The 288358-nt window shown below is 46.6% G+C and overlaps 1 protein-coding gene and 1 non-coding gene across 2 annotated transcripts; both read right to left on the bottom strand.

The window, feature by feature from the left end:
- Positions 1-92591: 92591 nt before the first annotated feature.
- On the bottom strand, positions 92592-208390 carry LMNTD1 (lamin tail domain containing 1). The gene is made up of 11 exons (XM_029051538.2): positions 208300-208390; positions 194707-194808; positions 146333-146448; positions 136575-136798; positions 129556-129742; positions 127238-127424; positions 126101-126253; positions 122306-122517; positions 115309-115481; positions 101955-102046; positions 92592-92876 (listed from the first exon to the last, which is right to left on the bottom strand). Exons 2-11 carry the CDS (start codon positions 194749-194751, stop codon positions 92790-92792), a joined length of 1476 nt encoding a protein of 491 aa, XP_028907371.1. The 5' UTR covers positions 194752-194808; positions 208300-208390; the 3' UTR covers positions 92592-92789.
- Positions 208391-235604: 27214 nt separating this feature from the next.
- Positions 235605-235742, bottom strand: LOC114809678. The gene has a single exon (XR_003757455.1). It is a non-coding gene; the product is annotated as a small nucleolar RNA SNORA7 (small nucleolar RNA).
- Positions 235743-288358: the final 52616 nt, after the last annotated feature.

The following is a 288358-nucleotide window of genomic DNA, read 5'->3' as shown; positions in this document are numbered from 1 at the left end:
TCAATCTCCATATACAAATGAGGGGACCGAGGCACAGAAAATGAAGTTGGTATTTGTTAAGCACGTACTATGTGCAGAGCACTGTTCTAAGCGCTGGGGTAGATACAGGGTAATCAGGTTGTCCCACGGGGGGGCTCACAGTCTTTATCCCCATTTACAGATGAGGTAACTGAGGCACAGAGAAGTGAAGTGACTTGCCCACAGTCACACAGCTGACAAGTGGCCGAGCCGGGATTTGAACCCATGACCTCTGACTCCCAAGCCCGGGCTCTTTCCACTGAGCCAAGCTGCTTCTCTAGTGACTTGACCGGGGTCACCCAGCTGACAAGTGGTGGAGCTGGGATCAGAACCCATGACTTTCTGACCCTCAGGCCCAGGCTCTTTCCATTATGCCATTATCCATTATCCATTCTAGACTGTGAGCCTGTTGTTGGGTAGGGTTTGTCTCTATCTGCTGCTGAATTGTACTTTCCAAGTGCTTAGTACAATGCTCAGCACACAGTAAGTGCTCAATAACTGCAATTGAATGAATGCCTTGCCGCTTCCCCAATGGGGAATCAATCCCACTAGACTGTGCGCGCCTTGTGGGCAGGGAATGTGTCTATTAACTCTGCTCCCTTGTCCTCTCCCATGTGCTTAGTACAGTGCTCGACGCACGGTAAGTACTCAATAAATGGGATTGATCGACTGAATGAAAAGCGACAGCTTCGGGTGAAGATCAGCTGTTGGGAGAATATGGCTCCAAATCCCGGAGAGATTAAAAAAGAAATTAGTATTCATTTTCCCTGTCTTGGAAGAGTAAGGGAAACAGATTACAAAGAGGAAGAAGTAAAAGAATAGAAGATATTCTATTAGACTTTTAGAATATCTACTAGATATTCTATTAGATTAGACTGTAAGCCCGTCAATGGGCAGGGACCGTCTCTGTTGCCGATTTGTACATTCCAAGCACTTAGTACAGTGCTCTGCCCATAGTAAGCGCTCAATAAATGCTATTGAATGAATGAATGAAAGATATGGACATAAGTGCTTGGGTGGGAGGGTGAAGGGTGATTACCACCTGCACAAGTGGGCCTCAGCTTGCAATCAATTAATCCATCAATGGTATTTATTGAGTGCTTCCTATGTGCAGTGCACTGTACTAAGCACTTGGGAGAGGACAGTGCAACAGAGTTAGCAGACGCATTCTTTGGCTGGGAGTGTGTCCGTTTTACTGCTATGGTATACTCTCCCACGCATTTAGTACAGTGCTCTGCACGCAGTAAGTGCTCAATAATAATAATAATAATATTGGTATTTGTTAAACGCTTACTACGATCAGACCACTGTTCTAAGCGCTGGGGGAGATACAGGGTGATCGGGTTGTCCCACCTGAGGCTCACAATCTTAATCCCCATTTTACAGATGAGGTCACTGAGGCACAGAGAAGTTAAGTGACTTGCCCACAGTCACACAGTTGTATATGAATGAATGACTGAATGAAGTTCCCTGGCCACAGTGAGCTCAGAGTCCAGAAGGGCCGACAAACATTAATGGAAATAAGTCATTTATAATATAGAATTTAAAGATCGGTTCATAAGTGCTGTGGGGTTGAGGGCGGGGCGAATACCAAATGTCCGAAAGTCACGGACGTGGAGTGCGCGGACGAGGCAGGAGGGAGAGGGAGCCGGGGAAGAGAGGGATTCATCGGGGAAGGCCTCTTGGAGGAGGTGTCACCTTAATCAGGGTTAGAAAGCGGAGAGAGGGTCGGTCTGGCGGATCGGGATGGGGAGGGAATGCCGGGGCTGGGGGAGGATGTGGGAATAGGGGTCAGCGGGGAGATAGAGGAGATCGGAGCTAAAGGAGCAGAGCGTGCGGGCCGGGCTGGAGGAATTATAATAATAATAATTGCGGTATTCGTTCAGCGATTATTACGTGCCAGGCACTGTACTAAGCACTGGGGTGGATGCAAGCTGATCGGGTTGGACACAGTCCCCGGCCCACGTGGGGTTCACAGTCTCGATCCCCGTCTTACAGATGAGGGAACTGAGGCCCAGAGAAGTGAAGTGACTTGCTCGTGGTCACCCGGCAGACAAGCGGAGGAACCGGGATTAGAACCCATGACCTTCTGACTCCCAGGCCCGGGCTCTAGCCACTCTGCCCTGCCGCTTCTAGGAGAAGAGCGAGGTGAGGTAGGATAGGGCAAGCTGATCCAGTGGCCGTGGCTGATAAAGGCCATGGTAAGGAGTCGGTTCGATGCGGAAGCGGATGGGCAACCACCAGATGTTCTGGAGGATTGAGGAGACGTGGACTGAGTCTTATAAATAAACCACTCTGAATTCTGGCTAGGAAAATGTTGACTGGCTGGTAGTAATAGCGGAGATAGTAGCCGTAATATTAAACTATCAATCAAATAATTGTTTTTTTTTGAAAGCTCACTGTGTGCAGAGCACTGTACTAAGTCCTTGGGAGAGGACAATAGAATAGAGTTGGAAGCCACGTTCCCTCCCCACAGTAGTGGCAAGAGCCCGGGGCTTGGGAGTCAGAGGTCGTGGGTTCTAATCCCGGCTCCGCCACTTGTCAGCTGTGTGACTTTGGGCGAGTCACTTCACTTCTCTGGGCCTCGGTTACCTCATCTGTAAAATGGGGACTACGTCTGAGAGCCCCACATGGCACAACCTGATGACCTTGTATCTATCCTAGCGCTTAGAATAGTGCTTGGCACATAGTAAGTGCTTAACAAATGTCATCATAATTATTATTGTCATTAATAGTAATAGTGATGATTATGACAATTGTGATAGTGATTATAATAACAATGGTAATTGTTAAGGGCTTACTGTGTGACTGTATTAAGAACTGAGGTAGATACAAGACAATCAGATCGGCGACAGTCCCTGTATCAGTGGAAAGAGCACGGGTTAGGAGTCAGAGGTCATGGGTTCTAATCCTGGGTCCACCACCTGTCAGCTGTGTGACTTTGGGCAAGTCACTTTACTTCTCGGTGCCTCAGTTACCGCGTCTGTAAAATGGGGATTAAGACTGTGAGCCTCACGTGGGACAACCTGATTACCCTGTATCTACCCTAGAGCTTAGAACAGTGCTCGGCACATAATAAACACTTAACAAATACCAATATTATTATTATTATTAAGGGGGAGAACAGGTATGTAATCGATTACACTGTAAGCCCATCATTGAGCAGGGGTCGTCTCTATCTGTTGCCGAATTATATATTCCAAGTGCTTAGTACAGTGCTCTGCACATAGTAAGCGCTCAATAAATACTATTGAATAATTGCCATTTTACAGCTGAAAAAAACTGAGGCACAGAGAGTCAGATGACTTACCCAAGGTCCCACAACCAGCAAAGCGAGGAGTAGAACCCAGGTCCCAGACTCCAGGCCTGTGCTCTTTCTACTAAGCTGCCTTAGAAGTACTTATTGAGCACTAACCGTGTGCAGGAGACACTGTACTAGGCTCTGGAAACGAAGACTCAGAGAGGAGTTAAGCCTGATTCCTGGTCTCCAGAGCCTCACAATCGAATTATAGTTTCCAAGCACTTAGTACAGTGTTCTGCACACAGGAAGCGCTCAATAAATATGATTGAACGAATGAATAAAAAGAAAGTGGGGAAGGGTTTGGCGACAGACACACTAGGAAAGACAAAATAGCATCAATGCAAACCCACATAAAAGGCTGAGCCGGGCTTGGGGAACTCTGGGGAAATCGCTCTGGAAATTAAAAATAAACAAACTGACTCATAAATAAATGCTACTGTATCTCCTCATAGAGGATCGGTTCAAAGTTGATCGGGGCCAGAGATGAATAAGGGCTATCATTTTAGTCCTCATTTGTTTTCCGTGTGAAATCGCTGCTCGGTGTGATTCCAACAATTAATTAATTAACTACTCCTTGCTCGGCACGCAGTAAGTGCTCAATAAATGCCATTGAATCAGTGAATGCATGAATTAAGGGTGGCAGGAGGCCTCAGCCTTTTCGAAGTCCTCACAGTTCTCCATTCCCTCCTAAAATCCCACCTCCTACATCAAGCCTGCCCCAACTTCTAGTAATAATATTTGTGAGTTTTGTTCAGCAATTACTTTGGACCAGGCCCTGCCCTTAGTGCTGGAATAGATACAAACTAATCAGATTGAATGCAGTCCCTGTCCCATATAAGACTCTTAACCCCCATTTTAGAGATGAGGTAACCGAGGCACAGTTGAATGACATCTCCAAGGTCACTCAGCCGGCAAGTGGTGGAGCCAGGATTAGAACCCGGGTCCTTCTGACTCCCAGATCCATGGTCCATCCACTAGGCCCCACTGTATCTCATTTAACTATCCACACCCCGAGTCGGGTAGGGGTGCGATCCACTAGACCACACTGTTTCTCATCTAACTGTCCTCACCCCGAGTCGGGTACACGATGGGAATGTGATTTGTATAAAAGACGTTGAGTTGCTTAACGGTTGTGTCTGGGCGTCCTATCAGACCCTATCAGTAAAAGGGGTTTAACTACAACCCAACAGGGCACCACATCCCCTAGGATTGACATCTGCAAGTCGTACAGTGTAATCTGACACTGACCTGTCTCCTGCACCGGGCCTCCCTCTCTCCCTGTCCCGCTTCAGCTGATTTTTTTTTTTTTTTGGTGGTGTTTGTTAAGCGCTTACTATGTGCCAGGCATTCTACTGAGTGCTGGGGTAGATACAAGCAAATCAGGTGGGATGTGGTCCCTGTCCCACATGGGCCTCACAGTCTTAATCCCTATTTTAGAGATGAGGAAACAGAAACATGGAGAAGTAAAGTGGTGATGATGACATTTTTTAAGCGCTTACTATGTGCCAAGCCCTGGTCTAAGTGCTGGGGCAGATTCAAGTTAATTAGGTTAGACACAGTCCATGTCCCCCACGTGGCTCACAGTCTTACTCCAGCGCTTAGAACAGCACATAGTAAGCGCTTCACAAATACCAACATCATCTTCATCTTCATTCAATTTATTACTGAATTGTACTTTCCGAGTGCTAAAAGTCCAGTGCTCTGCACACAGTAAGCGCTCAATAAATGCGATTGAATGAATGAATGCCCTGGCTTTGTTTATCATCCTTTTCCCTGTCTCTGCCAGAGGCAGCTGTGGCTTTGGTTTATCATCCTGTTCCCACTCTCTGTGGGGGGCGGCTGTGGAGACCCAGACCGGGGGGCATCTCTCGGGGGGAACCACCCATCAGAGACCGTGTCCCCCCAAAGCCTGCCGTGTCCCCCCAAAGCCTGCCACGAGGCTCAGCTCGGGGGGCAGAGGTCCCGTAGCCAGAAACACCCTTCTTCCCCACCCCTGGTTCACTCCCCACCCCGTAATCCAGACACGTCCCTCCCTCCCACCCCCCTCTAGATCGTAAACTCACTGTGGGCAGGGAATGTGTCTGTTTAATGTTCGATTGTACTGTCCCAAGCGCTCAGTACAGTGCTCTGCACACAGTAAGCGCTCAGTAAATACCACTGACTTTCTCCGGAAGAGTAATATTGTGATTGGCAATTCCAAAGTCATTTAACTTCTCTGTGCCTCAGTTACTTCATCTGTAAAAGTGGGATTAAGACTGTGCACCCCAGGTAGGACAACCTGTTCACCTCGTATCCCCCCAGGGCTTAGAACAGTGCTTTGCACTTAGTAAGCAGTTAAAAATGCCAACATTATTATTATTTCTTTATTTTGATGTCACTGTTTGTACCTATTTCTGTGTCTCTCTCCCCTCAAAGAAAATAAGCCCTTCGTGGGCATGGAACATAATAATAATAGTGTTAATAATAATTTAAAAATAATAGGTATTTGTTAAGCGCTTACCATGTGCCAGGCACTAGTCTAAGCGCAGAGTAGGTACAAGATAATGGGGTTGGACACAATCCCTGTCCCACATAGGGCTCACGATCTTAATCCTCAGTTTGCAGATGAGGGAACGAGGTGCAGAGAAGTGAAGTGACAAGCCCGAATTTTCACATCAGACAAGTGGCGGAGGCAGAATAAGAACTCATGACCTTCTGACTCCCAGGCCTGTGCTCTATCCACTGGACCACGGTGCTTCTCCTAACACGCCTCATACGTCTGTTATACTTTACCAACCCCTAGACTGTAAGCTTCTTGAGGGCAGGGAATTTGTCTACCACCACTCTTCAAATTCCCCAAGCGCCTAATACAGTGCTCTGCACATAGTAGATTGTGAGCTCCAGGAGTGCAGGGATTGGGTCTATCAACTCGGTTGTATTGCACTCTCCCAAGCATTCAGCTAGGAGAAGCAGCGTGGCTCAGTGGAAAGAGCACGGACTTTGGAGTCAGGGCTCATGAGTTAGAATCCCAGCTCTGCCACTTGTCGGCTGTGTGACTGTGGGCAAGTCATTTAACTTCTCTGTGCCTCAGTTCCCTCATCTGTAAAATGGGGATTAAGACTGTGAGCCCCACGTGGGACGACCTGATTCCCCTGTGTCTACCCCAGCGCTTAGAACAGTGCTCGGCACATAGTAAGCGCTTAACAAATACCAACATTATTATTATTATTATTAGGAGGTCTGCACACAGCAGGTGTTCGTTAAACACCATTGATTGTTTAATTGATTGAAGTCTTCTGGAGCATCTGGACTCTCAGAGTTGCTTTCATTCATTCATTCATTCAGTCAGTCAATCGTATTTATTGAGCACTCACTGTGTGCAGAGCACTGTACTGGCCACCTGGGAGAGGACACACACTACTCAGACACATTCCCTGCCCACAATGAGCTTTCAGTCTAAAGGGAGTGGGTGAGTAGGGGGTATCCACAATCAACGACTCATCCCACCTTCCTGCCAATCAACTTCCTGTTCCCGGCTCTGTACGCTCTGATTCATTCATTCAATCGTATTTATTGAGCACTTACTGTGTGCAGAGCACTGTACTAAGCACTTGGAATGTACAATTTGGCAACAGATAGAGACAATCCCTGCCCACTGATGGGATTCCTTGGCCTCCGGAGGAATTCCTTTGACCTGTAAGCCTTCCCTTTTCCAGAGCTCTCCCAGCAGAGTGGTGTAACCTAGTGGCTAGAGCCCGGGCCTGGGAGTCAGAGGACCTGGCTTCTAATCCCAGATCTGCCATTTGTCTCCTGTGTGTGACATCACTTCTCTGGGCCTCAGTTTCCTCATCTGTAAAATGGGGATGTGCTACCTGTTCTCCTTTCTCCTTGGGCTCTGAGTCCCATGTGAGACAGAGACTGCATTCACTATGATTACCTTGTAGCTCCCCTAGTACTTTGTGACTTTGGGCAATCACTTAACTTCTCTGTGCCCCAGTTCCCTCATCTGTTTGATGCTACTGATGCCTGCATCTATTTGTTTTGTTTTGTTGTCTTTCTCCCCCTTCTAGACTGTGAGCCCGTTGTTGGGTAGGGATTGTCTCTATCTGTTGCCAAATTGAACTTTCCAAGTGTTTAGTATATTGCTCTGCACCCAGGAAGCGCTCAATAAAGAAGATTGAATAAATGAATGAATGAATGAATCTGTAAAATGGGGCTGAAGACTGTTGAGCCCCACGTGGTCAACCCGATGACCTTGTATCTCCCCTAGTGCTTAGAGCACTTGTGTATATTTGTACTTATTTATTATTCTATTTATTTTACTAATGGTGTGTAGATATCTATAATTCTATTTATCCATTTTGATACTATTGATGTCTGTCTACTTGTTTAGTTTTACTGGCTGTCTCCCCCTTCTAGACTGTGAGCCCATTGTTGGGTAGGTATTGTCTCTATCTGTTGCCCAATTGTACTTTCCAAGTGCTTAGTACAGTGCCCTGCACACAGCAAGTGCTCAATAAATACCACTGAATGAATGAATGAACAGTGCTAGGCACATAGTAAGCGCTTAACAAATACCATCATTTTTCAGTGCCTACAGCAGTGCTTAGCACGTAGTAAGTGCTTACCAAATACCATCATCATTATCATTATTATTGACAAGTACTATTGTTGTTGTTATTACTATCATTATTATTATTACAGTGGACCCGTGAGCCTGGAAGTCTCACTGGCTCTTCCCGCTCTCCTCCCTTTCTCTCTGCCCAATGGGACTTCAAAGAAAACCTTCCAAAAATGACTTTCTTTCGCGTTCCGGGGCTGACGGAGCATTTTCCCACAGCCTAAATTTAACGGCTTGATTTTCGCTTCCAGTCCCATCCTATTGAAGCTTTTGAAATGAAGCATTTGTCTTTAAATGGATGCCCGAGGATCACTGAAAAGACAGAACACAGTATCCTTGGCTATGTTCTCCTCCAAAGTGTCTTCCTGCTAGACTGAAGTTCCTGGAGGGCAGGCACAAACGTGTCTGCTACTCTATTGTCCTCTTCCAAGTGTTTAGTACAGTGCTCTGCACATTGAACATGGCAATCTCTCTTCTTCAGAACAGGCATCATGTCTAACTCTATTGTATTCTCTCAAGGGCTTAGTACGGGGCTCAACGCACAGTAGACCTAGTCTCCCTCTTATGCAGTCTGTAACGGTAATAATAATAACGATGATAATAATACCGATTAGACTGTAAGCCCGTCAAAGGGCAGGGACTGTCTCTATCTGTTACCGATTTGTCCATTCCAAGCGCTTAGTACAGTGCTCTGCACATAGTAAGCGCTCAATAAATACTTTTGAATATTTGTTAAGTGCTTACTATGTGCCAAGTGCTGTTCTAAATTGTGGGGTAGATACAAAGTCATCAGGTTGTCCCACGTGGGGCTCACAGTCTTCAGCCCCATTTTACAGATGAAGTAATTGAAGGTCAGAGAAGTTAGTGACTTGCCCAAGATCACCCAGCAGACAGGTGGCAGAGCTGGGATTCGAACCCATGTCCTCTGACTCCCAAGCCTGGGATCTTGGCTCAGTGGAAAGAGCCCGGGTTTGGGAGTCAGATGTCATGGGTTCGAATCACGGCTCTGCCACTAGTCAGCTGTGTGACTGTGGGCAAGTCACTTCACTTCTCTGGGCCTCAGTTACCTCATCTGTAAAATGGGGATGAAGACTATGAGCCTCACGAGGGACAACCTGATTACCCTGTATCTCCCCCAGTGCTTAGAACAGTGCTCGGCACATAGTAAGCGCTTAACAAATACCAACATTATTATTATTATCATCTTTCCACTAAGCCACGCTGCAAAGCTGACAGTCACTAAGATTGATTTTGTTGAAAACTAACCGTTACAGGACATAATATGGTATAAGGGAAAAAGCCCAAGCCTGGGACACGTTCCACAACTTGTCTGCTGTGTGACCTTGGGCAAGTCACTTCCCTTCCTCTGAGCCTCAGTTTCTTGATCTGTACAATGGGGATTAAATTCTATTCCCTCCTACTTAGATTGGGAGCAGGGACCGTGTTCAAACTGATTTTCTTTATTCATTCATTCATTCATTTATATTTTTGGAGCACTAACCGTGTGCAGAGCAACATTCTGAGTGCTTGGGAAAGTACAATAGAACAGAAAACTGACAAGTTTCCTGACCACATTGATCTTACAGTCTAGAGCGGGAGACAGACATAAATAGAAATAAATAGATTACAGATATAGACATAAGTGGTGTGGGGCTGGAAGGGGAGATGAATAAAGGGAGCAAGGCAGGGTGACGCTGAAGGGAGAGGGAGAAGAGGAAAGGGGGGCTTAGTCGGGGAAGGCCTCTTGGAGGAGATGGGCCTTCATTCATTCATTCAATAGTATTGATTGAGCACTTACTATGTGCAGAGCACTGTACTAAGTGCTTGGAATGTACAATTCAGCAACAGATAGAGCCAATCCCTGCCCGATAACGGGCTCACAGTCTAAACAGGGGAGACACATAGCAAAGCAAAACAGAACAAAACAAGACAACATCATCAAGGTAAATAGAATCAAGGAGATATACACCTCATTAACAAAATAAATAGGGTAATAAATAATATATACAAATGAACACAGTGTTGAGGGGAAGGGGGAAGAGCAGAGGGCGGGGGGGAGGGGAGGAGGAGCAGAGAGAAAGGGAGGGCTCAGTCTGGGAAGGCCTCCTGGAGGAGGTGAGCTCTCAGTAGGGTTTTGAAGAGGGGAAGAGAGTTAGTTGGCTTCAATAAAGCTCTGAAGGGGGGAGAGAGGAATTGTCTGTCAGATTTGAGGAGGGAGGGCATTCCAGGCCAGAGGCAGGATGTGGGCGAGAGGTCGGCGGGGAGATAGATGAGTTCGAGGTACAGTGAGAAGGTTGGCATTGGAGGAGCGAAGTGTGCTGGCCGGTTTGGAGTAGGAGGGTAGATGCAGTAGATACAGTAGTTGGACTGGATTTACCCCATTGCTTAGAACAGTGCTTGACAACCATCTAAACACAAATACAACAAATACAAATAGCGATTGCTTCGCAAATATAGGTGAGGGACGGAGGGCCTTAAAGCCGACGGTGAGGAGTTTCTGTTCGGGACGGAGGTGGATGGACAACCACCGGAGGTTCTTGAGGAGTGGGGAAACACGGACCGAATGTTTTTGTAGAAGAGTGAAGTGTGGACTGGAATGGGAAGAGACAGGAGGCCGGGAGGTCAGCAAGGAGGCTGATACAGTCATCAAGGCGGGATAGGATAAGTGCTTGGATTAACATGGTAGCTGTTGGGATGGAGAGAAAAGGGTGGATTTTAGCTATATGGTAGAAGTGGAACCGACAGGATTTAGTCATAGATTAAATATGTGGGTTGAATGTGAGAGATGAGTCAAGGATAACACTGAGGTTACGGGTTTGTGAGACAGGAAGAAGGGTGGTGCTGTCTACAGTGATGGGAAAATCGGGGGAGGACCGGATTTGGGTGGGAAGATAAGCAGGTCTGTTTTAATAACGTTGGTATTTGTTAAGCGCTTACTATGTGCAGAGCACTGTTCTAAGCGCTGGGGTAGATACAGGGTAATCATCTTGTCCCTCGTGAGGCTCACAGTCTTAATCCCCACTGTACAGATGAGGTAACTGAGGCACAGAGAAGTGAAGGGACTTGCCCACAGCCACACAGCTGACAAGTGGCAGAGCCGGGATTCAAACCCATGACCTCTGACTCCCAAGCCCGTCCTCTTTCCACTGAGCCATGCTACTGTTTTAGATGTGTTAGGATTGAGGTGTTGGCGGGACATCCAAGTTGAGATGTCTTGAAGGCAGGAGGAGACTGCAGAGGGAAAGAGATGAGGGCTGGAGGTGTAGACTTGGGAATCATCCAAATAGAGAAGCAACGTGACTTAGTCGACAGAGCCCGGACCTGGGGGTCAATGGACCTGGGTTCTAATCCCGGCTTGGCCACACATCTGCTGTGTGACCTTGAACAAGTCACTTCACTTCTCTGGGCCTCGGTTACCTCATCTGTAAAATGGAGATTAAGAATGTGAGCCCCATGTGGGACACGGACTATGTCCAACCTGATTACCTTGTATCTACAACATAGTCGGGGTTTAACAAGTTCCATAATTATTGTTATTGTTATTATTAGAGATTACAGTTGAAGCCATGGAAGCAAATGAGTTCTCCAAGGGAGTGGGTGTAGACGGGGAATAGAAGGAGACCCAGAAATGAACCCAGAAATGAGGGGTGGGATGCAGAAGAGGAGCCTGTAAAACTGTCCTATAGTACTCTACCATACACTTAGTTCAAAAAAAATTTAGCTCAAAAAAATACCACTGATTGATTGATTGATTCATGCATCCCAGTGGAGAAGTGATATAGTCTATAGGACATGAGCCATTGATTCGGTTTCAGAATTCCAAGGATGTTACTGTAATTGGCCTAATCATACTTATTTTAGCTCTAAGGAAACAGAGACACGGAAAGATCAGGAAAGATTTGCCAGAGGCCAACCAGGGATTAGAGTTCATTTTGACGTTCATAGTTTCTGGCAGTCGCTTGTGATCAGACTCTTGTCTCGTCTTATGCCGTCGAGTCGCCTCCGCCCATAGCGATACCCTGGAAGCATCTCTCCCAGAACGCCCCGCTCTCCATCTGCAATTGTTCCGGTAGTGGATCCAAAGAGTTTTCTTGATAAAAATCCAAAAGTGGTTTACCACCGCCGCCTTTCGTGCAGTGAACTCGAGTCTCCGCCCTGGACTCTGTCCCGTGCCACTGCTGCCTGGCCCGGGGGAGTTTTGACTTGTAGCAGATTGCCTGCTACTCGTTAGCCACTGACCAAGCGAGGAATGGAATGGACAGGCCTCGGCTTGACTCTCCCATCCTCCTGGTAGAGGATGGGAAATTCTACCAGCTGAGACTGGTAGAGGACTGGAAACTCTCCAGGTGTGACCAAGAGATGGGGATCAGACTCTGAAGAAAGACTATCTGACGATTCCCCTTAGAGGAAAAAAGGGGAAGCCATTTCCCATCTCCATTAATTGGGGAAAGGGCCCAAGGACTGTCAAGACAGAAAAGGAGGAAAAGCAGTGTAGCCTAGTGGATAGAGCTCGGGCCTGGGAGTCAGACGACCTGGGTTCTAATCCCAGCTCCGCCACTTATCTGCTGTGTGACCTTGGGAAGTCACTTCACTTTTTGGGCCTCAGTTACCTCATCTGTAAAATGGGGGTCAAGACTGTGAGCCTCACGTGGGACGGGGGCTTTGTCCAACCCGATTAGCTTGCCTCTACCCCAGCTCTTACCACATAGTAAAAGCTTAACAAATCCCGTTAATAATAATAAAAAAAAGACCATATTGGGATGGGATGACCTCCACCTAGACTGTAAGCTCCTTGAAGGTAGGGTGTATTCTCCGAAGCACTCTTCGGAGTGCAGCACCCTTTGGAGCACTGGAGTACAGTGCTCTGCACACAGTAAGCGCTCAAGAAATCCCATTCATTCGCTGATTGACTGAAAGCTGGACAAACCACCATCGTCAGCTCTATGGAACCATCTGGAAGGAATTTTCCTTCTTCCTTCTTGCAAATATCTCAGTGTCTATCACTGTGAAGCTTCAGGGGGAAATTGTCCATGGAAGATTTTTTCCCGTAGAAAACCCAGGATGTCCTGACCAGCTCTTTGTGGCCAGGGAATTTCTCTGGTTATTGTTCTATTGTTCTCTCTCAAGCGCTTAATACAGTGGTCTGACCATACAGTAAGCACTCAATAAATACGATTGGATGAATGAATGAACTCCATCGGACAGCTCACGTTTCAGCTATATCTTCTAAGTTGGCCATCAAAAGGTAGCTGACAATTTGGTTTTAGTCAGTAGATCTAATGATTCTTTGGGTGGATGATAGCTAACAGACCATCTGGGATTTGGATTTATGTGTGTGTGGTATTTTTTCAGCACTTACTATGTACCAGACACCGTTCTAAGTGCTGAGGTAGAAACAAGTTGTATTTCATAATACTGATTGTGGTATTTGTTAAGCGCTTACTGAGTCCCAGGCACTGAACTGAGCGCTGGGATAGATCCAAGCAAATGAGGTTGGACAAAGTTCCTGTCCCACACAGGGCTCACAGTCTTTAATCCCCATTTTACAGATGAAGGAACTGTGACACAGAGAAGTGAAATGACTTGCCCCACGTCACACAGCAAATAAGTGGCAGAGCTGGGGTGAGAAAACACGACCTCTGATTCCTAGGCCTGGGCTCTATCCACTATGTCACGCTACTTGTATAAGTTAATTAGGTTGGACACAGTCCCTGTCACACATGGAGATCACAGTCCCAATCCCCATTTTACAGATGAGGTAATGGAGGCACAGCGAAGTGAAATGACTTGTCCAAGGTCACACGGCAGACAAGTGGTGGAGCCAGGATGAGAACCAGACTACCAGGCCCAGGCTCTATCCACTAGGATTTAACTGCTTTCGAAGATCTTACACGATTTGGCCTGGAGATTTTGTTTATTTTTAGCTATTTATCTCCCCTAGGAGAAAAACAACTAAAAATAAAGAAAAAGCCCAGGGAGACACCCCTTTTCCCAAGAAGAAAGGCAGTGTTTTTGAGCATCTTGGATCCCTCTGCTTCTCTTTCCCAGACTGAAATAGAGTCTGTGTGGATTCGGGGCTTTTCTCCATTCATTTTTCTTCTTCCCAGGTCATGTGTCCCACTACCACCTCCCACTTTAAGAAGCAGCGTGGCCTAGAGAGCCCGGCCTGGGAGCCCAAGGACCTGGGTTCTAATCCTAGCCCTGCCCCTTCCCTGTAGTGTGACCTTGGGCAAGTCACTGCTTTTCCGAGTCTCAGTTTCCTCAGCTGCAAAATAGAGATTCAATATCTGTTCTCCCTGGTGGACCGTAAGCTCCTTGTGTGCACTGAACGTGTCTACCCAAGTGCCTAGTACAGTGCTCTGCACTTAATAAGCACTCGATAAATACCATTGATTGACTGATTGACACATGACTGAGCCCCATGGGGGACAAGGACGTTAGTCGGTCTAATTAACTTGTATTTTAGAACAGTGCTTGACACATAGTAGGTGCTTAACAAGTTCCATTTAAAAAAAGAGCTGTCTAGAGGAGGAGATTAATAATAATAATAATAATGTTGGTATTTGTTAAGCACTTACTATGTACAGAGTACTGTTTTAAGCTCTGGGGTAGATACAGGGTCATCAGGTTGTCCCACATGAGGCTCACAGTCTTAATCCCCATTTTACAGATGAGGTAACTGAGGCACAGAGAAATTAAGTGACTTGCCCACAGTCAGCTGACAAGTGGCAGAGTAGGGATTCAAACCCATGACTTCTGACTCCCAAGTCCATGCTCTTTCCACTGAGCTATGCTAAGTGGTCATGAGGAACTTGCAGAATACTTTGGGCTACCGGCTGGAAGTAGAGGCATCAGAGTGATTCATTGGCGAAGTCTGCTTGGGATCAGGGGTGTGTTTAAAAAAAAAATTTTCTAGTGGAAAATTCCCTACTATTATTATCAAATGCCATCAAGTCATTTTCGATCCATAGAGACTCTATGGATATATCCCTACTGTAGCCCAAATAAGTGCAGGGTAGATCGTAATAATAATCATATTTGTTAAGTGCTTACTATATACCAAGCATGTGCTAAGCACTGAGATAGGTACAAGATAATCAGGTCCCTCATGGGGCTCCCAGTTAAGTAGGAGGGAAGGCAGGGACTTAATCCCCATTTTGCAGATGAGGCAACTGAGGCATAGAGAAGCGAAGTGACTTGTCCAAGTTCACACAGCAGGTAAGTGACAGAAACGGGATTAGAACCCAGGCTCGCTCTCGTACTCTTTCCACCAGGCCACGTTGCTTCTCTAAACGTGACCCTCAGTGCCAGACCGATAATTAGGGCTTGGCACTTAGCAAGTGCTTAGTGAATACCATTATTATTATAATTGCAGAAAGAGGAAGTTGTGTCTCTGGACAGGTAGCAGTTGAATCAATAATAATAATAACTGTGGTATTTCTTAAGCATTTACTATGTACCAAGCACTGTGCTAAGAGCTGGGGGAGATACCAGATAGAGTGAACATAGTAGTACTCTCTCCCACGAGGGGCTCACGGTCTAAGAAGAAGATTCAACAGGTCTTAAATCCTTGCTTTACAGATGGGGAAACTAAAGCCCTGAGAAGCAGTGAGACCTAATGAAAAGAGCATAGTGCGGGGAGTCATAGGACCTGAGCTCTAATCCTACCTCTGCCATTTGTCTACTGTGTGACCCTGCGCAAATCGCTTCGCTTCTCTGGGCCTCAGTTCCCTCATCTGGAAAATGGGGATGAAGACGATGAGCCTCATGTGGGACATGCAACACCATCAGACGAGAAGCAATGTGGCTCAAGGGAAAAAGCATGGGCTTGGGAGTCAGAGATGATGGGTTCGAATGCCGTCTCTGCCACTTGTCAGCTGTGTGACTGTGGGCAAGTCACTTCACTTCTCTGGGCCTCAGTTACCTCATCTGTAAAATGGGGATTAAGACTGTGAGCCTCACGTGGGACAACCTGATGACCCTGTATCTCCCCCAGCGCTTAGAACAGTGCTCTGCACATAGTAAGCACTTAACAAATACCAATATTATTATTATTATCAGGCGTGAGCTCCCTAAAATGGTCCCTGGCCTTCTTCAGTCCCTTTCCTTCCGGCCCCCTCTTCAACTCTCCCATCCTTCCCAACAGGATCTCTAGAGGAAATCTCCTCCCTCCTCTCAAATGCCACCCATTCCATATGTGCATCATGATGATAATGATGATGATTATGATAGTATATGTTAAGCACTTACTACATGCCGAGCACTGTTCTAAGCGCTGGGGTAGATACAAGGTAATCAAGTTGTCCCACCTGGGGCTCCCAGTCTCAATCCCCATTTTACAGATGAGGTCACTGAGGGCCAGAGAAGTGAAGTGACTTGCCCAGGGTGTCCTGGTTCTCCTCTTATCTCTCCGGCCGTTCATTCTCAGTCTCTTTCACGGGTTCCTTTTCTGTCTCTCACCCCCTAACTGTGGGGGTCCCTCAAAGTTCAGTTCTGGGTCCCCTTCTATTCTCCCTCTACACCCACTCCCTTGGAGAACTCATTCGCTCCCAAGGCTTCAACTACCATCGCTATGTAGATGATGCCCAAATCTCCATCTCCAGCCCTCCCCTCCCTCTCTGCAGTCTCGCATTTCTTCCTGCCTTCAAGACATCTCTACTTGAATGTCCTCTCGTCACCTCAAGCTTAACATGTCTGAAACAGAGCTCCTTATCTTCCCACCCAAACCGCTTCCTCTCCCTGACTTTCTCATCACTGTAGAAGGCACGAGCCCATAACCTTGGTGTTATCCTTGACTCCTCTTTCTCATTCAACCCACATATTCAATTGGGCACCAAATCCCGTCAGTCTCACCTTCACGACATAACTAAAATCTGCCTTTTCCCCTCTAATCAAACTGCTTCTCCGTTAATACAATCACTCATCCTGGTCCAGCCTAGATTACTCCATCAGTCTCCTTGCTGACCTCCCAACCTCCTGTCTCTCCCCACTTCAGTCCATATTTCACTCCTCTGCCTGGATCATCTCTCTACAGAAAGTTCAGGACATGTCACCTCCTTCCTCAAAAAATCTCCAGTGGTTGCCTATCCACCTCCACATCAAACAAAAACTCCTCACTCTTGGCTTTAGAGAAGCAGTGTGGCTCAGTGGAAAGCCACTGAGAGTAATGAAGATATATACCATTGGGATTAGAACCCACGACCTCTGACTCCCAAGCCCGGGCTCTTTCCACTGAGCCATGCTAGAAAGAGCAAGGTCCTGAAGTCAGAGGATCTGGGTTCTAGTCCCAGTTTAATAATTTGCCCCAAGTTCCACAGCAGACAAGCGAGAAGCAATGTGGCTTCAGAACATAGGTCTGGGAGAGAGAAGAACCTGGGTTCCAATCCCAGCTCTGCCCCTTGTCCATTATGTGACCTTGGGCAAGTCACTTCACGTCTCTGGGCCTCAGTTACCTCATCTGTAAAATGGGGATTAAAAGTGGGAGCCCCAAGTTGGACGAGGACTGCATAAAACCTGATTAAATTATATACACCCCAGTGCTTAATACAGTTCCTGACCCATAGTAAGTGTCTAACAAACACTATAAAAAAAAAGATGACAGAGTCTGGATTAGAACCCAGGTCCTCTGAATCCCAGGCCCCTGCTCGTTCCACTAGGGCATGCTGCACAAGAACCCCCAGGTTGACAAAATTAGGACACGGATGGTGTAAACTCACTAAGGGCAGGGATCATGTCTACCTACTGAATTTTCTCAAGCGTTTAATAATAGTAATAATAATAATGATGTTGGTATTTGTTAAGCACTTACTATGTGCAGAGCACTGTTCTAAGAGCTGGGGTAGAAACAGGGTAATCGGATTGTCCCACATGAGGCTCACAGTCTTCATCCCCATTTTCCAGATGAGGTAACTGAGGCACAGAGAAGTGAAGTGACTTGCCCACAGTCACACAGCTGACAGGCAGCGGAGCTAGGATTCGAACCCATGACCTCTGACTCCCAAGACCCTGCTCTTTCCACTGAGCCACGCTGCTTCTCTAACTATGCTTAATAGGGCACTCTGCACAAAGGAAGCGTTCAGTAAATATCACCGATTGATTGTTCTCTTGATAGGAACGAGCAAGAGTGAGAATTGAAAAATGCAACTGAGAACTCTGGGTTAGGCTTTCTGTGTCAGTAGCCAGCCTACGGGATTAATCCTACACCTGAGGCAGAGCAATGAAAATTTTATCGGGGGGAATCCTCGAAGCCCTCCGCAAGGTTGACTGAAGAGAAGAGGGGCTTCGGGAAGAGGCTTCTTCTAGCAACAGATCCGTCTGATGAATCTTTTTTGCATTCTTGTGTGATTCAGTCTGAAGATGCCCAATTACCTCACAAGTGAAATGAGTCTGCTAGTTCCTGCTTCCTGTTTCCTCAACAATTCTAAGAAATCCGCATCATAAAGTCACTTCATCTCTGCCTCCCCGTTTCCAGCCAATGAGCTCTTTGTCTACAGAAATCTCGATGTGGTAAAGATTCCCATCCAACAGTCAGACTATTGGCAGCTCATAGCACTTTTATATAATAATAATAATAATGTTGGTATTTGTTAAGCGCTTACTGTGTGCCGAGCACTGTTCTAAGCGCTGGGGTAGACATAGGGGAATCAGGTTGTCCCACGTGGGGCTCACAGTCTTAATCCCCATTTTACAGATGAGGGAACTGAGGCACAGAGAAGTTAAGTGACTTGCCCACAGTCACACAGCAGACAAGTGGCAGAGCTGGGATTCGAACTCATGAGCCCTGACTCCAAAGCCCATGCTCTTTCCACCGAGCCACGCTGCTTCTCATGTAATGCTGGTGTTTGTTAAGCGCTTACTATGTGCAGAACACTGTTCTAAGCGCTGGGGTAGATACAGGGTAATCAGGTCATCCCACGTGAGGCTCACAGTTAATCCCCATTTTACAGATCAGGTAACTGAGGCACAGAGAAGTGTATTCTTTGAACCGGCTGCTTCCTCTAGGGGAGCAGCGAGGCCCAGTGGCTAGAGCCCGGGCCGGGGAGTCAGAGGGACCTGGGTTCTAGTTCCGACTCGGCCACGTGTCTGCTCTGTGACCTTGAACAGGTCACTTCACTTCTCTGGTCCTCAGTTACCTCATCTGTAAAATGGGGATTAAGACTGTGAACCCCATGGGGGACAGGGGCTGTGTCCAACCTGATTAATTGTATCCACCCCAGTACTAAGAACAGTGCTTGGTACATAGTAAGTGCTTAACAAGTACAACTATTATTATTATTATACCTGTAATTTAGTTTAATGTCTGCCACCTACCCTGAGATTATAAACTCCTTGAGGGCCAGGGGGTGTCTACCACACTCTCCCAAGGGTTTAGTACAGTGCTCTGCCCACCATAAGTGCTCAGTACATAACACTGGTTCAGTAATTCTTTTTTTTTATGGTATTAGTTAAGTGCTTACTATTTACCAGACTAATTGATGCATAATTGTCAAGCAGTGTTGTCTAGTGGCTAGAGTCCGGGCCTGGGAGTCAGAAGGACCTGTGTTCTAATCCCAGCTCTGCCACTTGTCCTCTGTTCGACCTTGGGCAAATCACTTCCTTTCTCTGCGCCTCAATTCCCTCCTCTGTAAAATGGGGATTAAGAGTGTGAGCCCCATGTGGGACAGGGATCCTGTCCAACCTTACAACCTTGTATCTACCCCAGCGCTTAGTACAGTGCCTGGCACATGGTCAGCGCTTCAAATACCATTAAAAAAATATTACAATTGCTTTAGGCAAGCATTAAGTGTTTTAATTGGCCTTTTAAGAGATTGGCAATATAACCATTAAATCCCTGAAAGAAACCCCCCCCTTTCCTTATAAAGATCTGTTCACGGAATCAGCATTCTTTCTCATTTGCCTGCTAAGTAACCATTTATTCCCAATCCTCCCAAGCCCATTCACAGTCTGGCAACTGCTGCTTAAAACCTACTCGACAGGTTTGCTTTCAAACACCAAATGACGCTTCACTTAAAATAAAAGAAACAAACGTTCTGCTGTTCGTTTTTATTTTAGAACTTTTGTTGTTTACCCAAAGTAGGAGGGAGGGAGAGAGAGAAATGCAGGAGGCTGAGGTATTTTTAGCTATGTCAACTCCTTGTTCTTTGCTGAAGAAAGGGCTTTTGGAGCTCCGTAGGTTAATATTTACTTCTCACAAGTACTGTCCAAGGCTCTGAAAGAATGAAGAGGCCTTTCCTGACTAAGCCTTCTTTTCCCCAAATTCCTCTCCCCTCTGTGTCATTTTTTGCACTCGGATCTGTAGCCTTTGGACATTTGGTATTCGCCCCACCCTCAGTCATGGCACTTGTGTACATATCTGTAAATTATTCATATATATTATTGACTGTTTCCTCCCCTGCTAGATTCTAAGATCGCTGTGGGCAGGGAACATATCTATCAGTCTGTTGTTTTGTACTCTCCCAAGAGGTTAGTACAGCGCGCTGCACTGGGGAACCGTTCAATAAATGCCCCTGATTGATTGAATCAGTGAAGGGGAAGACAGCACGAGCCGCGATGAAGAGAGAGAAGGAAATGAAGGAAAAAAGATTTGATTGATTGAACTATGATTGAACCATGATCTCAAATGTTTCATTCGTTGTAGCAAGTAAAGCAAATGAAGTAGAAGTAGTAATAATAATAGTTATAATAACTATTATTACTATCATTGCAGTAGCAATGATAATGTGGTTAAAATATTACTGGTAGCTGTAGCAGCAGAAGTAATAACGTTGGTATTTGTTAAGCGCTTACTATGTCCCGAGCACTGTTTTATGCGCTGGGGTAGATACAGGGTAATCAGGTTGTCCCACCTGGGGCTCACAGTCTCTATCCTCATTTTATAGATGAGGTATCTGAGGCACCAAGAAGTGAAATGACTTGCCCAAAGACACACAGCTGACAGGTGGCGGAGCCGGGATTAGAACCCATGACCCCTGACTCCTAAACCCGGGCTCTAGGGGAGTGGGCATGTGGGCATGTAACTTCACTTCTCTGGGGCTCAGTCACCTCATCTGTAAAATGAGCATGGCAACTGTGAGCCCCACGTGGTATAGGGACTGTGTCTAACCCGATTTGCTTGTATAATAATGATGGCATTTGTTAAGTGCTTACTATGATGAAGAATAAAATTTCTTACTCTGGGCTTCAAGGCTGTCCATCACCTTGCCCCCTCCTACCTCTCCTCCCTTCTCCCTTTCCACTGCCCACCCCGCACGCTCCGCTCCTCTGCCGCCCACCTTCTCACCGTCCCCCGTTCTCGCCTATCCCAACGTCGATTCCTATCCCACGTCCTACCACTGTCCGGAATGCCCTCCCTCCTCACCTCCGCCAAACTCACTCTCTTCCCCTCTTCAAAGCCCTACTGAGAGCTCACCTCCTCCAAGAGGCCTTCCCAGACTGAGCTACCCCCTTTCCCTCTGCTCCCCCTCCGCCGTCTCCTCCTCTCCCTTCCCTTTTCCCCTCCCCTCAGCACGGTGATCATTTGTACATATTTTTTTATTACCCTATTTATTTTGTTAATGAGGTGTACATTCCCTTGATTCTATTTATCTTGGTAATGTTGCCTTGTTTTTGTTTCATTCTGTTTTGCTCTGCTGTCTCTCTCCCCCGTTTAGACTGTGAGCCCGTCATTGGGCAGGAATTGTCTCTATCTGTTGCCGAATTGTACATTCCAAGCGCTTAGTACAGTGCTCTGCACATAATAAGCGCTCAATAAATACTATTGAATGAATGAATGACAGGAACTGCATCCATCCTGATTAACTTGTATCTACCCCAGTGCTTAGAACAGTAGTATGTGCTTAGCGATCATTAATGATCATTATTGTTATTAAATTATTAATGGTAGTAACAGCATTTATTGGAATGCTCTATGCTGAGAGCTGGAGAAAAGAAACAAGCAAGAAGCAAGAAACACATTCCCTGCCCAAAAAGCGCTTCCTCTGAAAGGGGAGACAACCGCAAAAAAAATTTACAAGGAGCGGAATCAGAATAAGTAATAACTGACTGTCCTTACACACTCGCGTTGCCAAAGAATGAACATTTTCAGCAACACGTTTGAAGATCATCGTCGACGTGTAGCGAAGAGGGAAACATAAATGATAAGTGTCTGAGAGGGTGCTAAAGGGATGGCATGTAAGATAATAAAAATTAAAATGATGGCATGGGATTCAGTACAAAGAAATTGAAAATAAAGGCTTGAATTTGTCAGAATTTTTTCTGGCATAGAGTAAGCCACAATTACCACAGTTATTATTATTCTTAGTATTATTATTATTATTATAATAATGTTGGTATTTGTTAAGCGCTTACTATGTGCCGAGCACTGTTCTAAGCGTTATTAGTAATAACGGCAATATAGTAGTAGGAAAAGCAGCATCTTCTCTTTCCTCCTACTTATTTTGAGCCAGAAATTGGGCCAGAAAAGAAAATAAGCTCACTCAAAGATGTCTTAAAGCTCATGTCAGGTTATTAGTTTAGACTGTGAGCCCATCATTGGGCAGGGATTGTCTCTGTTGCCGAATTGTACATTCCAAGCGCTTAGTACAGTGCTCTGCACATAGTAAGTGCTCAATAAATACTACTGAATGAATGAATTGAATTAGTCCAGTGGCCAGCGCTCAGTACAGTGCCCGGCGCATAGTAAGCTCTTAACAAATACCACAATTATTAGATTAGCTGATCTGGGCATTCCTACTTAAAAAGCCTCTTGTCTGTTTTTTGTTCATCTTCTTTAAACCTAATCCTCCACGCCTTATAGACACCTCATTCATTTTCACACCGGAAACAAACACAACCTGTATTGCAGCAACGTGATCGTAAGGCGTGTGAAGATGCTCGAGATGGATGATTTAACAGGAGCCTCAAATGCACGACTCGTTTTCATTTAAGAAATGGTGAACGCTGCATAGATTTTTCAATCATCTACAGCAGTCAAAACGAAAGACTGGGGAAACCACCCGGCTCTTGTCTGGTAGCCTAACAATCGTGATGAATTGGCGGGCAGAGTTTCTTTAGCATTGACACGAGCTTCAGGAAGCAGCACGGGGCAGTGGATGGCACACGGACCCGGGAGTCGAAAGGTCATGGGTTCTAACCCTGGCTCCGCCACTTGTCTGCTGCGTGACCTTGGGCAAGTCACTTCACTTCTCTGGGCCTCACTTACCTCATCTGTAAAATGGGGATTGAGACCGTGAGGCCCACGTGGGACAGGGACCTGTGTCCAACCCGATTTGCTTGTATTCCCCCTTGGCGCTTAGTACAGCACCTGGCACATAACAAGCCCTTGACAAATATAATTTTTATTAGCGGCAAAATTAAACTGCTATTCCAGGTGAGTGATGTGGTAGTTGGATTCAAAACAAAAACAAGAGAGTTTTCAGTGACTGTGCAAGGCATGTTTCTCAAACAGAAAGGTCTATTCAGATTTAAAGGAATTTTAAAACTAGCCTGATAAGATGGCGGGGAAGCTCAGAAACCATGGCAATAGGCGCTCTAGAAGAAAATTTGAAGGATAAAAGGAACAAGGAAGGGCTTAACCTAGAATGAATCTGTACTTAGAGTACAGGTCATGTTCTTATTTTAGAAAGCTGGAAATTTAAGGTTTAAGAAAGGCAACGCCATCAAACTATTTTACCTCGACTTCAGAGTCTGATAAGGAGGAAGAAATGTGCCTGAGAGGAAAGAATACGAGCCTGGGAGTCAGCCGGCCTGGGTTCTGATCCCGGCTCTGCCACTTATTTCCCGTGTGATCTTGGGCAAGTCATTTGACTTCTCTGGGCCTCAATTTCCTCATCTGTCAAATGGGGATTCGATAGGAAGCAGCATGGCATAGTGGATGGAGTATGGGTCTGGGAGTCAGGAGGTCATGGGTTCTAATCCCAGCTCCGCCTCTTGTCTGCTGTGTGACCTTGGGCAAGTGACTTCACTTCTTTGGGTCTCAGTTTCCTCATTTTTAAAATGAGGATTGAGACTGCGAGCACCACATGGGACGGAGACTGTATCCAACCTGATTTGCTTATATCCACTCCAGCGTTTAATACAGTGCCTGGCCCATAGTAAGAGCTTAACGAATACCACAATTATTAATACTATTAATAATAATACCTGTTCTCCCTCCTAAACCGTGAGCCTCTTGTGGGACAGATCTGATCTGATTTCACTGCCTCGACCCCAGCGCTTAGCATGATCCTTAGCCTAGAGTGAGAGCTTAAAAAACACCACCTCACTTTCTAGTCGGTTATTTCAGCTTGTTGATATTTTAGCAGGAAACGTCACATGCACTCTTAAAACACCATATCATCACGTTGATTATACGCATCGTAGGAAACCTAGCTGAAACATATAATTGGCTGAAAATAGGGCAGTTGATCTAAAAAGACCTTAGTAGGTAGGGGCGATTTTTGTGCCGTTTGAGGGTCTTGGACTATTAATAGCCTTTTTGCAGACCACAGGCTGAGTTGAGTCAGCAGTCCATCCGCAGCTGACGTGAAAAGGCTGACAGGATTCTAAGATGGGTTGGCAGGAATGTGATACCCACAAACCATCAAGCGATCCTCCCCATAAGGTTAGGATTGCCCAGACCTTCACTCCAGTTTGGAGTTATATTAAGGAAAAAGTGGGTAGTTATTTATTTTTATTATCATATTTCCTAAGTCCTTATTAAGTGTCAAGCACTGGTGGAGAGCAGGGGCCTGGGAGTCAGAAGCACCTGGGTTTTCATCCCGGCTCCACCACTTGCCTGCTGTGTGACCTTAGGTGAGATATTTAATTTCGCTGGGCTTCAGTTCCTTCATATGCAAAATGTTCTCACTCCTACTTGGACCGTAAGCCCCATATGGGACCTAATAATAATAACAGCATTTGGTAAGCGCTTACTATGTGCCAGGCACTATACTAAGCGCTGGGGTGGATACAAGTAAATCGGATGATTTTGTATCTACCCCCATGCAGCATGGCTCATTGGAAAGAACCCGGGCTTGGGAGTCAGCGGTCACGGGTTCGAATCCTGACTCTGCCATTTGTCAGCTGTGTGACTATGGGCAAGTCACTTTACTTCTCTGGGCCTCAGTTCCCTCATCTGGAAAATGGGGATGAAGACTGTGAGCCTCACATGGGACAACCTGATGACCCTGTATCTACCCCAGCGCTTAGAACAGTGCTCTGCACATAGTAAGCGCTTAACAAATACCAACATTATTATTATTAGTAGTAGAGTGCTTGACACAGAGGCTTAACAACTGAGGCTTATTACTGAGTGATAAATACTCAGTGCTACAGTTGTTATTATTATTTTTATGGGGTTTACAATCTCAGGAAGGGAGAAAAGTTTCAAATCCCCATTTGACAGTTGAGAAAGCTGGGGCCCAGAGAAGCAAAGTGACTTGCCCAAAGTAACACAGCAGGGAACTGACAGAGCCGGGATTAGAACCCAAGTCCTCTGACCCCCAGGCCCGGGCTCTTTCCTCCCGATTCCGCATTCACAGTTTCTTCCTCCTGCGGCACACTCCAGCCCAACGGGCTTCCATTTTTGGAGTGGCTCGTCTTACCTTCCCACTGTCACATCAGAGCTCGTACTCACCCAAACGCTTAGTACAGTGCTCGTCCAGAGTAATCACCCAATAAAAGCCAGTGATTCATTATGTCCTCACGTCCGATCTCTAAGCTCTTATTCACCTAGCCATCTTTCCATCCTCTTTTTCCTCCAAATGTAATTGTGTTTGTCTCTCCTTGTTATCAGCACCATCCATGGTATTTACTGAACACTTACTGTGAATCGACGCCCTATCGTGAGGAGAATTTGCATCGGCTGATGAAGCTGAGAACTACACCATATAGGGCTACCCAGAATGGAGAGGTCAAAGCTGAAGCATCAGGAAAAGTCATTTTACTGTGCTGGTCGGCAGCGTTGAGGGAACGAGTCAAAGGTGGATGATGAGGTGATCAAAACATCTATAACAATAATAATAATAATAACGGTATTTCTTAAGCACTTACTATGTGCCAAGCACTGTTCTAAGTGCTGGGGGAGATACAAGATCATCAGGTTGCCCCACGTGGGGCTCACAGTCTTCATCCCCAATTTACAGATAGGTCACTGAGGCCCAGAGAACTAGTGACTTGCAGGAAGACACAGAGCTGATAAGTGGAGGAGCCGGGATTAGAACCCACGACCTTTCACTCCCAAGCCCTTGTTCTTCACAGACAACGGCGGAGACTCAAGTTTTTACTGCACAGGAAAAGGCTATGGTAAATGACTTCCTATCTTACCAAGAAAACTCTACGGATACATGTACCAGAATGACTCTCTGACAGAAGATGGGACATGCCGAAGAGGGGGTGTCCATTGAGTCGCTGTGGATCGGAAATGACTCGGCAGCATTTAAAGAAGAAGAACCGTGGGCAGGGCTCTGTACTAAGCGCACCTCTATTGTACACCCTCTTAATACATATCTCCACGCCCAAGAGGTGTTCAATAACTAGGCTTGATTGATTTTTTTTTTATTTTGGCCAATTTCAGTATCTTATCTATTTCTAATTCTCCATCTATCTATTGTTTTCCAGGACAGAATAAGTGCTTAACAAATACTGTTAACTACTATGCTACCTAGTACAGGCTACCAACTCTGTTATATTGTACTCTCCCAAGTGCTTAGTACAGTGCCCTGCACATAGCAAACTCTCCAGAAATACTATTAATTGATTGATGATTAATTAACTAATTCATTCAATCGTTTTTATTGAGCACTTACTGTGGGCAGAGCACTTTACTAAGCACTTGGCAATGTATTAAGCACTTGCTAATACTAACTGTGGTATTTTTCAAGTGCTCTCTATGTGCCAGTCACTGTACTAAGCGCTGGGGGGGTCCAAGCAAATGAGGTTGGACAGAGTCCCTGTCACACATGGGGCAATCACAATCCCCATTTTCAGATCAGGGAACTGAGGTGCAGAGAAGTGAAGTGACTTGCCCAAGGTCACATGGCAGACAAATGGCGGACCTGGGATTAGAACTCATGACCTTCACCACCTAGGCAAGGGTTCTATCCGCTATGCCATGCTGCTCCTCACCTCCACCAAACTAATTCTCTTCCCCTCTTCAAAACCCTGCTTAAAGCTCACCTCTTCCAAGAAGCCTTCCCAGACTGAGCTCCCCCTTTTCCCTATGCTCCCTCTGCTCCTCCTCCCCCCCCACACCTCTCCTCAGCTAAGCCCCCCTTTCCGCCCTTTCCCTCTGCTTCTCCCCCTCTCCCGTCCCATCCCCTCAGCACTGTACTCGTCCGCTCAACTGTATATATTTTCATTACCCTATTTATGTTGTTAATGAGATGTACATCGCCTTGATTCTATTTATTTGCTACTGTTTTAGTGAGATGTTCATCCCCTCGATTCTATTTATTACCGTTGTTTTTGTCTGTCTGTCTCCCCCGATTAGACTGTAAGCCCGTCAAAGGGCAGGGACTGTTTCTATCTGTTAACGATTTGTCCATTCCAAGCGCTTAGTACAGTGCTTTGCACATAGTAAGCGCTCAATAAATACTATTGAATGAATGAATGAACTATACGTGGTTTACACGGTATTAAATTGCAATAATAATAATTGTGGTATTTTAAATGCTTAATATGTGCCAGGCACTGTAATAAGCGCTGGGGTGGATCGGCGCTTAGATTAGTGCTCAGTGCTTAGAACAGATCTTGGCACATAGAAAACACTTAACAAATATCATCGTTATTATACAAGCATATCGGTTTGGGCGCAGTCCCTGTCCCACATAGGGCTCACAAACTTAATCTCCATTTGACAGATGAAGGAACGGAGGCCCCCGAGAAGTGAAGCGACTTGTCCAAGGTCACAGAGCAGACACTCATTCATTCATTCAGTCATTCAACAGTATTTAGTGAGCGCTTACTATGTGCAGAGCACTGTACTAACGTACAATACGGCAACAGATAGAGACAATCCCTGCCCAATGACGGGCTCACAGTCTAATCGGGGGAGACAGATGGCAAAGCAAAACAGAACAAAACAAGACATCATCAAGATAAATAGAATCAAGAGGATGTACACCTCATTAACAAAATAAATAGGGTAATAAATAATATAGACAAATGAGCACAGTGCTGAGGGGAGGGGAAGGGGGAGGAGCAGAAGGTGGGGAGGAGAGGAGGGGGAGTTAGGGGACACGTAGTGGAGCTAGAATTAGAACCCAGATCCTTCTGATTGCCAGGCCTGGGCTCTAGCCATTAGGCCACACTGCTTCTCATATAACAATAATATTAAGGGTTAAAATTCAGGCAAGACTAAGAATTCTGCTCTACCTGATAATCCAGTCCGCCAACTAATAGTTTTAATTGAGCACCTACTCTGTGTAGCTCCCTGATCTAAGCACTTGAGAGGATACAATAGAATAATAATAATGATAATAATGGTATTTGTTAAGTGCTTACTATGTGCCAAGCACAGTTCTAAGCGCTGGGGTAGATAGAGGGTAATCAGGTTGTCCCACGTGGGGCTCACAGTCTTAATCCCCATTTTCCAGATGAGGTAACTGAGGCACAGAGAAGTTAAGCGACTTGCCCACAGTCACACAGGTGACAAGTGGCAGAGGCAGGATTAGAACCCATGACCTCTGACTCCCACACTTGGGCTCTTTCCACTAAGCCACGCTGCTTCTCTAAGCAGACACCATCCCTGCTCCCAAGGATTAAACTAAAGGTAGTGGAAGCAACCAAGCATAAAGCAGCGTGGTTTAGTGGAAAGAGCACTGGCTTGGGAGTCAGAGGTCATGGGTTCTAATCCTGGCTCCACCACTTAATAATAATAACGTTGGTATTTGTTAAGTGCTTATTATGTCCTGAGCACTAAGTGCTGGGGTATATACAGGGCAATCAGATTGTCCCACGTGAGGCTCACAGTCTTAATCCCCATTTTCCAGATGAGGTCACTGAGGCCCAGAGAAGTGAAGTGACTTGCCCAAAGTCACACAGCTGACAGGTGGAGGAGCGGGGATTAGAACCCATGACCTCTGACTCCTAAGCCCGGGCTCTTTCCACTGAGCCATGCCGTTTCACTTGTCAGCTGTGTGACTTTGGGCAAGTCACTTCACTTCTCTGGGCCTCAGTGACCTCCTCTGTGAAATGGGGATTAAGACTGGGAGCCCCATGTGGGACAACCAGATGACCTTGTATCTATCCCAGCGCTTAGGACAGTGCTCGGCATATAGTAAGCACTTAACAAATACCATCGTTATTATTATAAGGCCGTGAGCAGCGTGCCCTGGTGCAAAGAGCACGGGCCTGGGTGTCAGAGGAACTGGGGTCTAACCCTGGCTCCACCACTTGCCTGCTGTGTGACCTTGGGCAAGTCACTGAAGTGCTCAGTCCCTCAGTTACCTCATCTGGAAAATGGGGATTAAATCCTACTTCCTCCTACTTAAACTGTAAATCTTAATGTGGGACAGGGACTGTGTCCAACCTGACTAACTTGTACCTACTCCAGCACTTAGAATGGCATTTGAAATCTAGTAAGCTCTAAACAAATGTCATTAAAAAAATCAAAGAGTTTATGTACATAAGTATTGTGGGGAAGGGAACAGGGTGAGTATCAAAGCGCCTCAGGTTTTTTCTCTGTCTTTATGGTATTCGTTAAGTGCACACTATGTGCCAGGCACTGTATTAAGCGCTGGGGTAGATATGATCTAATCAGGTTGGACACAGTCACCATCCCACACGGGGCTCACGCTCTGAATCCCCATTTTACAGACGAGGTATCTGAGGCCCAGAGAAGTAAAGTGACTCACCCAAGGTCACAAGGCAGACAAGTAGCAGAGCAGGGATTAGAACCCAGGTCTTTCTGACTCCCAGGCCCCTGCTTTTTCCACTAGGCCTCGCTGTATTCCTGGGATTAAGTGACTAAGTGACTCAGTAGGTGCGGGGGATAGAGTTAGCAGGAAGGCTTCCTGGAGGAGATGCAATTTTAATAGGGCTTTGAAAATGGGGAGATCCGGGGTCTTCAAAGCATTACTGAAGCAGCGTGGCTCAGTGGAAAGAGCCCAGGCTTGGGAGTCAGAGTTCATGGGTTCAAATCCCGGCTCTGCCACTTGACAGCTGTGTGACTGTAGGCAAGTCACTTCACTTCTCTGGGCCTCAGTTCCCTCATCTGTAAAATGGGGATTAACTGTGAGCCTCTCTGGGACAACCCGATGACCCCGTATCTACCCCAGTGCTTAGAACAGTGCTCTGCACATAGTAAGCGCTTAACAAATACCCACATTATTATTATTATTATCGTCTCCTCCAAGAGGCCTTCCCCGCTTAAGCCCTCTTTCACCCCGCTCCCTCTCCCTTCGGCGTTGTCTATGGACTTGGGTCTGTGACCTTTGGACCACTGATATTGACCCCACCCACAACCCCACAGCACGTATGTACATATCGTTAAATTCTACATCATAAATTACCTATTTATTCACATTAACATCTGCCTCCCCCTCTGGACCGTAAACTCGTTCTGGGCAGGGAGCGTGTCGGCTCATTCATTCATTCATTCAGTAGTATTTATTGAGTGCTTACTATGTGCAGAGCACTGTACTAAGTGCTTGGGTAATTCTGTCCGAAGCGCTCAGTACAGTGCTTTGCACATAGTACATGCTCAGTATTGGGCAGGGATTGTCTCTGTTGCCGAATTGTCCATTCCAAGTGCTTAGTACAGTGCTCTGCACATTGTAAGAGCTCAATAAATACTATTGAATGAATAATAAATACCATTGATTGATTGATTGATTGACATGTAGGGGGAGGGAGGTCTAGGAAGGGGGAAGGACAGGAGAGAGAGAGAGGGAGAGGAGATTGAGGTAAAAAGAGTAGGTGGGTATCAGAGGAGTAAAGTTTCTGGGCCGGATTGTAGTGAGAGAGGAGCAAAGATAGTTGAAGAGGTTTGGGGAGGGTTCAGAATCAGAACCTTAAAACCAATGGCGAGGAAGGTGACTTTTCAGTCCTATTTATCCATATTAATTACCATTTAAATTTTTTAATTTTAAGACATTCCAGAAAACCCCCACTAAGTGCTATTGCTTATTCAGACAGGCAGTCTGCTAGCTGAATTAGCAAGTTGGAGCATGATGTATGAATAACAATGAAGACACATACTTAGCATGTCCAGACAGCTCCAAACCTTTGGAAGAAACTATGTGGCCACGCCGAATGTTCTTCTGGTTTCTGAGAAGCAGAAACCGACTCCCGATCTTCAATTTGAAACTCACCATCCTCTAGCCCGGAAGCTCCTTGTGGGCAGGGGACGTTTCTGCTAACTCTGTTGTAGCGAGTTCTCCGGAGAGCTTAGCACAGCATCGACCCCTGGCTCAGGTCCTGCCTCTGGCCTATAACGCCCTCCTTCCTCAAATCTGACAGACAATGACTCTCCCCGGCTTCAAAGTCTTACTGAAGGCCCATCTCCTCCAAGAGGCCTTCCCTAAAGCAGCGTGACCTAGTGGATAGAGCCCAGGCCTGGGAGTCAGAAGGTCATGTGTTCTAATCCCGGCCCCGCCACTTGCCTGCTGTTTTACCTTGGGCTAATCACTTAACTTCTCTGGGCCTCAGTTCCCTCATCTGTAAAATGGGGATTAAGACTGTGAGCCCATGTGGGCCAGGGACTGTATCCAATCCGATTAACTTGTATCTACCTCAGCGCTTAGAACAGTTCCTGGCACACAGTAATTGCTAAACAAATGCCATCATTATTTTTTTTAAGGCCTCCTTTCCTCTTCTCCCACGCTCTTCTGCATCTCCCTGACCTGCTCCCTTTAGTCTTCTCCCATCCAGCCCCACACACTCATGTCCATATTTGTCATTTATTTATTTGTATTGATGTCTGTCTCCCCACCTCTAGACCATAACCTCGTTTTGGGCATGGAATGTGCCTGTTTACTGTTGCACTGTACTCTCCCAAACACTCAGTACAGTGCTCTGCACTCAGTAAGTGCTCAATAAACACGACTGAATGACTGAATGAATGAATCCTCTCTGTGCTTTAAACACTCAATAAATACCATTGATTGATGGATTGATTGACTGATTCAGTTAAGCCCAGGCCCTGCTGGAAAACAGCAGAAAACGGTCAAATCATAACCCAAACTTTTAAACTCTCGACGGGTGGTGGTAGTATTTATTGAGTGCCTAGTGAAAGCAGTATACTGTACTAAGTGCTTGAGAAGCACAATGGAACTATAATAAGTTTCCTGCCCACATGGAACTTCTACTCTCAAGGTAGAAGATTGAAACTGAAATAGTCCCAAACAATGGAATCATCCTAAATATAATGCAGCGCTCTGTTGATTATACAAATATACACACAAGTGCTGAGGATGATCAAAGATAAATAAATTCTTCAGTGTAGCAACTGTTAAATAATAATTGTGGCATTTGTTATGCGCTTACTATGTGTATTCATTCATTCAGTAGTATTTATTGAGCGCTTACTATGTGCAGAGCACTGGACTAAGCGCTTGGAATGAACAAGTCGGCAACAGATAGAGACAGTCCCTGCCGTTTGACGGGCTTACGGTCTAATCGGGGGAGATGGACGGACGAGAACGATGGCGATAAATAGAGTCGAGGGGAAGAACATCTCGTAAAAACAATGGCAACTAAATAGAATCGAGGCGATGTACAATTCATTAACAAAATAAATAGGGTAATGAAAATATATACAGTTGAGCGGACGAGTACGGTGCCGAGGGGATGGGAAGGGAGAGGGGGAGGAGCAGAGGGAGATGGGGGAAAAGAGGGTTAAGCTGCGGAGAGGTGAAGGGGGGGTAGTAGAGGGAGAAGGGGAGCTCAGTCTGGGAAGGCCTCTTGGAGGAGGTGAGTTTTAAGTAGGGTTTTGAAGAGGGGAAGAGAATGAGTTTGGCGGAGGTGAGGAGGGAGGGCGTTCCGGGACCGTGGGAGGACGTGACCTGGGGGTCGACAGCGGGATGGGCGAGACCGAGGGACGGTGAGGAGGTGGGCGGCGGAGGAGCGGAGCGTGCAGGGTGGGCGGTAGAAAGAGAGAAGGGAGGAGAGGGAGGAAGGGGCAAGGTGACGGAGAGCCTCGAAGCCTAGAGTGAGGAGTTTCTGTTTGGAGCGGAGGTCAATAGGCAACCCCTGGAGTTGTTTAAGAAGGGGAGTGACAGGCCCAGAGCGTTTCTGCAGGAAGATGAGCCGGGCAGCGGAGTGAAGGATAGACCGGAGCGGGGCGAGAGAGGAGGAAGGGAGGTCAGAGAGAAGGCCGACACAGTAGTCTAGCCGGGATATAACGAGAGCCCGTAGCAGTAAGGTAGCCGTTTGGGTGGAGAGGAAAGGGCGGATCTTGGCGATATCATAAAGGTGAAACCGGCAGGTCTCGGTAACGGTTAGGATGTGTGGGGTGAACGAGAGAGATGAGTCAAGGATGACACCGAGATCGCGGGCCCGAGAGACGGGAAGGATGGTCGTGCCATCCACGGCGATAGGGAAGTCTGGGAGAGGACCGGGTTTGGGAGGGAAGATGAGGAGCTCAGTCTCGCTCACGTTGAGTTTTAGGTGGCGGGCCGACATCCAGGTGGAGACGTCCCGGAGGCGGGAGGAGATGCGAGCCCGAAGGGAGGGGGAGAGGACAGGGGCGGAGATGTAGATCTGCGTGTCATCTGCGTAGAGATGGTAGTCGAAGCCGTGAGAGCGAATGAGTTCACCGAGGGAGTGAGTGTAAATGGAGAACAGAAGAGGGCCGAGAACTGACCCTTGAGGAACTCCAACAGTTAAAGGATGGAAGGGGGGTGAGGAGGCGCCAGCGAAGGAGACCGAGAATGTGTAAAGGGCTGAGGTACAGATGAGATATTACAACCAGACATATAATAATAATAGTACTCGTTAAGTACTTACTATGTGCCAAGCACTGTTCTAAGCACTGGGGTAGATACTAGTTAATTAGGTTGGACACAGTCCCTGTCCCATATGAGGCTGACACTCCGCTCTTAATCCCCATTTTACAGTTGAGGTAACTGAGGCACAGAGAAACGAAGTGTCTCGCTCAAGATCACAAAACAGACAAGCTACAGAGCTAAGAATAGAACCCAAGTCCTTCTGACCGCTGTGTGTCCTTGGGCAAGTCACTTCACTTCTCTGTGCCTCAGTTACCCATGTGTAAAAAAGAGTTTCAATCTCTGTTCTCCCTCCTACTTAGACTGTGAGCCCCACGGGGGACAGGGACTGTGTCCAATCTAATTAACTTGTATCTACCCCAGTGTTTAGAAAAGTGTTTGGCACATAGTAAGCGCTTAACAAATATGAAAAAAAAAGAATCTTTGGGAAAATAGACTGTAAACTCCCTCTAGGATGGAAGCTCAACTGTGATTAGGGATCGGAGCTACCAACTCTGCTCTACTGTAGTTTCCCAAGTGCTTAAAACCACTGTTCTGCACATAGTATTCATTTATTCATTCAATCGTTTTTATTGAGCGCTTACTATGTGCAGAGCACTGTACTAAGTGCTTGGAATGTATAAATTGGTAACAGAGACAGTCCCTGCCCTTTGACAGGCTTACAGTCTAATGGGGGGAGACGGACAGACAAGAACAATAGCAACAAATAGAATCAAGGGGATGAACATCTCATGAAAACAATAGCAAATAAATAGAATCAAGTAATAGTAAGCACTCAGTCAATGCTACTGATTGAAAATCCAACAGAAGCGGACACACAGGTTGCCCTGCCCACAAGGAAGTTACGGTCTAATGCCTGAAAGCCTATCCTTCCCAGGAGACCAAATCACAACCCCCGCCCAAACCGACTCAGGCTGTAGTAGCGTCCGTATCGCAGCATCATGGCCACAGTCAAGCTTTGGAACCTCTTGGTAACGTCAACCTCAAGCCTACTCACCCCCGAGCCCGATCGACAAGAAGCAAAATAAACTCCGCTAGGCAGTAAGCTCGTTGTGGGCAGGAAATGTGTCTGTTTATTGTTGCATCGTACTCTCCCGAGCGCTTAGTACGGTGCTCTGCCCACCGTAAGTGCTCAATAAATACTATTAAATGAATAAATGAAGTTTTTTTTTAAATGGGATTTATTAAGTGCTTACTTAGTGCCAGGCAGTGTACTAAGCGCTGGGAGAGATATAAGCTAATCAGGTTGGACACAGTTCCTGTCCCACGTGGGGCTCACAGTCGTAATCCCCATTTTACAGATGAGGGTACTGGGGCAGGGTGACATTCAGTGACTCGCCCAAGGTCACACAGCCAACAACTGGAGGGACAGGGGTGAGAACCGTGGTCCTTCTGACTCCCAGGGCCCTGCTCTACCCATTAGGCCATGCTCCTTTGCATTTCTTCTATTTATTTCTTCTATTTATTTTGTTCTTTTTATTTTACTAATGAGGTGTATATCTCCTTGATTCTATTTATCTTGATGATGTTGTCTTGTTTTGTTCTGTTTTGCTCTGCTGTCTGTCTCCCCCTTTTAAACTGTGAGCCCGTCATTTGGCAGGGATTGTCTCTCTCTGTTGCCAAGTTGTACATGCCAAGCGCTTAGTACAGTGCTCTGCACAAAGTAAGCACTCCATAAATACTATTGAGTGAAGTAATGAATTTTTCTCTCCGCTTCTCAGTTCCCCAGCTTTTCCCTTCCTCGCCCTCCCCTCTAATTAATAATAATAATGTTAGTATTTGTTAAGCTTACTTTGTGCAGAGCACTGTTCTAAGCACTGGGGTAGATACAGGGTAATCAGGTTGTCCCCCGTGAGGCTCACAATCTTAATCCCCATTTTACAGATGAGGTCACTGAGGCCCAGAGAATTGAAGTGACTTGCCCACAGTCACACAGCTGACAAGTGGCAGAATGGGGATTCGAACTCATGACCTTTGACTCCTAAGCCCGTACTCTTTTCACTGAGCCAACTATTAAGCAGTGAAATGACAATTAGGCCAGCAGTGATAACCCCATCACCTCCATAATCGGCCTGTGGATAACTCAGTCAACTCCCCGACTTTAAAATGGGGGAGTGACAGGACTGAACTCCTGAAGTAGAAGTAGATATCCATGTAAAATGTTTAATTATTAAATGCCAATCGGAATCGCGGGAGAGAGAACAATCACTTGAGAAGCAGTGTTGAGTGTTGGAAAGAGCACAGTCCGAGAAGTCAGAGGACCTGGATTCTAATCCCTGCTCTGCCACTTGCCTGCTGGGTGATCTTGGCCAAGTCGCTTCACTTCTCTGGGCCTCAGTCTCCTCATCTGTAAAATGGAGAGTCAATACCCATTCTTCCCATTTAGACCGTGAGCCCTGCGTGAGATAGGGACTGCGTCTATTCTGCTTATAGTGAATCTATCCCAGTGGTTCATAGAGTGCCTGGCACATAGTAATTGCTTAAAAAATACCATAATTTTTATTATTATTAGGGAATCAACACCGACAGTCCTTGGTTTGTGTTTCACGAGGATCCCGCCTCTGCCACTTGTCAGCTGGGTGACCGTGGGCAAGTCACCTCACTTCGCTGGGCCTCAGTTCCCTCATCTGTAAAATGCGGATTAACGGTGAGCCTCACATGGGACAACCTGATGACCCTGTATCTCCCCCAGTGCTTAGAACAGTGCTCTGCACATAGTCAGCGCTTAACAAATACCAACATTATTATTCTCTGTGCCTCGGTTCCCTCATCTGTAAAATGGGGATTAACGTGTGAGCCTCACATGGGACAACCTGATGACCCTGTATCTCCCCCAGCGCTTAGAACAGTGCTCTGCACAGAGTAAGCGCTTAACAGATACCAACATTATTAACAAAGCCAAACATGATGATAATACTTCTAATAATAATTGTGGCATTTGTTAATCACTTACTATGTGCCAGGCACTATACTAAGCACTCAGGTAGATAGCATAAAATTGGGTTGGACACATTCATTCATTCATTTATTCATTCATTCATTCGTATTTATTGAGCACTTACTATGTGCAGAGCACTGTACTAAGTGCTTGGAATGTACAATTCAGCAACAGATAGAGACAATCCCTGCCCAATAAAGGGCTCACAGTCTAAACAGTCCCTGTCCCACAAGGAGGCTCACACTCGTAACTCCCATTTTACAGAGGAGGGAACTGAGGCCTGGAGAAGTGAAGTGACTTGCCCAAAGTCACACACCAGATGAACGACAGAGCCGGGATGAGAACCCAGGTCCTCTTCCAAGAGCCTAACACAGTGCTCTGCACAGGCTAGCTGCTCAATAAATACCACTGATTGATTGCGGCCAACAGTGGTTACAGAGGCTGGGGAAAAGGAGATTAGGTGAGAGATTAGAAATTAGAAAAGATTAGATTAGAGAAGCAGCATGGCCTAGTGGCATGGCGGGCCTGGGAGTCAGAAGGTCCTGAGTTCTAATTTCAGCTCCGGCACTTGTCTGCTGTGTGACCTTGGGCAAGTCACTTCACTTCTCTGTGAATCAGTTCCCTCATCTGAAAAATGGGGATTAAGACTGTGAGCCCCATGTGGGACAGGGACTGTGACAAACTTGATTTGCTTGTATCCTCCCCAGCATTTAGTATGGGACCTGACACATAGTAAGCGCTTAATACCAACATCATCATCATTAACCCCCACAGATAACTGTGAATGACACAACCACTATTTTAACCATGCCCTCACCCCCCTGGATTTCAGCCAGTTAGTCATCATATTGATTGATTCCTTCAATCGTATTTATTGAGCACTGTACTAAGCGCTTGGGAGAGTACGATACCACAGCAGGACACATTCCCTGCCCACAACGAGCTTACAGTCGAGAAGGGGAGAGAGACATGAATAGAAATCAAAAAATGCCAGATATGGACACAGGTGGTGTGGGGCTGGAAGGGGGAGGATGAATAAAGGGAGCAAGACAGGGTGATGCAGAAGGGAGGGGGAGATGAGGAAAAGTGGGGCTTAATCAGGGAAGGCCTCTTGGAGGAGATGGGCCTTCAATAAGGTTTTGAAACGGAGGTGAGTAATTGTCTGTTGGAAATAAGGAGGGAGGGCAGAAGTAGGTCGTGGGGAGAGGTCAGAGATGAGATAGAGAAGATCAAGGTTCAGTGAGAAGGTTAGTGTTGGAGGAGCCAAGTGTGTTCATTCATTCATTCATTCAATCGTATTTACTGAGCGCTTCCCGTGTGCAGAGCACTATTCTGAGCGCCTGGGAGAGGACAATAGAACAATAAACAGATCCATTTCCTGCCCACAGCGAGTTTATGGTCTAGAGGGAGAGAGAGACACTTGTCTGCTGTGTGGCCTTGGCAAGTCATTTCACTTCTCTGGGCCTCAGTGACCTCATCTGGAAAATGGGGATTGAGACTGTGAGCCCCATGTGGGACAGGGACTGGGTTTAATGAGATTAACTTGTAATAATAATATGTTGGTATTTGTTAAACGCTTACTATGTGCACAGCACTGCTCTAAGCGCTGGGGTAGATACAGGGTTATCAGGTTGTCCCACGTGAGGTTCACAGTTGATCCCCATTTTACAGATGAGGTAACTGAGGCACAGAGAAGTGAAGTGACTTGCCCACAGTCACACAGCTGACAGGTGGCAGATATGGGATTCGAACCCATGACCTCTGACTCCCAAGCCCGGGCTCTTTCCACTGAGCCACGCTGCTTTGGCGCTTAGAACAGTGCTTAGTACTTACGTGGCTTAGTGGAAAGAGCCCTAGCTTGGGAGTCAGAAGACGTGGGTTCTAATCCCAGTTCTGCCACAGTCTGCTGTGTGACCTTGGGCAAGTCGCAACTTCTCTGTGCCTCAGTTTCCTCATCTGGAAAATGGGGATTAAGACTGTAAGCCCCACGTGGGACAACCTGTATCTACTCCAGCTCTTAGAACAGTGTGTGGCACATAGTGCTTAACAAATGCCATGATAACAATAAGTGCTTAACAAATACCATAAAAATGAATTATTAAAAATGAATAAATAATTGTGGACACAAGTGCTCTGGGGCTGGGATGGAGGGGGATGAAAAAAGCAAAGCATGAGGATGCCCTCATCCCCTGAGAGAGGATAGGCCACGGGTTGATATGGTGAGAAGGCCGGATTCAGAGGGACTGGAATAGTCCCACCCTCTGGATAATCCGTCCTCGGAGAATTGAGCTTTGGCTACTTGCAACTATCTCCCCAGGCCAGCATCAGCCGCTCCTTTGCGGTCAGGTCTATTTCTAGATCCCGTTGGGCTTTCTCCTCCCACAAGCTATTTTCTCGTGGTTTGCATTATCACATGCCGACTCTGTTACAACACACTGTTTACCTCTCTCTACCTCTGCCCCTTCCCTGTGGAATATCGGAATTAAAGCTTGTCCTAGAGAGGCTGCAGCGGCACTATAGTAATAATAATAATTGTCAGCTCGTTGTGGGCGCGGATTGTCACTCTTTATTGTCATATTGCACTTTCCCAAGCGCTTAGTACAATGCCTAGTATTAAATCGAATGAATGATATGAAGTGCTTACTATGTGCCAGGCTCTGTACTAAGGACTGGAGTGGAGACAAGCAAATCATGTCCCTGGCGCGCATGGGGCTCACAGTCTTATCTGGAATTTATTTATTTCTATTAATGTTTGTCTGCCCCTCTAGAAAGTAACCTTGTTGTGGGTGGGGGATGGGTCTGTATATTGTTCTGTTGGACTCTACCAAGCGTTTACTACAGTGGTCTACACACAGAAAGTGCTCAATAAATATAATTGATTGATTGATTGACAGTGAGGGCCAGGAGGGTTTTGGGTTGTGGGGAGGGGGAGTGCTGAATTTCAGGGGGATGTAAATCCTGGCGCTCAATATATACGATTGATTGATCGATTGTTTAAATTATTTAAATTTAAATCGATTGTTTAAATTCTGGTGTTTAAATTGGGATTTACAGGTGCTCTCTCATTGAATGGACTTTTACGGTTTTCTTCCCAACCCGCCCTTTTCTGGACCTCATAACTCCACACCATCCAGATGGGTGTATTTGTGTTTTGTTACCCCCAAAACTGCTGAGTTTAATAGATTTTTTCCCCCCACTAATCAATCTGTCATATTAATAATAATTATCATTATTATGGTATTTGTTAAGCACTTACTGTGTGCCAGGCACTGAACTAAGCGCTGGTACGGATACAAGCAAATCGGGTTGGACACAGTCTCTGTCCCTTGTGGAGCTCACGGCCTCAATCCCCATTTTACAGAGGAGGGAACTGAGGCCCAGTAAAGTGAAGTGACTTGCCCAGAGTCAAACAGCAGACAAGCGGCAGAGGCAGGATTAGAACCCATGACCTTCTGACTCTAAGGTCCATGCTCTATCCGTTACATAAAAGCCCTTGGTAGAGCACAGTAAGTAGACTCTACCTCTAGACTGTGAGTTCACTGTGAGCAGGGAATGTCACTTCTTTATTGATGTATTGTATTTTCCTGAGTGCCTAGTGCAGCACCCTGCACAGTGTAAGCACTTAATAAATACGACTGAATGAATACGAAGAACAATAAGTGGGCATATTCCCTGCCCACAGGTGGCTCCGTGGAAAGAGCCCGGGCTTGAGAGTCAGAGGTCATGGGTTCTAATTCTGGATCCGCTGCTTGTCAGCTGTGTGACTTTGGGCAAGTCACTTCACTTCTCTGTGCCTCAGTTCCCTCATCTGTCAAATGGGGATGAAGACTGTGAGCCCCACATGGAATAACCTAATTACCCTGTATCTACCCCAGTGCTTAGAACAGTGCTCGGTACATAGTAAGCGCTTAACAAATACCATCATTGTTATTAACCTTATTACAGTGCCCAGCACATAATAATGTTGGTATTTATTAAGCGCTTACTATGTGCCGAGCACTGTTCTAAGCGCTGGGGTAGACCCAAGGGAATCAGGTTGTCCCACGTGGGGCTCACAGTCTTAATCCCCATTTTACAGATGAGTTAACTGAGGCCCAGAGAAGTTAAGTGACTTGCCCACAGTCACACAGCTGACAAGTGGCGGATCCGGGATTCGAATTCATGACCTCTGACTCCAAAGCACGTGCTCTTTCCACTGAGCCATGGCATTGGAACCCATGACCTTCTGACTCCCAGGCCTGTGCTCTATCCATTATGCCATGCTTCTCTTTGCCTCAGTTTCCTGACCTGTAAAATGGGGCGGTTACATTTAGACTGTGATGCTGTTGTTGGGCAGGGATTGTCTCTATCTGTTGCCGAATTGTACATTCCAAGCACTCAGTACAGTGTTCTGCACACAGTAGGTGCTCAATAAATACGATTGAATGAATGAATGAAATACCAGTTCTCCCTCTTAATCCCATACTGAGCCCCCTTTCCCTCTGTTCTACCCCCTCCCCACCCTACAGCACTTGTGCAAAGATGTTCCTATCTATAATTCTATTTATTTTATTAATGTGTTATATCTATAATTCTATTTATTTACATTGAGGCTTGTTTACTTGTTTTGCTGTTCGTTTCCCCCCTTCTTGACTGCGAGCCCGCTGTTGGCCCGGGATTGTCTCTATCTGTTGCCGAATTGTACATTCCAAGCACTTAGTACAGTGCTTTGCACACAGTAAGCACTCTATAAATATGATTGAATGAATGAATGAATAATCGCTTCATAAATACCATCATCATTAGTATTCCTATTACAGTGCCTGGCACATAGTAATCGCTTACCAAATACCATCGTCATCATCATCATTATCACTACAGGGCCCGGCACATAGTAAGCGCTTCACAAATAACATCATTATTATTATTACTATCACAGCGACGGGCACATAGTAATTGCTTAACAAATACCATCGTCATCATCATCATTATCACTACAGGGCCTGGCACATAGTAAGCACTTCACAGAAAACATCATTATTATTATTACTATCACAGTGCCGGGCACATAGTAATAGCTTAACAAATACCATCGTCATCATCATCATCACTACAGTGCCTGGCACATAGTAAGCGCTTCACAAATACCATTATTACTGTTATTACTACACAGTGCCTGCAACATAGTAATCACTTAACAAATACCATCATCATCATCATCATCATTATCACTACAGGGCCCAGAACATATAGTAAGGGCTTCACAAATAACATTATTATTATTACTATCACAGTGCCCAGCACATACTAAGCGTTTAACAAATACCGTCGTCATCATCATTATTATTACTACAGTGCCCGGCACATAGTAAGCGCTTCACAAATACCATCATTATTATTTTTACTATTCCCATGCCCGGCACATAGTAATAATAATAATGTTGGCATTTGTTAAGCGCTTACTATGTGCCGAGCACTGTTCTAAGTGTTGGGGTAGATACAGGGTCATCAGGTTGTCCCACATGAGGCTCACAGTTAATCCCCATTTTACAGATGAGGTAACTGAGGCACAGAGAAGCTAAGTGACTCACCCACAGTCACACAGCTGACAAGTGGCAGAGTCGGGATGCGAACTCATGACCTCTGACTCCCAAGCCCGAGCTCTTTCATGAGGCTTTCCCAGACTGAGCCCTCCCTTTCCCTCTGCCCCTATTCCCTCCCTCTGCTCTTCCCCCTTCCCCTCCCCACAGCACTTGTGTATATATGTACATATTTACTTTTCTATTTATTTTATTAATATAGTGTATATATTTATAATTCTGTTTATATGTTATGATGCTATTGATGCCTGCCTACTTGTTTGGTTTTATTGTCTGGCTCCCCCCTTTTCGACTGTGAGCCCGTTGTTGGGCAGGAATTGTCTAAATCTGTTGCCCAATTGTACTTTCCAAGTGCTGAGTACAGTGCTCTGCACCCAGTACATGCTCAATAAATACGATTGAATGAATAAATGAATGAATATTGCAGTGCCCGGCACATAATAAGCGCTTCACAAAGCAGCGTGGCTCAGTGGAAGGAGCCCGGGCTTAGGAGTCAGAGGTCATGGGTTCGAATTCCAGCTCTGTCCCTTGTCAGCTGGGTGACTGTGGGCAAGTCACTTCACTTCTCTGTGCCTCAGTTACCTCATCTGTAAAATGGGGATTAAGACTGTGAGCCCCATGTGGGATGACCTGATTCCCCTGTGTCTACCCCAGCGCTTAGAACAGTCCTCTGCACATAGTAAGTGCTTAACAAATACCAACATTATTATTATTAATCCCGGCTCTGCCACTTGTCAGCTGGGTGACTGTGGGCAAGTCACTTAACTTCTCTGTGCCTGTTACCTCATCTGTAAAATGGGGATTAAGACTGTGAGCCCTACGTGGGACAACCTGATGACCCTGTATCTCCCCCAGCGCTTAGAACAGTGCTCTGCACATAGTAAGCGCTTAACAAATACCAATATTATTATCATTACTATTCCCGTGCTCTGTAAAATGGGGATTAAGACTGCGAGCCTCACGTGGGACAACCTGATGACCCTGTATCCACCCCAGCGCTTAGAACAGTGCTCTGCACATAGTAAGCGCTTAACAAATACCAACATTATTCTAGACTGTGAGCCCATTTTGGGGCAGGGATTGTCTCTATGAGTAACCCAATTGTACTTTCCAAGCGCTTACTATAGTTCTCTGCCCATAGTAGCGGCATGGCTCAGTGGAAAGAGCCCGGGCTTGGGAGTCAGAGGTCATGGGTTCAAATCCCAGCTCTGCCACTTGTCAGCTGTGTGACTGTGGGCAAGTCATTTCACTGGGCCTCGGTTCCCTCATCTGTAAAATGGGGATGAAGACTGTGAGCCTCACGGTGGGACCACCTGATGACCCTGTCTCTCCCCCGGCGCTTAGAACAGCGCTCTGCACAGAGTAAGCGCTTAACAAATACCAGCATTATTATTATTATAGTAAGCGCTCAATAAATATGACCGACAGTGTTGCAGGACCCAACACATCGTAATTGCTTCACAAATACCATCTTTATTATTATTATTACTATCACAGTGCTCGGGGCAGAGTCAATGCTTCACAAGGTGCACGATGTATTGCGGGTTTTCCCCGTGTGCGGGGCATTGGCCTAAGCGCTGGGGCGCGGCCCAGGCTGCAGAGGGGAGCAGGCCCAGCCTGCTCGCCCCTCCCCCCGCCCTCCTGGAGGCAAGCCAGCGCGCGCTGGGCGGGAGCGCGCGCGCCCGCCCGCCGGCACGCAGGCTCCCCTCCCCCCACCCGCCTCCCCCTGCCGCGCGCCGGCCGCACCCACGGCGCGCGCGCCGCTTCCCCAGGGCTCTTTAAATACGATCTATAAATACGCCGGGCTCCCGGGCTTACGTCACACCCACATCCGCCCTCCCATTGGCCGCCGCTCCCCCCTCGATTTGCATACCGGGTCTGCTCCCCCCTCCGGGCGGTTGGCCACGCCCCCCCCGGCCGCCGCAGCCCACTCCGCGGCCTGGGATTGGCCGGCTGGGCGGGCGCCTCGGCCTGGGATTGGCTGCCGCGGCCGCCGCGGGCGGGAGGAGGCGCCCGGGAGATTCCCCTCCCCCCCTCCCCCACACCCAGCTTAGAAAGCTGCAGGGCGGGGGCCTGGGAATGTTCATTCATTCATTCGATAGTATTTATTGAGCGCCTACTAGGTGCAGAGCACTGTCCTAAACGCTTGGAATGGACAATTGGGCAACAGATAGAGACAGTCCCTGCCCATTGACGGGCTCACAGTCTAAACAGGGGAAACAGATAGCAGAGCAAAACAGAACAAAACCAAAGCGTCTGTTTACTAATGTTGGTATTTGTTAAGCGCTGACTATGTGCAGAGCACTGTTCTAAGCGCTGGGGGAGATGCAGGGTCATCAGGTTGTCCCACGTGGGGCTCACAGTTTTCATCCCCATTTTACAGATGAGGTCACCGAGGCCCAGAGAAGCAAAGTGACTTGCCCACAGTCCCACAGCTGACCAGTGGGAGAGTCGGGATTCGAACCCATGACCTCTGACTCTCAAGCCCGGGCTCTTTCCACTGAGCCACGTCTGGTGCCTCTCCCAAGCGCTTAAGACAGTGCTCTGCACACACTAAGCGCTCAGGAAACACAACTGAATGAATGAAACAGTCATTTTCCTTTTCTTTAGCCCTTGGGAGATTGCCCCCGCAGTTATCAATCCATCACATTTATTAATAATAATAAAAATAGTAACAGTCATTATTATTGTGGTAATCAAATGCTTACTATGTGGCAGGCACTGTACTAAGACTGGCCCCGCAGTTATCAATCCATCACATTTATTAATGATAATAATAGTTACTATTATTATTGTGGCATTCATTAAATGCTTACTATGTGACAGGCACTGTACTAAGCACTGGGGTGGGTAGAAGCAAACCCGATTGGACACAGTCCCTGTCCCACGGGGGGTTCACAGTCTCAATCCCCATTTTCCAGATGAGGGAACTGAGGCCCAGAGAATAATAGTAATAGTGGTATTTGTTAAGCGCTATGTGCCGAGCACTGTTCTAACGTAACTGGGGCACAGAGAAGGGAAGTGGCTTGCCCAATATCACACAGCAATATCACAAGTGGCAGAGCTGAGATTAGAACCCATGATCTTCTGACTCTCAGGCCCGTGCTCTATCCACTCTGCCATGCATTAATGGTATTAACTGAGCACTTACTGTGTCCATTAATGGTATTTATTGAGCACCTACTGTGTACATTACTGGTATTTATTGAGCACCTGCTGCATGCACCATAATAATAATGTTGGTATTTGTTAAGCGCTTACTATGTGCAGAGCACTGTTCTAAGCGCTGGGGTAGATCCAGGGTAATCAGGTTGTCCCACATGAGGCTCACGGTTAATCCCCATTTTCCAGATGAGGTAACTGAGGCACAGAGAAGTGAAGTGACTTGCCCACAGTCACACAGCTGACGAGTGGCAGAGCCGGGAGTCGAACCCATGACCTCTGACTCCGAAGCCCAGGCTCTTTCCACCGAGCCACGCTGCTTCCCCGTACTGAGCGCTTGGGAGAGTACAACACTACAGGATTGATAGACACTTTCCCTGTCCACAAGGGGCAAGTCAACGAACCCAGGGGATTTGTGACTTTCCGATTTTTCAAAAAATGCCAGACCGATGTGACTCAACTAACGACTCAACTCTCCAGGTTAAATCAAAATAAGGTCCAAGGAGCACAGACCAGCGGCCGTGACGTGGGGAAGAGGGTGCCTTTCCCAACTCCGTACTTTGGAAAAAAGACAATCCTTATGCAACAGTGCAGAACTGTTCATTTCTTTGACTCATCTTCGTGAGGATTAAATAAGCCAGGAGACACACGTGGCTTGATAGAGTGACAATCAGACTGCAGCCACGGCAGTTTGACGGTCTCTGCCACGGTGTTGAGGGGCTTTTGCTCTCTCTGATGGGCGACGGAGAAATCCGAGGCCTTTGTTAAGTGCTTACTAGCCGCCTAGCACTGTACTAAGCGGCAGAGTAGGTCTTCTAGACTGTGAGCCCGTCATTGGGTAGCGATTGACTCTATCTGTTGCCCAACTGTACTTTCCAAGCGCTTAGGACAGCGCTCTGCACACCGTAAGCGCTCAATAAATACAATCGAATGAATAATAATGATAATGAGGTTAGTATTTGTTAAGCGCTTACTATGTTCCATGTTAATAATAATAATAATAATAATGTTGGTGTTTGTTAAGCGCTTACTATGTGCCGAGCACTGTTCTAAGCACTGGGGTAGACATAGGGGAATCAGGTTGTCCCACGTGGGGCTCACAGTCTTAATCCCCATTTTACAGATGAGGGAACTGAGGCACAGAGAAGTTAAGTGACTTGCCCACAGTCACACAGCCGACAAGTGGCAGAGCTGGGATTCGAACTCATGAGCCCTGACTCCAAAGCACTGGGGTAAATACAAGGTCATCAGGTTGTCCCACACGGGACTCAGAGTCTTCATCCCCATTTTACAGATGAGGGAACTGAGGCCCAGAGCAGTGAAGTGACTTGCCCAAGGTCACGCAGCGGAGAAGCGGCGGAGCCGGGATTAGAATCCACGACCTCTGAGTCCCAAGCCTGGTCTCTTTTCCACCAAGCCACGCTGTTTCTGAATGAATGAATGGAGTAGGTACAAGATCATCATGTCCCCGTGGGGGCGTAGAGTCTACGTATTCATTCGTTAAATCACATTTATTGAGCATTTATGGTGTGCAGAGCACTATACTAAACGCTTGGGGGAGTACAATTCAGCAACAAAAAGAGACAATCCCTGCCCACAACGAGTTCACAGTCTGGGGTCGGGGGGGAGACCGACATCAGTACAAATAAAGTAGGTTGGGAGAAGAGCTACTGAACCCCCATTTTGCAGATAAGCAAACTGAGGCACAGAGAAGTGACGGGATTTGCCCAGGATCAAACAGCAGAGAAGTGGCAAAGCTGGGATTGGAATCCAGCTCTTCTAAATATATACTTGTCCCTCTAGACTGTAAGCTTTCTTTCTAATGGTACTTGTTAAGGGTTTACTATGTGTCAGGCAGTGTATTAAGCGCTGGAGTAGATACAAGATAGGTTGGACACGGTCCATGTCCCACACGGGGCTCACGGTTTTCGTCCCCATTTTCCAGATGAGGTAACTGAGGTGTAGAGAAGTGAAGTGACTTTCCCAAGGTCACACAGCAGACCAGTGGTGGAGCCGGGTCCTTCTGACTAACCCGAGTCCATCTGACTCCCAGGCCGGGGCTCTATCCACTAGTCCACCCCGCTTCTCATTGTGGACAGGGCACGTGTCCGCCAACTCTGTTCCATGGCCTAGGGGATAGGGAATGGGCCTGGGGGTCAGAGGTCGTGAGTTCTAATCCCAGCTCCACTTCTTTCATTCATTCATTCAATAGTATTTATTGAGCGCTTACTATGTGCAGGGCACTGTACTAAGCACTTGGAATATACAATTCGGCAACAGATAGAGACAATCCCTGCCCAATGACGGGCTTACAGTCTAACTGGGGGAGACAGACGGACAAAAACAAGACAACTTAATCACGATAAATAGAATCAAGGGGATGTAGACCTCATTAACAAAATAAATAGGGTAATAAAAATACATACAAATGAGCACAGTGCTGAGGGGAGGGCTGTATCTACCCCAGGCCTTGGAACAGTGCTTGACACAGAGCAAATACCATAAAAAAAAACCACTGAATAAATATATATCCTAGTGAGTGATTGAATGCATAGAAACTGTAAATTCCCACGTGTCCCACGTGGGACGACCTGATGACTTTGTATCTACCCCAGTGCTTAGAACAGTGCTTGGTGCATAGTAAGCACTTAACAAATACAATTATTATTATTATCATTATTAGAATAATCTGGGTTGTAATCCCCTCTCCACCATTTTGGCTTGCTGTGTGAGCTTGGGCAAATGACTTCACTTCGGTGGGCCTCAGTTCCCTCATCTGTAGAATGGGGATTGACTGTGAGCCCCGTGTGGGACAAGGACTGTGTCCAACCCGATTAACTTGTATCTACCCCAGAGCTTAGAACAATAGGTTAGTAACGCTTTACAAATACCACAATTATTGTTACATTGTTCTGCAGTCATTCATTCATTATTCATTCATTCATTCATTCGATAGCGAGCCCGTTGTTGGGTAGGAATTGTCTCTATCTGTGGCCAAATTGTGGTTTTCAAGCGCTCAGTACTGTGCTCTGCACACAGTAAGCGCTCAATAAATACAACTGAATGAATTCATTGAGCACTTGCTCTGTGCAGAACACTGTACTAAGCGCTTGGGAGTGTACAATAGAACAATAAACGGACACTTTCCTGCCTTTAATGAGTAGTGAGTGCTCAATAAATACGATTGATTTATTGATGGAGTAAAGGTTCTCTGACTTCCAGTCCCTGGCTTTCCACTAGGCCATGCTGCTCTAAGGAGAATGAGCAGCATGTGATGAGATGAGAAATTGCAAGATCCTCAGTGTTGAAGAAAGGCATTTGTCCTTATCTGAAATGTGAGGACAGAGATCACCTCTTTCGTATGTTCTGAGTAGCAGTGTGTTCTGATGAGAGGAACAATAACCATTTTCATAACACATCGTTATTTTTCTGTTTCAATCTCAACCCTAGTGACGTTTCATTTTCCTTTCTCTGGTCATACGAATTCTTGCATAAGTTTCCACAACTGTCTGATGATATTGTCTTGTTTTGTTCTGTTTTGCTCTGCTGTCTGTCTCCCCCGTTTAGACCGTGAGCCCGTCACTGGGCAGGGATGGTCTCTATCTGTTGCCGAATTGTCCATTCCGAGTGCTTAGTACAGTGCTCTGCACATAGTAAATGCTCAATAAATACAAGAGAAACAGCGTGGCTCAGTGGAAAGAGTCCGGGCTTGGAGTCAGAGGGCATGGGTTCAAATCCCGGCTCAGCCGCTAGTCAGCTGTGTGACTTTAGGCAAGTCACTTAACTTTCCTGGGCCTCAGTTCCCTCATCTGTAAAATGGGAATTAAGATTGTGAGCCCCAGGTGGGACAACCTGATCATCTTGTATCCTCTCCAGCGCTTAGAACAGTGCTTTGCACATAGTAAGCGCTTAACAAATGCCATCATTATTATTACTGAATGAATGAATGAATTAAACTCAGAGAGGTTGCAATTTAACCCCAATCGGTGCGTTAAAAATTCTAGGCAAAAAAATTAAAAGAAGGAAAACCTTAAGCTTCCAATTTGTCATCTTCCAGGATCAGGTTATTATTCTTGGCAGTATGCGTTTGGAGAAATAGCCATCTGCTCCGAAGCGGCTACTCATATCGCACGTTGCCAAGAACCATGATCTCATTACAGTGGATTTCATCAATGCTTAACACTATTTTGGGCATCATTTAACTTTTTTCTTTCTAAAAATAGCACAGGCTGGAACCCAAATCGTGTTATTTGAAAGGATTAAAATATTTTTTCTAGTAGATAGCTGGACTTTTGCAAGAGGTGACAAGGGATGGCAAATTTTAATAAAAGAGCGCCCTCTTCCGCTTGCAATGGTTACACGTGCCTAGAACTTAATATTTGTCTAATAATAATAATAATAATAATAGATACTTGCTAAGCGCTTACTATGTGCCAAGCACTGTTCTAAACTCTGGGGTAGATACAAGGTAATCAGGTTGTCCCACGTGGGACTCACAGTTTTCATCCCCATTTTACAGAGGAGGTAACTGAGGCACCGAGAAGTGAGGTGACTTGCCCAAAGTCACACAGCAGACAAGTGGCGGAGTCATTCATTCAATAGTATTTATTGAGTGCTTACTACGTGCAGAGCACTGTACTAAGCGCTTGGAATGTACAATTCGGCAACAGAGACAATCCCCGCCCATTGCCGGGCTCACAGTCTAATCGGAGTCGGGATTAGAACCCACGTCCTCTGACTCCCAAGCCCGTGCTCTTGCCACTAACTCATGCTGTCCTGTTGCATGAAAAGCGGATTAAAACAATCGATCAAATCAATGCTATTTATTGAGCGCTTAATATGGGTGGAGCACTGTATTAATCACTGAGACCTGAAGTCTTTCCTATATTATTCTGGAGTGTTACTAAATGTGTTCGCTGTTGAGAAGCAGCATGGGTGTATTCATTCGTTCATTCAGTTGTATTTATTGAGAGCTCATTAATAATGTTGGTATTTGTTAAGTGCTTACTATGTGCAGAGCACTGTTCTAAGCGCTGGGGGAGATACAGCTCATTGTGGGCAGAGCACTGTACTAAGCGTTTGGAAAGTACAGTTCAGCCCACACTGGGTTTACAGCCTAGAAGGGGGGAGACAGACATCAAAACAAGTAAACAGGTATCAATATAAGAATTACGGATATATACAGGTCACAACAAGCAAACAGGCATTAATATAAATAAATAGAATTGTAGATAGGTGCATATATACACAAGTGCTGTGGGGGGAAGGGGATAGAGCAAAGGGAGCGAGTCGGGGTGACGTGGAGGGGAAAGGGAGCTGAGGAAAAAGGGGGTTTAATCTGGGAAGGCCTCTTGGAGGAAGGGAGCCTTCAGAAGGGCTTTGAAAGGGGGAGTGTGATTGGCAGATTTAAGGAGGGAAAGGCATTCCAGGCCAGAGGTAGGACATGGTCCAGGGGTCAATGGCAGGACAGGTGAGAATTAGGCCCAGTGAGAAGGTTAGCGGCACCAGAGGAGCGGAGTGTGCGGGCTGGGATGGAGAAGGAGTGAAGAGAGATGAGGTAAGAGGGGACAAGGCGATGGAGAGCTTTAAAACTAATGGTGAGGCGTTTTTGTTTGATACAGAGGTGGATGTCAACCACTGGAGATTTTTGAGGAGGGGGATGACATGCCCAGAATGATTCTGTAGAAAGGTAATCCAGGCAGCAGAGTGAAGTATGGACTGAAGTGGGAAGAGACCTGGGGTTGGGAAGTCAGAAAGGAGGCTGATGGCAGTCATCCAGCCGGGATAGGATGAGTGATTATACTAACGTGGTAGCCATTTGGATGGAGAGAAAAGAGCGGATCTTGGTGATGTTGTGAAGGTGAGACTGATAGGTGTTGGTGACGGATTGGATATGTGGGGTGAATGATAGAGTGGAATCAAGGATGACACCAAAGTTGCCGGCTTGTGAGATGGGAAGGATGGTGGTCTCATCCAAAGTGATGGGAAAGTCAGGGAGAGGACAGAGTTTGGGAGAAAAGATAAGGAGCTCACTCTTGGACATGTTGGATTTTAGGTGGAGGGAAGACATCCAAATGGAGATGTCCTGAAGGCAGGAGGAGATGCCAGCCTGGAGGGAGGGAGAGAGAACAGGGGAGGAGATATAGATTTGGGTGTCAGCCACGTAGAGATGATAGTTGAAGCCGTGGGAGAGAATGAGTTCACCAAGGAAGGGAGTGTAGATGGAGAATAGAAGGGAACCAAGAAGGAAGGTCCTTGAGGAGCCCCTAAAGTTAGGGGATGGGAGGGGAAGGAGGAGCCGGTGAAGGAGACCGAGAATGAATGACAAGAGAGACAAGAGGAGAACCAGGAGAGGAGGGAGTCAGTGAAGTCAAGGTTGGAAATGTGTTGAGGAGAAGGGGATGGTCTGCAGTGTCAAAGGCAGCAGAGAGGTCGAGGAATATTAGGATGGAGTAGGAGCCGTTGGATTTGGCAAGAAGGAGGTCATTGGTGACCTCGGAGAGGGCAGTTTCGGTGCAGTGTAGGTGGAGGATGCCAGATTGGAGGGGGTCCAGGGGAGAGTTGGAGTAGAGGAATTTGAAGCAGTGAGTGTAGAAGACTCACTCCAGGAGTTTGGAAAGGAAGGGTAGGAGGGAGATGGGGCGATAACTGGAGGGGGCTGTGGGGCCAAGGCAGAGTTTTTTTAGGATGGGAGAGATGTGGGCATGTTTGAAGGCAGAGGGGAAGAAGCCGTTGGCGAGTAAGGGGTTGAAGATGGAAGCTAAGGAGGAGAGGAGGGAAGGGCCGAGAGTTTTTTATAGGGAATGGGTCCTGATGTGCATGTGGAAAGGGGTGGCACTTGAGAGGAGTGAGGAGATCTCCTCTGAAGATACTGTTGGGAAGGACGGGAAAGTAGAAGAGGGGGCCGAGAGGAGGGGGGATGGAGGAGGGAGAGGGGGGATTTTGGGGTGCTCAGACCTGATGGTGTTAATTTTCCTAATGAAGTAGGTGGCCAGATCGTTGGGGGTGAGGGATGGGAGAGGGAGAGGGACAAGGGGGCTTCAGGAGGGAGTTAAATATCTGGAACAACTGACGAGGGTGATGGACATGGGTGTCAATAAGGGAGGAGAGATAGTTTTGCCGGGCAGAGGAGAGGTCAGAGTTAAGGCAAGAAAGGAGAAACTTAAAGTGGACGAGGTCAGCCACATCTGGTCTGAAGCAGGAAAGGAGGGAGGAAGAGGAAGATGGCCGCTTCTCGTGTCCCACAGTCCTGGTTGGCAGCATTAGTCGCTTTGAGGGGCGATTCTAGTGATCTTGGGAGAGGCCCCGCTCTTGAGGTGCTGGATGGTCAGCAAAGGAATCGGTTCTCGAGGGTCCATCCAAGAGGTAGACGATCTTCTGGCCAGCCAAGGGAGTAGTGGATAGAGCATGGATCTGGGAGTCAGAAGGCCATGGGTTCTAATCCTAGCTCTGCCATTTGTCTGCTGTGTGACCTTGGGTACGTCACTTCAGCTCTCTAGGCCTCAATGACTTCAACTGTAAAATGGGGATTGAGGCTGTGACCCAGTCCAACTCCATTTACTTGTATCCACCCCAGTGCTTAGTACAATGCGTGGTGCATAGTAAGTGCTTAACGAATACCATCATCGTTATTATTATGAAGAATAATAATAATAATGTTGGTATTTGTTAAGCACTTACTATGTGCAGAGCACTGTTCTAAGCACTGGAGTAGATACAGGGTAATCAGGTTGTCCCACATGAGGCTCACAGTCTTCATTCCCATTTTACAGATAAGGTCACTGAGGCACAGAGAAGTTAAATGACTTGCCCACAGTCACACAGCTGACAAGTGGCAGAGCCAGGATTTGAACCCATGATCTCTGACTCCCAAGCCTGTGCTCTTTCCTGAGCCACATTGTTATTATCATTCATAGGAGAGAAAGTGCTTAGTACAGTTCTCTAAACACAGTAAGCACTCAATAAGTAGATCCGTAATTTATTTACTGCATCTGTAATTTATTTTTATATTGATGTCTGTCTCCCCGTAGACTGTGAGCCCATTGTGGTCAGGGAATGTGTCTGTTTATTGTTCTCCTGCACTCTCCCAAGTGCTTAGTATACTGCTCTGCACACAGTAAGTACTCAATCAATACGATTGATTGATGGATCGATGGATAGTAAGTACCATTACTTACTATCAAGCAGCGTGGCTGGAGAAGCAGCGTGGCTCAGTGGAAAGAGCACATAGTAAGCGCTGCACATAGTAAGCACTTAACAAATACCAACATTATTATTACCATTGACTGATTGATTGCAGTAATAATAATAATGGCATTTATTAAGTGCTTACTATGTGCAAAGCACTGTTCTAAGCTCTGGGGAGGATACAAAATGATCAGGTCGTCCCACATGGGGCTCACAGACTTAATCCCCATTTTACAGTTGAGGGAACTGAGGCCCAGAGAAGTGAAGCTCCCCAATGGGCTCCCAATGGGCTCCCCCATTTAGACTTTAAGCCCGTTATTGGGCAGGGATTGTCTCTATCTGTTGCTGAATTGTACATTTCAAGCACTTAGCACAGTGCTCTGCACATAGTAAGCACTCAATAAATACTATTGAATGAATGAATGAATGAATGAATGAATGAATGAGGTGATTTGCCCAAAGTCACATAACTGACAAGCGCCGGAGCCGGGATTTGAGTACATCCCCTTGATTCTATTTATTGTTATTGTTTTTGTCTGTCTGTCTGTCTCCCCCAGTTAGACTGTAAGCCCCTCAATGGGCAGAGACTGTAGCTGTTGCCAATTTGTACATTCCAAGCGCTTAGGACAGTGCTCTGCACATAGTAAACGCTCAATAAATACTGTGACTGAATGAATGACTTCTGACTCAGCCCATGCTCTTTCCACTGAGCCACTCTGCTTCTCTAGGCACTCAATCAATCATTTCCCTGGATGGGTCCTACTCACCTCCTTATCCCATATCCTCAACTCCATTGACTTCCTGCTCCACCCCACCTCGCCCACTCACCAACTTGGACACACACTCCCTCTCATCATCTCTAGCCACTGCACGATCTCCACCCTCACCTACCACGAAATCCCTCTTTTCGACCGCAACCTCCTCACTTGTCCCCTCTCCCACACACCTCCTCCTCCCCGTAAATCTGTACTCTTCCCCCACAGAGACCTCAGATCTCTTAATCCCACTCAATTTTCTCAACTCTTCATGCCCCATTTAGCCTCCATTCCCCAACTACCTTCCCTTGATGACCAAATGGATGCTCTCTCAAAACCACCCTCTGCTGAATTCAACTCACTCGCCCCTCTAGCCCTTCGGCGATCTCCTACCACTAACCCACAGCTCTGAATCACTTGCACCGTCCACCTCCTTCGCTCTGGTGCACGAGTCGCAGGGTGCCGCTGGCAGAAATCTAGACATCAGGCCGACCTCGTCCACTTCAAGTTTATCCTTTCGTACTTTAATTATGCCTTCTCCTCGGCCCCGCAAAATTATTTCTCCATAATAATAATAATGGGATTTGTTAAGTGCTTATTATGTGACCAGCACTATTCTAAGTGCTGGAGTAGGTAGAGCCTGGATCCCCATTTTACAGAGGAGGTAACTGAGGCACAGAGAAGTGAAGTGACTCTCCCAGAGTCATGCAGCTGATAAGTAGCAGAGCAGGAATTAGAACTCATGACCTCTGACTCCCGAGCCTGTGCTCTTTCCACCAGGCCGTGCTGCTTCTCATCCTTATCGACACCTAGGCCCATCATCCTCACCAGGTATTCGAGGCATTTAACTCCCTCCCCAAACCCCCGTCCCGCCCGCCTCCCCCATCTCTTGCTCCTAATGACCTGGCCACCTACTTTATTGAGAAAATCAAAACTATCAGGTGTGATCTCCTCAAAATCTCCCTCCCCGCCACTCCAGTCACCCCCACCCCTGCCTCTCCTTCAATTCTGCCATCTTTCCCAGCAGTGTCTCAAGAGGAGATCTCCTGCCTTCTCTCAAAATTCACCCCTTCCACTTAGACATCCGTGCCATCTTTTCACACTTTGTCAAAACGGTTGCCCCCTCTCTTTTTCCCTCTCTAAACTGCCATCTTCAACAACCTCAACTGTTTGCTCTGAAATGGCCTCTTCCCCACGGATTTCCAACATACCCATGTCTCCTCTATCCTAAAAAAAAAACCTCTCCCTTGACCCCACGGCTCCTTCCAGTTATCGCCCCATCCTCCTCCTCCCATTCCTCTCCAAGTTCCTCAAGCGAGTGGTCTACACCCTCTGTCTCAAGTTCCTCTCCTCCAATTCTCTCCTGGACCCCCTCCAAACTGGCTTCCGTCCCTTTCACGCCACAGAAACCTCCCTCTCAAAGGTCATCGATGATCTGCTTCTTACAAAATCCAATGGCCTCTACTCCATCCTAATGCTCCTCAACCTCTCAGCTGCCTTCTACACTGTTGACCACCCCCCTTCTCCCGGAAACATCACCCAACCTCAGCTTCACCGACTCCGTCTGCTCCTGGTTCTCCTCCTATCTCTCTGGCCGCTCATTTTCAGTCTCTTTCTTGGGCTCCTCCTCTCCTGCCACCCTCTAACTGGGAGAGGTGGTCCCTCAAGATTCACTTCTGGGTCCCCTTCCATTCTCCAACTACACTCACTCCCTTCAACTCACACATCTTCAACTGCCACCTCCATGTGGATGCTATCCAACTTTACATCTCCAGCTCTGATTTCTCTCCCTCCCCGCAGTTTCGCATTTCTTCCTGCCTTCAAGACATCTCTACGTGGATGGCCTGTCATCCCCTCAAGGATACCATATCTGAAACAGAACTCCCTATCTTTCCAACCAAACCCTGTCCTCCCTCGACTTTCATTCATCCATTCAATTGTATTTATTGAGCGCTTACTATGTGCAGAGCACTGTACTAAGCACTTGGAATGTACAATTCGGCAACAGATAGAGACAATCCCTGCCCAATAACGGGTTCACAGTCTAAACGGGGGAGACAACAAAGCAAAACAGAACAAAACAAAATGACTTTCCCACCACTGTAGACCACACTTCCATCCATCCTGTCTCAGAAGCCTGCAATCTTGGTGTCATCCTTGACTCCTCTCTCTTATTCAAAGCCCATATTCAATCCATCACTAAATCCTGTCGGTTTAACCTTCACAACGTCGCAAAAATCCTCCCTTTCCTCTCCATCCAAACTACCACAGTAATTCAGATAAGGGCTGGGCCCTTATCCTAATCATGCCTTGATTACTCTACCAGCCTCCTTGTTGACCTCACTGCCTCCTGTCTCTCCCGACTCCAGTCCAGACTTCACTCTGCTGCCTGGATCATTTTTCTTCAAAAACATTCATGCCATGTTTTCCCACGCCTCAAAAACCTCCAGTGGTTGCCCATCCACCTCCACATCAAACAGAAACTCCTCCTCATCCACTTTAAAGCAGTCAATCACCTTCCCCTCACTTACTTCACCTCGCTACTTTTCAACTACAACTCATCTCGCACACTTGGCTCCTCTAATGCCAACTTTCTCACTGTGCCTCCATCTCGCCTATCTTGTCACTGACCTCTCACCCAAATCCTGCCTCCGGCCTGGAACGTCCTCCTTCCTCATGTCTTCCCAGATAATTACTCTCCCCGGCTTCCAAGCCTTCTTGAAGGCCCATCTCCTCCAAGAGGCCTTCCCTGACTAAACGCTATTTTCCTTTTCTTCCACTCCCTACTCCGTTGCCCTGACTTGCTCCCTTTATTCATTCCCCCTCCCAGCCCCTCAGCAATTATGTATATATGTGTAATCTATTTATTTATTAATATTCATATCATTTTATAAATGTCTGTCTCCCCCGCCGAGAAGAGGGGAGATGTGTGAAGAACGTCATTTTAGAAAAGTGGTCCAGGCAGTGGAGTGATGTATGGACCGGAGAGAGGAGAGACTCAGAGGCAGAAGGGCCAGCGAGGTGAATGATGCGGTCGTCAAACTGGTTGGGACAAATTCTTAGACTGACGTGGCCACGGTTGGGAGGGAGAGGAAGGGTGGATCCTGGAAGGAAATGTTGCGAAGGAAGAAGTCAGGATTTGATGACAGCCTGAATTTGGGGGTTGAAAGAGGAGGAGACTATAAGTCCGTTGTGGGCAGGGAATATGTCCGCTTATTGTTACACTGCATTCTTCCAGGATCTTAGAACAGTACTTTGCACATGGTAAGTGCTCAAGAAAATGACTGAATGAAGGAATGAATTAAGGAAAAGGAGGAGTCAAGAATAACAGCCCTAAGCCACACAACGCTTGCATCCATAGCCGTAATTCACTTATTTATATTAATGTCTGTCTCCTCCTCTAGACAGTGAGCTCGCTGTGGGCAGGGACTAAGTCTACCAACTCTATTGGACTGTACTCTCGCAAGCGCTTAGTACAATGCTCTGCACACAGTAAGCTTGAGAGTCAGGAAGGATAATAATGTTAATAATAATAATGTTGGTATTTGTTAAGCGCTTACTATGTGCAGAGCACTGTTCTAAGCGCTGGGGTAGATACAGGGTAATCAGGTTGTCCCTCGTGAGGCTCACAGTTAATCCCCATTTTACAGATGCGGTAACTGAGGCACAGAGAAGTTAAGTGACTTGCCCACAGTCACACAGCCAAGTGGCAGATTTGGGATTCGAACCCATGACATCTGACTCCCAAGCCTGTGCTCTTTCCCCTGAGCCACACTGCTTCTCTATGGACGGTGGTGGTGTTTTGTTTTTTTAAAATGATATTTTTAAACACTTACTGGATGCCAGGCACTGTACCATACACTGGGGGATATCTAGAATGGGACTCACAATCTTAATCCCCATTTTACAGCTGAGGTAACTGAGGTACAAAAAAGCGAAGTGCCTCACCCAAGGTCACACAGCAGACAAGTGGAAGAGCCAGGATTAGAACCCAGGTCCTCTGATTCCCAGATGCGTGCTCTACCCGCTAGGACATGCCTCATCTAGTTGTCAACTATGAATGGGAAAGCGAGGCAGAGGAGGAGGTTTGAAAGCGAAGATGAGGACTTCAGTTTTTAGACATCTCGAGCCCAAGTTTCTGGTGGCACATCTGTTTAATAATGATTGCAGTATTCGTTAAGCACTTTCTACATGCCAGGCACAGTACTAAGCTCTGGGGTGGATATGAGCAAATCGGGTAGGAAACAGTATAGAGATTTTGTCCCGGCTGCAGGAGGAAACGTGAAGAAGGGCAACCCGAGCTAATGAGGTAGACTTGGGAATCAGTCATTCAATCAACGCTATTTATTGAGCACCAACTGTGTGCAGAGCACTGGATTAAACACTTGGGAGAGTATAATACAACAGAGTTGGCAGACACGTTCCCTGCCCATATTGGGCTTGCAGTCTAGAGGGGGAGAAGCAGCGTGGCTTAGTGCACGGGCTTGGGAGCCAGAGGTCGTGCATTCTAATCCCGACTCTGCCACTTGTCAGCTACGTGACGTTGGGCAAGTCACTTCACTTCTCTGTTCCTCAGTTACCTCATCCGTAAAACTGGGAGTTAAGACGGTGAGCCCCACGTGGGACAACCTGATGACCTTGTATCTACCCCAGCGCTTAGAAGAGTGCTTGGCACACAGTAAGGGCTTAACAAATACCATCATTATTATTATTATTGAAACTGCGGGAGAGAATGAGTTCTGTAGAGGACAGAATACAGACTGAGAATAAGCAAATTTGGATGTGAGAGGCAGAGGAAGAGACCAAGGAGGATCCATCAGAGAGATGACCGGAGAATGAAGAGAGAACTGGGTCAGAAAATACCCAGCATCAGATATGGTTTCCAGAGAAGGGAGTGGCCCAAAGAGTTGAGAGGTCAAGGAGGGTTAGGACAAAGCAGAGTTTCCCCAATTGAAGTTCCCTAATTCGGCCTTCGCAATCTCCTTGAAATACGTTCTGGCAGAACTGAGTAATAATTGCAACCTTTTGGTTTGGTTCTTCTGCTGTACTTGATTCCTCTATTTGGAAATGTTTTCAGGCCTGTTCTCCTATTAGAGTGTAAGCACTTTCGGGGTAAGGAATGTCTCACTTTGTTCTGAACTTCCAAAGCTTTTCATACACTGGATGGACTCTCATGGATGTTGAATAAATGCTACAATTACAACTAGAAATAAGAATGGTATTTACTAAGTGCTTACTTCTATTGTACTTTCCCAAGTACTTAGCGTGGCTCAGTGGAAAGAGCCCAGGCTTGGGAGTCAGAAGTCATGGGTTCTAATCCTGGCTCCGCCGCTTGCCAGCTGCGTGACTTTGGACAAGTCACTTCACTTCTCTATGCCTCAGTTGCCTCATCTGTAAAATGGGGATGAAGTCTGTGAGCTCCACATGGGACAACCTGATTTGTATCCCCCAGCACTTAGAACAGTACTTTGCACATAGTAAGTACTTAATAAACACCACCATTATTATTACAGTGCTCTGCACACAGCGCTCAAAGCTCGTCATGGGCCGGGAACGAGTCTGCTAATTCTGTTGAATTGTACTCTCCCAAGTGCTTAGTACAGGTCTCTGCACAAAGGAAGCGTTCCATAAATACCATGGATTGATAAGTACCATTGACTATGTGCCAGGCACTGTACTAAGCTCTGGGATCGATATAAAATAATCTAGTTGGATACCGTCCTCGTCCCATGTGGGACTTGCAGTCTACGAGGGAGGGCAGGTAACTTATCTCTGTTTTACAGATGTGGCCCAGAGAGGTTAAGTGACTTGCCCAAGATCACACAGCAGGCCCCTGGGAAAGTAGGATTAGAACCCAGCTCCCTGACTCTGTCCCAGGCACAGTCTCTAGACTTTGCTATAACCAAAAAGCCCTGAACTAATGATGACCATTATGGTAATTGTTAAGGGCTTCCTATGCGCCAAGCACTGTTCTAAACACTGGGGTAGATGTAAATTAATCCAAGTCACACAGCAGATACGCCCTTCTGATCCTTCTGACTCCTAGGTCCGGGCTCTATCCACTAAGTCACATCGTTTCTCAGCTGCTTCTCAACTACTACCGTTTCTCTTAAAACTTCGTTCATTATTCTTGTAAAAAGGGAAACAGATTCAACTGCTGAATGCACGAAAATACGGGTCCGTAAGGGACTGTCGGTGTTCCCACGGGAAATGAGCAAACTAGCAACTCTGTGCCTCGAAAGCTCTCTGAGATGGGTAGGAGGAAAGTGCTAGGAATGTACAGCGAATTCTTTCCGAGTTAGGAGAGCTACGGTCTAGAAGGAAGTGCTGGAGAGGAAGCAATGGGAGGGAAACTCGGTGGAATCACTCTTCGTTTGGAGTCTTTATTAATAATAAAAGCAGTAATAATCATAGTGGTATTCAGGATTTATTACGTGTCGGACACTGTACTAAGCACTGAGAATGTCACGAGATAATCGGGTTGGTCACAGTCCCTGTCCCACATGGGGCTCACAGTTTAATCCCTATTTTACAGTTGAGGAAACTGAGGCCCAGAGCAGTGAAGTGACTTCCCCAACGTCACACCTCAGACAAGTGACAGAACCGGGTTTAGAGCCCAGGTCCTTCTGACTCCCAGGTCCGGATTCTATCCACTAGAGAAGTAGTGTGGCCTAGTGAATAGAGCATGGGTCCTGGGAATCAGAAGGTCGTGGGTTCTAAAACCCGTTCTGCCATTTGTCTGAGGTGTGACCTTGGGCCAAGTCACTTCACTTCTCTGGGCCTCAGTTCCTTCATCTGCAAAATGGGGATTGAGACCGTGAGTCGCACGTGGGACGGGCACTGTGTTCAACCCGATTTGCTTGCATACACTACAATGCGTGGAACACAGAAAGTGCTTAAAAAATACTATTATCATCATTATTAATATTAATAACAAATACTGTAAAAAAAAAGACAGAAAAGAGGTGGAGGGAGGCCAGACCTGAAAAATAAAAACAGTGGCCAATAAAGCATCCAAGGTTCCCTCTGCACAAGACGCAAGGCAGACCAGCTGAGAACCAGACGGTCCGGGATTAAACCCTTCGAATGGCCACCCTTTCTTTGACCCCCTCAAGGGTCCACGTCTTTCTCCCGACACGCTGCATCACGTCACGTTGGATCCAGACAGGCGTTCCCTAATTCCTGAGTAGTGTGTCAGCCAAGATACAAAGTGAAAACACACCCCTTCTATATACAGCCAAAAGCATCTTGGAGGAGAGACCCAAGCCTCAAAATTACTCAAAAGACCGAGGAACTAAGTGCTCAGTATTTGTGTATGTCTCCCCACTCTAGACTGTAAGCTTGTGGTAGGCAGGGAAAGTGTCTGCTAATTAATAATGACAATGGTGTTTGTTAAGTGCTTACTATACGCCAGGCACTGTATTAAGCGCTGGGGTGGATACAGGCAAATCGGGTTGGACACAGTCTCTGTCCCCTGTGGGGCTCACAGTCTCAACCCCATTTGACAGGTGAGGGAACTGAGGCCCCGAGAAGTGAAGTGACTTGCCCAAGGTGACACAGCAGACAAGTTGGGGAGCTGGGATTAGAACCCATGGCCTTCTGACTCCCAGGCCTGTGCTCTAGCCACGACGCCATGCTGCTTCTCTCATTCAGCTGTAAGGCCCTCTCCCCAGGCACTTAGAAGCAGCGTGGTTTAGTGGATAGAGCATGGGCCTGGGAGTCAGAAGGACCGGGCTTTGAATTCCAGCCCTGCCACTTGTCTTCTGTGTGACCTTGGACAAGTCATTTTACTTCTCTGTACCACAGTTACCTCATCTGTAAAATGGGGTTAAAAACTGTGAGCCCCATGTCGGACATGGACTGTGTCCAACCTGGTGATCTTGAATCTACCCCAGTGCTTAGTACGGTGCCTGGCACATAGTAAGTGCTTAAGAAATATCATAAAAAATACTTAATCTGATCTGTAGAGACAACTGATTTTAATCAACACGATGCAGCCTTAATCCACCGTTCCCTTTCAATATAATAATGATAATTATCATCATTATTGTTATTATGGAATTTGTTAAACACTTACTATGTGCCAAGCACTGTACTAAGCACTAGGATAGATGCAAGGTAATCAGGCTGGACACAGTCCCTGCCCCACATGGGGTTTACAGTTAAATAGGAGTAATAACTTTTTCAAAAGAAATAGAGAAATTTTCATTTTGGGGATATTATCAAATTAGTCATACTTTTTTGAAAAGTATTTCAAAAAATATTGCATAAACTCTCTCCTGTCCTTCCACTGACCTCATACCCATAACCCACAACTCTGGATCTCCTCCACGGTCTGCTTCCTCCGTTCCCGTGTTTGAGCGTGTGTTTAGTACAGTATTCTGCACACAGTAAGCACTTAATAAATGTGATTGAATGAATGAACTGCGGAGTGCTGCTAACAGAAATCCAGATATTAAGGCTGATCATCTCCACCTTGACTTCATCCTCACCTTCTCTCATTCTGCCCTCTGTGCCACCCAGCAACTTACTTTTCTATCCTTTCTGACTCCCATGCCCACTGCCCATTCCACCTGTTTCAGATATTTAACTTCCTCCTCAAATCCTCTGCCACCCTCATCTCTCTTCCCTTGATCTGGCCACATATTTCTGGCCATATCTGCCCACAAGGTCATGAGTTCTAATCTCACTCCACCACTAGTCTGCTGTGTGACCTTGGGCAAGTCACAGTCACTTCACTTCTCTGGGCTGGGCTTCAGTTACCGCATCTGTAAAATGGAGATTGAGACTACAAGCTCCATGTGGGGCAGAGACTATGTCAACCCCATTTGCTTGTATCCACCCCAGCGCTTAGTATAGTGCCTGGCACACAGTAAGCGCTTAACAAATACCTTTATTATTATTATTATCATTATATCTCAATGATAAAAGTGAAATCATCGGGTGTGATCTCCCTAAAATCTCCCCCATCCTCTCCCTCCCTCCTCTTGTCCTTTCTTCGACTCTCCCATTCTTTCCATCAGTATCTCAAGAAGAGATCTCTCGCTTTCTCTTAAAATCTACTCTCTTCACCTGTGCCTCCGGCCCCATCCCCTTTGCCCACTCCTTTCTCCTGGAAACATTAACCAACCTCAGTGTCACTGGCCACTGTCCTCTCCTGGCTCTCCTCCTATCTCTCGGGCCGCTCATTCTAGTCTCTTCGCTGGATTCCTCCTCTGCCTCCCACCCGCTAAATGTGGGGGTCCCTCAAGGCTCAGTTCTGGGTCCCCTTCTATTCTCCATCTTCACCCACTCCCTTGGAGAACTCATTCGCTCCCATGGCTTCAACGACCACCTCTATGTGGAAGATCCCCAAATCTCCATCTCCAGCCCTGATCTCTCTCCTTCTCTGCAGTCTCACATTTCTTTCTGCCTTCAGGGCATCTCCACTCAGATGTCCCACCGACACCTCAAATATAATATATCCAAAATAGAACTCTTCATCTTCCCACCTAAACCATGTCCTCCCCATGTCTTTCTCATCACAGTAATACTGATGAAAATAAATGTGGCATTTATTAAGTGCTTATTATGTGCCAAGCACTGTACTAAGTCCTGGGATACATACAAGATAATCAGGTCCCACATCGGACTCACAGTACTCTAAATGGTACTTAATCCTCATTTTGCAGCAGAGGGAACCGAGGCACAGAGAAGTTAGGTTACTTGCCCAAGGTCATGCAGCATGGAAATGGTAGAGCTGGGATTAGAACCCAGTTCCTCTGACTCCCAGGCCCGCAGTCTTTTCACTAGGCCACACTGCTTCCCACTGTAGGCAACACCACCAGTCTCCCTCCCTCAGAGGTCCATAAACTAAGCATTATTGTAGACTCATGTCTCTCATTTAACCCACATGTTCAACCTGTCATCAAATCCTGTGGGTACAAGCTTCATAACATCACTAAAATCCATCCTTTCCTCTCCAACCAAATTGGCACCAGGCTGATCCAAGCATTTTTCCTGTCCTGCCTTGATTGATTGAGAAGCAGCGTGGCTCAGTGGAAAGAGCCCAGGCTTGGGAGTCACAGGTCATGAGTTCGAATCCCAGCTCTGCCACTTGTCAGCTGTGTGACTGTGGGCAAGTCACTTCACTTCTCTGTGCCTCAGTTCCCTCATCTGTAAAATGGGGATTAACTGTGAGCCTCACATGGGACAACCTCATTACCCTGTATCTCCCCCAGCGCTTAGAACAGTGCTCGGCACATAGTAAGCGCTTAGCAAATACCAACATTATTTTCATTATTACTGTATCAGCCTCTTTGTTGACTTCCCTGCCTCCACTCTCTCCCCACTCGAGTCCATACTTCACTCTGCTGCCTGCATCATTTTTCTACAAAAAAAGTTCAGTCCATGTCTCTCCATTCCTCAAGAACTTCCAGTGGTTGCCCATCCATCTCCGCATTAGAGAGAAACTCCTCACCATTGGCTTCAAAGCACTCAATCAGCTCGCCCCCTCCTACCTCACCTTGCTACCCTCTTATTACAATCCCGACTTCGGACGTTGCTCATCTAATGCCAAGTTGGTAATGGAATGGAAATGAAGGTTGTTGGAAAATATGGCCTTGGAAATCGTAATCAATCTGGGGACCCCACATTGATTTCTGTGAATCAAATGACTTTTTAAATTGCCAACACCTTCTTTATCTAACCTAAACGACCACTGTACAAATGGACTTTATCAGATGGACTATATAGAAATTAAATAGACTATATTATCTGTAGAAAGAGATGAGGAATTCTATTTTGGCAGCAAAAAGGTGGCCTGAAGCTGACTGTGGAAGAGATAATGAGCTGTTGATGTAAAAACTCAAGCTAAAACTTAGAAAGATCAATCATGCCTTCGAACTGCCCAAATATGACCTGACGAATACTCTCCTGTATTTAAAGATCATGTAAAAAAAATCTGAGGCACTTAATCATACAGACAAGGAAGGGGAGAAAGGGTGGATGGAGATTAAAAATGAAATCAAGGAAGAAAGCGACATAGTACTGTAAAAGGTCAGGAAGCAGAATAAGCCAAAATGGATGCCGAACATAATTCTGGAAGTAGCCAGAAAAAGGAAGGAAGCGAAAATCAGAAGACAGAAGAACTGAGAACTGAAGAACTGAGCGGAGAATTCCCGTGCTCTGCCAGGAAAGTCAAACAGGAATATTATAACAGCATGTGTAAAGAAATAGAAGTCAAAACAAATGTGGGTGGACAAGATCACTATTTCAGAAGACTAAGGAATTTAAGGGAACAGTTCATCCTCGGATTGGGTCTGTCAGAAGCAAAGATGGACTGAAGATAAATGATGTCAGTGGAATCAAACAGAAACGGAAGGAATTCACACAGGAACTATAGCATAAAGATAGCAATATACATGAAGTATTTGAAGGATTTCCTTTTGAATTAGAGCCACTCATCTTGGAAAGTGAAGTTAGGTCAGCTTTGCACTGTCTCGCCAAAAACAAGGCACCTGGTTTTGATAGGCTTCCCAATGAGGTGTTTCAGGCAGCTGGAGAGGAATCGGTTAAAGTCCTTACCAAATTATGTCACCAGGTATGGCTAAACAATCAGATGGCTAGATTAATTTATGTTCCAATACTGAAGTAAGGAGATATTACTAAATGTGACAATTATCGTACAGTTTCCTTGATCTCACATGCCAGCAAGGTATTGTTAAAAGTCATATGACATCGAACGGAGACCTACATGGAATGTGAATTGTCCGACATTCAAGAAGGATTCCGGAAAGGATGAGGGAGGCGAGATGTTATTGCTGATGTCCGTTGGATAATTGAAAGGACAAGAGACTGTCAAAAGGAAGTCAGCATGTACTTTATTGATTATATTAATGTCTTTGCATGGATCAGGAGAAGCTCTGGAGCACATTAGGGAAAATGAGCATGCCAGACCATTTAATTGCATTAATATGAAACCTGTATGATGACAGGAGGCTACAATAAGATCAGAATATGGAGAAACATTGATTTCCCATTAATAAGGGTGTAAGATCAGGATGTATATGATCACCTTAGCTGTTCATCCTTTACACCGAATACCTTATGAGAGAAGCAGGATTGGATGAAGACTAATGGAGAGGAAAGATTGGTGGAATGAATGTAAACAACTTTCTCTATGCTGATGATAAAACCCTACTAGCAGAAAGTGAAGATCTGAAGGGCTTATTATTAAAAGTTAAGGAATGGAGCAAAAACGTTGGACCTACATTTGAGTGTCAAGAAAGCAGAGATCATGACAACTGGAAGTTTTAACACATTTGTGGTGGATGGAGAGAAGATTGAAATACTTGACAATTTTTCTCTCCTGGGATCGATAATCAGTAATAAAGGAACTAGTAGCCAAGAAATACGGCAAAGGTTAATATTAGGAAGACTTGCTATGAAGAGCCTCGAAAAAGTCATGAAACGTGCCGATGTAATAACTGCCAGAAAAATACAAATTGTCAACTCTATGGTGTTTCCAGTGACAGTGTATGGATCCAAAAGCTGGACGGTGAAAAAACGGGCTAGACAGAACATCGATTCTTTTGAAGTGTGGTGTTGGAGAAGGGTTTTACGAATAGCATGGACTGCCCGAAAAACAAACAAATGGATTTTAGAGCAAATTAAACCAAAGTGGTCTTTGGAAGGCCAAGTGACTCCTCTTAGATGAGCATACTTTGGACACATGATCAGGAGGACTGATTCTCTGGAGAAGACACTAATGCTAGGAAAAGTCCAAGGAAAAAATGGAAGAGGCAGAGCAGCAGCTAGATGGATAGAGACCATAACAACAATAACGAAAGAACCATTAGAAAAGTTACAGATTATGGCAGAAGACAGGAGGTTCTGGAGAAAATAGATCCATAGAGCCGCTATGAATCAGAAACCACACGATGGCACTTGATAATAAAATTATATTTTATACATTATTTATACTGAACTCTTTTGCAGTACTTGGGAGATCTAAAATATAGGAATACTCAACTGTCACATTTAATCTGCTGCCAAATGTTGATGGTTCTTTCTAACCTCCTATATCACATCTCCTGCATCTACCCCTTCCTCACCTTACAAATGGCTACCCCCTGGTTCTAACTCTGGTCTTGTCACAGCTAAAAATAATAATAATAATAATATTTGTTAAGCTCTTACTCTTTGCCAAGGAGTGTATTAAGTACCGGGGTAGATGACAAGATGAGACCGATCCCAATCCTGTCCCACAAGCGGCTCACAATCTAAGAGGGCGGAAGAACACATATTGAGCTCCCATTTTACAGATGAAGAAACTGAAGCACGGAGAAGTGACTTGCCTGAGGTCACACCGCAAACAAGTGGCGGAATTAGGATTATTACCCAGGTCATTTTGACTCCCAGGTCCAGGCTTTCCCCAAGCGAGCTTGCTGGTCTCCCGGCCTCCACCGTTTCCTCTCTCTCTCGGATCCTTGCTCGACAGTGCTGCAAAATGCTGCACTCACGTCTCTAGAATCACATCTCTCCTCTCCTCAAAAATCCTCTACCGGCTTCTCGGTCCCTCCCCGTGAAGCAAAAATACCTTACAGTTGCCTTCAACACCTTCCACCAACTCACCCCACCTTACCTTTCAGCTCCCTTCTCCCTCTATTCTCCAACTTGCTGTCTTTGCTTCTCCCAAGCCAACCATCCGGCACTCATTCATTTATTCAATCATATGTATTGAGCGCTTACTCTGTACAGAGCACTGTACTGAGCACTTGGGAGAGTACAATACAACACCAAGACTCTCCCAACTCCGCCCCCTCACTCACACTGTTCCCCAGGTCGGGAACCCCATCTCTCCCCTCACTGGAAGACCCCGGATCTCCCCACATTCAAGCCTTTCCAAAATCCCACCTCCTCCTAGAAGCTTTCCTCATTAATCTCCCAACACCTGGAATCACACCATCCCTTCGGTCATCTCTACCATTTATGACCTTACCCAAATTCAACACTGAGAAACAGTGTAGCCTAGTGGATAGAACAAAGACTTGGGTTCTAATCTCAACTCCTCCACTTGTCTGCTGTGCGACCTTGGGCAAATCACTCATCTTCTCTGAATCTCTGAGCCTCAGTTCCCTCATCCGTAAAATGGGGATGAAGACTGTGGGTCCCATGTGAGACAGGAGCCCCATGTATGCCCAACTTGACTAACTGGTATCTACCCCAGCGCTTAGAGCAATGCTTGACATATAGTAAGTGCTTAATAAATATTATTATTATTATTTCTTTATCCTGAATACCATGTAGAAGCAGCATGGCATAGTGGATAGAGTATGGGCCTGGTAGTCTGACGGTCATGGGTTCTAATCCTGGCTCTTCCTCTGCTGTGTGGCTTTGGGCAAGTCACTTCACTTCTCTGTGCCTCAGTTACCTCATCTGGTAGCTCATCTGTAAAATGGGGATTAAGACTGTGAGCCCTGTGCAGGACGGGGACTTTGTCCAACCCGTTTTCCTTGTATCCACCCCAGCGCTTAGAACAGTGCTGGTCACACAGTAAGCACTTAACCAATTCCACAATTATTATTATTGTAAAGGATGGAATTTTTATTTTCTCACATCTTTTCCTTCTTTCCTCTCTGGCCAGCAAAGATTTTTCATCTTTTCTTGTTCAGGGATTTCTTCCCAGAGCTGTTGACCAAGTAGAGAATTAATTCAGGGAGAGTTGGCAGAACCTAGCTCGACAGCAAAGGAAGTCACAGTTGTTCCTTTCAAGGTAGTTGCTGAGCAGAGATGGGGAGACTACCAAGATTTTCCTCTCTTCTTTTTCTCAGATGTCTGCATTTTTGGATTTGCCTAACAAAGTGATACATTTTCTTTAAAAGTCCAAGGGAAGAGTTTAGGTTTTTGCAAAACCCCATCAAGTTTTTTGGTAAATGGTGATTGGACAAGGTTTAACATTCCCTGAAGCTGATGAGGAAGAAATGATGATAATAATAATAATGATGGTATTTGTTTAGCACTTACTATGTGCCAGGCACTGTACTAAGCTCTGGGTTGGATACAAGCAAATCGGGTTGGACACAGTCCTTGTCCCACGTGGGGGCTCACAGTCTCTATCTCCATTTTACAAATGGGGTAACTGAGGCCCAGAGAAGTGAGGTGACTTGCCTAAGGTCACACGGCAGACAATAGGATCCATGACCTTCTCACTCCCAAGCTCTTGCTCTATCTACTACATCATACTGCTTCTCAAGAAGTTATTAGGATAGAGAATACACCAGAGGAATCAATCGATCAATCAGTGGTATTTATTGAGTGCTTACTGTGGGCAGGGTGCTGTATTAAGCGCTTGGTGGTGTACAATATAATGGAGTTGGTAGACACGTTCTCTGTCCTCAGGTTTATAGCCTAGAGAGGGAATTTACAGTTTAGAGGAGAAAGAGACACTTGGGGAGGCTTTGTAATTTGATGGGGAAGCAGTGTGGCCTAGTGGTTTGATCATAGACTTGGGAGTCAGAAGGATCTGGGTTCTAATTCTTACTCCACCACATATCTGTTTTGTTACTTAACTTCTATTACTTAACTTCTCTGTACCTCAGTTACCACATCTAAAAAATGGGGATTAAGATTCATTCAGTCTGTAAGCCCGTCAAAGGGCAGGGATTGTCTCTATCTGTTGCCTACTTGTACATTCCAAGTGCTTAGTACAGTGCTCTGCACATAGTAAGCGCTCAATAAATACTATAGAATGAATGAATGAATCATTCATTCAAACGTGTTTATTGAGCGCTTACTGTGTTCAGAGCACTGTACTAAGCACTTGGAAAGTACAATTTGGCACATATAGACAAAATCCCTCTATGGGACAGGGACTATGTCCAACCAGATTTGCTTAGAACAGTGCCTGGCATGTAGTAAGTGCTTAATAACACCAAAATTAATATTATTATTATTATTAAGAAGATAGATAAATCCTTGGATTAATGTGGGAGCTGTTTGGATGGAGAGGAAAGGGTAGATTTTAGCTATGCTGTGAATGGGGATTTGAGCATGGATCTCAGAGTCAGAAAGTCATGGGTTCTAATCCCGGCTCTGCCACTTGTCAGCTGTATGACCTTAGGCAAGTCATTTCACTTCTCTGGGCCTCAGTGACCTCATCTGTAAAATGGGGATAAAGACTGTGAGCCACACATAGGACAGGGACTGCGTCCAACCCGACTTTCTTGTATCCACCCCAGTGCTTAGTACAGTGCCCGGCACATAGTAAGGGTTTAACAAATACCACAATTATTATTATTATTATTATTAGACCTGTTCTCCCTCCATACTTAGACTGTGAGCTCCATATGGGACCTGATTTTCAGTTGAAGAAACTGAGGCTCAGAGAAGTGAAGTGAAAGGGGACTTGCCCAAGGTCACCCAACAGGTAAATGGTAGAGCAGGGATTAGAACCCAGGCCCGTGATCTATCCACTAGGCCACACTGCTTCTCTAAGCACTTAATAAGCGACATCGTTGTTATTAGAAACCTGCGGGTGGAATTTTTTTAATGATTTGGGTCTGCGGCTGCTTTATTAGCAAATGTGGAGAAATTCCACAATAAATAATTGCAAATATCCATTTGAGGTGTTTGCCTCTGTTTGGATTAGGACTGGGCGTGCATTTTAAAGGAAAACACTTTACTTTCTGCTGGGCCCTCTGTAACATCGACCAGGGACGGTCGAAACAAATGGAGCTCCTGTGTTCGGCGGAGGATGAGAGACGAGGAAGATAAAAAAAGAGAGAGTACACTGAGTTCTTCTCTGAAAATACTTCACGGACGGTACCCTGTTTTTCTTCAGACTGTTTACCAGAGAAAGGATGAAAAGAGGGTACACTCTACTTTGAATCCCTCCACCTCAGCCCAGATGCCAAGGCTAGAGTTGGAACAAAATAAAGGGACGGTGTCTATTGTACTCCCCCAAGATAAACAAGGAAGCAGAAAACGGAATGGAGAAAGGCAGCATATGCTTCGGGAGATGGTTGGACAGAGTGTGGGGATAGTCTAGTAAAGGGTGAGAAGCAGTGTGGCTCAGTGGCTAGAGCGCAGGCCTGGGAGTCAGGAGGTCATTCATTCGTTCACTCAGTCGTATTCATTAAGCGCTTATTGTGTGCAGAGCATTGTATTAAGCGCTGGGGAAAGTACAATACAGCAATAAAGAGTGACAATCCCTGCCCAAATCGAGCTCACAGTCTAGAGACGGGGAGACAGACATCAATATAAATAAATAAAATGACAGATATGGACATAAGTGCTGTGGGGTTGGGAAGAGGGGATGAATAAAGGGAGAGAGTCAGGGTGACACAGAAGGGAAGGGGAGATGAGGAAAAGGGGGGATTAGTGTGGTCATTATTTGATCGATTGCAGAACGCTGTACTAAGGGTGTGGGAGAGCATAATATATTAAAGTTGGTAGACAAACTCTCTGCCCCAATCCAGCTCACCGTCTAGAATGAGTTTACGGCTTAGAAACTCTGAGCTTGTTGAGCTATTCTCCCCACCTTCCCTGACAACCCCCTTTCATCTTATGTCCATTTCTGCATTTATTTACAAATATTAATGTCCCTCTCCCCCTTCAGACTGCAAGCTCAATGTAGGCAGAAAATGTATACGTTTAGTGTTCTACTGGACTCTCCCAAGTAGTTAGTACAGTGCTCTGCACCACAGTAAGCGCTCCTCAAGTAAGACTGAATTGAGCTGGAAGAATTTACTTGTAATGCTGTCTCCCCTCTTCTAGACTGTGAGCCCATTGTGGGCAGGGATTGTCTCTCTTCATGGCTGTATAAGCACTTAGTACAGTTCTCTGTACACAGTAAGCGCTCAATAAATACAATCGAATGAATGAGTGAGTGACTGAAATTCTACCACGAGAAAAGAGGGGCAGCCGGGTCGATATGGACTGAAGTGTGGAAAGGCTGGAGGTGGAAAGAACAATGAGGAGGTGAATACAATCTGTCAATCAATAACTGCTCAGAGCACTGTACTAAGCACTTGAGAGAGCAGGACGGCTTAGTGGAAAGAGCCCGGGCTTGGGAGTCAAAGGACATGGGTTCTAATCCTGGCTCTGCCACTTATGTGCTGTATGACTTTGGGCAATTCTCTTCACCTTTCTAGGCCTCAGTTACCTCATCTGTAAAATGGGTAATGAGACTGTGATCCCCATGCGGGACAGGGACTGTGTACAATCTGATTCGCTCATAACTACCCAAGTGCTTAGTACAGTGCCTGGTACACAGTAAGTGCTTAACAAATACCAGAATTATTATTATTAGTAGTAGTAATAGTAGTTTTTTTAAGAGGCAGAACTAGAATTAGAACCCAGGTTCTTCTGACTTCCAGAAGGAAGTCGGGAGGCTGCATAGCTTAGTAGCAAGAGCCCAGGCTTAGGAGTCAGAGGACATGGGTCCTAATCCCAGTTCGGCCATTTCTCCGCTGTGTGACCTTGGGCAAACCACTTCACTTCTTTGGGCCTCAGTTACATCCTCTGGAAATGGTGATGAAGACTGTCAGCCCCACGTGGGACCACCAGATTACCTTGTATCTCCCCCAGTGCTTAGGACAGTGCTTGGCACATAGTAAGAGCTTAACAAATAGCATTCATTCATTCATTCATTCAATAGCATTTATTGAGCGCTTACTATGTGCAGAGCACTGTACTAAGCGCTTGGAATGAACAAGTCGGCAACAGATAGAGACGGTCCCTGCCATTTGACGGGCTTACGGTCTAATCGGGGGAGACGGACAGACGAGAACAATGGCAATAAATAGAGTCGAGGGGAAGAACATCTCGTAAAACATAGCATTATCATCATTAGACACATTCCATGCCCATAAGGAGCTTCCACTCTAGAGGATACTGTAGCCATCCTGTATTTGACAAGAGCTTGAACCCCATTGCCATGATTTTGGAGAGGATGATGGTTATACTCGGGGGAACTGATGATTTTGTACCTAACCCACTGCTTTGCACAGTGCTTGACACATTCATTCATTCATTCAGTAGTATTTATTGAGCACTTCCTATGTGCAGGGAGATACAGAAGGGAGTGGGAGAAGAGGAAAAAGTGGGGATTAGTCTGGGAAGGCCTCTTGGAGGAGATGGGCCTTCGATAAGGCTTTGAAGTGGGGGAGAGTCACTGTGTGTTGGATTGGAGGAGGGAGAACGTTCCGGGCCAGAGGCAGGACGTGGGCCAGAGGTCGGTAGCGAGATAGACGAGATTCATTCATTCATTCATTCAATAGTATTTATTGAGCGCTTACTATGTGCAGAGCACTGTACTATGCACTTGGAATGTACAAATCGGTAACAGATAGTGACAGTCCTTGCCCTTTGACGGGCTCACAGTCTAATCGGGGGAGACGGACAGACAAGAACAATAGCAATAAATAGAATCGAGGGGATCAACATCTCATTAAAACAATAGCAGATAAATAGAATCAAGGTGATGTACATCTCATTAACAAAGTAAATAGGGTAATGAAAATATATACAGTTGAGGGGACGAGTACAGTGCTGAGGGGAGGGGAAAGGAGAGGGGGGAGAAGAGGGAAAGGGGGGAAGAGAGGGCTTAGCTGAGGAGAGGTAGGGACGGTAGAGGGGGAGCAGAGGGAAAAGGGGGAGCTCAGTCTGGGAAGGCCTCTTGGAGAAGGTGAGCTTTAAGTAGGGTTTTGAAGAGGGGAAGAGAATTAGATTGGCGGAGGTGAGGAGGGAGGGCGTTCCAGGACAGTGGGAGGACGTGGCCCGGGGGTCGACGGCGGGCTAGGCGAGAAAGGGGGACGGTGAGGAGGTGGATGGCAGAGGAGCGGAGCGTGAGGGGTGGGTGGTAGAAAGAGAGAAGGGAGGAGAGGTAGAAGGGGGCAAGGTGATGGAGAGCCTAGAAACCTAGAGTGAGAAGTTTTGTTTAGTGCGGAGTTTGATAGGCAACCACTGGAGGTTTTTAAGAAGGGGAGTGACATGCCCAGAGCGTTTCTGCAGGAAGATGAGCCGGGCAGTGGAGTGAAGAATAGACTGGAGCGGGGAAAAAGAAGAGGAAGGGAGATCAGAGAGCAGGTTGATGTAGTAATCTAGCCAGGATATTACGAGAGCCCATAGCAGTAAGGTAGCCGTCTGGGTGGAGAGGAAAGGGCGGATCTTGGCAATATTATAAAGGTGAGACCGGCTGGTTTTGGTGACGGATCGGATGTGTGGGGTGAACGAGAGAGACGAGTCAAAGATGACACCGAGGTTGCGGGCCTGAGAGACGGGAAAGATGGTCGTACTGTCCACGGTGATAGGGAAGTCAGGGAGAGGACCGGGCTTGGGAGGGAAGATGAGGAGCTCAGTCTCGGTCATGTGGAGTTTTAGGTGGCGGGCCGACATCCAGGTAGAGACGTCTTGGAGGCGGGAGGAGATGCGAGCCTGAAGGGAGGGGGAGAGGACAGGGGCAGAGATGTAGATCTGTGTGTCATCTGCATAGAGATGATAGTTGAAGCCGTGAGAGCGGTTGAGTGCACCGAGGGAGTGAGTGTATATGGAGAACAGAAGAGGGCCGAAAACCGACCCTTGAGGGACCCCAACAGTTAGAGGATGGGAAGGGGAGGAGGAGGCCGCGAAGGAGACCGAGAATGAACGGCCAGAAAGATAAGAGGAGAACCGGGAGAGGACGGAGTCTGTGGAGCCAAGGTGAGATAAAGTGTGGAAGAGAAGGGGATGGTCTACAGTGTCAAAGGCAGCTGAGCGCTTACTGTGTGCAGAGCACAGTACTAAGCCCTTAGAGAGTACAATTCAGCAATAAAGAGAGACAATCCCTGCCCACATCAGGTACACTCTTAATCTGCATTTTACAGATGAGGTAACTGAGGCCCAGAGAAGTGAAGTGACTTGCCCAAGGTCACACAGCAGACAAGTGGAGGAGCTGGAATTAGAACCCATGACCTTCTGACTCTCAGACTTCTGCTTTATCCACTAGGCCACACTGCTTCCCAGTATGGGAAACATTACTGGTGCCCATTTTCATTCTATTTTCCTTTCCTGGAGAAGTAGGCATTTGCCACTGTTATAAGAGAGTGTAAAATCTTTTTTTTTTTTTTGAGATTCTATAAGGATTTTTGTTCCTTTTTTTAGTCTGCTTTCCCATCTTCGCTTTCTTTGATATATGATAGCCAGAATTCATTTTGCTGGAAGGTCCTTAGGTCAAGAAGAAGTGAATGCATTTGGTGACAATAAATATGTGTGACTCAGAAGAGGAAAGCCACAAAGAATAAGAGAGAACAGTAAAATGAAATAGAAACGCTGCTGATTATATCTTTGTGGTCCCTGGAATAAGCCGGAATTTTAGGAGGGAAAAAAGTCCCATTCTTCTCCTGAAATACAACTTGAAAATCTCATTGGAGACACATTGGAAATGATTAGAGAAGCAGTGTGGCTAAGTGGATAGAGCCCAGGGCTGGAAGTCAGAAGGACCTGGGTCAATAATAATGATAATAATAATGATGATGATAATAAAATAACTGTGGCATTTGTTAAGCGCTTAACTATATGCCAGGCACTGTACTAAGCGCGGGAGTAGATACAAGCAAATTGGTTTGGACACAGTCCTTGTTCCACATGGGGCTCACAGCCTCAATGCCAATTTTACAGAAGTGGTAACTGAGGCGCAGAGAAGGGAAGCGACCTGTCCAAGGTCACACAGAAGACAAGTGATGGAATCGGGATTAGAACCCATGACCTTCTGACTCCCAGGCCCATGCTCTAGCCACTATGCCATGCTGTTTCCAGCTAATTCTGGCTCCAACACCTGTCTGTCGTGTGACCTTGGACAAGTCACTTCACTTCTCTGAGACTTATTTACCTCATCTACAAAATGAGGTTTAAGAATGTGAGCCCCACTAGGGACAGGAACTGTGTCTAACTTGATAAGCTTGTGTCTATGCCAGCACTTAGTACACTGCCTACCAGTCAATCGTATTTATTGAGCGCTTACTGCGTGCAGAGCACTGAACTAAGCACTTGGGAGAGTAAAAAAAAAAAACAGACGCATTCCCTGTCTATAATGAGTTTACAGTCTGGAATGGGGAGACAGATATGAATAGAAATGAATAAATGACAGATGTGGACATAAGTGGTGCAGGGCTAGGATGGGGGATGAATATAGGGAGGAAGTCAGGGAGATACAGAAGGGAGTGAGAAGAGGAAAAAGTGGGGATTAATCTGGGAAGGCCTCTTGGAGGAGATGGGCCTTCGATAAGGCTTTGAAGTGGGGGAGAGTCACTGTGTGTTGGATTGGAGGAGGGAGAACGTTCCGGGCCAGAGGCAGGACGTGGGCCAGAGGTCGGTAGCGAGATAGATGAGATTTATTCATTCATTCATTCATTCATTCATTCATTCATTCATTCAATAGTATTACAATGAATGAATGAAATAGCGCTTACTATGTGCAGAGCAGTGTACTAAGCACTTGGAATGTACAAATCGGTAACAGATAGTGACAGTCCCTGCCCTTTGACGGGCTTACAGTCTAATCGGGGGGAGACAGAAGGACAAAAACAATAAATAGAATCAAGGGGATGAACATCTCATTAAAACAATAGCAAATAAATAGAATCAAGGTGATGTACATCTCATTAACAAAATAAATAGGGTAATGAAAATATATACAGTTGAGAGATGGAGGGATAGTGAGAAGGTTGGCACTAGAGAAGCGATGTGTGCGGTCTAGGTCTGGCACGTAGTGTAGGCTTGACAAATACCATGAATGGTAAAATATACAACTGGAAAGAGGTGCTTTATGTTCTTGGGAAGATCAGTCCCTCGTGGAGAGATCTGGAGAATGGGATTGAATGTTTTGTCTTCCGTCCCAGCCTCCCCTTCTGTTTGGTGGCCTGAGATCAGTCCTTTAAACTTGAGACCTCGAGCCCCATGTGGGACAGGGAATGTGTCCAACCTGAATTGTTTGTATCCACGCCAGTGCTTAGTACAGTGACTGGCACAAAGTAAGCATTTAATAAATTCCATTATTATTATTATTATTAAAGAACCCAAGTGATTTAGCCTTTGATTGCCCCCTCAGACAATGACTCTCCCCCTCTGCAAAGCCTTATCAAAGGCCCATCTCCTCCAGGAGGCCTTCCCGGACTAAGCCCCTCTCTTCCTCATCTCCCACTCCCTTCTGCATCACCCGGACTCGCTCCCTTTCTTCATCCCACCCACTCCTCTAGCCCCACGCCACTTATGTCCCTATCCGTCATTTATTTACTTCTATTCACGTCTCCCCCTCTCGACTATAAGTGCGTCGTAGGCAGGGAATGTGTCCTTTCATTGTTGTAGTGTACTCTCCTAAGTTCTTAGTACAGTGTTCTGAACACAGCGCTCAATATATACGCATGCATCGAACGAATGAATGCATGGTCCAGGGGAAAGAAGAGGAGTCTGGGAACTGGGAGAGCTGTGGTTGTCGGTGCCGGCTCCGTTCGTCAGGGGGGCGGTGAGTAATCCAGGCCATCGGGGAGTGAAGGAGTCCACACCGAGGATGATTTAGGACGCTTGGCGTGGACAACGCTCCGGCAAACAAGGGCAGTGTCAACTATCTAGACTCCCGACCTCTAGACCTCTAGACCGTCAGCCCGTGTGGATGGGGAAGGTGTCCATCCTATTGTTGTATTGTCCTATTGTTGTATTGGACTCCCCCAAGCACTTAGTATAGTGCTCTGCACACAGGAAGCGCTCAATAAATACGATTAACTGACTGCGCTGCACTGAGGCCTCCAGCTACGAGACCACGGCTCTCCGGCTCGGCCCCATCCTGGGCTTCGGCGAAGCCTTTCAGACCACGGTGGTCCGGTCTGACCCCCTCAGGTGCTCCCCCAAAGCCACCGGCCATGAGACCTCAGCGCTCCGGCCCGGCCCCATCTTGTGCTCCACCAGACCCAGGGTGGAAGTGATTCAGAAGGGAGGGAGAATAGACTGAGCCGATGAGAGGTGAGTCACGGAAGCCTGCCTGGAGGAGATGGGATTTTTAGGAGGGCTTTGAAGATGGAGAGAGTGGTCATCTGTGATATTTGCTAAGAAGCAGAGTGGCATAGTGGATAGACCCCAGGCCTGGGAATCAGAAGGTCGTGGGTTCTAATCCTGGCTCCACCACTTGTCTGCTGTCCGATTAGACTGTAAACCCGTCAATGGGCAGGGACTGTCTCTATCTGTTGCCGATTTGTACATTCCAAGTGCTTAGTACGGTGCTCTGCACATAGTAAGCGCTCAATAAATACTATTGAATAAATACTATTGAATGAATGCTGTGTGACTTTGGGAAAGTCACTTCACTTCTCTGGGCTTCAGTTCCCTCATCTGTAAAATGGGGATCAAGTCTGTGAATCCCACATGGGACAGGGACTGTGTCCAATCCAATTTACTTGTAGCCACCCCTGCGCTTAGTACAGTGCCTGGCACATAGTAAGCACTTAACAAATATCATTACTATTATTATTATTATGAGAAGCAATGTGGCTTAGTGGAAAGAGCCTGGGCTTGGGAGTCAGAGGTCACGAGTTCTAATCCCAGCTCCGCCACTTGTCAGCTGGGTGATTTTGGGAAAGTCACTAAATTTCTCTGTGCCTCAGTTAACTCATCTGAAAAAGGGGGATTAAGACTGTGAGCCCCACGTGGTATGACCTGATAACCTTGTATTGTATTTAGAACAGTGTTTGGCACAGCGTAAGTTCTTAACAAATACCATTATTATTCCTATTATTATCTGTCGGATGTGAAGGAGGGAAATCCTGGCAGGAGGGAGGGCAGGAGCAAAGGGGTGAGATCGAGGCCTAGGGAGGTGGTCGGTGTTAGAGGAGAAGAGTGTGTGAGCTGGGTTTAGAGGGAGAGAAGTGATGAAAGGAAGGAGGGGGAGAGGTCATTGAGGAGTTTCTGCTCGATGCAGAGGTGGCCGGGCAATCCCTGGAGAGTCTGAAGGGGTCGAGAAACATGGACTGAGTGGTTTTTGTAGAAAAGTGAGTGGTTTTGTAGCAGAGTGAAGTGTGGGCTGGAATGTGGAGAGGCAGGAGACTGGAGGGTCAGCGAGGAGGCTGATGCAGAAATCAAGGTGGGATAGGATAAGTGCTTGGATTAACGTGATAGCAGCTTGGGTGGAGAGGAAGGATAATGATAAAAATTATGGAACTCGTTAAGTGCCTACTCTGTGCCAAGCACTCTTCTAAAAGCTGGGGTAGGTACAAGTTAATCAGGGTGGACGCAGACCCTGTCCCACGTGGGGTTCACACTCTTCACCCCCATTTTACAGATGAGGTAACGGAGGCCCAGAGAAGTGAAGTGACTTTCCCAAGGTCACGCAACAGACAAGTGGCGGAGCCGGGATTAGTATCCATGTCTTTCTCACTCCCAGGCCCGGGCTCTATCCACTTAGCCAAGCTGCTTCTAGACTGTGAGCCCACTGGGGGCAGGGATTGTCTCTATGTGTTGCTGAATTGTACTTTCCAAGCGCTTAGTACAGTGCTCTGCACACAGTAAGTGCTCAATAAATATTATTGAATCAATGAATGAAATGTTTCCGGAGTTGTTGTGAATGTAAAACTGACAGGAATTAGTGACCGACAACGTGTGGGTTGAATACGTCAAATATGTTTATACCCCTGACCTTTCTACTTCACCGTCTCCTCGCCAACTTCCTCTTGCATTTTCATATTTACCTATTTAATTATACCCATCTCCAACATCTTCATTATTTCTGTTCCTTGTAGGCAGAAAGAAAAGGTCTTTGTCCCTGTCGTATGTCCCAAATGCTTAGTTTTGCTTCTTGTCCTTATTATCAGTCCGTGATAATTATTGAGCACTTACTGTGTGCCAAGCACTGTACTGTTTGGGAGAATACAATACAATAGAGTTGGTAGACAGTCTCACTGCCCACTTTGAGCGGACAGTCTAGAGTGGGAGACAGGAATATAAATAACTAATTGATAATATAACATTTATAGATATATACATGAGTGCTGTACCTCTCAGGTCGCACCGGGAGAATTTCCAGTCTTCTAATAGTCTCGGCTTTGGGAAAGAGAGTGGAACCGAGGCCGACCCATTCCATTCTTAGCTTGGCCAGTGGCTAGTGAGTGGCAGGCCATCTGCTACAAGTCAAAACTCCCCCATGCTGAGTTGAGGGCAGAGACAATACGGCGCAGAAGGAGGCGATGGTAAACCACTTCTGGATTTTTCCCAAGAAAACTCTATAGATCCACCACCAGAACGATTGCAGATGGAAGTGGGCCGTTCTGGGAGAGATGTGTCCGTGGCGTCGCTATGGGTCACACAAAACTCGACAGCATAAGACAACATGAGTGCTGTGGAGTTGAGGGTGGGGTGTATACCAAATGTCTAAAGGGATGGCACAGAAGGGAGAGGGAGGAGGGGAAAAGAGGGCTTCATCAGGGAAGGCCTCTTGGAGGAGATGTGACCTTAATAAGGTTTTGAAGTTGGGGAGATGGGCCGTCTGGTGGATGTGGAGGAGGAGGGAGTTCCAGGCTAAGGCGAGGGCATGGGAAAGAGGTTGGCAGCGAGATAGAGGAGCTCAGGGCACGGTGAGGAAGCTGGTGCTAGAGAAGCAGAGTGTGTGGGCTGGGCTGCAGTATAATAATAATAATGTTTGTATTTGTTAAGTGCTTACTATGTGCCAAGCACTGTTCTAAGCACTGGAGTGGATACAGGGTAATCAGGTTGTCCCACGTGAGGCTCACAGTCTTAATCCCCATTTTCCAGATGAGGTCACTGAGGCACCGAGAAGTGAAGCGACTTGCCCAAAGTCACACAGCTGACAGGTGGCGGAGCCGGGACTGGAACCCATGACCTCCTACTCCTAAGCCCGGGCTCTTTCCACTGAGCCATGTTGAGGGAGGTGAGGTAGGAAAGGGAAAGGTGATAGAGGGCTTTAAAACCGATGGTGAGAAGTTCGGATGGAGTTCAGTAAAAACCATCACTACTATTACTTGTCTCGTTTTGTGCCGTCGAATCATCTCCAACCCTTAGCGACACCACAGACACATCTCTCTCACAATGCCCCGCTCTCCATCTGCTATCGCTCTGGTGGTAGATTCAGAGATCTTTCTTGGGAAAAATACCAAAGTGATTTGGTACAGAAATGCTCCCAGAAACTATGGGCTGGGTGCTTCTGATCTGGCTATAGGTTTTGCAGTGTGGTCTAGTGGATAGACCCCGGGCCTGGGAGTCAGAAGGACCTGGGTTCTAATCCCAGCTCCTCCACGTCTGCTGGGTGAACTTGGGCAAGTCACTTCACTGCTCTAGAGAAGCAGCGTGGCTTCAGGGAAAGAGCATGCGCTTGGGAGTCAGAGGTTGTTGGTTCTAATCCTGGCTCCAACATTTCGGGGTAGATAATCAGTTTGTCTTCTGTGGGACTCGCAGTCTTAATCCCCATTTTACAGATGAGGTCACTGAGGCACAGAGATGTTAAGTGACTTGCTCAAAGTCACACAGCAGAGAAGTGGCAGAGCCGGGATTAGAACCCCCGACCTCTGACTCCCAAGTCCGGACTCTTTTCACTGAGCCATGCTGCTTCTCTATGCCAGGCTTAGTACAGAGCCTGGCACATAGTGAGAATTTAACAGATACCACAAATTTTTTTTTTTAATTCTTCACTCCTTTGTGTAGTTACTGAAAACAGCAGAGGGTGGCAGAGAGGCACTAGGAAATGTAAGTAAACTCATAGACTCGAAAGCATGTTTTTTTAAAAATAAAAAATTGTGGGTTTTTTAAATTGTTTTGCACTCTGGGGTACGTATAACTTATCAAGATTGGACACAGTCCCTGTCCCACATGGGGCTCACAGTCTAAGTAGACGGGAGAATAGGTAATCCCCATTTTACAGATGAGGAAACTGAGGCCTAGAGAAGTCAGGTGACTTGTCCAAGATCACATGGCAGGCAAGCATCAGAGCCAGAAGCAGCATGGCCTACTGGATAGAGCCTTGACCTGAGAGAAGGAGCTGGGTTCTAATCCCAGAGCCGCCTCTTGTCTGCGATGGGAACTTGGGAAAGTCACTTCATTTCTGTGCCTCGGTTCCCTCATCTATAAAATGGAGATTAAGACCGTCAGCCCCATGTGGAACATGGACTGTATCCATACTGATTTGCTTGTATTCAACCCAGTGCTTAGTACAGTGCCTGGCACACAGTAAGCACTTAACAGATACCACAATAGTAATAATCATTATTATTCTTATTCTTGATTCAAACCCAGGTCCTCTAGCTTCCAGACCAGTGCTTTTTCCATTAGGCTGTACTGCAGGAATCAGTAATTTGGGGAATTTAGCCACCAGAAGTGAAATGACTTGCCCAAGATCAACCGGCAGACAAGTGGCAGAGCTGGGATTAGAACCCTGGTCTTTCTGACTCTCAGGCCTGTGTTCTATCCACTGGGCCACAGTACCAGATCGGGCGGCAGAGGGAAGAGAGGGGCTGACAGGTCTGCTCTTAAATGCTTGAGGCTTCTTTTCTGGCTGACACATAGCCAGGTAGGTGCAGGAAGTGTGAAATCAATCAATCAATGGTATTTATTGATTATTTACTATGCGAAGAACACTGTACGAAACGATTGGGAGGGTACAATACGGCAGAATTATCAGATACGTTCCCTGCACCTAACGAGTTGAGAATCGAGGAAGTGAGTTTTGACTGGCCCGGTGAAAGGGGAGTCAAGGTCTTGGCCCTCTCAATTAGCCCAGGCCCGGGAGTCAGGAGACCTGGGTTCTAAACCTTGCTCCCGCTGCGTGACCCTGGGCAAGACATTTCGATTCTCTGGGCCTCAGTTTCCTCATCTGTAGAATGGGGATTCAATCCTTGTTCTCCCTCTTACTTAATAATAATTGTGGTAAGTGCTTACTGTGTGCCAGGCACTGTACGAAGCGCTAGGGTGGATACAAGCAAATCAGATTGGACACAGTCCCTGTCTCACACGGGTCTGACAATCATTCATTCATCCATTCATTCTTTCAATAATATTTATTGAGCGCTTACTATGTGCAGTGCACTGTACTAAGTGCTTGGAATGTACAGTTGGGCAACAGATAGAGACAGTGATGGGCTCACAGTCTAATCGGGGGAGACAGACGGCAGAGCAAAACAGAATGAAACAAAACAAGACAACATTATCACGATAAATGGAATCAAGGGGAGGTACACACTAGAATCAAGGGGATGTACCAGGATGTGTGACCTTGGGCAAGTCACTTAACTTCTCTGAGCCTCAGTTACCTCACCTGTAAAATGGGGATGGAGACTGTGAGTCCTACGTGGGACTCCCTGATTACCTCGAATGTACCCCAGCACTTAGAACAGTGCTTGGCACATAGTAAGCGCTTACCAAATACCAACATTACTATTATTACTTGCCCAAGGTCACCCAGCAGACAAGTCGCGGAGCCGGGATTAGAACCCATGACCCTCTGACTCGCAGCCCTGCTGCTTCTCAGGTTGCTACTTCGACCGTGAACCCCCAGGGGGACAGGAATTGTGTCTGACCCGCTGAGGTGGCATCTCCCCCAAGCTTAATAGAGTGCTTGGCACCCCATAACCATTTAGTTCGCCTAGTAAGTGCTCAATAAATGCTAGTAACGTGCTTCGTAGTAAACCCTTAGAAGAGCCAAGCCCGTTGGGGACAGGGATTGTCACTACTTATTGCTGAATTGCACTTTCCAAGTGCTTAGTACAGTGCTCTGCACACAGTAAGCACTCAATAAGTACGATTGAATGAATGGAAGAGCCAGGGCTTGGGACTCAGAGGTCATAGGTTCGACTCCCAGCTCTGCCACTTGTCAGCTGGGTGACTGGGCAAGTCACTTCATTTCTCTGGGCCTCAAGGACCTCATCCGTAAAATGGGGATTAAGACGGTGAGCCTCACGTAGGACAACCTGATGACCCTGTATCTACTCCAGCGTTTAGAACAGTGCCCTGAACATAGTAAGCACTTAACAAATACCAAAATTATTATTATTATTATTGTGAACCCACAACTCCGATTATTCCCTCCTCACCGTCCCCCGCTCTCACCTATCCCGCCGTCGACCCCTGGGCCACATCCTCCCACCATCCTGGAACGCCCTCCCTCCGCACCTCTGCCAAACTAATTCTCTTCCCCTCTTCAAAACCCTACTTAAAGCTCACCTCCTCCAAGAGGCCTTCCCACACTGAACTCCCCTTTTCCCTCTGCTCCCTCTACCCCCCCCTTCACCTCTCCGCAGCTAAACCCTCTTCTCTCCACTTTCCCTCTCCTCCTCCCCCTCTCCCGTCCCATCCCCTCAGCACTGTACTTATCCGCTCAACTATATATATCTTCATCACCCTATTTATTTTGTTTAATGAGATGTACGTCACCCTGAGTCTATTTATTTGCTATTGTTTTAATGAGATGTTCTTCCCCTTGATTCTACTTATTGCCATTGTTCTTGTCCGTCCGTCTCCCCCGATTAGACTGTGAGCCCGTCAGAGGGCAGGGACTGTCTCTATCTGTTACCGATTTGTACATTCCAAGCGCTTAGCACATAGTAAGCGCTCAATAAAGACGAATGAATGAATGAATGAATGAATGAATGAATGAATGAATGAATGAATGAATGAATTTCAACACTACTGGTGTCAGACACGAGAGGACGCCATTGGCAACCAAATCGTAGCCAAGCCGAATGGCAGCTCCATCGCAGTTGTGTCTCTGGCTGTGTCTCTGGGTGGCTGCATGTGTCTCTGCGTGTGTCTCTGGGTGTGTCTCTGCGTGTCTGTGTGTGTGTGTGTGTGTGTGTTTGTCTGTGTGCTTTTCATGGCATTTGTTAAGTGCTTACTCTGTGCCAAGCCCCCTACTAAACACTGGGGGAGATGCAAGTTAATCAGATTGGAGCACAGTCCCTCTCCCCCATGGGGCTCACAGTCTTAAGCCCCATTTTACAGATGAGGGAACTGAGACCCAGAGAATTGAAGGGACTTAATAATAATAATGTTGGTATTTGTTAAGCGCTTACTCTGTGCAGAGTACTGTTCTAAGCGCTGGGGGAGATACAGGTTGTCCCACGTGAGGCTCACAGTTAATCCCCATTTTACAGACGAGGGAACTGAGGCACAGAGAAGTGAAGTGACTTGCCCACAGTCACACAGCTGACAAGTGGCAGAGCCGGGAGTCGAACCCCTGACCTCTGACTCCGAAGCCCAGGCTCTTTCCACTGAGCCACTTGCTCGAGGTCTTAGGTCAGACAAATGGAGAAGCTGGGATTAGAACCCAGGTCCTTCTGACTCCCAGGCCCGGGATCTAGCCATTAGGCCACTAGACCACGGCTGCTCCCACCCTCCTTCCTGTCTGAAATAATGATAATAATAACAACAGTAATAACAATAATACTGTGGCATTTGTTAAGTGCTTACTATGTGCCAGGCACTGTACCAAGCACTGGGGAGGATACACGCAAATCGGGTTGGATGCAGTCCCTGTCTCATGTGGGGCTCACAGTTTCAATCCCCGTTTTGCAGATGAGGTCACTGAGGCCCAGAGAAGTAAAGTGACTTGCCCAAGGCCACACAGCAGACTAGTGGTAGAAATTCCTCTGCCCTTCATTGCCAACAGACCCCTCCTCTCCCCATTGTCCACCCCCTTCTGAAATCGTATCTCTCTCAGGAAGTCTTGCAATAATAATAATAATAATCAAAATAATCCTGGTGTTTATTAAACTTATTATATGCCAAGCACTGTATTAATAACTGGGGTAGATACAAGATCATCGGGACTCACATGGGGCTCATAGTCTCAGTAGGAGGGAGAACAGGTATAGGATCTCCATTCTGCAGATGAGGTAAACGAGGCACAGAGGAGGTGAAATGACTTGCACAAGGTCACACAGCAGCGTCTGGCACATAGTAAGCACCTAATCAACACCATCATTATTATTAAGTGGTAGAGTCAGCAGGAAAACCCAGGTCCTCTCTCTCCCAGGCCCGGGCTCCTTCTACCATTCATTCGATTGTATTTATTGAGCACTTACTGTGTGCAGAGCAGTGTATCTACTAAGCTCTTGGAAAGTACAATTCAGCAAAAAATAGAGACAATCCCTACCCAACAACGGGCTCTGTTTTGGCTTCCTCGACTAATTTCTCATCTTCCAGCCAACCATATTCTCCCTCCCTTCTGCATCACCTAGGCCCTAAAGTGAATACCCCCTAACCACTTTAATATTCACCTCACTCCCACCCCTCGGCACATAGGTTCATATCCTGAAACTCTGTTGCTTCCCTTATGTGTGATTTAATATCTTTCTCCCCTGCTAGATTATAAACTCCTTGAGGACAGGGATTGTCCTTATCTACTCTATTGCATTCATCCTTTCAAACGTATTTATTGAGTGCTTACCGTGTGCGGAGCACTGCACTAAGCGGTTGAAAAGTACACTATCACTGATCAGTTCATAAGGACTTTATGATATGATTATCAGCATGGGAAGCAGCGTGAGCTAGGGGAAATGAGCCCTGGATTGGGAATCAGAGGACCTGGGCTCTAATCTGCTGTGTGATCTTGGGCACGTTATTTCAGTTCTCTCGGCCTCAGTTTCCTCAACTGTAAAATGAAGATTCAATTCATGTTCTCCCTCCTACTAAGACCATGAGCCCTATGTGGGAGAGGGACTGTGTCCAATCTGATGGGCTTATATCTACTCCAGCATTTAAAGCAGTGCTTGAAATATAGAGAGCACTTAACGAACACTATAAAAACAAATGGTTATCTCATTTCTACACCAACGTTTAAACCAGTATCTGACACAGAATAAGTGTTGAATAAAGACCATTGTTTTATTAGTGATTGATTTTTCCAGTATTCTCTCCCTGCTTTTTAATTTCTGATTCTGCTCTTCTGGATCAGATCCACATTTTCATGGGAAATTAATAAGTATTTGCATTAAAGGGCTCTGTCGATCGACAGTTTTCCTCTCTAAAAATGATGAATTTCCCTTCACTGAACGGTTCGTGTCCATCCACGTTATTTATTTCCAAGAAAGATTTAATGGAAGAATGAAATATGAACAGAATAAATATTTTATTGGTTAAATGAACGGTCAATTTTGGTTTTATGAATATTCATTCCACTGCTGCACAGCCATGGCTGTCTTTATAGAAACAATTTTATCTTCTGCTTATGGGAGAATAGGGAGGATGCTAATAGTCTTACGCTTAGATTTGCGCCCTTTATCACCCCTCCCACAGCACTTATGTACATATACATCATTTATTTATTTAGATTAATGTCTGCCTCCCCCTCTAGACTATAAGCTCACTGTGGGCAGGATACATGTCTACCAAATCTGTTATATTGTACTCTCCCAAACACTCTGCACATAGTAAGTGCTCAATAAATACAATTGATTGATTGACTGATTTACCTAGGAAGTGGATAGTAATAATCATGGCATTTGTTAAACGCTTACCCTGTGCTAGACACTGTACTCAGTGCTGGGGTGAGGTGGCAAATCGGGTTGAACAGAGTCCCTGCCCCACATGAGGCTCGCAGTCTCAATCCCCATTTTACAGATGAGGGAACTGAGGCCCAGAGAAGTGAAGTGACTTGCCCAACGTCACACAGGATGAAAGGCAGAGAGCAGAAACTTCCTTAAGTGATTTTGAAACTCTGGCTTGCAGTTCCGCTCGTGTCAAAATATGGAATCCTGTCTTCTTTTATTCTCCTTAGATCCCCACCTTCTCCAAATCTCCTTTTCTCAGACGTACCGCTGCTATAATACCTGGCCAGATCCTGTGCCTGCCAAACAATCAGTCAGTCAGTCAGTCAGTCAGTCAATCGTATTTATTGAGCGCTTACTGTGTGCAGAGCACAGTACTAAGCGCTTGGGAGAGGACAATAGAACAACAGAACAAACATATTCCCTGCCCACAGTGAACTTCCAGTCTAGAGGGAGAGACAATACAAATAAGTCAATGACAGATCTGGACATAAGTGCCGTGGAGCCGAGAGGAGGTGATGAATAAAGGGAGCAAGTCAGGATGACGCAGAAGGGAGTGGGAGAAGAGGAAAGGAGGGGCTTAGTCAGGGAAGGCCTCTTGGAGGAGATGAGCCGTCAATTAGGCTTGGAAATGGGCTTGTTGTGGGCCGGGGTTGTCTCTCTTTATTTCTGTATTGTACTTTCCCAAGCGCTTAGTACAGTGCTCTGCACACAGTTAGCGCTCAATAAATACGATTGAATGAATGAAGCAGAGGAGAGTCATTGTCAGTCGGATATGAGGAGGGAAAGCTTTCCAGGTCCAAGGCAGGACAGCGTTTGGGAGAGTACAATATAACAGAGTTGGTAGACATGCTCTCTGCCCACAGTGAGCTTACAGTCTAGGGGGGTAGACATAAAAAAATAAAATTACAGATCAGTACATGAGCGCTATGGGGTTGGGATGGGGATTGAATAAAAGGAGCAAGTCAGAGCAAGGCAGAAGGGAGTGGGAGAAGAGGAAAGGGAGGCTTAGTCTGGGAAGGCCTCTTGGAGGAGGTGAGCCATCCGTAAGGCTTTGAAGTGGGGGAGAGTCATTGTCTTCAGAAACCGCTCCCTCTGAAAAAAATCTGGCCCCAAACTGATTTTGCTCTGCTCTGTCACAAGGCATCTTGAATTTATGCTCCCCTGAACACTTTAGACTGTGAGTTGGTGATGAACAGGAAACATGACTGTTAATTTCTGATTCTGCTCTTCTGGATCAGATCCAGATTTTGTAGTAGACTCTCCCAAGTGCTCAGTATCTACCCTGCATGTAGTAAGCACTGAATGAATACCACTGATTGATTGATTGATCACCACTGCTACGCTGGGTAATAATAATAATAAAAATGATTGTATTTGTTAAGCATATACTATGGGCCAGGCACTATACTAAGCGCTGGGGTAGATGCAAGGTAATCGGGCTGGACCCGGGCTCTGACGCACATGGGGCTCACACTCTTAATCCCCATTTTCCAGATTAAGGGACCTGAGGTGCAGAGAAGTGAAGTGACTTGCCCAAAGTCACACAGCAGACGTGGATGAGGCGGAATTAGAGCCCAGGTCCTTCTGATTCCCAGATCCTTAGTGTATCCACTAAGCCATGCTGCATCTCATAATTGCGGTATTCGTTAAGCACTTACTATGTGCCAGGCACTGTATGAATGCTAGGGTAAATACATTGTAATCGGGTTGGACACAGTCCCTGTCCCACATGGGGCTCACACTCCCCATTTTGCAGATGAGGGAACTGAGACCCAGAGAAGTGAAGTGATTTGCCCAAGGTCCCACAGCAGAAAAGAGGCAGAGCTGGAATTAAAACCCAAGTCCTTCTGACTCCCAGTCTTGGGCTTTACCCACTAAGCCACACTGTACTCTCCTTAGCACTTGGGAAGCACTTGGGAAGCAACTTTACTTAGTGGAAAGAGCCCGGGCTTGGGAGTCAGAGGTCATAGGTTCTAATCCCGGCCCCTCCACTTATCAGCTGTGTGACTTTGGGAAAATCACTTCACTTCTCTGTGCCTCAGTTACCTCATCTGTTAAATGGAAATTAAGACTGTGAGCCCCATGTGGAACAAGCTGATAACTCTGTATCTGACCCAGAGCTCAGAACAGCGCTTGGCCCATAGTAGGTGTTAAACAAACACCATCAATATTATTATTAGTAGTACAGTGCTCTGCACATAGTAAGCATACATTAAAGACCACTGATTAATGCACACTGCACCCTAAGTGGAACTTGGGGGGAGAAGGAGCGACCGCAGAGACCCAAACAGCTGCCTGTTGGACAGCTGAAACTGAGAAACCAGAAGAATACTAATAATTATGGTAATGGTAAATCGCTTACTACCTGCCAAACACTGTTCTAAGCACTGGGGTCTTGTCTTATGCGGTCGAGTCGTCTCCAACCCGTAGAGACACCATGGACACATCTATCCCAAAACATCCTGCCTCCACCTGCAATCGTTCTGGTAGCGGATCCAGAGAGTTTTCGGAAGTGGTTTGCCATCACCTCCTTCCGCGCAGCACAGCTGAGTCTCCGGCCTCGACTTTCTCCCACGGCGCTGCTGCCCAGCCCAGGGGAGTTTCGACTTGTAGCCGATGACCTGCCACTAACTAGCCACTGGCCAAGCTGGGAATGGAACGGACGGGCCTCTGCTTCACTCTCCCTCCCGTAGCCAAGACTGGTAGAGGACTGGAAACTCTCCAGGTGCCAACTTGAGGAGAAGTGCTTCGGGAGATACAAGGTAATCCTGTTGGGCACAGGCCCTGTCCCACATGGGGCTCACACTTTTCATCCCCACTTTATAGATGAGGGAACGAAGGCCCAGAGTAGTGAAGCGACTTGCCTGAGGTCACACAGCGGACATGTGGCAGAAGACGGTAAAACTCATCCTCAGACAGTGGTGTGAGCCGGCTGGAAATTGGGAGCCAATGGCTTAGGATGGATCAGGATGATATGATGCAATGGCCTCGAGAAGGGAGAGGCTCTTTCGGAGCAGAGCTGTGCATGGAAAGAGAGACAAGGAGACTGAAGAGAAAACAGCTCCAGGTGCTACAGAACAAATACAAAAACCCAACAAGGGATGAGTTTTTTGTGTCCTCAGTTTGTCCAGAACTGTAGGGAAGCAGCACGGCCTAGCGGCTAGAGCACGGACCTGGGAGTCAGAAGGTCCTGGGTTCTAATTCTGGCTCAGCCACCTGTCTGCTCTGTGGTTTGGGGCAAGTCACATCACTTCTTTGGGCCTCAGTTGCCTCATCCGCAAAAAGGGGATTAAGACTGTGAGCCCCACATGGGCCCAGGACTGGGTCCAACCTGATTGTTTTGTATTAACCCCGGTACTTAGTACAGTCACTTCACTTTTCCAGGCCTCAGTCACCACATCCATAAAGTGGGATTAAGAATGTGAGCCCCATGCGGGAGAGGGACGGGGTCCAACTAGATTTGCTTGTATCTACCCCAGTGCTTAGAATGGGCACACAGTAAGTGCTTAACAAATAGCACAATTATTATTATTATTGTTAGGGCCCATAATGGCCTTTTCAGCTCGCTTCACTACCAGGGCTATTTTCTTCTAATTCAAAGGGCAACTCTAAATAGGTAAATTTAACAATATGAGAGAAGCTGCTGGGCCTAGTGGAAAGAGCCTAGGCTTGGGAGGCAAGGATCCGGGTTCTAATCCTGGCTCTGCCCCTTGTCTACCATGTAACCTTGGACAAATCACCTCACTTCTCTGGGTCTCAGTTACCTCATTTGGAAAATGGGGATTCGATATCCGTTCTCCCTCCTACTTAGATTGGGAGCCCCTCATGGGACAGGGACTGTATCCGACCTGATCATCCTGCATCTTTCCCAGCATTTAGAACAGTGCTTGACACGCAGTATGCATTTAACAAATACCACAAGTATTATTAACCCCAGAGGCCAGCTGTTGAGAAACACTTGGGAGATCACGCTTCAGTAGCTCAGCGGGTTCCTCTAATTAGGGCTTCGGGACTCTGAAAAGCAACGGAATGAGCTTTCGGGGGCGAACGTATCAGAGCTTAATTTTCATCCCTGGACACCCGTCCTTTCCCTCCCCTTCCCTTTCCCTCTCCCGTCTTAAGCCCCTGGTAATGAATGAGACTACAACTGGTCATTCGCTAATTCCCCCGGAAGGCTCGCGCCTCTGTGGTGCTGCCAGCAAGAAATTCTCCGTCTCCCGGGACAGATAGCTTCACCCAGATTGCTAGAACAGAAATGGATCCACGCCATTTCCAACCTACCCAAGAAACTCAAGCGTTATGGCCTAGTGGCTAGAGCCTGGGCCTGGAAGACAAGAGGACCCGGGTTCCAATCCAGCCGCCGCCACTTGTCTGCGGCGTGACCTTGGGCAAATCACCTCTCTGTGTCGCAGTCACCTCCGCCGCCAAATGGGGATGGAGACTGTGAACTCCACGTGGGACAGGGATTGCATCCAACCCGACTTGCCCGAGGTAACGGAGCAGACCGGTGGCGGAGCCGGAATTAGAACCCACGTCCCTTGACTCCCAAACCCGGGCTCTTACCGTTAGGCCCCGCTGCTGGCCGAGACCATCCCATTCAGCCGCGGGGACGGAAGAACTCACTGAAGGTCCTGGAGCATCTTAAGCCTCTGTTCTGTCAGGAAGAGGTGGGAAAAACCCGGCCACAACCCCCCCGGACTCTCAGGTAGGAGGGTGATGGAAGGCGACGCCAACCTTGATCCCTCACGGTGCTCGCGTTTAGAAGGGAAGGGGTCGGGGGATGGGAAGGCAGAGGAGGAGGGGGAAGCTCCACTGGGCAGGCGGAGGTCACGGCAGAGGCAGGAGAGGCCGGTCCCAGAAGGCGGATCCCGTGGGGACGCCGTGGCCCAGGTACAGCATTCCACCCAAGTTCGGCTGCCAGAGATAAAGGAAAACTCACCGTCAGGGGCCCTGCGGGGAAGATGCAACATTTTTGCAGATGCGACATTTTTGGCCACGTTGGTAGTAATGATAATAATGGTATTTATTAAGCGCTGAAATAATTTATAAATGTGGACATGAAGTGCTGTGGGGCTGAGGCAGGGAGACAGGCTTTAATAGAAATAAATAAATTAGGGACGTGTACGTTAATAATAATAACGGTGGTACTTGTTAAGTGCCGACAACTGTACTAAGCACTGGGGTGGAGACAAACAAATCGGGTTGGACACAGTCCCTGTCCCATCAGGGGGTTCTAGTTTCAAGCAGTGTGGCCTGAGGGATAGAGCATGGGCGGGGGAGTCAGAAAGATCTGGGTTCTAATATTGGCTCTGCCACTTTTCTGCTGTGTGACCTTTGGTAAGTCACTTCACTTTTCTAGGCCTCAGTTCCCTCATTCGTATAATAGGGAATACTTATTCATTCATTCAATATGAACTCCATGTGAGACATGAACTATGTCCATCCTAATTATCTTGTATCTACCCCAACGTTTAGTACAGTGCTTGGCAAATATAGTAAGCCCTTAACAAATACCAGATATATTTGTGATTTAGTTATCTCAACTGAAAAATCGGGATTACTGCTGTTAGCCCTGTATGGGACAGGGACTGTGTTCAACCCAATTACTTTGTATCTCCCCCAGTGCTTAGTACAGTACCTGGCACATAGTAAGCGTTTAACAAAACACCACAATTATTATTATCAATGTACATGTCTCTAATTTATTTCTATTAATGTCTGTCTCCCCTTCCTCAGCCCCACCGAACTTTGTGTCCATATTCATAAATTATTTCTTTCTACTAATGCCCGTCTCCCCTCTAGGCTGTAACCTCTTTGGGGACAGAGAAAATGTCTACCAACTCTGTTTCACCGACTTCTCCCAAGTGTTTAGTACAGTGCTCTGCACGCAGTAAAGCGCTTAATAAATACCATCGATTGATTGGCCACTAAACTTCTCAAATCGGGTCGCTGGCAAGACCTGAGAACTTCCAGTCAGAGTTGAAAAGACCCAAAATGGTGGCTTTCTGACCTCTTTGTTCTTTGAAGCCCACCATCTCCCAATCCTCATCCCCATTAAAATCCCCGCTCCTTTTTTACTCCTACTCTCTCAATGGAAAGTGGGCACTTCCTGCACACGAAATTTTCGTTCTCTTTTAGAAAAGAAGCGATTTCTGATCAAAATGACCACAAAACTGTCCATCATGTTTACTGAGCGCTTACTGTACGCAGAGCGTTGTACTAAGCGCTTGGGGAGTTCAGCAGAACAATATAACAGGCACAATGAGTTTAGTGTAAATACTGTGCTGAAGTGACAGTGACCAGCACAGTGGCTTGGTAGTCACTGTGGACTTTTGCCATCCAGGCAAGTGCCAGAGCCGGGATTAGAACCCAGGTCCTCCGACTCCCAGGCCTGGGCTCTTTCCATTAGGCCATGCTGCTTCAGAGCTAAGATCTATGAATGACTATAGCTCTCAGATCTTGTCAGAGACCCGGGATGAAAGGTTTGGTGGTCAATCGATGGTATTTATTGAGCGCTTACTGTATGCAGAGCAATCATTCATTCATTCAAGCATATTTATTGAGCGCTTACTGTGTGCAGAGCACTGTACTATGCGCTTGGGAGAGGTCATTGCAACAGAGTTGGTAGACATGTTCCCTGCCCCCAAGGAGGTTACAGTCTAGAGGGGGACAGGCATTAATAGAAAGAAATAATTTATGAATATGGACATAAAGTACTGTGGGGCTGAGGAAGAGGAGACAGGCATTAACCATTTATTATGTTATTAACCATTTATTTATCTCGAGGGATATTAATGTATGTATGTATATGTATATGTATATAATGTATGTATATATATATATATATACATATATATATACATGTATCTGGGGTAGGAGGAAGGGGAGGAGGAGGAGAACAGGAGAAGGAGGAAGAGGAGGAGGAGAAAGAGAAGGAGGAGGAGGTGGCATTTCCCCAACAGGATGGTTAAACACTGGAATGAGTGCGGGAGGGAATTTGTGGAAACTCTGTGTCCGGAGGTCTTCAAAATAGATTCATCTCTCAGCTGCCTCGAGGGGATTAATGAGGTGTGAAGGCAGGGGTATAGACTGTATTCATTTACTCATTCAGTAGTATTTATTGAGCGCTTACGGTGTGCAGAGGATTGTACTGAGCACTTGGGAAAGTACCAAACAACAATAAGGAGACACATTCCCTACCCATGACAAGCTTACTGGTTAGAGCGGGGAGACAGACATGAATAGAAATCAATCGGTGACAGATACGTACGTAAGTGCCGTGGGGTTGGGAGGGGGGATGAATGTAAGGAGCAAGTCTGGGCGATGCAGAAGGGAGTGGGATAAGAGGAAAGGGGGGTCCTGATCTGGGAAGGCCTCTTGGAGGAGATGGGCCTTCAGTAGGGCTTTGAAGGGGGGGAAGAGTCATTGTCTGTGGGATTTGAGGAGAGACGGCATTCCGGGCCAGAGGCAGGATATGGGCTGGGAGTCAGGGGTGAGACAGGCAAGATGGAGGCCCGTTGAGAAGGTTAGCGGCGGCAGAGGAGCGGAGTGTGTGGGCTGGGATGGAGAAGGAGAGAAGCGAGGTGAGGTAGGAAGGGGCAAGGTGGGGGAGTGTTTGACCCATGTTCCCTTCCTCATCTCAAACTCTACAATCCTAAAGGAGCATTTTAACAGCTTTAGCCAGAAATGGGCCAAAGCGGAAATTTTCTCAGCTGAATTTATTTCATGAACATTTAATACATAACGAGCATCTAATTTTAGCTCTCTCCAGAGGTATTTTTTATGGTATTCGTTAAGCACTTACTATGTACCAGGATGGGGTAGATGGAAGGTTGGACACAGCACACATCCCACAGAGGGCTCACAGTTTTAATCCCTATTTTACAGATGAGGGAACTGAGGCACAGAGAAGTGAAGTGACTTGCCCAAGGTCACACAGCAGACAAGTAGCGGAGCTGGGGTCAGAGAAGCAGCATGCGTTAGTTGCAAGAGCCTGGTCTTGGGAATCAGATGACGTAGGTTCTGATCCCAGCTCCTCCACATGTCTGCTGTGTGACCTTGGGCAAATCATTACACTTCTCCGTGCCTCAGTCACCTCATCTGGAAAATGGGATTGGGACCGTGAGCCCCATACAGGACAACCTGATTACCTTGTATCTGCCCCAGCTCTTAGAATAGTGCTTGGCACGTAGTAAGCACTTAACAAATATCATAATAATAACAATAATGATAACCCAGGTCCTCCTGATTCCTAGGACTGGATTCTTTCCACTAGGTCATGCTGCTTCCTTCTGGTATATGGAGGGAATTCATTTATATGGATTCTGTTATATTTTCCCTAGCTTTTAGTACAGTGCTCTGTACACAGTAGGTGCCCAATAAATGTTTTTTTAATGGATTGATCAATTAATAAATAAGGGATTATTGTTACCATAACTAACCTTTACTCTCCTAGGTAATGAGGAGATCTTGCCGCAGGAAACACTGTAGCTTACTCTAAAGTTGACTAGGTTTTTATAGTTCCTATTCTTCCTGGATAATTTTCCTCTCCATCCAAACTGCTAACACGTTAATCCAATCACTTACCTTTCCCACCTTGATTACTATTATCAGCCTCTTTGCTGGCCTCCCTGCCTCCTATCTCTCTCCTCTCCAGTCCCTACTTCGCTCTGCTGCCCAGATCATTTTTCTATAAAAACGTTCAGGCCATGTTTCCCACTCCTCAAGAACCTCCAGTGGTTGCCCATCCTCCTCCACATCAAAAGCAACTCCAGGAAGACAGGATTTTTGCCTCAGAAAAGGCACCCAAGAAGCGTGCGGCCTCTAAGGATTGCTTCATGGATGGCGTATTCAGTGCTGCCCTCCACACCTCCATACTTTTCTACCAGCTCTTGCTCTCCCTGATCATTTCATTCCAACTCGCCGCCGACCTCTGTTCCTGTCCTGCTTCTGGCCTGAAAAGCCTTTCCTCTTCATAACTGACAGACTATTCCTCTCCCCACCTTCAAAACCTTAAAGAAGGCACATCCCCTCCATGATGCCTTCCCTCATTAAGCCCTCGTTTCCTCTTCTCCCATTCCCTTCTGTTTCGCCCTGGCTCACTCCCTTTATTCACCCCTCCCTCCCAGCTCCACAGCACCTATATACAGATCTGAAATTCATTTATTTCTATAAATGTCCATCTCTCCCTCAGGACTGTAAACTCGTGGGCAGACAATGTGTCTGTTTATTGTTCTATTGTACTCTCCCAAGCGTTTAGTACAGTGTTCTATCAGTCAGTTATTAAATGCTTTCTGTGTGTAGAGTGTGCACAGTGCTTATTCTGAACAGAGTAAGCATTCAATAAATATAACTGATTGAATTGATTAATTGATTGATTGATTGCTTTGTTTATTCAGTCAATTCAGCACCTTTTCTGACTCAAAAAAATTGTCGAATGGTTGGACTGAAATTGTTACCTGGGATGACCTGAGAGAAGTGAGGAGGTCACTTAATCTCTTTGTACCTTAGTTTTCTCTATGTACCTTAGTTTCCTCCTGCTAACAATATATTTAAGCAATCAATCAATCAATCAAGTAACCTTGGACAAATAGCTTCACTTCTCTGTGCCTCAGTTCCCTCATCTGTAAAATGGGGATTAAGACTGTGAAGTCCGTGTGGGGTGGGGATTGTGTCCAACCCAATCAGCTTGTATCTATCCCCATGCTTAGTACAGTGCCTGGCACAAGGTAAGCACTTAACAAACACCATTAAAAAGTTCCCATCAATTATTGATATTTATGGAGCAGTTGCTGAATGCAGAGCATTGTACTACAGGCTTGGTTAAAGGAAAATACAACAGGGTTGCACAAGAGATATCCTTTTCTGTTAAGTTGCAAGTTTTTAAATGTTTTCTTCTTGTTCTGCCATTTCATCACAATGTAGTACGAACTCTATTTGTTGAAGCTAAATTTGGCTTAAAATAGAAATGAAGTTCAGGTGTTTGAGTGGATGGTCAGAATCATGAACAGATCTGAAAAAATCAGTCTCCTTTAATTCACACCGATTAAGTCGGGTGGTACAATTTTCAATCATCCTCCTTCCATGCCTGGGATTGTAATAATAATAGTACTTGTACCATATGCCAATCACTGCTCTAAGCACTGGGGTGGATATAAATTAATAAGGTTGGATACAGTCCCTGACCCAAATTGAGCTCACACTTTTAATTCCCATTTTTTAAAGATGAGGTAACTGAGACACAGAGAAGTGAAATGACTTACCTCAGGTCACACAACAGACAAGGGACAGAGCTGGGATTAGAACCCATGACCTTCTGACTCCCAGGCCCAGGGTCTATCCATTGCGCCTCGCTGCTTCTCATGCTGACAGTAGTTAGCATGTGGTGGGAACTCTTTCACTCATTTATTTATTTATTCATTCATTCATTCATTCATTCATTTAATCGTATTTATTGAGCGCTTATGTGTGCAGAGGACTGTACTAAGGGCTTGGAAAGTACAATTCAGGAATAAAGAGAGACCATCCCTGCCCACACCGGGTTTACAGTCTCGAAGGGAGGAGACAGACATCAAAACAAGTAAACAGGCATCAGTATAACTAAGTAGAATTAGAGATACATACACATCAAAAGAAGTAAACAGGCATCTCAATAAAAACTGACCCGTGACCAACTCCTGCTTCAGGGAGAGACGAAAGAGAGTCAGAAGGAGGGGACTTTCTACTGATTAATTTCCAATAATTGAAACTGGGAGAATAGATCATTCCTAAATAATCTTTCCCACACTGCCTTCCTCCGCATGCTCTGAGTTCCACTGACTGGGGGGCCGCCTACAGTCAAGTGTTTAGTACAGTATTCTGGCCACAGCAGGCGCTTGATAAATTCTATTGAATGAATGATCTGTGCTCCTGGAGGCGGGAGCGGGCTCGAAGGTGACCTGGGACTCTTCCTCAGGAGCAGACTCTGACCTGGAACAAGGGCCTGGGGTCTCCTCCAGAACGGATACCCGCCATGAGGTACACTTTGCCATTAGAGGATTCTATTCATTTGCTATTGTTTTAATGAGATGTTCATCCCCTTGATTCTATTTATTTCTATTTATTGCTATTGTTCTTGTCTGTCCGTCTCCCCCGATTAGACTGTAAGCCCGTCAAAGGGCAGGGACTGTCTCTGTTACCGATTTGTACATTCCAAGCGCTTAGTACAGTGCTCTGCACATAGTAAGTGCTCAATAAATACTATTGAATGAATGAATTAGAGGAGTGAAGTGTATGGCCCGGGTTGGAGTAGGAGCGTAGCGGGGTGAGGTAGGAGGGGACAAGGTGATGGACGGCTTTAAACTCCACGGTGAGGAGTTTTTGTTTGACGTGGCGGTGGACGGACAAGAACTGGAGGTTCTTGAGGAGTAGGGAGACTTGACCTGAATGCTTTGGCAGGAAAATAATAATAACAATAATGGTGTTTTTTAAGTGCTTACTATGTGCCAAGCACTGTACTAAGCGCTGGGGTAGATACAAGGTAATCAGGTTGTCTCATATAGAGCTCACAGTCTTAATCCTCATTATACAGATGAGGTAACTGAGGCACAGAGAAGTGACTTGCCCGAGGTCACCCAACAGACAAGTGGAGGAGCCGGGATTAGAACCCATCTCCTTCTGACTCTCAAGACCATGCTCTATCCACTACGCCATGCTGCCTCTCAGTATTTGTTAAGTGCTTACTATGAGCCAAACACTGTTCTAAGCACCGGGGTAAATGCAAAACAATCAGGTTGTCCCTTTGGGACTCACAGTCTAATCTCCATTTTACAGATGAGGAATGATCCGGGCAGCAGAGTGAAGTATGTAGTGGAGTGTAGAGAGGCAGGAGGCTGGAAGGTCAGGAAGGAGACTGAGGCAGTAATCAAGGTGGGAGAGGAAAATTGCTTGGATTAATGTGGTAAATCCTTCCTCTGGAGTTGATTGCTACAGTGGGGGAGAGGAGCAGAGACCACCCGGGCCCTTCTTCTGGAGCTGACGCCCATAGCGGGGGAGGGAGGCAGAGCGAAAGGCCTCATGGTGGAAGCTCAGGAGATGGTCTCTGGCTTACAGGGTGACCTAGTGGAAAAAGCCCGGGCCCGGGAGTCAGAGGATCGAACTTCTAATCCCGGTTCCCTCACGGGGCTGCTGTGTGACTTTCGGCTAGTCACTTCACTTCTCTGTGCCTCAGTTACTTCACCTATAAATCGGGGATTAAATCCTACTCCCTTCTCCTTGGAATGTGAATCCCATGGAGGACAGGGACTGTATCCTGCCTGATGAACTTGAGTCTATCCCAGCACTTAGAACAGTTCATTCATTCATTCGTATTTATTGAGCGCTTACTGTGTGCAGATCACTGTACTAAGCGCTTGGAATGTACAATTCGGCAACAGTTGGAGAACAATCCCTGCCCAACAATGGGCTCACAGTCTAAAAGGGGGAGACAGACAACAAAACGAAACAAGTAGTCAGGAATCAGTACCATCAAGATAAGTAGAATCATAGATATATACACAACAGTGTTTGACACATAGAAAGTGTTTAACAAATATAATAAATAGGCAGTCTCTCCACCTTCAAAGACTTATTGAAGGCTCATCCAAGAGGCCTTCCCTGGCTAAGCCCTCCTTTCCTCTTCTCCCACTCCCTTCTGTGTCACCCTGACTTGCTCCCTTTACTCACCCCCCTTCCCAGTCCTGCACCACTTATGTCCAGATCTGTCATCTATTGATTTCTATTCATGTCTGTCTCCCCCTCTAGACTGTAAGCTCGCTGTGGGCAGGGAATGTATTTGTTACAGTGTTAGACTGTACTCTCCCAAGCACTTAAAACAGTGCTCTACACACAGTAAGCACTCAGGTAAACATGATCGACAGTCTCCTGAATGATGATCATAATAATTGTGTATATATCCCTGATTCTATTTATTTTGATGATATTGATTACTTGTTTTGTTTTGTTTTGTTGTCTGACTCCCCCATTTAGACTGTGAGCTCGTTGTTGGGCAGGGATTGTCTCTGTTGCCGAACTGTACATTCCAAACACTTAGTACAGTGCTCTGCACATAGTAAGCGCTCAATAAAAATGATTGAATGAATGAATAATAATATTAATAGTAATAGTGATGATGATAATAATGATAAAATAGTGTCTTCCACCTGGGACACATGTGGGTTGTATCACAATATTGGCTTTGAGGGTGAGTGCCAGATTGTGCCACGTGACTGCCAGAGACCAATCATGGGGAGATGGCACCATGTTGGGTTGTAGTTCAACTCCTTCTATGGGATTGGTAGATTTCATTCACTAATTCAATAGTATTTACTGAGCACTTACTATGTGCAGAGAACTGTATTAAGCGCTTGGAGTGTACAATTCGGGTTGTTGGGATGCCATCGTTCATCATTCAATCAAACACCTTTTTATGTAAATCGCACCCCCATCACTTACCCTAGGAACCCCCTCAGGGTCCCTAGCATTGTTAGTGGCACTGAAGGATGCCAAGTAATAATAATAATCATAATCATAATTAATGTGGTATTTGTTAAGTGCTGTGTGCCAGGCACTGTACTAAGCACTGGGGTAGATACAAGCTAATCGGGTTGGACACAGTCCCCGTCCCACATGGCGCTCGCAGTCTTAATCCCCATCTGACAGATGAAGTACCTGAGGCCTAGAGAATTGAAGCGTCTTGCTCAAGTTTGTGCAACAGAAAAGTGGCAGAGTCGAGATTAGAACCCACATCCTTCTGACTTCCAGGCCCCTGCCCTATCCACTAGGCCATGGTTTTTGAACCTCAAGAAGTTTACAATGGGATAAAGGAAAAAAAGCAGACGAGTAGACCACCAGGCTTATGCTAAGGTCAGGCAATGAACGACTTCCGTTCCATCTGGCGGGGCTTAGAGAACTTTCGGGTGTGTATTTTTGGCTTTTCCTTGGGTAGAATGAGGATTTGCATTAATTTCAACTTACTCCTTGAGATCGAGTGGGTCTCCCCATTCTTCTGTGACTCGGAGTTCCGGCGCTGACATTTCTGCTTCTTCGGGTCCCAGCCCAGAGGTTTCCTGCCAACATAAGGAAAAAAGGGAAGGAGACGAGAGAGGAGTCAGAGTGATTCAAGTTACTATCCAATTACGATTATCTTTCTTATATAATAATTATAATTGTGGCTTTTGTTAGGTGCTTACTACGTGCCAGGCACTGCACTGAGCACAGGGGTAGATACAAGGTAATTGGATTGGACACAGTTCCTTTCCCACACTGGGCTCACGGTCCTCAAGTCCATTTTACAGATGAGATAACAGAGGCACAGAGAAGTGAAGTGACTTCTCAGATAAATACTGGAGTAAAAAAGCAGTAAAAATGAGGTTTCTTTCACTTGAAGAACCATGATTTTCAGGACAGCATTTCAAGTCTAAATGAAGCCTCGACCCCACACCCAAGAAAGTGTAGTTTTTGGACTCTAGCACTTCATATTTTTTATTCATTCTTTCAATTCATTCAATCATATTTATTAAGCGCTTACTGTTTGTAGAGCACTGTATTAAGCACTTGGGAGAGAACAATAGAACAATAAATAGGCCCATTCCCTGCCCACAATGAACTTACAGTCTAGAGCAGGAGACAGACATTAATAGAAATCAAGAAATGACAGATGTGGACATAAGTGGTGAGGGTCTGGGATGGGGGACGAATAAAGGGAGCAAGCCAGGGCGAAGCGAAAGGGAGTGGGAGAAAAGGAAAGGGGGGGGCTTAGTCTGGGAAGGCCTCTTGGAAGAGATGGGCCTTCAATAAGGCTTTCAAAGGGAAGAGAGTAACTGTCTGATGGATTTGAGGAAGAAGGGCTTTCCAGGCCAGAGGCAGGACGTGGGCAAGGGATTGGCGGCCAGATAGACAAGATCGAGATACAGTGAGAAGTTTAGCATTAGAGAAGTGAAGTTTGCGGGTTGGGTTATAGTAGGAAAGTAGTGAGGTGAAGTAGGAAAGGACAAGGTGATTGATTGCTTTGAAGCCGACGGTGAGGAGTTTCTGTTGGATTGGAGTTGGATGGAGAACCACTGGAGGTTCTTGAGAAGTAGGGAAACATGACCTGAAAGTTTTTGTAGAAAAGGGAACTGGGCAGCCGAGTGAAGTATGGACTGGAGTCGGGAGAGACAAGAGGCTGGAAGTCCAGCAAGAAGGCTGATAAAGTAATCAAGGTGGGAGGGGATAAGTGATTGGATTGACTTGGTAATAGATTGGATGGAGAGGAAATGGTGGATTTTAGTGATTTCGTGAAGGTGGAACCAACAGGATTTAGTGATGGATTGACTATGTGGGTTGAATGAGAGTGAGGAGGATGGTGGTGCCATCTACGGTGATGGGAAAGTCAGGGGGAGGACAGAGTTTGGGAAGGAAGACGAGTTTTCTTTTAGACACGTTAGGCTGGAGATGACAGACGAGCAACCAAGTAGAGTTTCTTGAAGGCAGGAGGAAATGCGAGACCGCAGAGAGGGAGAGAGATGAGGGCTGGAGATGGAGATTTGGGAATCATCCACATAGAGGTGGTAGTTGAAGTCATGAGAGCAAATGAGTTCCCCAAGGGAGTGGGTGTAGATGGAGAATAGAAGGGGACCCTGAACTGAACCTTGAGGGACCAGCCCAAAGTTAGGGAGTGGGAGGCAGAGGAGGAGCCTGCAAAGAAGACAGGAGAATGAGAGGCCAGAGAGCTAGGAGGAGAACCAGGAGAGGACAGTGTCACTGAAGCTGACGTTGGATATTGTTTCCCGGAGAAGGGGATGGTCCACAGTGTCGAAGGCAGCTGAGAGATTGAGGAGGATTAGGATGGATCAGAGGCTATTGGATTTGGCAAGAAGGAGATCATTGGTGACCTATGAGAGGGTGGTTTCTATGGAGTGAAGGGACCGGAAGCCAGATCCTACTTCATAGCTGACAGAGCACCACTCTCCCCACCTTCCAAGCCTTATTAAAATCACCTTTCCTAGAAGATATGCTCCCTGATCAGTCTTTTATCTCCCCGCCATGTTCTCAGTCAGTGGTATTTATTGTGTGCCTACTCTGTGCAGTGTACCGTACTAAAAGCTTGGGAGAAGAGTCAGTAAGTCTATAGTATTTATTATTATTTTTTAATTGGTATTTGTTAAGCACTTACTACATGCAAAGCACTGTTCTAAGCGCTGGGGGGATACAAAGTGATCAGGTTGTGCCATGTGGGGTTCACGGTTTTAATCCCCATTTTAGAGATGAGGTAACAGGCACAGAGAAGTGAAGTGACTTGCCCACAGTCACATAGCTGACAAGTGGCAGAGCCGGAATTCAAACCCATGACCCTTGACTCCCAAGCCCATTTTCTTTCTACTGAGCTATGCCGCTTCTCTACTGAGTTATTTTTGACTTCTTACTGTATGCCGAACACTCCATTAAGTGCTTGGGAGGGAACAATATTACAAATAAATTCCCTGCCCACAATGAGCTCACTGTCTAACGGGGAGATAATAATTGTGGCTTCGTTAAGCACTTACTATGTGTCAGGCACTTTACTAAGCACTGGGATAGAACAGTGCTTGTCACATAGTAAGCACTTAACAAATATCATCATCATTATTATTATGCAAGCTGCTCCGGTTGGACGCAGTCCTTGTCCCACATAAGTCTCACAGTCTCAATCCCCATTTTCCAGATGAGATTACTGAGGTCCAGAGAAGTGAAACTGATTCTAACCTTCTCACTGGGCCTCGTTCCCGCCTGTCCCGCCGGCGACCCCTGGCCCACGTCCTACCTCTGGCCTGGAATGCCCTCCCTCCTCACAGCCGCCAAACAATCACTCTTCCACACTTCCCAGCCCTACTGAAGGTGCATCTCCTCCAAGAGGGCTTCCCAGATTAAGCCCCACTTTTCCTCAACTCCCCCTCTCTCCTCCCCATTGCCCCGACTCTTTCCTTTGCTCTTCCCCCTCCCACAGCATTTATATATATATATACATACCTATAATTCTATTTATTTATATTGATGCCTATTTACTTATAAATGATGTCTGTCTCACCCCCTCTCACCTATGAGCCCATTGTGGCCAGGGATTGTCTCTCTTAACTGCTGAATTGTATGTTCCAAACGCTTAGTACAGTGCTTAGAGAAGCAGCGTGGCTCAGTGGAAAGAGCCCAGGTTTGGGAGTTGGAGGTCATGGGTTTGTATCCCAGCTCTGCCACTTGTCAGCTGTGTGACTGTGGGCAAGTCACTTAACTTCTCTGTGCCTCAGTTACCTCATCTGTAAAATGGGGATTACTACTGTGAGCCTCACGTGGGACAACTTGATTACCCTGTATCTACCCTAGCGCTTAGAACAGTGCTCTGCACATAGTAAGCGCTTAACAAATACCAACATTTATTTTATTTTATTTTTGCTCTGCACACAGTAAGCACTCAATAAATACAAATGAATGAATGAATCCCGGCTAGACTCCTGTGTCAGCCTTCTCTCTGACCTCCCTTCCTCCTCTCTCGCCCCACTCCGGTCTATTCTTCACTCCGCTGCCCAGCTCATCTTCCTGCAGAAACGCTCTGGGCCTGTCACTCCCCTTCTTAAACAACTCCAGTGGTTGCCTATCGACCTCCGCTCCAAACAAAACTCCTCACTCTAGGCTTCAAGGCTCTCCATCACCTTGCCCCTTCCTACCTCTCCTCCCTTCTCTCTTTCTACCGCCCACCCCGCACACTCCGCTCCTCCGCCGCCCACCTCCTCACCGTCCCTCGGTCTCGCCCATCCCGCCGTCGACCCCCGGGTCACGTCCTCCCGCGGTCCCGGAACGCCCTCCCTCCTCACCTCCGCCAAACTGATTCTCTTTCCCTCTTCAAAAGCTTACTTAAAAATCCCCTCCTCCAAGAGGCGTTCCCAGACTGAGCTCCTCTTCCCCCTCTACTCCCTCTGCCATCCCCCCTTTACCTCTCCGCAGCTAAAGCCTCATTTTCCCCTTTTCCCTCTGCTCCTCCACCTCTCCCTTCCCATCCCCACAGCACTGTACTCGTCCGCTCAACTGTATATATTTCCGTTACCCTATTTATTTTGTTAATGAATTGTACATCGCCTCGATTCTATTTAGTCGCCATCGGTTTTTACGAGATGTTCTTCCCCTCGACGCTGTTTAGTGCCATTGTTCTCGTCCGTCCGTCTCCCCCGATTAGACCGTAAGCCCGTCAAACGGCAGGGACCGTCTCTATCTGTTGCCGACTTGTTCATCCCAAGCGCTTAGTACAGTGCTCTGCACATAGTAAGCGCTCAATAAATAAATACTATTGAATGAAAGCAACTTGCCCAAGGTCACACAAAAGGCAGTAACTTGTCAGCTGTGTGACTGTGGGTTAGTCACTTAACTTCTCTGTGCCTCAGTTACCTCATCTGTAAAATGGGCCTCACGTGGGACAACCTGATGACCTTGTATCTACCCCAGCGCTTAGAACAGTGTTCTGCACATAGTAAGCGCTTAACAAATACCAACATTATTAGAACCCACGTGATTAGAACCCACGTCCTTCTGACTCTCAGGCCCATGGCCTAGTGGCAAGAACGGGGCTTGGGAGACAGAGGACCTGGGTTCTAATCCTGGCTCCGCCACTTGTCCGTTGTGTGACCTTGGGCAAGTCACTTCGCTTGTCTGGGCCTCAGTGACCTCATCTGGAAAATGGGGATGAAGACTGTGAGCCTCACGTGGGACGACCTGATGACCTTGTATCTACTCTCCTGCTTATTAGCACTATTGTATTGTGTCTTACTGTACCATGTTGCTATATTAGCGATTTCGCTTGTTATCGTTTATTGTCGTCAGTGCTGCCACCCACCTCTCCGGCCTCACCGGCCGCCTGATTTTGAGTTTGATCAGGTCGCCCCTTAATCGAGCCTACCCCCGATCCTGGTCATCGCCCGCTTATTAACACTACTGTATCGTATCATACTGTATCATGTTGCTATATTACCGATTTCGTTTGTTACTGTTTATCGTTGTCAGTGCTGCCACCCACCTCTCTGGCCTCACCATGTCCCTCCTCCCCCCCTCCCCCCTCCCGCCCCTTCCTATCCTCCCCTTCCCCTTCCCCTTCCCCTCTCTCGCTCAGCTCTTTCCCGCTCTCTCCTCTGTCTCCTCCCCCCCCCCCGCCCTAGAACCCCACTTTACCAGCGCTACCCCTCTTCCCCCTCCCCCTACTCTCCCCCCCACCAAACCCCCTCCTCCCCCCTCCCCCCTTCTCTCTTCCCCACCCACGCCCCATCCCAGTCCTCCTGTCCCACCGCTACCCCTCGTCCCCCTCTCCCCATCCAGGGCCCCGCCACCTCCTTCCCATCCGAACCCTCCCCTCCCGCCGCCCTTCCCCCCCTCCCCCCTTGCACCCACAGCTACTTTCAAGTGTGGCCCGTGGAACCCCCGCTCTATTACAGGTAAGCTACCTTTCGTCCATGACCTTCTCCTCTCCCGCTCTCTCCTTCTCCTCGCCCTTTCGGAAACGTGGCTCACTCCCGAAGACACGGTCTCCGCCGCCGCTCTCTCCGGCGGAGGCCTCTCCTTCTCCCACTCCCCCAGACTCACCGGTAAGGGAGGAGGCGTCGGCTTCCTCCTCTCGCCCCGTTGCCGCTTCCGCGCTATCCCTCCTCCCCCCTCCCTCTCCTTCCCCTCCTTCGAAGCCCATATCGTTCGCCTCTACCACCCCCTCCGGATACTCGGCGCCGTCATCTACCGCCCTCCCGGTCCCACCTCCGACTTCTTCGACCACCTAGACCCCTTTCTCACCTTCCTTCTCTCCTTCTCTCTGCCCACTCTGATCCTCGGAGACTTCGACATCCGTATGGATGTACCCGACGACTCCTCTGCCGCCCGCCCGCTATCCCTCCTCGACTCTGCCGACCTCCTCCTCCACCGTACCGCGTCCACTCACTGACTCGGTCGCACCCTCGATCTCGTCATCTCCTACCGCCGCACTATCTCCTCCCTCGCCGACTCCGAAATCCCTCTCTCTGACCATAACCTTCTCACCTGCCTCATCTCTCACACTCCCTCCCCCTGCAGATCTTCGCTACTGCCCCACAGAGACCTCCGCTCTCTCGATCCCGTCCGTCTTTCCAAAAGCATCTCTCCTCACCTTGCCGCCCTGTCCTCACTTCCCACTCTCGATGATCAAGTCAATCATTCCGGACCTTTAACTCTCTCCTTAGGCTCCCTGTTCCTCCCCCTCCCCCATCCCTCACCCCCAATGATCTGGCCACCTATTTCATCACAAAAATCAACACAATCAGGTCTGAGCTCCCCAAAGTCACCCCTCCGCCTCTCCCCTCCCCCCCCACCGACCCTCTCCCCTACTTTTCCATCCTTCCCTGCAGTATCCTCAGAGGAGATCTCCTCCCTCCTCACAAGTGCCACCCCCCTCCACCTGCGCCTCGGACCCCATTCCCTCTCACCTTATTAAAACCATCGCTCCTGCCCTCCTCCCTTCCTTAACTTCTATTTTTAACCACTCGATCTCCAATGGCTCCTTCCCCTCTGCCTTCAAACATGCCCACGTCTCCCCCATCCTAAAAAAACCCGCTCTCGACCCCACTTCCCCCTCCAGTTATTGCCCTATCTCCCTATTCATTCAATAGTATTTATTGAGTGCTTACTATGTGCAGAGCACTGTACTAAGCGCTTGGGATGAACAGGTCAGCAACAGATAGAGACAGTCCCTGCCGTTTGACGGGCTTACGGTCTAATCGGGGGAGATGGACAGACAAGAACAACGGCAATAAATAGAGTCGAGGGGAAGAACATCTCGTAAACATCTCCCTACTACCCTTCCTTTCCAAAATCCTAGAACGAGTCGTCTACAATCGCTTCTTAGAATTCCTTAACTCCCATTCTCTCCCGGACCCCCTCCGATCTGGCTTCCGTCCCCTCCGCTCTACCGAGACTGCTCTCTCTAAGGTCACCCGTGACCTCCTTCTTGCCAAATCCAATGGCTCCTACTCCATTCTGATCCTCCTCGACCTCTCTGCTGCCTTTGACACCGTCGACCATCCCCTCCTCCTCCACACCTTATCTCACCTTGGCTTCACGGACTCCGTCCTCTCCCGGTTCTCCTCTCATCTCTCTGGCCGGTCCTTCTCGGTCTCCTTCGCGGGCGCCTCCTCCCCCTCCCATCCTTTAACTGTCGGAGTTCCTCAAGGGTCAGTTCTCGGCCCTCTTCTGTTCTCCATTTACACTCACTCCCTCGGTGAACTCATCCGCTCTCACGGCTTCGACTACCATCTCTACGCGGATGACACGCAGATCTACATCTCCGCCCCTGTCCTCTCCCCCTCCCTTCGGGCTCGCATCTCCTCCCGCCTCCGGGACGTCTCCGCCTGGATGTCGGCCCGCCACCTAAAACTCAACGTGAGCGAGACTGAGCTCCTCATCTTCCCTCCCAAACCCGGTCCTCTCCCAGACTTCCCTATCACCGTGGATGGCACGACCGTCCTTCCCGTCTCTCGGGCCCGCGATCTCGGTGTCATCCTTGACTCGTCTCTCTCGTTCACCCCACGCATCCCATCCGTTACCGAGACCAGCCAGTTTCACCTTTACGATATTGCCAAGATCCACCCTTTCCTCTCCACCCAAACGGCTACCTTACTGCTACGGGCTCTCGTTATATCCCGGCTAGACTACTGTGTCGGCCTTCTCTCTGATCTCCCTTCCTCCTCTCTCGCCCCGCTCCGGTCTATTCTTCACTCCGCTGCCCGGCTCATCTTCCTGCAGAAACGCTCTGGGCCTGTCACTCTCCTTCTTAAACACCTCCAGGGGTTGCCTATCGACCTCCTCTCCAAACAAAAACTCCTCACTCTAGGCTTCGAGGCTCTCCGTCACCTTGCCCCTTCCTACCTCTCCTCCCTTCTCTCTTTCTACCGCCCACCCCGCACGCTCCGCTCCTCCGCCGCCCACCTCCTCGCCGTCCTTCGGTCTCACCCGTCCCGCCGTCGACCCCCAGGTCACATCCTCCCGCGGTCCCAGAATGCCCTCCCCTCCTCACCTCCGCCAAACTCATTCTCTTCCCCTCTTCAAAACCCTACTTAAAACTCACCTCCTCCGAGAGGCCTTCCCAGACTGAGCTCCTCTTCTCCCTCTACTCCCTCTACCACCCCCCTTCACCTCTCCACAGCTTAACCCTCTTTTCCCCCTATTTCCCTCTGCTCCTCCCCCTTTCCCTTCCCATCCCCTCAGCACTGTACTCGTCTGCTCAACTGTCTATATTTTCTTTACCCTATTTATTTTAATGAATTGTACATCACCTTGATTCTATTTAGTTGCCATTGTTTTTACGAGATGTTCTTCCCCTTGCCTCTATTTATTGCCATTGTTCTTGTATGTCTGTCTCCCCCGATTAGACCCTAAGCCCATCAAACATCAGGGACTGTCTCTATCTGTTGCCGACTTGTTCATTCCAAGCGCTTAGTATAGTGCTCTGCACATAGTAAGTGCTCAATAAATACTATTGAATGAATGAATACTTAGAACAGTGCTGACACATAGTAAGCGCTTAACAAATACCATCATTAGTATTATTATTATCCACTAGACCATGCTGCTTAAGTTGGTAGAAATGTTTCCTGCCCACACTCTAAGCTTGTGGTGAACAGGGAGGGTGTTTATTGTTGCACTCGATACTCCCAAGCGTTTAGTACAGTGCTCTGCACAGAGTAAGTGCTCAATAAATATGACTGACTGACAGTAAACGTGGAGTGTGGCTCAGTGGAAAGAGTCCGGGTTTAGGAGTCAGAAGTTGTGGGTTCTAATCCCAGCTCTGACACTTGTCAGCTGTGTGACTGTGGGTAAGTCACTTAACTTCTCTGGGTCTAAATTCCCTCATCTGTAAAATGGGGATTAACTGTGAGCCTCACGTGAGACAACTTGATGACCCTGTATCTACCTCAGCGCTTAGAACAGTGCTCTGCACATAGTAAGCACTTAACAAATACCAGCATTATTATTATTATTATTAAAATGGAGATTAAGACTGTGAGTCTCATGTGGAACAACCTGATTACCCTGTATCTACCCCAGCGTTCAGAACAGTGCTCAGCACATAGTAAGCGCTTAACAAATACGAAAATTATTAAATTAAAATTATTATTACACTCCTTCTTCTACTCTGCTGCTTTCCCTGTCAGAAATTTCTTTTCATGTTTACCACCACCCTCTAGACTGTAAACTCTCTGTGGGCAGGGATCATGTATTCCAACTCGATGGAAGCGTCCTCTCCCCAGAGCTCGGAACAGTGCTCTGCACACGGTAAGCACTCCATAAATATTTCCGATTGATTTATAACATTTGGACCATACGATAGATTCTAAGTACGCAGCTCAAGGCATGCTATTTTCTGAAAGATCGGATTCAAGAGCAGAACGGTTATCAGCCGCTGGTCTGCGTCACTCGGTAACCAAGAAAACAGCACACTCCTATCGGTTGCCGGTCTGCGTCACTTGGTAACGGGAAACATCCGCTATCAAAACATCTGCAAGGGAACGGAGTGGTAGCTATAATATCAGCCGCTCAAAGAGTCTGTCATTTGTGCCCCCTTTCTAGTTAGGGAACTTATGGTCATCATAATCACAATCACATCCCGGCTCTGCCACTCGTCTGCTGTGTGACCTCGGGCAAATCACTTCACTTCTCTGGGTCTCGGTTCCCTCATTTGGAAAATGGGATTAAGATTGTAAGCCTTGTGAAGGGACTGTGTCCAACCTGATTAGCTTATAATAATAATAATAATGTTGGTATTTGTTAAGCTCTTACTATGTGCAGAGCACTGTTCTAAGCGCTGGGGGAGATACAGGGTCATCAGGTTGCCCTACGTGAGGGTCACAGTCTTAATCCTCATTTTACAGTTGTGGGAACTGCGGCACAGAGAAGTTAAGGGACTTTCCCACGGTCACACAGCTAAGTGGCAGAGCCAGGATTCGAACCCATGACCTCGGACTCCCAAGCCCATGCTCTTTCCACTGAGCCACGTTACTTGTATTAACCCCAGTGCTTAAAACAGTGCTTTCCAGATAGTAAGCACTAAACAAATACCAACATTATTATTATTATTAAAACAGTACCTGACACATAGTAAGTGCTTAACCAATATCATAAAAAGAAGAACATAACATCTATTGAGTCCACAAATTATGCAAGGCACTGTACTAAGCAGCGGGAACATAACCTGGATAATTTCAGATGCAGTCACTTGATACTCTAGATTGTGAGCTCGTTGTGGGCAGGAATGTGTCTGTTGTTATATGTCCTCTCCCAAGTGCTTAGTATAGTACTTTTGCACACAGTAAGTGCTCAATAAATACGATTGAATGAATGAATTCTATCTAGGGGGTGAGAGGGAGGGAGGAGGAGTAGGGAAGAAGGATCGGGGGGGGGAAAGCGATCCCAACTCTGTCACTAGTTTGCTGTGTGACCCTGGACAAGTCACCTAAACCTCTCTTAAACCATGGCCCAGGACAGGGACTGTATCTGATCTTGTAACTGCCCTTGAGATTAGCACAGGGCTTAACACATAGTAATTGCTTAATATAATCATGATGGTAATGACTAATAACCATCCTAGCAAATTCCCCTGGGAATAGTAGAGAAGCCGTGTGGCCAAATGGATAGAGCCTGGGCCTGGGAGTCACTTGTCCGCTGTGTGACTTTGGGCAAGTCACTTCACTTCTCTGAGCCTCAGTTCCCTTATCTATAAAATGAAAATTAAGACTGTGAGCCCCATGTGGGACAGGGACTGTGTCCAACCTGATTACCTTGTATGTACCCCTGAGCTTAGAACAGTGCTTGGCACATAGTAAATGCTTAATGAATACCATTATTATTATTATTTTCTGTGCCTCTCTTCCCTCATCTGTAAAATGAGGATTAAGACTGTGAGCCACATGTGGGACAGGGGCTGTGTCCAACCTGATTAACCTGCATCTACCCCAGTGCTTAGAACAGTCCTCAATAAATACCATTATTATTAGTATTAGTATTATTATTCTTTGTGCATCTGTTCCATCACTGGTGAAATGGGGATTAAGACTGCGAGCTGGACTGTTGTCCAGCATGATTAGCTTGTATCTACCGCAGCATTTAGTACAGTGCCTGGCATGCAGTAATCATAGAAGCAGCAAGGCCTAGTGACAAGAGCACAGTTCTGGGAGTAAGAGCTCAAGGGTTCTACTCCCAGCGCTGCCATTTGTCTGCTATATGACCTTGGCCAAGTCACTTCACTTCTCTGGGCCTCAGTTCCCTCATCTGTAAAATGGGGATTGAGACTGTGAGCCCCAAGAGAAGGCGCATGGTTTAGTGGAAAGAGCCCAGGCTTGGGAGTCAAAGGTTATGGGTTCTAATCCCTGCTCCACCACTTGTCAGCTGTGTGACCTCGGGCAAGTCACTTAACTTCTCTGTGCCTCAGTTCCCTCATCTGTAAAATGGGGATGAAGACTGAGAGTCCCACATGGGACAACATGATTACCTTGTAACTACCCCAGCACTTAGAACAGTGCTTGGCATACAGTAAGTCCTTAACAAATACCAACATTATTATTATTATGTGGGACAGGGACAGTGTCCAACCTGATTACTTTTCATCTACCCCAGGACTTAGAAAAGTGCTCGGCACATAGGAAATGCTTAACAAATACCATTATTATTGTTATTATTAATAATATTATGGTATATAATAATGTTTAATTTAGTAATTAATAATGATAAGAACTATCACTTAACAAATTTCATAAAAAGACAAGATCTACCATGGCCAAACACTGTCAAAATGGCCTGTGCCTGTAGGAAACCCTCTGAGTCCACTGGCAGAATCTGCCTTTCTAGTGTTCATTCATTCATTCATTCATTTGTATTTATTGAGCATTTACTGTGTGCAGAGCACTCTACTAAGCACTCGGGAGAGTCCAGTAGAACACTAAACAGACATTCCCTGCTCCCGGCAAGCTTATCGTTCTAATAATAATAACAATGCCGGTATCTGTTCAGCGCTTACTATGTGCAGAGCACTGTTCTAAGCGCTGAGGTAGATACAGGGTCATCAAGTTGTCCCACGTGAGGCTCACAGTTAATCCCCATTTTACAGATGAGGGAATTTAGGCCCAGAGAAGTGAAGTGACTTGCCCACAGTCACACAGCTGACAAGTGGCAGAGCTGGGATTCAAACTCATGACCTCTGACTCCCAAGCTCGGGCTCTTTCCACTGAGCCACGCTGCTGTCCTCTCTCAAAAGCTCAGTACAGGGCTCTGCACCTAGAGAGCGCTCAATAAATGGCTTAGATAAAGTCCAAACTCCAAAATCTCCATTGGCTGCCCATCCACCTCCATATCAAACAAAAACTCCTCACCACTGGCTTTAAAGCCGTCCATCCCCTTGCCCCCTCCTACCTCACCTCCCTTCTCTCTCCAACCCAGCCCGCATACTCTGATGCCCGCATACTCTGATCCTCTGCCACTCGTCTTCTCACTGGGCCTCCATCCCGCCTGTCTCTCCACCGACCCCTGGCCCACGTCCCGCCTCTGGCTCGGAACACACTCCCTCTTCAAATCCTACAGATAATTACTTTTCCCCCTGCTTCGAAGCCTTGATGAAGGCCCATCTCCTCCAAGACGCCTTCCCAGACTAAAAGCCCCACTTTTCCTCACCTGTCACTCCCTTCTGCGTCACCCTGACTCGCTCCCTTTTCTCTTCCCCTGCCCCCCTCCCCTCCTACCCCACAGCACTTATGTATATATATATATATATATATATATGCCATTTTAATAATAGTGTTGGTATTTGTTAAGTGCTTACTATGTGCAGAGCACTGTTCTAAGCGCTGGGGTACATGCAGGGTCATCGGGTCGTCCCACGTGAGGCTCACAGTTAATCCCCATTTTACAGATGAGGGAACTGAGGCACAGAGAAGTGAAGTGACTTGCCCACGGTCACACAGCTGACAAGTGGCCGAGCTGGGATTTTATTTATTTGTATGGATGTCTGTCCGTTCCCCGCCGCCCCCCTCTTCCACCCCCAGGACTGTGAGCTCATTGTGGGCAGGGAATGTCACTTTTTATTGTTGTATTATATTCTCCCAAGCACTTAGTAGAGTGCTCTGCACACAGTAAGCGCTTAATAAATATGATTGAGTGAATGAATGAATGAATAAAGTCCTCTGGACCTTAAGCTGGTTGAGGGCAGGGAATGTGCCTGTTCACTGTTGCAGCGGCCTCTCCCAAGCGCTCAGTACAGTGCTTTGCACCCGGGAAGTTCTCAGTCGAGACGACTGATCCGAGTGGAGGAGCGAGCGAGCGGAATTACCTGGAGGCGGTTGGGGTTTGGCTGACTGTGACCTGGACCATGCCCAGAGGCTGCCCCCGGCCTGGCCCGGAGTCCGGGGTCTGGTCGGCGAGTAGTTCGGATGGCACGGGGAACTGGGGCTCTGGCTCCAAGGGTGATGAATGGGAAACAAGGTGGGAGGACGTTCTTTCTCTCTGAAACAGAAACAACCCTGATCCTAATAATAATAATAATAATTAGGGTATTTGTTAATCATTTACTAGGTGCTGAGCACTTTGCTAAGCGCTGGGGGAGATACAGGGTAATCAGATTGTCTCACGTGAGGCTCACGTTTTTTTTAATCCCCATTTTTACAGATGAGATAACTGGGGCCCAGAGAAGTGACTTACCCAAGGTCACACAGCAGACGAGTGGCAGAGCCGGGATTAGAACCCACTACCTCTGACTCTCAAGCCCGGGCTCTTTCCACTGAGCCAAGCTGCTTCTCAGCAAGAGAGCCCCGACCTGGAAGGCAGAATGTCCTGGGTTCTAATCCCGGCTCCGCCACTTGTCTGCCGTGTGACCTTGGACAGGTCGCTTCATTCATTCTTTCATTCAGTCGTATTTATTGAGAGCTTACCGTGTGCAGAGCACTGTACTAAGCGCTTGATTTCACTGGGCATCAGTTCCCTCATCTGAAAAATGACCATTGAGATCATGAGCCCCAGGTAGGACAGGGACTGAATCCAACCTGATTAGCTTGCATCGACCCCAGCGTACCAGCTTACGCTTACCAGCGTCGCTCAGTGGAAAGCGCACGGGCTTTGGAGTCAGAGAACATGGGTTCGAATCCCAGCTCTGCCCCTTGTCAGCTGTGTGACTTTGGGCAAGTCACTTAACTTCTCTGTGCCTCAGTTCCCTCATCTGTAAAATGGGGATTAAGACTGTGAGCCCCACGTGGGACGACCTGATTCCCTTGTGTCTACCCCAGCGCTTAGAACAGTGCTCTGCACATAGTAAGCGCTTAACAAATACCAACATTACTACTTAACAAATACCATCATTACTAATTATGATTAGACTGTCAGCCCGTCAAACGGCAGGGACCGTCTCTATCTGTTGCCGAATTGTACATTCCGAGCGCTTAGTACAGTGCTCTGCACATAATAAGCGCTCAATAAATACTATTGAATGAATGATTAAATTAAATAAGCCCCACCATTCATTCCGTCAGTCAATTCAGTCGCATTTATTGAGCCCTTACTGTGCGCAGAGCACTGTTCTAAGCACTTGGGAGCGAACAGTGGAACAGTAAACAGACCCATTCCCTGCCCACAACGACCTAAGAGCTTCACAGACACACACAAGCACTCACACATATTCATTTTTGTTCCGGTGACCAAAGAGAAGATGGTATAAAGGGGAAAAACTGGATAGCATTTCATATCAGAGAAGCAGCGTGGCTCAGTGGAAAGAGCCCGGGCTTGGGAGTCAGAGGTCATGGGTTCGAATCCCGGCTCTGTCACTCGTCAGCTGTGTGACTGTGGCAAGTCACTTCACTTCTCTGTGTCTCAGTTACCTCATCTGTAAAATGGGGATTAACTGTGAGCCTCACGTGGGAAAACCTGATTCCCCTGTGTCTACCCCAGCGCTTAGAACAGTGCTCTGCACATGGTAAGCGCTTAACGAATACCAACATCATATCCATGTACAATAATCAATCAGTCAATAGTATTTAAAACAATGATAATGATAATTGCGGTATCTGTAAAACGCTTACTATGTTTCAGGCACTGTAGTAAGCTCTAGGGACGATACAAGTAAATCGGTTGGACACAGTCCCTGTCCCACGCCGGGCTCCTAGTCTCAATCCCTACTTGACAGATGAGGAAACCGAGGCATAGAGAAGCGATGTGACTGGCCCAAGGTCACACAGCAGATGAGTGGCAGAGTCGGATTTAGAAACCAGGTTCTTCTGACTCCCAGGCACGCAGTTATGTACATATGTATAGAAAGATATTTATATATCTTTATGTATAGAAAGATATTTACATATCTTTAAATTACATATTATAAATTACACCTTTATTCATATGAATGTGTGTCTCTCCTCTAGACTGTAAAGTTGTTCTAGGTAGGGAATGTGCCTGCTAATTCTGTTGCATGGGCTTGGGAGTCTGAGGATATGGGTTCTAATCCTGGCTCCGCCACCCATCTGCTCTGTGACCTTGGGCAAGTCACTTCCCTTCTCTGAGCCTAGCTGCCTCATCTGTAAAATGGGGATTAAGACAGTGAGCCCCACGTGGGACAACCTAGTCACCTTGTATCCTCCTCAGTGCTTAGAACAGTGCTTGGCACATAGTAAGCACTTAACAAACCAACTCTCTTCCCCTCTTCAAAGCCCTACTGAGAGCTCACCTCCTCCAAGAGGCCTTCCCACACTGAGCTTCCCCTTTTCCCTCTGCTCCCTCTCTGCCCCCCCTTCACCTCCCCTTTCCCCCCTTTCTCTCTGCTCCTCCCCCTCGCTCCCCTTTCCCTCTGCTCCTCCTCCCTCCCATACCCTCCCCTCAGCACTCTGCTCATTTGTAGATATTTTATTTACCCTATTTATTTTGTTAATGAGTTGTATATCCCCTTGATTCTACTTATCATGATTCTGTTGTCTTGTTTTTGTCCGTCCGTCTCCCCCGATTAGACTGTGAGCCCGTCACTGGGCAGGGATTATCTCTATCTGTTGCCGAATTGTCCATTCCAAGCGCTTAGTACAGTGCTCTACACGTAGTAAGCTCTCGATAAATACTATTGAACGAATGAATGAACAAATGCCATCATTATTATTATTTTAGATCCCTTGCATCTTGTATCTCAGTGCTTAGAACAGTGCTTGGCACATAGTAAGCGCTTAACAAATACCATCATTATTATTAAGTGATTAGTATAGTGCTCTGCACATAGTAAGTGCTCAATAAATACCATGGATTGATTGCTCTGGGCCTCAGTTCCCTCATCTATAAAATGGGGATTAAGAGTGACAGGAACTGTGTCTAACCTGATTAGTTTATATATACTCCAGCACTTAGTACAGTGCCTGGCACATAGTAAGCATTTAACAAATACCATAATAATAACAATATTATTATTATTAAGTAACTTGTACCTAGCCCAGTATTTGACACATAGTAAACACTTAACAAATACCATACCATTTAAGAATCAGTGAAAGGGGCCGGCTCAATGTCTCCTTCCTGTTGTGTGGCGGACTGGCAGTGGTCACTGCATTGCAGTAACTGGTAATAATAATATAATAATGTTGGTATTTGTTAAGCGCTTACTATGTGCCGAGCACTGTTCTAAGCGCTGGGATAGACATAGGGGAATCAGGTTGTCCCACGTGGGGCTCACAGTCTTAATCCCCATTTTAATAATGTTGGTATTTGTTAAGCGCTTACTATGTGCCGAGCACTGTTCTAAGCGCTGGGGTAGACATAGGGGAATCAGGTTGTCCCACGTGGGGCTCACAGTCTTAATCCCCATTTTACAGATGAGGGAACTGAGGCACAGAGAAGTTAAGTGACTTGCCCACAGTCACACAGCCGACAAGTGGCAGAGCTGGGATTCGAACTCATGAGCCCTGACTCCAAAGCCCGTGCTCTTTCCACTGAGCCAATTCTGGCCCCAGCTTTGGGCCACCTCTTTCTTCTTCCCCACCCCGGGGTGTCCTGAATTACGAATGTCGATTTCTAACTGAGAGAGTGGAAGCCAAATGGAGGGGTTGGGGCGAGCCTAGGAGTAGCAGAGGAAAAGGCTTCAAAGAGCTAACAGGCCTGACGGCTGTCATTTTGTGTCTTCACGGTATTTGCTAAGCGTTTACTATGTGCTAGGCACTGTATTAAGCACTGGGGTAGATAGAAGCTAATCAGATTGGACCCAGCCTATGTTTTTGTTTGTGTTTTTTGGGTTTTTTTGGGTATTTGTTAAGCGCTTACTATGTGCAGAGCACTGTTCTAAGTGCTGGGGGAGATACAGGGTCATCAGGTTGTCCCACGTGAAGCTCACAGTTAATCCCCATTTTACAGATGAGGGAACTGAGGCACCGAGAAGTGAAGTGACTCGCCCACAGTCACACAGCTGACAAGTGGCAGAGCCGGGATTCGAACCCATGAATTCGGACTCCCAAGCCCAGGCTCTTTCCTCTGAGCCACACAGCTTCTCCGTGTCCTACATGGGCCTGATTGTTTCAATCCCCCTTTTACAGAGGAGGGAAACGTCATCCTTCCTGACATCCTGACATCCTTCCTATCTCCCGGGCCCGTGACCTTGACGTTATCCTTGACTCCTCTCTCTCATTCAACCCACGTGTTCAATCCGTCAGCAAATCCTGTCGATCCCACTCTCGTGACATGGCTAAAATCCGTCCTTTCCTCTCCCTCCAAACTGTTACCCCATTAATCCAATCGCTCATCCTATCCCGCCTGGATTACCGAAAGAGCTTCCTAGCCGACCTCCCAGCCTCCTGTCTCTCCCCACTTCAGTCCATACTTCATTGCGCTGCCCAGATCATCTTTCTACAGAAACATTCAGGACATGTCCCCACCCCCTCCTCAAATAATAATGTTGCTATTTGTTAAGCGCTTACTCTGTGCAGAGCACTGTTCTAAGCGCTGGGGTAGATACAGGGTAATCAGGTCGTCCCACGTGAGGCTCACGGTTAATCCCCATTTTACAGATGAGGGAACTGAGGCCCAGAGAAGTCAAGTGACTTGCCCACGGTCACACAGCTGACAGGTGGCAGAGCCGGGAGTCGAACCCATGACCTCTGACTCCGAAGCCCAGAGCCTTTCCACTGAGCCATGCTGCTTCCCTCAAATATCTCCAGTGGTTGCCCATCCACCTCCATATCAAACAAAAACTCCTCACCATTGACTTAAAAGCAGTCCAACACCTTCCCCTCTCCTACCTCACCTCCCTTCTCTCCTTCTCCAGCCCGGCCCGCACACTCCGCTCCTCTCCCTAACCTCCTCACTGGGCTGAGGATTAGAATACAAGTCCCCCTGACTCCCAGGCCCGGGTTCTATCCGCTAGGCCACGCTGCAATTTGGGACTGTGGATGTACATATCTGTAATTTATTTATCTCTAAGCTAGTCGCGGGCAGGGAACGTGTATGTTTATTTTTATGTAGTACCCTCCCAAGCACTTGGTACAGTGCTCTGCACAAAGTAAGTGCTCAATAGATATGACAATGAATGAATGAATGAGGTCCCAACCCCCGCCGATGCCCTGTGGTGAGGGCACCGGTGCCCAGAGTCAGGGTTTATGCCCAGCTCGGGCTTCGGAGTCAGAGGTCATGGGTTCGATTCCCGGCTCTGCCACTTGTCAGCTGTGTGACCGTGGGCAAGTCACTTCACTTCTCTGTGCCTCAGTTACCTCATCTGTAAAATGGGGATGAACCGTGAGCCACAGGTGGGACAACCTGATGACCTTGTATCTACCCCAGTGCTTAGAACAGTGCTCTGCACATAGTAAGCGCTTAGCAAATACCAACGTTATTCTTATTTCTATGTGGGGGCAATGGCTTGGTTTGGTGCCGATGGGAGCTGGTTTCCTAATCCTCGATCCTTATCTTCCGGACAACTGGCTCCGGAACAACAGCGTGGCCTAGTAGGGAGAGCACCGGTGTGGGAGTCCACGGATCTGGGTTCGAACCCAGCTCCTGCCACTTGCCTGCTGTGTAACCTTGGACAAATCTCTTCACGTCTCCAGGCCTCAGTTTCCTCATCTGTACAAAGAGGATTTCATATCTGCTCTCCCTCCGCCATAATAATAAATAATAATGTTGGTATTTGTTAAGCGCTTACTATGTGCAGATCACTGTTCTAAGCGCTGGGGGGGGGGGATACAAGGTGATCAGGCTGTCCCTCATGGGGCTCACAGTCTTCATCCCCATTTTACAGATGGGGTAACTGAGGCCCAGAGAAGTGAAGTGACTTGCCCACAGTCACACAGCTGACACAGCCATAGACTGTGAGTCCCATGAGGGAAAGGGACTTGGTCCATTCTGCTTGTACTGAATCTACCACAGCGCTTAGCGCGGTAATTGGCCCATAGAGCTCAAAAAATTTTCACAATGATTATTATCCTTTGAAGAGTCTCGGCTCCCATAACCCGCCCGGTCTGATGGTCATGACATGGGGAGCGGGTGGTGATGGGGAGGACAATAGAAGCAGTGTGGCCTAGTGGATCGAACACGGGGCAGGGAGTCAGAAGGACCTGGGTTCTAATCCTCGTTCCGCCACTTGTCTGCAGTGCGACCTTGGACAAGTCACGGAGAAGCAGCGTGGCTCAGTGGAAAGAGCACGGGCTTTGGAGTCAGAAGTCATGGGTTCGAATCCCATCTCTGCCACTTAATAATGTTGGTATTTGTTAAGCGCTTACTATGTGCCGAGCACTGTTCTAAGCACTGGGGTAGACATAGGGGAATCAGGTTGTCCCACGTGGGGCTCACAGTCTTAATCCCCATTTTACAGATGAGGGAACTGAGGCACAGAGAAGTGAAGTGACTTGCCCACAGTCACACAGCCGACAAGTGGCAGAGCTGGGATTCGAACTCATGAGCCCTGACTCCAAAGCCCGTGCTCTTTCCACTGAGCCACGCTGCTTCACTTGTCAGCTGTGTGACTGTGGGCGAGTCACTTAACTTCTCTGTGCCTCCGTTACCTCATCTGTAAAATGGGGATGAAGACTGTGAGCCCCAAGTGGGACAACCTGATTTCCCTGTGTCTACCCCAGCGCTTAGAACAGTGCTCTGCACATAATAAGTGCTTAACAAATACCAACATTATTATTATTATTAAGTCACTTCTCTTCTCTGGGCCTCGGTTACCTCACCTGGCAAAATGGGGATGGAGACTGTGAGCCCCACATGGCACAGGGACTGTGTCCAACCCAATTTGCTTGTATCCACCCCAGTGCTTAGTACAGAGCCTGACACACAGTGAGCGCTTAACAAATACCATAATTATTATTACTATCATTATCTACCTTTTAAGGAAAATTTGGACTTGTTTCTCCAGAAATGAGGGGTTCTGTCTTCCCAGGTGACTAGACCAAGCCTTCGATTTTGTTCTTTCTGATTCCTTGTGGTTGTGCAGTTTCACCGTTACCTCAGAGCCACTTTGGAATTCACTTCCAGAATGCCATTTGTCCCATTCCTCCTTACTTGCGCGGTGGATAGGAGTGTACCAAGCAACGGCCTAAAGAGAGAATTCCGTTATTGCCGCCGTAACTTGTCAAGTTTAACATTCCTTTTACTACTCCTACTAAGAATGATGGTATTTGTTAAGCGCTTACTATGTGCCGAGCACTGTTCTGAGCGCTGGGGTGGATACAGGGTCATCAGGTTGTCCCACGTGGGGCTCACAGTTTTAATCCCCACTTTCCAGATGAGGGAACTGAGGCACAGAGAAGTTAAGCGGCTTGCCCAAGGTCACACAGCTGACAAGCGGCGGAGCTGGGATTAGAACCCGTGTTCTCTGACTCCCAAGCCCGGGCTCTTTCCGCTAAGCCGCGCTGCTTCCCATAGCTTCCCATAACTAACGGTAGTGGGTTCCGGAGTTGCTCATGATAATGGGATCTTCCATCAGGAGGGAGAAGGAGAGAGGGAGAAGCAGAGGGAGAAAGGGAAAGGGAGAGAGGAAGAAATGAGGACACCAGAGTCTTTATTTCAGTTCTGCATTCATTCATTCATTCAATAGTATTTATTGAGCGCCTACTATGTGCACAGCACTGTACTAAGCACTTGAAGTGTACAAATCAATAACAGATAGAGACAGTCCCTGCCCTTTGACGGGCTTTCAGTCTAATCGGGGGAGACAAAATTCCTCTAAACTGCAAGCCCCTTGAGAAGCAGCATGGTGGAGTGGACAGAGCCTGGACCTGGGAGTCAGAAAGCCATGGGTTCTAATCCCGGCTCCACTGCTTGTCAGCTGTGTGACCATGGGCAAGTCACTCCACTTTTCCTCAGTCACCTCATCTGTAAAATGGGGATGAAGACTGTGAGCCCTACTTGGAACAACCTGATTACCTTATATCTCCCCCAGCGCTTAGAACAGTGCTTGGCATATAGTAAGCGCTTAACAATTACCAGCATTATTATTATCCCAGCTCTGCCACTTGTCTGCCATGTGACCTCGGACAAGTCACTTCTCTTCTCTGAGCCTCAGTTCTCTCATCTGTAAAATGGGGATTGAGACGGTGAGCCTCCTGTGGGGCAGGGACTGAGTCCAACCTGATTAACTTGTATCTACCCCAGCACTTAGAATAGTGCTTGGCACATAGTAAGCTTTTTCCCCTTTTCCCTCTGCTCCTCCCCCTCTCCCTTCCCATCCCCACAGCACCGTACTCGTCCGCTCGACTGTATATATTTCCGTTACCCTATTAATTTTGTTAATGAATTGGACATCGCCTCGATTCTATTTAGTTGCCATCGGTTTTTACGAGATGTTCTTCCCCTCGACGCTGTTTATCGCCATCGTTCTCGTCTGTCCGTCTCCCCCGATTAGACCGTAAGCCCGTCAAACGGCAGGGACCGTCTCTATCTGTTGCCGACTTGTTCATCCCAAGCGCTTAGTACAGTGCTCTGCACATAGTAAGCGCTCAATAAATACTATTGAATGAATGAATGAATGAAAAGCGCTTCACAAGTACCATAATTCTTTGATTATTAGGACAGAGATTTTGATCTCTTACTTTCTTTTTAATACAATTTATTCAGTCCTTACTGTGTGCCTGGTACTGTACTAACTGCAAGGGCAGACACAAGGTAATCAGTCACTGAGGCACAGAGAAGCAAAGTGACTTGCCCAAGATCACACAACAGATATGTGTCAGAGCCAGGATTAGAACCCTGATCCTTCTGACTCCCGGTCCCATTGTTTATCCACTAAGCCATACCGCTTCTCATCACCTGTCCTGTTGTCATCTGTCACCTGGAAGGCAGCACGGCCTAGTGAAAAGAGCTTGGGCCTAGGAATGAGTTCTAATCCCTGCTCCGCTACTTGTCTGCTATGTGACCTTGGGAAAGTCATTAAACTTCTCTGTGCCTCAGTTTCCTCGTGAGTTCTAATCCCTGCTCCGTTACTTGTCTGCTGTGTGACCTTGGGAAAGTCACTAAACTTCTCTTTGCCTCAGTTTCCTCATCTGTAAAATGAGAATAAAATCCTCCTCCCTCAGCTGTGAGCCCTATGTGGGATGGAGACGGTGTCCAAACTGATTAATTGGGACCCTACTCCAGAGCTTAGTATAGTGCTTGACACATAGTAAGCCCTTAATAATAATAATAATAATAATAATGTTGGTATTTTTTAAGCGCTTACTATGTGCAGAGCACTGCTCTAAGCGCTGGGGTAGACACAGGGGAATCAGGTTGTCCCACGTGGGGCTCACGGTCTTAATCCCCATTTTACAGATGAGGGAACTGAGGCCCAGAGAAGTGACTTGCCCACAGTCACACAGCTGCCAAGCGGCGGTGCTGGGATTAGAACCCATGACCTCTGACTCCAAAGCCCGTGCTCTTTCCGCTGAGTCTCGCTGCAATGCCTTCCAGGCTTTTCAATCCATCAGTTAATCAATCACTGGCATTTATTGAGGACTGACTGTGGACAGAGCACTGTACTAACCGCTTTTCAGTAAGCTCGTTTTGGGAAGGGAACGTGTTTACCAACTCTGCTGTAATATACTCTCAGTCAGTTGTATTTATCAGTCTTAAGACTGATAAGCAGTGTGGCTCAGTGGAAAGAGCCCGGGCTTGGGAGTCAGAGGTCATGGGTTCGAATCCCCACTCAGCTGTAATATACTCTCAGGGCTTGGGAGTCAGAGGTCATGAGTTTGAATCCCCGCTCGGCCGCTTGCCAGCTGTGTGACTGTGGGCAAGTCACTTCACTTCTCTGGGCCTCATTTACCTCATCTGTAAAATGGGGATTAAGACTGTGAGCACCATGTGGGACAACCTGATCACCTTGTATCCCCCCAGCGCTTAGAACAGTGCTTTGCACATAGTAAACGCTTAACGAATACCACCATTATTATTTATCCATCATAGGGCACTGTACTCAGAGCTTGGGAGAGCACAACAGTGTGGCCTAGTGGATAGAGGACAGGCCTGGGAATCAGAAAGACCTGGGTTCTAGTCCCATCTCCGCCACTTGTCTTCTGCGTGATCTTGGGCAAGTCACGTCACTTCTCTGGGCCTCAGTGTAAAATGGGGCGTATGATCATGAGCCCCTTGTGAGACGTGGAGCGTGTCCAAACTGATCAGCCCGTCTCTACTCCAGCACTCAGTACAGTGCCTGACACATAGTAAGCGCTTAACGAATACCGTAAAAAGAACAAAAACATAACAGACACATTCCCTGCTCACAAGGAGCTTACAGTCTAGAGGGGGAGACAAGTCTAGTCGGGGAGAAGAGTCTAGAGCCCAAGCAAATCCAAGTTTAGGAAAACGTCACCTTCAGTCCGTCAGTTAATGGTGTAGTGGATTGACCCCAGGCCTGGAAGTCAGAAGGTCATGGGTTCAAATCCCAGCTCCGCCGTGGGACCTTGAGCAAATCATTTCACTCCTCTGGGCCACACTTCCCTCATCCCTCAAACGGGGACTGAGACCGTGAGCCCCAAGTGGGACGGAGACGGTGTCGAACCCGATTCGCTCGTACCCACTCCAGCGCTTAGTACGGTGCCTGGCACATAGCAAGCGCTTAACAAATACCACAGTTATTATCATTTATTATTAATAGCGGGGACCTATCACCCTTCCATGCCCCGGGGTCCAACAGCGCTGACCTGACCGTTGGGTTTGCACAGGAGAGTGGTGCAGTCAAAAGTCGTCCGCAACCTGTCCTGCCCCTTCCAGAGGAAATCCATCGGAGAATCGAGATCTGGAGCTTTCCCAGCGTCGGCCTCATCTCCGCTTCTCTCCGCAGACGCTGCCCAGACCTCCGAGGGTCAGAGAGGAAAGAGAGCAACATTCCAATCGGAGAAGTATTAAACTGGGACTTCCGATTTGGATTTAGTTTATCGCCCTGATCTTCTCTCTTTATTCACCAGCCCCAGGACACTTAGGTCTATATCTGTAATTTATTCATTTCTATGAATGTCTGTCTCCCCCTCTAGACTGTAAATCTAGTGATCGGGGAATATATCTGTTATGCTGTTATATTGGAAGCAGCAAGGCGTGGTGGATAGAACTCGGGCCTGGGAGTCAGAGGGTCGTGAGTTCTAATCCCAGCTCCGCCACTTCTCTGCTGTGTGACCTTGGGCAAGTCACTTCACGTCTCTAGGTCTCAGTTCCCTCATCTGTCAAATGGGGACTGTCAGCCCCACATGGGACAGGGACTGTGTCCAACCCGATTTTCTTCTACCCACCTCAGCGCTTAGTACAGTGCCGGGCACCTAGTAAGTGCTTAACAAATGCCATAATTATTATTACAGTGCTCTGCACACGGGAAGCACTCAATAGATACGATTGATGGGTGGATTGAGTCGGGCTCTCCGATTCCCCGCCCGCCATTTTCAACAATAATCTCTGGAACTGGAGTCCTTTGCGACAGTTTATGGTGGGCAGGGAATATGACTGTTAATATTGGACTCTCCCAAGCGCTGAGTACAGTGTTCTGCACCCAGTAAGTGCTCAGTAAATACGACGGACCGACTGACTGACAATTCCCTCTACCCACGAGTCGCTCAACCTCTCGGGGCCTCGTTCTATCCAACGCGCTCAAGCCTATGCATTGAGCGCTTACCCTTCGTTCATCTGAGCGTTTACTGCGTGCCGAGCACTGAACTAAGCGCTTGGGAGAGTACAACAGAACAATAAACAGATACAGTCCCGGCCCACGTGAGCTCAGAGTCCAGAGGGGATGTGAATGGGAAATTTCACGTTTCTCTCAGAATTCACCCAGCTTAGTGACCTGCGCTCACCTTCACTGTGGAATTGGCCTTCATTCGAACGTTGGGGGGAAATCTGTAGCGAGCGATCGCTTGGCCGTTGACGTTTTGTTGTAAAATGTAACCTCCGATGCCCTCTTCCTTATCCGCGGAGCTGTTGAGGAGCTTCACAAAAACACCGTCTGGATCCACCTCAGCTATTTTAATGTCTCCAAGAGCACTGGATGACGGTACAGACAAATGTAACGGTTATACGCCGTCTCGGCGTGGTGGATTTATACGCCCAGCATTTTACCGTCTTCATCTGTATGGTCTACAGCGTGGGCTAGTGGAAAGAGCCCGGACTGGAAGTCTGAGGACTTGGGTTCTAATCCCGGCTCCGCCACGTGTCCGCTGCTGTGTGACCTTGGGCAAGTCACTTCACTTCTCCGTGCCTCAGTTATCTTATAGGTAAAATGGGGTTTAAGAGCGTGAGCCCCATGTGGGACAGGAACCGTGTCTGACCCACTTAGCTTCTATCTACACCAGCGCTTAGAACAGCGTTTAGCATGTAGTTGGTATTTATTAAGCGCTTACTATGTGCAGAGCACTGTTCTAAGCGCTGGGATATACAGGGTAATCAGGTTGTCCCACATGAGGCTCACAGTCTTAATCCCCATTTTACAGATGAGGTAACTGAGGCACAGAGAAGTGAAGGGACTTGCCCACAGTCACCCAGCTGACAAGTGGCCGAGCCGGGATTCGAACTCATGACCTCTGACTCCCAAGCCCGGGCTCTTTCCACTGTATGTTATCGATGCCAGTATACTTGTTCTGATGTCTGTCTCCCCCCTTCTAGACTGTAAACCCGTTATGGGCAGGGATTGTCTCTCTTGATTGCTGAATTGTACTTTCCAAGTGCTTAGTACAGTGCTCTGCACACGGTAATATCACTGATCGATAATAATTATGGTGCTTATTAAGCATTCATTCATTCATTCAATCAATTATTCGGTCGTATTTATTGAGCACTTACTGTGTGCAGAGCACTGTACCAAGCACTTGGGCGTACAATTCAGCAACAAATACAAACAATCCCTGCCCACAGTGGGCTCACAGTCTAGAAGGGGGGAGACAGACATCAAAACAAGTAAACAGGCATCAGTAGCATTATTATAAATAAATAGAATTATAGATATATACGCATCATTAATAAAAATAAATAGAATTATAATTATAAATACGTACGTATATGCACATGTGCTGTGGGGAGGGGAAAGGGGGTAGAGCGTGGGGAGCGAGTCACGGCAATGGGGAGGGGAAGGGAAGCAGAGGAAAAGGGGGGCTCAGTCCAGGAAGGCCTCCTGGAGGAGGTGAGCTTTTAAGGTGGGTTTGAAGAGGGGAAGAGAGTTAGTTTGGCAGATGTGAGGAGGGAGGGCATTTTTGGTCAGCGGGAGGACGTGGGCCAGGGGTCGACGGCAGGATAGGCGTGAATGGGGGACAGTGAGGTGAGCGGCGGCGGAGGAGAGGAGCGTGCGGGCTGGGATGGAGGAGGAGAGAAGGGAAGGGAGGTGGGAGGGGGCAAGGGGATGGAGAGTTTGGAAGCCAAGAGTGAAGAGTTTTCGCTTGATATAGAAGCTGAAGGCAACCCCCGGAGAGTTTTGAGGAGGGGAGTGACACGCCCAGAGCATTTCTGTAAAAAGATGATCCCGGCAGCAGAGTGAAGTATGGACTGAAGCAGGGAGGGGCAGGAGGTTGGGCGATCAGAAAGGAGGCTGATGCAGTCAACCAGTTGAGATAGGTTCAGTGACTGTACCAACCAGGTAGCGGCTCAGATGGAGAGGAAAGGGCGGATCTTGGCGACGTTACGAAGGGGAGACCGGCAGGTTTTGGTGACGGATTAGATGTGTGGGGTGAATGCGAGAGCGGAGTCAAGGATGACACCGAGGATGCGGGCCTGTGAGACGGGAAGGACGTCGTGCCGTCCACGGTGATGGGAAAGTCGGGGAGAGGACAGGGTTTTTGGGAGGGAAGATAAGGAGCTCAGTCTCGATCCAAGCACCGTTCTAAACTCCGGTGTAGATGCAAATTAATCAGGTTGAACACATTCCCCGTCCCACTTGGGCTCACACGCTTAATCCTCATTTTTCACAGATGAGATAACTGAGGCCCAGAGTGTTTAAGTGACTTGATGGATCGATTCATATCCAGAACTGATTTATTTACAGCAATATCGGTCTCCCACTCTGGACGGTACATTCCTTGCGGACAGGTAACGTATCCGTTATATCGCTATACTGGAGTCTCCCAATCGCTTAGTGCGGTGTCCTCCGCACGGCAAGCGCTCAGTAGATACCGAAAGAAAAAATTACCTGGATGTAGCTGGGGGGCAGCTGGCTTTCAGAGAAATACCCCAGGATCCTCCATTGCTTCCCTGGTGCTTCTTGGCTTCCGAAAAGAGAACTTGAAAATAATCCGACCCTTGTCCCAACAGACTCTCTCCAGCTGGGATGGGCTTTGACGGCGGCTTGGCTACCTCAGCGGAGGATCCGTCACGTACTTCGGGGGCATCCGAAGGGAGGGAGTTGTCGGAAAAGAAAGAGAAACGAGAGCACATCGCAACGAATCAATCCTCTTTAGCTGTGATTGTCGCTCCCCACCAAATCGCACCGCTTAGATTTTCTATTATCCGTGGAAGGAGTCCTTCACGAGAAACGTTTCGAGCTCTGAACTCGAGGCTGTAAAATGGCCCGTTAATTTATTTTCTGGAGAGAATGACTTGAGGTAACTTCAGTGACAAATTAGTTCATCATTTTAGGGCTGCCAGAGGAGACGTTATTGGTTATGAGCAGGTGATTTTTTCCTTCTCCTTGAGGGTATGAGAAACTGCCGGGATCACGTGTTTTTATTTGGGTTCTTCAACCTAAAGTCAATCGATCGATTCAGCAATCCAAGGTACTCAGTGAGCAATCACTGTGTGCAGAGCACTCCACTAAGTGGGCGGGAGAGTACGATAGAGAAGCAGCGCGGCTCAGTGGAAAGAGCCCGGCTTTGGGAGCCAGAGGTCATGGGTTCAAATCCCGGCTCTGCCACTTAATAATAATAATATTGTTGGTATTTGTTAAGCGCTTACTATGTGCCGAGCACTGTTCTAAGCGCTGGGGTAGACACACAGGGGAATCAGGTTGTCCCACGTGGGGCTCACAATCTTAATCCCCATTTTACAGATGAGGTAACTGAGGCACCGAGAAGTTAAGTGACTTGTCCAAAGTCACACGGCTGACTAGTGGCCGAGCGGGGATTTGAACCCATGACCTCTGACTCCAAAGCCCGTGCTCTTTCCACTGAGCCACGCTGCTTCTCACACTTGTCAGCTGTGTGACTGTGGGCAAGTCACTTCACTTCTCTGGGCCTCAGTTCCCTCATCTGTAAAATGAGGATGAAGACTGTGAGCCTCCCGTGGGACAACCTGACGACCCTGTATCTCCCCCAGCGCTTAGAACGGTGCTCGGCACATAGTAAGCGCTTAACAAATACCAACAACATCATCATCATCATCATCATCATCATCATCATCAGTAGAGTTAGCAGACCCCATCGCGGCCCTCACGGAGCTTGCAATCTAGACGGGGAGGCAAACGTCGGAAAGCAGGTTGACGTAATGGAAAGAACCTGGGTTCAGGAGTCAGAGGACCTGAGTTCTAATCATGACTCTGCTCTCTGTCTAGGTGTGATTTTAGGCAAGTCACTTGAGGAGGAGTGGGGCCTAGTGGAAAGAGCCCGGGCCTGGGTGTCAGAGGACCTGGGTTCTAATCCTGGCTCTGCCACCTGCCTGCTGTGTGACCTTGGGCAAATCACTTAACTTCTCTGTGCCTCAGAGGAGCAGTGTCACCTAGTGGAAAGAGCCCGGGCCTGGGAGTCAGAGGACCTGGGTTCTAATCCTGCCTCTGCCACCTGCCTGCTGGGTGACCTGGGGCAAGTCACTTCACTTCTCTGTGCCTCAGTTCCCTCATCGGTAAAATGGGGATAAAGACTGTAAGGCCTAGGTGGGACAACCTGATTACTCTGTATCCACCCCAGCACTTAGAACAGTGTCTTGCACATAGTAAGTGCTTAACAAATATTGTTACTACTATGATTATTATTAAATACCATAATTTATTTTTATTATTATTATTATCATTCGATTCTCTTTGCCTCAACTCCCTCATAATAAAATGGGGATTAAATTATATAGACTTTAAGCCCCATGAGGGACAGGGACTGTGTCCAGCCACATTTGCTTGTATCTACCCCAGAGCTTAGTACAATGCCTGGCACATAGTAAGCGCTTAAATACCAGAATTTATGATTATTATTATTATCCAGTTCTCTGTGCCTCAGATCCCTCACTATAAAATGGATATTAAATCCTAATAATAATAATAATGTTGGTATTTGTTAAGCGCTTACTATGTGCCGAGCACTGTTCTAAGCGCTGGGGTAGACACAGGGGAATCAGGTTGTCCCACGTGGGGCTCACAGTCTTAATCCCCATTTTACAGATGAGGGAACTGAGGCACAGAGAAGTTAAGTGACTTGCCCACACTCACACAGCCGACAAGTGGCAGAGCTGGGATTCGAACTCATGAGCCCTACTCCCTCCTACTTAGACTGTGAGCCCCATGTGGGACAGGGATGGTGTTTCATCTGATTATCTTGTGTCTACCTCAGTGCTTAGTACAGTGCTTGGCATACGGACCATCTCCCACTAAAAACTTTTCTTCCCCTCTAGACTGTGAGCTCGTTGTGGGCAGGGAATGTATCTGTTTTATGGAGATTTATACTCTCTCAAGCACTTAGTACTCTCTCAAGTGCTTAGAACAATGCTCTGCACACAATAAGTGCTCAACGCATACAACTGAATGATTATCCTCACCACCAATGTACACTTAGGTAAAAGCAGCATGGCTCAGTGGAAAGAGCCCGGGCTTGGGAGTCAGAGATCATGGGTTCGAATCCCAGCTCTGCCACTTGTCAGCTGTGTGACTGTGGGCAAGTCACTTCACTTCTCGGTGCCTCAGTTCCCTCATCTGTAAAATGGGGATGAAGACTGGGAGCCTCACGTGGGACAACCCGATCACCCTGTATCTACCCCAGCACTTAGAACAGTGCTCTGCACATAGTAAGTGCTTAACAAATACCAACATTATTATTAATATTAGGTAGATAAATATTGATTCATTTATACCTCTTAGAAGGAGTTTGAATAGGGGAGGCAGAGGATGTGGATTCGAATGCTATCTATGACAACTTAGCTGCTGTGGGACCATGGACAAGTCACTCAACTGCTCTGTGCCTCAGTTTCCTCATCTGTAAAATGGGGATGAAATGTCTGTTGGGCCACCCCCTTAGACTGTAAATCCTGTGTGGGACAGCGGATAGGTCTGACTGTCTTTTATATTAACGACTGCCTTTTATATTGATATCTGTCTTTCTCCTCCGGACTGTAAAATGGTTGTGGGCGGGGAATATGTCTGGGCATCTAGTACAGTGCTTGACATTATGAACACTGCAATTACCATTACTCATAATTATTCATAATTATGTGATTCATATTATTCATAATAAGTGATTTCATGTCCGTCCACCCTATAAGAGTGTAAGTTCCCTGTGGTCAGGGAACGTATCACTTCTTTGTACTTAGCAAGTGTCTAGTACAGTGCAGTGCACCACAAATATAACTACTATTTCTCCAGCTAATACTTTCAAGCTTTCGTTCATTCAGTAGTATTTACTGAGTGGCTACTATGTGCAGAGCACTGTACTAAGTGTTTGGAATGGACAAATCGGTAACAGATAGAGACAGTCCCTGCCCTTTGATGGGCTTACGGTCTTATCTGGGGAGACAGACAAAAACAATAGCAATAAAAGACAAAAACAATAACAATAGACAAAAACAATAGCAAAAATAAAGACAGAAACAATAGCATTAAAAGCTTTCATATGATTTGCCTTCTAATTCGGGCGGTTCAATGCTCTGTGCTCATTACTTTGTGTTCATTCCCCCTCTGATAATAATAATAATAATGATTGTGGTATTTGTTAAGTGCTTACTATGTGCCAAGCACTATTCTAATGCCTGGGGTAGATACAAGGTAGTCGGGTTGTCACTTGTGGGGCTCATAATCCTCATCTCCATTTTATAGATGAGGGAACTGAAGCCCCGAGAAATGAAGAGAAGCAGTGTGGCTCAGTGGAAAGAGCACGGGCTTTAGAGTCAGAGGTCATGGGTTCGAATCCCCACTCTGCCACTTGTCAGCTGTGTGACTGTGGGCAAGTCACTTCACTTCTCTGTGCCTCAGTTCCCTCATCTGTAAAATGGGGATGAAGACTGTGAGCCCCACGTGGGACAACCTGATTCCCCTGTGTCTACCCCAGCGCTTAGAACGGTGCTCTGCACATAGTAAGCGCTTAACAAATCCCGACATTATTATTATTATCATTAAGTGACTTGCCCAAGGTCACACAGCAGACGAGTGGCGGAGCCGGAATTAGAACCCACGACCTCTGACTCCCAAGCCCGGGCTCTTCATTTACAAGAATACATGAATGTCCATTTACCTATAGAGAGAAAGTAAAACATTCTCTAGATAAATATTTTGTGCACCTCCGATATTAGGTAGCGAGGGTTAAAACATTAGACCGTCAGCTCATTGTGGGCAGGGAATGTGTCTGCTTCCTGTTGTATTGTACTCTTCCAGTGGCTCAGTACAGTGCTCTGCACACAGTTAGCACTCAATAAATAGGATCGACTGTTTCTCCAGCCCAGACCTTTCTCTCAGCTGGGGCCTTCGATGTAATAGAGGTTTCGTTGATCCGGACACGAAGCCACTTGCACCGGGTGGAGGGAAAACTCCGAGCAGACCAGGGCAGAGCCAGAAAAAAGAAAAAGGGGGAGAGAAGAGACGAGGAGCGAAGGAATGTTTTTCTGTTTTCCAAACTCAGATATGCATTTGGAGGCACTTCTGAGGTGGAAGGGACGAAAATATTTAGTTTTGGAGGAATTGTTCTGCTTAAAACATCCTGATGCATATTAGGAAGGAGTGTCATTTCCAAACATCCTGGTTGCTTTATATTTAGAGTTTTTGTTTGTTTGCTTCTTGTTTATTCCATTCTACCTTGTTTAGTTTCTGCAGCCGGTTCAAGCTCTGTTCGGCTTGGGAGATGGTCACGTCGTTGAGAGATTTACAAATAGGAAGAATCAATCCTTTGTAGTCGCTGAATGCCTAGGTTGCGCGGAGCACCGGGCTAAACGCTTGGGAGAGCACATCTGGCTCAGTGGAAAGAGCCCGGGCTTGGGAGTCAGAGGTCATGGGTTCGAATCCCCACTCTGCCACTTGTCAGCTGTGGGACTGTGGGCAAGTCACTTTATTTCTCTGTGCCTCAGTTACCTCATCTGTAAAATGGGGATGAAGACTGTGAGCCCCACGTGGGGCAACCTGATTACCCTGTATCTACCCCAGCGCTTAGAACAGTGCTCTGCACATAGTAAGCGCTTAACAAACACCAACATTATTAAGAGTGATGGTCCATGGAACGACAGTTTGGAAGAATTCAGGCTCCACATAAGCTGCTATCCCATCGGTTGAGTGCTCTTTTTTTCTTAGTGGTATTCGTTGAGCACTTTCTACGTGCTAGGCATTGTACTAAGCGCTGGGCAGACATGAGCTAGTCAGGTTGGACAAAGTCCCCGTCCCACATGGGGTTCACGGTCTTAATCCCCATTTTACAGCTGAGGTAACTGAGGCACAGAGAAGTGAAGGGACTTTCCCAAGATTATACAGCAGACAAGTGGCTGTCTGGATTAGAACCCAGGTCCTTCCTACTCCCAGGCCTGTATTCTATCCACTAGGCAACACTGCTTCTCTCGTGTATCATTACAAACCAGGTAAAGACCACTGACTGGCTCTAGAACGTATTTTTTTTATACGATATCTGTTAAGCGTTTATTAAGTGCCAGGCACTGTACTAAGTGCTGAGGTGAGGACAAGCTAATCAGGAGGGACACAGTCCATGTCTCACATGGGAGTCACAGTCTTAATCCCCATTTTACAGATGAGGGAACCGAGGCACAGAGAAATGAAGTGACTTGCCCAAGCAGACGGGTGGCGGAGCCGGGATTAGAACGCAGTACCTTATGACTCCCAGGCCTGCGGTCTATCCACTGGGCCATATTACTCTATGGAGAACGGCACAGCCGAGAGATCTGGGTTCTAATCCCAGCTCTGAAATTTTCCTCTGGGTGACCTTGGGCAAGTCACTTGACTTCGCTGCCCCACAGTTTCCTCATCTGAAACATGGAGTTTCGATAACTGTTCTCCGTCCAACTTAGATTGTGAGCCTCACGTAGGACAGGAGCTGGGTCCAATCTGACAGGCACATCTCCTCCGAGAAGCCTTCCCCGACTAAAACTACATTTCTTCTTCTTCCACTCCCTCAGGTTGTCCCACGTGAGGCTCACGGTCTTCATCCCCATTTTACAGATGAGGGAACCGAGGCACAGAGAAGTGAAGTGATTTGCCCACAGACACACAGCTGACAAGTGGCAGAGCAGGAATTCGAACCCATGAACTCTGACTCCCAAGCCCGGGCTCTTTTCACTGAGCCACATGCCACTATTATTAGTAGTAGTAATAGTAGTAACCTAGAAATATCCCTAGTGGATAGCGTGGCTCAGTAGAAACAGCCTAGGCTTGGGAGTCAGTGGTCTTGGATTCTAATCCTGCCCCCCTACCTGTCAGCTGTGTGACTTTGGACAAGTCACTTCACTTCTCTGTGCCTCAGTTCTTTCACCTGTAATATGGGGATGAAGACTGTGAGCCCCACGTGGGACAACCTGATCACCTGGTATCTATCCCAGCACTTAGTACAGTGCTTGGAACATAGTAAGCGCTTAACAAATACCATCATTATTATAATAGTTATTAGTTAATAAGCTAGAAGCAATTAATCCATCAGGGATTGAGCATTTACCGTGTGCAGAGCAGTGGATTAAGCTTTTGGGAGATCCGCTACCCAACATCCTTCCCTAGATTTGAAGGCACCCTAGTGGTTAAAACCCGGTCCTGGGAGTCAGAGGACCTGGGTTCTAATTCTGGCTCTGCCACCCGTCTGCTGTGTGACCTCGGGCAAATCATTTCACTTCTCTGGGCCTCAGTTCTCTCATCTGTAAAATGAGGATTAAGACTGTGAGCCTCATGTGGGACAGGAACTGTGTCCAACAGGATTACCTTGTATCTACCCCAGCGCTTAATACACTGCCTGGAACATAGTAAGCTCTTAATGAAAGCCATTAAAAAAAAAAAAAAAGGAAGAGACCTGAAACAGATTCTCTGGAACACATGCTTACATAGGCTCCTCTTGGTCCTGCTCCAGTCCGCCAAGGCCGCTGAGACAGTTCTTGACGCAGGAGGGGCGGAAGTGGATATAGTAGACGGAGAAGAGTCGGACTGTACAGTGCCCCAGAACACTTTGGATGGGATGAGGGAGGCAGAGTCTGAGGATCTTAGAGCTGGGGAAATATGGATCGTCTGTTCCGGTGAAGACAAAGTCAGGCTGTGCACATTCTCCCATCTAGGCGCAGGATAGTAATGGTAATAATAATTATGGTATTTATTGAGCACTTTCTATATGCCAAGCACTGTACTAAGCTCCGGAGGCAGATATGAACAAATTGGATTGGACACAGTCCCTGTACCTCGTGGGTTTCACAGTCTCAATCCACATTTTACAGATAAAAGTAACTGAGGCCCAGAGAGGTGACGTGACCTGCCCGAGGTCACAGAGCCAGAATTAGAACCCAGGTCCTCTGACCTCTAGACCCACGCTCTTTCCACTAGGCCACGCTGCTTCTCAGGATGACCTGAAGCTCAATCATCATCACCATCATAGCTGCAGAAGCAGCATGGCCTAATGGAAAGAGCCGGGACCTGGGAGTCGGAAGATCTGGGTTCTAATCCTGGCTCTGCCACTTGTCTGCTGTGTGACCTTGGACATGTGATTTCATTTATTCATTCATTCATTCAATAGTATTTACTGAGCGCTTACTATGTGCAGAGCACTGTACTAAACACTTGGAATGGACAATTCGGCAACAGATAGAGACAATCCCTGCCCACTGATGGGCTCACAGTCTAATCGGGGGAGACGGACGGACAAAAACAACAGCAATAAATAGAATCAAGGGGATGTACACCTCATTAACAAAATAAATAGGGTAGTAAAAATATATACAAATGAGCGGACGAGCACAGTGCTGAGGGGAGGGGAAGGGAGAGGGGGAGGAGCAGAGGGAAAGGGGGAAAAGGGGGCTTAGCTGAGGGGAGGGGAAGGGGGGGCAGAGAGGGAGCAGAGGGAGCAGAGGGAAAAGGGGAAGCTCAGTGTGGGAAGGCCTCCTGCAGGAGGTGAGCTCTTAGTAGGGCTCTGAAGAGGGGAAGAGAGTTAGTTTGGCGGAGGTGAGGAGGGAGGGCATTCCGGGACGGCGGGAGGACGGGGGCCAGGGGTCGACGGCGGGATAGGCGAGACTGAGGGACGGTGAGGAGGTGGGCGGCGGAGGAGCGGAGCGTGCGGGGTGGGCGGTAGAAAGAGAGAAGGGAGGAGAGGTGGGGGGGGCAAGGTGATGGACAGCCTTGAAGCCTAGAGTGAGCAGTTTACGTTCCGTGCAGAGGTTGATAGGCAACCACTGGAGGTTTTTGAGGAGGGGAGTGACATGCCCAGAGCGTTTCTGCAGGAAGATGAGCCGGGCAGCGGAATGAAGAATAGACTGGAGCCGGGAGAGAGAGGAGGAAGGGAGATCAGAGAGGAGGCTGACACAATAATCCAGCCGGGATGTTATGAGAGCCTGTACCAGTAAGATAGCCGTTTGGGTGGAGAGGAAAGGGCGGATCTTGGAGATATTATAAAGGTGAGACCGGCAGTCCTTGGTGACGGATTGGATGTGTGGGGTGAATGAGAGAGCTCTCTTTCACTTCATTTCACTTCTCTGGGCCTCAGTTACCCCATCTTTCAAATGGAGATTAAATGATAATAATGATACTTGTATTTGTTAAGCTCTTACTATGTACCAAGCACTGATCTAAGCACTGGTGTAGATACATCCGGTTGGATACATTCCCTGGCCCACACGGGGCTCACAGTCTTCATCCCCAGTTTCCAGATGAGGTAACTGAGGCCCCCGAGAAGGGAAGTGACTCGCCCAAGGTCACCCAACAGACAAGTGGCGGAGTCGGGATTAGAACTCACAACCTTCTGCCTCCAAACCCGTGTTCTATCCACTACACCATGCTGCTATTCCCTCCTACTTAGAGTGTGAGTTCCATTTGGGACAGGGACTGTGTCCAACCTGATCTGTTCGTACCCACCCCAGTGCTTAGGACTGATGTAGTGAATAGAGCGCGGGCTTGGGAGCCAGAAGATCATGACTTCCAATCCTGGGCTCTACCACTCAGCCAAGTCACTTAACTTCTCTGTGCCTCAATTATCTCATCTGTAAAATGGGGATTAAGACTTTGAGCCCCACGTGGAACAGAGACTGTGTTCAGCCTGATTAGCTTGTATCTACCCCAGTGTTTAGAACAGCGCTTGACATATAGTATATAACCCAGCCCATATTCTTCCCTTCGCTCTGGGGCTATCCTCCTCACTGGGCTTCCATCTCGCCTGTCTCGCCACCGACCGCTGGCCCACATCCTGCCTCTGGTCTGGAACGCCCTCCCTCCTCAAATCCCACAGACGATTCCTCTCCTCCCCTTAAAAGCCTTACTGAAGCCACAGTTTCTCCAAGAGGCCTTCCCAGGCTAAGCCCCCCTTTTCCTCATCACCCACTCCCTTCCCCATCACCCTGACTCTCTCCCTTTGCTTTTCCCCCTCTCCCTGCCCCAGAGCACTTTTGCACATAACTGTCGTTTCATTTATTTATATCGATGCCTGTTTAGTTGTATTGATGTCTGTGTCTCTCCTCCTCTAAACTGTCTCCCCTCCTCTAAATGCTAAACTATCCCTTCTGGGAAGGGATGGTCTGTCTTTATTGTTTTATTGTACTTTTCCAAGCACTTAATACAGTGCTCTGCACGAAGTAAGCACTCAATAAATACTATTGAATGAATGAATGAATGAACAAATACCATCATCATCATTATTATTATTACAGTTCTTGGAACGTAGTAAGTGCTTAACAAATACTATTATTAATAATAATAATGATAATACCATTCAAGGGGTTGCCCTTGCCCTGAGAGGTCTCTTTTACTCTGCTACTTCCCCCCTCCAAAACCCAGTGGCGCTGCCCACCCCCAATCTCCATCACCACAGGGAAAGACACAGGAGGGGTTCGAATGCAAACCCTTCCGCTCCAAGGAACCCAGGTGCAAAAGACTTGACTTGAAATCCCAGCATTTCCTTCAAGGCTATATTTCTTTCAATTAATGTCTGCCTCCCCCTCTAGACTGTAAGCTCATTGTGGACAGGGGAGGTGTCTATTATTCTATAGGACTCTCCCAAGTGCTCAGGACAGTGCTCTGTACCAGGTAAGCACTCAATTAGTACAAGTGAATGACTGAAGTGAGGTGATTCCATAGTTGACATGGGGTGAGCCGGGATTAGAATCCCCTTCAAAGCCTTTTAGAAGGCCCATCTCCTCCAAAAGACCTTCCCTGACTAAGCTCCCCCTTTCCTCTTGGCCTTCCCTAAGCCCCCCTTTCCTCTTCTCCCCCCATCTGCATCTCCCTGACCTGCTCCCTTTATTTATTCATCACCCCCTCAGCCCCACAGCACTAATTTCCTTATCTATAATTTATTTATTTCTGTTAATGTCTGTCTCCCCCTCTAGAACGTAAGATCGCTGTGGGCAGGGAATGTGTCGGTTGCATTGTTATACTGTACTCTCCCAAGTGCTTAGTAAGTGCTCTGCAAATAGTAAGATCTCAATAACTGCGACCTTAATGAAGGAAGGAAGGAATGGCTAAGCCGAGCACAAGGTTTCCATCTGTGTAAAGCATCGGACATCTGGCTTTCATTCCCAGGTCTTTTTGGCCGGTTCTTTTTACAGACCCCACCTTTCCTCTCTCCCCCTTGAAACAAAAGGGCAGCAAAAGAAAACTCGATTCACTGTTGGAAAACAAAGGCTCTTTGAGGGAGGCTTCATGAATTCAGGGCTCGGGGAAAGCTGGCACCAGGCCCTGGCTCGCTCCCTTTCTTCATCCCCCCTGCCAGCCCACAGCACTTATGTCCATATCTGTCATTACTTGATTTCTATTCATGTCTGTCTCCCTCTCTAGACTGTAAGCTCCCTGTGGGGAGGGAATGCATCTGTTTATTGTTCTGTCCTCCTCTCCCAAGTGCTTAGTACAGTGATCTGCACACAGTAAGTGCTAGATAAATACATGTGAATGAGTGAATGAATACCCAACCCTCCTGTACATTAAGTGATTTCTGATGGCTTCGGATGCTGTGAATGAAGGATCCCAGAGCATCATAGTGTAGTGGATAGAGTTGGGGCCCGGGAGTCAGAAGGTCATGAGTTCTAATCCTGAATCTGCTACTTGCCTGTTGTGTGATCTTGGGCAAGTCCATTCGCTTCTCTGGGCCTCAGTTCCCTCACCTGTAAAATCGGGATTGAGACTGCGAGCCCCCCGTGGGACAGAGACTGTGTCCAATCCGATTTCCTTGTAACCACCCCAGCTTTTAGGACATTGCCTGGCACACAGTAAATGCTTAACGAATACCGCGGTTATTCTTATATACTCTCTCCAAAGTCATTCATTCATTCATTCATTCATATTTATTGAGTGCTTACTGTGTGCAGACAGTGTACTAAGTGCTTGGGAAAGTACAATATAGCAATAAACTGACACATTCCCTGCCAACAATGAGCTCACAGTCTAGAGAGGGGAGACAGACATCAATATAAATAAATAAAATGACAGTTATGGACATGAGTGGTGTGGGGCTGGGACAGGGGAAGAGCAAAGGGAGCAAGTCAGGGCGATGCAGAAGGGAGTGGGAGATGAGGAAAAGGGGGGACTTAGTCTGGGAAGACCTCTTGGAGGAGGTGTGCCTTCAATAAGACTTTGAAGGTGGGGAGAGTCATTGTCTTTTGAATTTGATGATGGAGGCTGTTCCAGGCCCGAGGCACGATGTTGCCCAGGGGTCAGTGGAGAGACAAGTGGAGAGATGGATGCTCAGTGAGAAGGTTAGCACTAGATGAGGAAAGTGTGCGGGCTGGGTTGTATAATAATAATACAGCTCATTGTCCAAATGTCATCATGATCTCACACACTGGAAGCAGAGGAAGGAAATGAAAATATCCCCCATGCCCCAGCTCGACGTTTCCTCTAGGATATAGAACTTGCCTAAGATCCCTCTGGGCTTCTCTTCCTCGGCTGCATTTTCTTTATGGTATTTGCTCATTCATTCAATCGTGTTTTTTGAGTGCCTACTGTGTAAGCACTTAGAAAGTGCTTGGCACATAGTAAGTGCTTTAGAAATACCATCATTACTATTACTAAGTTCTTGGGAGAGTACACTACATCAATAAACAGACACAATCCCCGCCCGCAGCGAGGTTACAATCCCTTGTTAAGGGCTTACTATGGGCCAAGCACTGTTCTAAACGTTGGGAGAGGTACAAGGTAATAACCTTGGACACAGTCCCTGTCCCGCATGAGGCTCACAGTCTGGGTAGGAGGCAATATAACTTAATCCCCTTTCTGCAGATGAGGAAACTGAGGCATGGAGTAGTTACGTGACTTGCCCAAGGTCACAGAGCAGGCAAGTGGAGGAGTCAGGATTAGAACTCAGGTCCTCTGACTCCCAGTTCCACGCCCTTTCCATTAAGGTCTTATTATGTGCCGGGCACGGTTCTGAGCAATGGGGTAGATACAAGCAAATCAAGTTGGACACAGTCCATGTGCCACTCGGGGCTTACAGTTTGATTAAACACATTTGATTAAACATTAGGCTGGAGCCAATAAAAAAAAATAGTTCTCAACTCAACATTGCTTCAGGATTATTGTCTCTTGGGAGACCATCCTGGGCCCCAGGAGACAAGGCTGGGAAGGGATTTTATTGTATTTTCTGTAGTATTTGTTCAGAGCTTATTATGTACCAGGCATCGTACGAAGCACTGAGATGGATGCAAGCTAATGATAGTAATAATCGGGGTATTTGTTAAATACTATGTGCCAAGCACTGTACTAAGTGCTGGGGTAGATACAAGTTAATCAGGTTGAACACAGTCCCCGTCCCACGTCAAGCTCACAGCCTTAACCCCCACTGTACAGATGAAGGGATTGAGGCACAGAGAAGTGAAGTGACTTGCCTAGGGTCACCCAGCAGACAAGTGGAGGAGCCAGGATTAGAATCCAGGCCCTCTGACTCCCAGGTCCCTGCTCTATCCACTAGGCCACTCTGCTTGATATTGTGGTATCTGTGAAGTGCTTACTATGTGCCAAGCGTTGTTCTAAGTGCTGAAGTAGATACAAAATAATCAGGTTGGACACAGTCCCTGTCCCACATTGGACTCACAATCTGGGTAAACTCCCTCTCTAGACCGTCAGCTCATGGTGGGCAGGGAATGTGTCTGTCATATTGCTATATAAGTGCTCTCCCAAGCACTTAGTACAGTGTTCTGCATGCGTTAAATACTCAATAAATGTGACTGATGGATGGAGTAGGATTTAATCCCCACTGTACAGATGAGGGAACAGAGACCCAGAGAAGGGAAGTGAATTGCTCAAGGTTACACAGCAGAGAAGGGGAAGAGCTGGGATTGGAACCCAGGTCTTCTGATTCCTGGGCCTGGCTTCTACCCACTAGGCCACACTGCTTCACTATTACAAGTTAATCAGGTTGGACACAGATCCTGTCCCCCATGAGGCTCATGATCTAAGTAGGATGGAGTAGGATTGACTCCCCATTTTACAGTTGAGGAAACTGAGGCCCAGAGAAGGGAAGTGACTTACCCAAGGTCTTGACTTACCTTGAAGCAGCATGGCTTAGTGGCAAGAGGATGGACTTTGGAGTCAGAGGATGAGAGTTCTAATCCCGGTTCCACCTCTTATCTGCTGTGTGACCTTGGGTAAGTCACTTCACTTCTCCGTGCCTCAGTCTTAACGGTAACTGAAGCCATGGGAACGAATGAATTCTCCAAGGGAGTGGGTGTAAAGGGAGAATAGAAGGGGAACTAGAATTGAGCCTTGAGGGATCCCCACAGTTAGGGGTTGGGAGGCAGAGGAGGAGCTTGCAGAAGAGAATGAGGAGGAGCCGTCGGAGAGCTAGGAGGAGAACCGAGAGAGGACAGTGTCAGTGAATCCAAAGCTTGATAAAGTTTCACAGAGAAGGGGGTTGTCTACAGTGTCAAAGGCGGCTGAGACGTCTAGGAGGATTAGGATGGAGTAGAGGCCGTTAGATTTGGCCGAAAGGTCACTGGTTACCTTAGAGAGGGATGTTTCTGTAGAGTGAAGGGAGCGGAAGCTAGATTGGAGTGGATGTAGGAGAGAACTGGAGGAGAGGCAGGAGACATAACAGGTGTAAACAACTCTCTCGAGAAGTCCGGTTGAGAAGTGGTAGGAGGGAGAGGGGACGATAACCGGAGGGAGCCGTGGGGTCAAGGGAGAGTTTTTTTAGGACAGGGGAGACATAAGCATGTTGAAAAGCAGTGGGGAAGAAGCCACTGGAAAGTCAACAGTGGAAGTCAAAGAGGAAAGAAGGGAGGGGGCGAGTGCTTTTTAAAGGTAGGAAGGGACAGGGTCAGAAGCACAGATGGAGAGAGTAGATTTAGGGAAGAGGCCAGAGATTTCATCTTGAGTTACTGCAGGGAAGGTAAGGAGAGTCCAAAAGGGTGGAGGAGGAGGTGGGTGGAATTGGAGAGGAGCAGGGGAAATTCTAGGGAGATCATGCCTGATGGTTGCTATTTTGTCGATGAAGTATGCGGCCAGGTCGTAACGGGAAAGAGATGGTGGAGGAGGAGATTTGAGGTGGGACTTTAATGTCTAGAACAGGTGGCAGGAGCAGTGGGAGTGAATTAGGAAGGAGAAGTATAGTCACTGGGCAGTGGAGAGGACCAAACTGGGTAGGAACTGTCTCTGTTGCTGAATTGTATTTTCCAAGTGCTTAGTACAGTGTTCTGCACACAGTAAGCGCTCAATAAACGTGATTGAATGACTGAATGAATGAAGTGGATAAGAATGAATTTAAGGTGGACGAGGTTAGAGGGATGTCTGGATTTCCTCCAACAGCACTCGGGCACAGGAGGAGAGGAAGCAGATCGTGGGGGTGATCCAGGGTTGCCAGTTAGAAGAACAAGCATGGTGTAGCGGATAGAGCCCGGGCCCGGGAGTCAGAATAATGATGATAATAATGTTGGTATTTGTTAAGCGCTTACTTTGTGCCAAGCACTGTTCTATGCGCTGGGATAGATCCAAGGTCATCAGGTTGTCCCATGTGGGGCTCACAGTTTTATTCCCCATTTTACAGATGAGGTAACTGAGGCCCAGAGAAGTTAAGTGACTTACGCAAAGTCACACAGCTGACAAGCAGCGGAGCCGGGATCAGAACCCACGACCTCTGACTCCCAAGCCTGCTAGCATGGGTTCTAATCTCGGCTCCTTCACTTGTCTGCTAGGTGACCTTAGGCAAGTCACCTTACTTCTCTGTGCCTCAGTAACCTCATCTATAAAATAGGGATTAAGACTGTGAGCCCTAATTGGGTCACAGACTGTGTCCAACATGATTTGGTTGGATCCACCCCAGTGCTTAGTACCAACCTAGTAAGTGCTTAACGAATGCCACAATTATTATTATTATTAATATAAGACTGGTGGAGGGACAAGGGAGGGAGGGAGTTCAGTTCAACGGAGAGGGTGGCGCCGAGGGGGTCGATTTGTTCGTTAGGAGAAGGTAGTTTGGGTTATGGAGGCCGAACGGAGTTAGGAGGGTTGTAGAATCCTGGAGGAGGGCAAAAATATGGAGGTCTCTGTGGGGGAAAAGGAGAGATTTGGTGGGGAGTAGATGTGTGGGAAAGAGAGCAGGAGAGGTGGTTGTGGTCAGAGGAATCTGAGAATTGGTGAGGGGAGAGATTGTACCGTTACTACAGATTATAAAATCAAGCGCCTGCCCAAGTTGGTAAGTGAGTGAGGTGGGATGGAGCAGAGGCGATTGGAGTAGAGGAGTTAGAGGTTAATAATAATAATACTGATTATGGTATTTGTTAAGCAATTACTATGTGCCAAGCACTGTTCTAAGCACTGGGGGTAGATACAGGGTGGGGCTCACGGTCTTCATCCCCATTTTACAGATGAGCTAACTGAGGCACAGAGAAGTTAACTGGCTTGCCCAAGGTCACACAACAGACTAGCGGATCAAGCACAGGCTTGCAAGTCAGAGGACTTGAGTTCTAATCCGGGCTCCGCCACTTGAACAGTGGAAGGATAATCGGGAAAGCTCACATGAATACTGATGTCCCCAAGGATCGATATAGGCACGGAGACCGCCTGTCTTCCCCACTAGATTGTAAACTTCTTGTGGGCAGGGAATATGTCTATCAAGTCTGTTGCACTGTACTTCCCCAAACAGTCCAGTGCTTTTTTTTTTCTAAATAGAACTTGGTAAATGCTTACTATGTGTCAGACGGTGTACTGAGAGCTAGGGTAGACTCAAAAAAATCAGGATGGATACAGTCCCTATCCCACCCGGGGATTTACAATCTAAGTAGGAAGGAATAGAATGTAATCCCCTTTTTACAGATGAGGTAAATTCTTTCGTTCATTCAGTCGTATTTATTGAGCACTTACTGTGTGCAGAGTACTGTACTAAACGCTTGGGAAAGTACACTACAACAATAAACAGTGACATTCCCTGCCCACGAGGAGCTTATCGTCTAAAGCAGGGCTCTAAGTGAGGCTCAGAGAGGTGACTTGCCTGAAATCACACAGCAATTAGCAGAGCCAGGTTTAGAACTCAGGCCCTCTGACTCCCAGGCCCAAGCTCTTTCCACGAGGCCATGCTGTTCTGCACACAGTAAGCAATCAATAAATACCATTGGTTGATTAACTGATTCCAAATTTCCTTCCCTAAACACAGGCTTCTTTCCCCTGGCGACAAACATCTCACCGGTGGTGTTCCTCTAGCTTGTCTTCTAGATAGCTGATCTCGCTTTGCAGCTGGGAGTTTCTTTCACGGGTGGAACTCAGCTCTTTCATTTTGGCTAGAAGGAGATCTTGAATTTCCTGGGAAAACAAAGAGAAGGTACAGGTCGGGGATGGAATTAATTCGTTCATTTAATCGTATTTATTGAGTGCTTACGGTGTGCAGAGCACTCGGGAGAGTACAGTGTAACCATAAACAGACACATTCCCTGTCCACAGTGAGTTTACTGTCTAGAGGGGGAGATGGACATGTATCGAAATAAAATAAATTACAGATATGAAGGATTAGCCTTCCCAGACTAAGCCCCCGTTTCCTCAGCTCCCCCCTTCCGACCTCGCCCCGACTCGCTCCCTTTGTTCTCCCCCCCGCCCCAACACAGCGACTGTGCGTAAATGTACACATCTATAATTCTATTCATTTCTATTAATGCCTGCTTTACTTGTTCTAACGTGTAAGAGCCCGGGCTTGGGAGTCAGAGGTCATGGGTTCGAATCCCTGCTCCGCCGCTTGCCAGCTGTGTGACTTTGGGCAAGTCACTTAATTTCTCTGTGCCTCCGTAACCTCATCTCTAAAATGGGGATTAAAACTGTGAGCCCCACATGGGACAACTGATCACCTTGTATCCCCCCAGTGCTTAGAACAGCGCTTTGTACATAGTAAGTGCTTAATAAATACCACCTTTATTATTATTATCATATTTATTGGGTGCAAACTGTGTGCAGACCACTGTACTAAGCTCTTGGGAGAGTACAATATAACAGATTTGATTGACACGTTCCCTGTCCACAATGACCTTCTAGTCAATTTTATGTTCTCGCAAGAGGTGCTCAATAACTATGGATAATATCGATCCCGATAAGGTTTAACATCCTCCATTTCAATACTTTAAAAGAAAGCCCATCCTATTTCACCAGAATTAAGGACTAATTATGGAAATTGAGCACCATGATTTTCCAAAACTTTTCATCTGGGGGAGATTGGAAATGAATTTATCCTGCCAAATCTCCCTTCCAGCTTCTGCGAGCCCCGGAGGCTGGTAGATTTCACCCGTTATTGTCAGGAAGTGTGGTGCATTCTTTTGAAGCCAATGATGACCTCATTTTTTTTCATTGCTTTGCCTATTGTTCAAGATTATCAAAGTCATTTAGATACACAAAATGTGGTCAACTTTTGGTGGGGGGAACTCGTCTTCCTCTTTCCCTTTGTCAGAATGCTGTTTTGTTTCTTTTATCTTTTCCTGTCTCTCCTATCGGCCTGGATGACAGAATGTCTGCTCTGAGCTCAGCTCTCCTATCAGGATGTAATTTTTTTTTTTACGATATTTGTTAAGTGCTTACTACATGCTAAGCTGTGTGGTTTAGAGCACAGGCTTGGGAGTCAAGAAAGGCCTGAGTTCTAATCCCCTCTCAGTCGCTTGTCTGCTGTGTGACCTTCGGTAAGTCGCTTAACGTCTCTGGGCCTCAGTTCCTTCATCTGCAAAATGGGGATTAAGAGTGTGAGCCCCATGTTGGACAGGGAATGTGTCCAACCTGATTATCTTGCATCTACCCCAGCAATTCAAACAGTACTTGGCACTTAATAAGCACTTAATGAGTTTCATAATTGTTATTATTATTATTAATTAGGTTGGCAGTGAGATGGAGGCCCGCGGAGAAGGTTGGCACCAGAGGGGTGAAGTGTGCAGCCCGGGGTGGAGGAGGGAGAGGGAAGGTGAGGTAGGAGGGGGCCGGGAGATGGACATCTTAGAAGCTTCATGGAGGTCGTGGGTTGCTCAGTGGAAAGATCCTGGGCTTGGGAATCAGAGGTCATGGGTTCGAATCCCGGCTCTGCCACTTGTCAGCTGTGTGATTGTGGGCAAGTCACTTAACATCTCTGTGCCTCACTGACCTCATCTGTAAAATGGGAATTAAGACTGTGAGCCTCACGTGGGACAACCTGATTACCCTGTATCTCCCCCAGCGCTTAGAACAGTGCTCTGCACATAGTAAGCGCTTAACGAATACCAACATTATTATTATTATTATTACTATGCATCAGGGTAGACACAAGGTTGTATACAGTCCTTGTCCCACAGGAGGCTCACAGTCTTAATCCCCACTTTACAGATGAGATAAGTGAGGCAAGGAGAAGTGAAGTGACCTGTCCAAGGTCACACAGAGCAGACTAGTGAGAGCAGACTAGTGACATAGCCAGGTTTGGAACCCAGATCCTCTGACTCCCAGGCCCATGTTCCATCCACTAAGCCACGCTGCTTCCTGATGTGTTCTTCTCACATCATTCCTGTGTAGACACATTCAGTGGGAATCAGTCAATCGATCAATCAATGGTATTTATTGAGTGCTTACTGAGTGAAGAGCTCTGTACGAGTGTTCTTCCCCTTGACGCTGTTTAGTGCCATTGTTCTCGTCCGTCCGTCTCCCCCGATTAGACCGTAAGCCCGTCAAACGGCAGGGACTGTCTCTATCTGTTGCCGACTTGTTCATCCCAAGCGCTTAGTACAGTGCTCTGCACATAGTAAGCGCTCAATAAATACTATTGAATGAATGAAAGTACTAAGCGCTTGGGAGAATACAACATAACAAAGTTGGTAAACAGATTCATCTCTGACCAGAAAGCTTACATGACACCAGTGTTCTTTTGGCAGTAATGGCACATTGCTTCTGCACTGCTGGCAGAGGTCTTCCAGAATAAAAGAATCAATCAATCATTCAGGAGCAGCGAGGTCTAGTGGATAGAGTCCAGGCCTGGGAGTCAGAAGGTCATGGGTTCTAATCCGGACTCCTTCTTTTGTCTGCTGTGTGACCTTGGGCAAGTCACTTAACTCCTCTGCACCTCAGTTACCTCAAATGTATCATGAAGATTAAGATTGTGAACCCCAGTAATTATTATTGAGTGACTTGACCGATTATTATATGTACAAAAGTCGGTGGGAGTGCATGCTTATCACCGTGGTAGAAAGGCATTTGCAGAGCCAAAGAATGTCACTGAAGTCAAACACTTAGAGAGGCTGAGGTAATGAAATTTGATCTGATTTCTGATCAGTTAAGCGGTTGAGAATTTCAAATCAGAGATCTTGCTTTTTAGCTTGGAAACTCCCTGAGTTGGATGGCAAAAGGTATCTTTTCTTTGCATAATCCATTCCCTTTGGCATTTTATTTGATTTAGGCTACATTTGATCTAGCCCTCATTTCTTCTTCTCCCTCTCCCTTCCTTGTGTATTTGGATTTACACCCTTTATTCACCCCTCTCCCAACCCCACAGAACTTACTATGTCCGTATCCGTAATCGATTTATTTATATAAACGTCAGTCTCCCCCTCTAGACTGTAAGCCTGTTCATTCATTCAATCATATTTATTAAGCGCTTACTGTGTGCAGAGCACTGTACTAAATGCTGGGGAAAGTACAATACAACAATAAAGAGAGACAATCCCTGCCCACAGTGAGCTCGCAGTCATCGAGGGGGGGGAAGAGCAAAGGGAGCAAGTCAGGGTGAGGCAGAAGGGAATGGGAGATGAGGAAAAGTGGGGCTTAGTCTGGGAAGGCCTCTTGGAGGAGGTGGGCCTTCAATAAGGCTTTGATGTAGGGGAGAATGATCGTCGGTGGGATCCGAGGAGGAAAGGCGTTCCAGGCCGGAGGCAGAACAGGCGAGACAGGTGAGATGGAGCCCCAGTGAGAAGGTTAACGTAGAGGACTGAAACAGACAGGGTGGTAGAAGGAGAGAAGTGAGGTGAGGTAGGAGGGGGCGAGATGATGGACAGCTTTAAAGTCAAGAGTGAGGAGTTGTTGTTTGATACGGAGGAGGATGGGCAACCACTGGAGATTTCCGAGGAGAGGGGGTGACACGTCCTGAACGTTTCTGTAGAAAGACGATCCGGGCAGAGGAGTGAAGTATGGACCGGAGTGGGGAGAGACAGGAGGCGGGGAGGTCGGCAAGGAAGCTGATGCAGTCATCGAGGCGGGACAGGATGAATGACTGTGTTAATGTGGTAGCAGGTTGGATGGAGAGGAAAAGGAGGATTTTAGAGACGTGAGCGCTTACCGTATACAGAGCACTGCTGTAAGCGCTTGGGAGAGTAAATAAAAAAATAAACAGATTCCCTGCCCATAATGAGCTTTCAATCTAGAGCAGGGGAGACAGACATGAATAGAAATAAATCCATGAGAGATCTGGACATAAGTGGTGTGGGGCCGGGAGGGGGGATGAACAAAGGGAGCAAGTCAGGATAAAGGTGATCCCTCTTGCTGGGAGGTGCCTGATACTAACAGTCTCGCTGTCCCTCCATCCCGTCTACCTCAATGCTCGCCCACATCCTGCTTCTGGCCTGGAACGCCCTCCCTCCTCATATCTGCCAGATCATTGCTCTGTCCCACTTCAAAGCCTTATTAATAAATAAAATAATAATGATGGAATTTGTTAAATGCTTACTATGTGCAAAGCACTGTTCAGGATACAAGGTGATCAGGTTGTCCCACATGGGGTTCATAGTCTTAATCCCCATTTTACAGATGGGGTAACTGAGGCACAGAGAAGTTACTTGCCCAAAGTCACAAAGCTGACAAGCGGCTGAGCCGGGATTTGAACCCATGACTTTTGACTCCCGAGCCTCTTTCCACTGAGCCACGTTGCTACTTATTGAGGGCCCATCTCCTCCAAGAAGCCTTTCCTAAGGCCTCCTCTCCTCCCATTCCTTCTGTGCCGCTCTTACTTGCGCCTTCATTCATCCTCCCTACTATCCCCTCAGCACATATGTATAGAACTGTGGATATATACTTCTGTAATTTATTTATGTACATTAAATTTTGCCTCCCTCTCTAGACTGTGAACTCATTGTGGGTGGGGAATGTGTCTGTCTGTCGGTGTATTGTGCTCTTCCAACCACTTAGTGCAGTGCTTTGCACACAGTAAGCGCTCATTAAATATGATGGAATGAATAAATGAATGAACGCCAGGCCCAGTTGCCAGGCTGACTACGGCTGTCCTTCCCCGCCCTCCTAGGTTTGCAAGCCGATTTTCAGGATTCCTGGAGGGCCAGACTGAAGCAGCATGACACAGTGGATAGAGCACGGGCCTGGGTGCCAGAAGGCCATGGGTTCTAATCCTGACTACCACTGGTCCGCCCGTGACCTGGGGCAAGTCATTTCACTCCTCTGGGCCTCAGTTCCCTCATCTGGAAAATGGGGATTGAGACTGGTAGCCCCGCGTGAAACAGGGACTGTGTCCAACCCGATGTGCTTGTATCCGCACCAGTGCTTAGTACAGTGCCTGGCACTTAGTAAGCGCTTAATAAATACCACAATCATTATTATTATTATTATTCACTCATTCATTCAACCATATTTACTGAGCACTTACTGGGTGCGGAGCACTGTACTAAGTGTTTGGGAAAGTCCAACGGAACAGTAAACAGACACATTCCTCACCCACCACTTTCTGGGCACCGCCATGACTTGCAGACCTCAGACTGGAAGCCCGGTCTCCCATTTCCCCGACCTGGGCGCTTTCCTCCGGCCGACGGAGAGCCAAAACAAGTCTACTTATGCCACCCAGTAAATCTCGCCTGCATCCCTCCCGCTTCACTTCCCCCGGGGAAATGATTGATAAATGAAAAAGGCCTACCTAGGTAGTGGGTTCCCCGACCAGCAGGGGCCCAGGGTACCTGCTGGTACTTTCAACCCAGCTCCATCCACTACAGTGCTCGGCGAGCACTGGGAGAGGGCTCCCAGTTGTCACAATGGGCTGGCTAGGACACACCCTCCCTCACCCCCTCTTGCACTAGCCACCGGGAGCCCAGCCGGACTCTGGGGCTTGGGTCTTGGCCATCCGTCTGTCTCCCCCACTAATACTAATTTATTATGATCAAGCGCCTTCGAGTCATTTCCGATTCCTAGCTACTCTATGGATATATTTTCTCCAGAACGTTCTGTCTTCTGCCAGAATCCGTAACCTTTCTAACTGTTCTTCCCTTTTCGTTGTTATGGCCTCTTTCCATCTTGCTGCCGGGCTGAGTCTTCCATGTTTTCCCTGGACTTTTCTTAGCATTAGTGTCTTCTCCAGAGATCTAGTCCTCCTGATTATATGTCCAAAATATGCTCATCTAAGTCGAGTCGTTTGGCCTTCCAAAGACCGCTTTGGTTTAACTTGCTTCAAAATCAATTTGTTTTTCTGCCAGTTCCATGGTACACGCAAAAGCCTTCTCCAACACCACATTTCAAAAGAATCGATGTTCTTTCTATCCTGTTTTTTCACCGTCCAGCTTTCCGATCCATACATTGTCACTGGAAACACTATAAAATTGACAATGTGTATTTTTGTGACAATTGTTACATCAGTAATAATTAATAATTATGGTATTTGTTAAGCATTTATTATATGCCAGGTGCTATGCTAAGCACTGGGGTAGATACAAAGTAATCAGGTTGGTGGAATCAGTCCCTGTACCATATGGGGCTCACACTCTTCATCCACTTTTTACAGATGAGGGAACTGAGTCAGTGAGAATAATCATAATAATAATAGAAATGATGGTATTTGTTAAGTGCTTCATATGTGCGAAGCACCATTCTAAGTGCTGGGTTTGATACAAGGTAATCAAGTTGTCCCACGTGGGGCACACAGTCTTCATCCCCATTTTACAGATGAGGTAACTGAGGCACAGAGAAGTTAAGTGACTTGCCCAAAATCACACAGCTGCTAAGTGGAAGAGCCTGTATTAGAACTCACGACCTCTGACTCCCAAACCTCTACTCTTTCCACTAAGCCACGCTGCTCCTCTAAAATAAGGGAATTTGTTAAGCGCTTACTATGTGCCGAACACTGTTCAAAGCGCTGGAGTTGCCCAAGTTCACACAGCAGATAAGTGGCAGAGCCAGGATTAGAACCCAGGTCCTTCTGACTCCCAGGACCCTGCTCCATCCAATAAGCAACACTGCTTCGCTAGAGTGTGTGTGAGGCTCTGTGAGGATGAGAATCGGGTCGACTAATTTTATTTTGTTGTCTTCTCCCAAGGGCTTAGTAAAGTGCTCTGCTCACATCTGCTCTGTGACCTTGGGCAAGTCACTTCACTTCTCTTGGCCTCAGGTTTTTCATCTGTCAAATGGAGATTGAGACTGTGAGCCCCACATGGGATGGGGACTGGGTCCAAACTGATTAGCTTGTATCTACCCCAGTGCTTAGTACAGTCCTGGCACCGCACTTAACAGATACCAGAAAAAAAATCTACTAATAATGTTGGTATTTGTTAAGCGCTTACTATGTGCCGAGCACTGTTCTAAGCTCTGGGGTAGACACAGGGGAATCAGGTTGTCCCACGTGGGGCTCACAGTCTTCATCCCCATTTCACAGATGAGGGAACTGAGGCACAGAGAAGTGAAGTGACTTGCCCACAGTCACACAGCTGACAACTGGCAGAGCCGGGATTCGAACTCATGACCTCTGACTCCAAAGCCCTTGCTCTTGCCACTAGTCAATGGTATTTATTGAGCACTTACTCAGAGGCAGTCGATCGGATTTATTGAGTGCTGACTCTGTGCAGAGCACTGTACTAAGCACTTGGCAGAGTACAAGCACTCCTCCTCCCCTCCCCATCACCCCTACTCCCTCCCTCCATTCTACCCCCTTCCTGCCCCATAACACCTGTGTATATATGTACATACTTATTATTCTACTTATTTTATTAATGATGTGCATATAATATCTATAATTCTATTTATTTATTTTGATGCTATTGACGACTGTCTACTTGTTTTATTTCGTTGTCTGTCTTCCCGCTTCTAGATCGTGAGTCCGTTACTGGGTAGGGATTGTCTCCATCTGTTGCCGAATTGTACTTTCCAAGCACTTAGTACAGTGCTTTGCACGAGTAAGCGCTCAATAAATACGATTGAATGAATGAATAAAATAGAGCAATAAACAGATATATTCCCCGCCCACAGTGGGCTCACAGTCTAGTTAATGGGAGACAGACAATAATATAAGTCAATGCTGAGGAGTATCTGCTGGATATGGAGGCAGATGGGCAGCCATTAGGGGCTTTTCAGGCAAGGAGTGTGTTCCTCCTTGCCTTCCTCGAGGAAAAGATCTATGGCAAAAGAATGAGTTTTGAAATGTTAGCAATAATGATAATAATAATGATGATGGTATTTGTTAAGTGCTTACTATGTCCCACGCACTGTTCTAAGAGCTGGGGTAGATACAAGCTAATCAGATTGTCCCGCATGGGGCTCACAGTCTTAATCCCCATTTTATAGATGAGGTAACTGAGGCACAGAGAAGTTGAGTGGCTTGCTCAAGGTCACACAGCAGCAAGTGGCAGAGCCGGGATCAGAACCCAGTCCTCTGACTCTCAAGTCCGTGGTCATTCCGCTAAGCCAAGCTGCTTCTCTAAGGTGTTTCACCGCGGAGTCAATTCCATCCCCCTCCTCCACACTCCCCCGAGGCTGACATGGGCATCCTTCTCCTCCCTCCCTCTCTTCTCTAAAGTAGGAGGGAGAACCGGTATTGAATCCCCATTTTGCAGATGAGGGAACAGAGGCCCAGAGAAGTGAAGTGACTTACCCAAGGTCACACAGCTGACAAGGGGTGGAACCGGGATCAGAGCCCAGGTCCTCCGACTCTCAGGCTCGTGCTCTATCACCTAGGTCAAGCCGGGTAGTTATTTATGAATAATTGGGATAGGAGATTTTGTTCAGGGACAAGGCTCCTTTAACAGATGACAGATCGAGGAGCTGTCAGGGAATCAAAGTTCTGGCTTGTCGATGGCTGGAAATTTTGAACAGAGATCCACTGTCTCTTCAGCCTTTCATTTTTTGGGGTCCTAAAAATATCACTCCCCGGCTTCGTTTCCAGGCACGAACTCCGATGAGAAGAACAAAGGGAGTAAACAAAAATCGCATGAACTTAAGCCAAAAGGTCCAGGCCAATTGTTCAGAATGATTGACTCTCCCTGTTTCTTCCGAGACCAATCAGTCAATCATTCCATGGTATTTATTGAGTGCTTACTGTGTACAGAGCAGGGTGGTAAGCGCTTGGGAGAGTACAATGCATTACGATAGATGCATCTTTCTGGGATCCAAATACTGGAAGTTTCTCTAATTCATCCCAGAGGAATTTCAAAATGTTGAGTCTGCGCTTGTTAAACAGAAATTCACTCTGGTGAAAATATTCCATATTGCAGCAAGGAACAGGATAAAAAGAGAGAGATTCCCTTGGTGTGGAATCTTCCTACTTAGCACGATAAAATACTTCTTATGTGTTGCCAGAGATTTCATTGAGAAGCACTGTGGGCTAGTGTAAGAGCTCGGGGCTGGGAGTCAGAGAAGCTGGGTTCTGATCTCAGCTCTACCACCTGCCTACTATGTGACATTGGGCAAGTCATTTAGCTTCTCTGTGCCTCAGTCTCCTCATCTGTAAAACGGGGGCTCAATACCTGTTAGAGTGTAAGCCCCAGGAGGGACATGGACTGTGTCAACCTGCTCATCTTGTAACTGCTCCAGTGCTTAATACAGTGTTTGGCCCACAGTAAGCACCTAATAAATGCCATTATTACTGGATGTTTTTCATTATACAGCCCTGCCATTTAGCTTTGAAAGTCCCTAGTAGCCAAGAAATACACCGAAGATTAATGTTAGAAAGACTTGCTCTGAAGAGCCTGGAAAAAGTCATGAAATGTGCTGATGTAACTATAGCCACAAAAATACAAATTGTCCAATCCATGGTGTTTCCAGTGACAATGTAGAGATCCCAAATCTGGTTGGTGAAATAGCAGGGTAGAAAGAACATCGATTCTTTTGAAATGTGGTATTGAAGAAGGCTTTTGCAAATACTGTGGACTGCCCGAAAGGCAAAGAAATGGATTTTGGAGCAAATGAAACCGAATTGGTCTCTGGAAGGCCAAATGACTTGACTTAGCTTAGCACATGTCGGTCACATAATCAGGAGGACTAATTCTTTGGAGAAGACACTAATGCTAGGAAAAGTCCAGGGAAAAGGAGGAAGAGGCAGACTGGCAGCTAGATAGTTAGACACCGTAACACCGATAACGGAAGAACCGTTAGAAAGGTCGCGGCTTATGATAGAGGACAGGACGTTCTGGGGAAAGTAGATCCATGGAGTCGCTATGAATCTGAAATGACTCGACGGCACTAAATAATAATGTATTGTCACATAAAACATAACCAGATCCGAAAACAAACAACAAAAAAAAAAACTAGCATCAGAAATGAGTGCATATTTTCTCTCTTGGAATGTGTAAAAGTTTTGGAAGGACAGAGAAAACAGTCTTCCCACTGCCATCGGTTTGTAAATATGTTCCTGCCTCCAACGTGACAGTAGCAGACAGAAGAATTCTACTGGGCTAATAATGCAGCGTGGCTCAGTGGAAAGAGCCCGGGCTGGGGAGTCAGAGGTCGTGGGTTCGAATTCAGCTTCTGCCACTTGTCAGCTGTGAGACTGTGGGCAAGTCACTTCACTTCTCTGGGCCTCAGTAACCTCATCTGTAAAATGGGGCTGAAGACGGTGAGCCTCACGTGGGACAACCTGATTACCCTGCATCTACCCCAGCGCTTAGAACAGTGCTCTGCACATAGTAAGCGCTTAACAAATACCAACATTCTTCTTCTTCTTATTATTATTAATGGTATTTGTTAAGTGTGTGCCAAGCACTGCAGTAAGTGCTGAGGCAGAAACAAGATAAACAGACTGGACACAGTCCCTGTTCCATGTGGAGCTCTCCAGAGTTTATCACTAAATCCTGTCGGTTCAAACTTCACAGAATCGCTAAAATCCTTCCTTTCCTCTCCAACCAAACTGTTTCCACATTAATCCAGTCACTTCTGCTATCCCAACTTGATGACTGTATCAGCCTTCTTGCTGATCTCCCTGCCTCCTGTCCCTACCCTCTCCAATCCATACTTTACTCCACTGCCAGGATCATCTTGCTACCAAAATGTTCAGGACATGTCACCCCCCGGCCCCGTCCTCAAAAATCTCCAGTGGATGCCCATCCATCTTCAAACCTACAAAAACTCCTCACCGTTGACTTTAAAGCCATCCATCCCTTTGCCCCCTCCTACCTCACCTCGCTACTCTCCTAGCAGCGTGGCTCAGTGGAAAGAGCCTGGGCTGGGGAGTCAGAGGTCATGGGTTCGACTCCCGGCTCTGCCACTTGCCAGCTGTGTGACTTTGGGCAAGTCACTTGACGTCTCTGTGCCTCAGTTACCTCATCTGTAAAATGGGGATTAACTGTGAGCCTCAGGTGGGACCACCTGATTCCCCCGTATCTCCCTCAGCGCTTAGAGCAGTGCTCTACACATAGTAAGTGCTTAACAGATACCAACATTATTATTATTATTACAATTCGGCCGGCACACTTCACTCCTCTAATGCTAACCTCACTGTACCTTCATTCCTTCATCCATCTCTCACCGACCTCTCGCCCACATCCTGCCTCTGGCCTGGAACGTCCTCCTTCTACCATATAATAATAATGATGATGGTATTTGTTAAGTGCTTACTGTGTGCCAAGCACTGTTCTAAGCGCTGCGGTACATACAGGGTAATTAGGTTGTCCCCCGTGGGGCTCACGCTTTTAATCCCCATTTCACAGATGAGGTAACTGAGGCACAGAGAAGTTAAGTGACTTGCCCAAAGTCACATAGCTGGCAAGTGGCGGAGGCATATCCAGCAGATAATGACTCTTTCCCCCTTCAGAGCCTTACTGAAGCCCCATCTCTTCCAAGAGAGGGCTTCCCTGACTAAGCCCTCCTTTCCTCTTCTCCCACTCCCTTCTGCATCATCCTTGCACTTGGATTTCCCCCCTTTTTTCACTCTTCCCTCAGCCCCACAGCGCCGATGTACATATTCATTATTTATATTAACATCTGCCTCCCCCTCGAGACTGTAAATTCGTTGTGGGAAAGAATCATGTCTACTAACTCTGTTCCATCCCAAGCGCTCAGTACAGTGCTCTGCACGCAGCAGACGTCCAATAAATACTACCGTTTGGTTCACTGGGAAGAAGGAAAGCGGCCGTGTCTGTCAATGAGCGCTTGTGTAATAGGGTGTAGACAGAAGTGTTTCTGGTTCTGCCAAAATAAGCTCCACCATCCGAGTGCTGTATTTTCTTCCTGGACCTGCACAACTTGAATTCAACTCGATGAGGTTGAACTCAGTTAGGGTTCGTATGCACATAGACGCAGTGACCCACACATCATACATACCCACTACGTATACGACACGGCACAACATACACACAACCCACACTTATTTTTATTTATTTATTTACATTAATGCCTGTCTCCCCCTCTAGACCGTAAGCTCTTTTTATTGTTCCGTCGTACTCTCCCAAGCACTTAGTACGGTATTCTGCCTATAGTAAGTGCTCAATAAGTACGACTGAGTAAATGAATTGTATGAATGAATGAACACCACATCATACGCACGCAACACACAACATACACACATATCACACCCACGCACAGACTCACAGGACACGCAGCCCACTGCCCTAGCCCCTTCTCACTGAAATAATCTTCTACCTCTTTTCTTCCCCTCCACAGTTCGATGAGCCAAGATAACTATATTAAAACCAGAGATTCCTTCCATCCAGCGAGTCAAATAAATACAACATGAATTGCCTTCTGTTCCAAATTAGGTTGTTTGAAGAAGGGGAGAGAAGGGAGGGTTGCAGGGAGCTGGGGTTTGGATTACAGTACTGGAGGAGAAAGCATAGACGTCCCCAGGGATTTCTCTAGACGGAGGCTGGAAGTTTCCTATCGACGCGTACCATTCTTTTCCAAGCCCGGCTTGGTTGTCTGAAGCGGATCGGCTTGTGCATTGGGTTTCTGGCAGTTTCCTTTTTGACGCTAATGATGAATAATAATAATACTTGTAGTATTTGTTAAGCACTTACTCTGTGTCAGGCACTGTACTAAGCACTGCGGTAGATACAAGATGAAGGAGCAAACATCTTCCCCAACTGGTTTGCCTGGAGTCTGCCCTTCTTCACACTGGACCTGTAACATTAGCTTTTCTTTATTATCTCCCTCACTAAGATAACTCTTCAAACTTTATGATAATAATAATGATAATGTGGTATTTGTTAAGTGCTTCTTAGGTGCCAGGCGTTGTGCTATCGCTAATAATAATAATGGTCTTTGTTAAGCGCTTACTAGGTGCCAAACACTGTTCTAAATGCTGGGATAGTCACAAGTTAATGAGGTTGTCCCACAGGGGGCTCAGAGGCTTAATCCCCATTTTACAGAAAAGGTAACTGAGGCACAGAGAAGTTAAGCGACTGGCCCCCGGTCACACAGCTGATAGGTAGCGGAGCCGGAATTAGAACCCATGGCCTCTGACTCCCAAGCCCGTGCTCTCTCCACTAAGCCACGCACGGAAGCTCTGAAGGGGGGAATACGTGCAAATCGTATTGGCGTACTGTCTCACGGCCCTCGTTTCTGCCCCTTGAAAATTTGGCCTATGTCCTTCTTTCTGCTTCTGTATCGATTCTCTCTTCCTCCATTAGATTAGAAACTTCCTGAGCTCAGGCCCCCTTCCTCCCTAAGAAACAGGAAACGGTTAAGTCCTGTTTACAGAGATCACGGTGGGATTTCAGAGGTCATTGCAGGAGCTAAAAAGTGGTTAGTGAATTCTGCAAAGACATGTTTGGTTGGAGATCGAGGACACCCAGGATTTCACCAGCAGGATACAGGAGTGTTAGCTTTTCTTCAGCTGTAAGCTGGTTGGGGGTAGGGAACGTGTCTACAAACTCTGTTGTGGCAATCAATCAATCAATCAATCAATCAATCTTATTTACTGAGTATTTACTGAGTGCTTAGTGTGTGCGGAGCACAGTACTAAGCAATTAGAAAAGTGCGGTACAACAGAATTAGTTCACGGTTCAGAAGCAGCATAGTCTAGTGGATAGAGCATGGGCCCGGGAGTCAGAAGGATCTGGGTTCTAATTCTTGCTCCACCATGTATCTGCTATGTGACTTTGGGCATGTCACTTGAAGCAGCGTGGCTCAGTGGAAAAAGCCCAGGCTTGGGAGTCAGAGATCATAGGTTCGAATCCCAGCTCTGCCACTTGTCAGCTGTGTGACTGTGGGCAAGGCACTTCACTTCTCTGTGCCTCAGTTACCTCATCTGTAAAATGGGGATTAACTGTGAGCCCCACATGGGACAACCTGATCACCCTGTATCTATCCCAGCGCTTAGAACAGTGCTCTGCACATAGTTAGCACTTAACAAATACCAATATTATGATTAGACTGTAAGCCAGTCGTGGGCAGGGACTGTCTCTATCTGTTGCCGATTTGCACATTCCAAGTGCTTAGTACAGTGCTCTGCCCGTAGTAAGCGCTCAATAAATACTATTGGATGAATGAACTTCTCTGTGCCTCAGTTACCTCATCTGTAAAATGGGGATGAAGACTGAGAGCCCCAAGTGGGACAGTCACTGTATCCAACCCGATTTGCTTGTATACACCCCAGCGCTTAGAACAGTGCCTGGCTCATAGTAAGCTCTCAACAAATACCACAGTTATTATTATTAACTCTTAACTAGCTTACAATATGAAGGGAGAAGAATACTCTCCCAATGCTTAGTACAGTGCATCGCACACATTAAGTACTCAATAACCAATCAATCCATGGTATTTGTTGAGCATTTACTATGTGCAGAGCACTGTATTAAGCGCTTGGAAGGGTAGAGTACAGCAGTATTAGCAGACCAGTTCCCTGACCATAATACACTTACAGATCAGAAGGGGAGACAGACATTAATATGAATAAACAATTTATAATATATAATTTTAAAATAGTCTATTAGTGGAGTGAAGTTGAGGGTGGGGTGAATAGCAAATGTCTAAAGGTCACAGATCCAAATGCACAGTTGATGCAGAAGGGAGAGGAAGCTGGGGGAAAGAGGGCTTCATCCAGGAAGTCATTCATTCATTCAATAGTTTTTATTGAGCGCTTACTATGTGCAGAGCACTGTACTAAGCGCTTGGAATGTACAGATCGGTAACAGCTAGAGACAGTCCCTGTCCTTTGACGGGCTTACGGTCTAATCGGGGGAGACTAGAATCAAGTCCTCTTGGAGGAGATGTCACCTTAATAAGGCTTTGAATAATAATAATAATGATGGTATTTGTTAAGCGCTTACCAAGTGCCAAGCACTATTCTAAGTGCTGGGATAGATAAGAGGTAATCAGATTGTCCCATGAGGGGCTCACAGTCTTAATCCCCATTTTACAGATGAGGTAACTGAGGCCCAGAGAAACAGTGACTTGCCCAGGGTCACACAGCAGACAAATGGCAGAGCCGGGATTAGAACCCGTGGACCACTATAAATAACAGTAGCCACCACACCATCCTGCTTCTCTGTGTGATGCCTTCCTAGCGTCTTTGGGCTGGTCTTGTACTTAGTTGTGCTGTCAACTGGGAGCTTACTATGACCAAAGGGCTGGGTTAAGGCCTAGGGTAGAGTCAAGAAACCCCGCTTAGACACAGCCTTGACCCAAACCGTTGGCTGAGAACGACGGATGAGTGTCAGAAGAACTGGGCTAGCCGCAAGGGCACCCAGATTGGCAAGAGGGAGGTGGGATAGCAGCCCTCTCCCTCCTCTCTGTCCCCTCCACCGACCCCTCCCCTTCCAGAGCCCCTTCCTCCTCCTCTCTGAATCCCCGAGGGGCAGAAACCACAGAGATCAGGGAAGGCACGGTCCATCCCAAGGAGCTGGGACACAAGAATGACTCTTTACTTTGTCCCGCTTCTCCTTCCTATCCCGGGTGACCAGAGCCACTCAGGAACTGGGAAATGGAGGTGTTTACTCGAATTCGTCAGGACAAAGAAGATGGGGAAGGATTCTGACTTGGATATTTCAAAAACATTCTCTCTCTCTCTCTCTCTCTCTCTCTCTCTCTCGGTCTCTATGTCCCACTTGGTTGGGGACGGGAAATGTTGCCGACTCGGGTATTTCAGAAACGTTCTTTCTTTGTCTCTCTCTCTTCAGCCTCTGGGTCCCACTCTGTTGGGGATGGGGAAAGCTCCTGACTTGGATATTTAAGGAACATTCTCTCTCTGTATCTCTATCCATCTCACTCTCTGTTTGCCTCCGTCAGTCTCCGTTTCCCACTTGGTTGGGGACGGAGAAGGGTGCTGACTTGGATAGTTCAGAAACGTTCTTTCTCTATCTCTCTGTTGGTCTCCACGTCCAGCTTTGCTGGGCAGGGGAAAGAACCTGATGCAGATATTTCAGAAATCTTTTCTCTGTGTGTCTCTCCCTGGGCCTCTGTGTCCCTCTCTGATCGCACTGCATCGGGAGGTTGGTGGATTTTCCAAATCCTATCTGCAGGAAGCTATCTGAGGTCAGAGGTCGTGGCTCATGAGCATGGGCAAATTAATTTCCCTAAACGGTTCCAGGACAATCCCCTATGGATGCTCACAGAAGGCCAGAATCTAATCCCACCCAACTCAAGCAGGCATCCCGGGGCCAGCACTCAAACAGAATCAGTAGACACGATCCCTACACTCAAGAAGCTTACAATCTACCATGTGCAGAACACTACCCTGTGGACTTCAGCTTACTATTTAGCTTTGAAGACAGACGTTAAATTGTGGATAGATTGACCGGTAGATTTATAGTTCCCCCCTAATTCTGGACCTAATAATAACAATGATAATAATTACGGTACTTCTTAAGTGTTTACCCTGTGCCAGGCACTGCTCTAAGTGCTAAGGTAGGTCCAAGATAATTGGGTTGAACACAATTACCTTCCCACATAGGACTCACAGTCTTAATCCTCATTTTACAGAAGAGAGACCTGAGGCACAGAGAAGTGAAGTGACTTGCCTAGGGTCACACAGCAAGCAAGTGGTGGAACCAGGATTAGAACCCATGACCTTCTAAGGCTTTAACAACTAATTAAACTTTGCTAAAATACCTAACTCTCCCTCTAGAAACCCATTAAATACCTCTCATTCACCAACTTATCCACCTCCTCTTGAATCTGCTGAAATGTTTTCACGTATTCATTCATTCAATCGTATTTATTAAGGGCCTACTATGTGCAGAGCACTGTACTAGGTGTTTGTGAAAGTACAATACAGCAAGAAAGAGAGACAATCTCTTCCCACAACATGCTGAGTGTCTAGAGGGGGGCAGAAAAACATCAATACGAATAAACAGACATCAATATAAATAAATAAAATGACAGATATATACATAAGTGCTGAGGGGCTGGGAGAGGGGGAAGAGCAAAGGGAGCAAGTCAGGGAGATGCAGAAGGGGGTGGGAGATGAGGAGAAGTGGGGCTTAGTCTGGGAAGGTCTCTTGGAGGAGATGGGCCTTCATTAAGGCTTTGAAGGTGGAGAAGAATCATTGTCTGGCAGATTTGAGGAGGGAGGGAGTTCCAGGCCAGGGGTAGGATGTGGGCCAAACGTCAGCGGCAAGACAGGTGAGATGGAGGCCCGGTGAGAAGGCTAGCACCAGAGGAACAGAGTGTGAGAGCTGGGTTGTATAAGGAATGTAGCGAGATGAGGTAGGAGAGGGCAAGGTGGTGGACAGCTTTAAAGCCAATGGCGAGGAATTCTTGTTTAATACAGAGGTGGATGGGCAACCACTGGAGATTTTTGAGGAGAGGGGTGACATGTCTTGAATGTTTCTGTAGAAAGATGATCCCGGCAGCAGAGAGAAATAGGGACTAGAGTGGGGAGCCCGCACACTTGGCTCCTCTGGTGCCGCCAACCTTTTCACTGTGCCTCGTTCTCACCTGTCCCCCCGCCGACCCCTGGCCCACGTCCTGCCGCTGGCCTGGAACGCCCTCCCTCCTCAAATCTGACACACAGTGACTCTCTCTTGCTTCAAAGCCTTACCGAAGGCACATCTCTTCCAAGAGGCCTTCCCACCCTAAGCCCCTCTTTTCCTCATCTTCCACTCCCTTCTGCATCGCTCTGACTCGCTCCATTTGCTCTTCCCTCCTCTCCCCGCCCCACAGCCCTTATGTATATATCTGACATTTTTAATTATTTATATTGATGTTGGTTTATTTGTATTGATGTCTGGCTCCTTCCTTCTAGACTGTGAGCTCGCTGTGAGCAGGGATCATCACTCTTTATTGCTGTATTGCACTTTCTCATGTGCTTAGTACAGTGCTCTACACACAGTAGGCATTTAATGAATATGATTAAATGAATGAATGAAAGAAACATTATACAATCTTGGCTAATCTGACACTGTCCTCTCCTGTTTCTCCTCTTATCCTTCTGGCTGTGCATTCTCAGTCTCCTTCACAGGCTTCTCCTCTGCCTCCCACCCCCTAACTGCGGGGGTCCCTCGAGGTTCAATTCTGGGTCCCCTTCTATTCTCCATCACCACCACCCACTCTCTTGGAGAACTCATTCGCTCCCATGGCTTCAACTATCACCTCCATGCGAATGATGCCTTACTCTACATCTCCAGCTCCGATCCCACTCCCTCCCTGCAGTCTCACATTTCTTCCTGCCTTCAAGACATCTATACATGGATAGATTCCCCTCAAGCTTAACACGTCCCATACAGAACTCCTTATTTTCCCATCTAAACCCAGTCTTTCCCTGACTTTCATTCATTCATTCAATAGTATTTATTGAGCGCTTACTATGTGCAGAGCACTGGACTAAGCGCTTGGAATGAACAAGTCGGCAACAGATAGAGACGGTCCCTGCCGTTTGACGGGCTTACGGTCTGATCGGGGGAGACGGACGGACGAGAACGATGGCGATAAATAGAGTCGAGGGGAAGAACATCTCGTAAAAACAATGGCAACTAAATAGAATCGAGGCGATGTACATTTCATTAACAAAATAAAATAAACCAAAGACTTTCCCACCACTGTAGACGGCACCTCCATCCTTCCTGTCTCACAAGCCTATAACCTTGGCGTTATCCCTGACTCCTTCCTCTCATTCAGTCCGCATACTCAGTTCATCACCAAGTCCTGTCCGTTCGACCCTCACAGCACCGTTCTAATCTGCCCTTTCCTCTCCATCCAAATAGCTACCACGTTAGTAAAAGCACTCATCCTATCCCACCTTGATTACTGTCTCAGCCTCCTTGCTGACCTCCCAGCCTCATGTCTTTCCCCACTCCAGTCTGTACTTCACTGCCCAGATCATTTTTCTATGAAAACGTTCAGTCCGTGTTTCCCCACTCCTCAAGAACCTCCACTGGTTGCCCGTCCATCGCATCAGATAGAATCTTCTCACTGTTGGCTTTGAATCACTCGATCCCCTTTCCCCCCATCTCACCTCACTACTCTTCTTTAATGTTAACCATCTCACTGTACCTCCATCTCATCTATCTCACAGTCGACCTCTCACCCAAGTCCTGCCTCTGGCCTGAAGCACCCTCCCTCTTCATATCTGCCAGACAATTACGTTTCCCCACTTAATAAGAATAATAATAACGATAGTACTGTTCTAAGCACTGGGGTAGATCGGTCTCTTCAGGTTGTCCCACATGGGGCTCACAGTCTTCATCCACATTTTTACACATGAGGTAACTGAGGCACAGAGAAGTTAAGTGGCTTGTCCAAGGTCACACAGCGGAGAAGTGGTGGAGCCGGGATTAGAACCCTTGTGCTTTGACTCCCAAGCCCGGGCTCTTTCCACTAAGCCGTTTTGCTTCTCTGGCTCAGTGGAAAGAGCCCGGGCTTGGGAGTCAGAGGACATGGGTTCTAATGCCGGCTCCGCCGCTTGTCAGTTGTGTGACCTTGGGCAAGTCACTTCACTTCTCTGTGCCTCAGTTCCCTCATCTGGAAAATGGGGACGAAGACTGTGAGCCCTACGTGGGACAACCTGATTACCTTGTACCTACTCCAACGCTTAGAACAGTGCTTGGCACATAGTAAACGTTTAACAAATACCAACATTCATTCATTCATTCAATAGTATTTATTGAGCGCTTACTATGTGCAGAGCACTGTACTAAGCGCTTGGGATGAACAAGTCGGCAACAGATAGAGACGGTCCCTGCCGTTTGACGGGCTTACGGTCTAATCGGGGGAGACGGACAGACGAGAACAATGGCAAAAAACATTATTATTATTCGTATTCTCTACTCTTATTGAAGGCCCATCTCCTCCAAGAGGCCTTCCCCGACTAAGCCCCTCCTTTCCTCTTCTCCCCCTTCCCTTCTGCGTCACCCTGACTTGCTCCCTTTATTCATCCCTCCCTCCCAGCCCCACTGTCATTTATATATTTATATTAACGTCTATCTTCCCCTCTAGTCTGTAAGCTCATAGTGGGCCGGGAATGTATCTGTTTATGGTCATATTGTACACTCCCAAGCTCTTAGTACAAGCTCCTAAACCAAAGGTTGAATTCTACCCAAACAAGTCACGTGCGCCATCACCAAGAAGCAATTGGCCACAGCGTATTCAAAATGCCCCACACCAAATTATTGCCAGATCAGGCCTCCCCGTAATTAAGGGATAATGTTCCCGGCAGAAGGAGAGATGCGGCAATAATCGTTTTGGCTTAGTGAACGCATGCACATCTTAGGGCAGAAAGTGTTTATGGAAAGAGTCTGCATTGGGAAAGATCATCCCTGCTTTCCTAACAAGACCAAAAGATGACTCAACCAACCACAGTATAAACAAATGAGAATTCCATCTGCCGCCGATTCTGCAGCTTGTGCACAAGCCTCGTTTGTTGGAGTTAGATTTTTTATGGTATTTGTTAAGCACTTACACTGTTCTAAGCACTGGGGTAGTTACAAGATAATGATGATGGTATTTGTTAAGCGCTTACTATGTTTCAAGCACTGTTCTAAGCGCTGGGTAGATACAAGATAATTAGGTTAGACACAGCCCCTGTCCCTCAAGGGGCTCACGCTCTTCACCCCCATTTTCCAGATGAAAACGTGTGGCCCAGAGAAGTGAAGTGACTTGTCCAAGGCCACACTGCTGACAAGTGGTGGAGCCGGAATTAGAACCCATGTCCTTCTGACTCCCAGGCTCGTGCTCTAGCCACCAGGTCATGTCGGACACAGTCCCTGTCCCACATGGGGTTCGCAGCCTAAATCGGAGGAAGGAGACTTAAATTCCCGCTTTTACGGATGATGATGATGGTATTTGTTAATCGCTTACTATATGCCAAGTATTGTTCTAAGCACCGGGGTAGATACAAGATAATCAGGTTGTCCCACGTGGGGCTAACAGTCTTCATCCCCATTTTACAGATGAGGTAACTGAGGCACAGAAAAGTGAAGTGACTTGCCCAGGGTCACACAGTGGACAAGAAGCAGAGCCGGGATTAGGACTCAGGACTTCTGACTCTCAGGTCCGTGCTCTTTCCTCTAGGCCACGCTGCTTCTTGTAGTAGTTAGTTGATTTATTAGTTGTAATAGTAGTAATAATATTCATGGCATCTGTTATACGATTAATACGTGCAAAGCACCATACTAAGTGCTGGGGTAGATTCAATATAATTGGGTAGGACTCAGTCCAGGTCCTACTCGGGGCCTACAGTCTTAGGGGAATGGAGAAGAGGTATTTCATCCGCACGGCACTGATGAGGAAATTGAGGCACAGAGGAGTTAAGTAACTTGCCCCAAATCACACAGCAGGCAGGTGGTGGAGCCAGGATCAGAACTCACGTCCCCTGACTCGAGAAGCAGTGTGGCTCAGTGGAAAGAGCACGGGCTTTGGAGTCAGGGCTCATGAGTTCGAATCCCAGCTCTGCCACTTGTCGGCTGTGTGACTGTGGGCAAGTCACTTAACTTCTCTGTGCCTCAGTTCCCTCATCTGTAAAATGGGGATGAAGACTGTGAGCCCCACGTGGGACAACCTGATTCCCCGATGTCTACCCCAGCGCTTAGAACAGTGCTCGGCACATAGTAAGCGCTTAACAAATGCCAACATTATTACTCCCAGGCCTGGGCTTTTTCCACTAGGCCACACTGCTTCCCTACGAAATTATGCCCCATTTTCTCCCCTCGGTGTAAACGCTAACAGAGGCAATGGTATTTAATGAGGGCCTGCTAGACTAGGGGGGTGTCCGGCAAAAGCGTGAGATGTAAGCGTGAGTCTGTAAGGTGCTTCTGATCCCACAGAGACAGACGGACAACTACTGCCCAGCCAAGGGCTTTGCTCCTCTCAAACCCTCCTTCTCATTGTACCTCGATTGATTCATTCATATCACTGAGCGCTTATTGTGTGCAGAACACTGTACTAAACGCTTGGAAAGTACAATTCGGCAACAGATAGAGACAATCCCTGTCCAACAACGGGCTCACACCTGTCTCGTGGCCGACGGCTCGCCCACGTCCTGTCCCTGGCCTGGAACGCTCTCCCTCCTCATATCAGACAGACAGTTCCTCTCCCCTGCATCAAAGACTTAGTAATATCACGTCTCCTCCAAGAGACCTCACCTGACAAAGCCCTCATATTTGTACCCTTTAAGTACTCGATAATGACCCTTCCCTCAAACCCACGGCACTAATTTAAGTGTCTATCTACTCTTCTAGATTATAATAATAATATTAATTATGGTATTTAAATGCTTACTCTGTGCCAGGCGGCGTATTAAGCTCTGGCCGGGGAACAAACAAATTAGTTTGACGCAGTCCCTGTCCCACAGAGGGCTCACAGTCTCAATCTCCATTTTACAGATAAGGTAACTGAGGCACAGAGAAGTGAAGTGACTTGCCCAAGGTCAAAGAGCAGATAAGTGGCGTAGCCGGAATTAGAACCCACGATCTTCTGACTCTCAGGCCTGTGCTCTCTCCACTATGCCAAGATCCCTGCGGGCAGGGAAGGTATCTAACAACTCTGTTGTATGGTACTCTCCCAAGTGCTTAGTGCAGTGCTCTGCACACTTTAAGTCAGAGGACATGGGTTCTAATCCTGGCTCCACCACTTGTCTGCTGGGTGACCTTGGATAAGCCGCTTAACTTCTCTATGCCTCAGTTACCTCACCTGTCAAATGGGGATTAAGACTATGAGCCCCACTTGGGGCAACCCGATTACCTTGCATCTATTCCAGCACTTAAAACAGTGCTTGTCACATAGTAAGCACTTAAATATCATAATTATTATTTATTATTAATTAATACTATTGAATGATTGATAAATTAAAATAGCAAATGGAATTGATAGGCAGCTGCTAGCTAAGGAATTCAAAAATGGTTCTCCATTTTCATTTTATTTTAGGAATTTATTAAGAGTTTACTAGATACCAAACTTTGGACTGGAAACCATTCATTCAATCGTTTTTATCGAGCACTTACTGTGTGAAAAGCTTTGTACTAAGCACTTGGGAAAGTACAATAGAACAGCAAACAGTCACAATCCCTGCCCACAACGAGCTCACAGTCTAGAGGGAGAGACAGATATTAATATGGATAAATAAATAGATAGAAAAGGAATAAATGAATAGATAAATAAATAAATTCCAGATCTATACAGATATATACATATGTGCTGCGGGGATGGGAGGGAGGATGAACGATTGAAAACTCTTTGAGTATGGGGGTCGTATCTACTGACTCATTGCACTGTACTCTTCCCAAGCGCTTAGTTCAATGCTCAGCACAGAGTAAGTGCTCAGTGACAACCATCGATTGATAGATAACAAAGAAATCTGATCTGGATCTGATCACATATCTTAAAGAGGCCTCCCGCGATAAACCCCTCTTTTCCCTGGCTCACTCTCCCTTCTGCCTCGCCTATGTATTTGGATCTGTGACCTTCAGACATTTAATATTCACCCCCCTCCCAACCCCCCAGTACTTGCATATATAGATTTAAATTATATATTATCGATTATTTATTTTTACTGATTTCTATCTCCCTGCTGGACTGTAAACTTTTTCAGAGCAGGGAAAGGGTCTGCTTAATTCTGTCGTATTGTACTCTCAGTCGCTTAGTACAGTGCTCTGAACACAGTAAACTCTCAATAAATACCAGTTCCACCTCTTGCCTGTTGTATGACCTTGGGCAAATCACTTCCCATTTCTGAGCCTCAGTTTCCTCATCTGTAAAATGGGGATTCGATACCTATTCTCTCTCCTATGGAGACTGTGAGTCCCATGTGAGAAAAGGACCGTATCCAACCTGATTAACCTGTAACTACCACGTTGCTCAGAAATGTGCTTGGCACATAGTAGGTGCTTAACAAGTATGATAATGATAATAATAATTATTACTAGAAAAGCAGTATAGTGTAGTGGATAAGGCATGGGCCTGGGAGTCAGAAGGTTTCTAATCCTGGCTTCGCCACTCGTCTGCCGTGTGAATTTGGGCGTCACTTTGTTTCTCTGGGCTTCTGAGTAAGAGGAGCAAGTCAGGGCATTGCAGAAAGGAGTTGAGAGCATGGGCTTGGGAGCCAGAAGTCATGGGTCCGAATCCCAGATCTGCCACTTGTCAGCTGTGTGACTGTGGGCAAATCACTTCTCTGGGCGTCATTTCCCTCATCTGTAAAATGGGGATTAAGACTGTGAGCCTCATGTGGGACAACCTGATTACCCTGTATCTCCCCCAGCGCTTAGAACAGTGCTCTGCACATAGCAAGTGCTTAACAAATACCAACATTATTATTGAGTGGAGTTCACCGTATGTACAGTCTATACAGTCTTTATAGACGGTCTATATAGAGTCTATATAGTAAGCACTTAATAAAAATGATTGAATGAATATAGACCAACAATCTTTGTGACTCGGGCCCCTTGGGGAAGTGATTAATTGATTGATAAGTTGAAACAGCAAATGGAATTATTGATAATAATAATAATAATAATAATGTTGGTATTTGTTAAGCGCTTACTATGTGCCAATCACTGTTCTAAGCGCTGGGGTAGACACAGGGGAATCAGGTTGTCCCACGTGGGGCTCACAGTCTCAATCCCCATTTTACAGATGAGGTAACTGAGGCCCAGAGAAGTGAAGTGACTCGCCCATAGTCACACAGCTGACAAGTGGCCGAGCCGGGATTCGAACTCATGACCTCTGACTCCCAAGCCCGGGCTCTTTCCACTGAGCCACGCTGCTTCTCAGCAGCTGATAGGCAGCTGCTAGCTTAGGAATTCAAAAATGATTCTCTTTTTTCACTTTATTTTAGGAATTTGTTAAGAACTGACTGCACACCAAACTCTGAACTGGATACTATTCATTCCCACCGACTGGGTCTCGGGATTGACCTGGATTGACCGACCGGGGCTCAGTCTCAAAAGAAATGGTAAAAGCCCCTAACTTCCTCTAGGATCTGGAAAATTAGGGAACATACTGCCTGGGAATTGAGGGGAGAAGGTCACACTCTTACAAGTGTGACTTAAAGAATGGTTCCTTAGAGGGAGAGCCCTCATTCATCACACTCGGTTCGGACTACGATTGTCGAGGTGATTTTCTTGGAGCAGAGGCTGCCTTCTCATTCGGTTTCCCAAAGCCAGGTCTATCAGAGCACCAGACCCGTCGACTATCGTCTCTACGGCCTGGACCTCAAAATGGAGACCGCCCCAAGGCCACGGGATCATGGGACGGATGGCCTGAGAAGCAGCACGGCCCAGTGGATAGAGTACGAACTTCCAAGTTGGAAGAACCTGGGATCTAATCTCGGCTCCGCCACTTGTCACCGGCGTGACCTTGGGCAAGTCGCTTCACTTTACTGGGCCTCAGTTTCCTCATCTGTAAAATGGGGATTAAGACTGTGAGCCCCATGTGGGACAGGGACTGTGTCCAGCCTGATTTGTTTGTATCCAACCCAGACCTTAATACAGTGCCTGGCACATAGTAACGCTTAACAAATCCCACCGTTATTAAGGAGCATGGCATGGTGGATAGAGCCCGGGCCTGGGAGTCAGATGGACCTGGCTCCACCACTTGTCTGCTGTTTGACTTTGGGAAAATCATTTCACTTCTCTGGGCCTCTGTTCTCTCATCTGTAAAATGGGAAATGAGACCATGAGTCCCACGTGGGTCAGGGACTAGGTCCAACTCTATTTACTTGTCTCCACCCCAGCACTGAGTTCAATGCCTGACGCAGTAAGCACTTGACAAATCCCACTTTTATTATTATTCTTATTATCAGAGGCACCTTCCCCTTCCAGGAAATCTCCACCCACGGTGCAAGGTGACATTTGGGTGCAGAGAGCGGAGCGGTCCGTGTTCTACCAGGGAGTAGGATTCAGGTGGTTAAGCTTTCGCATCGGGCCATTTGGCGTTTGCAGAAATGGACAATTCTGAATCCCTCTGGGGGCCGGACATGCTCAGCATAATTTTCTTTTAATCCCTTGCGCGCAAGGAACAAAGCATCCTGGGAGTATTGTCCACTGGCCAGGGGCTAAACCGGGGAGATTTCCTCTGGAGAACAGGGAGGAGGACGGAGAAGCAGCGTGGCTCAGTGGAAGAAGCCCGGACTTGGGAGTCAGAGTTCATGGGTTCGAATCCCGGCTCTGCCACTTGTCAGCTGCGTGACTGTGGGCAAGTCACTTCACTTCTCTGTGCCTCAGTTCCCTCATCTGTAAAATGGGGATCAACTGTGAGTCTCACGTTGGTATTTGTTAAGCGCTTACTATGTGCTGAGCACTGTTCTAAGCGCTGGGGTAGACACAGGGGAATCAGGTCGTCCCACGTGGGGCTCACGGTCTTAAACCTCATTTTACAGATGAGGTAACTGAGGCACCGAGAAGTTAAGTGACTTGCCCAAAGTCACACAGCTGACAAGTGGCCGAGCGGGATTCGAACCCATGATCTCTGACTCCAAAGCCCGTGCTCTTTCCACTGAGCCACGCTGCTTACAATCTGATTACCCTGTATCTACCCCAGCGCTTAGAACAGTGCTCTGCACATAGTAAGCGCTTAACAAATACCAACATTATTATTATCATTATTATGATTAGGATACCCAGTGGCTGGTGCCCATAGCTAAGACACCGTACTTAATCATTCTAGATATTCTAAAAATGATAATAATAATAATTGTGGTACTTGTTAAGCTCTTACTATGTACCAGGCACTTCATTAAGCTCTGGATTGGAAACAAGCTGATCAGGTTGGACACAGTCCCTGTCCCATGTGGGGCTCACAGTCTCAATCCTCATTTTACAGACGAGGCAACTGAGGCCCAGAAAAGTGAAGTGACTTGTCCTAGGTCACCCAGCAGACAAATGGTGGAGCTGGGATTAGGACCCATGACCTTCTGACTCCCAGGCCCGTGCTCTATTCACTAGGCCATGCTGTTTTTGATCCATTTGATTTTTCAAACCTATATTTGCATTTTTTCATGGTATTTGTCATGCTCTTTACTCTGTGTCAAACACTGGTCTAAATGTCGACTATGTGTGAAACACTGATCTAAGCAGTGGGGTAGGTACGAGTGAGTAGGATGGCCTCATGAGAACTGAGGCCCAGAGAAGTGAAGTGACTTGCCCAAGTTCTCACAGCGAGCAATCGGCAGAGCGGTTTTAGGACCCGGCTCCTCTGATTCCCTGGCCTGTGTTCTGTATAATAATAATGTTGGTATTTGTTAAGCGCTTAATATGTGCAGAGCACTGTTCTAAGCGCTGGGGTGGACACAGGGGAATCAGGTCGTCCCACGTGGGGCTCACAGTCTTCATCCCCATTTTCCAGATGAGGGAACTGAGGCCCAGAGAAGTGAAGTGACTCGCCCACAGTCACACAGCTGACGAGTGGCAGAGCCGGGATTTGAACTCATGACCTGTGACTCCCAAGCCCGTGCTCTTTCCACTGAGCCACGCTGCTTCTCTATATGCTTCTGTATTAGAGAAGCAGCATGGTGTAGTGGATAGAGCATGGGCCTGGGAGTCAGAAGGTCACAGGTTCTAATCCTACCTCCGCCACTTGTCTGCTGTGTGACCTTGGGCAAGTCACTTCACTTCTCGGGGCCTCAGTTCCCTCATCTGTAAAATGGGGATCGAGACTGGAAGCCCCACGTGGGACACGGACTGTGTCCGACCCAATCTGTCTGTATCCACCCCAGCGCTTGGTACAGTGCCTGGCACATAGTTAAGCGCTTAACAGATACCATTTTATTTTTTTCCACTGGGCCATGCTGTTTCTCTTTGGAACCGAGACTAAATTTATGGGGCAAAACGGGCGACCGTCGCAGTCGGACAAAGAGGAAAAGAGGTCGTTTGCTGCTCGGAGACCAGTTAGGTGAAAGCCGCGAAATTTGCCTCATGTATAATGTATGCTGCCTCAAGAACTTTGCAAGATCACCAGATAGAGGGAAAAAATAACAGGGGTGGATATTTCTTAAAGGGACACGGCCCCCTCAATAATATAAACGATGGTACTTGTTAAGCGCTTACTATGTGCCAAGCACTGTTCGATTCAATTCAGTCGTGTTTATTGCGTGCTTACCGTGTGCAGAGCACTGTACTGAGCACTTGGGAAAGTACAATACGACAATAAACGGTGACATTCCCAGCCCATTAAGTGCTGGGGTAGATACAAGTCGATCAGGTTGGACACAGTCCCTGTCACGTTCTTAATCCCCATTTTCCACATGAGGTAACTGAGGCCCAGAGAAGTGAAGTGGCTTGCCCGAGGTCACACGGCGGACAAGTGGCGGAGCTGGCATTAGAACCCATGACCTTTCGACTCCCGGGCCCGTGCGCTATCCACTACGCCGAGCTGCTCTGTGGAAGCAAAGTCCTTCGAGAATCCAACTCGTGGACTCTAGGAGAACTATCTGGCCCTCCGACTGCACGCTCCGGCAACCTGATTTAGTCCAACCGATACAATCTGAGCAGAGGAAGGAAGGAGGCCATTAAGGAAACAGCGCTGGAAGTCACTATAACCCAATCAAAATCATACAAGCATCTAAAAGTATCACAGAAGGAAAACACTTCAAAAACCAGCAGAGAAAAGAAGACTAATCGGCCTGGAAAATCCTTAGTCTTGGCACCCGAGGCGTTCTGCACACAGTCAGCGCTCGATAAATACGATTGAATGAATGAATTAGTTTGTGAAACCCTAGTTATCAGTTATCGATAGCTGTAATTTATTTATTATGACTGTAATTTATTTATCTATATTAATGTCTTTCTCTCCCTCTAGACTTTAAGCTCAACGTGAGCAGGGAACGTGTCTGTTTAATGCTAGTTCGTCCTCTCCCAAGCGCTTAGAACAATGGTCTGCACACAGTAAGTGCTCAATAAATATGATTGAATGAATTAATTTATAAATTGTTTCTCATTTGGAGATTGAAAAAATGATTATTTATACCAAAGGCTCTTCAGGTTAGACAACTCTTGAGTCCCATTTTGTCCTCCAGACCCCTTTCTTGTGAGCTGATTGATGCAGTTTTCCGAAAGGAAACAGATGATTTCAATCCAGCTTGTCCCATCAAAGGAAGCGGAGCTGAAAGAAGGATCTTTTCCTCAGAAAACCCGACCAAAAGGGGCAGATCCAGTGGCCAAAAATAGGGAATTTCAGTATTGGAAAACTAAACTTGATTGATAAAATGTCTGCTCTCCCTTTACCTTGAAATTTCTACCTAGCGCTGTTATTCCCAAAACACTTGCACATTACTTAGTCCATATCTATCTTCTGTGGCTTGGATCGGTTCTCACTCAATAATAATGATAATGATAATAATGATAATTATGGTATTCATTAAGTGCTTAGAACAGTGCCCAGCGCTTAGAACAGTGCCCAGAGCTTAGAACAGTGCTCTGCACATAATAAGCGCTTAACAAATACCAACATTATTAAGCGCTTACTATGTGCAAAGCAGTGTTCTAAGTGTTGGGGTCAGCGTGGTACAGTGGAAAGAGCACGGGCTTGGGAGTCAGAGTTCATGGGTTCGAACCCCGGCTCCGCCACTTGCCAGCTGTGTGACTTTGGGCAAGTCACTTAACTTCCCTGTGCCTCAGTTACCTCATCTGTAAAATGGGGATTAAAACTGTGAGCCCCACGTGGGACAACCTGATTACCTCGTATCCCCCAGCGCTTAGAACGGTGCTTTGCACATAGTAAGCGCTTAACGAATACCACCATTTTACAAGGTAATCGGGTTGTCCCACGTGGGGTTCATAGTCTTAATCCCCATTTTACAGATGAGGGAACTGAGGCACAGAGAACTGAAGTGACTTGCCCAAAGTCACACACCTGATAAGTGGAGGAGCCGGAATTAGAACCCACGAACTCTGACTCTCAAGCCCGTTCTCTTGCTACTAAGCTATGCTCCTTCTTCAAAAACTTCCAGTAATTAGCCTTTCCCTTCCACATCCAAAAGAAACTCCTGGCTAGTGGCTTTTAGGAGAAGCAGCATGGCGTAGTGGATAGAACACGGGCCTGGGAATCAGAGGGTTCCAGGTTCTAATTCCCGCCCCTCCACGTGTCTGCTCTGTGACCTTGGACAAGTCACTTCTCTGTGCTTCATTTCCCTCATCTGTAAAATGGGGATTAAGACTGTGGGCCCCGTGGGGGACAGGGGCTGTGTCCAACCTGATTAACTTGTATCTACCCCAGTGCTTAGATCAGTGCCTGGCACAGAGTAAGTGCTCAACAAATACCACAACTATTTTTCGGCACTGGATCAGCTCTTCCCATGGGTTCGAATCCCGGCTCAGCCGCCTGTCAGCTGTGTGACTTTGGGCAAGTCACAACTTCTCGGTGCCTCAGTGACCTCAACTGTAAAATGGGGATTAAGACTGAGAGCCCCACGTGGGACAACCTGATTCCCCTGTATCTCTCCCAGCGCTTAGAACAGTGCTCGGCACATAGTAAGCGCTTAACAAATACCAACATTATTATTATTACCTCTCCTCACTCCTCCCCTTCCACAGCCCAGCCCTCACACCTTTCTCCTCTTAACATCAACCTGCTCACCGTACCTTGATCTCGTCTCGCTTACCACCAACCTCCGGTTTATACGTTTCCTCCTAGACTGTAGATTTTCCCTAGACTATAAATTCATTATGGGCAGGGAAACGTGTCTGCCCATTCTATTACACTCTAATCTCCCAAGCGCTTAGTCCAGAGCTCTGCACATAGTATTCATTCATTCATCTATTTATTGAGTGCTTACTGAGTGCAGAGCACTGGACTAAGCGCTTGGAAAGTACAAGTCAGCAATAAAGAGAGACGATCCCTGCACGTAACGGGCTTTCAGTCTAGAAGGGGGCAGACGGACAACAAAAGAAGTAAACAGGCATTAATAGTATCAATATAAATAAATAGAATTATAAGCGCTCAATCAATACCACCAGTTGATTCTTTCTGCCTAGAATTCCCTTCGTGGCTTAGTAGAAAGAGCCCGGGCTTGGGAGTCAGAGGTCATGGGTTCTAATCCCAGCTCCGTCACCTGTCTGTTGTGTGACCTTAGAAAAGTCATTTAACTTCTCTCTGCCTCAGTTCCCTCATCTGTAAAATGGGGATTAAGAATGTGAGCTCCATGTGGGGCAACTTGATTACCTTGTAACTACCCCAGTGCTTAGAACAGTGGTTGGCACATACTAAGTACTTAATGAATACCGTCATTATTAGCCCCACTGAGAATTCACCTCCTCCAGGAGGCCTTCCCAGACTAAATCCCTCTTTTCCTCTGCTTCTCCTCCCCTCTCCATCACCTTAACTCCCTCCTTCTGCTCTACCCCCTTCCCCGACCCGCAGCACTGGTGTTGCACATAGTAAGCATTTAACGAATACCAACATTATTATTATTGTATTTGTACATATGTATTATACTATTTATTTTATTAGCGCTGTGTATAAATCTATAATTCTATTTATCTATTATGATGCTTTTGATCTCTATCTACTTGTTTTGTTTTATTGTCTGTCTCCCCCTTTTAGACTGTGAGCCCGTTGTCGAGTAAGGATTGTCTCTGTTGCCGAATTGTACTTTCCCAGCGCTTAGTACAGTGCTGTGCACACAGTAAGCACTCAATAAATACAACTGAATGAATGAATGAATCCACATCCAGTAGGCCACAGCTCTTCCCACCTGTCCATCGATAGTAACTGAGCTCTTGCTATGTGCGTGGGAAGTAGCGTGGCTCAGTGGAAAGAGCCCGGGCTTGGGAGTTAGAGGTCTCGGGTTTGAATCCCGGCTCTGCCACTTGTCAGCTGTGTGACCCTGGGCAAGTCACTTCACTTCTCTGTGCCTCGGTTACCTCATCTGGAAAATGGGGATTAAGACTGTGAGCCTCACGTGGGACAATCTGATTACCCTCTATGTACCCCAGCGCTTGGAACAGTGCTCTGCACATAGTAAGCGCTTAACAAATACCAATATTATTATTATTACGTGCAGAGCACTGTTCTAAGTGATTGGGAGAGTACCATACAACAGAATTAACAGACATGTTTCCCTTCCCATAATGAGTTTACAGTCCAGAGGACTTCGGAGCGCTTTCAAATCACATCTTCAAAGCACAATTAAATCACATCTCCTCCAGGAAGCCTTCCCCGATTAATTTCTCTTCTCTCCAGCTTATATCCCCTCCCAACCATAACAGTAGCACCTCTGCATCACCTGAGCGCCTGAATACTCAAAATCTCCCATATTAATAATAATGAGGCTATGTAGTTCAAGTGCTGGGGGGCTGAGGGCGGGGTGAATATCAAACGCCCGAAGGGCACAGATCTAGGTGCATAATGTACTAAACCTATTAGCCTGGCTTAGTTGAAAGAGCCTGAGCTTGGGAGTCAGAGGAGGTGGGTTCTAATCCCGGCTCTGCCACCTGTCTGCTGTGTGACCTTGGGCAAGTCACTTGATTTCTCTGCGCCTCCATTACCACATCTGTAACATGGGGATTAAAAGTGTGAGCCCCACTTGAGGCAACCTGATTGCCCTGTATCTACCCCAGGACTTAGAACAATGCTTGGCACATAGTAAGCACTTAACAAATACCATTATTATTATTATTAACAATAATAAATCCTCCTCCCTCCTACCTAGACTGTGAGCCTCATATGGGACAGGGACTGTGTCCAAACTTATAACCTTCTATCTATCCCAGTGCTTAGAGCAGTGCTTGATGCACTGTAAGCACATAAAAGCAAGGCCTAGTGGACAGAGGCTGGGCCAGGAGGGGCAGAAGGACCCAGGTTCTCATCCAAGCTCTGCTGCATGTCTGCCGTGTGGCCTTGGGCAGGTCACTTCATTTCTGAAGCAGCGTGGCTCAGTGGAAAGAACCTGGGCTTGGGAGTCAGAGGTCATGGGTTCGTATCCCGGCTCTGCCACTTGTCAGCTGTGTGACTGTGGGCAAGTCATTTAATAATAATAATAATAATGTTGGTATTTATTAAGCGCTTACTATGTGCCGAGCACTGTTAAGCGCTGGGGTAGACACAGGGGAATCAGGTTGTCCCACGTGGGGCTCACAGTCTTAATCCCCATTTTACAGATGAGGGAACTGAGGCACCGAGAAGTTAAGTGACTTGCCCACAGTCACACAGCCGACAAGTGGCAGAGCTGGGATTCGAACTCATGAGCCCTGACTCCAAAGCCCGTGCTCTTTCCACTGAGCCACGCTTTTAACTTCTCCGGGCCTCAGTTACCTCATCTGTAAAATGGGGATTAAGACTGTGAGCCCCACGTGGGACAACCTGATTCCCCTGTGTCTACCCCAGCGCTTAGAACAGTGCTCTGCACATAGTAAGCGCTTAACAAATACCAACGTTATTGTTATTATTACTTCTCCCAACCTCAGTTCCCTCATCTGTAAAATGGGAATTAAGCCTGTGAACCCCATGTGGGACAGGGACTGTGTCCAACCTGATTACCTTGTAATTACCCCAGCACTTAGAACAGTGCTTAGCACATAGTATGGGTTTTAAAAGGACCATAATTATTATTATAAACAATTGTCATTATTGTTAGTAGTGGCATTATTATCCTTATAACCACCATGAGATAATCCTTTGAAAACGATCCCAAATCCAAAATGAATACATTGTTTTCCCCTTGGTTTCCTACCAAGAGAATGTTTACGAAGCATCTGCCTCTTCCTTTTTAGCTTCCTTCCCTCATCCGTCATCTTTTATTGTCAGGAACATCCTGGCTGTTTGCAGGTGACATTTGTGTTGGTTAAATGAGTAGCCCAGACAGATCCTCTTCTGCTGTACAAAGCAGCTGGCAGTGCCTGGTTGGAAATGTAAAACAATTCTCCTCTTTTTGGACGGCGACATGCCGTGGAAATCTGGACCTGGATTATTTCCCTTGGATTGCACGTTGCATATGCAGTTTACACAATCACAGGTTTCAATTCAGGGAAACAAAGAGGAACAGGAAAGGAACGTGGCCTAGAGAAGCAACATGGAGCAGTGGGTAGAACATGGGCCTGGAAGTCAGAAGGTTATGGGTGCTAATCCTGGCTCTTGTCTGCTGTGTGACCTCGGGCAAGTCACTTCACTTCTCTGGTCCTCAGTTACTTCATCTGTAAAATGGTGATAAAAATTGTGAGTACCTTCTATCTACCCCAGTGCTTAGGACAGTGCTTGGCGCATAGTAAGCTCTTAACAAATAGCAACATTATTATTATTATTGTTATTATCTGTAAAATGGAAATTCAATTCCCATATCCCCTCCTGTTTTGACTGTGAGCGCTGTGTGGGGTAGGATCTGTGCCTCGCCTGATTATCTTGGATCTATCTCAGTGTGGAGTACGGTGCCTGCCACATAGTAAGTGCTGTGGATTGTAAGCCCGTTGTGGAGAGGAAATTCATTTCCCACCTCTATTGTATTGGACTCTCCACAGTGTTTAGTATAACGCTCTGCATAAAGTAAGCACTCAACTAATGCCATTTATTGGTTGATTGACTAACAGTGCCCTGATGATGATGATCATAATAATAGTGGTCTAAGCTCTGCAGCTTTCCTCAGAAAATCAATCAATAAATCAATGGTACTTATTGATTTGTTATGCATTACTATCGTAACTCCTCACTCACATAGCTACTCCCATAACCTTTCACTGTTGGCTTCAAAGTTCTCCATCCCCTTGCCCCCTCCTACCTCACCTCCCTTCTCTCCTCCATCTCAGCCCACACACTCCGCTCCTCTGGTGCTGCTAAACTCCTCAATGGGTTTCCTTCTCGCCCGTCCCGCCGTCGAACCCGGTCCACGTCCCACCTATGGCCTGGAATGCCCTCCCTCCTCACATCTGCCAAAACACCACACTTTTCCCCTTCAAAGCCCTACTGAGAGCTCACCTCCTCCAGGAGGCCTTCCCGGACTGAGCCCTCCCTTTCCCTCTGTTCCTCCTCCCCTCCCCATCGCCCCGACTCCCTCCCTCTGCTCTACCCCTTTCCCCTCCCCACAGCACTTGAGTATATATATGTACCTATTTATTATTCTATTGATTTCATTAATCATGTGTATATATCTATAATTCTAATTCTTTATATTGATGCCACTGATGCCTGGTTACTTGTTTTGATGTCTGGGTCCCCCCTTCTTGACCACGAGCCAGTTGTGGGCAGGCATCATCTCTATTTGTGGCTGAATTGTACTTTCCAAGTGCTTAGTCCAGTTCTCTGCACACGGTAAGTGCTCAATAAATAGAATTGAATGAATGAATGTATATTATATACTATATCTTATATAAGATGATCTATCATTATTTATTATTCCCACCCCTTTTGCTGCCTCATTCAGATGTGGCCTGTGGAACTCCGGCTCCATCATGAGGAAGCTTCCCTACATCTTTGACCTGTTCCCGGCCCACTCTCTCCTCCTCCTCGCCATCACTGAAACCTGGCTCTCCCCAGACGACACGGTTTCTCTCTCTCCAGAGCGGGGGCCTTATCTTTTCCCACTCCCCCAGACTCACTGGGAAAGGAGGAGGGGTGGGCTGTGATCTAGTGAAAAGTGCGCAGGTCTGGGATTCGGAGGACCTGGATTCTAATCCCAGCTCCGCCGCTTGTCTGCTGTGTGACCTCTGGCAAATCACCTAACCTTTCTCTCCCTCGATTACCTCATCTGTAAAATGGGGATTCAATGCCTGCTCTTCTTGGAAAGCTACAGTGTGGGACAGGGACTCGGTCTGACTTGTATACGTTTGTATCTGTCTCGGTGCTTAGTACGGTCCTTGGCACATAGGAAGAACTTAACAAGTATTATTATTATTATTATATTGCAAAGGCAAACTATTTTTGGGCAGGGGTCATGTCTATCAATGTCACTGTACTTTCAAATACACTTAGTACTGTGCTCTCGAGTACACAGTAGATTCTCAATGAATACTACTACTACTACTAATAATAGTGGTGTTTGTTAAGCACTTATTATGTGTCGATCACTGTTCTAAATACTGGGGTAGACACAAGCTAATCAGTTTGGACAACAGACCACGTCCCACATGGGGCTCAGTCTTAATTCCCAATTTCCAGAGGAGCTATCTGAGGCACAGAGATGTGAAATGATTTGCCCAAAGCTACCCAGGAGGCAAGTGGCAGAGCTGAGAGTGAAACCCAGGTCATTGTGACTCTCAGGCCCGGGTTTTATCCACTAGCCTATGCTGCCTCTTTATCAATCTGAATCTGGAACAAAAATAAGGATATGCTGGAAGAAAATAGTGAGATAATTGATAGGAAGGCATTTGGGGAAAAAGAACACACTTTCCAAAAAGCCAGGTGAATAATATTCTTGCAAGCTATTTGCAAGACAACCGGGTATGTGTATGATGTATCCCTATAGCAGACTAACTGTTGTGCCAGCTTGCTTCTTAATTACTGCAACTAGGAATAAAGCACCCAGAGATAACAATGTTGGTATTTGTTAAGCACTTACTATGTGCAGAGGACTGTTCTAAGCACTGGGATAGATACAGGGTAATCAGGTTGTCCCACGTGAGGCTCACAGTCTTAATCCCCATTTTATAGATGAGGTAACTGAGGCACAGAGAAGTTAAGTGACTTGCCCACAGTCACACAACTGACAAGTGGCAGATCTGGGATTCGAACCCATGGCCTCTGATTTCCAAGCTTGGGGTCTTTCCACTGAGCCACGCTGCATCACTTTTATGGAATGAAAATCTGTCGTATATCCTGGAAGGTGCATTTCCCCATATAGGATGGGTAAACAAATGGGAATGTGCCATTTACTAATTAAACACTCCAGATAAGTATAGTAAAAAAGAAAAAGGAAATACGGACCATAATATGCTTAAACATTTCAGTAATTCCACAATAAAAACTGACTCCCCTAAATCCAAAATGCTGTGTTCCAAAGGCTACAAAAAAAAACTGTTGCAAAGATAATATCAATGGATATGATGATTATTGTTGTCCCTTAAAAATAATATTAATGGTATTTGTTAAGTGCTTACTATCTGCCAGGCACTGAACTAAGCACTGGGGTGGATACAAGCAAATCATGTTGGACATGATCCCTGTCCCATATGGGGCTCACAGTCTTCATCTCCATTTTACAGACGAGGGAACTCAGGCATAGAGAAGTGAAGTGATTTGCTCAACGTCACAAAACTGACAAGTGGTGGGGCCGGGATTAGAGCCCAGATCCTTCTGACTCCTAAGCCAGGACTCTATCCACTGGGCCATGCTGTTTATCATTTTAATCATCAGCTACAATAACGTTATTTAGTTAAGGCTCCCAGGGTATAAGACACTGAACAGGGCATTCGGAAGATAAACTGAAAGACTATGAGGCATAATTTCTGCTCTCAGAGTGCTGACAAAGAAAACAGAATGACAAAAAGAATATCAGACCTGAAATTAGCCCTCTAAACTGTAAGTTCTTCGTGGGCAGTGTGGCTTTGTGGCTAGAGCCCGGGCCTGGGAGTCAGACGGACCTGGATTCTAATCCCAGCTCTGCCACATGTCTGCTGTGAGACCTTGGGCAAGTCACTTGGCTTCTCTGTGCCTCATTTCCCTCATCTATAAAATGGGGATGAAGACTGTGAGCCCCATGTAGGACAGGGACTGTGTCCATCCAGATTACCTTGTATCTACCCCAGTGCTTAGAGCAGTGCTTGGTAGATAATGAGTGCTTTACAAGTAGAATAAGTATTATTATTAAGTCTACCGACTCCATCATAATCTACTTTCCCATTTGCTTAATACGTGCTCTCTACACAGTAAGCGCTGAAAAAACACCACTGATGGATTGATTGATTGTGAGAAGGAATGGATTCTAGTGCTAATGATTTGTCTTGTGGTTCTCACACTCTCTCCACCCTGTCGTATTCCTGCTGGGGCACGGAGCAGCCCAGTAAATAACACTCACCACGCATTTAAGCACAGGACCCATTTCCAGCTTCAGGGAGCACAGAACAGGGTTGATGCTGTGTCTAGTGTCATGACTCAATGGGAGAATTCTTTGGTAACCACTGCAGTCCTCACTGCCCATGTATTGTACTCTCCTAATGGCTTAGTACAGCGCTCTGCACACAGTAAACGATTGAATGAATGAATGTCAGGTAGCCATTTTGAGGAGCAAGAAAGAGCCCGGGCCTGGGAGTCCAAGGACCTGGGCTTTTAGCCCTGTTCTGTCAGTTGGTACTGCGGGACCTTGGGCAAGTCAAGGGAAGCAGTGTGGCTCAGTGGAAACAGCCCAGGCTTGGGAGTCAGAGGTCATAGGTTCTAATCCCAGCTCTGCCACTTGTCAGCTGTGTGACTTTGGGCAAGTCGCTTCACTTCTCTGGACCTCCGTTCCCTCATCTGTAAAATGGGGATGAAGACTGTGAGCCTCACGTGGGACAACCTCATCACCTCGTATCCCCGCCAACGCTTAGAACAGTGCTTTGCACATAGTAAGCGCTTATTATCATTAAGTCACAACTTCGTTGTGCCACAGTTTCCTCAACTGTAAAATGGGGATTCACTCCAGGACCCGATCTCTCTCCTACTGTCTACAGTGAGCCCCAGTGTGGGATGGGGAAATGTAGACTCTAGACTGTAAGTTCCCCCTAGACCGTCGTGGGCAAGGAATGTGTCAATTTATTGTTCTCTTGTACTCTCCGAGTTGCTTAGTACAGTGCTCTGCACGCAGTAAGCACTCAATAAATATGATGGGATTGAATGAATGACGGTGACTAACTTGATCTACCCCAGGGCTTAGAAAAGTGTCTGACACATAGTAAAGGCTTACCAAACACCATTAGGAAAAGAAAGATAGCAGTCAGAGGGGGAAGAAGGGAGGGTGCAAGTGATTCGATAAGGCGTGAAGGAATGGATAAGGTGAGGTGGGGAATTTTGAGAGAAGGCAGGAGATGTCTTCTTAAGATAGTGCTGGGAAAGATGGGAGAGATGAAGAAGGGGCAGGAAGCAGGGGGGACTAGAGGGAAGCAGGGGAGATTTTAGGGAGATCACACCTGACGGTTTAAACTTTCTCAAAGTAGGTGGCCAGGACATTAGAAGCACAAGATGGGGAGGAGGGAAGGCAGGGGGTTTGAGGAGGAAGTTAAACATCTGAAACAACAGGCGAGAGCATTTGTTGCATGCGATTAAATACGGATGGAGAAGTAATAATAATAGCAGTAATAATAATAATTATGATGGTTTTAAGTGCTTACTATGTGCCATGCCAGTAAATCAGGTTGGACACAGTCCCTGGCCCGTGTGGGGCTCACAGTTTTAATCCCCATTTTACAGATGAGGGAACTGAGGTCCAGAGAAGTGAAGAGACCGGCCCAAGGTCACGCAGCCGACAAGTGGCGGAGCCAAATAGCGTGGCTGGGCGGAGGAGAGGACGGAGATAAAACAGGTGAGGATGAAACTGAGGTGGAGGAGGTCGGCTTGATGTCTGGATTTCCGTCAGCAGCGCTCTGTGCCTGGAGGAAAGGAATGGGGGAGGTGGAATGTGGAGATGATCCGGGGCTGTGGGTTGGTGGTGAGATCTAGGCGGAAGGACAAGGGAGGGAGGGGACTGAGTTCAGTAGAATGGATTCTGTTGAGAGCACGGATTTGTGACTTCAGAAAATTGTTGTGGGTTGAAAGATCGGAAGTCTCTGTCGATGAACAGGATAGATTTGAGGGGAAGCAGTGTGGCCTAGTGGATAGAGCACGGGCCTGGGAGTCAGAAGGTCATGGGTTCTAATCCCAGCTCTGCCTCATGTCTGCTGTGTGACCTTGGGCAAATCACTCTGCTTCTCTATGCCTCAGTTACCTCATCAGTAAAATGGAAATTAAGACTGTGAGTTCTATGTGGGACAGGGACTGTGTCCAACCCGATTACCTTGTACCTACCCCAGGTCTTAGTACAGTGTCTGAATTATAATACCACTTAATAAATATAATGCACTTAATATAATAAATATAATGCACTTCATAAATACCACAATTATTATTACCTCACTTTTCTGTGCCTCAGTTTCCTCATCTGCATAATGGAGATTAATACTATTCCTCCTACTACTAATAGTAGTACAGTGCCTAGAGATGATGAGACATCCCCTTGTTTCTATTTATTGTTATTGTTTTTATCTGTCTGTCTCTCCCGATTAGACTGTAAGCCCATCAGTGGGCAGGGATTGTCTCTATCTGTTGCCGAATTGTACATTCCAAGCGCTTAGTAGAGTGCTCTGCACAGAGTAAGTGCTCAATAAATACTACTGAATGAATGAATAAATGAATGAGATAGAGCATGTGTCCAAGTTAAATTACTTCCATGAGGTTCCCTTAGGGATACGTTCGCTCCATAACATTATTTATGCAGAGAAGCAGTGTGGCTTAGTGGAAAGAGCACAGGCTTGCGAGTCAGAGGAGGTGGGTTCAAATCCTGGCTCTGCCTCGTATCTGCTGGGTGGCCTTGGGCAAGCCACTTAACTTCTCTGGGCCTCAGTCACCTCATCTCTAAAACTGGGATTAAGACTGTGAGCCCCATGTGGGACAAGTTGATTAACTCATATCTACCCCAATGCTTGGAATAGTATATGGCACATAGTAAGTGCTTAACAGATATCATTATTATTTACTGTTATTATATGAAAGGATTATTACAATCCTTCACTATCCCCTAAACTCCTGGTGAGCAGGGAATTGCATTTACCTATTCTTTTGTTGTACTCTTCCAAGCGCTAAATACAGTGCTCTGCATTCAGTAAGTGCTCAATAAATACCATCGATTGATTGAGTGTGTGGCTGGGGGGGCAAGGAGGGGGAGTAGTTGGGGGGGGGGGAGTGAGCGCAGGCATAAGCAGCAGTCCTAGGTGCTGAGATAGATTTGGGTGTCATCCGCCCAGTCCGTTAGTCAATCGGATTTATCTAGCGCTTACTGTGTGCAGAGCACTGTTCTGTATTACTTCTATTAATGCCTGTCTCCCCCTCTAGCCTGCAAGGTCACTGTGGGCAGGGAATGTGCCTGTTTATCGTTCTATTGGATTCTCCTAAACTCTTAGTACAGTATTCTGCACACAGAAAGGGCTCAATAAATGATTGTCTACTAAGTCCTTAGAAAAATACAGTCAAACGATACAACAGGCAGACTCCCTGCCCAACCGAGTTTACAGTCTAGAGGGAGAGACACGGTGCTGAAGGCTTCTGTGTGGATGGAGGGTAGAGCAAGAAGAATAGGTGACCTAGAGTAGAGTCTTTCAGAAGACCTCCAGGAAGGGATGAGAGAGAAAGAAGGGAGAAAGAGAGAGAGGGAGAGAGGATAGGGAGAGAGAGAGAGGAGGGAGAGAGATGGGAGAGAGGGAGAAAGAGAGAAAGGGTGAGGGGGAGAAGGAGGGAGTCGGTCAATTATATTTTTTGATTGCTTACTATGTGCAGAGCACTATACTAAGCACTTGGGAGAATACAATCCAACAATAAACAGACACATTCCCTGCCTATAAGGAGCTTACAGTCTAGAGGGGGAAAGGGAGGGAGGGAGAAATGGATGGAGGGAGAGAGAGAAGGCGGGGAGAGATAGAAGGAGAGGAAGAGAGAGGGAGAAGGGAAGAGAGTGAGAAGGCAAGAGGTAGAGGAGGAGAGGAGAGAAAGAGAGAGAAAGAGAGAGTGAGAGAAAGAGAGAGAGGAGGGGAGAGGGAGAGGGAGAGGGAGAGGGAGGAAGAGGAAGAGAGAGAAAGGAGGGGGAGAGAGGGAGAAAGAGAGGGAGAGAGTGAAAGAGAAAGAGGGAGAGGAGAGAGAAATGAGAACGAGGACAAGTCAACTTTTAAGGATTATCCAATTCCCCTCTTAGGCCTGGTCCCAGCTATTTGGAGAAGGTGAGTAGCCTGGCTCCCCTCTCCTCACCTTGCAGCCCACCACCCACCCACCCTTCTTCTAGTGCACAATCAACCGTTTCTGGAGAGACGGGAGAAAACAGTCAAGAGAGCCAGCGGCACAAGTGGAACTGTCTGACAAGTACTATTCTGGGCATCCAACTGACATTTCTACAGCACTGGATATGCCAGCTGAAAAATAGCCTGCAGCAATATGCCTCAGGAGAGGAGGAGGGAAAACAGAAAGAGCACTTCAAGATAGCCTTCCTGTTCTTTCAGTTTCCCTTATCCACTGTTCTGTCTCCCTCTTAGATTGGACCCAGCACAATCTGATTTTTCTCTAATCTAACCCAGCCCTTCAGACAGTTTCTGGGCCCCAAGGGAGTCAGAGGACATAATTCCAGCTCCGCCATTTGTCTGCTGCGTGACCTTGGGCAAATCACTTCACTTCTCTGGGTCTCAGTTCCCTCATCTGTAAAATGGGGATTGAGACTGTGAGCCCCACGTGGGATAACCTGATGATCTTGTATCTACCCCAGCGCTTAGAACAGTGCTTGACACATAGTAAGTGCTTAACAATACCATTATTATTATTAATAACAATAACCAGAGTAATAATCAATCAGTGGTAGTTATTAAGCACTACTATGTGCAGAACATCGTACTAAGCACCTGGGAGAGTACAATACAGCAGAATTAGTATCACGTTCCCGGTTCATAACGAGCTCATATATAGTTTACTATAGTCCTATGGAAAACTGGAATAAACTATTTCTTACTATGAAAAGAAGTAATCGTTTTGGGAAGGGAAAGTGCTTACCAACTCTGTTGTACCGTACTCTCTGAAGGGCTTGGTACAGTGCTCTGCACACAATAAGCGTTCAACAATAATAATGGTATTGTTAAGCACTTACTATGTGCCAAACACTGTTCTAAGTGCTGGGGTAGATACAAGGTAATCAGGTTGTCCCATGTGGGGGGTCACAGCCTCAATCCCCATTTTACAGATGAGGGAACTGAGGTTCTGAGAAGTTAAGTGACTTGCCCGAGGTCATGCAGCAGACAAGTGATGGAGCCGGCATTAGAACCCACATCCTCTGACTCCGAAGCCCGTGCTCTTACCACTAGGCCATACTGCTTCTCTACTATGACTGGCTGATAAATATGATAACATGACTGGTTGAGAGATTGAAGAAGTGGACAGTACCATCAGAGGAAGAAGACTCGGACCACCTGGAGGGTTGAGGCCTCAGAAAACTGGCCAGATTAACCAAACCTTCCTGAATTTAATTTTTATCGATCAGTCGTTGTTGACTCATGCTGTCGAGTCGTGTCCGGCCCACAGCACCGTAATGGACACATCTCTCCCAGAATGCCCAACTTCCATCTGCAATCGTTCTAATAATGTATCCCAAGAGTTTTCTTGGTAAAAAATCCAGATGTGGTTTACCATCGCCTCCTTCCGCGCAGTAACCTTGAGTCTCCACCCTCGACTCTCTCCTGTGCCGCCGCTGCCCAGCATGGGTGAGTTTTGACTTGTAGCCGATGGCCCGCCACTCGCTAGTCACTGGCTAAGCTAGGAATGAAACGGACAGGCCTCCGCTAGACTCTCCCTCCCGTAGCTGAGACTGGTAGAGGACTGAAAACTCTCCAGGTGGGGCCTTGAGAGGAAACTGATAAATTAGGGAAATCCTAATGGGAATTGTCAGCTCCATTAGAGTGCTTCATTTTCAGACTTCCTCTTTCAAATTGGGAATAGAATGTCAAAACCCATAAGAATCCTTTTTTTCAGTAAGCGCTCAATAAATATTACCGATTGAGTTATCGATTGATCTCATGGTGGGGGCGGGAAACTTCTCAGGAGACCGTTTTCCTGATATTCCCAGCATAGGTTTTGTTTTTTTATGGTACTGACACCAATCTCCAGTTTACGCGGTTCCTCCTAGACTGTATATTTTCCCTAGACTATAAACTCGTCATGGGCAGGGAAATGTGTCTGCTAATTCTGTTGCACTGTACTCTCCCAAGCGGAAGCAGCGTGGTTTAGTGGAAAGAGCACGGGCTTGGGAGTCAGAGGTCCCGACTCCGCCACTTGTCTGCTGTGTGACCTTGGGCAAGTCACTTAACTTCTGTTGGCCTCAGTTACCTCATCTGTAAAAATGGGGATTAAAAAAAAATGTGAGCCCCACATGGGACAATCTGATTACCCTGTATCGACCCCAGCGCTTAGAACAGTGCTCTGCACATAGTAAGCGCTTAGCAAATACCATAATTATTATTATAATTATTAGTACAGTGCTCTGCACATGGAATTCATTCATCCATCCATTCAATCATATTTATTGAGCACTTTACTGAGTGCAGAGCGCTGTACTGAGCAATTTGAAAGTACAATTGAGCAATAGAGAGAGGCAATCCCTGCCCACGCCGAGAATACAGTCTAGAAGGCGGGGAAACAGACATCAAAGCAAGCATTGATATAAATAAATAGAATTATAGATAGGTACATATATTCATAAGTGCTGTGGGGTAGGGAGAGGGGAGTAGAGGAAAGGGAGCGAGTCGAGGTGATGTAGAGGGAGGGGGAGCTGAGGAAAAGGGGGGCTTAGTTTGGGAAGGCCTCTTGGAGGAGGTGAGCCTTCAGTATGACTTTGACAGGGGGGAGAGTGATTGTTTGGCGGATTTGAGGAGAGAGGATGCTCCAGGATAGAGGTAGGACATGGACCAGGGGTCCACGGCGGGACAGGTGAGAACAAGGCCCAGTGAGGAGGTTAGCAGCACCAGAGTAACGGAGTGTGCCGGCTAGGGCTGTAGAAGGAGAAAAGGGAGGTGAGGTAAGAAGGGGCGAGCGGATGGACAGCTTTGAAGCCAACAGTGAGGAGTTTTTGTCTGATATTTGTTTGTTTGGTATCTGTTAAGCGCTTACCGTGTGTCAGGCACTGTACTAAGTGCTGGGGTACGTACAAGACAATCAGGTTGGACTCAATCCATGGCCCACATGGGACTCACAGTCTTCGTCCCCATTTTACAGATGAAATCACTTGCCTAAGGTCACACAGCAGACAAGTGACAGAGCCAGGATTAGAACCCAGGTCCGACTGACTCTCGGGCCCGTGCTCTATTCGCTACACAATGCTGCTCCTTTTGCATCTTGTGGCGATTGCTCAGTAGCAAAAATTTCTCAGAAGTTTTGCTTTGTAGGAGTAAGTTTTATCCACCCCAGCACTTTGAACAATGCTTGGCACCTAATAAGCGCTTAACAAGTACCATAATTATTACTATCATTATATAGTAGAGGAGCAGTATGGCCTATTGGAAAGAGTTGATAGAGCACAGACCGGAGAATCAGAAGGACCTGGGTTCTAATCTAAGTGCTTACCAAATACCACAGTCATTATAATTAGTAAATAAATATTTACTGAGCACTGACAGGGTGTTTGGAAGAGTACAGAACGAAAAAGAAACGCAATGAATGTCCACAAGGAGCTTTTGTTTTCATCGGGAGACGTCCAGAAGGATATTGACAAATGGAGTCATCAGGATGAATAATTGAATGTGCAAGTGAGTAATCACGGAAATAGAAGTTTTGAAGCTAGTGGGTTTCTATGACTTGGTGGGTTTTGAGGTTTCCATCACAGGCTCTGTTCTTTGTGGGTGTCTTCTGGTCAGGGAACGTGCTTACTAACTCTTTTTTTGTCCTCTCCCAAGCAATTAGTACAGTGTTTTCATGCATTCATTCATTCAATCGTATTTACTGAGCACTTTGTGCAGAGCTCTCTACTAAGCATTTGGAAAGTACAATTCGGCAACGAATAGAGACAATCCCCGCCCAACAACGGGCTCAAGTGCTTTGTAATATAGTAAGCGCTCAATAAATACCACTGAATAAACACCAGTGTGTCTTGGTCAAAAAAAACCTTACATTTCACGTTCACACTCTCTGGACTCTGGAAGAGAATTCAAAGTTCCCTACTGTCTTCCAGTAGGGAGCCAGACTATAAATTGAAGTGGGTTTTCGTAAGTATGATGGTTTATTTTAATTGTAATGATGATCACTGTGGTATTTGAAAGTGCTTACTATGTGCTAGGCACTCTACTAAGCGTTGAGGTGGACACAAGCAAATTGGGGTGGACACGGTCTCTGTCCTATGCGGAGCTCACACTCTCAATTAAGCACTTTTTGTGTTCCAAGCTCTGTGATGAAGGCAAGATGATCAGACTGGATACAGCCTTTGTCCCATTTGAAGCTCACAATCTATGCAGGAGGGAGAACAGGTTAACAGAAGCTGCATGGCTTAGTGGAAAGAGGACGAGTTTCGGAGTCAGAGGACACAGGTTCTAATCGAGGCTCTGATATTTGTCTGCTGTGTGACCATGGCCAAGCCACTTAACTTCTCCGTGCCTCAGTTACCTTCTCTGTAAAATGGGGAATCAAGACTGTGAGTCCCACGTGGGACAACCTGATTACCTTGTATTTACCCCAGCACTTAGAACAGTGCTTGGCATATAGTAAGTACTTAATAAACACCATCTTTATTATTGTTATTAACAGGTATTTTAACCCCATTTTCCCATTCTACAGATTAGGAAACAGGCTCAGAAAGGGTAAATTTAGTTTAGTTGATAGTATTTGTTCATTCATTCATTCAATTGTATTTATTGAGCGCTTGCTGTGTGCTTGGACAGTATGATTTGGCAACAGAAGCTCTTGTTAAGCTCTTACTACGTGCCAGACACTGCACTAAGCACCCGGGTAGATACAAGCTAATCAGGTTGGACACAATCTCTGACCCACAGGAGCTCATAGTCTTAATCCCCGTTTTACAGATGGCGTAACCGTGACCCAGAGAAGTGAAGTCACTTGCTCAAGGTCACACAGCAGACAAGAGGACAATCCGGGACTAGAACCCAGATCCTTCTGACTCCCAAGCCCGTGTTCTATCCACGACGCTACGCTACTTCTTTCAGTGACTTGTCCAAGATCTCACAGCAGGCAAATAACAGATCTGGGACTAGAACAGCAGTTTTTGAGAAGCAGCTTGGCCTAGTGGATGGAGGATAGGCCTGGAAGTCAGAGGACGTGGGTTCTAATACTGACTCCTTCACTTGCCCGCTGCGTGATGTTGTGCAAGTCATTTAACGCCTCTGTGCCTCAGTTCCTCCATCTGTAAAATGTGGATTAAATATCTGTTCTTTCTCCCCCTCAGACTGTGAGTCCCTTGTAGGACAGGGATTATCCTTTATCTCCCCCAGAGCTTAGTATAGTTCTCTTTAATCCATCAATCAATCAGTGCTATTTATTGAGCACTTACTGTGTGCAGAACACTGTACTAAATGCTTGGGAGAGTACAAAAGAACAATATAACACATTCACTGCCCACGACGAGCTTACAGCCTAGAGGAGGACACCGACATTAATATAAATAAATTACGGGTATGGACAGAAGTGCTGGAGGATTGGGGGGTGGTGAATAAAGGGAGCAAGTTGGGGTGACATAGAAGGGAGTGGGAGAAGAGGAAAGGGGGGCTTAGAGGGAAGGTGTCTCGGAGGGGATGTGCTTTCAGTATGGATTTGAAACGGGGGCGAGTCACTGTCTGTTGGATATGTGGAGGGAAGGCATTCCAGGCCAGAGGCAGAACGTGGGCGAGAGGTCGGTGGCGAGATAGACGGGATGGAGGGACAGTGAGTAGCTTGGCATTAGAGGAACAGAGTGTACGGGCTGGGTTGCGGTGGGAGGGTAGTTACATAATAAGCACTTCAATGCCGCAATTGTTATTATCCTTATAATAATAATTATAATTTTCCCAGTCTCATGCTTTCCCCCTTAGTCCTCTCTGTTTTTCAGCAGTCCCGTCCCTAAAGAAATGGAAGAAAATACATCATCCTGATCACCAAGGCAGCAGCGGCTCTGAAACCAACTCATTCTGAGGTGAAGAGGACACTGTTCCAACCAACCTCGTGATAGCCTTGATTCCCTTCCTCCACTTTGCTTTGAAAAGGAGAAATTCGAAGCTCCAGCCATCCAGCGAGCAGCCCAGGAAAGGGGGATTTCTTGAGAGTCCTAAATGTGGGCACCGTTAAGAGAAACCCGACCGCCTTTATGCGCTAGACAATTAAACCCGGGATCTTTTTTGACGAAAAGGAACTCTCCTGCTGCCTCGGCCGAAGGTTTGCTTGCTAGTGGCTTTGGCAGGCAATAAGAGGAAAACCAGAGAGACTGACCTGCAGTCTGGCTTCTAGGCTCCGCATGTTCTTCTCTCTCTTCATGTGTTCCGCCTCCAGCTTTTCAACCAGAGCGCTGTTATCGGCCTCTTCGGAGAAAAGCTACGCAAAGGAAGGGCAGGTTATTTGCAAGAGCGGGGGAAACGGCTCGGACAAAGAGGATGAAAAGGAGTAATTAGCTTCTTTAGATCGAAGAACAGACTCCCTGCCGATCCTCTCGGACAAGACCCGAGGAAAAGGAGAACTTTTATCTACCTAGAAGGCGTGACGGAGGGCAGGGAGTGTGTCTGTGGATTGCATTCATTCGATCCAATGATCGGTGGTATTTATTGAGTGTTTCCATTCATTCATTCATTCAATAGTATTTATTGAGCGCTTACTATGTGCAGACCACTGTACTAAGTGCTTGGAATGGACAAATCGGCGACAGATACAGTCCCTGCCCATTGACAGGCTTACAGTCTAATCGACTGTTTCCAGTGTGCAGAGCACTGGGCAAAGCGCTTGGGGGAGGACAATACAATCGGGATGGTAGATATGATCCCTGCCCTCAAGAGGCTTACGATCCAGTGGGGGAGGCAGGCATTAAAATCATACAACATAGGGGAAATGGCAGAGTGTAAGTGTCAGTCAGTCATATTTAGTCATTCTTTCATTCAATCGTATTTATTGAGTGCTTACTGTGCAGGATACTGTACTAAGCGCTTGGGAGAGTACAGTATATCAATAGAGAATATTGAGAACAACAGAGAAGCAGCGTGGCTTAGTGGCAAGAGCACGGGATTGGGAGTCAGAGGTCACGGGTTCAGATCCCAGCTCCACCACTTGTCACCTGTGTGACTTGAGGCAAGTCTCTTCTCTGTGTCTCAGTTACCTCATCTGCAAAATGGGGATTAAGACTGTGAGCCCCACATGCGAAAACCTGATTATCTTGTATCTACCCCGACATTTAGAACAGTGCTTGGCACATAGTAAACACTTGACAAAATACCATCATTACGATTAATAAAACAGACACATTTTCTGCCCACAGTGAGTTCACAGTCGAGGGGAAGACAGACATTAATATAAATGAATGAAATTACCGTTATGGACATAAGTGCTGTGGGGCTGGAAAGGGAGATGAATAGAGGGAGCAAGTCAAGATGACCCAGAAAGGGGTGGGAGAAGTTAGTAGAGAAGCAGTGTGTCTTAGTGGATAGAGCACGGGCCTGGAAGCCAAAAGGACCTGGCTTCTAATTCTGGCTCCGCCACAAGTCTGCTGTGGGACCTTGGGCAAATCACTTTACCTTTCTGGGACTCTGTTACCTCAGCTGTAAAATGGGGATTAAGAGTGAAAGGCCCATGAGGGACAGGGGCTGATTAACTTGGATCTACCCCAGTGCTGAGAACAGTGCTTGACACATAGTAAATGCTTAACAAGCACCATAATTATAATGATTATTATCGTTATTATGAGAAAAGGAAAGGAAAGGCCGCTTGGAGAAGACGTGCCTTCAATAAGGCTTTGAAGAGGGGAAGAATAATAGTCTGTTGGATATGAAGAGGGAGGGCGTTCCAGGCCAGAGGCAGGACGTGGGCCAAGGGTCAGCTGCAAGACAGATGAAATCGAGGTACAGTGGCGTAAGAGAAGTAAAGTGTGCTGGCTGGGTTGTAGTAGGAGAGTGGCGAGGTGAGGTTGGAGGGGAAAGATGATTGACTGCTTCAAAGCCGATGGCAAGGAGGTTCTGTTTGATGCAGAGGTAGATGGAAAAAGGCTGGAAGTTCTTAAAGAGTGGGAAAAAGTGGACTCAACGCTTTTGTAGAGAAATGATCCGAGCAGAAGAGCAGAATGAAGTATGGACTGGAGTGGGGAGAGACAGGAGACAGGGAGGTCAGCAAGGAGGCTGATACGGTAATCAAGATGGGATAGGATAAACGCTTGGATTAAAGCGGTAAGAGTTTGGATGGAGAGGAGAGGGCAGATTTTTAGTGATGTCGTGAAGGTCGAGCTGAGAGGATTTAGTGTGGACTGAATATGTGGTTTGAATGAGAGAGAGGAGTCAAGGATAAGGCCAAGGTTATGCGCTTGTGAGACAGGAAGGATGCTCTTGCCGTCTATAGTGAAGGGAAAGCCAGGAAAAGGACAGAATAGGTCAGGAAGGACAGGACTTGTGTCTAATGGGATTATCTTATATCTACCCCAGCACTTAGTATACTTCGTCACCCTTGTGAGACTGTGTCCAACCTTTCATTCATTCATTCAATAGTATTTATTGAATGCCTACTATGTGCAGAGCACTATACTAAGCACTTGGAATGTACGATTCGGCAACAGAGACAATCCCTGCCATTGACGGGCTCACAGTCTAATCGGGGGAGACAGACGGACAAAAACAAGACAACTTAATCACGATAAATAGAATCAAGGGGATGTACACTTCATTAACAAAATAAATAGGATAATAAAAATATATACAAATGAGCAGAGTGCTGATACAAACGAGCAGAGTACCTACCCCAGATCTTAGAACAGTGCTTGGCACATAGTAAGCACTTAACAAGCACGATAATAATAATAGTTATTATTATTATAAGAAGGGGAAAGGAGGGCTTAACAAATGCCACAATTATTTTTATTATTATAACATTTAAAAATATTATTACTATCTCTCTCCTTCCTTTTTCCTCTCCCTTTCAATGTCATTTTTTTCTTCCTTCTTTCATTTACTGGTGTCTCAGTCTGAGCTGGGTAGTTACTAATAGTGCAGTTTCTTTTCTTCCACAGCACTCATTACAGTGCTTGGCACATAGTAAGAACCAAATAAGTACAGTTTGTACTCTTTTTCACAGGGCCATGTGTCTATAACACATTTAAATGAGAGACATATTTGTACTGACCTTCCCCGCCCTTTCTATTCATTCATTCATTCATTCAATAGTATTTATTGAGCGCTTACTATGTGCAGAGCACTGTACTGAGCGCTTGGAATGTACAAATCGGCAACAGATAGAGACGGTCCCTGCCCTTTGACGGGCTTACGGTCTAATCGGGGGAGGCGGACAGACAAGAACAAGGGCAATAAATAGAATCGAGGGGAAGAACATCTCATTAAAACAATAGCAACTAAATAGAATCAAGGTGATGTACATCTCATTCTATCCAAGACTGAATTCCTCAGTAAGCTTTGGTACTTGCTAAGCACTTACTAGGTGCCAAGCACTGTACTAAGTCCTGGGGTAATAATAATTATGGTATTTCTTAAGCGTTTAACTATGTGCCAGGCACCGTACTAAGCACTGAAAATGATGGTATTTGTTAAACGCTTACTATATGCCAAGCAATGTTCTAAGTACTGGGGTACATACAAGGTAATCAGGTTGTCCCCAGAGGGGCTCACAGTCTTAATCCCCATTTTACAGATGAGGTAACTGAGGCACGGAGAAGTTACAATAGGGGAAGATCCAGCTCAGTCCCTGTCTCATATGGGGCTCATAGTCCAAGAAGGAGGGAGAACAAGTATTTGATTCCCATTTTACAGATGAGGAGACTGGAGGCCCAGAGAAGTGAAGTGACTTGTCCAAGATCGTACAGCAGACAAGTGGGTGGAGCCGGGAATAGAACCCAGGTCCTCTGACTCTCAGGCCCACGAGCTTTCTCTTGGGTCATGCTGCTTCTCATAGGGACTCAAGTGGCTTCTTTCCTTCCCTCGCTATCTCTAATAACAGCTCTGCCACCTGTCCACTGTGTGACCTCGGTTAAGTCCCTCTAGACTGTAAACTCGTTGTGGGCACGGAATGTGTCTCTTCACTGTTCTACTGTCCTCTCCCAAGTGCTTAGTATAGTGCTCTGCACACAGTAAGCGCTTAATAAATACGATCGACTGACTGATTGAAGTCACTTTACCGCTCTGTGCCTCATTTCCCTCATCTGCAAAATGGGGGTTCAAAACCTGTTCTCCCTCCTCCTTGGATTGTGAGTCCCATGTTGGACCTGATCATCTCATATGACAGTGGTTAGTACAGTGCTTGACACATAGTAAGTGCTTAGCAAGTACCACAATTATTTTTATTATATAGCATAATAACAATGTTGGTATTTGTTAAGTGCTTACTATGTGCAGAGCACTGTTCTAAGCGCTGGGGTAGACACAGGGGAAGCAGGTTGTCCCACGTGGGGTTCACAGCCTTAATCCCCATTTTACAGATGAGGGAACTGAGGCACAGAGAAGTGAAGTGACTTGCCCACAGTCACACAGCCGACAAATGGCCGAGCTGGGATTCAAACCCATGACCTCTGACTCCAAAGCCCGTGCTCTTTCCACTGAGCCATGCTGCTTCTCCATTTATACATTACTATGCTATTAATATATAATGACTTAATACTTATAATAATTATATATCATTCAATGACCTTATTTAAAATAATTATATTCTTATCTGTCTTCTTCCCTTTTCCTTTCCCTGTATCTGTTTCTCTTCCTTCACTTACCAATGTCCCAACCAGTCCTGAGTAGCTGCTAATATCGTACTTTCTTTCTTCGTGCTTCCTCCTCTCATTTATATTTAATTATTTCTTTGACAGTCAGCAGAGAAGACCACAGGAAAGAATAATATCTTTATTTAGGGGTTTGGGAGGACCAAAACCCTCAAACACCGAAATCAATATAAATATATAATGTAAAAACATAAATATATAATATGAATTCAACTGAAATCTGCCTCGGATGGAGTTGCAGGGAGAGGAAAGAAACACTTCTACGCATTTAATTTGAAAGTGACAAGGTGTCCTTTGCCTTTGTCTGGCCGGCTCTGAGTCATAATAGAATCATTTCTAGAAGGGCTTAGTCAAAATATATAGCCTCAATAGAAACATGCAGAGAAAATATTTTAGAACTCGCAGAGCTGGGAGGCCAGCTAAAAAAATCACAACCTCAGAATAGCATTAACTGTGGAGGTAACATTAAACTCTGTTTCACACAGGCACATACACACGCAAAATGAAGCATTTCTAAAGCATTTACAGTGTGCTAAGCACTGGGTTAAATATAGATTGGGCACAGTCCCTATTCCGCTGTTGTTCCCGAGGGATCTTAACACATTTTCTAGATGAGGAAACTGAGTCCCATTTTCATGGAGCTAGAGAGATTTCATAAATGAATAAAATAAAATAAATAATTATGGTATTTTTAAGCCCTTACTGTGTGCCAAGCACTGTTCTAAGTGCTGGGATAGAGGCAAATCGGGTTGGACATAGTCCCTGTCCCACGTGGGGATCACCGTCTTAATCCCCATTTTACAGATGAGGGAACTGAAGCACAGAGAAGTGAAGTGACTTGCGCAAGGCCATACAACAGGCAAGTGGTGGATCAGGATTAGAACCCGTGTCCTTTGACTCTCAGGCCCGTCCTCTGTCCACTACGCCATGCTGCAGCTGTTCCAATTGATCAACTGTATTTTTTCAGCACCTACTTTATTCAGTCAGTGCACTGAGCAGTTCCCTCCTCTGTAAAATGGGAATGAAGACTGTGAACCCCATGTGGGACAGGGACTTTATCCAACCTGATTAGCTTGTATCCATGCCAGCTCTTAGTACAGTGCCTGGCACATAGTAAACTCTCACAAATACCATCAAAAATAGATGCAGAGTGACCAATTAGTCCTAGGATTCAGAAGGACCTGGATCCTTGGCATAGTGGATAGAGCTCAGGCCTGGGAGTTAGAAGAACAGTTTTAATCCCAGCTCTGCCACTTGTCTGCTGTGTGAATTTGGGCAAGTCACTTCACTTCTCTGGACCTCAGTTACCTCATCTGTAAAATGGAGATTGGGACGGTGAGCCCCACGTAGGACAACCCGATTTGTCTTGTATCCACTCCAGCGCTTAGTAATAATGATAATAATGGTGGTATTTAAGTGCTTACTATGTGCAAAGCACTGTTCTAAGCACTGGGGGGATACAGGGTGATCAGATTGTCCCACGTGGGGCTCACAGTCTTCATCCCCATTTTACAGATGAGGTCACTGAGGCACAGAGAAGTGAAGTGACTTGCCCAAAGTCACACAGCTAGCAAGCGGCAGAGCCGGGAGTCGAACCCATGACCTCTGACTCCGAAGCCCGGGCTCTTTCCACTGAGCCAATTAGTACATTGCCTGGCACATAGTAAACCCTTAACAAATACCGTGATTATTATTATTATTTTATTATTAATCCTGGCTCCCCCATTTGTCTGCTGTGTGACCACGGGCACGTCACGTCACTTCTCTGGGCCTCAGTTCCCTCATCTGGAAAATGAGGATTAAGACCTTGAGCCTTATGTAGGACATGGACTGCACTACTACGTGTCCAACTGTGTGCATTTACCCCAGTCTTTAGTACAGTGTCTGGCACATAGTAAGTGCTTAAACCCTTACCATAAAAAAAAAATCATGGTTGTGTCCTGCGACCTGAGGCGTTTCCTCAGCAAAAACTGCCCGTTGGGATTATTGGTAGCTTGACAGTTAGGGAAGAAAGGTGGCCCAATTTTCCTCGGCCCTGGCTAGACTCATCCGGGGTTTTAGGATTGTCGGGTCAGTTGGATTATTGATTCGTTTTAATAGAATAAAAGCGCTGAAGCATTAAGTTGACCGAGGAAGCAAGAGAAAGAAGATAAATAACAATTTGACCTTTACAGAGCTGATGGAGAAAAGAGCTCAAAATCCAGCTCTGGACTTGAGGCTAATCTTAAAAGTCACTCTTGCTATTGGCTGAGTTTAGTATTCATTCAATAGTATTTATTGAGCGCTTACTATGTGCAGAGCACTGTACTAAGCGCTTGGGATGAACAAGTCGGCAACAGATAGAGACAGTCCCTGCCGTTTGACGGGCTTACAGTCTAATCGGGGGAGACGGACAGACAAGAACAATGGCACTAAACAGCGTCAAGGGGAAGAACATCTCGTAAAAACCGATGGCAACTAAATAGAATCGAGGCGATGTACAATTCATTAACAAAATAAATAGGGTAACGAAAATATAGACAGTTGAGCGGACGGGTACAGTGCTGCGGGGATGGGAAGGGAGAGGTGGAGGAGCAGAGGGAAAAGGGGAAAATGAGGCTTTAGCTGCGGAGAGGTAAAGGGGGGACGGCAGAGGGAGTAGAGGGGGAAGAGGAGCTCAGTCTGGGAACGCCTCTTGGAGGAGGTGATTTAGAGAGGGAGAGATGCAGGAAAAGCAATGTATTTCTCTTGATTTTTATTGCAGTCGTTTTCAGAGCAGCGACATGGCCTAGTGAACTCAGGCTTGGACTTCAGAGGAACTGGGTTCTAATCCCGGCTCTGCCAATTGCTTACTGTGTGACCTTGGATAAGTCATTTCAGTTCTCTGTGTCTCAGTTTCCTCATCAGTAAAATGGGGATCAGATGCCCGTTCTCCATCCCCCTGAAATAGTGAATAACCTATCTGGGACAAGAACTGTGTCCAAACAGACTTTCTTGTATCCAGCCCAGTTCTTAGCAGATTGTTTGGCTCATCAAAAGCAACTATCATTATTAGTATTATTGGTTGATCAGTTATCAGAAGCGGCACGGCATAATGGATAAAGCATGGGCCTGGGAGTCAGAAGGTTCTGGGTTCTAATCCCAGATCCGCCACCTGTCTGCTGTGTGACCTTGGGCAAGTCACTTCCCTTTCTGGGCCTCAGTTACCTCATCTGTCAAAATGGGGATTGAGACGGTGAGCCCCACATGGGACAGGGACTTCACCCAACCCAATTTGCCTGTATCTACCTCAGTGCTTAGTACAGTGCCTGGCACATAGTAAGCGCTTAACAAATAACATTACTATTATTATTATTAATCATTATATAAATACATGGAAACTATGCTTCCTCCTGCATTCAAATTACAACATTAATATAGGGAAAATAGATATGATCATCATCATCATCATTAATGGTGCTTTTTGAGCACTTACTGTGTGCAGAGCACTGTACCAAGCCTTTGGGAGAGTACAATACAAAAGAGTAGGCACATTCCCTGTCCTCAACGAGCTTACAACAGAGCTCCTTATCTCCCCCGCCCCAATCCTCTCCTCCCCAGACTTTCCTGTCACTGTAGACAGCACCACCATCCTCCCTGCCTCACAATCCCATAACCTTGGTGTTATCCTCATCTCATCTCTCTCATTCAACCCGCACGTTCAATCTGTCACCAAATTCTGTCGGCTCAACATTCACCACGTCGCTAAAATGAATTCCTTTCCTCTCCATCCGAACTGCTTCCACATTAATCCAAGCACTTATCCTACCTATCCTGCCTCTATTTCTGTATCAGCCTCTTTACTGACCTCCCTTCCTCCTGTCTCTCCCCACTCCAGTCCATACTTCACTCTGCAGATGGGGAGACAGATATTCATTCAAATAAATAAATGCTGGATAAGTACCTATGTATTGTGGTGCTGAGGGAGAGGTGAATAAAGGGTGCAAATCCAAATGCAAGCAAGGGTGATGCAGAGGGGGTGGGAGAAGAAGAAATGAGGGCTTAGTCAGGGAAGGCCTTTTAGAGATGTGCCTTCAATCGGGCTTTGAAGGTAAGGAAAGTCATTGCCTGACAGATACGAAGAGGGAGGGCATTCTAGGACAGAGGCAGGACGTGGGCGAGAGGTCGGTGGCCCGATAGACGAGACGGAGGTACAGTGAGTAGGTTGGCGTTTGAGCGAAGGGGGCAGACTGAGCTGTAGAAGGAAAGCGGCGAGATGAGGTCGGAGAGGGCAAGGGGTTTGACTGCTTTAAAGCCGATAGTGAGGAGTTTCTGCTCTATGCAGAGGTGGTTGGGCAACCACTGGAGTTTCTTGAGGAGTGGGGAAACATGGACCGAATGTTTATGCAGAAAAATGATCTGGGCAGCAGAGTGAAGTATGGACTGGAGTGGGGAGAGACAGGAGGAAGAGAGGTCAGTAAGGAGGCTGATACAGAAATCAAGGCAGGAGAGAAGCAGCGTGGCTCAGTGGAGAGAGCCCGGGCTTGGGAGTCAGAGGTCGTGGGTTAGAATCCCGGCTCTGCCACTTGGCAGCTGTGTGACTGTGGGCAAGTCACTTCACTTCTCTGGGCCTCAGTTCCCTCATCTGTAAAATGGGGATTGAGACTGTGAGCCTCACGTGGGACAACCTGATTACCCTGTACGTCCTCCAGTGCTTAGAACAGATCTCTGCACATAGTAAGCGCTTAACAAATACCAACATTATTATAAGTGCTTGGACTCATGTGGAAGCAGTTTGGACGGAGAGGAAAGGGTGAATTTTAGCCACTTGATGAATGTTGAACAGACAGAATTTGGTGACAGATTGAATATGCGGGTTGAATGAGAGAGATGAGATGAGGATAACACCAAGGTTATGGGATCGTGAGGAAGGGAGGATGATGGTGCCGTCCCTAGGGACAGGAAAGTCGGGGAGGACAGGATTTAGGGGGGAAGACAAGGAGTTCTGTTTTGGTCATGTTAAGTTTCAGGTGTCATTTGGACATTCAAGTAGGAAATGCGAGACTGCAGAGAAGGAGCGAGGTAGGGACTGCAGATGTAAATTTGGGAATCATCCACATAGAGATGGGAGTTGAAGAAATGGAAGAGAATGAGTTCTCCAATGGACTGGGTGTAGACAGAGAAAAGAAGGTGATCCAGAACTGAACTTTGAGGGACTCCCACAGTTAGGGAATGGGACTCTAAGCTCACTGCGGGCAGGTAATGTGTCTGCTACGTACTCTCCCAAATGCTTAGCGCAGTGCTCTGCACACAGTAAGTGCTCAATAAATACGACTGACTGAGGCAGAGGAGGCTGCAAAAGAGTCCGAGCGCTCAATAAATTCAATTAAATGATCGACTGATAGATTGAGAATGAGCAGCCAGAGAGGTATCCCATCTGTTTCCTGATCCATTCTTTTCAACTCCCACCCCGCTTTTTCCTGTTTGAAGTTTTGCCTTCCCTATGCCCCCATCTCCCTTAATCACCCTCCCTCCTCCTTCACCCAGAACTGTCCTTCACCAACTTCTCAGCTTTTCCATTTCATCATCAACCCCTGGAGGACCAATGCTTTATCCTTTACAGTGCTCTTCCCCAGAGTTTAGCACAGTGCTCTTCACCTACTTGATGTTCAAGAAGTGAAAGAAAGAAGAGTGACCTTTCACGCATCCTACCCTGACTGGATTACTGCATGAGTCTCCTTTCTGAACTCCCAACCTCCTGTCTCTACCCACTTCAGTCCATATTTCACTTTGCTGCCCAGATGATCTTTCTACGGAAACATTCTGGGCATGTCACCGCCCCCTCCACAAAAATCTCCAGTGGTTCCCTATCCACCTCCATATCAAATAAAAACTCCTCACTATTGACTTTAAAGCCTCCATCACCTTGCCCCTTCTAACCTCACTTCCCTGCTCTCCTACATCTCAGCCGGCACACTCCGCTCCTCTGCCGCTAAGCTTCTCACTGGGTTTCGTTCTCACCTGTCTCGCCTAGCCCACATCCTACCTCTGGCCTGGAATGCCCTCCGTCCTTAAATCTGCCAAACAGTCACTCTTCCCCTCTTCAAAGGCCTACTGAAGTCGCACCTCCTCCAAGAAGCCTTCCCAAACTAACTTCCCTTATCCTCAGCTTCCCCTCCCTTCTGCGTCTCCTTGACTGGCTCCCTTTGCCCTTCCCCCCTACCCCATCGCACTTATGTATATATATATATATATATATATATATAGATATATATGTATATATCTACAATTCTATTTATATTGATGTCTATTTACTAGTTTTGATGACTGTCTTCCTCCTCTAGATTGTAAGCCCATTATGGGCAGGGATTGTCTCTCTTTATTGCTGTATTGTACTTTCCAAGTGCTTAGTACAGTGTTCTGCTCATAGTAAGCGCTCAATAAATACGAATGAATGAATGAATACCTCTCCCAGAGCATAAGATCGGGTCCAAAATTGCAGTAATCCCTCATCAGGAAAAACTGAAATGAGAATCTATTCCTTAAGCGTTAAATCTCCCGGATCCCACACCTCCGATTTCTCTTTTATTTTATTTTTAAATCCTCTGACTGAAATATCTGTGTAATGAACTCGTGCCTGCGAGGCTCTGAGTCTATTACAAGGGAAATAAAACCTTATGAGGTACAAAACCTATTCAGCATGGATTGTTTTGGAATCCAAAAGGCCCCCGAGCAAAATTTTATTCCTTCACCACATGGCAGGTTTAGGGTCTGTATAACCGTTTGAAAAAGGAGTTGTTCCACTCTGTCAAACATCCATCACAGAATTTAGGGATGATGAATTGGGAAGGATTATTGAAGACTTGGGTTTTTAAAGTTGGCTAGTTGCAGCAGATAAATACTCCCAGCTTGGGGGCCCTTTCTAAAGATCATCTTCCCCTTTGGCTTTTCCGACGAGACGGATGTTTGTAGCCAGCTGAGATGATGATTTATAGGAGAAGATGGCCCACTCCAAAATAAACTATTATCATTGCATAGCACAGCTGTCACTCGATAAGCAACCAGGAGAGAGGTTTCTCTAGAAAATGGTAAAAATACTAGTAATAAAAATGATACAAATGATAGTAATGATATTTGCCAAGCACTTACTAGGTTTCAGACACTGTACTAAGCGCTGGGGTACGTACAAGATAGTCAGGTCCGGCCCAGTCCCTTTTGCATATAATAATAATAATAATGATAATGCTATTTGTTAAGTGCTTACTATGTGTCAAGCTAATCAGGTTGGGCAGAGTCCCTGTCCCACATGGGGCTCACAGGCTTGATCCCCATTTTACAGATGAGGTAACTGAGGTCCAGAGAAGTGACCTGCCCAAGATCACAAAGCAGACAAATAGACCCAAAATTAGAACCCAGCTCTTTCTGACTCCCAGGCCCGGGCTCTATCCACTAGGCTATGAGGCTCACCGTCTATCTAATCAGTCAATGAATAATATTTAATGAGCACCTACTGTGTGCAAGACACTGTACTAAACACTTGGGAGAGTAGAACAGGGTTGGTAGACATGTTACCTGTTAACAACGAGCTTACAGTCTAGAAGGAGCATTAGTCTAAATAGGACATAGTAGGATTCATTCCCCACTTTAAATATGGTATTTGTTAAATGTTTACTACGTGCCAGGCACTGTACTAAGCACGAGGGTGGATACAAGCACATTGGGTTAGACACAGTCCTTGTCCCATGTGGGGCTCACAGCCTTAATCTCCATTTTACCGATGAGGTAACTGAGGCCCAGAGAAGTGAAGTAAGTTGCCCAAGGTCACACAGCAGACAGGTGGCAGAGTCAGGATTAGAAGCAGTGTGACTCAGTGGAAGGAGCATGAGTTTGAAGTCAGAGGCTTTGGGTTCGAATCCCAGCTCTGCCACTTGTCTGCTATGTGACCTTGGGCAAGGTGCTTCACTTCTCTGGGCCTCAATTACCTCATCTGTAAAATGGGGATTAAGACTGTGAGCCTCATGTGGGACAACCTGATTACGTTGTATCTACTCCAGTGCTTAGAACAGTGCTCAGCACATAGTAAGCACCTACAAATACCAACATTGTTATTATTATTAGGTCCAATGACTTCCAGGCCAATATTCTTATTATTAGGTCCAATGACTTCCAGGCCAGTGTTCTTTCCACTAAACCATTCATTTCTTCATTGAATAATCAATCAATCAATCGATAGTATTTAGTGAGCAGCTATCATGTGCAGAAGCAGCACAGCAGCATAGCGTAATGGATAGGGCACGGGCCCGGGAGTCAGAAGGTCATGGGTTCTAATCTTGGTTCCACCACTTGTCTTCTGTGTGATCTTGGGCAAGCCACGTCACTTCTCTGGGCCTCAGTTCTCTCATCTGTAAAATGAGGATTGACTGTGAGTTCCATGTAGGACAACATGACTACCTTGTATCTACCCCAGTGCTTAGCACTTAAATACCATCATCATTATTATTATTATTAGAACATGATACTAAGCGATTGGGAGAGTATGACAGAATTAGTAGGCAAGATTCCTGCCTTCGGAAAGGGTAATCCAGCAGGGGAGGCAGACACAAAACTAAATTACAATTGGGAGGAAGTAATAGGATGGAAAGATAAGTACCACAGGCCTATGGAGGGTGTGAATCTCCATGGGCTTAAGTTCTGGAGGAGAGTGAATCATTCATTCATTCACTCAATTGTATTTATTGAGCCCTTCCTCTGTGTAGAGCACTGTACTAAACGCATCAGAGAGTACAGTAGAACAATAAACAGAGGTGTAAAGTGGGGAGGTTTAAAATTGGGGAAGACTTCTTGGAGGAGATGTGAGCTCAGAATAATAATAGTAATGATGATGGTATTTCTTAAGCCCTTACTATGTGCCCGGCACTGTACTAAGCACTGGGGTGGATACAAGACTGTGGGGCTCACAGTCTCAATCTCCATTTTACAGCTGAGGCAACTGAGGCCCAGAGAAGTGAAATGAGCAGACAAGCGGCAGAGCAGGGATTAGAACCCGTGAACTTCTGACTCCCAAGCGTGTGCTTTAACCACTCTGCCATGCTGCTTCGCAGAAGGGTTTTGAAAATGGGATAGTAATCGTCTAACAGATGGAAGGCGCAGGCAATTACCAACAGGCAGAGCAACGGTGAAAAGAATGAGAGCGGCGATAAATGACGGACGGCAGCTTTTCTCCGGTTCCTCAACGATCGGGCTGGGCAGGAGGAGTCCACGGTCATAAGAGCCCCAGTATCCCTAGAGTTCTAAGTGTTTGTGACATGTCTGTCTGTCTCCTCTACTCTGTCCCTCCCTCCCTCCCCAACCTCTCCGACCAGCCAGGGACCGGAGGACGCTGGGCAGAACTGGCCAGACTGGACAACTCGAATTGTAGATATCAGAGCTCAGCACTGTACTTGACACAGAGTAAGTGCTTAAGAGATCCGTTAAAAAAATATAGCCGATAGGAAAGAGAGAAAAGGAACAGAAAAACACCCAATAAAAATAAAACAGACCAATATGGGCAAATAGGTGGAATGAATGGCTCGGCCTCTTGTTCATTGCGTAACCTTGGGCAAGTCACTTTACTCCTCTGGGCCTCAGTTTCCTCATATTCAGGGACTCAATACCTGAATGTAAGAGAAGCCTGGCCTAGGAGATAGAACATGGCCCTGGGAGGCAGAATAATAATAATAATAATAATGATGGTATTTGTTAAGTGCTTACTATGTGCCCAGCACTGTTCTAAGCACTGGGGTAGATACAAGGTTATCAGGTTGTCCCACGTGGGGCTCCCAGTCTTCACCCCCATTTTACAGATGAGGTAATGAGGCACAGAGAAGTTAAGTGATTTGCCCAAAGTCAAACAGGTAACAAGTGGTGGAGTTGGGACCTGGGTTCTAATCCCAGGTCCTCTGTTTTCTGCTGTGTGAACTTTGGCAAGTCACTTCACTTCTCTAGGCCTCAGTTACCACATCTGTAAAATGGGGATTAAGACTAGGAGCTCCAAGTGGTACAAGGACTGTAACCAACCTGATTAGTTTGTATCTACCCCGTTGCTTTATACACCACCGGGCACATAGTAAGCGCTTTAACAAATACTGTTAAAAAAATACATGTTCTCCCTCTCGCTCAGAGTGTGAGTCCTCTGTGAGACAGGGACTGTGTCCAACCTGATAAACCCACGTCTGCCCCAGTGCTTAGCATAGTGCTTGGCTTAGGACAAGCACTGAACAAATAATCATTGTTATTCCAAGCTGATGTAGTTGGAAGTGTCATTGACAGTGCCAGGAGAGAAGAGAAATGAGAGACTGAGGGGGAAACAATGACTATCTATTGAATTGCCAGGCGAAGACTAGCTGAGATTCATTTTCCCTGTGTCTCCCGAAGTGAACATCAGGGTCCGAAAATCAATTATCTCCAACGTGATGAACAAAGAGTCTGTCTAATTTCCCCACTGCTCATCTCCGTCCGATTCCTCAATGGCCACACGCACTCAGAAACTGCTATAGTAGCATGGCTTAGTGGATAGAGCCCGGGCCTGGCAGTCAGATGGAGCAGCGTTCGCATTCCGTCTGCGCTACATGTCTGCTTTGTGACCTTGGGTAAGTCACTTCGTTTCTCTGGACCTCAGTTCCCTCATCTGTAAAATGGGAATAAGGGTGTGAGCCAAACTTTGTCCATCCTGATTAATCTGTATCTACCCCAGCACTTAGAACGAGTGTTTGGCACATAATAAGGGCTTAGAAAGTACCATAATCATTATTATTATCAGAGATGCTCCTTGACCTCTGACATCAATGTGGACAAGCATAAATTAGTAAATCCAGAGTGGCTGTCAACTAAAAAATGACATATACATGAGTTTGTTTAACTAAGCTTTTGTGAACAAGGGCAATGGGAAAGAAAACTGTGGTTGATAAGGGAAGGAAGATGCAAAAAAGTCCAGAGGGCCAATGTGTTTGTAAGATTTGGCAAGCCTAACCAGCGTTTCATTCAGTGCTTGGCCCACAGTAAGCACTTTGCGAATTCTTCAATTAATGCAGTCAGATCAGACACAATCCCACATGGAGCAGACAGATTAAGGGGAGAGGAAATCTGGGAAAGGACTACCCATGATCCACTGACACCCCTCCCTCACTGTGCCTTTTGGAAAATTCCCAGCATTTTATTTTCAAACAATCTGCACTAGGCAACCAATACCCCGTGCTAATTTTCTTTGACTTTTCAGTTGAATGCTTGGGAAATTAACCTCCTTGGATAAATCTGCCGCTCCAAACAGCCTCAGTCTCATCCAGATGGTTTCCCTGGGAGAAGAAGGAGGGTGTGGGGTTTTTTATTGTTGTTACTTCTTTTTTCTTTTGGTTTTTGCAGCACCTATTAGGTTCAATATGGTTTTCACTCCTATCCATAGGTAAGTCTCATTAATCCCAAATTAACTATCCAGGGTTGTTAAAGCAGGGCCTCAATTTTTCCAAGTGCACAGCCTTGCTAGTTTCCGACGTATGAGAGGTGATATCCTTTCTGTCTCCTGCAAGTTATGAAACTCTCCAATCCTTGTCTTTGCCAACTACCTTTCACTGCTCACATAATAGTAACTAATAATGGCTCCCCTCCTCTGGCCCTGAAATACTCGATTTCCGAACGTCTTAAAATAGGAGCTAATTTCGAATCCGGCATCGAGAGGGATTTGAATTCAAAATATTGGCTGTCCTTGGCTAGGAATTGTCTACACCTTAGTGACTCTTAACAAACGGTTTCTCTGAAACCAGGTTACTGCAACATTCAGCTCCCGGGGCTGAAATAACTCCGAAAGAAAACAGAACCGGGAGAAAAAGAACTTCCAATTTTAAATGTCTTCGTTTTAGCCACTTCAGCAATTACAAATCTCTCAGGGTAGATTTGCATGTAGTTTCAGGTAAGAAGCTTACTTGAAATTGTAGATTAGATAGACATGGATTTATCCCTAGTTTATATCGACCCCCTATCATGTGCAGAGCACTGTAATAAGTGCTCATCCGTGCTTCTGGTCTCCCCTTTCCAGTCAGGATTAGAACCCAGGGCCTCTGACTCCCAGGTCCGGGCCCTTTCCACTAGGCCATACTGCTTCTTCCTTGTATCTGTTGCATCTTTGGATGATAGGTTGCCTAGGAGACCGAATCCTAAAACAACCTTTCATTGCATGCCGTGCTGACAAATATATTTCTTTCTGTCTTATTATCCGTCCATAGAGCATGATTATTTCTGTAAAGCGGGCCTGCAAAGCAATCATTATCAATAAAAATAAAATAAATAATAAAATATTATTTATATAATAAATAAATAATAAAAATAACAGTAGCGGTGTTTGTTAGGTGCTTACTATGTGTCAAGCACTCTACTAAGCACTGTGTTAGATATGAGATCATCAGGTCCCACTTGGGGCTCACTACGCAAGTAGGAAGAACAGGTATGGAATCCCTTCTAGAGTGTGAGCCCATCATTAGGTAGGGAATGTCTCTATCTGTGACCGAATTGTACTTTCCAAGCGCTTAGTGCAGTGCTCTGCACACAGCAAGCACTCAATAAATACGATTGATTGAATGAATGAAAGAATGAATGAATCCCCATTTTCCAGATGAGAATGGAGAGGTGCAGAAAAGTGAAGTGACTTGCCCAGGGTCACAAAGCAGACTAGCGGAGGAGAGAGAATTAGAACCCGGGTCTTCTGATTCCCAGGCCTGTGCTCTAACCACCAGGCGACACTGCTTCTCTGTGCCTCCAGGCACCGTAAAAACCACAATTTTTGACTCTCTCTAGAACTTTCAGTGTGGCCTAGTGAAAAGAACATACAGCTGGGAGTCAGGAGACCTGGGTTTAAATCCCAACTCTACCTCATCTCTACCTCATCTGCTGCGTGATCTTGGTGAAGTCACAATTTCTCTGTGTCTCAGCGTCCTCATCTGTATAATGGGGATTCAAGTCCTCTACACTGGCTCTTGGTCCCAAAATCTTGCTGCCTGGACTGAGACTTGTTTGGTCATTCATGATGGAAGATTTCATCGCCGTCATCATCAACATCATCCTATATCTTCCCCTGCCAGAATTCAAAGCTTTCAAGATCAATCAATCAATCAATGGTATTTACTGAGCACTTTCCAGGCGCTTGGTAGAGTTCAATACACAGAATTAGCGGACACTTTCACACATAACCTGCCCATTACAGGTTTACAAGGATTCTATTTCATGTGTTTTGGGTGGCATATCACAGGATTAGGCATGAGTGGGACCTTAGCAAATACTAGTTACTCTTCCTCGCCTTCAGAGCCTTATTTGAAGACCCATCTCCTCCAAGAAGCCTTCCCTGACTAAACCCCCTTTCCTATTCTCCCACTCCTTTTTGCATCACCCTGACTTACTCCCACTCTTTATCCCCCTCCCAGCCCCTCAGCACTTACATCCATATCTATCATTTATTTATTTATTTATTTATTTTAATTTGTATTCCGCTCCCCCCCGCTAAGCCTGCCCTCGTTGTGGGCAGGGATTGTACCTGTTTATTATCGTATTGTACTCTCCCAAGTGTTTAGTTAGTGCTCTACACACAGTAAGTGCTCAATAAATTTGATTAAATATACCCAAACTACCAGCATCTGTAGAGAAAATGAAATGAGACATTTCTGTGTGACTGTATATAAGCCATGTGAATTATGGAACCAGAAGCAAGATCTAAAAATATCGAAGTTAACTCAAGTGACAAGTGACACTTTACAGCATCCTCTTGGACTCTTTTCTCCCCTCATTGATTCCATGTCCCCTAATTCTGCAGAAAACTTCCTGTAAAAAGAGTCCATTTCTGGTGTGGATGAGACCTGCTCCAGGAAAGATGGAGATTTCAAGAGAAGCAGCATGGCCTAATGGAAAGAGCACAGGGCTCAAAGTCAGAGGATCTGGGTTCTAATTTTGGCACTGCCATTTGTCTGTTGTGTGACCTTGAGCAGGTCACTTCACTTCTCTGTGCCTCGGTTACCACATCTGTAAAATAGGGATAAGAATAATAATAATGGTATTTGTTAAGCATTTTCTAGGTGCCTAGCACTCTTCTAAGCGATGGGTTAGATAGAAAGTAATCAGGTTCTCCCACATGGGGGTCACAGCCTTAATCCCCATTTTACAGATGAGGTAACCGAGGCACAGAGAAGTTAAGTGACTTGCCCAAGGTCACACAGCAGACAAGCGATGGAGGCGTGAGTAGAACCCAAGTCCTCTGACTCCCAAGCCTTTGTTCTTTTCACTAAGCCATGCTGCTTCTCCAAGATGTGGGACATGGACTGTGGCCAACCTGATTATTTTCTATCTATCTTGGTGCTTACTACAGTACCTGACACATAGTTAGCGCTTAAACAATACCATTAAAAAAACCCCTCTAAGTCAGCAGAAGACAATTCACTGATATCTATCAATCAATCAGTGGCATTTACTGAGCACTTAGTATTTGCCGAGCAGTGTACTGAGCGCTTGGGAAAGTATACTATAACAGAGCTGGTAGACTCGTTCCCTGCTCCAGAGGAGCTTCTATCAGGATATTCATGGAACACTGAATCCAACAGGGAGGTCTTAGAATCAATACTGATCAATCTTCAGTATTCAGCCAAAGCATAGCAAACTTTCTCTCCATCTTCACATGCAACTCAGGTAAAGTTAAGAGGCACGAGCCAGACGGAGCAGTCATTTGTACTGTCACATATCATGATAGGTGAGAAGACCATTTTTTGAATTATCTGTTTTGATTCCCAGTCAAGTAGAATGGGCCTTTCATCAGCACTTAGAACAGTGCTTGGTACATAGTAAGAGCTTAATAAATACCATCATTATTATTCATTCATTCATTCAGTTGTATTTATTAATCACTTACCGTGAGCAGAGCACTGTACTAAGCACTTCGGAAAGAACAATTCAAAAATAAACAGACACATTCCCTGCCCACAGTGAGCTTACAGTCTAGAGGGGAGAGACAAAAAAATACAAATAAATAAAATAGATATATATGTAAATGCTGTGGGGCTGAGGGGTGGAAGGAAAGGGAACAAATCAGGGGGATGCAGAAAGGAGTGGGAAATGAGGAAAAGTGGGGCTTAGTCTGGGAAGGCCTCTTGGAGGAGATGGGCCTCCAGTAAGGCTTTGAACTGGGTGGAGAGTAATTATCTGGTGGATTTGAGGAGGGAGGTCCAGGCCAGAGGCAGGATGTGGGCCAGGGGTCGGCGGTGAGACAGGCAAGGTGGAGGCCCAGTGAGAAGGTTAGCGGCACTAGAAGAGCCAAGTGTGCGGCTGGGCTGTAGGAAGAGAGAAGCGAGGTGAGGTAGGAGGGGGAAAATTTATGAACTGCTTTAAAGCCAATGGTGAAGAGTTTTTGTTTGATACAGAGGTGGATAGGCAACTCTCCCTTCTTTCCCAGCAGTATCTCAAGAGAAGATCTCCTGCCTTCTCTCAAAATCCACCCCCATCTCCTGCACCTCTGACCCCATCCCTTCACACCTTATCAAAACATTGGCCGCTCCCCTTTCCTTCTTACCTCCCTAACCACCATCTTCAACCGTTTGCTCTCCAATGGTTGTTTCCCCTTTCAAACATGCCCATGTCTCCCCCATTCTAAAAAAAGTCCCTCCCTGGCCACAGTTCCCCTCAGTTATCACCCCATCTCCCTCCTACCATTCCTCTCCATACTCCTAGAGCTAGCTGTCTACATCCGCTGTCTCCAATTCCTCTCCTCCAATTCTCTCCTTGACCCCATCCAATCTGGCTTCCAACCCCTTCACTCCACAGAAACCACCCTCTCAAAGGTCACCAATGATCTCCTTGCCAAACCCAATGGCCTCTACTCCTTCCTTATCCTCCTCAACCTCTCAGCTGCCTTTAACACTGTGGACCAACCCCTTCTCCTGGAAATGTTATCTGACCTTGGTTTCACTGACATTGTCCTCTCCTGGTTCTCCTATCTCTCTGGCCATTCATTCTCAATCTCCTTCGTGGACTCCTCCTCTGCCTCCCACCCCCTAAATGTGGGGCTTCCTCTTCTATTCTCCATCTACACTCACCCTTTAGAAAACTTGAAACAGTGTGACCTAGAGGATAGAGAACGAGCCTGGGAATCAGAAGGATCTGAGTTCTATTCCTGGCTCTGCTACTTGCCTGCTGTGTGGCCTTGGGAAAGTCACTTGATTTCTTTGTGCCTAAGTTATCTCATCTGCAAAATGGGAATTAAGACTGTCAGCCCCATGTGGAAAATGGACTTTGTCAGCTTGTAACTACCCCAAGTGCTCAGTACAGTGCCTGACACATAGTAAGCTCTTAACAAATACCATTGAAAAACAAACCAACCTCTAGTTATCTTCAAATACCACCTCTACGCAGTTGATTCACAAACCTACACCTCCAGCTCTGACCTCTCTTTCCTTGCAATTTTGCATTACTTTCTGCCTTCAGAACATCTCTACCTGGATCTCCCATGGACACCTCAAACTATAGATGTCCAAATCCCGACTCCTTATCATGTTACCCAAATACTTTCCTCCCTGTGACTTTCCTATCACTCTAAACACCACCACCATCCTCCCTTTCGCACAAGTACCTGACCTTGATGCTGCAACATAGCCATTGGAAAATACAGGGTGACCTTTAGTCAAATAAAAGCCAATCTGATAATAATAATAATTGTAGTGTTTGTCAAGCACATACTATGTGTCAGGCACTGTGCTAAGCACTGGAGTGGATACAAGTAAATCGGGTTGGGCACAGTTCCTGTCCCATGTGGGGCTCACAGTCCCAATCCCCATTTTACAGATGAGTTAACTGAGGCACAGAGAAGCAAAGTGACTTGGCCAAGTCCACATAGCAGACAGGTGACTGTTTTCTATACTTCAAACTGAAGGATTCACCTCTTCGATATCATCAAAAATAATAATCAGAGTGGTACTTGTTAAGTGCTTACTACGTGCCAAGTACTGTGTTGGGGTAGCCACAAGATAATTATTCATCTGTGACGATTCTCCCTCCCTCATTCATTCATTCAATAGTATTTATTGAGCACTTACTATGTGCAGAGCACTGTACTAAGCGCTTTAGACAAGTATGATCCGAAGAGTGCAAGGTATTGTAATTAATTTATTTAGACCATTTATTCATTCATTCAATCAAATTTATTGAGCGCTTACTGTGTACAGAGCACAGTACTAAGCACTTGGAAAGAACAATTTGGCAACAAATAGAGACAATCCCTACCCAAAAATAGGCTCAGAGTCTAGAAAATCTTAGTTTAATAATATAGTATCACTGGCTAATGAACCTTTGGGCCACTGAGGGCCTTTTTCATTTTTGCTTGTTTCAGATGAAGCAAAGTAAAATTAGTCATGCAGCAACTGGAAGAGAATGGGTAGGATACTAGTGGGATGCATAGTAAGGATTAAAATATCTCCTTGTGCTCCAGAATCTGAACTTTGATTCCATTTTTATCCAGCTTTATCTTTAGAATGGATTTCATTTGCATTTCTAAGATGGCCTAAAAAGAAGTAGGAGGCGTTTAAAAATAGCTTAAAAGCACTCATTCATTGCATAATGGCACTTGATGATTCCACATGGAGCCTACAGTTATGGTGCTGGTTAATAACCGCCTACTGAGACAGGCACTTGCTCAGTCCTGGGACCCTGGTCCAAATTCAACAGTTGACAGATTCCAGAGAAATTGTCCTTTCTCTTCTTCGTAGGGGTGAAAATGCTAAGCAGAAACATTAGGAGGTTAGGGACTAAAGAATAATTCATTCATTCAATCATATTTATTGGGCGCTTACTGTGTGCAGAGCACTGTACTAAGCTCTTGGAAAGTACAATTCATAATAATAATGATAATAATAATAGTATTTGTTAAGCACTTACTCTGTGCCAAGAACTGTTCTAAAAGCTGGGGTAGATACAAGGTAATTGGGATGTCCCATGTGGGGCTCACAGTCTTAATCCCCATTTCACAGATGAGGTAACTGAGGCCCAGAGAAGTGAAGTGACTTGCCCAAGGTCACACAGCAGTCAAGGAACAGAACCAGGATTAGAACCCACGATCTCTGACTCCCAAGCCCACGCTCATGCCACTAGGCCATGCTGCTTCTCACAAGAACTCCTCCTCTTCCTCCTCCTCCTCCTTGCTGGGTTCTAATCCTGACTCTACCACTTGTCTGCTGTGTGTCCTTGGGCAAGAGCACAGGTCTCGTTGCCAGAAGGCTGTGAGTTCTAATTCTGGCTCTGTCACTTGTCCACTGTGTGAGCTGGGTCAAGTCACTTCCCTTCTTTGTGCCTCAGTTCCCTTAACTGTAAAATGGAATTGAGACTGTGAGCTCCATGTGGGACAGGGACTGTGTCCAACTCGATTTGCTTCTATCCACCCCAGTGCTTAGCACAGTGCCTGGCACACAGTAAGTGCTTAACAAATGCCACAATCATTATCATTAGTATTATCACTTCTCTGGGCCTCAGTTCCCTCAGCTGTAAAATGGAGATTAAGACTGTGAGCCCCATGTGGAACAGGCACTGGGTCCAACCTGGTTAGCTTATCCCAACCATTAGAACAGTGCCTTGATCTCCTTCTAGCCAAATCCAATGGTTGCTGCTCCATAATGCCTGTTTACTTGTTTTGATGTGTATATATCTAGATTTTATTTATTTATTTTGATGCTATTGATGCTTGTTTTGCTTGTTTTGTTGACTATCTCCCCCCTTCTAGACTGTAAGTCCGTTGTGGGCAGGGATTGTCTCTCTTTATTGCTGAATTATACTTTCCAAGTGCTTAGTACAGTGCTCTGCACACAGTGAGAGCTCAATAAATGTGATTGATTAAAATGATTGAATGAATAAAGCCTAATCCTTCTCGACCTCTCAGCTACCTTTGACACTGTGGAGTATACCCTTCTCCTGGATATGTTATCCAACCTTGGCTTCACTGACTCTGTCCTCTCCCGGTTCTCCTCTTATCTCTCTGGCCGTTCATTCTCGGTCTCCTTCACGGGCTCCTCCTCCGCCTCCCACCCCTAACTGTGGGGGTCCCTAAGGGTTCATTTCTGGATCCCCTTCTATTCTCCATCTACACTCTTTCCCTTGGAGAACTCATTCACTCCCACAGCTTCAACTACCACCTCTAGGCAGATGATACCCAAATCTACATCTCCTTCCCTGATCTCTCTCTCCCTCTCACCAGCCTCGCACCTCCTTCTACCTTTAAGACATCTCTACTTTGATTTCCTCCCATCACATCAAACTCAACATGTCCAAAACAGAGTTTCTTATCTTCCCTCACAAACCCTGTCCTCTCCCAAACTTTCCCATCACTGTAGATGGCACCACCATCCTTCCCATTTCACAAGCCCAAAACCTTGGCATCATCCTTGACTTGTCTCTCATTCAGCCCACACATCCAACTCGTCACCAAATCCCATCAGTCTCACCTTCAGAGCATCGCAAAAATCCGCCCTTTCCTCTGCATCCAAACTGTTACTGTTTGTACAATCACTCATCTTCTCCCTCCTAGATTATCATATCAACCTCCTCGCTGACCTCCCAACCACCTGCCTCTCCCCACTCCAGTCCATACTGCACTCTGCTGCCCAGATTATCTTTCTACAGAAATACTCAGGGCATGTCATCACCGTCCTCAAAAATCTCCAATGGTTGACTATCCACCTCTGCATTAAACAAAAACTCCTCACCACTGGCTTCAAAGCTCCCTATCCCCTTGCCCCCTCCTACCGCACCTCCCTTCTCTCCTAGTCCAACTCAGCCCACACACTGCGCTCATCTGGTGCCACAACCTGCTCACCGTGCCTCGTTCTCACCTGTCCCGCCGTCGACCCCTGGCCCAACTCCTGCCTCTGGCCTGGAACGCCCTCCCTCCTCCTATCTGACAGACAATTCCTCTTTCCCTTTTCAAAGCCTTACTGAAGGCCCGTCTCCTCCAAGAGGCCTTCCCAGACTAAGCCCCACTTTTCCTCATATCCCACTCTCTTCTGGGTCATCCTGACTCTCTCCCTTCGCTCTTCCCCCCTCTCCCCGCCTCACAGCACTTATGTATCTATCTGAAGTTTAATTTGTTTATATTAATAATAATAATGTTGGTATTTGTTAAGCACTTACTATATGCAGAGCACTGTTCTAAGCGCTGGGGTAGATACAGGGTAATCAGGTTACCCCACATGAGGCTTACAGTTAATCCCCATTTTACAGATGAGGTAACTGAGGCACAGTTACTTGCCTCACAGTCACACAGCTGACAAGTGGCCGAGCCGGGATTCGAACCCATGACCTCTGACTCCCAAACCTGGGCTTTTTCCACTGAGCTACGCTGCTTCTCTATATTGATGTCTGTTTACTTGCATTAATGTCTGTCTTCCCCCGGCTAGACTGTGAGCTCACTGTGGGCAACTATTGTCTCTATTGTTGTAATGTACTTTCCCAATCGCTTAATGCTCTGCACACAGTAAGCACTCGAAAAATACGAATGAATGAATGAGTGAATGAACGAACGAACGTAATAAGCACGTAACAAATACCATTAACCTTCCCCCTCCTCCCTCTCCCAAAAAATGCCAGTAGACAAGCAAGGGTGCAGGACCCAGCAAAATTCAGGTGTGGTCTCCACCCACAGTAGCTTGTCCTAGATAGAGTGGGGACTAGAATCCAGGTTTCCTGATTCTAGAAAGAATTCCTGAAAGAGCAGAGCTGTTTCCACTAAGGTCCAATGGAGGTTAAATAAGCTGTGGCCTCTGGCATTCAATTTTCAGGAGAATCCCAACATCTAAGAGGTTCAGATAGGCATAGGAGGAAAGATGTAGAAGAGAAAGACAAAACAAGAAGCAGCATGGCATGGTGGATAGAGCACGGGGCTGGGAGTCAGATGGACATGGGCTCTAATCCAGACTCCGCCGCTTGCCTGCTGTGTGAACTTGGGAAAGTCAATTCACTTCTCTGGGTCTCAGTTACCTCATCTGTACATTGCGGATTGAGACTGTGAGCCCCACGTGGGACAGCGCCTGTGTCCTTGAATCCCCCCAGCGCTTAGAACAGTGCTTGGTACATAGTAAGTGATTAACAAATACCATTATTATCCATCACCTCACCCCCCCACCTCACCTCCCTTCTCTCCTCTACAGCCCAGCCCGTACACTTTGCTCCTCTGCCGCCGTTAACCTCCTCACTGTGCCTCCTTCTCTCCTGTCCCACCGTCATCACCTGGCCCACGTCCTACCTCTGGCCTGCAATGCCCTCCCTCCTCACATCTGCCAAACTAACTCTCTTCCCCCCTTCAAAGCCCTACTGAGAGCTCACCTCCTCCAGGAGGCCTTCCCAGACTGAGCTCTCCCTTTCCCTCTGCCCCTCTTTCCCTCCCCATTCCCCCCCACCCCGCCCTCTGCTCTTCCCCCTTCCCTACCCCACAACACTTGTGTATATTTATTAGTCTATTTTATTAATGATACGTATGTATTTATAATTCTATTTATCTATATTGATGCTATTGATGTCTGTCTACTTGTTTTGTTCTGTTGTCTGTCTCCCCCTTCTAGACTGTGAGCCCGTTGTTGGGCAGGGATTGTCTCTATCTGTTCTTGACTTGCACTTTCCAAGCGCTTAGTACAGTGCTCTGTACACAGTAACCACTCAACAAATACGATTGAATGAATGAATGAATTTGCTTTTATCCACCCCAGCACTCGGTACAGTGCCCGGCACATAGTAAGCACTGAAAAAATACCATAATCATTATTAATTAAAGCATGATAAAGTCAAAGGGAGCCAGAGCAGTTTAGGGAGTGGGGAGGACAACTGAAATCTTTATCCTTTCCTTCATTCATTCATTCAGTTGTATTTATTGAACGCTGACTGTGCGTGAAGAACTGAACTAAGCGCTTGGGAGAGTACAAAATAACACCAGACACATTTCCTGCCCACAGTGAGCTCAGAGTCTAGAGGGGGAGACAGACATTAATATAACTAAATAGATAATCACTTACTATCACTTTGCTTCTCCTACCTGTAGTTTATTTTAATGTCTGCTTTCCCCACTAGACTGTCAGCTCTTTCAGGGGAGGAATGACTACCAGTTGATTGCATCAGACTCTCCCAAGTGCTTATAGTACAGTTCTTGGCACTCAACAGTTGCTCAGTAAAGACCAGTGACTGCAGAGGGATGACATCAGTGACTCCATAGGGAAGGAGCGGGGGCTAATGGATAGAGCCAAGGCCTGGGAGTCAGAAGGACCTGGGTTCTAATTCAGGCTCTACCACTTGTCCGCTATGTGGCTTTGGACAAGTCACTTCACTTCTCTGGGCCTCAGTTGCCTCGTCTGTAAAATGGGGAAAAAAACTGCGAGCCCCATGTGGGACAGGGATTGTGTCCAACCCAGTTACCTTGTAACTACCCCAGTGCTTAGTATGGTATCTGGCACAAAGTTAACAATTACCACAATTATCATTATTGTTATTACTGAAACCCCAGGCCCATCTATCTGCTCCCTGTCCCGAACTAATTTAATGTAGGTATTTAATGTTGGTATTTGTTAAGCGCTTACTATGTGCAGAGCACTGTTCTAAGCGCTGGGGTAGATACAGGATAATCAGGTCGTCCCACGTGAGGCTCACAATCTTAATCCCCATTTTCCAGATGAGGTAACTGTGGCACAGAGCAGTGAAGTGACTTGCCCACAGTCACACAGATGACAAGTGGCAAAGGCAGGATTCGAACCCATGACCTCTGACACCCAAGCCCCTGCTCTTTCCACTGAGCCACGCCGCTAGACATGACAGGCCTCTGTGGAGCCTGGGGACGGACTTGAGATACGTCAAGCCGCTTGACGTGAGAAGGTTAGAGCACTGATCCACAGAGGTGAACAATCATCTCCCACGGAGCTCCTTGGGAATAGCTCGCGACTGAAGAACAGTCTTCTGGGAACAGAACTCAATCAACACAGCCATCTGCCCCTGTCCTCCTGAGAAGAAATCACCCGCTAAACGTTGAGGAGACAGATTTAGCCCTGAACTCTTTGTCCTCAGAAGAAGAAAAAAATATAAAGGGCCCTAAGAATTTCTCCCTCTACAACCCAACCTGCACGCTTAGCTTTCCTAAGATGAACGTATTTCTGGTGCCCTTTCCCCGTCCGTGTCTGATGCCGGTGACTGACCCCCTGTTCATGCCCGCCTGAAGCTCCCTCCCCAGCCCCGTAGAAACAGCATGGCCTACTGGACAGAGCCCGGGCCCGGGAGTCAGAAGGACTTGGGTTCTAATCCCACCTCTGCCCCTTGTCATTCACTCATTCAATCATATTTATTGAGGGCTTACTGTGTGCAAAGCATTGTACTAAGTGCTTGGGAAAATACAATACAGTAATAAAAAGAGGCAATACCGGCCCACTACCAGCTCACAGTCTAGAAGGGCGGAGACACATCAGTACAAATAAACAGACATCGATATAAATAAATAAAATTACAGATAGATACATAAGTGCTGTGTGGTGGGGAAAGGAGGGGAGAGCAAAGGGAACAAGTCAGGGCGACACAGAGGGGAGTGGGAGATAAGGAAAAATGGAGCATAGTTTGGGAAGGTCTCCTGGAGGAGATGTGCCTTCGGTAAGGCTTTGAAGGGTGGGGAGAGTAATTTTCTGGCAGATTTGAGGAGGGAGGGCCTTCCAGGGCAGATAGGATGTGGGCCAGGGGTTGGCGGTGAGACAGGCGAGATGGAGGCCCAGTGAGAAAGTTAGCAGCAGAAAAGCAAAGGGTGCGGGCTTTGTTGTAGAAGGAGAGAAGCAAGGTGAGGTAAGAAGGGGCGAGGTGATGGACTGCTTTAAAGCCAATGGTGAGGAATTTTTGTCTGCTGTTTGACTTTGGGTAAGTCACTTCTCTGGGCCTCAATTCTCTCATCTGTAAAGTGGGGATAAGACTATGAACCTCATGTGGGACAGGGACTGTGTCCAACCTGATAGCTTGTAATAATAATAATAATAATGATGGTATTTGTTAAACGCTTACTATGTGCCGAGCACTGTTCTAAGCGCTGGGGTAGACACGGGGGAATCAGGTTGTCCCACGTGGGGCTCACAGTCTTAATCCCCATTTTACAGATGAGGTAACTGAGGCACGGAGAAGTTAAGTGACTTGCCCAAAGTCACACAGCTGACAAGTGGCCGAGCCGGGATTCGAACCCATGACCTCTGACTCCAAAGCCCGTGCTCTTTCCACTGAGCCACGCTGCTTCTCTTGTATAAAACCCAGAGCTTAGCACAGTACTTGACACATAGGAAGCGCTTAACAAATTCCATCATCATCATCATTAGTGGGCTTCGGGGCCCCAACCCTCCTGGGATAGGCCACCGAAGGCAGTTTTTAGTCACTGAGGTTCATGCAGCAGCTACTGACTGGGCGTCTCACGTGGCGGGAAAGAAGCAGGCCTGTCACGTGGATTGTCTCCTCCAAAACAGGAAGGCCAGTGACTAGGGCCAAAAGCCCCCAGCCAGAGCAATTATCCTCCCCTCACCCCCACACTCCCACTCACACCCCACACCTCCCCCTCTGTCCCCACTCATTCATTCATATATTCAGTGGTGCTTATTGAGTGCTTACGATATGCAGAGCTCTGTAATAATAATAACAATGATGGTATTTGTTAAGCGCTTTACTATGTGCCAAGCACAGTTCGAAGCTCTGGGGGTGGATAGAAGGTAATCAGGTTGTCCCATGTGAGGCTTACAGCCTTCCTCCCCATTTTATAGATGAGGTAACTGAGGCCCAGAGAAGTGAAGTAACTTGCCCATGGTCACACAGCAGACAAGTGGTGGAGCCGGGATTAGAACTCATGATCTCTGACTCCCAAGCCCGTGCTCTTGCCACTAAGCCATGCCTGGAAGAGTACAATACAACAATAAACAGATACATTCGCTACCCACAGCGAGCTTTATTCCTAGGCTGCCCTGCAGAGGAAAAGGTGGATTTTAGAGATGTTGTGAAGGGCTTCACTCAGTCAATCAATGGGTAGTATTTTTTGAGCAGTTATTGTGTGCAGAGCACTGCACTAAACACTGTAAGATCGTTGTGGGCAGGGAATGGGTCTGTTTATTGTTATATTGTGCTCTTCCAAGCGCTTAGAACAGCGCTCTGCACATAGTAAGCATTGAATAAATACAATTGAATGAATGAATAATAGTATCAAAGCGGGAAATGATAAGACAGACAACGATACAATAAGATGCAATATAACCATTCTTTTCTGTTGTATTCCCCCAAATGCTTAGTACAATGCTCTGCACAAGGTGTTCAATAAATACGGTTGACTGATTGATTGAAAGTGATTGATTGATTGATTGATTAATTGATTGAAAGTGAGGGTTTATTGGGAAGACCAACAAACCCTTTCCATGAAGCAGTTTGTTTACCTAAGGTGGTCACTAATTATTCCCCCCTCCCTCATCCCCACAGTAATCAGTCCCCAGCTCCCCTTTTCCCTCTGCTCCCTCTACCCCCTCTTCACCTCTCCGCAGCTAAACCCTCTTCTCCCCCCTTTCCCTCTGCTCCTCCCCCTCGCCCTTCCCCTCCCCTCAGCGCTGTACTCGTTCGCTTAACTGTATATATTTTCATTTCCCTATTTATTTTGTTCATGAGATGTACATCGCCTTGATTCTATTTATTTGCTATTGTTTTAACGAGATGTTCATCCCCTCGATTCTATTTATTGCTATCGTTCTCGTCTGTCCGTCTCCCCCGATTAGACCGGAAGCCCGTCAGAGGGCAGGTACTGTCTCTATCTGTTACCGATTGGTACATTCCAAGCGCTTAGTACATTGCTCTGCACATAGTAAGCGCTCAATAAATACTATTGAATGAATGAATAATTACATCCATATCTATCATTCATTCATTGAGATTAATGTCTGTCTCCCCCTCTAGACTGTAAGCTCATTGCGTGCAGGGAATGGGGCCAACCAACTCTGTTGTAGAGTACTCTCCCAAGCGTTTACTACAGTACTCTGAACATGATAAATGCTCAGTAAATACCAGTGATTGCCTGTATGATCAGGCCACAGGACTTCTAGGACAGGGAAATCAGCAGGCTTAGTGAACAGAGCGCAGGCCTGGGAGTCAGAAGGTCATGGGTCCTCACCCCGGGGTCTACCACTTGTCTGCTGTGTGGCCTTGGGCAAGCCACTTCACTTCTCTGGGCCTCAGTTACCTCATCTGTAAAATGGGGATGAAGACTGTGAGCCCCACATGACAACCTGATCACCTTGTATCCCTCCAGCGCTTAGAACAGTGCTTCACACGTAGGAAGCGCTTAACAAATACCATCATCATTATTATGATCCTCACTATCGTTAACAAGGATTGAGAGGGCTTTTTGGCTTCGTTGTGAAGGCTGGGTACGTGGAATACGTATTGTTCACTTGCACGTTCTCTGCCTCATTTTCTATGTTTGTTTACCAAAACACCTGGAATGGAGGAGTCAGCAGGCTGTAAATAGTTTGCTGCCAAATAAATCTGTTTTTCCATTTCCATCTGATTATATTTAACTAAGAGATGCTTGCCATATGTCTCCAAGATTTGCTTGTAACAGAATGGAATGCCCACAGAAAAATGTTTTAAAACATGTTGGCTCTTTTTAAATATATTCCCCAAATATCTTTCGGATCCCTTTTTGGGAGGCCTTTTATTGTATTCAAAATCGAGCGTATGATGCTGACATTTAGCTTATATTTCATCTAAGCAGGAAGAAGGATTTTTTTCAGTTAATACCTTAATTCTTAACATATGAATTATTTGCCCTCTAGATTGTAAGCTTGCTATGAACAAGGAATGTGTGTTAATTCTGTTGCACTGTACTCTCCCAACACACTAAGTACAGTGCTCTGCACACAGTAAGTGCTCAGTAAATAGCATTAATTGACTGACTGGTTGATTCCTCCCACTTAGACTGTGAGCTCCATGTGGGATAGAAACTGTGACCAGCCTAACTAGTATCTACCCCAGTACTTACAGTAGGATTTGATGCATAATAATAATGTGTGGTATTTGTTATGAATTCACTCTGTTTTGGGCAATGTACTAAACACTGGGGTAGATACAAGACAATTGTGCTGGACACGGTCCCTGTGCCATGTAGGACTCACAGTTTTTAGTTTGAGAAGCAGCATGGCTTAATGGAAAGAGCACAGGCTTGGGAGTCAGAGGTTGTGGGTTCTAATCCAGGCTCTGCCACTTATCAGCTGTGTGACTTTGGGCAAGTCACTTCACTCCTCTGTGCCTTATCTGTAGAATGGGGATTGAGACTGTGAGCCCCAAGTGGGACAACCTGATTACCTGGTATCTACCCCAGAACTTAAAACGGTGCTTGGCACACAGTAAGCGCTTAACCAATATCATTATTATTATTATTATTATTATTAATCCCCATTTTAGAGAGGAAGAAACTGAGGGACAGAGAAGTGAAGTGACCTGCCAAAGGACATAGATCAGGCAAGGGGCAGAACTGGAACTAGAACCAGGTCCCTCACTCTTTCCATTAGACCATGCTGCTTCTCTAAGCACTTAATAAGCACTTTATAAATACAAATAAAAAAAAAATCTGATCATCCTGCTGTGGCTGTGAAGCACATACATACACACCCATACACCCATGTACACACATACATACATGAGAAGCAGCGTGGCTCAGTGGAAAGAGCACGGGCTTTGGAGTCAGGGCTCATGAGTTCGAATCCCAGCTCTGCCACTTGACGGCTGTGTGACTGTGGGCAAGTCACTTAACTTCTCCGTGCCTCAGTTCCCTCATCTGTAAAATGGGGATTAAGACTGTGAGCCCCACGTGGGACAACCTGATTCCCCTATGTCTACCCCAGCGCTTAGAACAGTGCTCGGCACATAGTAAGCGCTTAACAAATACCAACATTATTATTATTATTATTACACACACATTTCAGCAAGTAGCCAAATATCAATTTACATCTTATGTAGTTATTTTTAGATTCAGTCTCCAGAGTCCTGTATTCCAGGAATCTTCATTGTATCCATGTGGTGAATGCATATTAACAGAATGTTTAGGTTACTTTTATCACTTTGGTATATGTGAGCATCTAACTGTTAATACAGAGCCACAGATGTACGTACGTGTGTGCATATGTGTGTGTGAATGTGATTCTGACCTCTGACCTGAAGAAGCTACACTGGACTTGGCAGACTTTCATTAAGGATCCAAAGCCTCTGGTGACTCTCAGAGCACAAGAGCCTGTGCTCAAATAAAAGAAAGTCAGAAGGAAAGGTCTCGCGTGAAGCAACGTGGCGCATGACTCGGTGGAAAGGGCACGGGCTTTGGAGTCAGATGTCATGGGTTCGAATCCTAGCTCTGCCACTTGTCAGCTGTGTGACTGTGGGCGAGTCACTTCACTTCTCTGTGCCTCAGTTATCTCATCTGTAAAATGGGGATTAAGACTGATTCCCTTGTGTTTACCCACGTGGGACAACCTGATTCCCTTGTGTTTACCCCAGCGCTTAAAACAGTGCTCTGCACATAGTAAGCGCTTAACAAATGCCAACATTATTTAGTGGATAGAGGAGGGCCTGGGAGTCAGAAGGAGCTGGGTTCTAATCCTGGCTTGTCGGCTGTGTGACCTTCAGCAAGGCACTTCACTTCTCTGCACCTCAGTTACCTCAGCTGTAAATTGGAGATTAAGACTATGAACTCCATGAGGGACAAGAACAGTGTCCAACCTGATTTGCTAGTATCCACCTCCGTGCTTAGTACAGTGCCTGGCACATAGTAAGTGGAAGCAGCATGGCTTAGTGGCAAGAGCCCGGGCTTGGGAGTCAGAGGTCATGGGTTCTAATCCCGGCTCCGCCACCTGTCAGCTGTGTGACTTTGGGCAAGTCACTTCACTTCTCGGTGCCTCAGTTTCCTTATCTGTAAAATGGGGATTAAGATTGAGAGCCTCACGTGGGACAACCTGATTTCCCTGTATCTACCCCAGTGCTTAGAACAGTGCTCAGCACATAGTATGCGCTTAACAAATACCAACATTATTATTATTATTTAACAAATGCCGCAGTTATTATTACCGTTATTACTACTAGTGATCCTAAAGCGGCTCGGTTTCTTCTCTGAGTGAGACATGTGAGGAGAGGAAATAACAGCAGGAAGCCTAAACAGCTGCATTTATGGAGAGCTGAAATTGGGAAGCAGAAAGGCTCACGTGTACCATCTTCAACTCCTTCTGACACTCCTCCTCTTCCTACCCCATACCCTGTTAATAGCAATAATATTTGGGGTATTCACTAAGCGCTTACCATGTACCAAGCACTGTACTAAGCACTGGGTTAGACACAAGATCATCAAGCCCTACCTGGGGCTACTAAGGAGGAGGGAGAACAGGGATTGAATCCCCATTTGGCAGATGAGGGAGCCGAGACCCAAAGAAGTGAAGCGACTTGCCCGTGGTCACCTAGCTGGGACGTGGAGGAGCAGGAATTAGAACCCAGATGGGCCTGTTTCCCAGAAACGCGTTCTTTCCACTAGGCCACACTGCTTCCCTTGCTTCCTTGTTCTCATTGCTTATGTAAATCATTTCCTCCTCAAAACCCTCCAGTGGGTGGGAAATTATGTGATGGAGGCAATTATGTGAGGAAATATGGCATTTACCGAAGCTCTAAGGACTGGGGTGACTACGTAGATGAGCGTTAGAAAGGACTAGTGTCTTTTTACAGCTGGGACTAATGGGAATCGGGGCCGGAAGGTGCGTCAGAGGCGGTGGTGGAGCGTCAGAAGGGATTAGAGTGAGGTCAGAGCTGTGGTCTGTCACTTCTGGGCTGGAGGGCCTTCTGGAGGGCCTTCTGACTGTTGGAAGCAAAGGGTCGAAGGTGGGAGAGTTGAGACCAAGCCAGGAAATGGGTGGGGTTCATACCTCCCCCTTTCATTCCTTCATTCAATCGTATTTATTGAGCCCTTACTGAGTGCAGAGCCCTGTACTAAGCGCTTGGAAAGTACGATTTGACAACAAATAGTGACAATCCCTGCCTAACAATGTGCTAATAATTATAATAATTACTATGCGCCAGGCTGTACTAAGCACTGGGGTGGATACAAGCAATACGGTTTGGACACGGTCCCTGAGCTACGTGAGGGTCACATTCTCAATCCTCATTTTATAGATGAGGTAACTGAGGTACAGAGAAGTGAAGTGACTTGCCCAAGGTCACACAGTAGACAAGTGATGGAGGCAGCATTAGAACCCATGACCTTCTGACTTACAGGCCTGTGCACTATCCGCTACACCATGCTGCTTCTCACTCCTTTCACTCATCCTTCTCTTCCTCTTCCCCCTCTTCTTCCCTGTCCTTCTCCTCCTCCCCTTCCTCCTCTTCCTCTTCCTCCTCCCCATCCTCCTTCTCCTCTTCCCCTTCCCCCCTCTTTCTCCCACTCCTCTCCTCCTCCCCTTCCTCCTTTTCCTTGTCCTACTCCCTCTCTTCCTCCTCCCCTCCTCCTCCCTCTCCTCCCCTTCTCCTCCTCCCTCTCCTCCTTCCTCCTCCTCCTTTTCCTCCCCTTCCTCTTCTCCCTCCTCCTTCCGCTTCTTCTCCTCCTCTTCCTCTTACCCCTCTTCCTCCCCTCCTCCTTCCCTCCTCCTCCTTTTCCCTCACCTCCTCCTCCTCCCTCTCTCCCTCCTCCTCTTCCTCCTCCCTCTCCTTCTTCTCCTCCCCCCCTCCTCCCTTTCTTCCTCCTCCCCCTCCTCCTCCCTCTTCTCTCCTTCCTCCTCCTCCTTCCTCTTCTCTTCCTCCTCCTGTCTCTCCCCTCCTCCACCTCCTTCTTCCTCCTCCCCCCTTTCCTCCTCTTCCTCTTCCCCCTCCTCCTCCCTCTTCTTCTCCTCCTCTTCCTCCTACCCCTTTTCCTCCCCTCCTTCTCCTCCTCCCCATCCTCCCTCTCCCTCCTCCTCCCTTTCCTCCTTCCCTTCCTCCTCCCCCTCTTTTTCTCCTCCCCTCCCGCCTCTTCCTTCCTCCTCCTCCCTTTCCTCTTCTCCTTGTCCCCTTCCTCTTTTCCCTCCTCCCTCTTCCTCTCCTTCTCCTTCTCCCTCTTCCTTCTTCTCCTCCACCTCCTCCCCTTCTTCCTACTCCTTCCCCTCCTCCTCCCTTTCCCACGGCAACTCTGCCAGGACTGGACTAACACTGCGGCCACTAGCCAACTCCGACCAGCCTCAACTGAGCGCTGGGGTGAAGATCTGGTTCTAAGCCCTCCAGGGATCTATGGAGGCTCCAACATTTAGCCTTTAGGGTGATAGGACAAGCATTCCAGAAAGTAGCCGCCTGCTCCCCCCAAACTGGGACGGCTACTCACCCCTAGAGGTGACAGGAAACTGGCCTGCTCTAGCAATCGATCAATTGAGTGCTTACTATAATGATAATGATGGGATTTGTTAAGCACTTACTATTTGCCGAGTACTGTTCTAAGCTCTGATGTGCAGAGCACTGAACTGAGAGCTTGGGAGAAGCAGCTTGGCCTAGTGGAGAGAGCATGGCCTCAGAGTCAGAGGTCTTGAGCTCAAATCCTCCAAACAATCACATTTCCCCTCTTCAAAGCCCTACTGAAGGCTCACCTCTTTCAGGAGGCCTTCCCAGACTAAACCCCCCTTTTCCTCAGCTTCCTCTCCCCTTCCCATTGCCCCGACTCCTCCCTCTGCTCTACCCCCTCCTCACCCCACAGCCATCTGTATATATGTACATATCTATAACTACAATCCTTTTCATTTTTATTCATGATGTGTTTATATCTATAATTCTATTGATTTAAATGATGCTACTGATGCCCGTTTACTTGTTTTAATGTCTGTCTCCTGCCTTCTGGACTGTGAGCCCGTTGGAGCAGGGATTGTTTCTATTTGCTGCTGAACTGTACTTTCAAAGCGCTTAGTATAGAGCTCTGCACTCAGTAATCCCTCAATAAATATGATTTAATGAATGAATAAATGAATAATTCCGGCTCTGTCACTGGTCGGCTGGGTGACCTTGGGTAGTCACTTCATTTCTCTGTGCTTCAGTTGCCTCATCTTTAAAATAGAGATAAACCTCTGAGCCCCATTTGGGGGCAGTGGCTATGTCTAACTCCATCATCTTGTATCTACCCGGGTGCTTAGTATAGTGTTTGGCATATCAGTAGGTGCTTTAATAATAATGTTGGTATTTGTTAAGCGCTTACTATGTGTAGAGCACTGTTCTAAGCGCTGGGGTAGATACAGGGTAATCAGGTTGTCCCACGTGAGGGTCACAGTTAATCCCCATTTTACAGTTGAGGTAACTGAGGCACAGAGAAGTTAAACCCGTCAATGGGCAGGGAATGTCTCTATCTGTTGCCGAATTGTACATTCCAAGTGCTTAGTACAGTGCTCTGCACATAGTAAGCACTCAGTAAATACTATTGAATGAATGAAAGTGACTTGCCCACAGCCACACAACTGACAAGTGGCAGAGTCAGAATTTGAACCCATGACCTCTGACTCCCAAGCCCGGGCTCTTTCCAATGAGCCACGCTGCTTTACAAATACCACAATTACTCTCCCCCACTTCAAAGCCTTATTGAAGGCACATCTCCTCCAAGGGGCTTTCCCAGAGTAAACCCCAACTTTCTTCATCTCCCTCTCCCTTCTGCATAGCCTGACCTGCTCCCTTTATTAATGCCCCCGCCTACTGCACTGCAATTTTATTTATTTGCACTGGTCTGCCTCCCCACCTCTAGACTGTAAGCTCGTTGTGGGCAGGGAAGGTGTCTGTTTCATTATTGTACTGTACTCTCCCAACCGCTTAGTACAGTGCCCTGCACAGAGTAAGCGCTCAATAAACACGATTGACAGAATGAATGCATTAATGAATTAGTATTCCCTTGATTCCCCAGATCCTGAAGAACTACATTTCCCAGAATCTTCTAGATTGGAATCTTCCAGTAGGACATAAGACCCAACAACTCCATGAGGGGAAGGACCTTCCCTATTAGCGCCACTGTACGTTTCTGAATGGTTAGTAAAGTGCTCTGGACCCATTATCATTATTAAGGTATTTGTTAAGCGCTTACTATGTGCCAGACACTGTTCTTAGCTCCGGGGTAGATCCAAGCAAATCGGATTGGGCACGATCCTGTCCCACGTAGGGCTCACAGTCTCAAACCCCATTTTAGAGATGAGGTCCCCGAGGCCCAGAGAATTGAAGTGATTTGAAGTTCACACAGCGGACAGCCGAATTGTACATTCCAAGCTCTTAGTATAGCGCTTACTATGTGCAGAGCACTGTTCTAAGCACTGAGGTAGACACAGGAGAATCAGGTTGTCCCACATGGGGCTCACAGTCTTAATTCCCATTTTACAGATGAGGGTACTGAGGCACAGAGAAGTTAAGTGACTTGCCCACACTCACACAGCTGACAAGTGGCAGAGCCGGGATCAGAATTCATGACCTTCTGATACCCAGACCTGGGTTCTATCCACTACACCATGTTGCTGCTCAATAATAATAATTATTATGGTATTTGTTAAGCACTTACTATGGGACGGGCATTGTACTAAGTGCTGGGGTACGTAACAACATATCGGATGGGGCACAGTCCCTGTCCCACGTGGGGCTCACAGTTTCATTCCCCATTTTACAGATGGGGTAACTGAGGCCCAGAGAAGTGAAGTGACTTGCCCGAAGACAAGAGAAGCAGCTTGGCTTAGTGGAAAGAGCACGAGCTTGGGAGTATGAGGTCATGGGTCCTAAGCCCGGCTTTGCCACTTGTCAAGTGTGTGACTTTGGGCAAGTCACTTCACTTCTCTGTGCCTCCATTACCTCATCTGTAAAATGGGGATTAAGACTGTGAGCCCTACATTAATGCTATTGATGCCTGTTTACTTGTTTTGATGTTTGTCTACTCCCTTCTAGACTGTGAGCCTGTCGTGGGCAGGGGTTGCCTCTATTTGTTGCTGAATTGTACTTTCCAAGCGCTTAGTACAGTGTTCTGCACACAGTAATCGCTCAATAAATACGATTGAATGAATGAATGAATGAATGAATAACCTGATTATCTTGTATCAACCCCAGCACTTAGAATAGTGCCTGGAACATAGTAAGCACTTAAGAAATACCATTATTATTATTATCATTATTATTTGACATATGTCTTGGACACAGTGATGGAATAACTGTTCTCTGAGATCCACTATTGACATACAAGAAAGCTTGTGAGTGTTTGGAGATGTCTGATGTTAATTGGAGCTTTATTAATTTAGGAAAATGTAAACATTTGGATTGAGTTTGATGCTCCACTATGAAAAAAAAAGATGTGTCTAAGTTTTCTGGGATGCTTTAAGCATAGCTCAAGTAAAACCACAGATTTTCCCGCTGATTCCTTGACCCTTGGCAGATTCTGGCCCTTCTTCAACTCACTATGAGCTTAATGTGATAAATTGAACTCACTCAGTGCAAGCTAATTTTTCATCCTGTAATGAAAACATAGCAAACTGGACCATAAGCCATGTTTCTTGCATCTTAATATCCTAATATTTGTTAATGAGAGGAAACACATCTGCTAGAGCAGTTCCCTGGGCTAAAAAGCCGCCCATCTGTTCACATCTAGCTCTCTCTGCTTCTAAATCACTGGACTTCTGCTTTTAATCAGAACTGCCACTTTTCTGAGGAGGTTGAGCATCGTTCAGGGTCTGGCATGTAATTAGCTCTTAACGACTACTATCATTATTACAGTGGCTGGCACATAGTAAGCACTTAACTAATACCATAATTATTTATTTATTATTAAGATCTAACTTTGCACTTCTCCCACCTGACCTTCGGGCACCGCAACCAAGGAAAATCAAGATTTGATCTGCTGGACTTTAACCGAACCTGTGGAAATCTCCTTACAGTTTACTATTTCCCCTCTCCATTAATTATTTCAATGTCTCTCTCCCCCTGGAGACTGTAAGCTCTTTTGAGGGCAGGGATCGTATCTGACAACTCTGTTATACAGTAATAATAATGTATTTGTTAGGCGCTTACTACGTGCAGAGCACTGTTCTAAGCGCTGGGGTAGATAAAGGGGAATGAGGTTGTTCCACGTGAGGCTCAAAGTCTTCATCTCCATTTTACAGACGAGGGAACTGAGGCACAGAGAAGTGAAGTGACTTGCCCACAGTACTCTCCCAAGCAGTCAGCACAGTGCTCTGCACACAGTAAGCACTCAATAAATACCACAGATCGATTGACACATTTGAAACTCCATTCACATCCAGTGGCTATTTCCCATCTACAGTGGAGGAAAATAAATGATGAATAACTGAGAAGCTTCATGGGCTAGTGGATAGAGCCTGGGCCTGGGAGTCAAAAGGACTTGGGTTCTAATCCCGGCGGCACCACGTGTCCGCTGTGTGACCTTGGGCAAGTCGTTTCACCTCTCTGGGCCTCAGTCACCTCAACTTTAAAGTGGGGATTAATAATAATAATAATAATAATAGTATTTGATAAGCACTTACTATGTGCCAAGCACTGTTTTTAGCACTTGGGGAGATACAAGGTTATCAGGTTGTCCCACATGGGGCTCACAGTCTTAATCCCCATTTTCCAGATGAGGTAACTGAAGCACAGAGAAGTTAAGTGACTTGCCCAAAGTCACACAGCAGACAAGTGGCAGAGCCAGGATATTAGAACTCTTGACCGCTGACTCGCAAGCCTGTGCTCTTGCCACTAAACCTTGCTGCTTCTCTAATAAAAATGGTATTTGTGAAGTGCTTACAATGTGCCAAGTATTACTAGGTACCAAGCACAGTTCTAAGCACTGGGATAGATTCAAGGTAATGAGGTTGTCCCACGTGGGGCTCACAGTCTCACTCCCCATTTTACAGATGAGATAACTGAGGCACAGAGAAGTTAAGTGACTTGCTCAAAGTCACACAACCGATAAGTGGCAGAGTCAGGAATAGAACCTAAGACTTCTGACTCCCAAATCCAGGCTCTTTCGACTAAGCCACGCTGCTTCTTAAGATTTAAGATTAAGTTTTAAGATTAGGACTGTGAGCTCTTTGTGGGACAGGGACTGTGTCGAACCCAATTGCTTTGTAAGTACCCTAGTGCTTAGAACAGTGCCTGGCACAAAGTAAGTGTTTAAAAAATACTACAATTATTATTAGTAGTAGTAAACGCTTAACAAATACTACAATTATAATTATTATTATTGTCTTATTTTATTCCATCTAGTCGTTTCCGACCCAAAGCGGTGTCATGGACGCATCTCTCCCAGAACGCCCCACTCTCCATCTATAGTGGTTCTGGTAGTGGATCCATAGAGTTTTCTCGGTAAAATTACCGAAGTGGTTTACCATGCCCCGTTCCACGCGGTAAACCTTCGACTCTCTCCTCGGCCACTCCTGCCCAGCACGGGTGAGTTTTGACTTGTAGCCGATGGCCTTCCACTCGCTAGCCACCGGCCAAGCTAGGAATGGAATGGACAGGCCTCGGCTTCACTCTCCCTCTCGTAGCCGAGACTGGTAGAGGACTGGAAACTCTCCAGGTACGACCCTGAGAAGGGTACAATTATTATTACTATGATGATGATAAAAACACTTGAGCCCAACAAATGTTGCTAGGATTTCCCTCTCACAACGGTGATTGTGGAGAATCTTATTCTGTCTTTAGCCCTCTTCTCCCTCACTGAACACAGACTTGAAATGGAAATGAGTCATCCATCCTGCCTTTTTAATTGTTTCCCGAGTCTCCCCTTGACTAATAAATCCATTTTCTCAGAAGTTGTTGTTCTCAGAGGGCCACTGACTTCTTGTGGGCAGGAAGCAGAATTGTCTATCGATCCTGTCATATTGCACTTTCCCAAGCGCTTAGTACAATGCCCTTGAACTTGGATTTGTCTTTATTCATGGCATCCTCATTACATATCTGTAATTTATTTATTCATATTTATATCCGACTTTCCCTCTACACTGTAAAATCCTCATGGGCCGGGAATATATCGACCAACTCTTTTGTATTATACTCTCCCAAACAGTTAGTACAGTGCTCCGCACATAGTAAGTGCTCAATAAATAAGATTTATTGACTGACGGACGGACGGATAATAATAATAATAACGATGGTGCTTGTTAAGCGCTCACTGTGTGTCAAGAACTGTTCTAAGCACTGGGGTGGGTAAAGGTTATCATTTTGGACACTGTCACTGTCTCATGTGGCATTTACAGTCAAAATAAGAGGGAAGAGGATTTAATTCCCATTTTCCAGCCGAGGAAACTGAGGCTCAGGGAAGTGAAGTGACTTGCCCATGGTCACACAGCAGACCAGTGGCGGAGCTGGGATTAGAACTAAGTCCTCTGACTCCCAGGCCCAGGATTGGTTGTTGTATCCAGACGGTTTTGACAGCAGCCCGAAGTCCTGGAGGACCACAGACATTCCATGATATCGCAATGGAACGAGATCCCGAGTGCTCTGCGAGTGAAGGCACAGCGAGGGCTCTAGAATAGTCAAGTGCTTTATCTTTAACAGCCCAATGTCGTTATCAGAAGTTGTCTTTCCTAGCTGGGCAGTAAGCTGTGCTGGGCACGCAGCCTATTATTTCAAATGGTTTGCGAGTAACAGTGGAATTCTGTCAGCCACCACCCTCTCCAGGCGACTATTCTTAGAAACGAAAGCAATTCCTCTATCTCCTAGAGAATAATGACAAGGTCAGTCTTTCCGACAAGCTCTATCTGGGCGGGGAGCATCTGAGAATACAGTCGCAGCCTGTTTTCTTTTGCCGTTTGACTTGGCGATTCAGTGGACGTGCCCCGATGCTAAAATAACCGTTCAGCTAGGAGTGTGAACAATTACCTTGCTAAATCCCTTCTCATCCTCTTCACGGAATAGATGCCGTTTCCACCTCCCATCAGAAACCCCAATCTACTTTTCCACAGATAATGTGGAAAACCGGTTCCAGGGAAGGGGTAATCGATTGAATGGGCAATCAATCAGTCAGTGGTATTTATTGAGTGTTTGCTATGTTCAGAGCACTGAACTAAGTATTTGGTAGAAGAAAAGAACTCAACAGAATTAACAGGCTCAGTCCCTGTTTATAATGAGTTTAAAATCTAGAGCAGGAGACAGAAGTTAATATGAGGATAGAGCCAGGGCCTGAGAGTCACAGAGACCGGAGTTCTAATCTCAGCTCCACCACTTGTCATTCATGCATTCAATAGTATTTATTGAGTGCTTACTGTGTGCAAAACACTATACTAAGCACTTAGGAGAGAACAATATAACAGTAAACTGATACATTCCTGCCCACGATGAGCTCGCAGGCTAGAGGGAGAGACAGACATAAATATAAATAGATGGATAGATGAATAAATAAATTACAGATATACAGAGATATGCACATATGTGCCGTGGGGCTGGGAGGGAGGATGAATGAAGGAGCAAGTAAAAGCGGCACAGAAGGGAGTGGGGGAAGAGGAGAGGAGGCCTTTGTCAGGGAAGAGACTTCTTGGAGGAGATGGGCCTTCAATAAGGTTTTGAAGAGGGGTAGAGCAATTATCTATCTGATATGAGGGTGTTCCAGGCCAGAGGTAGGATGTAGACGTGTGGACGGCATCGAGATGGATGAGATCGAGGTACAGTGAGAAGGTTAGCATTAGAGGAATGAAGTGTGTGGGCTGGCTTATAGAAGGAGAGTAGCGAGGTGCGGTAGGAGGGGGCAAGGTGGTTAAGTGCTTTAAAGCCAATGGTGAGGAGTTTTTGCTTGATGTAGAGATGGATGGACAAGCACTGGAGTTTCTTGAGGAGCGGGGAAACTCGGTCTGAACGTTTTTGAGGAAAATGATTCGGGCAGCACAATGGAGTAAGGACTGGAGTGGGGAGAGACAGGAGGCAGGGAAGTCAGCAAGGAGGCTGCTAGCATAATCAGAGCGGGCTAGGATCAGTGCTTGCATTACTGTTTGGATGGAGAGGAAGGGGTGGACTTTGGCCATGTGAAGGTAGAACTGACAGTATTTAGTGATGATTTAATTATGTGGGTGGAACGAGAGAAAGGAGTCAAGGATAATGTCAAGGTTCCGGGCTTGTGAGACAGGAAGGATGGTGGTGCTATCAACAGTGCTGGAAAAGTGAGTGGGACGACAGGGTTTGGGTGGGAATATGAGAAGTTCAGTGTTAGCCATGTTAAGTTTGAGGTGACGGGAGGACATCTGAGTAGAGATGGCTTGAAGGCAGGAGGAAATGCAAGACTGCAGAGAGGGAGAGAGATCAGGACTGGAGAGGGAGATTTGGGTGTCATCAGTATACAGGTGATAGTTGAAGTCATGTGAGCGAATGAGTTCTCCAAAGGAGTAGTTGTAGATGGAAAATAGAAGGGGACCAAGAACCAGACCTTAAGGGACCCCCACAGTTAGGGGATGGAAGGCGGAGGAGGAGTCCACAAAGGAGACTGAGAATGAGCGGCCATACTTGTCTGCTGTATGACCTTGGGGAAGTCACTTCACTGCTCTGCGCCTCAGTTACCTCATCTGTAAAACGGGGATCAAGGCTGTGAGCCCCCTGTGGGACAGAGACCGTGTCCAACCCAATTGGCCTGTAACTACCCCGTACTTACAACAGTGCTCGACACATACTAAGCACTTGACGAATACCATCATCATCATCATCATCATCATTAATACATTAGTAATTTATCATACATAATTTCAAGATATGTATATAAGTGTAGTGGGGCTGGGGAGAATATCAAATGTCCCAAAATCACAGATCTGAGCGGATAGAGGATGCAGAAGGGAGAGGGAGCAGGGGAAAAGAGGGCTTCATCAGGAAAGACTTGTGGGAAGAAATGTGACCTTAGTAGTGGTTTTGAGATGAAGACAGTGATTGTCTGGCATATAGGGAGACGAAGGGATTTTCAGGCTAGGGGAAGGATATGGGAAAGGGGTCAGCAGTGATTTGGGCGAGATTAGGGCCCAAGGAGTTGAGCTGCCGCTAGAAGAGCTCCATGTGGGGCAGGGACTATGTCCAACTCAATTTGCTCGTATCCACCCCAGAGTTTAGAACAGTGCTTGGCCCATAGGAAGTGCTTAACAAACACCACTCTTATTATGACTGTTATTGTTATTATTAAAATGTCCAGTGTTTGCCTATCCACCTCCACATGGCCCAAGGAGTTGAGCTGCCGCTAGAAGAGCTCCATGTGGGGGCAGGGACTATGTCCAACTCAATTTGCTTGTATCTACCCCAGAGTTTAGAACAGTGCTTGGCCCATAGGAAGTGCTTAACAAACACCACTCTTATTATGCCTGTTATTGTTATTATTAAAATCTCCAGTGTTTGCCTATCCACCTCCACATCAAAGGAAAACTCCTCATTCTTGACTTTACAGCTGTCCATCACCTTACCTCCTCCTACCTCACCTCCCTTCTCTCCTTCTATAGCCCACCCAGTACATCCTGCTCCTCTGCTGCCGCTCACCTCCTCACTGGGCCTCGTTCTCACCTGTCTTGCCGTCGACCCTCGTTCTCACCTGCCTGGCCCAACTCCTCCCTCTGGCCTGGAAGGCCCTCCCTCCTCAAATCCACCAGACAGTGACTCTCCCCAACTTCAAAGCCTTATTGAAGGCAAATCTCTACTTTCCAAGGGCTTAGTACAGTGCTCTGCACACAGTCAGCACTCAATAAATATGACTGAATGAAGGAATGAATCCCCTCCAAGAGGCCTTCCCTGACTAAGCCCCACTTTTCCTCATCTCCCACTTCCTTCTGCATCACCCTGACACGCTCCCTTTGCTCTTCCGCTCTCTCCCCACCCCACGGCAATTATACATGGGAAGCGTAAATAATAGAAACATATATAATAGAAGCCGCGTGGCTCAGGGGAAAGAGCCCGGGCTTGGGGGTCAGAAGTTATGGGTTCTAATCCTGGCTCCGCCGCTTGCCAGCTGTGTGACTTTGGGCAATCACCTAACTTCTCTGTGCCTCAGTTACCTCAGCTGTAAAATGGGGATTAAAACTGTGAGCCCCACATGGCACAATTTGATCATCTTGTATCCCCCCTGTGCTTAGAACAGTGCTTTGCACATAGTAAGTGCTTAACAAATAAAATTATTACTATTATACATATGTCTGTCATTTTATTTGTTCATACTGATGCCTGTCTACTCGTACTGATGTCTTTCTCCCCCACTGTAGACTATGAGCTTGCTGTGGGCAGGGACTGTCTCTCTTTACTGCTGCATTGTACTTACCCAAGCACTTAGTACAGTACTCTGCACAGAGTAAGAGCTTAATAAATAGAATTGAATGAAGTAGGATGGAACCACATGATTAAGAACTAAGATGATTCACTCAGAAGCAGGTGGCATATAAAAATGTTGGTATTTGTTAAGCGCTTACTATGTGCAGAGCACTGTTCTAAGCGCTGGGGTAGACAGGGAATCAGGTTGTCCCACGTGGGGCTCACAGTCTTTATCCCCATTTTACAGATGAGGTAACTGAGGCACAGAGAAGTTAAGTGACTTGCCCACAGTCACACAGCTGACAAGTGGCAGAGCCGGGACTAGAACCCATGACCGCTGACTCCAAAGCCCGTGCTCTTTCCACTGAGCCACTCTGCTTCTCTATCTCAACGACAGAGCAGACTCATCCTGACCGAACTGTTTAGCAAAGCCTTTTTTTGTTTGCCTATTTGTCTCTTGGTTTACATGGTATTTGTGAAGCACTTATTACGTGCCAGACACTGACTTAAGCCCAAGGGTAGGTACAAGTTAATCAGGTTGGACACTGTCCTTCTCCCAATGGGGCTCACAGTCTTAATCTCCATTTTTCAGATGAGGGATATATAAGTAATAATAATAATGATGATGGTATTTGTTAAGTGGTTACTATGTGCCAAACACTCTTTCAAGCGCTGGGGGAGATACAAGGTAATCAGGTTGTCTCACTTGGGCCTCACAGTCTTAATCCCCATTTTACAGCTAAGGTAACTGAGGCCCAGAGAAGTGGAGTGACTTGCCTGAAGTCACACAGCTGATAAGCGGCAGAGCCGGAATTAGAACCCACGACCTCTGACTCCCAACCCCCTGCTCCCTCCACTAAGGCACGCTGTTTCTCGTGAAGCTTCTTCATGCGAAGAAGTGAAGTGACTTGCCCAAGACCATGCAATAGACACATGGAGGAACTGAAATTAGAATCCCTGATCTCTGACCCCATGCTCTTTCCACTAAGCCACGCTGTTTCTCGTGAAGCTTCTTCTCGTGAAGAAGTGAAGCGACTTGCCGAAGACCATGCAATAGACACATGGAGGAGCTGGGATTAGAACCCAGGTCCTTCTGATGTCCAGGTCCACGCTCTATCCACTAGGCCAAACTGTTTTTAAGCATTGCAAAAGTTCTCGTGTCTTGCCATTTCAAGGAGGCATTTTCAGCCAGACAGTTATGTTACTTGTCAAGCACACTTCTAAGTGTTTGGGCAGCTACAAAATAATCATATTGTTCCCACTGTCTGTCCCATATGGGGCTCATAGTCTTTGCGGCAGGGAGAACAGGGAGAAGCAGCATCACCTAGTAGATAGAGCATATGCTCTGAGAGTCAGAAGGTCATGGGTTCTAATCCTAGCTCCTCTGCTTGTCTGCTGTGTGACCTTGGGCAAGTCACTCCGCCACTCGCCCGCTCCTCTCTGCTATTTCTCCACTCTTATTGACTCCCACGCCCATTATCCTCATCGACTGTTCCGGACATTTAATTCCCTCCTCAGACCCCCTATCCCCCAGCCTCCTCCAACCCTTGCCCCCAGTAAGCTGAACTAGTTCATCAACAAAATTGATACTATCTAGCATGATCTCCTGAAAATCTCCCCAGTCCCTCCTCTCTCCTGCCCCTTCAACTTTCCCATCTTTCCCATCAGTATCTCTAAAGGAAATCTCCCACCTTCTCTCAAAATCCACTCCCCCTACCCGAGCATCCGACCCCATTCCTTCACACTTCATCAAAACACCTGCCCCTTCCCTTCTTCCCTCCCCAAGAGCCGTCTTCAACCTTTCACTCTGCAATGGCTTCTTCCCCCCTGCTTTTAAACGTGCCCATATCTCCCCTATCCTAAAAAAAAAAATCCTCCCTTGACCTCATGGTTCCCTCTAGTTATCACTGAATCTGCCCACTACCATTCCTCTACAAAATCCTTGAGCAAGCCGTCTACATCCTCTGGCTCACGTTCCTCTCCTTCAATTCTCTCCTTGACCCCTCTAATCTGGCTTTCATCTCCTTCCCTCCACAGAAACCGCCCTCTCAGATGTCACCAATGACCTCCTTCTTGCCAAATCCAACAGCCTCTATCCCATCCTAATTCTCCTCGACCTCTCAGCTGCCTTTGACACTGTCGGCCACCCCCTTCTCCCGGGGACATTATCCAACCTCGGCTTCACTGACACTGTCCTCTCGTGGTTCTCCTCCAGTCTCTCTGGCCTCTCATTCTCAGCCTCCTTCACAGGCTCCTCCTCTGTCTCCCACCCCCTAACTGTGGAGGGTCCCTCAAGATTCAGTTCTGCGTCCCCTTCTTTTTTCCATGTAGCCCACTCCCTTGGAAAACTCATTCGCTCACACGGCTTCAACTATCACCTCTATGCTGATGACACCCAAATCTGCATCTCCAGCCCTCATCTCTTCCCCTCTCTGCAGTCTCGCATTTTCTCCTGCCTTCGAGACATCTCTACTTGGACGTCCTCAAACTTAACATGTCCAAAACACAACCCCTTATCTTCCCAACCAATCTCTGTCCTCCTCCTGACTTTCCCATCACAGTTGACGGCACCACCATCCTTCCTGTCTCACGAGTCCGTAACCTGGCATTATCTTTGACTCCTCTCTCTTGTTCCACCCACAGTAGAGAAGCAGCATGCCTCAGTGGAAAGGGCGGGCTGGGGAGTCAGAGGTCGTGGGTTCAAATTGCGGCTCCACCGCTTGTCAGCTGCGTGACTTTGGGCAAATCACTTAACTTCTCTGTGCCTCAGTTACGACAACTGTAAAATGGGCATTAAGACTGTGAACACCACATGGGACAACTGGCTGACCTTGGGAGCCCCACGTTGTCCCACGTGGAACAACTGGCTGACCTTGTATTTACCCCGGCGCTTAGACCATTGCTTGGCAAATACTAAGTGCTTAACAAATACCATAATCATTATTATTACTATCTTATCTTGCCTTGATTATTGTATCAACCTTCTTGCTGAGCTCCCTGCCTCCTGTCTCTTCCCACTCCAGTCCATTCACCAGTCTGAAGTCCAAAACATTTTCCTTCAAAGAAGTTCAGACCATGTTTCCCCACTCCTCAAGAAACTCCAATAGTTGCCCATCCACCTCCGCATCAAGCAAAAATTCCTCACCATTGGCTTAACCTCCTTGTCCCCTCCTACTGCACCTCACTGCTCTCCTACCTCGCCGCCAACCACTTGCCCACATCCCACCTCTGGCCTGGAACACCCTCCCTCCTCATATCAAACAGATAATTGCTCTCCTTCACTTCAAAGTCTTAACAGGGTGGCTCAGTGGAAAGAGCAAGGATTTGGGAGTCAGAGGTCATGGGTTCGAATCCCGGATCTGCCACTCGTCAGCTGTGTGACTGTGGGCAAGTCACTTAACTTCTCTGTGCCTCAGTTCCCTCATCTGTAAAATGGGGATTAAGAATGTGAGCCCCATGTGGGACAACCTGATTACCCTGTATCTACACCAGCGCTTAGAACAGTGTTCTGCACATAGTAAGCGCTTAACAAATACCAACATTATTATTATTATCTCCTCCAGGAAACCTCCCTGACTGAGTCCTCCTCTCTGCTTCTCCTCCTCCCTTCTGTGCCACTCATTCTTGCTCCTTCTTTAATCTTCCCTCCCTTCTCCACAGCACATATGTATATATCTGTAATTTATTTATTTATTTATTTAGTTAGTTAGTTGTTTATTTATTTATTTATTTATTTATTTATTTATTTATTTATTTATTTATTTATATTAATACCTGTCTTCCCTTCTAGCCTGAGAGCTAGTTGAGGGCAGGGAATGTATCTGATGTTATATTGTACTGTCCGAATCACACAGTAAGTGCTCAATAAATACGATTTAATGAATGAATGCTGTGTGACCTTGGGCAAGTCACTTCACTTCCTCTGTGGCTTAGTTCCCTCATCTGTAAAATGGGGATTAAGACTGTGAGCCCTGTGTGGGACAGGGACTGTGTCCAACTGAATTATTTGATATCACCCCAGCAGTGCCTGACACATATTAAGTGCTTAACAAATGCCATTATCGTTATCATAATTAATAACAAGTATTGAATCTTCAATTTACAGTTGAGGAAACTGAGGGCTAGAGAAGTGAAGTGACTTGCCCAAGGTCACACAGCAGGAAAGTGGCAGAGCCGGGATTAGAACCCAGGTCCTCTGACTCCCTTGCTCTATTCATGAGGGCCACGCTGTTTCCGAACACACTAATTAGTCACAAAGACGGCCCCAACGGCCTGGCTGCTGAAGTTCTGGCCCTCTTCGGATTCCCGGGATTAGCCAGATGCTCCAATGAGCCTCGCCTCTTCAGGGGTTCGATCGAAGAGCTGGCAACGCTCCACCATCCGTGGCTTGGAAGAATTAACCGCACCACACACTGAAAAAAGCAAACACCGGCACTACAAACCCTAACAGCCTGGGCGCCTCTCAGTCCAACAGTAGATGGGATTTATTGAGTGCTTACTAGGTGTAGGGCACTGTACTAAATGCTTGGGAAAGGACAACACTCTAGTCAGTCAGTCACTTTGTTGAGCGCTAACTTTGTGAAGGGTATCCCAGCTCTGCCACTTGTCAGCTGTGTGACTGTGGGCAAGTCACTTCACTTCTCTGTGCCTCAGTTCCCTCATTTGTAAAATGGGGATTAAGACTGTGAGCCCAACGTGGGACAACCTGATTCCCCTGTGTCTACCCCAGTGCTTAGAACAGTGCTCTGCATATAGTAAGCGCTTAAGAAATACCAACATTATTACTGTACTCAGTGCCTGGAAAAGCACAATGTTCTAGTCTGCCAGTCAGTTGTATTTATTGAGTACTTTCCGCATGTAGGGCACTGCAATAGTAACTATAACAAAAATGATGGTATTTGTTAAGTGCATGGTATTTGTTAAGTGCTTACTATGTGCCAAGCACTGCTCTAAGCGCTGGTGTAGATACAAGGTAATCAGGTTGTCCCACTTGAGGCTCACAGCGTGGCTCAGTGGAAAGTGCCCGGGCTTGGGAGTCAGAGGTCATGGGTTCAAATCCTGGCTCTGCCACTGGTCAGCTGTGTGACTGTGGCAAGTCACTTAACTTCTCTGTGCCTTAGTTACCTCATCTGTAAAATGGGGATTAACTGTGAGCCTCAGGTGGGACAACCTGATTACCCTGTATCTACCCCAGCGCTTAGAACAGTGCTCTGCACATAGTAAGCGCTTAACAAATACCAACATTATGATTATTATCATTATGAATCCTCATTTTCCAGGTGAGGTAACTGAGGCCCGGAGAAGTGAAGCGACTTGCCCAAAGCCACACAGCTGACAAGCTGCGGAGCCGGGATTAGAACCCACGACCTCTGACTCCCAAGCCCGAGCTCTTTCCACTAAACCACGCTGCTTCTCTAAGCTCTTGGGAAAGCCTAACACTCCAGTTAGTCAGTCGTATTTACCGGGCACTTACTGTGCATAGGGAACTGTACTAAGCACTTGGGAAAGGACAACACTCTAGTCAGTCTTATTTATTGAGTGCTTTCTGTGACTGTACTAAGCGCTTGGAAAAGGACAATACTGTAGTCAGTCAGTCATATTTATTGAGTACTTTCTGCATATAGGACACTGCAATAATAATAATAAAAATGATGGTATTTCTTAAGTGCTTAGTATGTGCCAAGCACTGTTCTAAGCGCTCGAGTAGATGCAAGGTAATCAGGTTGTCCCACTTGGGGCTCACAGTCTTAATCCCTATTTTACAGATGAGAGAACTGAGGCCCAGAGAAGTGAAATGACTTGCCCAAAGTCACACAGGTGACCAGCGGCAGAGCCGGGATTAGAACCCACAACCTCTGACTCCCAAGCCCGAGCTCTTTCCACTAAGCCAAGCTGCTTCTCTAAGCTCTTGGGAAAGGACAACACTCCAGTTAGTCAGTCTGTATTTATTGGGCACTTACTATGTGTAGGGAACTATATTAAGCACTGGGAAAGAACAACACTCTAGTCAGTCAGTCAGTCGTATTTATTGAGCACTTACTGGGTATAGGGCACTGTACTAAGCACTTGGGAAAGTACAGCACTCTAGTCAGTCGTATTTAAGTGCTTTCTGTGTGGAAAGCACTGTAATAAGCACTTGGGAAAGGACAATACTGTAGTCAGTCAATCAGTCATTTGTATTTATTGAGCACTCACTGTGTGCAGACCACTGTACTGAGCATTTGGGCAAGTACAATATAACAATAAACCAGACACATTCCTTGCCCACGGCAAGCTTACAGTCTAGAGGGGAAGACAGACATTAATAGAAATAAATAAAATGACAGATGGGCAGTGAATATGTCTACCAAATTTGTTATGTGTCCAACTGACTGGGCCCAACCTGGTTACTCTGTACCTATCCCAGTGCTTAGGAAGTGTTTGTCACATAGTAAGCGCTTAGCAAATACCATAAAGCACCTGTACTCTCACAAGTGCTTACTACAATGTTCCATACACAATAAACTCTGGGCATGTGACCTCCTCAGAAAACTCCAGTGCTTGCCTATCAATCTTCTCATCAAGCAAGAACACCTCACTCTTGGCTTCAAAGCTGTCCATCCTCCTACCTCGCCTCCCTTCTCTCCTTCTCAGCCCACCCCATACACTCCGCTCCTCTGCCGCTCGCCTCCTCACCGTCCCCCGTTCTCACCTGTCCCGCCGTCGACCCCTGGCCCACGTCCTACCGCCGTCCTGGAATGTCCTCGCTCCTCACATCCGCCAAACTAGCTCTCTTCCCCCCTTCAAGCCCTACTGAAGGCTCACCTCTTCCAATAAGCCTTCCCAGACTAAGCCCCCCTTTTCCTCAGCTCCTCCTCCCCTCCCTCCCTCTGCTCTACCCCCTTCCCCGCCCCATAACGCTTGTGTATATGTGTACATATTTATTATTCTATTTATTTTATTAATGATGTGCATGTATCCATAATGCTATTTATAGTAATGCTATTGATGCCTGTCTACTTGTTTTGTTTTGTTTTCTTGTCTGTCTCCCCCACTTCTAGACTGTGAGCCCGTTGTTGGGTAGGGATTGCCTCTATCTGTTGCCGAAATGTACTTTCCAAGTGCTTAGTACAGTGCTCTTCAAACAGTAAGCGCTCAATAAATATGATAGAATGACTAAGAGCTCAGTGAAGCGTTCAACTAATCGGTGGTATTAATTCAGTGCTTACTGTGTGCAGAACACTGTACTAAGTGCTTGGGAATACAACAGAACTAGACAACATGTTCCCTGCCCACAAAGAGCTTAAATAATAATAATAATGATAATGATGGTATTTGTTAAGCTCTACACATAGTAAGCGCTCAATAAATACTATTGAATGAATGAACCCTGGCTCTGCCACTTGTCAGCTGTGTGACCCTGGGCAAGTCACTTATCTTCTCTGTGCCTCAGTTACCTCATCTGTAAAATGGGGATTAAGACTGTGAGCCTCACATGGGACAACCTGATTACCTGTATCTACTCCAGCGCTTAGAACAGTGCTCTGCACATAGTAAGCGCTTAACAGATACCAACGTTACAAGCCCATGTGGGGCTCACAGTCTCAATCCCATGTTACAGGTGAGATACCTGAAGCACAGAGAGGTAAAGTGATTTGACCAAGGTCACACAGTAGGCAAGTGGCGGAGCCGGCATTAGAACCCAGGATCTCCTGACTCCCAGGCCCGGGCTCTAATCCGCTACACCATGCTGCTGCGATGATCGATCGATCGGTCGGCACTGGGACCCATTTGGTGGACAAATTCCCACAAGGAGCTGTCAGTCTAAAAGGATGAGCCCAAGGAAATGACCCTGGAGAGAATAAGGGCAGGAGACAGGGAGGTTAAGTAGGAGGAGGAGACGGAAGAGGGAGAAGAGGTCACGGGTTAAGGACTGAGGAATGCCAAGAACAGCACAGCAAGTCAAACATTTCCAGTAGAAACTGTGTTGCTGTCATTATCAATTAATAATAATAGCAATAATGGTATTTGTTAAGCACTTACTATATGCCAGGCACTGTACTAAGCACTGGGGTGGATACAAGCAAATCAGGTTGGACACAGTCCCTGTCTCACGTGGGGCTCACAGTCTCAATCCCCATTTTACAAATAAGGGACTTGAGGCCCAGAAAAGTGAAGTGACTTGCCCAAGGTCACACAGCAGACACGTGGCAGAGCCGAGATTAGAATCCAGGTCCTTCTGACTCCCAGGCCATGAAGCGCTCACTGAATTCCTGCTGTGTCCAGAGCACTGTATCGAGCGCTTGGGAGTACCATCTATTAGAAAGGGATGTACATCTGCCTTCTAGGGGAGTTTCTAGGTTTCTAGGACAAAAATATGAGCGTGAGTAATTGTTTAAATAGCAGAGCCCCCTTTTTCCATCCCCCCTCCCGGCTCCACAGCATTATGTACACATCTTTCACTTATTGATTCCTATTAATGACTGCCTTCCCCTCTATTAACAATAACTGTGGTTACTACTAGTGTTGTTATAATTATATGATGAAATAGTGAGAGAGCCCTTTGCCTCAGGTTCTGGAGCTATTTCATGGGGCTTCTGACAATCAACTGTGCTTATCGAGTGCTTACTATATGCAGAGCACTGTACTAAGTGCTTGGGAGGGTACAATACAACAGAATTGGCGGACACATTCCCTCCCCATAATGAGCTTACCCATGGTACCCCAAAAGGAAAGGTCCCCAAGAGGGTGAGGTCGGCGACACACGTCAGGGCTGGGATTGCTGGGAATTTAGCAGCTATGGAAAAGATGAGCGGTAAGAAAAAGCAGTTTGGCACAATGGGAAGAGTCCAAGACTGGATTCTCAGCCTGGCTCTGCCACTTGCCTGCTGGGAGACCGTGGGCAAAGAACTAACCCTCTCTGTGCCTCAGTTTCCTCATTTGTAAAATGGTGGTTCAATATTTGTAGAAGCAGCGTGGCTCAGTGGAAAGAGCACGGGCTTTGGAGTCAGAGGTCATGGGTTCGAATCCCGGCTCGGCCACTTGTCAGCTGTGTGACTTTGGGCGAGTCACTTAACTTCTCGGTGCCTCAGTTACCTCATCTGGAAAATGGGGATTAAGACCGTGAGCCCCACGTGGGACAACCTGATTCCCTTGTGTCTACCCCAGCGCTTAGAACGGTGCTCGGCACATAGTAAGCGCTTAACAAATACCAACATTATTATTATTTGTTCTCCCTTCCACTCAGCTGTGAGCCCAGTGTGGGTCAGGGACTGAGTCTGACCTGCCAGCTCCATTGCTTAGAACAGGGCTTACTGCATAGTAAGACCTTAACAAAGCATCATTCATTCAATAGTACTTATTGAGCGCTTACTGTGTGCAGAGCACTGTACTAAGCGCTTGGAACGTACAAGTTGGCAACAGATAGAGACAATCCCTGCCCACTGACAGGCTTACAGTCTAAGCATCATCACCAGTGGTATGTACAGAGCGCTGACTATGTGCAGAACACTCTACTATGGGCTTGGGAGAGGACAGTACAACATATGCAAGAGTGATGGCTACTCACTAATCAACATGAAAAAATAGTTCTCAGAAAGTTTCAGAAGTTCAATGCTTCCAATGTTTGGAATATCCAATTGATAAGGATGGCTATCAAGCATATTTCGATTCAGATGCCCACTTTAATAAGTGAATTCATTTCCATTTCCCTTTCTAATGATTTTACAGCTCAGCACTTCAAAAAATTTATGGAAAAATGGTATCTGGATGAATTCCAAAACTTGTAGTTCTGGAAATGACATCTTCGGTTGCAAAATTCACCGCCAGAACCATCAATCAATCCATGGTATTGAGTGCTTCCTCCGTGCAGAGCACTATATTAAGCACTTAGGAGAGAACAATAGAGTAGACACGTCCCGTGACCACGAGGAGCTCAGTGTTTAAAGGGGGAGATTGACGTTAAAAGAAATTAAAGATAGGGCAAATGGCAAAGTAAAATGATATGGACATAAGTGCTGTGGAGCTGGGGGTGGGGTGAATATCAAGTGCTTCAGTCAGTCAGTCATTCAATCATATTTATTGAAGCGCTTACTGTGTGCAGAGCACTGTACTAAGTGCTTGGGAGAGGACACTATAACAATATAACATGTTATCCCAGCCCACAATAAGGCTTATAGTCTAGTGAGGGTGACAGACATTAATAGTAATAAATAAATTGCAGAAATGTACATAAGTGCTGTGGAGCTGGAGGTGGGGTGAATAAAAGCAGCAAATCCGAGTGATGCAGAAGGGTGCGGAAGAAAAGGAAAAGAGGGCTTAGTCTTGGAGGGCCTCTTGGAGGAGGTGTGCCTTCAATAAGACTTTGAAATAGGGGACAGTGATTGTCAGATTTGAAGAGGGAGGGCATTCCAGGCCAGAGGCGGGACGTGGGCGAGGGGTCGGCTGCAAATAGATGAGATGGAGGTACAGTGAGTAGGTTGTCCTTGGAGGAGTGAAGTGTGCGGGCTCGGTTGTAGTAAGAGAGTGGTGAGGTGAGGTAGGAGGGGGCAAGTGGATTGAGGGCATTAAAGCCGACGGTGAGGAGTTTTTGTTTGATGCGGCGGTGGATGGACAACCACTGGAGGCTCTTGAGGAGCAGGAAACCATGGCCTGAAAATTCACCACCTTACTGTAGAACCGGCACACTTCCCTCCAGGTCCCGGGAACACGAACACCGCTTCCGAGCCCTGGAAGTCGCCCGCCGAAGCTGCAGCAGAGGGGGCCCGGGCTGGGACAGTAAACACCCTGGAAGCTCATTCTGCCCATCGAAGGTGTCTGTTTACTGTTGGAGTGTCCTCCCCCAAGCACTTAGTACAGTGCTCTGCACACAGTAAGCGCTCCAAAAATACGACCGAGTGACAGACCCCAGACACAAAAGGCGCCTGATTGGTTAGCAGCACTAAACGGGGGCAGATGAGCTCAAAGCCGGACCGTCCTGTGGAACACCTCCAGTGGTTGCCTATCAACCTCCGCTCAAAACAAAAACTTCTCACTCTAAGCTTCAAGGCTGTCTATCACCTTGCCCCTTCCTACCTCTCCTCCCTTCTCTCTTTCTACCGTCCACCCCGCACGCTCCGCTCCTCCGCCGCCCACCTCCTCACCGTCCCCCGTCCTCGCCTATCCCGCCGTCGACCCCCGGGCCACGTCCTCCCGCGGTCCTGGAATGCCCTCCCTCCTCACCTCAGACAATCTAATTATCTTCCCCTCTTCAAAACCCTACTTAAAGCTCACCTCCCCCGAGAGGCCTTCCCACACTGAGCTCCCCCCTTTTTCTCTCTGCTCCCCCTACCCCCCCACCTCTCCACAGCTAAACCCTATTCTCCCCCCTTCCCTCTCCTCCTCCCTCTCTCCCGTCCCCTCCCCTCAGCACTGTACTCGTCCGCTCAACTGTATATATCTTCATCACCCTATTTATTTTGTTTAATGAGATGTACATCACCCTGATTCCATGTATTTGCCATTGTTTTTATGAGATGTTCTTCCCCTCGACTCTATTTATTGCCACTGTTCTTGTCTGTCCGTCTCCCCCGATTAGACTGTAAGCCCGTCAAAGGGCAGGGACTGTCTCTGTTGCCGATTTGTACATTCCAAGCACTTAGTACAGTGCTCTGCACATAGTAAGCATTCAATAAATACTATTGAATGAATGAAAGAATGAATGAACACTGGTCCCCTGTCCACCCCTGTCACGGAGATGCTGAATGACGGCCGGGAATCGCTTCCTTTTGGCAAACCCCACCGAAGATGGAGCTCACCTTCTTCTCCACAGCTCTCACTTCCTCCCTCAGCTCAGCCACTTCCTGTTGCAGCCACTTGTTTTCCTCTTGCGCTTGTCCCAGGTTGGATCGGTCATTGTTTAACTGCATCTGTAACTCCAGGAACTACAGGCAAAAGTAGAGGTCGGGAAGGATCAGTAGGACGAAAATACCACCACTTTACTATTAAAGAAGAAGGCACACCTCGACACGGGCAGAAAATACTATCGCTTCATTATTAAAGAAGAAGCAACATAAGAGGGGATTGAGCACGGGCCTGGAAATAATAGTAATAATAATAATAATAATGCTATTTGATAAGAGCTTACTATGTGCCAACCACTATTCTAAGCCCTGGGGTAGATACAAGGTAATCAGGCCGTCCCACGTAGGGATCACAGCCTTAATTCCATTTTATAGATGAGGTAAATGAAGCACAGAGAAGTGAAGTCACTTGCCCAAAGTCACACAGCTGACAAGTGACAGAGTCGGGATTAGAAGCAGCGTGGCTCCGTGGAAGTAGCCTGGGCTTCGGAGTCAGAGGTCATGGGTTTGACTCCCGGCTCTGCCGCTCGTCAGCTGTGTGACTGCGGGCAAGTCACTTGACTTCTCTGTGCCTCAATTACCTCATCTGTAAAATGGGGATTAACTGTGAGCCTCACATGGGACAACCTGATTCCCCTGTATCTACCCCAGCGCTTAGAACAGTGCTCTGCACATAGTAAGTGTTTACCAAATACCAACATTATTGCTACCATTATTAGAACCCATGTCTTCTGACTCCCAAGCCCGTGCTCTTTCTACTAAGCCACGCTGCTTCTCAAGGACCTGGGTTCTAATCCCAGCACCACCACATGTCTTCTGTGTGACCTTGGGGAAGTCACTTCACTTTTCTGGGCCTCATTTACCTCATCTATAAAATGGGGATTAAGAGTATGATCCCTATGTGGGACAAGGACTGTATCCAACCTGATTACCTTGCATCTATCCCAGGACTTAGAACAGCGCTTGGCACATAGTAAGCACTTAACAAAAATGATCACTATTATTATTATTATGTCTGTTGTGTGAGACTGTAAGCTAACTGTGGGCAGGGACTGTGTCTGTTTATTGTTACAGTATTGTTATGTTATGAGAAACAGCATGACTTAGTGAATAGAGCATGGGCTTGAGAGTGAGAAGGTCATGACTTCTGATCCCAGCTCCTCACTTCTCTGGGCCTCATTTACCTCATCTGGAAAATGGGGAGTGAAACTGTGAGCCCCATGTGGGACAGGGATGATGTCCAACCCCATTTGCTTGTATCCACCCCAGTGCTTAGTACAGTGCCTGGCCCATAGTAAGCACTTAACAAACACCATAGTTATTATTTTTATCATTATATTGTGCTCTCCCAAGGGCTTAGTACAGTGCTCTGCACACAGTAAATGCTCAGTAAATATGGTAAAATGAATGAATGAGAGCGCTTACTGTGTGCAGAGCACTGTACTAAGCCCTTGGAGAGTACAATTCAACAATAAAGGCAGACAATCCCTGCCCACACCAGGCTTACAGTCTAGAAGGGGGAAGACAGATAACAAAACAAGTATACAGGCATCAATATAAATAAATAGAATTACAGACATATGCACATCAAAACAAGTGAAGAGGCACCAATATAAATAAATAGAATTCTCTACATACACATATATGCATAAGTGCTATGGGGCTGGGGGAGGGGGAAAGGAGCAAAGGGAGCGAGTCAAGGTGATGCGGAAGAGAGGGGGAGCTGAGGAAAAGGGGGGCTTAATCTGGGAAGGCCTCTTGGAGGATGTGAGCCTTCAGTAGGGCTTTGAAGGGGGGAAGTGTTTTGGTTTGGCAGAAGTGAGGAAGGAGGGCATTCCAGGCCAGAGGTGGGATGTGGGACGGGGTTGACGGCAGGACAGGCAAGAAAGAGGCCTAGTGAGAAGGTTAGGCACAGCAGAGGAGCGGAGTGTGCAGGCTGAGCTGTAGAAGGAGAGAAGGGAGGTGAGGGAGGAGGGGATGAGGTGATGGATGGCTTTGAAGCCAAGAGTGAGGAGTTTTTATCTGATATGGAGGTTGATAGGCAACCAGTGGAGATTTTTGGGGAGGGGGGTGACATGCCCAGAACATTTCTATAGAAAGATAATCTGGGCAGCAGGGTTAAATCTGGACTGAAGTGGGGAGAGGCAGGAGGTTGGGAAGTCAGAAAGGAGCCTGATGCAGTCATCCAGTCAGGATAGGATTACTGACTGTACTAATGTGGTGATGGTTTGGACGGAGAGGAAAGGGCAGGTCTTGGTGATGCTGTAAAGGTTAGACAGGCAGGTGTTAGTGATGGATTGCATCTGTGGGATGAATGAGAGAGCAGAGTTTAGGATGACACCGAGGTTGCGGGCTTGTGAGACGGGAAGGATTGTTGTGCCGTCCACAGAGACAGGAAAGTTTGGGAGAGGTCAGGGTTTGGGAGGGAAGAAAAGGAGCTCTATCTTGGACATGTTGAGTTTTAGGTGGCAAGACATCCAAGAAGAGATGTCTTGAAGTCAGGAGGAGATGTGAGCCTGAGAGGAGGGAGAGAGAACAGGGGAGGAGGTATAGATTTGGGCGTCAGCTGCATAGAGATGATATTCTCCCGTCATAGAGATGATGTAAGCCCGTCAGTGGGCTGGGACTGTCTCTATCTGTTGCCGATTTGTACATTCCTAGCGCTTAGTACAGTGCTCTGCACATAGTAAGCGCTCAATAAATGTTATTGAATGAATGAATAGTTAAAGCCATGGGAACAAATGAGTTCACCAAGGGAGTGAGTATAGATGGACCTTGGGCAAGTCTCTTCACTTCTCTGGGCCTCAGTGACCTCATCTGTAAAATGGAGATTAAAGGTGTGAGCCCCATAGGTGGCAGGGACTATGTCCAACCATATTAGAAGCAGCGTGGCTCAGTGGAAAGAGCCCGGGCTTTGGAGTCAGAGATCATGGGTTCGAATCCCAGCTCTGCCATTTGTCAGCTGTGTGACCTTGGCCAAGTCACTTAACTTCTCTGTGTCTCAGTTACCTCATCTGTAAAATGGGGATGAAGACTGTGAGCCCCACGTGGGACAACCTGATTCCCTTGTGTCTACCCCAGCGCTTAGAACAGTGCTCTGCACATAGTAAGCGCTTAACAAATACCAACATTATTATTATTATTATTAACTTGTATCTACCCCAGTGCTTAGTATAGTGTTTGTCACATAGTAAGCATTTAACAAGTACCATAATTATTATTATTGTTATTAAGAGAGTGCATAGCAACATTAATTATGTTACAAACATCACCGAAGTCTGCAAAGGTTCTTATAGCCCCTGTGGCATAATGGGAATTTGCAAACAAGTCCTAATTTATTCCTTTCCTCTAGGAGTTCATTCTTAATAACATCTCATTAACTCATAAAAAAGGACTTGAAAAATTTTCAGAAAAGATCTGGCTCGACATTTTCTAAAAGTTGATTTTAATCTTAATTTTAATCTCCTCCACTGAAAAGCTTTTATTGATAATTCATTCTTTTAATAAGTTAATTAACTTAATAATTACACCAGATAACCTGATACATTTCACTTTCGAATTTCTTCTCTATAAAATCTATTTTTAATTTAAGCTTTCATCTCTGTCCACTTGCAGACTTTTACCATCGATCTTGGCTCCTTTAAATTCTCAGGCACCCAGGATTCTTCTTATGGGCTTCATAGAAATAAACCATGAATAATGAATCATAATACATATTCCTGCCTTTTTCTTTAGGGCTTTAATTAAAATTAGGCCAAGGTTTGTGAATTTAACAACATGACACAGTAAACGAGACCTGCTTCCTGAATCATCTAATAGTCTCTTTGGAAAGAGGAGAGTCAGATGGAATTTGGGGATGGGAATCTGGACTTCTGTCTCTATCCCATCCATACTTTCAGGATGGCTTTCAGCAAGTCACTCAAAACCCCTCTGTATTTCCGATCCCTCATCAGTGAAATGAAAGTTACAATTTTCATCTCATCACAACCATAGGGTGTTGATATTCTAAAGTTCAACGAAACGGCCAATTCACTAGGCAAGAGCTAAATATCAGTTGCTTTCAGCCTTTGGCTAACGTCTCCTATAAAGTCACCAAGCACTGTGAGAAGTAACACAGCCTAGTGGAAAGAGCAAGGGCCTGGGAGTCAGAGGACCTAGGTTCTAATAAGTGACTTGTCCAAGATCACACAGTAGGCCACAGGATAAAGCTGGAATTGGAACCCACTCTTCCGCCTGTAAAATGTATGTCTCCTCACTAGGTTGTAAGCTAGTTGTGGGCAGGGAATGTGTCTGCTTATTGTTATACTGTACTCTCCCAAGTGCTTAGTATAGTGCTTTGTGCACAGTAAGTGCTCAATAAATACGTTTGAATGAATGAATGAATGAATGACTGGCTCTCAGAGGGGTATTTTATTGCTATTGTTTTTGTTTTATTGCTCTTGTTTCTGTTTGTCTGTCTCCACCGATTAGCCTGAAAGCCCATCATTGGGCAGGGACTATCTCTATCTGTTGCCAATTTGTACATTCCAAGCGCTTAGTACATTGCTCTGCACATAGTAAGCTCAATAAATATGAATGAATGAATTAACGAATGAACGAATGAACGAACGAATGAACGAATGAACGAATGAACGAACCAACCAACCAACCAACCAATGAACCAACGAACCAACGAACCAATGAACCAACGAACCAACGAATGGGTACATGATAGGTGAGCTGCTTGCTAATCCATGATTCCCACAGCAAAAGAGGCTTTCAGGAAATCTGTGTTTTGGGGATCCTTCTAATTAAAAAAGCCATTTAGGACCTGCCTCTCCCACCCTCTCCTCTCATTGCTTCCCCCAGACAGGATCTGACTGGTGGGAAAATCTTCCTGTGGCATGTTTGCCACAATCATACTGGTGGGAAAATCCTCCTGCTGATTGTTTGCCACTATCGGGGAAAAGCATGGTGAACTGGATAAAGCCCGGGCCTGGGACTCAGAAGGTCATCGGTTCTAATCCCAGCTCCACCGTTTGTCTGCTGCGTCACCTTGGCAAGCCACTTAGCTTCTCTGTGCCTCAGTTATCTCATCTGTAAAATGGGGATTAAGACTGTGAGCCCCATGTGGGACAACCTGATTATCTTATATCTACCCCAGCGCATTAAACAGTGTTTGGCATATAGTAAGCATTTAACAAATATCATTATTATTAGTATTAATGAATACCATAATTATTAATTATCATTATTAACTCAGACCACAGACCGGCTCAGTCCCTGAAGACCTGCAGTGGTGGGAAGGAGGAGAGGAGTGAGTACAGAATTGAGGGAGGAGGAAGGGAGGAGGGAGACTCTTTCAGAGAGGAGTAAATCCCCCAAGAAATGTGGGGTGACCACTGAGATCTCCCAGACCACCCTCTTCTGACCCATCCTGCCTCCTCCGTTTCATTTACTCGATCACATTTATAGAGTGCTTACTGTGTGCCAAGCACTTCACTGAGCACTTGGAAGAGTACGACATAACACCCGTCTTCTCTAGCAGTGTCAAAGCCAAGCCCAAGTACGCTTGGGAATAGGAATAGTCGCTTTGAAAAGTCACCTCACAAATGGTCCATCTTTGAGGAAGGCACTAAGCAGGAGGATCAAGGACCGTAAAGACAGATTCACTCTGTGGTACTTCCCAGAACTCTGCTCTCTCCACAGACCCTTACCCTGACTATAAAGGATGGAAAGCGGAAGCATGAAAGGAAAGTAACACTTCCATAATGAAAAGAGGACGGAAGAAAAGGCAGAAACAGTGAATAGGAGGAGGGGGGAAGGATAGAATGAGGGAGGGAGGGAGAATGGGGGTCGAAGCTACATTTAGTCTCCCAAAATGATCCAACTACAAAGTTTATCTCATTTGAACAGTGTGGGGTTCTCAGAATGTTAGATGAAAATCCTCGTCCAGGTCATCTGATATTAAAATATCTGTCCCCTCAAGCTGTGCAAGCTAGAGAAGCAGCATGGTTTAGTGGATAGAGCATGGGTCCGGGAGTCAGAAGATCATGGATTCTAATCCCAGCTCTGCCTCATGTCTGCTGTGTGACCTTGGGCAAGTTGCTTTGCTTCTCTGTGCCTCAGTTACTTCATCTGAAAAATGGGGATTGAGACTGTGAGTCCCACGTGGGACAGGAATTGGGTCCAACCCGATTTGCTTTATCCACTCCAATGCTTGGCACATAGTAAGCACTTAACAAATACCACAATAATTATCACTAAAAAACAAAAGGCTGGGCTTTGGGTTGAAAAGGTTTTTTGAAAAGAGCTGTTTTAAAAGAGCTAAATCATGAGTCTGCTATGACTTCTTGAAATATTTTGAAAGCAGATGTGGTGCCTCTCCTGTTCTTTATATTAATTATTAATCTGATACATGCTTTGATTCTGACCTTTATGGAGTGTTACTAGGTGTTAAGCTTCATGGGTAGCTAAGAGGTTATGAGATTTGACACAGTCTCAGTCTTTGTGGGTCTCAAAGTTTCCATTTCAATATCCCTTGTGTGCAAATTTACAAGGGAGAGAGTGGAAACTGTCATGATTAAACTTGAATCTGTCAAGCTTTCAATATCAGAGGCACCAAATCCCACTATTTTCTCTTTCTTTCCAGGAAAAAAGTGACCAAAAACCTGGCAGGTGAGAGAAACATAACAAATACATTTTGAATTCCTAAATGTCTTCTTAGAGAAGCAGCATGGTGCAGTGGATAGAACCCGGTCCTGGAAGTCAGAAGGTCATGGGTTCTAATCCCAGCTTGACATCTGTCTGCTCTGTGACCTTGGGCAAGTCAATCTACTTCTCCGGGACTCAGTTACCTCATCTGCAAAATGGGGAGAGACTGTGAGCCCCACATGGGACAGGGACTGGGAAAGGGAGTCAACACGAGTTGCTTGTATCCACCCCTGCGCTTAGTATGGGGCCTGGCACAGAGTAAGCATTTAACAAATACCATAATTATGATTATAATTATTATTATTAGAGGCCCCTGCCTCCTTCAAGTAGTGAGCCAGGACTTCAGATAGAAAAAAACAAAACTACACACAGAGACCCCTCTCAGGGTAACGTCTGGAGAGTTTCCAGTCCTCTACCAGTCTCGACTTCAGGAGAGGGTCAAGCAGAGGCCTGTCCATTCCATTTCCAGCTTGGCCAGTGGCTAGCGAGTGGCGGGGAATCTGCTACAAGTCAAAACTCACCCGTGCCGGGCAGCAGCGGCCTGGGAGGGAATCAAGGGCGAAGACTCAAGTTTACCGCACAGAAGGAGGCCGTGGCAAGATTTCTTATCTTGATGATGTTATCTTGGTTTTGTTTAGTTCTGTTATGCTTTGCTGTCTGTCTCCCCCATTTAGACTGTGAGCCCGTCACGAGGCAGGGATTGTCTCTATCTGTTGCCAAATTGTACATTCCAAGCGCTTAGTACAGTGCTCTGCACATAGTAAGCGCTCAATAAATACTACTGAATGAATGAATATCTGTATTTTTACCAAGAAAACTCTCTGGATCCACTACCAGAATGATTGCAGATGGAGGCGGAGTGTTCTGGGAGAGATCTGTCCATGGCATCGCTATGGATCGAAGATGACTCGACCTCATAAGACAAGACACCCAGAGAGGGAGGGTCCTATGGCCTAGTGGAAAGAGCAGGCACCTGGTTCTTATCCCAGCTCCACCACTCGACTGCCATGTTACCTTGGGCAAGTGACATCACTTTTCTGGGCCTCAGTAACCTCATTTATAAAACGGGGATTGAGACTATGAGCCTCACATGGGACAGGGACTGTGTCCAACCTACTTTGCTTCTATCCACCCCAGCACTTAGTACAGTGCCTGGCACATAGCACTTCACAAATACCACAATCATTATTATTATTATTATTGTGAGTCAGGGGATGGCCTAGTGGGAAGAACATAAACCTGGGAGTCAGGAGACCTGATTTATTATCCTGGCTCTTCCACAGGCTGGCTGTGTGACTTTGGACAAGTCAGTTAACTTCTTTATGGCTCTGTTTCCTCATCTGTAAAGAGGGGGTAAAACACCTGTTTTTCCCACCCTCTTGCCTCCCTGACTGGGAGTCCCATGTAGGATCAGGACTTCATCTGCTAAGATTATCCTGTATCCACCCCAGCCCATCGGACAAAGCTGGATGTGGAGGCAGAGCTTAATAAATGCCATCAATCAATCAGTCATATTTATTGAGCACTTACTGTGTGCAAAGCACTGTAATAAGCACTTCAGAGAGTGCAATAGAACAATGTAACATACACATCCCCTCCCTGTCCACAGTGAGCTTGCAGCCTAGAGGAGGAGACAGACATTAATAGAAATGAATAAAATGATGGATGTGGACATAGGTGCTGTGGGACTGGTGGATGAATAAAGGGAGCAAGTCAGGGTGATGTAGAAGGGAGTGGGAAAAGAGGAAATGAGGAAGCTTAGTCAGGGAGGCCTCCTGGAGGAGATGTGGCTTCGGTAAGGCTTTGAAGTGGGGGAAAGTGATTGTCTGTTAAATATGAAGAGGGAGGGCATTCCAGGAGTCAGGATGCGGGCAAGGGGTCGGCCTTGAGATAGACAAGATGGAGGCACTGTAGTAGGTTGGCATTAGAGGAGCGAAGTGGGACATGATTATCATTTTTATTATATTTCTTCTCTGATTGGATTGTACCTTTGTCAAACCTTTGTTAAATGTTATGGGTGGAGAGAAGGGGGTTGCCAGGTGCCCACAAAGAGACGGTGACAAGGCATTTTCAATAATGATAATAATTAATAATTATGGTATTTGTTAACCGCTTATTATGTGCCAAACACTGTACTAAGTACGGGGGTGGATACAAGCAAGTCAGGTTGGACGCAATCCCTGTCCCATGTGGGGCTCACAGACTCAATCCCCATTTTACAGATGAGGTCACTGAGGCCTAGAGAAGTGAAGTGACTTGCCCAAGGTCACACAGCAGATGAGGGGCAGAGCCAGGATTAGAACCCACTATTTTCTGATTCCCAGGCCCAGGCTCTAAATATTCCACAGTCATGCTGTGTTTTATGTGAGTATATGGTGTTTTTATGCAGTGTCAATCAATCATAGCTGATTAATCAGTCATATTTATTGAGAGCTTGATTTATGCAGGGCACTATACTAAGCACTTAGGACAGTACAATATTTCAGAGTTAGTATACCTAATATAGTGCCCAGAGTGAGCCTTTTAGCTTAGTTTATTTTAATGGTGTTTGTTAAGCACTTACTAGGTTCATCAGCACTGTTCTAAGCACTGAGGTAGTTATAAGTTATTCATTTGGTACATCGTCTCCATCCCACATGAGTGTCACCATCTAAGTAGGAAGGAGAACAGGTACTGAATCCTCTTTTTACAGTGGAGGAAACTGAGGCCCAGAGAAGTTAATTGACTTGCCCAAGGTCACTCAGCAGGCAAGTGGATAGAAGGAACATGGCATAGTGGGTAGAGCATGAGCCTGGGGGTCAGAAGGTCAAGGTTTCTAATCCCAGCTCCACCACTTGTCTGCTGGGTGACCTTGGGCAAGTCACTTCACTTCTCTGGGCCTTAGTTCCTTTATCTATAAAATGGGGATTGAGACTGTGAGCCCCTCTGTGGGACAGGGACTGTGTCCAACTCAATTTGTTTGTATCCACCCCAGCGCTTAGAACAGTGCCTGGCACATAGTAAGCACTGAATAAATACTATCAAAAAAAAAATGTGATGCAGCCGGGATTAGAATCCAGGGTCTCTGGGTCCCAGGCCCATGCCCTATTCACTAGGCCATGCTGCTTCCCTTTGGGTAACACAAGTTTCAATCAATCGGTGGTATTTCATGAGCACTTACTGTGTGCAGAACACTGAACTTGGGAGAGTAAAATGCATCCAAGTTGGTAGATAGATTCCCTGCCCACAAGGAACTTACAGTCTAGAGGGGAAGGTTCTTCAGGAACACAAACTGCATTTTACTAGACTTGGTGGGTATTTCTTGAGTAGCTGCTGTGTGTCCCCCCTCTCAGGATGGCACCTGGAGAGTTTCCAGTCCTCTACCGGTCTTGGCTACGGGAAGGAGAGTAGAGCAGAAGCCTGTCCATTCCATTCTTATCACGGGCAGTGGCTAGAGAGTGGAATTCAATCGGCTACAAGTCAAAATTCACCCAAGCTGGGAGGAATCGGCATGGGGGAGAGTCTAGGGCGAAGACTCAAGTTTACCGTGCGGAAGGAGGCGATGGTAAACCGCTTCTGGATTTTTCCCAAGAAAACTTTATGGATCAGTACCAGAATGATTGCAGATGAAGGTGGGTTATTCTGGGAGAGATGTGTCCATGGCGTCACGATGGGTCAGAGATGACTGGACAAAATAAGGCATAACTATGTGCCAAACACTGGACTACGCATTGGAGCGGATACAAGCAAATCAGGTTGGACATATTATCATTAACATGTGCTTCTCTTACATTTTCTCAGCGTTTAATACACCAAAGTTCATGAAATGCCTGTACTTCCACCGCTCAACTAGGGTAGCAAGGAAAAGTGGCAAGGAGAAAAAGAAGTGAATGAATAGTTAGAATATGTTTACTGAAGCCTACGTAAGTGCTGAGGATGATTCTAAATGCATAAGTGCTGAGAGAGATGCTTTGACCCGGGATGCTGAAGTTCAGTCGGTAACGCTTCCTGGATAGAGGGGCGTCTCCGGAGGGTTTCATAGCCGGAGAGCGTTGTGGTGGCGAAAGACCAGGGAGACGGAAGGAACGGTCAGAGGAGGAAGACGGAAAACCGAAGAGGTCCTGGGTGGCAGAAACAAAACTCAGTTCAAGTTTCAAGGAGAAGGGAGCGATCATTTTGGTCCTCTGAACACAGTAATCAATAAATGCTATTGACTGGTGGTTGACAGCATTTGAAGGAACCCGGAAGGATTAAGAGAGTCAAACGTGTTCAATTTCAGTAAGAGAAGGTGATTGGAGGCAGAAATCAGATCTTGTCCATTATAAACAATCACTGGTATTGAGTGCTCACTAGGTGCCAAGCACTGTAATGTGTGCTTGGGAGAATACAGTGCACCACAGCTGATTGTCATGTTACAGTCAAGAATGAAATATAATTATCTACTTCATCAATCTAACTTGGTACATAACCCGCTCCATCTAAATCATCTGTCTTTAGAGACTAACATACTTTCGAGGGTCAGATGATATGGTCTTAAAGAGATCTCAACCTTCTTTATCCTCTAAGCTTCTTTAACCTTCTCACTGTCCTTAACCTTCTCACTGTAACTCGATCTCACCTACTTCACCGCCGACCTCTCCCACAAGTCCTGCCTCTGGCCTGGAAAACCCTCCCTCCTTATATCCGACAGACAATTACCGTCTCCCACTTCAAAGCCTCGCTGGAAGCCCATCTCTTCCAAGAGGCCTTCCCTGACTAAACCCTCCTTTCTTTCTCTTCTGCTCTCTTCTGCGTCGCCCTGGCTTGCTCCCTTTATTCTTCCCCCCTCCCAGCCCCACAGCACTTACATCCATATCTGTCATTTCTTTATTTATTTATTCATAGTCACGTCTATCTCCCCCTCTAGACGGTAAGCACATTGTGGGCAGGGAATTTGCCAGTTTATTGTTATATTGTACTCTCCCAAGCACTTAGTACAGTGCTTTGCACACAGTAAGTTCTCAATAAATGCAAATGAATGAGTGAATTGCTCCTAGTTCCTCATTACCTAAAAATAATGATAAAAATGAAACTGTAATTTAATGTCATAGGAGAAGTAATAGTGCTTAGAACAGTGCTCTGCACGCAGTAAGCACTCAAAGCATACCAATGTTGATAAGAGAACTTATTAAGTGCTTAAACTGTTTCTCTGAGAAAACTCTCATAGAAAAAACAATAACAATAAAAATAGTGGTATTTGTTAATTGCTTACTATGGGTCAAGCCGGGTGGCTTAGTGGAAAGAGTGTGGGTTTGGGAGTCAGAGGTGATGGGTTCTAATCCCGGCTTTGTAACTTCTCTGTGCTTCGGTTACCTCATCTGTAAAATGAGGATTAAGACTGTGAGCCCCATATAGGACAACCTGATCACCTTGTATTCCCCCAACCCCAGCACTTAGAACAGTGCTTCACACATAATAAGTGCTTAACAAATACCATCATCATTATTATTACTAAGCACTGGGGTAGATGCAAAATAATCAGGTGCCGCAAAGGGCTCCTAGTCCAAACAGGAGGGAGAGAACAGGTTTTGAATCCCCATTTTGCAGATGAGGGAAGTGAGGCAGAGAGAAGTTCACATGACTTGCCCAAATTCACATAGCCGACAAGTGGTGGAGCTGAGACTAGAACCCAGCTCCTCTGATTCCCAGAGGTCTGTGCTCTTTATGCTAGACCCCACTGCTTCTCATTACCTTTATTATGAGTTCTTTATGAGTATCATTATGAGAACTTACTGAGCATTATTATGCTTATTTAATAAACTGCCTCACTAAGAAAACTCTCCCAGAATGACCTTAAGGTCACTAATGACCTCCTCCTCACCAAATCTGATGACCTCGGCTAAATCCTAGTTCTCGTCAACCTTTCGGCTGCCTTTAACACGGTGCGATCTCACCCCCACTTCTCTCCGAAGCATTATCCGACCCTCTGCTCCCCCTTCCCTCCCATCGCCCCGACTCGCTCCCTTTTCTCTATCCCCCTCCCCGCTCCACACCACTTATGTATATATATACATATTTATATTATAATTCTATTTATTTTTATTAATGATGTGCATATATCTATAATTGCATTTATTTATAATGATGCTACTGATGCCTATTTACTTGCTTTGATGTCTGTCTACCCCCTTCTAGACTGTACGCCCATTGTGGGCAGGGTGTGTCTCTCTTGATTGCTGAATTGAACTTCCCAAGGGTTTAGTACAGTGCTCTGCACAGAGTAAGTGTTCAATAAATATGATTTTATATATATATAATTATCTCTCAGAGGGCTCATTCTCACTCTCCTTCACAGGTTCCTTCTCCGCCTCCCACCCCCTAACTGTGGGGGTCCCTCGAGGCTCAATTCTGGGTCCCCATCTATTCTCCGTCTACACCCCCTCCTTTGGAGAACTCATTCGCTCCCATAGCTTCAACTACCACCTCTAGGTGGATCAATCCCAAATCTCCATCTCTTTCATTTGGATTCCAAATTCATTTCCTCCTGTTTTCAAGACATCTCTACTTGACTATCCCCCTGACACCTCAAAGTTAACATGTCCAAAACAGAATTCCTCATCTACCCATCTAAATCCTGTCTTCCCCCACACTGTAGACAAACCACTATCCTCCCTGTCTCACAAGTCCGTAACCTTGGCATTCACAACTCGATCAATGATTTTTCCTGGGCACTTACTGTGTGCAGAGCACTGTACAAAGCACTTGGAAGAGTATAATATAAGGGAAATGACAGGCACATTCCCTGCCCACAACTCAACTCTCTCACTGAACCCACAAATTCAGTCTGTCATCAAATTCTATCTGTTCTACCTTTATAACATCACATTAAAATCTCCCCTTTCCTCTCCAAACTGCCACAGTGCCAAAAGCCATAATAATAACAATAATAATAACGGTATTTGTTAAGCGCTTACTATGTGCCGAGCAGTGTTCTAAGCACATATCCTATCCTGCCTTGACTTCTGCATCAGCCTCCTTGCTGACCTCCCCGCCTCCTGTCTCTTCCCACTCCAGTCCATACTTCATGATGCTGATCGGACCATTTTACTGCAAAACCGTTTAGTCCGTGTTTCCCCATTTCTTAAGAACCTCCAGAGGTTGCCCATCCACTTCCATATCTCACAGAAACGCTTTACAGTCGGCTTTAATCTATCAATCAAGGGTATATATTGAACTCTTATTGTCTGCAGAGTACTGTAATAGAGCACTCGATCGGCTCACTCCTTCATACGGTGTGGCTTAGTGGAAAGAGACTGGGCTTGGGAGTCAGGATTGGGTTCTAATCCTGGTTCCGCCATTTGGCAGCTGACTGACTGTGGGCAAGTTACTTAACTTTTCTGTGCCTCAGTTACCTCATCTGAAAAAGAGGGGCTAACTGTGAGCCTCACGTGGGACAACCTGATTACCCTGTATCTACCCCAGTGCTTAGAACAGTGCTCTGCACATAGTAAGCACTTAACAAATACCAACATTAATATAGAGAAGCAGCGTGGCTCAGTGGAAAGAGCCCAGGCTTTGGAGTCAGAGGTCATGGGATCGAATTCCAGCTCTGCCACTTGTCAGCTGTGTGACTGTGGGCAAGTCACTTAACTTATCTGTGCCTCAGTTACCTCATCTGTAAAATGGGGATTAAGACCGTGAGCCCCACGTTGGACAACCTGATTCCCCTGTGTCTACCCCAGCGCTTAGAACAGTGCTCTGCACATAGTAAGCACTTACCAAATACCAACATTATTATTTATCAACTGCATGACTTCGAGCAACTCACTTAACTTCTCTATGCCTCAGTTACCTCATCTGTAAAATGGAGACTAAGACGGTGAAGCCCACGTGTGACAACCTGATTACCTCGTATCTACCCCAGGGCTTAGAACAGTGCTTTCCACATAGTAAGCCCTTGTGCTTATTATCATCTCTACTGCATTATATTCTCCCAAGTGCTTAGTACAGTGCTCTGCACACACATTCACTGATTAATTGATACCATATGCAGAAAGCTATACCAAGATCCAGGAGAGAATGCACAGGTGGAAATTAGACATGGTCTTTCAATCACATTAAGTCTTTTTTCTAAGGTGCTTTCAGGTCACTTATCTTACTTCTTCTCCTCACTGCATCCTTGTAAGGTCTGGAGGAGTAGGTATTTCAACATGATCTACTGGAAACAGCAATGACCTGTGAGTTAGAGGGCATGGGTTCTAATCTTGATTCTGCCACGAACCTGCTGTGTCACCTTAGGCAAGTCACTTCACTTCTCTGTGCCTCAGTTCACTCATCTGCAAAACTGGAATTCAATACCTGTTCTCCCTCCAACATAGTCTGTGAACCCCATGAAGGACCTGATTATCTTGTATCTACCCCAGTGCTCAGTACAGTGCTTGGCACATAGTAAGTGCTTAACAAATACCACAATGATTCAGCACTTAGAACAGTGGTTGATCCATAGTAAACGCTTAACAAATGCCATAATAATAATAATGATGATGATGGTATTTGTTAAGTGCTTATTATGTGCCAAGCAGTGTTCTAAGAACTGGAGGAAATATAATAATGTTGGTATTTGTTAAGCACTTACTATGTGCAGGGCACTGTTCTAAGCGCTGGGGTAGATACAGGGTAATCAGGTTGTCCCATGTGAGGCTCACAGTCAATCCCCATTTTACAGATGAGGTAACTGAGGCAGAGAAGTGAAGTGACTTGCCCACAGTCACACAGCTGACAAGTGGCAGATCCGGGAGTCGAACCCATGACCTCTGACTCCGAAGCCCAGGCTCTTTCCACTGAGCCACACTGAGGTTATCAGGTTGTCCCAGGTGGGGTTCACAGTCTTAATCCCCATTTTACAGATAAGGGACCTGAGGCACAGAGAAGTGAAGTCCATTCATTTATTCAATAGTATTTATTGAGCGCTTACTATGTGCAGAGCGCTGTACCTTAGCACTTGGAATGCACAAATCGGTGACTTGCCGAAAGTCATCCAGCTGAGAAGTACCAGAACTGGAATTAGAACCCATGACCTCTGACTCCCAAGCCCTGGCTCTTTCCACTAAGCCACGCTGCTTCTAATAATAATAATAATGATGATGGTATTTATTAAGCACTTACTATGTGCAAAGCACTGTTCTAAGCTCTGGATCATCATCCCACTTAGCAGATGAGAAACTTCCAGCACAGAAAGGTGAAGCGACCTGCCCAGATTCATGCAGCAAGCCAGTGGGAGAAGAGGGATTAGAACTCAGGTCCTCTGCTTCCCAGGCCTCTGTTCTTTCCACTAGCCCACCCTGCCCCCATCCCGATGATTTGCTGAAAACCCAGAGAATATTCAGCAAGCTATGTTCAAAGAGCTTTGTTTTGTATGTCATGCTTCTTTGAAATTGCAGTGTTTAGTCTTGGAAGAGAAAACATATGCTAGCGTGACCCTAATCAGCTCAGAGATTTATAATAGTTCCTGACCCCTCCCTAGGTAGCCAGCTAGTCTATACTCTTTCCTAGCTGGAAAATGAATCGGAATCACTACTTTAGCCAACCTCCCTGAGATGACTTAAAGGTCTTAGGAAACAAAGAGACCAGCCAGCGAGAAAAAATGTCTGCATTAAAAAGCAATTCACTACCTCAGTCCCTGCTATTTGCACCTGTGATGTGGATCGAATGATCTTGGAACTTATATATATTATATATATAGTACTATATTACTCATATGTTACTTATATATCACTCCTCTGGTGGGGAATCCCTTCAAATCTAAGAGGAGGTGTTGATGATCACTCACTATAATAATGATGGTATTTGTTAAGCACTGGCTCTGTGTCAAACTTTTCTAAACGCTGGGCTAGATACAAGCTAATAATAATTGTGGTATCTGTTAAGCGCTTACTATGTGCCAAGCACTGTTCTAAGCGCTGGGGTAGATGCAGGGTAATCAACTTGTCCCATGTGAGGCTCACAGTCTTCATCCCCATTTTATAGATGAGATAACTGAGGCACAGAGAAGTTAAGTGACTTGCCCAAAGTCACACAGCTGACAAGCGGGAGAGCCGGGATTTGAACCCATGACGTCTAACTTCCCAGCCCTTGCTCTTTCCGCTGAGCCACCCTGCTTCTCAGGTTGGAACCAGTCCCTGTCTAACCTGAACCTCATGGTCTTAGTCGCTATTTTAGAGAAGCAGCATGGCTCAGTGGAACGAGCCCGGGCCTGGGAGCCAGAGGTCATAGGTTCGAATCCTGGCTCTGCCGCTTGTCAGCTGTGGGACTGTGGGCAAGTGACTTAATTTCTCTGTGCCTCAGTTACCTCATCTGTAAAATGGAGATTAACTGTGAGCCTCACGTGGGACAACCCGATTACCTTGTATCTACCCCAGCGCTTAGAACAGTGCTCTGCACATAGTAAGTGCTTAACAAATACCAACATTATTATTATTTTACAGATGTGGTAACTGAGGCCCAGAGAAGTGAAGAGACTTGCCCAAGGTCACACAGCAGATAAGTGGAGGAGTCGAGATTAGAACCCAGATCCTTCTGATTCCCAGGTGCATGCTTTATCCACTAGGCATAATGGCTCCTCTCAATAAAATCAGTGGTATTTACCAAGCACCTATATTCTAAAAAAAAAAATGCTAGGCCCACAACATTAAGTAACACAACCTAACAAGGCACAACTTTTTTTGTGTACTACAGTACAGGGTCAGGACTGTAGATCTCACATCATCCTTTTCCACCACACACGTTCACCCAGAGTAGTGTCTTGTTTGAAGTCGAAGGGCCACTAATAATAATTATTATTATTTTTGTTGGTATTTGTTAAGTGCTTACTATGCGCGAAGCACTGTTCTAATCACTGGGGGAGATACAGGGTAGTCAGGTTGTCCCACATGAAGCTCACAGTCTTAATCCCCCTTTTACAGATGAGGTCACTGAGGCACAGAGAAATTAAGTGACTTGCTCAAAGTCACAGAGCTGACAAGTGGAAGAGCCGGGATTCGAACCCATGACCTCTGACTCCCAAGCCCTGACTCTCTCCACTGGTCCACACTGCTTCTCTAGATATCACTAGAATATATATAGTAATATATATCACTAGAATATATCACTTCACTAGATATATTGTGCAGGGCTCTGTGTTAAGCATTTGGGGAAAAACAATAGTAAGTAATAATGATGATGGTATTTGTTAGCGCTTACTACGTGCCAGGCACTGTACTAAGCCTCGGGACGGATACAAATACGTGGAATTGGACACAGTCCCTGTCCCATGAGGGGCTCACAATCTTAATCCCCAGTTTACAGATGAGAAAACTGAGGTCCAGAGATGTAAAGTACTGGCCCAAGATCACATAGCAGACAAGTGGCAGATCTGGGATTAGAACCCATGACCTTCTGACTCTCAGGCCTGTGCTCTATCCACTACGCCAAGCTGCTTCTCATAGTAATAGTATTTAAGTGCTTACTCTGTGCAGAGCACTGTACTAAGTTCCAGAAAAGAATACATACTAGGTATTTAGATACGGTCCCCGTTTCTCAGGAGGTTCACAATCTAATAGAAGGATCGATCAACCAGTGGTATGTATTGAGTGCTTACTATATGCAAAGCACTGTACTAAGCACTTGGGAGTGCTTGCAACAGACGTGGTAGACACGTTCGCTGACCACAATAAGCTTACGGACCTGAGCAGTGGAGGCAGACGTTGATATAAATAAATTATAGATAAGTAAGCGCGTGCTGTGGGGCTGAAGGAGGGGTAAATAAAAGGTGCAGATTCAAGTGCCAGAATGAGGCAGAAGGGAGTGGGAGAAGAGGAAACGAGGGCTTAGTGGGGGAAGGCATCTTGGAGGAAATGTGGTTTTAATAAATTTTCTAAGCAGAAGGATCGTCTGTGGGATGTGAAGAGGGAGGATGAGTCAGAACTCCTGCCCATAAAGCAGACTTCGCTGTGGATGTTACTTAACATTCCACATTCGCTGTGGATGTTAACTCTCTGCCTCAGTTTCCTCACCTGAAAATGGGGAAATAATATCCACTGTCCTTCCAGCTTAGACTGTGAGTCCCATGTGGGGCAGGGCCTGTGGTTGATCTGATTATAATAATGTTGGTATTTTTTTTGTTGGTATTTGTTAAGCGATTACTATGTGCAGAACACTGTTCTAAGCGCTGGGGTTAGATACAGGGTCATCAGGTCGTCCCACGTGAGGCTCACAGTTAATCCCCGTTTGACAGATGAGGTAACTGAGGCACAGAGAAGTTAAGTGACTTGCCCAAAGTCACACAGCTAAGTGGCAGAGACGGGAGTCGAACCCATGACCTCTGACTCTGAAGCCCGGGCTCTTTCCGCTGAGCCACACTGCTTCATAATAGATTGTCTTATCTTTATCTAATTTTATCAAGAAGCAGCATGGAAGAGTGGATGGAATAGAGACCTGGGGAAAAGAAGGTTATGGTTTCTAATCCCAGCTCTGCCAAGTGCCCGCTATGTGACCTTGGGGAAGTCACTTCACTTTCCCGGGCCTCAGCTACCACATCTGTAAAATGGGGAATGAGACTGTGAGATCCAAATAGGATAGGGACTGTGTCCAACTGGATTGGCTTGTATCCACTCCAGTGCTTAGTACAGTGCCTGGAGCATAGTAAATGCTTAACAAATACCATTATAATCATTATTTATTAATATATAATGATATATTATTATATACATATTAATAATATAATCATTATTATTATTTAGACTGTAAGCCCCGTCAAAGGGCAGGGACTGTCTCTGTTACCGATTTGTAATAATAATAATAATAATGTTGGTATTTGTTAAGCGCTTACTATGTGCCGAGCACTGTTCTAAGCGCTGGGGTAGACACAGGGGAATTAGGTTGTCCCACGTGGGGCTCACAGTCTTAATCCCCATTTTACAGATGAGGGAACTGAGGCACAGAGAAGTTAAGTGACTTGCCCATAGTCACACAGCCGACAAGTGGCAGAGCTGGGATTCGAACTCATGAGCCCTGACTCCAAAGCCCGTGCTCTTTCCACTGAGCCACGCTGCTTCTCGTGATTTGTACATTCCAAGTGCTTAGTACAGTGCTCTGCACATAGTAAATGCTCAATAAATACTATTGAATGAATGAATGAATGTTTATAATAATTATTATAATCATATAATAAGGAGAAGCAGCGTGGCTCAGTGGAAAGAGCCCGGGCTTGGGAGTCAGAGGTCATGGGTTTGAATCCCAGCTCTGCCATTTGTCAGCCTCGTGACTGTGGGCAAGTCACTTCACTTCTCTGTGCCTCAATTACTTCATCGGTAAAATGGAGATTAACCGTGAGCCTCATGTGGGACCACCTGATGACCCTGTATCTACCCCAGCGCTTAGAACAGTGCTCTGCACATAGTAAGCGCTTAACAAATACCAACATTATCATTATTATTATCTACTCTAGGACTTGGTATATAGTAAGAGCTTCATGAATGCCATCCACCTTGTAAACTATTTTCATATTTAGTTTATTCCATTAACGGCAGTGGTCTAGTAGAAAGAGCACGAGCCTGGGAATCAGAGGACCTGGGTTCTTATTCTGGCTTGAGCAAGGCAATTACGTTTCAGTTTCTTCGTCTATCACATAGAGATTTAATAACAGTTCTCCCTCCTTCTTAGGCATCGAGCCTCATGAGGAACGGGGATGTGTGTGGGACCTGATTATTGATTATCTTGTATCTACCCTACTGCTTGCATAAATAGTAAGTGCTCAATAAATACCTCAATTACTATTTTTGTTGTTCCAGTGAGAATGTTGGCTTCTTCAACCAAACAATCAATGGGAAGAGAAACAGCGTGGTCTGGAGGAAAGAATTCAGGCCTGGAAGTCAGAGGACCTGCCTGGGTTCTAATCTGGGCTCTGTCACTTGCTTGCTGTGTGACCTTGGGCAAGTCACTTCACATCTCTGTGACTCAGTTAACTCATCCGTAAAATGGGGATTCGACGCCCGTTCAACTTCCTCCTTACATTGTGAGCTTCATGTGGGGCTGACCTGATTATCTTGTACCTACCCCAGTGCTTAGCACAGTGCTTGACGCTCAGCCCTCAGCTCTTATGTACATACCCCTCTAGACTGCAAGCTCGCTGTGGTCAGGGAATGTGTCTATCAACTCAGCTGTATAGTACTTTCCGAGCACTTGTGCTCTGCATACAGTAAGCGCTCAATAAATACAAATGATACAGAGTATCCGCTTAACAATACTTGGCACAGTGCTTGACACCCAGTCCTCAGCCCCACAGCACTATGTCCATATAATAATAATAATAATGTTGGTACTTGTTAAGTGCTTAATATGTGCAGAGCACTGTTCTAAGCACTGGGGGAGATACAGGATCATCAGGTTGCCCCATGTGAGGCTCACAGTTAATCCCCATTTTCCAGATGAGGGAACTGAGGCACAGAGAAGTTAAGTGACTTGCCCACAGTCACACAGCTGACAAATGGCAGAGCCATATCTGTAATTTATTCATATTAATGTCTGTCTTCCCGGCTAGACTATAAGCTCATGTGGGCAGGGAACATGACTACCAACTCTATCTGATAGTATTCTCCCATGCGCTTTAATACAGTGCTCTGCACACAGTACGTGCTCAATAATAGGATTGATGGTACAGAGTAAATGCTCAAACACCCCATTTATTATTTATTGAGCAACTTACTTGGCAATGAGCAATGTACTAAGCATTTGGGAGAGTCCAGTAGAGTTGGGCCATAAATTCATCTCTTGTTACCTGTAAACACTAAATTCATTTTCCAGAAAGCCTAGTAGCAACATGGTCTAGTGGTTAGAGCCCAGGTCAGGGAGTCAGAAGGTCACAGCTTCTAATTCAGGCTCCACCACTTCTCTGTTGTGTGACTTTGGGCAAGTCATTTCACTTCCTTGGGATTCAGTTTCCACATCTGTAAAATGGGGATTAAGACTGTGAGCTTCATGTGGACAGGGATTGTCTATTTTTGTTGCTGAATTGTACTTTCCAAGCACTTACAGTGCTCTGCACACAGTAAGCACTCAATAAACAAGACTGAATGAATCAAATGAATGAAGGTGGGACCGGGACTGTGTCCAACCTGACTACCTTGTATCTTCCGCAGCACTTAGAAGAGTGCCTGGCACATAGTAAGCGCTTAAGAATCACCACGATTATTAGCAACTGTGTTGTATTGTATTCTCCCAAGTGCTTTAGTATAGTGTTCTGCAAACAGAAAGTGTACAATAAATATAACTGATACAGAGGAAGTGCTTAAATACCACAATTATTATTTATTGGGCAACTTACTGTGCAAAGAGCACTGTACGAAGCATTTGGGGGAGTCCGATAGAGTTGGGCTATGAATCCATCACCTTTTACCTGTAACCACTAAATTCATTTTCCAGAAAGCCTTTGCTTGTTGGTTCTGCAGCCCAGTGAATGCTGATTCAGTCACCTCTCCTTCCTACACCCTAACTCAGCAGTTCTGCCATGGGATCTGCCCAAGGTCCGTAGAAAAGAAAATCTTTCCCAAATGAATAGCTCTCAGGGTGACCCCTAATGTAAATAAAAACTTTTTTTTTATCCCAGAAAGCACCCATGCAAATTAAAATGACACAGATGGTGAAAATGTGTAGAACAGCTGTTTGAAGCTGACTTTCGTGCTGGTTTTGGAAGGAGTTCCAAACATAGATGGGGAACTTTATTCCAAGATGATCTGACGGTTTCCCTAAGAAGCAGCTTGGCCTAGTGGAAAGAGCCCAGGCCTAGGAGTCAGAAAGACCTGGGTTCTTATCCTGGCTCCGCCACTTGTCTGCTCTGTGACCTTGGGCAAGTCTCTTCAATTCTCTGGGACTCAGTTTCCACATCTGTAAAATGGGGATTAAGACTATGAGCCCCATGTGGGACAGGGACTGTGTACAACCTGAGTAGCTTGTCTCTTGCACAGCGCCTAGTGCAGTGCCTGGTACAAAATACCAACATTATTATTATTATTATAGTGAGTGCTTAACAAATCCTATAAAAAATTTTTAAAAAAGGAAGAGCTCCCAGCTACACACCGGCCTTCTGCGAGGAATGATTATCCAAAACTAGGGACAAACAACTCCATGCTTTCTCACGCTTGAGCTGTTGGTGCATACTATGTGCCAAGCACTGCCCTAAGCACTTGGATAGATCCAGGATAATCAGATTGGATAGTCTCCATCTTCCATGGGATTCACAGTAGAAGGGATTTATCTTTGTCCTTCCCCACTCCCAGCCCCACAGCACTTATGTAAATATCTGTAATTTTATTTATTTGTACTGATGTCTGACTCCCCCGCCTTTAGACTGTGAGTTTGTTGTGGGGAGGGAATGTAACTGTTTATTGTTGCATTAAAATAATACAGCAGCATGGCTCAGTGGAAAGAGCCCAGGCTTGGGAGTCAGAGGTCATGGGTTCGAATCGTGGCTCTGCCTGTCAGCTGTGTGACCGTGGGCAAGTCACTTCACTTCTCTGTGCCTCAGTTACCTCATCTGTAAAATGGGGATTAACTGCGAGCCTCACGTGGGACAACCTGATGACCCTGTATCCACCCCAGCGCTTAGAACAGTGCTCTGCACATAGTAAGCGCTTAACAATTACCAACATTATTATTATTATCATTGCGGTAGTATCCACCCCAGTGCTTAGAACAGTGCTCTTCACATAGTAAGCGCTTAACAAATACCAACATTATTATTATTATTGTGATAGTTGTTAAGTGCTTACTATGTGCTAGGCACTGTACTAAGCACTGGGTTGGATACAAACAGATCGGGTTGGGCACAGTCCCTGTCATTCCTCCATTCATTCAATCATATTTATTGAGCACTTACTGTGTGCAGAGCACTGTACTAAGCTCTTGGAAAGTCTAATTTGGCAACAAATAGAGACAATCCCTCCCCAACAACAGGCTCAAAGTCTAGGAGGAGGGAGACAGACAACAAAACAGAACAAGTAGACAGGCATCAATACCATCCATATAAATAAATAGAATTATATACATATACCCGCTCTTGACCCCACTTCCCCCTCCAGTTATCGTCCTATCTCCCTACTACCCTTCCTTTCCAAAATCCTTGAACGAGTCGTCTACAATCGATGCCTAGAATTCCTTAACTCCCATTCTCTCCTAGACCCCCTCCGATCTGGCTTCCGTCCCCTCCGCTCTACCGAGACTGCTCTCTCTAAGGTCACCCGTGACCTCCTTCTTGCCAAATCCAATGGCTCCTACTCCATTCTGATCCTCCTTGACCTCTCTGCTGCCTTTGACACTGTCGACCATCCCCTCCTCCTCCATACCTTATCTCACCTTGGCTTCACGGACTCCGTCCTCTCCCGGTTCTCCTCTCACCTCTCTGGCCAGTCATTCTCGGTCTCCTTCGCGGGCGCCTCCTCCCCCTCCCATCCTTTAACTGTCGGAGTTCCTCAAGGGTCAGTTCTCGGCCCTCTTCTGTTCTCCATTTACACTCACTCCCTCGGTGAACTCATCCGCTCTCACGGCTTCGACTACCATCTCTACGCAGATGACACGCAGATCTACATCTCCGCCCCTGTCCTCTCCCCCTCCCTTCGGGCTCGCATCTCCTCCCGCCTCCGGGACGTCTCCACCTGGATGTCGGCCCACCACCTAAAACTCAACGTGAGCGAGACTGAGCTCCTCATCTTCCCTCCCAAACCCGGTCCTCTCCCAGACTTCCCTATCGCCGTGGATGGCACGACCGTCCTTCCCGTCTCTCGGGCCCGCGATCTCGGTGTCATCCTTGACTCGTCTCTCTCGTTCACCCCACGCATCCTATCCGTTACCGAGACCTGCCGGTTTCACCTTTACAATATCGCCAAGATCCGCCCTCTCCTCTCCACCCAAACGGCTACCTTACCGTTACGGGCTCTCGTTATATTCCGGCTAGACTACTGTGTCGGCCTTCTCTCTGACCTCCCTTCCTCCTCTCTCGCCCCGCTCCGGTCTATTCTTCACTCCGCCGCCCGGCTCATCTTCCTGTAGAAACGATCTGGGCATGTCACTTCCCTTCTTAAACAACTCCAGTGGTTGCCTATCGACCTCCGCTCCAAACAAAAACTCCTCACTCTAGGCTTCAAGGCTCTCCATCACCTTGCCCCTTCCTACTTCTCCTCCCTTCTCTCTTTCCACCGCCCACCCCGCACGCTCCGCTCCTCCGCTGCCCACCTCCTCGCCGTCCCTCGGTCTCGCCCATCCCGCCGTCGACCCCCGGGTCACGTCCTCCCGCGGTCCCGGAACGCCCTCCCTCCTCACCTCCGCCAAACCGATTCTCTCTCCCTCTTCAAAACCCTACTTAAAACTCACCTCCTCCAAGAGGCGTTCCCAGACTGAGCTCCTCTTCTCCCTCTACTCCCTCTGCCATCCCCCCTTTACCTCTCCGCAGCTAAACCCTCTTTTTCCCCTTTTCCCTCTGCTCCTCCCCCTCTCCCTTCCCATCCCCACGGCGCTGTACTTGTCCGCTCAACTGTATATATTTTCGTTACCCTATTTATTTTGTTAATGAATTGTACATCGCCTAGATTCTATTTAGTTGCCATCGGTTTTTACGAGATGTTCTTCCCCTTGACGCTGTGTATCGCCATTGTTCTCGTCTGTCCGTCTCCCCCGATTAGACCGTAAGCCCGTCAAACGGCAGGGACCGTCTCTATCTGTTGCCGACTTGTTCATCCCAAGCGCTTAGTACAGTGTTCTGCACATAGTAAGCGCTCAATAAATACTACTGAATGAATGAATACACACACATCATTAATAAAATAGAATAATAAATATGTACATATATACACACGTATGTATACACATGTATGTGTCCTACGTAATTTAATGTTGGTAATTGTTAAGCGTTTACTATGTGCAGAGCACTGTTCTAAGCGCTGGGGTAAACACAGGGGAATCAGGCTGTCCCACATGGGGCTCACAGTCTTAATCCCCATTTTACAGATGAGGGAACTGAGGCAGAGAGAAGTTAAGTGACTTGCCCACAGTCACACAGCTGACAAGTGGCAGAGCTGGGATTCGAACTCATGAGCCCTGACTCCAAAGCCCGTGCTCTTTCCACTGCACCACGCTCCTACGTGGGGCTCACAGTCTCAATCTGCACATAGTAAGCATTCAATAAATACGATTGAATGAATGAATGAACCAATCAATCAGTGATATTTATTGTGTGTTTACTACATCCTAAGCCCTCGGAAGAGTCCAATACAACGGAATGAGCAACCACATCCTCCGCCCCTAATGAGCTTACAGTCTAGAGCAGAAATCCCAGGGAAGAAAACAACAAACCCACAATAATAATGATGATGTTATTTACTAAGCACTTACTGTGTGCCAGGCACTGTTCCAAGCACTGGGCTAGATACAAGATAATCGAGTTGTACTCAGTCTTAGGGCTCACAGCCTTAATCCCCATTTTACAAATGAGGGAAAAGAGGCACAGAGAAGTTAAGTGACTTGCTCAAGGTCACACAGCAGACAAGTGGTAGAGCCTGGATTAGAACTCATGATATTCTGACTCCCAGGCCCGGGCTCTATCGACTAGGCCATGCTGCTTCTCAGCATAACACACCCCTAGGGAAACGGAACTGGTCACTGAAAATAAAAGACCACACTGACTGGCGAGTTTTAGAAAATGAAATTCTTCTTCTTATTATTATTAATAATAGTAATAATGGTGGTATTTTTTAAGTGCTTACCATGTGCCAGGTAATGTACTAAAGCCTAGGATGGATACGAACAAATGGAGTTGGCCACAGTCCTTGTCCCACGTTTCAATCCACATTTTAGAGATGAGGTGAGGCATAGGGTAAAATGACTGGCCCAAGGTCACACAGCAGACAAGTGGTAGAGCCGGAATTAGAACCTATGACCTTCTGACTCCCAGACCCGGGCTCTATCCATTCTGCCATGCTGCTTCCATCTGTCGGATCAGCATCTTTGTTCGCTCAGGGAGAAGCCCTTTGGAGACCAATTAAGCCTCAGGATAAATCGTCAAAGGTTTTTTTGTGGTTGTTTTTTGGTGATTTTCTCGCCGCTGTGCCCAGAGGAGGTTCAAATCTTCAACTTTTGATTTCTTTCATTTCCACCATTAAGTTCAACTCTTATTTTGGAAGTTATTTCTCTTGAGTTTGCTCCCTGTATCCACGGGTAAGACTCATCAGCTGCATCTCAGAAGTTACATCTTAAGGCAGCCCTGGCTGGACTTTTTCCAGTGTGTAGTGGCTGGATCTGGGAATCAAGAGGCCTGGGTTCTAGTCCTGGCTCTGTCCGTTAGTTAATTTTAGCTGGGACTTCAGTGGTGAAGGACTGTAAGAATGATGGTGGTGATGATGATAATAATAATATCAATTACAGAAATAGTAGTATTTGTTAAGCACTTACTATGTAATAATAATAATAATGATTGGTTTTGTTAAGCACTTGCTATGTGCCAAGCACTCTTGTAAGTGCTGGGGTAGATACAGGGTTATCAGATCGACCCACATGGGATTCACAGTCTTAATCCCCATTTTACACAAGGGGTAACTGAGGCACATAGAATTCAAGTGACTTGTCATCTGTGTGACAAGTGGCCGAGCCGGGTCTAAAATCCACGACTTCTGACTCCCAAACCCGTGCTCTTTCCACTAAGCCATACTGCATTTTAGTGGTATTTGTTAAGTGCTTACTACGTGCCAGGCACTGTACTAAGCATCGGGGAAAATGCACGATGATCAGTCTGGACACAGTCCTTGACGCACTTGAGGGCTGACAGTCTTAATCCCATTTAACAGATGAGGGAATTTAGAATTAAAGTGACTTGCCAGAGGTCACATTGCAGAGCTGGGATTAGGACCCAGTTCCTCTGACTCCCAAGTCTACATTCTTTCCACTAGGTCACACACTCTACTAAACACTGGAGTAGATCTTAAATAACTGGGTAGGACTCATGGTCTAATCCCCATTTTACAGGTGAGGAAATTTATTCATTCGATAGTATTTATTGAGCGCTTACTATGTGCAGAGCACCGTACTAAGCGCTTGGAATGTACAAATTGGTAACAGATAGAGACAGTCCCTGCCCTTTGACGGGCTCACGGTCTAATCGGGGGAGACGGACAGACAAGAACAATGGTAATAAAGAGAGTCAAGGGGAAGAACGTCTCATTAAAACAATAGCAAATAAATAGAATCAAGGTGATGTACATCTCATTAACAAAATAGGGTAATGGGTAAATTTAGGCCCAGAGAAGTGAAGGGACTTGCTCAACATCACACAGCGGACAAGTAGTACAGTGCTAAGCGCTTAGTACAGTGCTCCGCACAGAGGAAGCACTCAATAAATACAACTGAATGAATCAATGAAGTAGCAGAGCCAGGTTTAGAACCCAAGATCTTCTGACTCCCAAGCCCAGGCTCTATCTACTATGTTATAATAATAACAATAATAATGTTGGTATTTGTTAAGCGCTTACTACGTGTAGTGCACTGTTCTAAATGAGGTTGTGCCACGTGAGGCTCACAGTCTTCATCCCCATTTTACAGATGAGGGAACTGAGGCACAGAGAAGTGAAGGGACTTGCCCACAGTCACACAGCTGACAGGAGGCAGAGCAGGATTTGAACCCATGACCTCTGACTCCCAAGCCCGGGCTCTTTCCATTGTGTCACGATGCTGCTTCACTTAGTGAACGAAGGTGCTGATCTGGCAGACAGATTTTCTAAATCTCTCCTGACATTTTGGGCAAAATGTCAAAAGCTTGACATTTTCAGTGATGCAACTTTCTTTCCCCAGGCCCAGGCTCCAGCTACTAGACCACACTGCTTCTCACACTGTTTCCTACCCCAAAATCACATAGGCTATCTTGGAGTGATTCCCCCACCCTCAGACTGGGTGCTGGGTGTGTCCCATACACTGTCCCCCATTCATTCATTCAATAGTATTTATTGAGCGCTTACTATGTGCAGAGCACTGTACTAAGCGCTTGGAATGTACAAATCGGTAACAGATAGAGACAGTCCCTGCCCTCTGACGGGCTTACAGTCTAATCGGGGAAGACGGACAGACAAGAACAATGGCAATAAATAGAATCAAGATAAATAGAATCAAGACTCCCAGAACCCAAGCCCCTCCCCGTCCCTGGACAGTCCCGCTGGGGGGATCTGTAAGCCCTAGATGCCTTTCCTGGGATAATTCCCCATCCAATCCTCTTCTCTCCTTGTGATGCTCGAGAAATCCTAGGAAGCAACGTGGCCCGGTGGAAAGACCCCGGGCCTAGTAGGCAAGGACTTGGGTTCTAAACTTGTCTCCCCCACTGTCTGCTGTGTGACCTCGGGCAAGTCTCTTCACTTCTCTGGGCCTCAGTTTCCTCACATGTAAAATAGGGATTCTATCCCTGTTCTCCCTCCTACTTAGAGTCTCAGCCCCCAAGTGGGACTGGGACCATGTCTGATCTGATTAACTTGCATCTACCCCAGCTCCTAGAACAGCGTTTGACACAATAGTAAAGAGCTTAACAAGTACCATAATAATAATCCTGTCTACCCTCCCTTCTGCATCAACTGTGGATTTGGCTGTGTATTCTCTGATGATGATGATGGTATTTGTTAAGTGCTTACTATGTCCCAAGCACTGTTCTAAGCACTGACACCTTGATGCTCACTACAGTCCCACAGCACTTGCACACGTATTCTCTAGAGCCCGGGCTTGAGAGTCGAAGGATAATGATTCTTATCGTGGGTCTGCCACTTGTCTGCCGTGGGACCTTGGATAAGTCACATCACTTCTCTGTGCCTCAGTTACCTCATCTGTAAAATGGCGATTAACTGTGAGCCTCAAGTGGGACAACCTGATTACCCTGTATCTACCCCAGCGCTTAGAACAGAGCTCGGCACATAGTAAGCGCTTAACAAATACCAACATTATTATTACCATGTATCTACCCCTTAGCACTTAAAACAATGCTTGGCACATAGTAAGTGCTTAACAAATATCATTGTTATTATTATTATTACTATTTCTCTCTCCATACTCTATTTTCACGTCTGTCTTGCGCTGCGGACTGTAAGCTCCTTGTGTACAGGGATCAAATCTACCAATTCTGCCACACTGCACTCTGCACACAGTAAGTGCTCTGGGAATACAATTGACTGATTGATATGCTCTTTTTCAATTGCAGAGTCAATTATTTATCTTTATGACTCTGTAAATACAGAAGTAGCATGAAGAGCAGCATGGCCTAGTGGAAAAAGCATGGGCCTGGGAGTCAGGGGACCTGAGTTCTAACTCTGGCTCTGCCACATACCTGCTGTGTGAACTTGGCCAAGTTACTGCACTTAATAATAATAATAACGTTGGTATTTGTTAAGCGCTTACTAGGTGCCGAGCACTGTTCTAAGCGCTGGGGGAGATACAGGGTAATCAGGTTGTCCCATGTGGGGCTCACACACTTTTAATCCCCTTTTTACAGATGAGGGAACTGAGGCACAGAGAGGTTCAGTGACTTGCCCACAGACACACAGCTGCCAAGCGGCAGAGCCGGGAGTCGAACTCATGACCTCTGACTCCGAAGCCCAGGCTCTTTCCACTGAGCCACGCTGCTTCACTTCTCTGTGCCTCAGTTCCCTCAGCTTCAAAATGGGGGTTCAATAGCTGTTCACCCTCCTACTTAGAGTGCGAGCCCCATGTGGAACCTGATGACCTTGTATTTACCCCAGCACTTAGTACAGTGCCTCAGTATTTGGAGAAGCAGCATGGCCTAGTGGACAGAGTATGGGTCTGGAAGTCAGAAAGTTATAGGTTCTAATCCTCCCTCCACCACTTGTCTGCTGTGTGACCTTGGGCAAATTACTTTCCTTCTCTGTGGCTCAGTTGCCCGTGAGCCCCATGTGGGACAGGGACTGTGTCCAGCCTGATTTGCTTCTACCCACCCTGGTGCTTAGTACAGTGCCTGGCACTTAACAAATACCATTATTATTATTATTACAGTGCTTGGCACATAGGAAATGCTTCACAGATATTATCATTATTGGTGTTATCAATTATAATTGTTATTACTATTCTCAAACCTGCTTACAATCTCCAAACCTGCTTCGCTTCTCTTAGAAGTAGCATGGCTTAAGTGGATTGAACATGGATCTGGGAGTCAGAAGGACCTGGGTTCTAATCCCAGCTCCACCCCGTCTGCTATGTGACCTTGGGCAAGTCACTTAATTTCTCTGGGCCTCGGTGACCTCATCTGTAAAATGGGGATGAAGACTGGGAGCCTCAGTTGGGACAGGGACTGTTCATTCAATCATTCATTCATTCAATAGTATTTATTGAGCGCTTACTATGTGCAGAGCACTGTACTAAGCACTTGGAATGTACAAATCGGTAACAGATAGAGACAGTCCCTGCCCTTTGACGGGCTTACGGTCTAATCGGGGGAGACAGACAAAAACAATAGCAGTAAATAGAATCGAGGGGAAGAATATCTCATTAAAACAATAACAAATAAATAGAATCAAGGTGATGTACATCTCATTAACAAAATAAATAGGATAATGAAAATATATACAGCTGAGCGGACGAGTACAGTGCTGAGGGGAGGGGAAGGGAGACGGGGAGGAGCAGAGGGAAAGGGGGGAAAAGAGGGCTTAGCTGATGTTACCAACCTGATTAGCTTGTATCTACCCCAGCGGTTAGAACAGTGCCTGGCACATAGTAAGCGCTTAACAAGTATCATCATTATTATTAATTACATTTATTCTCTTCAGTTCCTGAGCCTCTAACTCTCTCCATCCGTCTCCTCCTGGCTCCTCTCCCCTTTCTTCCACCACCCTCTCCTCCCTAGGGAAAGCCACAGGACAACTGGGTTTGAGTAGTCACGGGTCACAGAAAGTTCACAGGCCAAATATTTGGGATTTATACTTCGCTGGACACTTATGACGCACATCACAATGATTCCTGCTCTGAGTCATTGGCCATTGACTCTCCTACGCCTCTCTGGTACTTGAAAAAGAATTAAGGGGAAATTTTAAAGGAAAATCCTTGGACGTCTGTTCTGGTAGGTGCTGTGGTGAGACCAGGAAGAAAAATCATTCCATGCTCTCACGAGTGACCATAGGGGACTGAATCAAGACTGGTATGGGTCCAAGGAACCCCAGAACCTCCCCCAAAATGAGGTGGCAGGTGGATCTTTTTTAATGGTACTTGCTAAGTACTTACTATGTTCCAGGCACTGTACTCTATACTGTACACCCATTGTGGGCAGGATGTGTCTTTATTGCCGTATTGTACTGTTCAAGCACTTGATACAGCGCTCTGCACACAGGAAGTGCTCAATAAATAAGACCGAATAAATGAATGTACTAAGCTCTGGGGTAGATACAAACTAATCAAGTTAGACACAGTCATTGTCCCACATGGGGCTCACAGTCTTCATCCTTATTTAACAGATGAGGCAACTGAAGCCTAGAGAAGTGAAGTGACTTGTCCAAGGTCACACAACAGGCAAGAGGTGGAGCTGGCATTAGAACCCAGTTCTTCTGACTTCCAAACCCAGGATCTCTCTGTTAGGGCACACTACCCCTGCATCCAACAGGCTTTGGGGAGGAGAAGAGAGAGGTCAGGTCAGGGAAGGGAGGTGAGAAAGCTCAGAGAGCAGTGGAGAACAGAACACATATATCAGAGGGCTCTGCTGCCTTGATCATTTTTCAAAAAAAAATAAATACTCAGTCCCCATCTCCTCATTCCTCAAATACCTTCAGTGGTTGCCCATCCACCTCCACTTCAAACAGAAACTCCTACATAATAATAATGATAATGCAATAATTTTTAAGCATTTACTATGTGCTGAGCACTGTTCTAAGCATTGGGGTAGAGACAAAGTAATCAGGTTGGACCTAATCCCTGTCCCACAGGAGGCTCATAACTCTTAATCCTAATTTTATAGATGAGGCCCAGAGAAGTGAAGTGACATGCCCAAGATCCCACAGCAGACACGTGGAAGAGACAGGATTAGAACTCAGATCTACTCAACTCTCAGGTCCTTGCTCTATTCAGAAGGCCATGATGCATCTCCATCAGCTTTAAGGCATTTGGGCTATTCCCTGCTCCTACATAACCTCGCTAATGGCTTTTTGTTTTCTTTTAGTGGTATTTGTTAAGTGCTTACTACGCTCCAGGCACTGTACTAAGCACGGGGAAAATATAAGCTCATCAGGCTGGACAGAGTCCATGTCCCACGTAAGTGCTGACAGTCTTAATCCCCATTTTACAGATGAGGGAACCGAGGCCCAGAGAAGTGAAGTGACTTGCCGGAGGTCACGCAGCAGAAAAAGAGCGGAGCTAGGATTAGAACCCAGGTCCTCTGACTCCCAAGTCTACACTGCAGGTTCACTTTGCTCCTCTAACGCCAAGCTACTCATTGCCCCTTGATCTTGTCTAACTCATCTCCAATCCTTTGCCCACAACCTCCCTCTGGCCTGAAACGCTCTCCCCCATTCATACCTGACAATCCCTCTCCCTTCCTTCAAAGCTTTATTAAAAGCCCATCTCCTCCAAGAGGCCTTCCCTGACCAAGCCCTCGTTTCCCCACCCCTCCCTCCCTTCTAATAATAATAGTTACGGTATTTGTCGAGTGCTTACTATTTGCCAGACACTGTACTAAGCACTGGGGTGAATACCGGCAAATCAGGTTGGACAGTCTCTGTCCCACATGGGGCTCACAGTCTTAATCCCCATTTTGCAGATGAGGGAACTGAGGCCCAGAGAAGTGAAGTGGCTTGCCCAAGGTCACACAGCAGTCAAGAGGCAGAGCTGGGATTAGAAGCCATGACCTCTGACTCCCACCCCCTAGCTCTACCCACTAGTCCATGCTGCTTCTCAATAATTATGGTATTTGCAACCTACTTACTTTGCACCAGGAACTGTACTAAGCGCTGGGGTGGATAGAAGTAAATGAGGTTGGACACAGTTCCTGTACCACAAGGGGCACTTGTGTCTCTTAAACCCCTTGGTTTTCATTCCATGACCACAGCACTTATATACATATCCATCTGGAATTTATTTTCAGGTTTCTCTCCCACTCTCCCGTCTCAGGATGGCACCTGGAGAGTTTCCAGTCCTCTACCAGTCTCGACTATGGGAGGGAGAGTGAAGCAGAGGCCTGTCCATTCCATTCCTAGCTTGGCCAATGGCTAGCGAGTGGCGGGCCATCGGCTACAAGTCAAAACTCGCCTGTGCTGGGCAGCAGCGGGAGAGGAGAGAGTCCAGGGCAGAAACTCAAGCTTACTGCATGGAAGGCGGCAATGAAAAAGGAATTCCAGATTTTTCCCAAGAAAACTCTGTGGTTCCACTACCAGAAAGATCACAGATGGAGGTGGGGCGTTCAGGCTCCTCACCGTCCTCTGTTCTCGCCTATCCTGCCGTCGATCCCCGGGCCACGTCCTCCCGCGGTCCTGGAACGCCCTCCCTCCTCACCTCTGCCAAACTAATTCTCTTCCCCTCTTCAAAACCCTACTTAAAGCTCACCTCCTCCAAGAGGCGTTCCCAGACCGAGCTCCTCTTCCCCCTCTACTCCCTCTGCCGTCCCCCCTTTACCTCTCCGCAGCTAAAGCCTCATTTTCCCCTTTTCCCTCTGCTCCTCCACCTCTCCCTTCCCATCCCCACAGCACTGTACCCGTCCGCTCAACTGTATATATTTTCGTTACCCTATTTATTTTGTTAATGAATTGTACATCGCCTCGATTCTATTTAGTTGCCATCGGTTTTTACGAGATGTTCTTCCCCTTGACGCTGTTTAGTGCCATTGTTCTCGTCTGTCCGTCTCCCCCGATTAGACTGTAAGCCCGTCAAACGGCAGGGACTGTCTCTATCTGTTGCCGACTTGTTCACCCCAAGCGCTTAGTACAGTGCTCTGCACATAGTAAGCGCTCAATAAATACTATTGAATGAATGAGAGATGCGTCAATAGAGTCGTTATGGGTCAGAGACGACTCGACAGCATAAGACAAGACAAGATTCCTGCTTTAGGCCGTAACCTCACTGTGGGTGGGGAACATGTCTACCAACCCTGTTGTATGCTCCCAAGCACTTAGTACAGAGCTCTTCAGACAGTAATAGCACTGACTGATTGATTAGGTGGAGGGTTGATTTCCTTTTCCCAGTTTGTAAGTTTGCCTGGCCCAAGAAACTGACCTTCACTTTGACGGTAGATAATAAGATGAAGCCATAATAGGGAGAAAGAGAGGGATTAGCAAATGAGCCTTACGAGAGGAAATCCAAGAGGCCTGCATTTCAGAGAAGGGGAATAAAAATGATAAAAGGCTTGGAAAATAGCCTCGTGATGAAAGGAACGAAGTATATTCCATCTGGAGAGCGACACTTACAGGGCCATTAAGGGCAGGTACCACTCGTACTTTTCAGGCAGTAAAGGGAGGAAGAGAGAGAGAAACCCGTTAGGTAACAGGCCTCGGGCCGATTCTCGGTCTGTGCAGCTTTGAGGGTAATAATAATAAGAAATTGGCATTTGTTAAGCCCTCACTATTTGCTGGGCACTGTACTGAGCGCCGGGGTGGATAAAAGCAAGGCGGGTTAGATGCAGTCCCTGTCCCACATGGGGCTCACAGTTTCGATCCCCATTTTACAGATGAGACACATAGTAAGCTCTTAACGAGTACCTTAATAATAATACTACAATAACAGTAATAATAGTTTGGATGATAGCGATAGTATTAATAGCAGGTGTAGCAGTGTAGCCTAGTGGATGGAGCCCAGGGATGAGAGTCAGAAGGACCTGGGCCCTACTCTCGGCTCTGCCATCTGTCTGCTGTGTGACCTGGGGCAAGACCCTTCACTTCTCTGTACCTCAGTTACCTCATCCGTAAAATAGGGATTAAGACCGTGAGCCCATGTGGGATGGGGACTGTTCCCAACCTGATTGACTTGTATCTACTCCAGCGCTTAGAACAGTGCCTGGTATATAGTAAGCACTTAACAAGTACCATAATTATTATCACTGTTATTATCAGCAGGTGTAGGTTTCAGGAGCACCTCTCAGAGTGGCACCTGGAGAGTTTCCCGTCCTCTACCAGTCTCGGCTACAGGAGGGAGAGTGAAGCAGAGGCCTGTCCGTTCCATTTCTAGCTTGGCCAGTGGCTAACGAGTGGCAGGTCATCGGCTACAAGTCAAAACTCCCCCGTGCGGGGCAGCGGAGGCACGGGAGAGAGTAGAGGGCGGAGACACGGGTTTACTGTGCGGAAGGAGGTGACGGTCAACCGCTTCCTTGTTCTTCCCAAGAAAACTCTATGGATCCACTACCAGAACGATTACAGATGGAGGTGGGGCCTTCTGGGAGAGATGTGTCCATGGCCTCGCTATGGGTCAGACATGACTCGACGGCAAAAACAAGAACAATTTCAGGAGG

The sequence above is a fragment of the Ornithorhynchus anatinus genome, chromosome 2, assembly GCF_004115215.2.
Source record: "Ornithorhynchus anatinus isolate Pmale09 chromosome 2, mOrnAna1.pri.v4, whole genome shotgun sequence".
NCBI classification, from domain to species: domain Eukaryota; kingdom Metazoa; phylum Chordata; class Mammalia; order Monotremata; family Ornithorhynchidae; genus Ornithorhynchus; species Ornithorhynchus anatinus.
This window is presented reverse-complemented; position numbering and strand designations above follow the sequence as displayed.

What these genes read in the sequence shown, in the direction of transcription:
- LMNTD1 (XM_029051538.2), bottom strand. Translation starts at nt 194,751, where the DNA reads ATGAAGAGAGAGAAGAACATGCGGAGCCTAGAAGCCAGACTGCAG. An exon ending in TGCCCCCCAGCTACATCCAG is followed by an intron (nt 127,425 to 129,555) that starts GTAATTTTTTCT and finishes ACCGTCATCCAG; the next exon opens with TGCTCTTGGAGACATTAAAA. An exon ending in GACCCACTCGATCTCAAGGA is followed by an intron (nt 92,877 to 101,954) that starts GTAAGTTGAAAT and finishes TATCTCTGGCAG; the next exon opens with CCGAACTTGGGTGGAATGCT.